The sequence below is a fragment of the Larus michahellis genome, chromosome 17 (assembly GCF_964199755.1).
Source record: "Larus michahellis chromosome 17, bLarMic1.1, whole genome shotgun sequence".
Lineage (NCBI taxonomy): Eukaryota > Metazoa > Chordata > Aves > Charadriiformes > Laridae > Larus > Larus michahellis.
In genome coordinates, this window is record NC_133912.1 from 855,547 (window position 1) to 1,096,251 (window position 240,705).

General features: G+C 58.8%; 16 protein-coding genes across 57 annotated transcripts; 9 read left to right on the forward strand and 7 right to left on the reverse strand.

Moving 5' to 3' along the window:
* Positions 1-61,535: 61,535 nt before the first annotated feature.
* Positions 61,536-70,289, forward strand: TMEM218 (transmembrane protein 218). Of its 7 annotated transcripts, XR_012584083.1 has the most exons (8): positions 61,543-61,691; positions 61,787-61,889; positions 64,364-64,728; positions 65,451-65,572; positions 65,792-65,999; positions 67,253-67,411; positions 67,809-68,197; positions 69,040-70,090. XR_012584083.1 is itself a non-coding variant. In XM_074561274.1 (7 exons), exons 3-7 carry the CDS (start codon positions 65,956-65,958, stop codon positions 70,287-70,289), a joined length of 921 nt encoding a protein of 306 aa, XP_074417375.1. In that variant the 5' UTR covers positions 64,494-64,728; positions 65,451-65,572; positions 65,792-65,955. The 7 variants fall into 7 exon arrangements, 6 of the variants coding, with proteins under 6 accessions (XP_074417380.1, XP_074417375.1, XP_074417377.1 ...); XM_074561274.1 differs by lacking the exons at positions 61,543-61,691; positions 61,787-61,889 and having other exon boundaries at positions 64,494-64,728; positions 68,071-68,197; positions 69,040-69,231; positions 69,891-70,289; XM_074561276.1 differs by lacking the exons at positions 61,543-61,691; positions 61,787-61,889 and having other exon boundaries at positions 64,494-64,728; positions 67,809-67,920; positions 68,071-68,197.
* Positions 70,139-80,394, reverse strand: SLC37A2 (solute carrier family 37 member 2). 6 transcript variants are annotated; one of them, XM_074561269.1, is made up of 19 exons: positions 80,300-80,394; positions 77,965-78,046; positions 77,757-77,844; positions 77,277-77,355; positions 76,952-77,087; positions 76,430-76,506; positions 76,173-76,339; positions 75,714-75,751; positions 75,307-75,489; positions 75,043-75,133; positions 74,888-74,950; positions 74,280-74,365; positions 73,291-73,339; positions 72,904-72,977; positions 72,356-72,434; positions 72,165-72,262; positions 71,780-71,844; positions 71,468-71,515; positions 70,139-70,406 (listed from the first exon to the last, which is right to left on the reverse strand). In XM_074561269.1, the coding sequence occupies exons 1-18, from the start codon at positions 80,356-80,358 to the stop codon at positions 71,473-71,475; spliced, it is 1,557 nt and encodes a 518-aa protein (XP_074417370.1). In that variant the 5' UTR covers positions 80,359-80,394; the 3' UTR covers positions 70,139-70,406; positions 71,468-71,472. The 6 variants fall into 6 exon arrangements, 5 of the variants coding, with proteins under 5 accessions (XP_074417370.1, XP_074417371.1, XP_074417369.1 ...); XR_012584082.1 differs by having other exon boundaries at positions 70,887-71,844; XM_074561270.1 differs by lacking the exon at positions 71,468-71,515.
* On the reverse strand, positions 78,070-100,886 carry CCDC15 (coiled-coil domain containing 15). 6 transcript variants are annotated; one of them, XM_074561262.1, is made up of 13 exons: positions 99,482-100,018; positions 98,028-98,222; positions 96,009-96,158; positions 95,144-95,317; positions 94,103-94,207; positions 89,095-89,259; positions 88,512-88,877; positions 87,833-87,952; positions 85,516-85,619; positions 83,222-83,401; positions 83,001-83,149; positions 82,118-82,283; positions 78,070-79,126 (listed from the first exon to the last, which is right to left on the reverse strand). In XM_074561262.1, the coding sequence occupies exons 1-12, from the start codon at positions 99,794-99,796 to the stop codon at positions 82,162-82,164; spliced, it is 2,145 nt and encodes a 714-aa protein (XP_074417363.1). In that variant the 5' UTR covers positions 99,797-100,018; the 3' UTR covers positions 78,070-79,126; positions 82,118-82,161. The 6 variants fall into 6 exon arrangements, with proteins under 6 accessions (XP_074417363.1, XP_074417364.1, XP_074417365.1 ...); XM_074561263.1 differs by lacking the exon at positions 78,070-79,126 and adding an exon at positions 80,905-81,684; XM_074561264.1 differs by lacking the exons at positions 78,070-79,126; positions 99,482-100,018 and adding an exon at positions 100,711-100,886 and having other exon boundaries at positions 81,929-82,283.
* On the forward strand, positions 99,613-107,837 carry HEPACAM (hepatic and glial cell adhesion molecule). The gene is made up of 8 exons (XM_074561273.1): positions 99,613-99,680; positions 101,163-101,456; positions 103,491-103,832; positions 104,061-104,342; positions 104,456-104,549; positions 105,544-105,617; positions 105,712-105,782; positions 105,882-107,837. Exons 2-8 carry the CDS (start codon positions 101,372-101,374, stop codon positions 106,167-106,169), a joined length of 1,236 nt encoding a protein of 411 aa, XP_074417374.1. The 5' UTR covers positions 99,613-99,680; positions 101,163-101,371; the 3' UTR covers positions 106,170-107,837.
* Positions 107,838-108,525: 688 nt separating this feature from the next.
* On the forward strand, positions 108,526-118,305 carry ROBO4 (roundabout guidance receptor 4). 6 transcript variants are annotated; one of them, XM_074561257.1, is made up of 19 exons: positions 108,526-108,635; positions 108,770-108,814; positions 108,913-109,191; positions 109,269-109,407; positions 109,488-109,615; positions 110,458-110,573; positions 110,699-110,918; positions 110,988-111,136; positions 111,770-111,941; positions 112,027-112,177; positions 112,262-112,392; positions 113,142-113,318; positions 113,405-113,687; positions 113,783-114,601; positions 114,691-114,843; positions 114,934-115,083; positions 115,164-115,489; positions 115,607-115,741; positions 115,838-118,305. In XM_074561257.1, exons 1-19 carry the CDS (start codon positions 108,572-108,574, stop codon positions 115,981-115,983), a joined length of 3,783 nt encoding a protein of 1,260 aa, XP_074417358.1. In that variant the 5' UTR covers positions 108,526-108,571; the 3' UTR covers positions 115,984-118,305. The 6 variants fall into 6 exon arrangements, with proteins under 6 accessions (XP_074417358.1, XP_074417359.1, XP_074417354.1 ...); XM_074561258.1 differs by having other exon boundaries at positions 114,964-115,083; XM_074561253.1 differs by having other exon boundaries at positions 114,691-115,083.
* ROBO3 (roundabout guidance receptor 3) lies at positions 117,880-138,687 on the reverse strand. Its single transcript, XM_074561259.1, has 25 exons — positions 138,552-138,687; positions 132,637-132,963; positions 130,915-131,072; positions 130,668-130,788; positions 130,427-130,565; positions 129,001-129,128; positions 128,779-128,903; positions 126,564-126,735; positions 126,038-126,249; positions 124,134-124,215; positions 123,881-124,049; positions 123,627-123,793; positions 122,149-122,270; positions 121,844-122,063; positions 121,639-121,751; positions 121,056-121,530; positions 120,844-120,970; positions 120,650-120,750; positions 120,352-120,561; positions 120,114-120,273; positions 119,875-120,042; positions 118,553-118,659; positions 118,396-118,473; positions 118,186-118,293; positions 117,880-118,094 (listed from the first exon to the last, which is right to left on the reverse strand). The coding sequence occupies exons 1-25, from the start codon at positions 138,685-138,687 to the stop codon at positions 117,880-117,882; spliced, it is 4,140 nt and encodes a 1,379-aa protein (XP_074417360.1).
* An 11,312-nt stretch (positions 138,688-149,999) lies between these two features.
* MSANTD2 (Myb/SANT DNA binding domain containing 2) lies at positions 150,000-172,945 on the forward strand. Of its 3 annotated transcripts, none has more exons than XM_074560993.1 (5): positions 150,000-150,497; positions 163,097-163,141; positions 163,845-164,103; positions 166,080-166,140; positions 171,791-172,945. In XM_074560993.1, the coding sequence occupies exons 1-5, from the start codon at positions 150,000-150,002 to the stop codon at positions 172,641-172,643; spliced, it is 1,716 nt and encodes a 571-aa protein (XP_074417094.1). In that variant the 3' UTR covers positions 172,644-172,945. The 3 variants fall into 3 exon arrangements, with proteins under 3 accessions (XP_074417094.1, XP_074417096.1, XP_074417095.1); XM_074560995.1 differs by lacking the exon at positions 171,791-172,945 and adding an exon at positions 166,523-167,103; XM_074560994.1 differs by lacking the exon at positions 163,097-163,141.
* A 2,425-nt stretch (positions 172,946-175,370) lies between these two features.
* LOC141732275 (endothelial cell-selective adhesion molecule-like) lies at positions 175,371-191,537 on the forward strand. Of its 2 annotated transcripts, XM_074561014.1 has the most exons (8): positions 175,371-175,443; positions 179,654-179,719; positions 182,512-182,669; positions 187,793-188,006; positions 188,084-188,239; positions 189,668-189,790; positions 189,915-190,053; positions 190,831-191,537. In XM_074561014.1, the coding sequence occupies exons 1-8, from the start codon at positions 175,398-175,400 to the stop codon at positions 191,174-191,176; spliced, it is 1,248 nt and encodes a 415-aa protein (XP_074417115.1). In that variant the 5' UTR covers positions 175,371-175,397; the 3' UTR covers positions 191,177-191,537. The 2 variants fall into 2 exon arrangements, with proteins under 2 accessions (XP_074417115.1, XP_074417116.1); XM_074561015.1 differs by lacking the exon at positions 179,654-179,719 and having other exon boundaries at positions 175,373-175,443.
* Positions 191,538-192,474: 937 nt separating this feature from the next.
* On the reverse strand, positions 192,475-206,561 carry NRGN (neurogranin). Of its 4 annotated transcripts, none has more exons than XR_012584054.1 (5): positions 206,529-206,561; positions 204,897-205,070; positions 203,486-203,539; positions 198,862-199,036; positions 196,093-196,234 (listed from the first exon to the last, which is right to left on the reverse strand). XR_012584054.1 is itself a non-coding variant. In XM_074561018.1 (3 exons), exons 1-2 carry the CDS (start codon positions 198,874-198,876, stop codon positions 196,028-196,030), a joined length of 222 nt encoding a protein of 73 aa, XP_074417119.1. In that variant the 5' UTR covers positions 198,877-199,036; the 3' UTR covers positions 192,475-192,644. The 4 variants fall into 4 exon arrangements, 1 of the variants encoding a protein (XP_074417119.1); XR_012584053.1 differs by lacking the exon at positions 206,529-206,561 and adding an exon at positions 203,689-203,759 and having other exon boundaries at positions 204,897-205,065; XR_012584055.1 differs by lacking the exons at positions 203,486-203,539; positions 204,897-205,070; positions 206,529-206,561 and adding exons at positions 192,475-192,644; positions 195,638-195,713 and having other exon boundaries at positions 196,028-196,234; positions 198,862-199,014.
* Positions 205,255-211,303, forward strand: SIAE (sialic acid acetylesterase). 4 transcript variants are annotated; one of them, XM_074561000.1, is made up of 11 exons: positions 205,255-205,661; positions 206,414-206,528; positions 207,362-207,526; positions 208,539-208,702; positions 208,785-208,923; positions 209,023-209,206; positions 209,493-209,620; positions 209,713-209,846; positions 210,067-210,221; positions 210,301-210,496; positions 210,583-211,303. In XM_074561000.1, the coding sequence occupies exons 2-11, from the start codon at positions 206,456-206,458 to the stop codon at positions 210,874-210,876; spliced, it is 1,632 nt and encodes a 543-aa protein (XP_074417101.1). In that variant the 5' UTR covers positions 205,255-205,661; positions 206,414-206,455; the 3' UTR covers positions 210,877-211,303. The 4 variants fall into 4 exon arrangements, with proteins under 4 accessions (XP_074417101.1, XP_074417099.1, XP_074417098.1 ...); XM_074560997.1 differs by having other exon boundaries at positions 205,256-205,455; XM_074560998.1 differs by lacking the exon at positions 206,414-206,528.
* A 262-nt stretch (positions 211,304-211,565) lies between these two features.
* PANX3 (pannexin 3) lies at positions 211,566-215,535 on the reverse strand. Its single transcript, XM_074561012.1, has 5 exons — positions 214,386-215,535; positions 213,543-213,685; positions 213,222-213,436; positions 212,416-213,068; positions 211,566-211,756 (listed from the first exon to the last, which is right to left on the reverse strand). Exons 1-5 carry the CDS (start codon positions 214,564-214,566, stop codon positions 211,695-211,697), a joined length of 1,254 nt encoding a protein of 417 aa, XP_074417113.1. The 5' UTR covers positions 214,567-215,535; the 3' UTR covers positions 211,566-211,694.
* A 469-nt stretch (positions 215,536-216,004) lies between these two features.
* Positions 216,005-219,423, reverse strand: RPUSD4 (RNA pseudouridine synthase D4). Its single transcript, XM_074561016.1, has 7 exons — positions 219,177-219,423; positions 218,811-218,976; positions 217,259-217,460; positions 216,938-217,031; positions 216,691-216,841; positions 216,332-216,429; positions 216,005-216,190 (listed from the first exon to the last, which is right to left on the reverse strand). The coding sequence occupies exons 1-7, from the start codon at positions 219,339-219,341 to the stop codon at positions 216,005-216,007; spliced, it is 1,062 nt and encodes a 353-aa protein (XP_074417117.1). The 5' UTR covers positions 219,342-219,423.
* Positions 219,183-225,426, forward strand: HYLS1 (HYLS1 centriolar and ciliogenesis associated). Its single transcript, XM_074561017.1, has 2 exons — positions 219,183-219,567; positions 224,261-225,426. The coding sequence occupies exon 2, from the start codon at positions 224,285-224,287 to the stop codon at positions 225,047-225,049; it is 765 nt and encodes a 254-aa protein (XP_074417118.1). The 5' UTR covers positions 219,183-219,567; positions 224,261-224,284; the 3' UTR covers positions 225,050-225,426.
* On the reverse strand, positions 219,829-226,406 carry PUS3 (pseudouridine synthase 3). 5 transcript variants are annotated; one of them, XM_074561007.1, is made up of 5 exons: positions 226,333-226,406; positions 222,711-223,134; positions 220,937-221,496; positions 220,396-220,586; positions 219,829-220,282 (listed from the first exon to the last, which is right to left on the reverse strand). In XM_074561007.1, exons 2-5 carry the CDS (start codon positions 223,095-223,097, stop codon positions 219,957-219,959), a joined length of 1,464 nt encoding a protein of 487 aa, XP_074417108.1. In that variant the 5' UTR covers positions 223,098-223,134; positions 226,333-226,406; the 3' UTR covers positions 219,829-219,956. The 5 variants fall into 5 exon arrangements, with proteins under 5 accessions (XP_074417108.1, XP_074417109.1, XP_074417112.1 ...); XM_074561008.1 differs by lacking the exon at positions 226,333-226,406 and adding an exon at positions 223,221-224,368; XM_074561011.1 differs by lacking the exon at positions 226,333-226,406 and having other exon boundaries at positions 220,937-221,563; positions 222,652-224,380.
* On the forward strand, positions 226,406-232,655 carry DDX25 (DEAD-box helicase 25). 8 transcript variants are annotated; one of them, XM_074561006.1, is made up of 13 exons: positions 226,406-226,494; positions 226,615-226,669; positions 226,781-226,828; positions 227,095-227,298; positions 227,831-227,966; positions 228,081-228,173; positions 228,278-228,380; positions 229,050-229,164; positions 229,571-229,748; positions 230,015-230,252; positions 230,702-230,864; positions 231,027-231,215; positions 232,090-232,655. In XM_074561006.1, the coding sequence occupies exons 1-13, from the start codon at positions 226,456-226,458 to the stop codon at positions 232,149-232,151; spliced, it is 1,623 nt and encodes a 540-aa protein (XP_074417107.1). In that variant the 5' UTR covers positions 226,406-226,455; the 3' UTR covers positions 232,152-232,655. The 8 variants fall into 8 exon arrangements, 6 of the variants coding, with proteins under 6 accessions (XP_074417107.1, XP_074417105.1, XP_074417104.1 ...); XR_012584051.1 differs by lacking the exon at positions 227,095-227,298 and adding an exon at positions 231,658-231,808 and having other exon boundaries at positions 226,408-226,494; XR_012584052.1 differs by lacking the exon at positions 227,095-227,298 and adding an exon at positions 231,686-231,808 and having other exon boundaries at positions 226,408-226,494.
* Positions 232,656-233,240: 585 nt separating this feature from the next.
* Positions 233,241-239,890, forward strand: VSIG10L2 (V-set and immunoglobulin domain containing 10 like 2). Its single transcript, XM_074561019.1, has 12 exons — positions 233,241-233,673; positions 233,766-234,116; positions 235,537-235,821; positions 236,804-237,079; positions 237,270-237,551; positions 237,817-238,077; positions 238,188-238,484; positions 238,574-238,876; positions 239,153-239,275; positions 239,349-239,373; positions 239,463-239,584; positions 239,682-239,890. The coding sequence occupies exons 1-12, from the start codon at positions 233,598-233,600 to the stop codon at positions 239,756-239,758; spliced, it is 2,478 nt and encodes an 825-aa protein (XP_074417120.1). The 5' UTR covers positions 233,241-233,597; the 3' UTR covers positions 239,759-239,890.
* The last annotated feature ends 815 nt before the right edge of the window (positions 239,891-240,705 follow it).

The following is a 240,705-nucleotide window of genomic DNA, read 5'->3' on the forward strand; positions in this document are numbered from 1 at the left end:
TTTTTATCCCGTCTAAATGTAATTTTCCAGTGATCTCACCTTTTAGATTCCCGCCTTGGCCGCGTGTTGCCAAAAAAAAAAAAAAAAAAATTTAAAAAATGGGAAAAAAAAAGAAAAGAAAGAAAAGAAAAGAAAAACAATCCAGGCTGGGGAAAAAAAAAAAAAAAAAGGAGTTTCACTGATTTTTTTACTGGTTCCAGCGGCAGGGTGTAAAGACGCAGCGTTGCAAAACGGGGCGAAAACCAGCAGTTTTGGAGCCGCGCGAGGCTGTAAAGCAAGTTTTCGGTCCCGAAGCTCGCACCTCCACCGTCACCTTTGCGCGTCTCCCCTAAATTTCTCTCTTTCTCTCTCTCTTTTTTTTTTTTTTTTTTTCATGCTCCGGCCCCGCGCGGGGAATAAGCGCAATTATCTCGTCTCGCCACATTTTGCCAGCCCTGCCTGAGGTTTAATTAAAGCCAAGCGAAAAACACAAGAGGAGGAAGCGCCCGCGTTTCGATATCGTCGTCCCCCCCGCCTTCGGAGGGGCTGGAGGAGGCGGCGGGGCTGGGGGGAAGAAAATCGGGGCAAAAAAAACCCGAAATGGGGCAAAAATAAAACCTTTCTCGCAGACTTTTTAATTTAGCAAACCTTCCCGGGTATTGCGCCTTTATATTTACTTTAAAAAAATTATATATAAATATAAATATATATGGGCGTGCACGCACACATGGACACTCGGCCACACACGCACCCTCTCTATATAAAAAATATATATATAAGTGTAGCCTAATCCCCCGTAATCTCCTTGAATTACACCTAAACCACCTTCCTCGCAGGTGACCTTTCCACAAAAGGCTGTTTCTATGCCAACAGCGTCGTTTGAGTCAGGTGAGAGAAAAAAATACAGCCCCGATCATCTTGATTTTTCGCTCAATTCGGCGTTTTCACCGACGGGAACCTGGGGGGGGGGGGGGGTGGGAAAAAGAAAAAAAAAAAAAAAACAAGAAAAAAAAAAAGAAACAAACCTAAACTAAACGACGGTAAATAGCGGCCCCGAAATCCGAAAAAACCGCGGGGAGAAATTGTTAAAAAAAATAATAAGGCATCAGGCCCGCGGCGTAACGGCGGGGCGCGAGGCGGTGATGAGATTGGGCGGAGCCGAAGGCAGCTCAGGATCAACGATTTTCTGCGGACAACGGCCGGTTTGGGTGCGGATCATTTTATTCCACGGAAAATTTGGGATGTTTTTCCGCGCTTTCTCGATTCCCCCCCCCGAGTTCCAACTCAGCCCGTAGAGCTGCATCCCAACCCGGAGGCTTTCAAAAGAGGCAGAGAAGGAAAAAACGCGGTTTTTTCCAGCAAAAATTACCTATTTTCATTTATTTCTGGGGGGTTTTTTGGTGTGTTTTAGAGAGCGGCGCAAGGACCCGTGGCCCGTTGGGTTGCGGCACCCCCAAAATTGCCTTTTTTTTTTTTTTTTTGCTCATTGCGAGTGGGACGTCATCCAACTTCCTGCGTATTTGGGGTTTACTGGCGGGCGGGGATGTATTTTTATTTTTCTTCTGACCTGACCCCAACACCTTCACGGGTCTCGGGAGGGAAGATATTTCCCCGACGGCTCCATCTCGCAAGGCGCCGAACCAAGAGGATAAAAATACTGGTTGCCATGGGAACATAAACTCCGGAGTTTGAAAATACCGGAATTAAACCTTGCACTAATTTCGGTCCTTAAACCCCCCCGTTTTTGCAGCCGCGCTTCGGTGGGTTCGGGGTGTCGGAGGAAAAATCTGCATTTTGAAGCAACCCGACCAAGGTTTAACATCCGTACGGATGTTTTCCCGCAGCTGGATGCATCCGCGAACCAAGAATTGATTTAGAAAGGATTTTTTAAAATCGAAAATAAGGATTAATCCCGAATTGTGGAATCACTTCCTGCTCTCCGGCCTCAGAGCCATCGCTCTGCATCGGCCTCACGGATGCATCCTGGTGCCGGGGCAAGGAGCCCGGCATCCAGGAGCGATAAATATAAGGCGAATTTTTGCATCGGATGCGGAAAAACTCCTCGCGAGGCTCAATTTTCTTTGCTCAAAATACGCCGCGAACACTTTAACAAATAACAAATTATAATATTGAGGCCCCAGCACTAACGATGCTCGGGCAGAGCATCCCCTTTTCCGCAAACAGGCTGAAAGCCACTTTCGGAGCTGGCGCCCGCCGAACTGCTCGGCCCGAGCAAGGAAAAAAAGCACGCTCAAAGGAAAAGAAATCATTTTTGACTTCATAATAAGCAAGAAATTTGGGATCGCAGGCGGCACGTCACGTAAGAAAAGCTAAACAGTAATAAAGGGATTATGAATTAAAAGGGGGCATGGGTAATCCTCCGCGCAAAGAAAGATCCCCATCATTAAACTCGAGTTTCCAAAGGCAAAACAGACGAGGGAATTCATTCCCTGCCTCAGAAAAACACGGAGGTACTGGAACTAATTTGTTGGCGACGGCCATAAATCGACTCAACCTCGGCACCTGAGGAGCTCCGTGAGCTGGAAGGTCTGGCGACGCCATGCCGTGCGTTCGCTGGATTTGCAACGGGATCTCTTTGCGCTTTTGGCAACCCAACGAAATGTGTCTTCAGGTTTTTGTGCTGCAACGCGATGAGTTTGTAGGCTTTTGTGATACAACGCGATGAGTTTGTATGTTTTTGTGATGCAACGCGATGAGTTTGTAGGCTTTTGTGATACAACGCGATGAGTTTGTATGTTTTTGTGATGCAACGTGATGCGTTTGTAGGTTTTTGTGATGCAACGCAATGAGTTTGTAGGTTTTTGTGATGCAACGCGATGCGTTTGTAGGTTTCTGTGACACAATATGATGCGTTTGTAGGTTTTTGTGATGCAACGCGATGAGTTTGAATGTTTTTGTGATGCAACGCGATGCATTTGTAGGTTTCTGTGACACAATATGATGCGTTTGTAGGTTTTTGTGATGCAACGCGATGAGTTTGTAGCTTTTTACTATTCAGCGCACCGAGTTTGGAGGTTTTTGTGATGCAACGCGATGCATTTGTAGGTTTCTACTATTCAATGCATTGAGTTTGTAGGTTTTTGTGATGCAACGCGATGCGTTTGTAAGTTTCTGTGACGCAATATGATGCGTTTGTAGGCTTTTGTGATGCAACGCGATGAGTTTGTAGGTTTTTACTATTCAATGCATTGAGTTTATAGGTTTTTGTGATGCAACGCGATGCATTGGTAGGTTTTTGTGATGCAACACGATGCGTTGGTAGGTTTTTGTAACGCAATGTGATGCGCTTGTGGGTTTTTGTGATGCAAGGTGACATGCTTGAAGGTTTTTGTGATGCACCGCGACGCGTTTGCAGGATCTGCAATGGAATCTGCACTCTTTGCAATGCAACGCAATGTGGTTTCAGGTTTTTGCAATGCAACCTGATGTGTCTGCAGGCTGTGCACTGCAACGCTTGTCGCTTTTGTGATGCAACGCCATGAGTTTGTACGTTTTTGTGATGCAACACAATGCATTTGTAGGTTTCTGTGACGCAACACGATGAGTTTGTAGGTTTTTACTATTCAATGCATTGAGTTTATAGGTTTTTGTGATGCAACATGATGCGTTTTTAGGTTTTTGTGATGCAACGCGATGAGTTTGTAGGTTTTTGTGATACAACGCGATGCGTTTGTAGGTTTTTGTGATGCAATCTGATGCGTTTCTAGGTTTTTGTGACGCAACATGACGCGTTTGTAGGTTTTTGTGATGCAACGCGACGCTTCGGTAGGTTTTTGTGGTGCAACGTGACATGTTTGCAGGATTTGCAAGGGAATCTCTTTGCCCTTTTTGCGCTGCGATGCAGTGCAATGCCCTTGCCCATCACGCGCTGCAATCTGCACTTTTCCAAGGCAATGTGCTGGCTGGGCTTGCAATGGGCTGCCCTGCGCTGTGTCTGCCGGCTTCGCAATGGCACGCCACACGTCTGCAGGTTTTGCGATGCTTTTACAGCTTTTGCAACACAATGCAGTGCGTTTGCGGGTTGTGCGATGCGACCTGCTTGTGGTTTTCCCATGCGACGGGCTGCGACGTGCTCGCAGGTTTTGCAAAGCCATGTCCCCCTTTAAATTTTTGGCAACATGATGGCTTTGCCCGTTTTGCAACGTGACCTGTTTGCGGGCTTTTCTGACGCGACGCCGCGCAACGAGCGTGTCCGAAGTTTTCACAACGCGACGCGACGCAACGGGTTCGCAGTTTCCCGTCGCATCCTGCTTGCAAGTTTCCCAAGGCAACGCGCCCATTGCAAGTTTTCGCACCGTAACGCAATGCGTTTGTAGGCTTTGGCCACCCAACGCGACGTGCCTGCAGGTTTTGCAACGCGACGCACTCCTTTAAAGGTTTCGCAACGCGACGCACTCCTTTAAAAGTTTCGCAACGCAATGCCAACGCCTCTGTAGGTTTTCCGGCGCAACCGCTTTGACATTTTTTCCAACTCAACTCGTTCCCAAGTTTTTCCAATGCCGTTCGCTTGCTGGCTTTGCGACGCAAGGCGGCTCGGCAACCCTGTCACACGCTGCACACTTGCACTTCTGCAGATTTCCAGACAAGATTTCGCGGGTTTTTTGCAACCTGGCACTGCAACGCCCATTTCAACTTCGCAACGCAAGGCCCCTTTGCTTTTTTTTTGGGTTGGTTGGTTGTGGGGGGGTTTTTTTTCCATTTGCAATGCTCCAGACCCTTGCCCTGGACGCGCTGGATCGGTTCGACTGTCGCCGTTAACGCCGGTTAAATTTCCTGCAAAATCCAGCCCAAGGCTTTTGAACCGCTCCCCCCCACTTCCCGAATCCCGGCTGCGAAACTCCCGGTGACGGATAACGCGGCACAAATGACTATTTCCACTCGCTTTTCGCCCAAAATAAGGGGGGTTCTGCGTAATTTAATTTCTCTGGAGCAACCAGGCTACAATACTATAGCATTTTGAGGGGGTAAAGCTCAGGTTTGGGGCATTTTGGGGTATTAGTGGGACATTCCATCAGGTGCGGAAGCAACCGCGGGAATTTACTTACCCGGGCGATGCTTTCCTTTTGCAGCAATATCCCCCCGAAAAAAAAACCCGAACTGGGGGAGAAATGAGCCTCCGTGCCCAAAAAGGGCGGTTTTCACCCCAAACTCCTAGCTGGGAGAGGAGGCCTAGCTACTTTCATGCGTCTGCAAAAAGAAAAAGCAAACAACAAAAAAAACAGAAGGAGAAGGGGGGGAAAAAAAAAAAAAGGAAGGAAAAGCTAAAAAAAAAGGCAAGGAAAAAAGCAAGAAAAAGCAAAACAAAAGCAAGCTCGTCAGAGCAGTTTGGGGGAAAAAAGGTTGAAATCAGCTTCGCCGAGCCGCTTCCCCCATAATCCCTCGCTGTCCCCCAGTGGGCTTGTGCAAACAGCATCGGAACGGCGAGCGGCCGGGCTCCGGCCACGCTCCCCGAGCTGGGATTTTAAATAAATAAGTTCCATCTGCCGCGGGCACGGGGCAGGGCAAGAGGTTGAACCCCAGGGCCCCGTTCCGGCAGGGAATCTGCATTTCGGGGATGCGGAGAGGCGGATTTTGGAGGGGGGGGGGGTGGTGTGGGGAAATCTGTTGCTCCCCCGCCTCTAAAAACACGATTTTCCGGGTAGCACGGGAAGGAGAAACGCCGTTTTCCAAGCCCAGGCCAGCGTTGCGAATGGATCGCGTGTGGCCTATTCGGAATTAATTTGCCTTCTTTTTTAGGGACGCGGCCGGAAAATTCGAGGTCCGGGTACGTCAGGGGGAGAGGGGAAAGGCCACGAAGGCACCAAATTCCCTTATACGTCACGTATCACACATCGCCGATCGCAGTGTGCGTAGGAATAATATATATTCGTTATTATTCCAGTACTATATCTCAATCCCATACATTTTATAGACATCTATACGCTGTGTTATGTCAGATATTATAACATACAGGAGCAATGCGGTATTTATTCTCTAATATTCCCATATACGGTAATATATACGATACGATTGCAATGCTATATAATACATTATGTATTATTCCAACGTATATTATCTATTATTCCCATATATTATATTATATTATATGATATATATATGGTACGGTACCATACAATACGGTACAATATATATGAGAGCAATAAATAATACATATTATTCCCGTATACGGGAATATATATAATATAATATAATGGGAATAATACAGATACCGTATGTATTTTAATATATCTTTTTAGGCCGTTTATACGAATTTATCTATATACCGTGGAGATGCGTTTCTACCGACGCGAGCTTCACGATTTTTCTCGGGTATTTGGTGGGGGGGGGGTGGGGGGGGGCAAAAGGTCTTTTCACAGCGGTAACCTGACGAGAGACGGCGCCGCCAAGCCGGGACCCGCGAGGTTCCTGCGGGATGGGGGCAAAGAGCTACGGAAAGAGGATTTTTTTGGGGGGTGGGGTGGGGTGGGATTCGGCCCTCGCAGGACAGGCGAAAGACGATGCCGCCGGCTGTTTGCAACCCCCCCGCCACCAAACCCACCTCTTTTTTCCCCCCACCCCACCCCCCCCCCCCCCAAAAAAAAAACAAAACCCACCCCGCTCCATCATTCCAGGGATGCTTTCAGCGCTCCAAAATAATTCAGATGCGCCCCCCCGGCAAAAAAAAAAAAAAAAAAAAAAAAAAAGGAAGGATATTTCCCTTCTTGACCACCAGCCTCGCGAAAAGGAGCCGAAATTCGGTGCCTTCCCGCCCCCCCCCGCCCCGAGTTTTCACCTGGACCTGTTTTTCAGCCCTTCCCTAAGAAAAAAACAAGCCGATAAAGCGAAGATGAAAATCTATTCATTAGGATTGATAACGCTCATTAAAACCGGCTGCGTAGGAAAGCGCGACACCGCGCCGGCGAAGGGAAGGGGAAAAATGCAAATTCTTCTGCATGAAAAGAGGATATTTCCCTAATCGCCCCAATCAAACGCCGGCGCAATTATCTGTGGCCAACCCAACGGGTTAAAATTATCCTCTTCATCTCCGGACACAGTAAGGAGCCGAAAAATGTTTCATTTTAATAAAAATGAAATCCGGACCCTGCAGAAACCGGCTTCACTAATGACGTGTTTACATAGAAAAAGACAATTTCTATTTAATGGTGATTACTAGCGGGAAAGAAATTAAACTTCCCGGAGTATATGGGTTAGAGATAATGGGAAGAAGAGAAAGTTACGGAGGGGGCGTAAATCAGGAGAGCTGCGGCCGCGTGTGGCGGACGCCGAAACCGGGCAGGTTTCGCCCCAAGGATTTGCGCAGGCGGGTAAACGCACCTGCGAACGCGCGCGGGCACGCGAAGCCGCGAGGGCGCCCGCAAACACGCGAGCGCGCGGGAGAGCTTGCCAACGGCCACGCGCGTGCGCGTAACGCGGGGTCCGCCCTGCCCACGGCGGCGGGGGAGGCAAAGACACGAGCGCAAACGCGAGCAAACGGCCAAAGGCACGCGTAAGCGCGAACCTGCACGCGCCAACACGCCGGCGCGCCTCCACGGACGCGCCGGCGCGCCCACGCCAACGCGGTCCCGCGCGCGCTGACACGCGAGCACCCACGCCCCACGCCAACGCAACCCCGCGCACGCCGACATGCGCGCGCCCCTGTGGACACGCCAATGCGGCCCCGTGCAAGTCAACATGCGCGCGCCCCCACGGATGCACCAACACGCCCACGCCAACGCAACCCCGCGCACGCCAAAATGCACACTCCGCTGTGGACATGGCAGCGCGCCCACGCCAACACACCCATTCCCCCACGGACACACCAACGCGCCCACACCAACGCGACCCCACAAACACAAACAAGTGCGCGCCCCCATGGATGCACCAACGCGCCCACGCCAACGTGGCCCCGCACGCACCAACACGCGAGCACCCCCGCCCCTGCGCCAACGCGCCCACGCCAACGCGGCCCCGTGCACGCCGACACGCACGTGCCCCCGTGGACACACCAACGCGGCCCCGTGCACGCCAACGTGCGCGCGCCCCCACGGACGCGCCAACGCACCCATGCCAACGCGACCCCGCGCACACAGACACGTGCGCGCCCCCATGGACGCGCCAACATGCCCATGCCAATGCGGCCCCGCACACGCCAACATGCACGCGCCCCCATGGACACGCCAACGCACCCACGCCAACGCAACCCCGCGCGCGCCAAAATGCGTGCTCCCCTGTGGACATGCCAGCGTGCCCACGCCAACACGCCCGTTCCCCCACAGACGCGCCAACGCGCCCACACCAACGCGACCCCACGCACACCGACACGTGCGCACCCCCGTGGGCACACCAACGTGCCCACGCCGACACACCTGCGCCCCCATGGAGACTCCAACATGGCCACGCCAATGAGATCCCGCGCACGCCGACACGCACGCGCCCCCACGGACACGCCAACGCATCCACGCCAACGCGACCCCACACATGCCGATACGTGCACACCCCTGTGGACGCGCCAACGCGCCCACGCCAACGCGACCCCGCGCACAGCGACACGTGCGTGCCCCCGTGGACACACCAACGTGCCATCGCCGACACGCGCGCGCCCCCATGGACGTGCCAACATGCCCCCACCAACACGCCCGCAACACCACGGACGCGCCAACACACACACGCCAATGCGACTCCACGCACACCGACATGCGCACGCCCCCATGGACACGCCAACGCGCCCACGCCAACACGCGCGTGCCCCCAAGGACATACCAACGCGCCCACCCCAACGCGACCCCGCGCACGCCAACACACGCATGCCCCCAAGGACGTACCAGCGCGCCCACGCCAACGCAACCCCACACATGCCCACACGCGCACGCCCCCGTGGATGCAACAACACGTCCACGCCAACGTGACCCCGCACACGCCAACACACGCGCACCCCCGTGGATGCGCCAATGCGCCCACGCCAACACGACCCTGTGCACGCCGACACGCGCGTGCCCCCAAGGACATGCCAACGCGCCCACTCCAACGCGACCCTGCGCACACCGACAGGCGCGCGCCCCCACGGACACACCAATGTGCCCGTGCCAACACGCGCATGCCCCCAAGGACATGCCAACGCACCCATGCCAACACGACCCTGCGCACGCTGACACGTGAGCACCCCCGTGGACACGCCAACATGCCCACGCCAACACGCCCGTTCCCCCATGGACACGCCAACGCGCCCACGCCAACGCGGCCCCATGCACGCCGACACGCAGGCGCCCCCGCCCCCGCCCCAACGCGCCCACGCCAACGCGACCCCGCGCACGCCGACACGCGCGCGGCCCCACGGACGCACCAATGTGCCCACGTGCCGACGCGGCCCCCCGCGCCACCGCGCGACGCGCCCCCAGCCCTGGTAGCACCGACTCGCCCGTTTCCGCCCACCCAGCCCAGCCCCAGCGACGCTCCCGGGCGTCCGGGACGATTTCGTTCCCGCCATGGGAGGCAAAAAAAGTGCAAAATAGGGTTCGACCGTGGGAATCCAGGTTTTTGGCTCGCCGGCTTCCCCGCGCTGCTCCTTCCTATTCATTTTTTAATTACTCTTTTTTTTTTCGCGGGGTGGGGAGGGGGGAAATTATGACTTTTTCTCCCCCCAAAAAGCCAAGCCGAGGTCTCTTTGTAGCCGGCTCCTGCCGAGCGCGAAATAAGTTTTCGGGTTGGTGTCTGTGCCAAGGCCATTCCCATCCCGCGCCGACCTGTGCGAACCCATCCCGGGGCCAAATCATTCCAACGGCGGGCTTTAATGTCTGCTCTTTTATAGAGCGGAGCAAACATCTGCAGAACAAGCCCAGATGTGCGTCGGTCGGTCCCCCGTCTCCCCCCCAGCTCGAATTCAGGAATTTCAGCTCGGAGGCACATAATAAGGCAGTGTCTGAGATGGTTTAATAATAGTAAAATTAAAATTGTTACCGAAGCATAATGAAGAACGCGCTTGGAAGGAGGTCTGCGGGGGGAAGGAAGGGAAAAAAAAAAAAATAAAAAAATAAAAAAAAAAAAAGCCCAACCCTGAGCCGAAGTCTCCGGGGAACTGTTGGTTCAGAGGAACGGTAAACAACGCGCAGAAATGCGACTTAATTATCTTTACAACCCGAGTCCGCAAGCGGCGGCTGCAGCTTCCCCGGGGCTGCGGGAGCCGAGAGGCGCCGGCAGCCCCGCGCTAAAGCCCGAGCAGCCCCCGACCGGCGAGAAAAACTCCCCTTTGGCCTGAATTTTAAGTTAAAAACGAGGAAGCGCGGCAGCTCCGTCTCAGCCCTGGGGATGCGCAATCCTGGTTTCTCGCTCACCCGGGCAAAACGCAGCGCATCGGGGTTTGGGTTTGGGTTTTTTTGCTCAATTTTTTTTTAATTTTTAATCTTATCAGGGGCAAGAAAAGCTAATGCTTGGCTGGAACTTGGGCAGGTCTCACTGCGCACGCGACCACCATCCACACCGCGGCGGATGTGGGAAGGGAAAGAGCTTGGTTTGTGCAAGAGCCGCCCAGGGGACGCTGGGCGCCGCGGCCTGCACCGGCCCCATCGACGCCGTCGTCGGAAACATCTTCATGTACAAATATTTCTATATTTACAGATATAAGTCGGAAATCGTGTTAAAATTGAAACCGAGGATGCCGGCGAGGATGTTGGCGAGGGGCAAAGCAAGGGTTAAAATCGAAGCATGGGGATGGCTGGGATTAAACCAGGGATGCTGGAGAGGACCAGGGCAAGGACACTAGGTAGGATCAACCCAGGGATGCTGGAGAGGACCAGGGCACGGATACTAGGTAGGATCAACCTGGGGATGCTGGAGAGGACCAGGGCACGGATACTAGGTAGGATTAAACCAGGGATGCTGGCTAAAGTCAACCCAGGGATGCTGGAGAGGACCAGAACAAGGATGCTGGCTGGGATCAAGACAGGGATGCTGGAGAGGACCAGGGCAAGGATGCTTGGTAGGATCAAACCAGGGATGCTGGCTAAAGTCAACCCAGGGATGCTGGAGAGGACCAGGGCGAGGACACTGGCTGGGATCAACACAGGGATGCTGGAGAAGACCAGGGCAAGGATACTAGGTAGGATCAACCCAGGGATGCCAGCTGAAGTCAACCCGGGGATGCTGGAGAGGACCAGGGCAAGGATGCTGGCTGGGATCAACCCAGGGATGATAGAGAGGACCAGGGCAAGGATACTAGGTAGGATTAAACCAGGGATGCCGGCTAAAGTCAACCCACGGATGCTGGAGAGGACCAGGGCAAGGATACTAGGTAGGATCAACCCAGGGATGCTGGAGAGGACCAGGGCAAGGACGCTGGGCAGGATCACGGAATCACACACAGAATCACACACACACAGAATCACAGAATGGTTGGGGTTGGAAGGGACCTTAAAGATCACCTAGTTCCAACCCCCCTGCCCTGGGCAGGGACACCTCCCGCTCCACCCAGGGACGTTGGTTAGGACTTGAACCAAGGAGAGCAGATAAACTCAGAGGAAAGATGGTGGTGGTTCAGGGCAAAGAAAAGATGCTCCGTAGAACGTAGAATGGAACCAAGGGCTAGGACCAAAGCAGGGACGCTGGGGAGGATTAGCTCAAGGATGCCAGAAGCAGGCGCCGGCGCTTATCAAACCAAGGCTGCTGGCTAAATACACGCCGAGGACGCCCGCGCGGGTCACAGCCAGGCTGCTGGCTGAGATGGCATCACGGACGCCACCTAAGAGCGCATTGCAAAGGATGGCTAGGAGCGAGGTAAGCGAGAATCAAAGCAACGACTCCGGCTAGGATCCAGCTACGGCCGCTAGTCAAAAGCAAACTGAAGACGCTGCTTAAAAGCCAGCCGAGGACGCCGGGGAGGATCGACGGGGGGATGCAGGCTGGGACCGAACCAAGGCACCACCGAGCTAAAAGCCAAGCGAAGATGCTGGCTGGGACCAAAGCGAAGACGCTGGCTAAAAGCCGAGCTCAACGACTCTTTATTTTGGCTTAACTTTAAAAAAAATTTAAAAAAAAATTAAAAAAAAAAATGCTCATTTTTCCGTCTCCCCAGGCCGCCAGCAGCCCGGCGAGGCTCAGCCCCTCCGGCGAGGCGGCGATGCCTTTTTGATTAACCCGGTTGAACAAGCTGGGAAAAACATGAGCCGCTTCCTGGCCCGGTTTGGATCCCAAAAGCTCCGTCCCGCTCCTGGCTGCGGAGCCAAGGGCAGCCCGGGGCTGTCTGCGTCCCCGCCGCCTGCCTGGTCCGGGCATGCCTGTAAATCGGCTCAACCCCCCAAAACCCCACCGGCTATTCCTTACCGCGGCGCGCTTTATTCCGCAAAAATCATTTGCTGCCGCCGTTGAACTCATCCGTACGGCCCCTGGCCCGCAAATTCGGCGATATTTCAGTCAAAAAGTGCTTTTTATCCCCAATTTCTTGCGGAACGCCGGCATTTTTCCGCGCCAAGCGCAGGGCTTGGCTGTGAAACGGTGACGCTCCTTTTCGAGGGATATTCAGCTTTTATCAAAGGCTTCCAGCAACCCCAAATCAACCAAATTCCCTCCCCCCCTCCCCGCCCCGAAAATCTGTATTTAGTTCCCGAGCTCATGAGAAAACCTCAAGATTCGGGGATTTGGGGTTTTTTTTGACACCTGCTTGCATTGGTAAATCACTGCAGAGTAATTCGGTCCAACCCACGTCCTTTACCCACCCTCCAAAACAAATAATCTTCGTGCTTTGAAATTCGACAAACTGCTTTTTTTTTTCTTCTTTTTCTTCTTTTTTTTTTTTTTTTTTTTTTTTTTTTAAAATAAAGGCGATTTTTCCCCGAAACAACTCATTTTTCGGCACTCCCTCGGCACACCCGAGCTAGATTTAACCCCCCAGAAGTAACTCCAGGACAGAGAAAACTGCAAAAAACCCCCTGATTTTTCCCTGCAATGCAACAGCTGGAGGAAAAATACGGTCCCCAACCACCCGCCCAAATTACACCCAGTTTCCAAACGGGACCGAAAATAATTCCTCTGCTGAGCTTTGAAGCCACTGAAGCCGCTTCACATCATTTTTCTGCCCCGGGATGAAGATAAAATTAAGGCCCGGGTGTCGCTAAAGCCCCGTCGGATGTTGCATCCTAAAAAAAATATTAATTGCAAAATGGTTTTGTAATTCTTTTAACGAGGACGCGGCTCCGGCATGAGGAGATGCGATGCCCTGCCACCACCCCGGGCTTTTTTTTTTTCTATGCATTTGAGCGCCGGAACGTCGCAATCTGGGGCCGGGGAGGTTTGGACGCGCAGTTATACGAGCTCTGTGCTTAATGAGGGGCGCCTAATTAAGGTCGGGGAGCGCTGGCTTTGCCAGGAGACCCTGCGTGGAGCCTGGCCTGGGTTTTTTCGGAGGTGAGCATCCCCGGCCGTCTGCTCGCTCATCCCGGCAAGGTCACGTCTGCAATAATCACTTCAGCTCGGCTCACGGCACCCTCGCACCGAAATAATCCCAAAGAATATCCCGAATTATTCTGCCGATCAAGGTGTTCCCCTTCCCATGGAAGGAAAAGCAGGTGGAAAACCATGGATGCTCTTCAGTTCCTTGGAAAAAAGGAAACGGGGTTGAAATCTTGGAGGGATGCAACCCCCAGGCACAGATGCCTAATAGGATGAGGATGAGGATGAAATAATCCCAAAGAATATCCCGAATTATTCTGCCGATCAAGGTGTTCCCCTTCCCAAGGTAGGAAAAGCAGGTGGAAAACCACGGACGCTCTTCAATTCCTTGGAAATACGGAAACAGGGTTGAAAGCTTGGAGGGATGCAACCCCCAGGCACAGATGCCTAATAGGATGAGGATGAAGATGAAATAATCCCAAAGAATATCCCGAATTATTCTGCCGATCAAGGTGCTCGCCTTCCCAGGGAAGGAAAAGCAGGTGGAAAACCACGGACGCTCTTCAATTCCTTGGAAATAAGGAAACGGGGTTGAAAGCTTGGAGGGATGCAACCCCCAGGCACAGATGCCTAATAGGATGAGGATGAGGATGAAATAATCCCAAAGAATATCCCGAATTATTCTGCCGATCAAGGTGTTCCCCTTCCCAAGGTAGGAAAAGCAGGTGGAAAACCATGGATGCTCTTCAGTTCCTTGGAAAAAAGGAAACAGGGTTGAAAGCTTGGAGGGATGCAACCCCAAGCATGGATGTCTAATAGGATGAGGATCAAATAATCCCAAAGAATGTCCCGAATTATTCTGCCGATCAAGGTGTTCCCCTTCCCAAGGTAGGAAAAGCAGGTGGAAAACCACGGACACTCTTCAATTCCTTGGAAATAAGGAAACGGGGTTGAAAGCTTGGAGGGATGCAACCCCCAAGCATGGACCCTAAATAGGATGAGGATCAAATAATCCCAAAGAATGTCCTGAATTATTCCTCCGATCAAGGTGTTCCCCTTCCCAGGGAAGGAAAAGCAGGTGGAAAACCATGGATGCTCTTCAATTCCTTGGAAAAAAGGAAACAGGGTTGAAAGCTTGGAGGGATGCAACCCCCAGGCACGGACGCTAAATAGGATGAGGATGAGGATGGTTGGAAAAGAAGGACGAAGGCAATGGCCTGCATCCGTCCCGGCCGGCCGCCGGCTGGCGAGGAGCCCTGCAAGGACAGGGCGAAAATTAGCGCGAGCCATCAGCTTAACGAAGTGGAGTCTGGTGTCGTCCCCGCACTGGGTTAATGGAGCTCCGCGGCAGCAGCTGGCGCCCGCCTCGGCGAAAAATGCAGGGTTTTGCCCCGAATCGAGCCACCGAAAACAGGCTCCGGGCGAGGATGTGAACGGCTGCACGTCATCGCGGCGGGGAAAAGCCTGGCACCGCTTTTCCCCCTTTCCGGGGGCACAAATTCCCGCCAAATGGATTTAACGGATGGGTTTTCGCAGAGGCGGGGGCGGGGGCAGGGGTGGGGGGGGCGCTGAATTCCCACCACGTCTCAGACGCTTCAGCATCCCCCGAAATTGGGCCATCCCAATTGTAGAGGTTTTTCTGCTTTCTAAACCTCAAATCGCAGCTCCGGCTGGTTAAAGCAAATCTAAGGTGTCCCGTCCCCCCCCCCGCCATGGCGAGTATGGGTACCTATACGCGTTTGCATGCCTAAAAATGGCATTTTTCTAGGAAAAATCCCGCTGCGCGCACCTCGCCGGAAGGGAAAGCTCACGGGTCGGTTAGTTTCTCAAAAAGCTAAATTTCGCGGGCTTTTCTTAACGCGTTTTATCTCCTTTTCTCTCTTACAGGGAATAAAGGTGAGCGGCCCCAGGCTGGGGGTAGCGTGCGGGAATTTCTCCCGGCTCCGCGAAGGATGCGCAGCTCAGGATTTCCGTTATTATCTGGAAAGATAAATATACGGACAATGAGGAGCCCTTGTACCTATGGCAATAATAACAATGACAGTAACAGTAGTAAAAGTAATAATAATAATAATTATATCATCATCATCGTTATTGGGGCACGGGCAGTTTTGGGGGGACGGAGCTAAAGGAAGCCGTGGGACACGGAATGCGATGATCGGCGGCGGATGCTTCCAGAGGCATTTTAAATAAATAAAAAAGGGATTTTCCTGAGCTACTGGGAGATTTGCTCCCCTGGTTTGGATGAGCAAATCCGTATTCCAGCGGTTTAACACCCGGAAGAGCTGAAGCTCTCCGGCACAACGAATACGCGAACGGCACCATCCCGGCACGTATGTTATCCGGAATATGTATATGCCTGTCTTCATCCACGTCATTCAATTATAATAGATCCAATGGATGGATATAATGTAATATATCCAATATATCCAAGGTATATCCAATATATATATACTATACCCGATATATCCATCCAATATAATAGATCCAATGGATGGATATAATGAAATATATCCAATATATCCAAGGTATATTCAATAGATATATAGAAAATATCCGATCCATCCCATAGAATAGATCCAACGGATGGATATAATGCAATATATCCAATACATCCAAGGTATATTCAATAGATATATAGAAAATATCCAATCCATCCCATAGAATAGATCCAACGGATGGATATAATGCAATATATCCAATATATCCAAGGTACATCCAACATATATATACTATACCCGATATATCCATCCAATATAACAGATCCAACGGATGGATATAATGAAATATATCCAATATATCCGAAGTATATTCAATAGATATATAGAAAATATCCGATCCATCCCATAGAATAGATCCAACGGATGGATATAATGCAATATATCCAATACATCCAAGGTATATTCAATAGATATATAGAAAATATCCAATCCATCCCATAGAATAGATCCAACGGATGGATATAATGCAATATATCCAATATATCCAAGGTACATCCAACATATATATACTATACCCGATATATCCATCCAATATAACAGATCCAACGGATGGATATAATGAAATATATCCAATATATCCGAAGTATATTCAATAGATATATAGAAAATATCCGATCCATCCCATAGAATAGATCCAACGGATGGATATAATGCAATATATCCAATACATCCAAGGTATATTCAATAGATATATAGAAAATATCCAATCCATCCCATAGAATAGATCCAACGGATGGATATAATGCAATATATCCAATATATCCAAGGTACATCCAACATATATATACTATACCCGATATATCCATCCAATATAACAGATCCAATGGATGGATATAATGAAATATATCCAATATATCCGAAGTATATTCAATAGATATATAGAAAATATCCGATCCATCCCATAGAATAGATCCAACGGATGGATATAATGCAATATATCCAATATATCCAAGGTACATCCAATATATATATACTATACCTGATATATCCATCCAATATAACAGATCCAACGGATGGATATAATGAAATATATCCAATATATCCGAAGTATATTCAATAGATATATAGAAAATATCCGATCCATCCCATAGAATAGATCCAACGGATGGATATAATGCAATATATCCAATATATCCAAGGTACATCCAAGCTGTATATATTATACCCGATACATCCATCCAATAGAATAGATCCAATGGATGGATATAATGTAATACATCCAAAACATCCAAGGCATATCCAACATATACATCCCACCTTCTGTAAGCATTAACCCTTTCCGCTGCTGCTTTGCATCTCCTTTATCAAACGTCCGCCCTTTTCTCCAAAACAAACAAAAAAAAAAAACCAACCCAACTTTTCTCAAGTTTTTGGCTTTTCCCCCTCCACCCCGATGGCGATAATTCCGATTCGTCCGTAACAGCTACGGTTAAAGCATTTCCCCTCCGTTTTGGGGTGCCCCTTGCACCGCGCTTCCAAAAAGAGCTATTTTTTTTGGCAGTCTGGGCAGGCGTGACGCTCACAAAAACGCCAAGGCCATTTCGAGCGGTTTCAACCGGGTTTTTACTCATTATTTTTTTTATTATTTTTTTTTTTTTCCCGAATAAAACCCCCTGAATCCCAGCGCCGGACTCCGTGTGGTACCGGCCCACATCCCTGCTCCATCCCAACACCTGGAACCACCCCTCCGCTTCCAGCGAAAGAAGGCAAAAGGCAGAGGAAGGAGTGGGAAAATGGGGGGAAAAAAGAAAAAACAATAAATTTTAATTTATCTTTTTTTTATAATAGTACCCAGCGAGCTTTCAAATTGCAGCCAAAACCCAAAAAACCTTTGTCACAGGCGGCTGGGCCAGTACGTTTGGGAGCAGAAAAGAGTATTTTATAGCAATAAATAGATTATATCGGTGTATAGATATAGCTAGTGAGATATATATTCAAATATATATTAAAAAAATTGGTTATATCGGTGTGTATATACGTAGCTAGCGATATATGTATTTATATATATATAAAAAATTGGTTATATTGGTGCGTATATATGTAGCTAGCGATATATCTATTTTTATATATATAAAAAATTGGTTATATTGGTGTGTATATACGTAGCTAGCGATATATCTATTTATATATATATAAAAAACTGGTTATATTGGCGCGTATATATCCACTAGCCATACATAAACCCCAATATAATCTATTTATTTATCGCGAAACTTTTATTTCTTTCTAGATATATATACAGCAACGTGATTATCGCCATTAGAAATACTCTGCGCTCTAGAATAGACGGCGACGTCACCATTATTAGCAATATATTATATTGCGATAATTACGTATCGATGGAATATATTGCTTATATCGAGCTATGTCTTATGTATTTCTATAAGACACAGTTGTAGAACGTCGTGGAAATATTTATAACTACACGCATGCATCGCATTAAGGTGTTGTGTTATACAGCATTATTACACTGCTCTATATCCCGTATCTCTAGAATATATAAATGTATATTTCTAGCAATAAATAGAGTACATACGGCAGAAAAAAAAACAAACAAACAAAAAGAAAAAACTAAAAAAGTCGGAGCCCGGATACGGGCCAAACCCGCGCCGCGGCCCCCGTCCGGCGTCAGCAGCACACCCAAACCCCTTTAGAGCGGGGAAAGTTATCCCGATAAAATAAAAGAAGTTGTTTAAATAGCTTTTCCCCCCCCGCCCCCCCCGCCTTTTTTTTTTTTGGCCTTTTTTTTTTTTTTTTTTTGCCCACAGAGCTGGAGCTGGGAATCCATTAGCCTTTAATGAAGTGAAACCCTCATCTTGCCGGAGCCACCTCATTTAGCGCAATTGTTTCGCAGCCATTACGGAAAGACAATTACAAGGAAGCGGCGAGAGTAATTGGAAATGCTGGCGGGAGCTGGGCGAAATGATAATAAATAAAAATATTCCCCCTAATAAGCTTGCCAGGAGGGGGGTGGGCTGAAGAAAATCAACATAATTAGAACTGAACCTCGGCGAGGAAAAACAGACAGCGGGGTGGCGAGCGCTCGGCACGGAGAAGGCGGCGAAAAGCGGAGAAAACTTCCACTTTTCGCCCCCAAAACAGCGGGGAAGGTGTGGGGGGGGGGGAGGGAGGGTGGGGGGGGAAAGACTTTTCCCACCTGTACGAAGCTACCGGGAGCGAAAAATGGTTGGAAAGGGGGATGGCTGCCCGCGGGGATGCTCCTGCGGTACCCACCCCAGGGTGGGTTTGCTCCTCCATCACCCGCTCCGGGCTGAAATTAAAGGAAAAAAAAAAAAAAAAATGCTTAAAATCAAGATGGTTTCGCTCACGGGACGGCGCGGAGGAGCATCACGGGGTAACACGGATTTCTCCGCAGCGGAGGGGTTTTTTGGGGCGTGGAAAAAATGGATCGATTTTAACAAAACCTGGAGTATTTTAATTATCCTTAAGGATAAAAAAGGCACCGCGTGTGGGGATTTTTTTTTGGGGGGGGGGGGGGCGTATTTTGCTTGGTGAAGAAGGAAAGAAAAAGGGTTACGTCACGTTCGCAACCGTCGGCAGGTTCCTGCCTTGCTCCTAAAATCCTGGCTTTTCCCCCCAAAATAAGGCCCGTCTCCCGCGCCAGCAGCCGGGGCTCCGTCCCCATCCTCATCTCAGCCCGAGGCGGCTTCAGCTGCTCCTCCAAAGCCATTTGCGGCCAAAAAAGTCCGACAACTTGGAGCTTTGCACCCAAAAAAAGTCATTCGGGAGGGCGCCGGCACCCAAAAAAGTCCTTAAAACAGGGGCTCGCACCCAAGAAAGTCCTTAAAACAGGGGGTTTGCGGCAAAAAAGAGGCACTTTATCAACGGGGTGTGCACCGAAAAAAGCTCTTCACGCAGCGTTTTGCACTCAAAGTCCTTCAAAAAGGGACTTTTTGGGGTGCAAACGCACCCCAAAGAAAGGCCACTCAAAAAAGGGTTCGCACCGAAAAAAAGTACTTTAAACAGAGGTTTGCCCCCCCAAAAAAAGCCCTTAAAACAGAGGTTTGCGCCGAAAAAAAGTTCTTCAAATAGGGGTTTTCACCTAAAAAGGCCTTTCAAAAAGGGGTTCGGCACCAAGAAAAAGTCCTTTAAAGGGGGGTTGGCACCAAAAAAGCACTTTAAAGAGGGGTTTGCAGCAAGAAAAAAGTCCTTCCAATGGGGGTTTTCACCTAAAAAAGGCCTTAAAATGGGGGTTTGCAGTAAATAAAAAGCCCTTTAAACGTGGGGGTTTGCACCCAAAAAGCTGCCCCTGCCTCTTCCCTCTCCGCTGCCGTTCTCCGGGGGGGCTGGGTTAAACCCCCATCCCATCGTATTTTCCCGAATATAGGTGAAATGAGACCTGTAGGTGAATTATAACTGAATATAAAATGTAATTGAATAACGTGTTTCTTAGACTTTTGCTCCTACGTGGAATCTCCGGAATCCCACCGGGGCCGGTGGGAGAACGCCAACGATACTGGGAGCATCCCAATCCCCAACTGGGATGTTCCCAAAGAGCAAATACCCTCCAAAAGAATCAAATGCCCTCCCCCCCAAACCCCCCAAATTAAAATACCCCTCCAAAATAATAAAACGCCCCCAAATAAATAGTAAATACCCCAAAAGAAAGAACCAAATGCTCGCCAAAAATAAGAAAACACACCCTGAAATAATAAAATAGCCCAAATAAATACTAAAACCCTCCCCCCAAACAGCAAAGGATCCCAGATAAATAACAAAATACCCCCCCAGCATGATAGACGACCCCCCAAATAATAAAACACCCTCCCCCCAAAATAAAATAGCCCCCAACATAATAAAATTTCCCCCTCAACATAATAAGAAATCCCAAACACATAAGAAAATGCCCCAAATAAATAACAAAGGACCCCCCCAAATAATAAAATACCCTTCAAAATAATAAAACATCCCAAATGGATAATGTCTCCCAAAGTAAGATACACCCCCAAAATCATCTCCCAAATAAATAACAAAATACCCGAAATAAATAACAGAATACCCCCCAAAATAATAAAAGATCCCAAATACATCACAAAATACCGTCCCAGAAAAGCAAAATACCCCCCCGAAATAATAAAAGATCCCAAATAAATAATAAAATACTCCCCAAAATAATACGATCCGCCCCCAAAATAACAAAGTATCCCGAATTAATACCAAAATAGCCCCCCCAAATGTACAAAATCCCTCAAAATAATAAAAGATCCCAAAGAAATAACAAAACGCCCCCCCAAAATAGTGAGATATGCCCCCAAAATCATAAAGCGCCCCAAACAAATCACAAAATACCCCCCAAAGCGATACAATAATCCCACAAAATAATAAAATATCCCAACTAGAGAATAAAATATCCCCTCCCCCCCCCAAAAAAAAAGAGGAAAATCCCCCCCATCCGAGCCCCAGCCCTCCGGAGCGCAGGCGACTTTCATTTAAAAACCACGCACGGTTTTTTTCCTCGCCATTCCGGAACTCCCTTCCCACCGTTATCACAGAACGCCATCGGAGATAAACCATTTTTATTTCCCTTTTTTTTTTTTTTTTTTTTCCCCCTTTACGGTGGGATTTTTCAGCAGCGCATCCCGCTTCCCGCCCCCCGTCCCCGCCCCCGCGGCCCCGGCTCCCATGGAAGTCAACTCACGTCGAGAGTTAATGTTTCGTTAACATATATTCTTTTTTTTTTTTTTTTTTTTTTTCCCCCCGTTCACATACGTATGTTATTTTTTATTTTAATTTGCCGTATTCCTCCTCGGTCGCCGATTACGGTGCTCTCAAAGGGCTTGGCGCGATTTTCCCCGTAACTTTTTTAGCCTTTTCGCCTTCCCTACGCCACAGGTGATGCTCCCGCCATGATACCGTGGTTTTAAATAATACTAAATAATATTAAATAGTCTAAAATACTCTTAAACACTATCACGTGGCATTAAAGGTTATTCGCTCCTATGACATATTAGTGATAATTATTAAAAATAATTAAATACGCGCGCACAAATATTTAAGAGCTGCAAAATGCCGGCGCTGCCGAGGCGGTACCAGCGGGGAGTCCCGGTGGGAAGATGTTGGGCAAAGCTCCCGCAAACTGGGGGGAACTGGGCTATTTTGGAGCTTTTTTTTTTTTCTTAGTTCCCCGGCGCAGGAGGAGGGAAGAGGGAGGCAGCGGTGGGGGCTCGCTGGGAGCGCGCAGGGAGCGTGCTGGGGAGGGCAAGTGGGAGCTGGTGTGTGCTGGGAAGCGAGCAGGGAGCGCGAGCAGGGAGCGAGAAGGGAACAAACACGGGAAGACACACGGGAGGATGAATGGGAGCTGGAGATGAGCTGGGAAGCGAGCAGGGAGCGAGCAGGGAGAGAGCAGGGGAAGACACATGGGAGGAGGAATGGGAGCTGGAGATGAGCTGGGAAGCGAGCAGGGAGCGTGCACTGGAATGTTCATGGGAGGATGAATGGGAGCTGGAGGTGTGCAGGGAAGCGAGCAGGGAACGAGCAGGGAGAGAGCCGGGACCGAGCACTGGAACACACATAGAAGGATGAATGGGAGCTGGAGATGTGCTGGGAAGCGAGCAGGGAGCAAGCAGGGAGCGAGCACTGGAATATACATGGGAGGATGAATGGGAGCTGGTAGTGGGGAAGGAAGCGAGCAGGGAGTGAGCAGGGAACGAGCATGGGAACACACATGGGAGGATGAATGGGAGCTGGAGGTGTGCTGGGAAGCGAGCAGGGAGCGAGCAGGGAGCGAGCACTGGAACATTCATGGGAGAATGAATGGGAGCTGGAGGTGTGCTGGGAAGACTGCAGGGAGCGAGCAGGGAGCGAGCAGGGGAAGACACATGGAGGATGAATGGGAGCTGGTGGTGGGGAAGGAAGCGAGCAGGGAGCGAGCAGGGAACGAGCAGGGAACAAGCATGGGAACACACATGGGACGATGAATGGGAGCTAGAGGTGTGCTGGGAAGCGTGCAGGGAGCGAGCAGGGGAAGACACACGGGAGGATGAACAGGAGCTGGAGATGCGCTGGGAAGCGTGCAGGGAGCGAGCAGGGAGCAAGCAGGGAAAAACACATGGAAGGATGAATGGGAGCTGGAGGTGTGCTTGGAAGCGAGCAGGGAGCGTGCACTGGAACGTTCATGGGAGGATGAATGGGAGCTGGAGGTGTGCAGGGAAGAGTGCATGGGAGCGAGCAGAGAGCGAGCAGGGAACGAGCATGGGAACACGCATGGGAGGATGAATGGGAGCTGGAGATGTGCTGGGAAGCGAGCAGGGAGCGAGCAGGGAGCGTGCACTGGAACATACGTGGAAGGATGAAGGGGAGCTGGAGGTGTTGAAGGAAGCGAGCAGGGAGCGAGCAGGGAATGAGCATGGGAACACACATGGGAGGATGAATGGGAGCTGGAGATGAGCTGGGGAGCGAGCAGGGAGCAAGCAGGGAGCGTGCAGTGGAACATTCATGGGAGGATGAATGGGAGCTGGAGGTGTGCTGGGAAGCGTGCAAGGAGCGAGCAGGGAACGAGCACTGGAATATGAATGGGAGCTGGTAGTGGGGAAGGAAGCGAGCAGGCAGTGAGCAGGGAATGAGCATGGGAACACACATGGGAGGATGAATGGGAGATGGAGGTGTGCTGGGAAGCGAGCAGGGAACGAGCAGGGAGTGTGCACTGGAACATTCATGGGAGGATGAATGGGAGCTGGTGGTGTGCTGGGAAGCGAGCAGGGAGCGAGCAGGGAACGCGCACAGGAACACACATGGGAGGATGAAGGGGAGCTGGAGATGTGCTGGGAAGCGTGCAGGGAGCGAGCAGGGAGCGAGCAGGGGAACACACATGGGAGAATGAATGGGAGCTGGTGGCGTGCTGGGAAGCGTGCGTGAGAGCTGGAAGCGTGCACGGGAGAGCGCCAAGGGACATGCCCGGGGGCTTACGAGAAGCACACCCGGAGCGCGCACGGGAGCTGGAGGTGCGCAAGGAACCGCGCGTGGGAGCTGGCAGTAATTACGGGCGCAGGAACAGGAGCGCGCAGGGAGCGCGCGCGGGAACTGGAAGCGTGCGTGGGGGGCGTGCGAGGGAGCGCGTCCGGCTGGGAGCCGGAGGGGTGCGAGGATGCACGGCCGGGAGCTGGGAACGTGCGTGGTGGAGCGCGCAAGGAGCGCGCGCAGGAGACGCTCCCAACTGGGCACCTCCTTCCCGAGGGAGTCTCGAGGCGCCCACTCCAAATCCCGTCGGATTGGCCAGAATTGGGAAAATTCACTATGTAATTAGGTATTAGCTATATTCTACGTTGCCTATATTTTCTGTTATATATATAATAAACACGCCGGAGTTAATATAGGTTATTATACGACGTATACTGTGCTACATATAGTTATATAGAGAATATGGATTATATATTATCCATATATCAATGTTATCGATATATTACATATGATATATTCTGAATATGGAGTCTAATAGAGTTTATTGCATATATACACTATATAATATCGATATATGTATTTAACATATACACTATATAATATCGATAATACAGTTACTATAGTTAATACAGACAATATAGACGACGTAGAGGATATAGAAAATATAGATGCTGTAGATAATAGAGGTGATATATAGAATCACAGAATTCTATATATAGGTGATATAGATATAATTATATGAGATATATATAAAATAAATATAGTTAATATGGAGTTAATATAGTTTTTTGTTCTTTACTGGAGCTCTGGCTAAAGGGACGGTGATTTTCTCGAGCTGCCTCTCTGGAAAACGATCACCTCTGTTAATTATTATCTATTCTATTCTATTAATATATTATATAAGCTACATGTTATGTAGCTTATAAATATCTTATATACCATTTATTTTATGCTGTGTATTATACGTATTAGATATATTAGATATATGGCAAGCCAACCCCCCGATTTGGCCCACATTTGATAAGACGCTATGGATTTATTTAGTATTTCTTTCGGGAAATCAAACCCCGCAGTTCAGCCCCCAAAAGCCACCCCCAAAAAAGACGGGAAAAGCCCCCCAAATCTTTGCCGCCCGTCGCAGGAGATCCCCCTCCACACGCCTCCCCCCCCCCACCCCGCCGCCCGACCCCGGCCAAATTTGCCCTATTCCGACACATTTTATGAAAGGGCTGAGATTTCATTCCGGCATCAGGATTCGGTGCCTTTATCGGGCTCGTTTCTCAGTTGATAGAAATCTCTTACAATAATATTTGAGATACGTCCCGATCCTACGTCCCTAAATTGAGATATACTGAGAAAAAACAACATTTGAGATGTTTGAGACTCTCTCCTTTAGAGGGATCTATTCTAGTCCATTCTGTTCTAATTAAGCCAAAGTGAATTTGCTCGGATTCCGGTGGGGAACGGTGGAACGAGGGATTTTGAGGTGAAAAACCGGCACCGTGCTACAGCGGTGCGCAGCCTTCCCTGAAATTGCAAGAATTTCCTTCCCGAATTCCCTGAATTCGTATTTCCTAAATTTCTAGAATTTCTTCAATTCCTTTTCCGGAATTTGTGGATTTTGCAGGATTTCGCTCTTTGGAGAAAATCCAATTTATTCTTCAACACATTCCCCTTTTTTTTGCCGCAACGCCCCGAGACGCCGCTGACGACTCGGGGGTTATTTGAGAGCCTCAAACCCCCGCTCGGATTTTTCCCGATCAACCGCCTCCGGCTCAACGCCAAAAACCTCTGGAATTTGGTCCTTCGCGACCAAGAAATACATCGATTTTTCTTTTTTCTTCGGCCGGGCGAGCGCGTCCTGACGCAGCAAAAAAGCGGGATGCAGGGAGCAACTCCGCTGTATTTTTGGGGGGGGGGGACGGAAAAGCTTTTGCTTTTTTTAGGGGCGACAAAAACGAATTAATTCGCCGCGTTCGCAGCCCGTAATCCCCACGGGGTTGGGGTGGTTGGGTTGGTTTGTGGTTTTTTTTTCCGGTAGCCGAGTGGAAAGGTTTATTTAGCCGGCAGCGGCGATGGCTTCGCAAAACATTTTCCCCCTATCCTGCAGGGAGAACCGCACCGACCGAAAGGAGATTTAATTAGCGAAAATCTCGTTAGGCAAACGAAATTATCCGTAAGACAATACTCCTCTGGACAGGGGGTATGATTAAACAAAGCCATTAATTGCGAAAGGCGCTCCAACAGTCGTCTTGGCTCGAGGATGGGGTGGGGTGGGGGGGGATATTTTTTTGGCGGGGGAGGGGGGGGTGTTAATGATAAGACCCCTCCGTGCTCATTAGCGCGCCTTGATTGCATCGCGCAAATTGCAAAGCCGGCAGGCGCCGACCCGCCGTTAAGTCGGGTTTTTTTTTTTTTGGGCTGTGGTTTCCTCGCCCCCTAAAAAAAAATAGGGAAGGAAAAAATGAAAAAAAAAAAAAAAAATCTAAAAAAAAAAAAAAAAAATCGGGCATTTTGGAAAATTCCAAATTTGGGGTTCAATTTGGGAAATCCCAAACCGGGAGGGAGGGGGAGGAGACTGGTAGCCGCCGGGAGCACGCGCGCGCCCGCGTCGCGCCGCCAAGCCGTGAAAACGCGATGGGTTTTTTTTTTTTAAAGTTGTTTTAAAGATATTTTGACGTTATTTCTAGCCCGTCCTCGAGACGCGTTCACGCTGGTCCCTAATGACGGCCGGGAGCACCGCGGCATCCCCGCGTCGTTACGCTAACGGCGTTCGTTTAGCCGGCACGGCACTATAGGGAAAGCTAAAATAGCTGAGAGCACGAGCTGCTGTACTTAATAATTCCCCGTGATTTAAAATCCGAGGTTATAACAACCGGCTGGAGAAGAGAAGGGAAACGCCGCCGTTCTTTTAACCTTTCGCATCGTGAGCATATTACGGCGCGACCTATAAAAAGCAGCGATTCACGGCAAGAAGAGCCTTCCCTTTCCCAGGAAGTGCTCCAGGACGCTCGAAAAAAATGGAGAAAAAAAGCAAAAAGCTCCTAAAACAGGCACCCAGCGAACGGTCAGGGATTTTTTTATATATATAAATATATTTATTTTTTTATATCTCTCTCTCTCTTGTTCGAGAGGAATCGCGGGGCGCTCACGCCCACCGCCGCCCCAGCGGCACGCGCTGTCTCCCATTTTCCCGCATCCCGAAAATGCCGTGCGTTTTCCCCCCAGCCGTCGGTTGCCAAGCGAAGCCTGGAGGAAAGCCGCCGCCGCCGCAAAAAAAAAAACAAAAAAAAAAAAAAAAAGGGAAATTTGGAGGGTATTTTTAGGCGCTGAAAACAAACCGGGGACGCGTCGGGTACCGGGGAAGCGGGGGGGACACGCTGGAAGGGGGCAACGACGGATGTCGGAGGAATGACCCACCTGATGCCAGCAGGAGCAGGAGGTAATTAAGAAATCCCAATTAATTCAATCCGGGCTGGCAGAGCCCCGCAACCGCCGGAGAGGGTTTTGCAGGCACCCTCGGCAAGAGCCCCCTCTAATTTTGGGTCCATTTGAGCCCCGTTTGGCCAAAAGCCTGGCAAACCCTTGCACAGGGCGGCACGGTTCAGCTCCCCGTAAACCCCTGCCGACGCTTAGATTAGATTATAATATATTATATATACGATATCTATATAAAATGGGGACGTATGGTATTATATATTCATAGTATTCCCCAATATATCTATCGTATTCCCCAATATATACGAATTACAGATCGTATAACATATAACATATATCTTACGACACCATTATGAAATATTCCCCCATATATACGGAGGAATATGTATATATTTCCCAAAACGTTACATTCGCAGTACTTGATATCAATATATTCCCCAATATTTTTTATATATATATACATATAAATATATCTCATAGAATCGGCGGATGCCGGGTTGGAAGGGACCTATATAAAATATATATATTATATTTCCGTAGAGAGAGAGAGAGACGTCTCGCCAATCTGGGTAACCATCCCATCCCGCCAGTCTTTGCTAATTGAGGTGCCACACCGGGCTCTTCGCTAACGAGCGCCCTGGTAGGGGGCTTTAATTAGGGTTCTTTGCCGATTTTGGGTACCATCCCACGGGTCTTCGCTCATTTGGGTGCCACACTAGGGTCATCGCTAATTGGGATGGCCGGCGAGCATCTTTGCTAATTTGGGGTAGTCTTTGCTGATTTGGGTACCAACCCACGGTCTTTGCTAATTAAGGTGCCCTGATGAAGTCCTTCATTGGGGTGCCCTGCAGCGGACTTTGCTAATTAGGGACCCCGGCACAGAACTGGCTGGTCTGGGTACCATCTCATGGTCTTTGCTGATTTGGATGTCCTACTGGGATCGTTCATTTAGGTGTCTCGCGAGCATCTCCGATAATTTGGGTGCCACGCAAAGATCTTTGCCAATTTGGGTACCATCCCATGGTCTTTGCTAATTAGAGTGCCCTGTTGGGGTGTGTCATTTGGGTGCCCTGCATGGACCTTGGCTGGACTGGGTACCACCTCATGGTCTTTGCTAATTAGGGCACCCTCTTGGGGTCTTTCATTTGGGTGCCCTGCATGGACCTTGGCTGGACTGGGTACCACCTCATGGTCTTTGCTAATTAGGGCACCCTCTTGGGGTCTTTCATTTGGGTGCCCTGCATGGACCTTGGCTGGACTGGGTAACATCTCATGGTCTTTGCTATTTAGGGCACCCTCTTGGGGTCTTTCATTTGGGTGCCCTGCATGGACCTTGGCTGGTCTGGGTAACATCTCATGATCTTTGCTAATTAGGGCGCCCTCTTGGGGGTCTTTCCTTTAGGTGTCCTGCGAGCACCTCTGCTCATTTGGGCGCCCCGCAAAGATCTTGCTAATTAGGGTGCCCTGTGAGGTCTTCACTTAGGGTGCCCTGTGAGCACCCTGGGCTGTTTCGGGTGCCCCGCGAGCGTTGCTGCTGATGCAGGCAAGTCCTCCCAAAGCCTTTGCCCGTGTCGGTGCCACGCCAGGGTCTTTGCTAATTAGCCGAGCGTCTTTGCTCGTCACGCAAACCTTCAGCAGCAGGCGGCTGCGAAAAGACGCCACGGAGGCGACATCCGCTCCTGCCCCCGTCCCAAACCCTCCGCCGGCGAGCACGGTCACGCCGGAACCTCCCGAAATCCTCCTCCGCAGGCCCCCCCGCCCCGGCGCCCGGCGAACACCTCGTATTTTGCTAATTGTACAAACCTAATGGGGGAAGGAGCTGGCGGGGGGCGGGGGGGGGGTGGGGAGGGAAAGGGTAATGGCCATCAGGCCAGCAATAAACCAAAATTAATGGTCCGCGGGAAGAAATCATGTCCACTTAATACCAGCTTGGAAACTCTAATAGAATAATGGAATAGCGAGGGGGGGTTGCTCCGTGCGGGGGGCGCGGGAGGCGAGGGGGGAAGAGCCGCCGGGGAACGGCGGGAGAGGAGCCGGACGCCAGCGTGGAGGTGGCCAGAGGGGAATCCCGCGGGGAAACACCTTTGCCGGGGGCCGTGCCCGAAGCTGGGGGAATATTCTCTTTTTATTTTCTTTCTTTTATGTTATTTTTTACACTTTTTTTTTTTTTTTTTTTTACTGGCTCGCTTCGCTTTTTTCCCTCAATTTTCTTTTTTTTTTTTGCTTTTTTTTTTTTTTTCGCTCTTTGCCTTTCACTTTTTACTTGTTTCGTTTTTCGATTTGCTGGTTTGTTCTTATTTTCTTTTTCCTTCTTTATTTTTCAGTTTTCTTACTTCCTTTGATTTCCCTTTTTTAAACTTATTTTTCAAGTCTCTTTTTTCTTTCCTTTTTTCTGTTTTGTCCAGTTTTCTATTTTCTTTTTACTTTCTTTCGATTTTCTTTTTTCCATTATCTTTTTAACTTTTTCCACCTGTTTTCTTCTTTTTTAATTGTCTTCCCTTTTCTCTTCTTTTTTCCATTTTTATTCTTGCCCGTTTTCCTTTTTCTGTTTATTTCTTTTTTTCCGATTTTCAATTTTTTTCCTTATCTTTTTTTCTTTCGTTCATTTTTTTCCAATTTTCTTTCTGTTTTGGTTTTTTGGTGGGTTTTTTTTTGCCCCTTGAGAAAGGAAAACTCCACAATTCCCCTGCCACATCGGGGGGGGGAAAATCCCACCCAAACCTCTAACCGCCCAGGCATTCCCAATCCCTATTTTCAGTATCTCCCATCCAACCCTTTCCCCAGCCCTGCTTCATCCCAGTAAAAAATTAAATTATTTCAGGATTTTTGCCCGCTCTGGGATGAAAAACCAAGTGTAGGAACACCCCCATTCCCGGCAGAGAGGGACGGGGAGGCGGCAGATCCCAAACTTTCCCTTCGGATTAAATAAAAAAAAAACACCCCGACGCGAACAACTTTCGCTCGGGAAAGTTTGGGCGCGAGCAAAGCCCTTAATTCCAGGAAAACCGGGATTAAAAGCGGATGTGGAGTATTTATATGAAGTTGTGTAAATACAGACGCCGCAACCTGGCGGACGTCACCAGCGCTTTTAAAAATCCAAAATATGCGACGGAAAAAAAAAAAAAAACAAACCAAACCCCGCGTTTTCCAATCCCGGAGCCAAAAAAAAACCAGTAAAAACCAGTGGGTTTTATTAATGCCTCAAATCATACTGGCGATGTGAGGATGCCCTCTCGGCCAGCATCCCAAAACCAGGCTGCGATCCCCATCTCCGGCTCTGGGACGGCTCCCCTCCAGCGATGCCAGCCCCGCACCGTGGAGGCTCCAGAGCTTTTTTCCTATGGGAAAATCCCAGGGGTTTTTTTCCCCCTCAAAATGCCAGAGGAGGGGGATAATTATTAAAAAAATGCTCCTGCTGTTGAGGAGCCGCTCGGGGATGGAGGAGGATGGGGATGAGGGATCATCCCGGGCTGGACCAAGGATGCTCGGGGATGCTCCAACTCCACGTGCTCATGGTGAGCAAGGACATACGGATGATCCCAAGCTGGACCAAGGATGCTCCAGCTCCCTGGACATGGCGCGAGCAAGGACTCACGGATCATCCCGGGCTGGACCAAGGATGCTCAGGGATGCTCCAGCTCCACGTGCTCATGGTGAGCAAGGACACACGGATGATCCCAAGCTGGACCAAGGATGCTCCAGCTCCCTGGGCACGGGGCGAGCAAGGACGCACGGATCATCCCAGGCTGGATCAGGGATGCTCGGGGATGCTCCAGCTCCACGTGCTCATGGTGAGCAAGGACACACGGATGATCCCAAGCTGGACCAAGGATGCTCCAGCTCCCTGGGCACGGGGCGAGCAAGGACGCACGGATCGTCCCAGGCTGGATCAGGGATGCTCGGGGATGCTCCAGCTCCACGTGCTCATGGTGAGCAAGGACACACGGATGATCCCAAGCTGGACCAAGGATGCTCCAGCTCCCTGGGCACGGGGCGAGCAAGGACGCACGGATCATCCCAGGCTGGACCAAGGATGCTCGGGGATGCTCCAGCTCCACGTGCTCATGGTGAGCAAGGACACACGGATGATCCCAAGCTGGACCAAGGATGCTCCAGCTCCCTGGGCACGGGGCGAGCAAGGACGCACGGATCATCCCAGGCTGGACCAAGGATGCTCGGGGATGCTCCAGCTCCACGTGCTCATGGTGAGCAAGGACACACGGATGATCCCAAGCTGGACCAAGGATGCTCCAGCTCCCTGGACATGGCGCGAGCAAGGACGCACGGATCATCCCGGGCTGGACCAAGGATGCTCGGGGACACTCCAGCTCCCGACGCGTAGGGGAAAAATAAGCACCAAGCATGGATACACTCAATTCCCGTCTTTTTCCCCCAAGGATTCAGGCTATCCAGATAGAAAAAACAACCGGCCACCAGCCGGTTTCAACACCCCCACCCCCCCGCAAAGCAAAAGGAGGGGCCGCTCCTCTAAATAAAGCCGGGATATAACCAAGGGATGCGCTGGACGGGCCGCGCTGGTGTGGCAGGATGCGGCCGCGGCGGCGGGGGGGGGTGGTTTGGGGGGGGGGGATGGCGGGGCCGGGCTGTAAAACGGCTATTTTAAGACGAGATATCGTTTCACCAACAATTTCCCTGGGTTTCAGGTGACACCGACCCAGCGTCCCGAAAATAAACGGGCGACCGCCCCGCCTCCCCCCTCAAAGGGAATAGAAATATAAACGTTAACCGTAATAACGCAGACGCCCCCCAAAAAATTGATATTCACGATTTTTCTTCTCGTCTGTTATTTACGGGGAGGGGAAGAAAAGCACGCCAAGGGCGAAGAGCGCTTTGGATTTCGGCAAATATTTGGAAATCCTCCTAATTAAAAGCACACCGGCCTCAAAGATGCGGCGGAGATCTGGAGCTTGGGATCACGGAGGGATCTGGGGGATTTTTACCCTGACTTGGGGAGTTTTCCCCCAGAAATTAAAAAAAAAAAAAATAAAATAAATATGAGTTACCGCTCTCCGGGCAGGATTGGTCCCCGCCAGCCGCGCGCTTGGGGTTTTGGTGCCCAAAGCGGCAGCAAAAATGGGATGCTCTGCGTGCCAAAACGGCAAAAATCGTTGGAAAAATTACGGTTTGCTGATTTTTTTTTTTATTTTTTTATTTTTTTATTTTTTTTTTTCTACCTTGCCGCCCGCAATGAGCCCAACGGGGATTTTTGCTGTTTGGTTCCAAAAACTCTCCCATTTCGGCTCATCCCCGTCCTTGCAGTCGTATCACTGCTATTGGACAGCAAAATAATTCCATATTATTTTATTATATTATATTATATTATATTATATTATATTATATTATATTATATTATATTATATTATATTATATTATATTATATTATATTTATATTATATTGTATTATATTTATATTATATTATATTGTATTATATTGTATTGTATTGTATTATATTACACTACACTACACTATATTTTATATATAATAAATTCAAAGAATTTTGGGAAAACAGACCGATCTCTTCCTCGAAAACTCCCATTTCTCAGCTGGAAAAATGGCTCTGCACCTCTCGCGGAAGATAAAACATCACTTTTTGCAGCCAAAACTCGCTGGGCAGCAAGTCTGGGAGTTCTTTCGGACTCTCGTTTCCGCCATTCCCGGGACCTCAACCTCCGCGCTATTTCCTTCCCTCGCTCCCGAATCGGACGCAAAGTTTGAAATCCGTGTCGTAACCAAAAAAAACCAAAAAAAAACCCCCCAAAAAACCCCAAACCCCAGCACCAGGGCAAAGGGTTTTCCCAGGAACCTGAGCATCCGCGACCCTCGCGCCCTTGAACGCTGGCGGGACGGACGGCGGGAAGCGGTGGTTTTCCCTGGAAATCGCCCTCGTACGGCGTGCCGGCGTCTTTCGCCCGCCCCCCAAAAAAAAAGTTGCGCTCTTTCGTTACGCATACCCGAGGGGGGGGCGGCGGCGACGGCCAGCTCGAAGCTCGGGTGCGCAGGATGCGACCCCGACTTTTTCCCGCCACCCCCCCCCCGCCAAAAAGCGGGGACGACGGCGCACGGCCAGCGCTCGCTCCGCTCTCCCGCTGGATAATTCCCTGCCACAAACCAATCCATCGGTGATTATCCATCAACCCATTGATAACTCGCCACCATAAACGCCCCCCGCCCCCGATTTTCTATTACAAATCAATCAATCGATGGGGTTTGGGTTGTTTTTTTTTTTATGGTAAGTCAATTAGAATTAAATCGAATTTAATTCGATTTAGGTTCGCTGGCCGCCGGGCTAAACGCCACCGTGCATTCCTCCCCCCCCCCAAAAAAAAAAAAAATAGCAGGTATTTATAGCCCGCGCGTCTCATCCCCGCCGCCCTCGGCCCCAGCGATTAATTAAATTAGCACAAAGAGGGGCTTGTTGAGCGTCTCCGGCCTCGCCAAGTCGAGCCGGCGAACAGGAAACAAAGGGTGGGATTCTGTCTGCGGGGGCTGAAGGGTGCTGCGCGTCCCCCCCGGGGGCTGCAGCCGGGACGGGGTTGGGGGGGGGGGTGCCCGGGGGGGCGATGTCACCCCACGGGGTGGGAAAAGGGACCCCCGCGGGATGTGGGGCGCAGGGGGTGAGGCGAGGCTGGGAGAAGGGGCTTGGCTGAGGGGGCTTTGACAAGGGGGGCTTTGCTGTGGGGGTCTTCTAAGGGGTCTTGCTAAGGGGGCTTTGCTATCGGGTCTTGCTATGGGGGTCTTTGCCAAGGGGGCTTTGCCAAGGGGTCTTTGCTATGGGGGTCTTCTAAGCGGTCTTGCTATGGTGGTCTTTGCTAAGGGGGCTTTGCTATGGGGGCTTTGCTAAGGGGGTCTTCTAAGGGGGTCTTGCTAAGGGGGCTTTGCTATGGGGGCTTTGCTAAGGGGGTCTTGCTAAGGGGGCTTTGCTATGGGGGTCTTCTAAGGGGGTCTTGCTAAGGGGGCTTTGCTATGGGGGTCTTTGCTATGGGGGCTTTGCTAAGGGGGTCTGCTAAGGGGGTCTTGCTAAGGGGGCTTTGCTATGGGGGTCTTTGCTAAGGGGTCTTGCTAAGGGGGTCTTTGACAAGGGGGCTTTGCTGGGGGGGGGGCTTGCTAAGGGGGCTTTGCTATGGGGGTCTTCTAAGGGGTCTTGCTAAGGGGGTCTTTGACAAGGGGGCTTTGCTGGGGGGGGGCTTGCTAAGGGGGCTTTGCTATGGGGGTCTTTGCTGTGGGGGTCTTCTAAGGGGTCTTGCTAAGGGGGCTTTGCCAAGGGGGTCTTGCTATGGGGGCTTTGCTGTGGGGGTCTTCTAAGGGGTCTTGCTATGGGGGTCTTTGCCAAGGGGGCTTTGCTATGGGGGTCTTTGACAAGGGGGTTTGGGGGGGGGGCTTGCTAAGGTGATCTTGCTATGGGGGTCTTGCTAAGGGGGTCTTTGCCAAGGGGGGTTTGCTGTGGGGGTCTTCTAAGGGGTCTTGCTATGGGGGCTTTGCTATGGGGGTCTTGCTAAGGGGTCTTGCTAAGGGGGCTTTGCTATGGGGGTCTTTGCCAAGGGGGCTTTGCTAAGGGGGCTTTGCTATGGGGGTCTTTGCTAAGGGGTCTCGCTATGGGGGTCTTTGCTGAGGGGGCTTTGCTATGGGGGTCTTTGACAAGGGGGCTTTGCTATGGGGGCTTTGCTATGGGGGTCTTTGACAAGGGGGCTTTGGGGAGGGGGCTTGCTGAGGCGATCTTGCTATGGGGGTCTTGCTAAGGGGGCTTTGCTAAGGGGTCTTTGCTATGGGGGTCTTCTAAGGGGTCTTGCTATGGGGGTCTTTGCCAAGGGGGCTTTGCTAAGGGGTCTTTGCTATGGGGGTCTTCTAAGGGGTCTTGCTAAGGGGGCCTTTGCCAAGGGGGCTCTGCCAAGGGGGCTCTGCCAAGGGGGCTTTGCTAAGGGGTCTTGCTAAGGGGGTCTTTGACAAGGGGCTTTGCTGGGGGGGGGCTTGCTAAGGGGGTCTTGCTATGGGGGTCTTCTAAGGGGCCTTGCTAAGGGGGCTTTGCTATGGGGGTCTTTGCCAAGGGGGCTTTGCTGTGGGGGTCTTCTAAGGGGTCTTGCTAAGGGGGCTTTGCCATGGAGGTCTTGCTATGGGGGTCTTTGACAAGGGGGCTTTGCTATGGGGGCTTTGCTATGGGGGTCTTTGACAAGGGGGTTTTGGGGGGGGGGGGCTTGCTAAGGCGATCTTGCTATGGGGGTCTTGCTAAGGGGGTCTTTGCCAAGGGGGGTTTGCTGTGGGGGTCTTCTAAGGGGTCTTGCTATGCGGGTCTTTGCCAAGGGGGCTTTGCTAAGGGGGGCTTTGCTATGAGGGTCTTCTAAGGGGTCTTGCTAAGGGGGCTTTGCTAAGGGGGTCTTGCTATAGGGGTCTTGCTATGGGGGTCTTGCTATGGGGGTCTTGCTAAAGGGGCTTTGCTGTGGGGGCTTTGCTATGGGGGTCTTTGCCAAGGGGGCTTTGCTGTGGGGGTCTTCTAAGGGGTCTTTCTAAGGGGGTCTTTACCAAGGGGGCTTTGCTGGGGGGGGCTTGCTAAGGGGGTCTTGCTATGGGGATCTTTGCCAAGGGGACTTTACTACGGGGGCTCTGCTAAGTGGGTCTCGCTATGGGGGTCTTTGCTAAGGGGGCTTTGCAAATCCCACCTGGGGGGTTCCCAGCCCGGGGGAAACCCAAACCCCTGAGCCCTTCCCAACTCATCCCAGGAGTCGGCGAGCGCTCCCGCACCCAGCCCTTCTCCGAGCGCAATTAATTCCGGGTGAAAAAGCTCCCGGTAATTCCCGCAGGGATAACGGCGCCGGGAATTTCTCTGCCTTCCCCCCCACCCTGTCGAGCCAAATCCCACCATAAATGGTTGCAGGGAAAATAACACACACACACACACACACACCCCCGGTGTCTACACCTTGAGATAACCTTGGCCACTTTCCAGACGTTCTGCTGTTAAAGATGCCACTAAATCGCTTTATTTGGTGGTTTTAGCGTAAATATTCTTGCCGGGTCCTTCAGTGAAGTTGTTTGGGATGTTAATTTTAAAAAGGGAGGAAAGGGGGAAAGGAACAACCTCTGGTTTCGGAGGTTGTTTAGGTAAGGAGCAATGATTTAGCGCGGCGCAGCGTGGGATTAAAATGGAAAAGGTGACGTTAAATAGAAGGAAAAGCTCCCCGGGATAAGGAGAAAATGCCAAAATGCTCAAAAAGAGCGAAAGGCAACGCAATAAAAAGCGACAGCGGGAATTGGAGGGGGGGGGCGGGTGTCAGGTTTGCACGGGGAAAAAATATCGGGAATGGGGAATATACACGTGATGGGGATTGGTTTGGGGTGAGTCGCTGGCAAAAGCTGGAGGAGCGTCCCTAAAACGGCACGAGCGTCCCTAAAACTGCACCAGCAGCCCTAAAATGGGACCAGCAAGCCCAAAATTGCACCAGCGCGCCAAGAATTGCACCAGCGTCCCTAAAACCGGACGGACATCCCCCCAAATTGGCATAAGCACCGCTCACATCGCGCCGGCATCCCGAAAACTGCACCAGCATTCCCAAAATTGCATGAGGATCCCCAAAGTTCCACCAGCCCCCCCTAGAACTGCAGCATCCCCAAAACCGGACCAGCATCCCCAAAATTGCACCACCATTCCCAAAACGGGACGGGCGTCACAAAAATCAGATGAGCGTTACCAAAATGGGCCAACCATCCCCAAAATTGCACTGCCATCCCCAAAATTGCATGAACATCCCCAAAACTGGACGCGCATCCCCAAAATTGGACGAGCGTTTCCAAAATTAGATGAGCATCCCCCAAATTGCTCCACCATCCCCAAAAATTGGACGAGCATCACTGAAATCACACCAGCATCCGTCAAATTGCGCCGGCGTCCCCAAAATCACACCAGCATCCCTAAAAATGGCACCAGAATCCCCCCAAATTGCATCCCAGCATCCCCAAAATTGCACCAGCATCCCCAAAATTGGTCGAGCATCACCAAAATCACGCTATCATCCGGAAAATTGCAACAGAATCCCCAAAATCGCACCAGCGTCCCGAAAATGACACCGTTCATTAATGCTAAAATTCTACCAGCATTCTCAAAATTGGATGAACCACCCCAAAATTGCACCGGCATCCCCAAAATCACGGCACCGTCCCGAAAATTCCACCAGTCCCCCTAGAATTGCAGCATCCCCAAAATTGGACCAGGATCACCAAAATTGCACCACCATCCCCAAAACTGGATGAGCATCACCGAAATCACACCACCATCCCCAAAATCGGACAAGCATCCCCAAAGTTGGACGAGCATCCCCAAAATTCCAACTCAATCCCCAAATTTGGATGATCATCCCCAAAATCGCGCCAGCATCCCCAAAATTCCACCATCATTCCCGAAATTCCACCGTCATTCCCAAAATCGCACCACCATCCCCAAAATCACAGCAGCATCCCCAAAGTTGGACGAGCATCTCAGAAATTCCCCCACAATCCCCAAATTTGGATGACCATCACTGAAATCGCGCCAGCATCCCCAAAATTCCACCATCATCCCCAAAATTGCACCACCTTCCCCAAAATTCCACCATCAACCCCGAAATTGCACCGTCATTCCCGAAACTGCACCACCATCCCCAAAATCACAGCAGCATCCCCAAAGTTGGACGAGCATCCCCAAAATTCCACCACAATCCCCAAATTTGGAAGACCATCACCGAAATCGCGCCAGCATCCCCGACATTCCACCATCATCCCCAAAATTGCACCATCATCCCCGAAATTGCACTGTCATTCCCGAAATCGCACCACCATCCCCAAAATCGCACGAGCATCCCCAAAGTTGGACGAGCATCCCCAAAATTCCAACTCAATCCCCAAATTTGGACGACCATCACCGAAATCGCGCCAGCATCCCCGACATTCCACCATCATCCCCAAAATTCCACCATCATCCCTGAAACCGCACCGTCATTCCCAAAATCACACCACCATCCCCAAAATCGCACGAGCATCCCCAAAGTTGGATGAGCATCCCCGAAATTCCACCGCAATCCCCAAATTTGGACGACCATCACCGAAATCGCACCAGCATCCCCAAAATTCCACCATCATCCCCAAAATTCCACCATCATCCCTGAAATTTCACCACCATCCCCGAAATCGCACCACCATCCCCAAAATCGCAGCAGCATCCCCAAAGTTGGACGAGCATCCCCAAAATTCCAACTCAATCCCCAAATTTGGACGACCATCACCGAAATCGCGCCAGCATCCCCGAAATTCCACCATCATCCCCGAAATCGCACCGCCATCCCCCAAATGGCGCCAGCATCCCCAAAATGGGATGGGCATCCCTAGAAATCCCCCCGGGATCCCCCAAAATCCCCCCGGGATCCCCCAAAAGAGCAGGGCGGCCCTCAGCCGCAGGCGCCGCGGGGAGCCGGCAGAACCCCAGATCCAGCGGGATCAGGCTGCGTTTCCAGCTCCTGTCCCGGGAAAAGCGCCGGATGGGGAGGTTAGTTTTTTTGGGGTTTTTTTTTTTAAAAAAATTTCCATTATTTCATTTTAAAAATTCTTTCTCGAAGGGCGCGAACCAAGCGGGGCCGCCCTTCCCGTTATTCACCAAGGGGCTTGAGAAATCCCGGGAAAAAGGGGGGACGCTCCAGCCTGGCCCCGGGAAGGAAAGTCGGGAGGAAAATTAAATCTTTCTAAAGCTTTCTAACCTTTTCCCGGGCACTTTGTACAAACGGGATTTTCTTGGGATGGAGAGAATAAAGAAGCGCTAAAATGTATTTATTGATTTTACCTCTTCCCGCAAAATTAAGGCGCCGAGAAGCCAGATTTTGGTCGGGGGTTTTCGGGGTTTTGGGGTTTTTTTGTTTGTTTTTTTTTAATAATTCTATTTCAAGCGGGTGAGGAGCGGGGTCGGGGAGAGGATCCCGGCTGGCGAGAAGGAGGGATGGAGGAGGCGGGATGCGGGATGCTCCGGAGGGGGAGTCGCGTGTGTGTGTTGTGTCCGTGTCTCCCCCCGCCATCTCCCGGCCGATTATTTATAATTATTAATTATAAGCGTCAAGTGGCATTTAAAAACAACATTTTCAAGGTTTTATAAACCATAAAGTGCCATCCGACGACGGATATATCCGTACCAGACCTGTCCCGCCGCCCCCGCCGCCAAAAAAATCCGGGGAACGACCCGGCGCCGAGCAGATGAGGTTGAGATGGAACCAGTTAAAATCCAATATTCTCCTCTCTTAAAAAAAAAAACAAAAACAAAAAAAAAAAAACCACAAAATTGGGGGGAAGTTTTGACTCGCTGCCTGATGGATGGTGGGATTGCGGCGGCGTATCCGTCCATCCGTGAGGTTTTCCCCCCTCCTCCGCCGCCCCCGGGGTCGCGGAGAAAAAAAGAAAAACAAAAAAAAAAAGAAAAAAAAGGAAGAAAAGAAAAAAGAAGCTCCCGAAAGTGAAAAATAACAGGAAAAGAAGAAAGAAAAAGGGGGGGGGAGGGAAGAAAAGCGAAGAAAAGGTGAACAGGAAAAAAGGGGAAAAGGGGGGAAAGGGGAGGAAGGGGAGGAAGGGGGGGGGGAAGGAAAAAAGGGGAAAAAAGGAAAGGGGAAAAGAAAAAAGGTAAAAAAAGGAATAAACAGGAAAGGGAAAAAAGGGAAAAGGGGGAAGTGGAATAAGGGAAAAAGGGGAAAAGGTGGAAAAAGGAAGAAAGGAAAAGGAAGGGAAAGGAAAACGGAACAGGAAGGAAGAGGAAGGGAAAAGGGAAAAGGAAAGGGAAAAGGGAAAGGAAAGGGAAAAGGGAAAGGAAAGGGAGAAGGGAAAGGAAAGGGAAAAGAGAAGGGAAGGGAAGGGAAGGGAAGGGAAGGGAAGGGAAGGGAAGGGAAGGGAAGGGAAGGGAAGGGAAGGGAAGAGGAAAGGGAAGAGGAAAGGGAAGAGGAAAGGGAAGAGGAAAGGGAAGAGGAAAGGGAAAGGCAAAAGGGAAGGGAAGGGAAAAGGGAAAAGGGAAGGGAAAGGGAAAGGGAAAAGGGAAGGGAAAAGGGAAAGGGAAAGGGAAAGGGAAAGGGAAAGGGAAAGGGAAAGGGAAAGGGAAAGGGAAAGGGAAAGGGAAAGGGAAAAGGAAAGGGAAAAGGAAAGGGAAAAGGAAAGGGAAAAGGAAAGGGAAAAGGAAGGGAAGGTGAAAAGGGAAGGGAAAAGGGAAAAGGGAAAGGGAAAGGAAAAGGGAAAGGAAAAGGGAAAGGAAAAGGGAAAGGAAAAGGGAAAGGAAAAGGAAAAGGAAAAGGAAAAAAGGAAAAGGAAAAAAGGAAAAGGAAAAGGAGAAGGAGAAGGAGAAGGAGAAGGAGAAGGAGAAGGAAAAGGAAAAGGAAAAGGAAAAGGAAAAGGAAAAGGAAAAGGAAAAGGAAAAGGAAAAGGAAAAGGAAAAGGAAAAGGAAAAGGAAAAGGAAAAGGAAAAGGAAGGAAAAAGGAAAAAAGGAAAAGGAAAAGGAAGGAAAAAGGAAAAAAGGGAGAAAGGTGAAAAAAGAAAAAAGATGGGGAAAAAAAGGGGGCAAAAAAAAAAGAGGAAAAAAGCAGCTTTTCCCATGACGGACAATGCCGGGGGGGTCCAGGCTCTAAACTCAAGCCAAAGCCCGACGCCGGGCGCGGGTGGGGGGGGGGCGGCATCTCTCACGTGCCAGAAAAAAAAAAAAAAAAAAAAAAAAAACGGGGCGAAATAAAATCGGAACCACTCCGACCGCTCCAAAACCGGGATTCTTTTTAATTGGCTTTATGGGATTTACTGCCAGGGGAAAGGCGGCCACGGGGAGAGCCGAGCAAAACCAAAAAAACGTGGGTTTGGTTATAAATTTTTCATAGTTTTTTTGCGACACCTTGTTAAAGTTGAAAGTTCCGTATAGAACATTATGGGGGGGATTTTTCTGTATTCCCATCCATCCAAGTAGGATTTCACGGCAGTTTGCAAAACTCCTCCTCCACCCGCACCGAAATAATCGGGGATTTGGGGTTTTTTGGGGTTTTTTTTCAGCTTTTGGCACGAAACTTGAATTTTTTATGGCTTTTCGGTGGGGGCTACCTGGATATTTGGGATTTTCCTGCCTGGATTGTAGCCGGCGGAGGCGGGACGGGAGCGGCGGCACGGCACGGGATGCTGAAAGAGGGTTGAAGGGCGGAGAGGAAACTCGAATTCCACGGGGGGGGGAAAAAAAGGAAGGAAAAAACGAAAGGAGACGCGAAACGGAGGAAAGAAAAAGGAGGAGCTCCATTTAGAAGTGAAAATTAAAATGAAAGTGAAAATTTAAATGAAAGTGAAAATGAAAATCATGAAAATTAAAATTAAAATTAAAATTAAAATTAAAATTGAAATTGAAATTGAATTAAAATTAATAAAATGAGAACTAAAATAAAAATCGATGTAGTAGCAAACCGGAAATTAAAAGTGAAGGTAAAATTAAAAAATCAAACAAAAATAAAAGGGAAACAAAACTGTAAGAACAACGAAGTCGAACAAAAAATAAGGTAAAAAAAAATAAATAAATGAAACCTTGAAGGCGGCGGAACGTTTTTTTCTGGCGGCAACAAGCCCTTAAAGGGGAGTTTTCGAGCCTCAAGCCCTTCTTCCCCCTCGCTCCCCCGGCATCGGTCCCTCGCCGCATCTGCGTCTCGTTAGCCGCCAGGAGCATCATCCCGCTAGAGCAGCGCTGACCCCCCCGCGCCCCCCCCCCCCCAAAAAAAAAAACCCAAAAAAAACCCTCTTTTTGGCCTCTTAAAAAAAAAAAAAAGAAAAAAAAAAAAAAAGAACCCCAAACAATACGCCAGCAGCTCGCCAATATTTCGCCAACGCGGATTTCACTGGAGGTGTGGAGCAACGAGGGTTGATTTTCCCTTTCGGAGGAATAAAATAAAAGTTTCTCTTCGGGGGAATAAAATACATTTTTTTTCAGAGGCCAAAAAATAAGATCTAATCGTATTTTTTCAGCGGGGGGAAGAGGAGAGGCCGAATTCCCGGCTTATTTATACAGCTGCAAACCACAGCTGGGCAAAGGCGACCTCATCCCGCCGGGATCACGGCTCCATCCCGCCGGCATCACGGCTCCATCCCGATGGCATCGCGGCTTCATCGTCCCAACGGGATCGCCGCTCCCTCCCAGCCCCGAACACTGGTTTTTCCCATCGGGATTACCTGGAGCACCACCTCCGTCCCGGCGAGGCTGGAGGATGCTCTAAACCAAGACTAAATTTAATCGGGGATTAATTCCCATCCCGCCGGATTATTATTTTGAGCCGGCATCTTAACGATCCGATTAATGACGCCGGGAAATCATTTATTTTTTGCACTAATTAGAGGACATTTGTTAACACCGTTCTTTGGTGGCGGGGAGAATGATTTGGGAATCGAGTTATTCGACGGCACGTGGGATATGAAATTTGACCCGGAGTTGTCCGGATCCACAAAATGATCCCGCCAACACTCCAAAAAAAGCAGTTTTTCCGCATCCCGGAGTAAAATAAGGATGGGGAATGATGGGGGGTGGGATGCTGGGATGCACGAGGGGTACCCGCGACCTAAAAAAAAGGAGATATTGATGCTCGCTCCAGGGTCAGGGATGTCAAATCTCCCCCATCCCATCGCCGGGACTAATTAAACTCATTATTTTAAGCCGGAGCAGCTTCCAGGAAAATAAATTAGGCAAAAGTGGAGGTGTCCCCGGCACCCTGGGTTATTTTTCTCCCCATCCTCAGGAAACAGCCGGCGGGTATCCCCGGCGCAGCTCCATCCCCGACAGGGTACCCAGAGGCGCGGTCCAGCCCCCGCATCCCGCGGGATGAGGATGGCCGGGTGGAAGATGCTCTTCCCGGCGGGACCGCGCGGCGGTTTAACTTTCCTGGGAGGGGAAAAAAAAAAAAATGCCGATTATTGCTCGGAGACTTACGGATGCCGGCGATCAACGTGAAAAGGAAAAAAACGAACGTGAAGTTAGTCAAAGTTTATCGGAAAAGCAAAAATTGCCCGAAATCCAAAGCTGCCCCTCTGCAGGGACTTGCTTTATCCAGGATTTGGGAAAAAAGGTGATTCCCTGGTGGTCCGGGGGGATAAAACCCTCCCCTCACAACACAACTTTCAGCGTTTACTTAAAAAAAAAGAGATTTCCTTGAAAAAAAGGGGGATTCCCTTTAAAAAAAGGAGATTCCCTTAAAAAAACAGGGAATTTTCTCAATGAAAAGGTGATTTCCTTCAAAAAAAGGGAATTTCCTTAAAAAAAAAAAAGATCTCCTTTAAAAAAAGTTTCCCTTTAAAAAAGGTGTCTTGGAAAAAAAAACGATTTCCTTAAAAAACAAGGCGTTTTCCTTAAAAAAGGCGGCAATTTCCTTTAAAACAGGGAGATTTTCTTAAAAATTTAGATCTCCTTAAAAAAGGGGGAGATTTCCTTAAAAATGGAGATTTCCACTAAAAGAGGTTATTTCCTAAAAAAAAAAAAAAGGCGATTTCCTTAAAAAGGTTATTTCATGGAAAAGCGAGGGATTTTCCTTAAAAAAGTGAGATTTCCTTTAAAAAACGGGGAGATTTCCTTAAAGAAAGGGTATGTGTGTGAAAAAAAAAACAAAGGAGGAATTTCCTTAAAAAATGGGAGATGCGAAAAAAAAAAAAAAATTCCTTTAAACAAAATGATATTTCCTTAAAAAAAAAAAAAAAGGCCATTTCCTTAAAAAAAGGCGGTTTCCTTAAAAAAAAAAAAAAAAGGCAAAAAAAAAGCTATTTCCTTTACTTCCCCCTCCCAAAAATGATGGAGGGAGGTGGGAAAATCCTTCCTGGAAGCCGGGCAGGGACGCTGAGCATCACTTCCATCCCCTTTTTGTCCCCCTACCGTGCTATCGAGGGATGTTTAATGTCATAGCTAGATAAAATATTACACGTATAAAGTTATAAATATATAAAATTTAAAATTCAGGGGGTTACGCCCCCCCCCCCTCCCTCCCCAATGCTGGCTTTGGGAGGCCAGGGCTGCAAACTGCCTTAAAAATCCCGATTTTGGGATGAGGGGGAGCGCGGCATCTCCCTCCCTGCCCCACGCCGCCAGCTCCCCTATTAACCTCTCCCATAATTAGCCGCGAGCAATTAACTTTTGCCCCTAACGAAGGAATCTCAGCGCGGGGACTTAAATAAAATAGGAGGGGGGTGGGGGGGAAATAATAAGGGGGAATCCCGATTCCCGTCATCCGTCTGCTCCGTACGCCTTAACCCCCCCCTCCCAAAAAGGTCTTATTTTTTAACCTAACTCACCCCAAATCCACTTAATTCAGCCAAAATCCACTTAATTCCCCCAAATTCCTCTCCGCAGCCGCCGGGAGGGCTGCGAACCACCCCCCCAAAAAAATCTTTCGGGGGTTTTTTGGTTTTTTTTTTTTTTTTTTGGAGTCCTCACCTCCCTTTTTCCCCGCCGGGAAGATTCCCAAATAGACCGAGCGGGGACTTTGGGAAACGCGACGCCCCAAAGTTTCGCCCGAACCGGGTCCACTGAGCCCCTACGGTTTTTTTTTTAGGATTTTACGGAAAAAAAAAAAAAAAAAGATGTAAAAAAGCCAAATTAAGCTGTTTCCCCTCGTATTTTCGGCGTCTCCCCGACAGACAGCTGCCCCCGCATCCCGGCCAAAAATAATCCATCCCCCCCCACCCCCCTCCCTCCCCTTTCCCTTAATCTAATCTCTCCGGCCGGGAGTTTGAAAATATCCCGCCGGGTTTAGGGTTTCCCGTTACCCGGAGAGTGGGAAAAAAGATCCCTGGGAGCCAGAAAAACCGGGAAGAGCCCGAACAAAGAGCCGGAGCCCAAGTTGAGCCTCGACGCCCCGGTGGGGACCATGGATGGAGCGCGCGTGTGTGTGTAGGGGGGGGGACACGACGACGATGACGCCCCCCCCACACACACCCCCTCAAATCCTTCCGTAAAACTTCCCGAGCTGCGCGATGCCGCCGGCGGAGCCACCCTCCTGCGGGATGGGAATACGCTACAAAAAATTCAAAATCCATTCCAAATAAATCCGCTAAAACATTCAAAATAAATTCAAAATAAACAGAATTATTTTAAACACACCGCACACACACCCCCCCACACCCCCCCCCCCGCGCCGCGGCGAAGCTGCTAAAATTGATTTTTTTTTTTAATTTTTTTTTTTTTTTTTTTGCATTTATCCAAGCCTTTGGGTACGGGGTACAGGGGGGGGGGGGGGGGTCCTGGGGGTGTACTGGGAGAACTGAGGCGCACTGGGAGAAGGGGATGGGGGGGCTGGGGGGGGTGCGTGTGGTGCCCGGCGTAGGGGGCCCTGAAAGGCGGCGCGTTGTGTTACAACACCCCCCCCCCCCCAAGGTGGGTGCCCTGAGGGTGTTGGGGAGGGGGGGGCACCCCAAGACCCCTTTGGACTGGGGGTGGGGCAACTTTCCAGCTGTAAAATGCAATGAGCTGGAAGGGGGGGGTGTGGGGGGGGGTCATTGCAACCACTGGGGGGGGTGGCTGCAACTGGTTGAGGGGGTCGTAGCCCCCCCGAGGGTCATTGCAACCGGCTGGAAAGGGTGCAACCTCCCCCCCCCCCCCCCCCCCCCGCGGGGGGCATTGCAATCAGTTGGGGGGGCTGCAAACCCCCCAAATGGCATTGCAACTGGATGGGGGGATTGCAGCCCCCCCCCCCCCGGGGGGGGTGCATTGCAACTGGCTGTGGGGGGGCTGCAAAGGGTATTGCGACCGGCTGGGGGGGCTGCAACCCCCCCAAAATGGCATTGCAACGGGCGGGGGCAGGGGGGGGGGCTGCAGCAAGTGCGGGGGTATTGCAACCAATTTGGGGGGGGGCTGCAAGACCCCCCCCCCCCCGGGGAGGCTGCAACCGGCGGGGGGGGGGGTGGATCTGGAACTGGCCGGGGGGGGGGGGTGTGCAACCCCCCAGGAGCATTACAACCCCCCTAGGGGGGCTGCAAGCGGCCGGGGGGGGGGTCTGCAAGCAGTCCGAGGGCATTGCAACTAACGGGGGGGGGGGTGTGCAACCCCCTCGGGGGGAGCATCGCAGCCAGTGGCGGGGGGGGGGGGGAAGGCTGCAACCGGCCTGGGGGGGCTGCAACCCCCCCGGAGGGGTCTGGAACGGGCCGGGGGGAGGGTCTGCGAGCGGTCCGAAGGCATCGCAACCGGCCGGGGGGCTGCAACCCCCCCGCCAGGAGCACTACGCACCCCCCCGGGGGGGGCTCCTACCGGCCGGGGGTGGGGGGGGGGTGTCCGGAACCGGCCGGGGGGGGGAGGCGGCGGGCTGCAGCACACACACACACACACACACACCCCCGCCGCGGGATGATCGCAACCGGTCCGGTATTGGGGGGGCGGAGGGTGAGCGCGGGGGGGGTCACCGCAGAGAACCGCAACGGCGGGGGCAAACCGCAGCCGGCTGGAGGGCAGCCCGGAGCGGGGGGAGTTCGCGCGGGGGGGGGGGGGGGAACCGGACACCGGGGACAGAGGGATACACAGGCACCGGGGAGGGGGAGGCGGTGCGGAACGGCAAGTTACTTCCCTCACCGGAGGGGATGGAGGTTGGTTGGGGAGAGGGGGGGGGGCGGGAGGTGGTGGTGGTTGGGGGGGGAGGTTGGTAGGAGGTGGTGGGGGGGGGGGGGGGTCCCCGCCACCGCCACACGTGCCCCCGCCGCCCGGGCCGCTTTGTCCGCGTCGCTGGTGGCGGCTCCGCCCGCCCCCGCCGGTGAGTGACAGCCTACCTGCCCGCCAATCTTCATCACCGCCGCGCCGGCCCTGACAGCGCGGCCGAGCACCGCCGCCCGCCCGCCCGCCCGGCCCCGCCGCTGCCGCCGCCGCCGCCGCCGCCGCCGCCGCCGCCGCCGCCGCGACAGGCCCCGCCCCGCCCCGCCCCGCCCCTCCTCCCGCTCCCCCCTCCCACCGCCGCCACGCGCCACGCCCCCGCCGCGCCGCGCCACGCCCCGCCCCGCGCGCCACGCCCCCGCCCCGCGCGCGCCGCCCGGCGCCCCCTGCTGGGCCGCCGCCCGCGCGCGCGCGCCCCCCCCCCCCCCCAAGTCCTGCACCTATTAATTGTTATTAATTGTTATTAACTCGGGGGGGGGGGGGGGGTGGGGAATTCTGGCTGCCCCCACCCGACTTTTGGCCACGTGGGACATTGACAACCCCCGTCTGCCCGGGACATGGAGTGGCTTCCAGTGGGGGCACTGGGAGTGCTGGGGGCACTGGGGGCACTGGGAGTACTGGGGGGCACTGGGGGCAGTGGGAGCACTGGGGCACTGGGAGCATTGGAAGCACTGGGGGCAGTGGGAGTACTGGGGGCACTGAGGGCACTGGGGGCACTGGGGGCACTGGGAGTACTGGGGGCACTGGGAGCATATGAAGCACTGGGGACACTGGGAGCACTGGGGGCACTGAGGGCACTGGGGGCACTGGGGGCATTGGAAGCATTGGAAGCACTGGGGGCACTGGGAGTACTGGGGGCACTGGGAGCATTGGAAGCACTGGGGGCACTGGGAGTACTGGGGGGCACTGGGAGTACTGGGGGCACTGAGGGCACTGGGGGCACTGGGAGTGCTGGGAGCAGTAGGAGTACTGGGGGGCCCTGGGGGCACTGGGAGCACTGGGGGTAGTGGGAGTACTGGGGGGCACTGGGAGCACTGGGAGTACTGGGGGCAGTGGGAGTACTGGCGGCACTGGGGGCACTGGGAGTACTGGGGGCACTGAGGGCACTGGGGGCACTGGGAGTACTGGGGGGCACTGGGGGCAGTGGGAGTACTGGGGACACTGGGGGCACTGGGAGCATTGGGAGCACTGGGGGCAGTGGGAGTACTGGGGGCACTGGGGATAGTGGGAGTACTGGGGACACTGGGAGTACTGGGGGGCACTGGGAGCACTGGGGGCAGTGGGAGTACTGGGGGCACTGGGGATAGTGGGAGGACTGGGGACACTGGGAGTACTGGGGGGCACTGGGAGCACTGGGGGCAGTGGGAGTACTGGGGGCACTGGGAGCACTGGGGGTGCTGGCAGTACTAGGAGCATTGGGAGTACTGGGGGGCACTGGGAGCACTGGGGGCAGTGGGAGTACTGGGGGCACTGGGGGCAGTGGGAGTACTGGGAGCACTGGGGGCAGTGGGAGCACTGGGGCACTGGGAGCATTGGAAGCACTGGGGGCAGTGGGAGTACTGGGGGCACTGGGAGTACTGGGGGCACAGGGAGTACTGGGCGCAGTGGGGGCAGTGGCAGTACTAGGAGCAGTGGGAGCACTGGGAGTACTGGGGGGCACTGGGGATAGTGGGAGTACTGGGGACACTGGGAGCACTGGGGGCAGTGGGAGTACTGGGAGCACTGGGGGTGCTGGCAGTACTAGGAGCATTGGGGGCACTGGGAGTATTGGGGGGCACTGGGAGCACTGGGGGCAGTGGGAGTACTGGGGGCACTGGGAGCACTGGGGGTGCTGGCAGTACTAGGAGCATTGGGAGTACTGGGGGGCACTCCTCAAGCACCCCACATTCCTTCCTCGAGCATCCCAACTTTATTCCTTGACCATCCGAAATTCACTCCTTGAGTATCCCAAGTTCATTCCTCAAGTGTCCCAAGTTCACTCCTTGAGTATCCCAAGTTCATTCCTTGAGCATCCCCTGTTTGCTCCTCAAGCATCCCACATTCCTTCCTCGAGCATCCCAAGTTCACGCCTTGAGCACCCCACCTTTGTTCCTCGAGCATCCCAAGTTTATTCCTTAACCATCCGAAATTCATTCCTTGAGTATCCCAAGTTCATTCCTCAAACGTCCCAAGTTCACTCCTTGAGTATCCCAAGTTTCTTCCTTGAGTATCCCGTGTTTGCTCCTCAAGCACCCCACATTCCTTCCTCGAGCATCCCAAGTTGATTCCTTGAGCATCCCGTGTTTGCTCCTCAAGCATCCCACATTCCTTCCTCGAGCATCCCAAGTTTATTCCTTGAGCATCCCCTGTTCCCTCCTCAAGCATCTCATTCCTCTTCCCCCGTTCCTGCCGCCGATGGCCAACGCGCTTCCTCGGCTGCTCTCGGCATCTCACGCTCCCCCTCTGGGAAAAGTAGCCGGGCCTGGATTTTTTCCCCCCAAAAAAATGCCAAAGCCGCTTCTTCCCTGCGGCGTTTGTTTTCCGGAGGTTAATCATCATCCCTGGTTAAAACTTCCCAGCGGAATTGCCTCCGCTTCGGCACCCACCCGTGGAGTCTCGCTGTATTTTTTTCGGTGGTAAGTGAAAAATTTGTACTTAATCTTGGGGGGGTTTCCCCACAAAAGCGTCTTTCAGCTCTACCAGGTCACCCCGGGTGGTCTTTTTTGGGTCAGATCTCGTCCTGCCGGCCCCCGAGCCCCCCCAGATCCGCCTGGTGGCATTAGGGATCCTCGGATGGGATGCAGAGCCCGGCTCTGGCGGGGGATTCCGGCGGGAACCGACCTGCATCCTCCCTCCCTGGACCACCCTCCGGCGCCCGGGATGCAGGCGGTACCCGGTTGGGCGAGATCTCCAAACCCAAACCCAACAGACTCCTCCATCACGCACCTTATTCCACATCCCCATCCCAAGCCGGCTGGAAAACCTCCCTGAAATTACACACGTGTCCCCCCACTCCCTTTTTGGGGGGGGGTCTCCCAAAATTCGGGGGTAGTGCCGTTCCCCTGCCCCAAAGCCGGGCCGTGGGCATCTTCCGGGGCGGGGGGGGGATGGTTTTGGGGGGTTTTTTTTTGGCGCGCTCCAAGTCATAAATATATAATTACCGCAAACGAATCGGCGCTCATTCGAGAGCGCACGGACGGTTCCTTCCCAAAAGCGACGAGAGCTCGGAGCGAGTTTGCTAAAATATTAAACATTTGGCAAGAGCGGCGACGTATATAACCGGCGATATTTACATTTTTACATAACGGGCTTCGGGAGAAAACAAATTACACAAAATATAGCGGTTTAGTCTCCGTCGTTTGACTGCTCCTCCATAAATAATTCAATTCTCTTTCCAAGATTGCATTATTGCTCGTGTCGGATTTCTCTAAGAAAACTCTGAGCGGGATAGTCTGAAAAATACATAAGAGCGAAGCCGGGTAAATTATTCAATGATGGATGTTAAAAAGGAGACGGGGTTTTTGGGATGCAGGCGGGGCCGGGGCTGGGCTCCCAGGGCTGAGCGATGGGTTGGGGGGTGAGAGGGAGAGAGTCACGGCGTCGTTTGGGTTGGAAGAGACCTTGAAGATCACCGAGTCCGACCGTTAACCCGACAACTGCCCAGCCACCACCAAACCCCGTCCCTCGGCGTCACGTCCACACGTCTTTTAGACACCTCCAAGGACGGCGACTCCACCACTGCCCCGGGCAGCCCGTTCCGGTGCTTGACAACCCTTTCCGTGAAGAAATTTCTCCTAAGATCCATCCTAAACCTCCCCTGGGGCAACTTGAGGCCGTTTCCTCTTGTCCCATCGCCTGTTCTCTGGGAGAAGAGCCCGACCCCCCCCGGCTACACCCTCCTTTCAGGGAGCTGTAGAGAGCGCGAAGGTCTCCCCTCAGCCTCCTCTTCTCCAGGCTGAACACCCCCAGCTCCCTCAGCTGCTCCTCACAGGACTTGTGCTCCAGACCCCTCACCAGCTCCGTCGCCCTTCTCTGGACACGCTCCAGCCCCTCAACGTCTTTCTTGGAGTGAGGGGCCCAAAACTGGACACAGCCCTCGAGGTGGGGCCTCCCCAGTGCCCAGCACAGGGGGACCGTCACTGCCCCACTCCTGCTGGCCACACTATTGCTGATACAGGCCAGGGTGCTGTTGGTCGCCTTGGCCACCAACCGCTGGCTCATATTCAGCCGGCTGTTGACCAACACGCCCAGGTCCTTTTCCGTTGGGCAGCTCTCCCAAGCCTGGAGCATCCACGAGGTTGTTGTGACCCGAGTGCAGGACCCAGCACTTGGCCTTGGTGAACATCACACCATTGGCCTCAGCCCATCGATCCGGCCTGTCCCAATCCCTCTGCAGAGCCTTCCCACCCTCCAGCAGGTCGACGCTCCCACCCAACTTGGTGTCATCTGCAGACTGACTGAGGGTGCGCTCCATCCCCTCGTCCAGATCGGTGATAAAGATATTAAAGAGAACAGGCCCCGGTACCGAGCCCTGGGGAACACCACTGGTGACCGGGCCACCAGCTGGATTGAACTCCATTCGCCACCACTCTCCGGGCCCGGCCTCCAACCCGTCAAAAAGTCCACCCAACCAAGCCATGGGCAGCCAGTTTGTCCGGGAGAAGCCATGGGAAACGGTGGCAAAGCCTTCACTGAAGCCTAGGTAGACAACACCCGCAGCCTCTCCCCACCATGCTAAGCAGGTCACCTTCTCCTAGGAGATCGGTCAAGCAGGGACATCCCGTCCAAATGGCAAGCCGGCGCCCTGGGAGGGTGTCCCACCCCCCTCAGAGTTCAAGGATGATAAAAAGGGGTCCCTAAGGAAAATGTAGGACTTGGTTCAGATCAGATGCTGCTCCAAACCGGCCCAGCTCGGACGGCGGTGGTACCCACCAGCCCTCCATCCCGCCGGCTCGGGCGCCGCATTGCATCCGGCTTCACCCTGCCCCCCCGGCGCTGCGTTGCATCCGGATTTTTAGAAGACGTTCAGGACAGACGTATTCCTCCCCGCCTTTCCAAACCGCTCAACGAGTTTCAAGAAGAGAAAGGAAAAAAATCAACGTCACCCAACGCAGCCTTAAGAGCAACATAATCAACCCGGGACCGGACACCCAGGCAGTTGTTTGTCCGACTCCGTGATGCTTGCTCCAAATCCGGGCTGAAATTAAGGGATTCCCCAAATTTTAACGATTTATCTCCTGGATGATTTCCATTCAAGCTGATTCCCCTCAGTTTGTGATACTGCAGATCCCCCCAGGATAACTAACTCCTCTTCTGAAATATGTTTATTTTTACCTCTGCGTGCGATTTTCCTGGGAATAATAAGAGAGAGAACCCAAAAAGATTTACGGCACCGGGGCGACGGCGTTATTTCTGAAGCCACCGTGCATTTTAAACGGTCTCAGAGACGCAACCGAGAGCAAGTAACGCTACGCAGGTTTGACAACTATTAATAGAGAAATACCCGGGAGAATAAAATTAAAGGCTTTATCGATAATCCATAGGCACGAGGAGGATGTATTAAGAATAAATGATCGATGCCGGGATGGCTCGATATTCCCGGAGGTTTCCCCGTGAAAGATTAAATAAGATGAAAGCTTATTTCTTGGCGCGGGATGGATGTATCGGTAATAACGGAGGCTAAAGCAAAAAAATCCCCTTCCTGGGATCAGGTAGGAAAATACCTGAAAAAACGGGATTTCTCCCCACCAGCCTCAACGCCGGCTGAGCGGGGGTTAAACAGTGGCTCATTAGCGATGACACTTTGGGGTCCTTGTGGAGGAAGAAAATGGGGGATAAGTGGCAGGTTATATATATATTTTGATTAGAAAATCCTCGCTGCCGACTTAACTCCTTGTAAATGTTTAATTTCAAAGAGTAATAAGGCCGCGGCTGGTCCCTGCTGCTCCTTCAGGCTCTCCTACGCAAAGTCACCGCGAGCATCCAATCGACCGATCCTTTCCCGAGCATTTCCAGGGATACCGGCCAAGAAAAAAAAAAAATAAATGAGGATCTGGATGTTTAAAAGCCACTTACCTCCAGCGAGCTTTGGAGTCTGTTTTTCTGCAGGCGATACCCGGCCGGTTGAGATAGGGATGGGTTGGAGAGATACGCACCCGGAGGGGATAAAAAATGCTAAATAATCATAAAACTACCCCTTGTACAAACGCCGTGAAAATAAAAACTGGGGTTGATCAACGGGATAAGCCAGGTAAAGCAATAAAAAAGCCACCCGGCTTATGTTTTCCTTGGATATCTGCGGTAGCTGGGTACCAGCCAGCCGGCAAAAGCGCCGCCGGGATGCTGAATCCTGCCCTTTGAAATTTTGGCTCCACCTGAGACGTTTCTTCACCTTGGCTGGGCTTCAGCATCCCTTCCCCACCCTCGTCTCGGTTGGGTCCACCGTGGGAGCTCAACCTTCCGCCGCCGCCTCTCCTCACCCAGCGATGCGAGCGCGGCGCCAACCGCCGGCACCGGCCCGGCTTCGGAGGAGCAGGCGAAGGGAGAAGCGGAGAGATGGTCACAACTCTTTAAAGATGCAAATTGAGAAGCAGCCATCATAACCAGAGAGCTCTGTTAATTCTCTTCCGAGTATGCAGATTTCGACGCCGACTTTTCCTAGGCTTATTTGTTTTATTTAGCAATAAATTTAATACCGGCTCCCTGAAGCAAAGAGACAGATGGACTATAAACTTTGAATTTTGAGTAGCTTTACTTCCTTGGGTTAGTGTCATCTTTGATCTCTCCTGAAATTACATCTAGGAAAGTTCGCCGGGGTTGAATTCTGGTTTTTTACAGCCCTCAAAGCCATTCCATTAGCCGCCTTTTAATATTATTTTTTTTTGCACAGGTTACCCAAAAGCATCTTAAATAACATCGAAATGATTCATGCCCTTGGCTGTTGGAATTATCTCAGCAACTTGCTGATGTATCTGAGAAAACCGGAGCACTCCATAAACATCTCCTCCGCCGGCAAAAAAAAAAGGGAAATAAGTTTTCCGCATCCTTCGGGATGCAGAGCTGCCCAAGGGCCGAGGCCAAAACCCCAAGGCTGAAATCCCTTGGAGAACGTGGGGCAACCGGTGCGCGTTTTTGGAAGGACCGCTAAGTCACAACGCAGCAGAAAGGACTCGTGTCCTCTCTTTTTTGCCATCCACCAGCAATTGAAAAATTAAGTTGGAGGCGAGGAGTAACCCCCGGCCGGGGAGGTCAGTGCAGCCCAGGGAAGTCCCCGAGAGGCGAGTGATCTCCATCCTTTGGTTGTCCACGCGTGGTAGGAGGAAGCCATGAGTTGACTGAGCGTCGTGACGGCCAGATACACAAGAACATCCTTTTTGCCGACGACCCTGAAGTGTGTGAAAATCCAAAATTTCATTTTGGGATACAAAAGCCACATCCCACCCGCTCAGGAGTCGGGGAGAGGACATCTTAAGGGCAACGCTGTGACTTTTGAAGGAAGCTCCCAGGAGCCATGCGGTGCTTTGACCTTGCTGCTCCAGGCCCGGCCGTTGCCAACCACAACTAATTTCCCTGCCACCGCAGACAAATAAGGAAAGAAATTAAATTTTAAAACAACAACAACAACAATAACAACAACAACAAGAGCCGCGTCGTTTCCAAGCTGCCGCCTTGGGAACAGGGGGAAAAAATCGATATATGTCAAATGAAAAAGGGCGAGAGCGAAGGTGTTGCAAGGAGCCAAGGATAAAAACCGTAATTAAAACTGCAAGCAGGCTTGGCTGCCAAAAAAAAAAAAAAAAAAAAAAAAAAAAAAAAAGTCTTGGGGACTGTGGTGACAAATTCGGGCCGTTTCAGCAAACGTTGGTTGCTCGCGGCCACCCAACATCCTGCCACGGATGGACGTTGCCATTGCCCAACCCCTTCCGATAAGGAGACGGTATCGACCCCTCAATTGCGATTGAATTACTACGGATGAACATATTACGGGCACATTAAAGTCTAACGAGCGGCCGGTGATTAATGCCATTACAAGGAATACCAAAAGAACTAATGATGATGAGCCACTTAAAGTGAAGTGTCGAGGGTTTCATTGGCGGTGATGACTCCTTGGTTTCTCGCCTCAAAACTCCTGGGTTGGAAGGAGGAAGAGGTTGACGCGGGTAAAGGCGAGTGGTTTCCAGAAGCAATGACACAAGGAGGCCCCATATTGAGACTCTTTTAAGGATAAGATTGATGGGAAATAGCATTTCTCGGAGAAATAGACGTTTCTTGGAAAAACAGCTCACCGTGGGCTTTAGCACCGTTGGGAATGCCGTTAGAAAAGCAAGTTATCGTTTTTAGCATCTCCCCAGACCCTGCTCTTGCCTTCTTTTCTCCCCCCGACCCTCTTGTATTCGTTTTCCGTCAGTTCGTTTCACTCCTTCCTTTAGCTTTGCCTCCGCTCCATCGCCCAGGGAGGGCTCTCTACAACCCGAGTCTTTCAGAAGGTTTCTCTCCTCCTTTCTTTACTCAGATACGCCCGGGCTGGCGATACAAGGGTCAGATTTTGCCACAATATCACCCAGGGGCTTTGATCCCATGGGGAAACGTCACCCCGTGTGGGCGTGACGGTATTTAAGCATCCCCAGAAGACAACTATAGGGCCTTTTTTTGTAAGGTTTTTTAGGGAAACCCTCTGCAGTTGCTTTGACTTCGGAGAGCCTTATTTGTACTGATGTACAAATTTACCGGACCGAATTCGAACTGCATTTAATATAAAAAGTCACCAAAACCAGAAAACGACCAACTTCCACTCGGGAACGTTTTGAACCGATCTCAAACCAGGACAACGGGTGATGACGGAGACACCCCGTCTTCCTCCATCCACTTTCTCCAAGTGCTTCTCGGTTGGGGTCAGACGCATCCCACCACGGGAAAGGCTTTTGCTCCTCCACCTCCCACCAACTGGAGCCTGTTGGGGCTTTTAGAGGCATCTCCTACTGCTGGGGTGGGATGATTTTTTTTGTTTTGTTTTAAAAGTGACTTCATATCCCATTTTATTATTTTTTGGACGTTGCAGGATTTGTTCTGTTTGAAGTCTTACATCCTCATTTCCCGTCAGGACGATTAAAATTGATTTCTGCCATCAGCAAGAGAAAGATAATCCGAAGCGGGTTCCTGTGAGAGAGAGCTGTATCCCCACCGGAGCCATTACAAACCCTCTCCTATTATTTTAAAATTCTTTTCTTAGGGATTTCTCTTCGGAAAAGGGTAACGTAGCACTTCTCGGCCATACTTCTCTCCGAGAAGTCGGGGGAGAACTATTTAACCTCATGTATTTCCAGCGCAGAAAGTGGACCGGGGGATTTAAATAGCTCTTGTTTACCATCGCCACCCTCCCGGAGGTATTTTTAGAGGGGTAATCGGATCTCCTCGACGCCTTGGCTTTGCTTTCTTGGGCTCCGCATCCTCCAACCCCGTCCCTGCACCTGTCCCGGTTTGTATCCGGGCAAACCGAAACGGGATGGGGTTTCTTTTTTTTTTTTTCCCATCGCATGAAGCTGGGTGGTTCCTGGTGCACTCCGAGGCTTCGCAGAAGGAAGACGGTGGGATTTGGGCTGGAAAACCATCTCCAAGGCATAAAACCTCCAGCCAGCAAAGAAGATGTGGAAATAATGGGCACGGAGGGCGAGCGGCACTCGGGGATCCAGCCTTTCCCCATCTCTCGAATCAATTAAATCCAGAATATCCTAAATAAAAAATCAATTAAAATAATTTAAATACATTTTTAAAGCCAATGAAATAAATAAATACAAATAATTCAATCGATTAAACCCTGAATATCCTAAATAAACTCCAAAACATGCCAAAAACACCCCTAAAATTTATCTTTCCGGACTGGAGGATGGTAGGGCCCTGCAAGCGCCTGAGTCCTGCGCCGGTTTGCAGCAAACCTCCTAAGCAAATTTATGCAAATGAGGGGCTTTGGTGGTTCCTCTCCCACCTGGGGGAGGAAATGATGGGTTTGTACCAACGCTGCAAGAGCTCGGCTTTCCCTCGCCGCCATCCCCGGGGCTCCCAAGCCACGAGAAGCCACCCCAAAAAGGGGGTCCCCAGCCAGGTCCCCACCGTCTAACGGCGTCCCCGTCGTGAGACTTAAATACCTTTACAAGAGAGTAATTTAACGCCATCCCCAGCTTAAGCTCCATATCTACCGGGCGTGAAATTAGTTCCAGCAAGCTGCAAATTTGCCGCTAATAAAAATATTTAGCAATTCGCTAGTCTTTAAATCAGGAGCAGAATATTTTCTTGCTTGCATCAATGCCCGTTTCTTTTTAATTCTAATATTTGAGCGCTGGGGAGCTCCAGCCGTAAAACTTCAAGTTTTACGACTGCGCGAAGAGTTTTAAATCAATTTGCCCAGTGTTTCCAACTCCGTCGCCGAGAGTTTGATGATTTAATATCATTTGGTATTAGACCGTGTTGGTCATTTTGGCTACCGAGATGAGCTGGGCATGGTGGATTTGCAGTTTTGAACCTAAAAAAGACCATCTCAGCCCAAACCCGCCCTGTTTCCGGGGTCTGCTCCTCAAGTGGCGTCTTACAAAAGAGCTTTGATCCATGTGATCCTGCCTTGAAGCCCTTGAAGAAAGGTGACCTCTCCATCCTCCTGGGCGTTTAATTAGGCTCGGTGCTAATTGCATCGCGCTGCCAAGATCATTTCGCCCAATTCCAACATCCGTATCTTTTTCATGCCTTTGCCAAGAAATGCCGCAACCCCCTTGTCTTTTCCTTGGGAAAACCCACCCACGGTGGTGAAGAATCATATCATAGAATCATTGAATGGTTTGGGTTGGAAGCGACCTTGAAGATCATCTCGTTCCACGCCCCCTGCCCTGGGCAGGGACACCTCCCACCAGCCCAGGTTGCTCCAAGCCCCGGCCAACCTGGCCTTGAACCCCTCCAGGGATGGGGCAGCCACAGCTTCTCTGGGCAACCTGGGCCAGGGGCTCACCATCCTCACAGGAGAGAATTTCTTCCTGATATCCAACCTCAATCTCCCATCTTTCAGTGTAAAACCCTTCCCCCTCATCCCATGGCTCCCCTCCCTGCTCCAGAGTCCCTCCCCGGCTTTCCTGGAGCCCCTTGAGGGACTGGAAGGGGCTGGAAGGTCTCCCCGGAGCCTTCTCTTCTCCAGGCTGAACCCCCCCAGCTCTCTCAGCCTGTCCTCCCAGCAGAGGGGCTCCAGCCCTCCCAGCATCTCCGGGGCCTCCTCTGGCCCCGCTCCAACAGCTCCGTGTCCTTCTGCTGTTGGTGCCCCAGCGCTGGAGGCAGCACTGCAGGGGGGTCTCACCAGCAGAAGGGCAGAATCCCCCCCCTTGCCCTGCTGCCCACGCTGCTGGGGATGCAGCCCAGGCTGCGGTTGGCTTTCTGGGCTGCCAGCGCACATTGCTGGCTCATGTTGAGCTTCTCAGCCACCAACACCCACAAGTCCTTCTCCTCAGGGCTGCTCTTCATCCCTTCACCCCCCGGCCTGTGCTGATACCAGGGGTTGCCCCAACCCATGGGCAGGACCTTGCCCTTGGCCTTGTTGAACCTCGTGATGTTCACACACTCCCACCTCTCAAACCTGTCCAGGTCCCTCTGGATGGCATCCCGTCCCTCAGGCGTGACACCGAACCACTCAGCGTGGTGTCGTCGGCAAACGTGCGGAAGGTGCCCTTGATCCCACCGTCCATGTCATTGATGGAGATATCGAACAGTTCTAGTCCCACTGCGGACCCCTGAGGGACACCGCTTGTAACCGATCTCCATCTGGACATGGAGCCGTTGACCACCACCCTCTGGATGTGACCAGCCAGCCGATTCCTCATCCACTGAACAGTCCACCCATCCCTCAAATCATCCCTCAACAGGATAGCCTCTCCCATCCGTTGGAGACCACCTGAACGATTCGTGTCCAAATAAATCCTTTGTGTTGGGTTTTGTTGGGCCATGAGCATCCAACAGCATCTGGGTGACTCTGCTTCTCCTTATTTAAAGTGCAATACCCCTCGAGAGCCTTGCCAGGAAAGGCTTCATGGTACCTAGATTGTTGATATCAAATATGTTGGACCTGGCATTAATGGTTACCACGTCGTTTGTCACCAGTTCGATGCAAGATGACGCCAGCCTGCCCAGAGCAAGGCTTTGGATGCCAGTCAAAAGTGAAACTGGGATCTGCAGACATCCCCACGTCAGCTGTTATCCCGGAAAAAAAACCCACCACAAACATGAAGTTTCTCCTAGACTCAAGCAATCACTGCAAACGGCACAAAAGTCCTCAATTTCTGCTTCCTTCCTACATTTTTGAATTCCCATCTTATATTCAGAATTGATTTTTTCTCCCCTTTCTGGTTTTGGGTGGGTCTTTTTCACAGGTACAATGCAACTCTGGCGCAGGCTGTAAATGACCGCAAATCCCAGTGGGTAAAAGCTGGGGCGGGGGGGAAGCTCATTTTAGGACCGCCATAAATTATTCTTTGGCCACAAAACCTAATCTTCACATTCAACTGACGCGCTGTCGGGGCAGTCCCATAAGGCAAATCCCCGCCGAGACATTTCTGATGCCAGGGGGAAGCTGAGAGGAAGAAGAGGGTGAGGCAGACGATTCTAAGAAGAGAAATTAGAAGATAAATTCTAAGAAGAAAGTAGAGAAATCTCTAAGGAAGGTTGTACTCGGAAGTACGACACCAGTAATACCTTCTCCCAGTTCCCCGGCTGTGGATTTACAGTTGCCTCCGTTGTACTCAAACGCATAGCCCTGCTGCAAGACCATATGTGCCATATAAAGAAATATTAGAGGGATATTTGGGAGTCTGTTGGGCTGCTGGGCATGATTTAATCTCCAAAACTTGAGTTACCGTCAACCCAGTTATGTTGGGTGCGACAGACGGGATTAAACCCAACGAGCAACACGGCTAAAACCTGGCTGCTGGAGGTGGTTGCTGACGGGATATTTATTCCACCAACATCAGATTTATCCGTCGACTTCTGGCCAAATATCTGGGACGCGGCGCGGTCCAGCGGCGGGTTCGATAGCCGGGTGATTCAAGCTCCCTGCCGCAACCTCTCCAACTTGTTGCGCTGCGACGACGCTGGCATCAAGATGCTACCGGGCAGCGTCAAGAGGAGACAGAAGAGATAACAAATAGTGAAGAGACCCAGTCGGTATGGGAACGGGTTAAAGGTGCCGTGGTAAAAGCCGCAGACAAAAGGCAGAAGGGAAAATGCAATAAAGGAAAAGCGTCATTGACCGATGGACAAAAATGATCATTTTCAGACGGAAAGCCAAAGGGTGGAAGAGGAATGGCAGAAAGAGAAGGGTGGCTATGAAGGAGAGACTTGGGGTTTTAAAAACCACCACCCTCCAAAAATGCGAAGAAATGGGAAAACAGAGAACAGCAAAGGGAGCTTCTCAAGGAAGAGGAGCAAATTTACCATTTCTGATTGCCCAGGGGAGCAGGGAATAAGCGAAGAGAAGGGTTGGGAAAAGACAGACATCGCCAGCATGGGGTTTGCAGCGGGAAAAAAACACCCTTTTCAGTGGGACGAATGGCACGAGACACTCCGGTGGGACGAACGGCACGAGCGCAGGAAGTTTTCTATCAAACGTACACTTTTAATATGTTGGCAGGCGGTTCCTACACGGTGCCAAGCAAAGGCAGGTGTCGGCGACGGTTTGCGCCCCGCTTGCCGGAGCGGTTGGTTGGTGTCACGCTGGCGACTCCGATTCCATCGCAGGAAAAGGCAGGTCGGTGCGGCGCAGCGTCATTAACTCACCAGTTTATTCCTCCCATTGAAAGGAATGACAGAAAGAAAACAGCGGTTACGCGACGTTTTCTGCAGTTGAAGCATCACCAGATTTCAAGTCGTCGGGAGGAAAAACTGAATTTATCAACGCACTTACTTTTCTTTTTCGGGTTAACTGGTAGATGAGCCGGCGCGTACCAGCAGAAAGTCGCCCAGCAAACCACGCCAGCCAGAGCTGTGCTGGGGAAGAAACGCGATTCAAAAGCAGGCGGAAAAATGGGCTTAAAATGAAAATCGTTCTTATCTTGGTGCATTGACAAACCTCCCGGGCTCAGCTCGGAGGTCCTGGACCCCCGCCGTGGCTGTCCCACAGCAACGTGAAACCCTGCCGCATCCAACTGCGTTTGTTTTAACCAAATCTGCCTGGTTTGGGCCCCAAATGTTTTAAGGACGCAAGCAGCTAAATTTGGGGGGTTTGAGGGTTGAAACCTTGCTCAAACAGAGGTGCTTGCCTGCAGCGGGGTGGGCAGGCGACCGGGGCCAGTGGCCCAGCCTGTGCAACGAGCAACACGGGGTTCATTAGGCACCGATCAACGGGAGCGGCGGGGGGGGGGGGGCGGGGCGAGAAATTCCCGTTCCACCGGGAGCACATCCAAGGACCGGGATGGGGGCGCCCGTCGCGGAGGGGGGGCAGCGGCTGGAGGAGGCTCCTGCGAGCTCCCTGCCGCCGGAAGAGCCAGAATGGGGACCGGGATCGGGACCGGGATCAGGATCGGGATCGGGATCAGGATCGGGACCGGCGCGCGCGGAGCCCGCCGGCGCGCCCCCACCTGCCGCGGTGTCCCGAAAACCCGCGGCCCCGCCCCCTCGCCCCGCCCCGCAACCAATGGGAAGCGGCGGCCGTGCGTATGGCGGCGCTGATTGGCTGGGGCGCGGCGGCGCGGCGCGGTTGCTAGGGAGAAAGCGGCGGCGGAGCGGCATGGCGGGCATGGCGCTGGGCGTGGGGCCCGGCGTGCTGGTGCTGCAGCTGCTGTGGGGCCTGGCGCTGCTGCTGTGCCTGGCGCTGTCCCGCACGGCCGGCCGGGCCCGGTGAGCAGCGGGAAACGTGTGAGAGTGGTATGCGGGGGGGGTGGGATCAGGCGGGGCCCGGTGCTGAGGCCGCTCCGCCCGACTCTCCCCCGCAGGTTCGCCGTGGTGCTGGTGACGCTGGGGGCTGCCATCCTCAGCGCCGCGCTGCTGCTCTTTCCCCGGGAGGACGAGCACCCGGCCGCGGCCGCCGCCGACGAGGTGAGCCCACGCCGCGGCCTGCGGGGCCCAGCGGGGCCGGGGGTGGCGGGACGTTACCGTGGATGAGCCTTTACCTCAGCAATGGGCCCCAAGGGCCGCCCTGAGGCTCCACGGATGGGCTTTTACCTCAGGAATAGCCCTGAGGATGGGCTTTTACTTCAGGGAAGGCCTCAGGGGCTGCCCCGAGGCCCTGGAGATGAGCTTTTACCTCAGGAGTAGCCCTGAGGATGGGCCTTTACGTCAGGGAAGGCCTCAGGGGCTGCCCTGAGGCCCTGGAGATGAGCTTTTACCTCAGGAGTAGCCCTGAGGATGGGCCTTTACTTCAGGGAAGGCCTCAGGGGCTGCCCTGAGGCCCTGGAGATGAGCTTTTACCTCAGGAATAGCCCTGAGGATGGGCCTTTACTTCAGGGAGGGCCTCAGGGGCTGCCCCGAGGCCCTGGAGATGAGCTTTTACCTCAGGAATAGCCCTGGGGACGGGACTTTACCTCAGGGGTGGCTGCCAAGGGCTGTTCAGAGGCCCCATGTGTGCACCTGTACTTTGGGGTTGGCCCCCGTGGATGCCCCGAGACCTTGGGGCTGGGCCTTTATCCCAGGAATGGGCCCCGAGGACTGCCCTGAGGCACTGGGGATGGGCCTTTACCCCAGGAATGGCCCCAGGGATGGGTCCCAAGGGTGTCCAGAGGCTGTGGGGATGGCCCTTTACCTCAGGGATGGGCCCCAAGGGCCGCCCCAAGGTCCCAGGGATGGGCCTTTACCCTCCAGAATGGCCCTGGGGATGGGCCTTTACCTCAGGTATGGGTCCCAAGGGCCGCCCTGAGGTCCCAGGGATGGGCTCCAACAGCGTCCCTGAGGCACCGGGGATGGGCCTTTACCTCAAGGATGGGTCCCATGGGTACCCCAAGGCCCCAAGGATGGATCTTTACCTCGGGGATTGCTCTGCGCTGCCTCTTTGATCTCCTGCGGCTCCTCCTTTGGCACAGGCTGCCATCAGTGCAGGCTGTGTCGCTCGTGGAGCAAGGATCTGTTTATTTCCTTAATAAAATTCCTTATTTACATGCAGTTATATGTGACCTGTGGGGTCTGGCTCCCATTCTTCCAGGCCCAAGGGGCTCCGTGCAGGAATTGCACTTGTACTTTCATCCCTCCCAGCTCAGCCCTGAGCTCCAGCAGCTTCTGCTCCCCCTCTGCCATCCCCTTTTGTAGCTTTGTCCCAGCTCTCCATCCACCCCACCTGCCTCCATCATCCAACACGCCCCGGAGCACGCCGATAGCCACATAGTAGGTAGTTTTGATCGTTTTCCCTCAAATTCTGCAGCCTCTCACTTTCCTGCAGCTCTGTTTTCTATTTTAACACCCAGTAACGTAATTTTGGCTCTCTTGTAGGTGATTGCCGTGCTCAAGTGTGGAGCCATCTGTGTTTTCAGGCGGCCCCTTGTCTCTGTTGTCAGGCACTGGGATCTCCCCCGATTCCAGGTCGCATCAAGCTGCCTGCATGATCTTGAGCTTTCCCGGAGTGTTTTGGGCTTTGAATACACAGAGTTTTGTGGCATTTTAGGTGCCGTTTCCTCTGTTCTATTATTAACGCACATCAATTATTGCTCTTCTAGAGCTTGATCTGTGTAAATCCCTGCTAAAGCTTCTTGTAGTTTTTCTTCTCTCTGCCTTGCGTGGGACCTGCTTGTGTAAAGGTTGGAAGTGAGATGAAGGGCAGCTGAGCGCCTGTTTGTGCCCAGGAGGCCAACAGAAATGGAAAGCTTATTTTTTTTTTTTTTTTCGGATCTTCAATTGGACTGGACCTGCCCTGACTATCAATAATACATGACCTGGGCTTTCTGCACCGAAACTCTGCTAATTGGCTAATTAAAAAGTGAAACGTGCAGAAGGAGCCAACGCGTCGCTCACAAGAGACTCTTTTTCTGCAGCAACACCGAGGCTGAGCGTGTGCTAATGCGATTTATCAAACCGAGCCGGGGGTGAGCAGAGCTCTGGGGTAGTCTCAGGAGCCAAGAGGATGATTTCATAGCCAGCCTTCTCGCGGTTGGCATCTCATTGTGTCTTGCCTTGCCGCTGTATCTTTCTTTTTTTAATCTTTTTTTTCCTTCCCCCCCCCCCCCCATTTTCCTTCTAAAAGGGAAGAACTGTGCGCAGTTCCTTGCAGCGCCAGGCGATTTGTGGCCAGGGAGAGCTTTTGACTCGTGTTTCTTCCCTGTGCTTGGTGCTGTGCTGCTCTTTTCCTCCACGTTAGCTTTCCCACCAGCAGCTTTTTTCAGAGGAAAGGGGTTCTTCTTTCAATCGTTTGTCGCACACCCGTGTCAGGAATGAAAAGCGAGGGGAGAAATCTGGGGGAACCCCAAAGTTTTTCCTCCTGGGGTGATCTTCTCAGATAGTCCTCTTTTCCAGGATGCGGCGTGTTCCTTCCAGGCTCCCGGAGCAGACCTAAGCTGTAACGTGTCGGTTTTTTCCGTTCTTTGCAGATCGTGGACACCTTCTTTATCGGCCGCTTTGTCCTCCTGGCTGTGATGAGCCTGGTCGTACTTGGCTGCCTGTTTCTGCTCCTGATTTACCACCTCATGGAGCCGGTGTATGCCAAACCGCTCCACAACAGCTAGCAGCAACCGGAGACGGCAATTCCCACGAAGAGAAAAATCCCAATTTCACGGCAATAAACCAGGAAGGGAGACCAGGAGACCGCTGACGTCAGGTTTTTTCCAAGCTCAGAAAGAGCCGGCCAAGCAAGCGAAATGTGTCGCTCGCACCAGCGCTGCGTCTTCCATCTTTAAAAGCGAAGTTCGGACTGAGCACGAGCACCTTCCTCTCCAGGACTCTGCAGATGGAAAAGGTGCTTTAACCTCTCTCTGCTTTTCTCTTTTCCAAGAGAGCTGAAATCCACGCACTTTGTACTACCCTTGATTCAATGAACTGAACTGAGCCAAGATGGTTTGTTATCGTTGTCCGCACGAGACGGTTTGTTATCATTCCTTTTTCACCGTAGTTTAATAAAACTTTCTGAGAAACCCCTGACTCAGTCTTTATTTATTCTCCAGGATCGTCACCTTTTGCCGCCCTTTGGTGATAGCGTCTCTGAAAACCAGCTTTTCCTGTGGCAGGCGCGGGGGTTTTTGGAAATTCAGCATTGTTGGGGACGGTCCCTTTGGCTGGGGACTGTCATCCTGGGAAGGAAGCCGAAGGCTCGCGGTTTCCGCTGCCCTAAAACATAAAAACATTGCTCAGGCTGGTGCCGAAGCTGGTAGTCAGCTCCGATACCTTTCCACTTGAAGGGAAAGCCCATGGGGTCAAATCCCATTTTTCTCCCTATTTTTTTTTCCATGGGAAGGGCCCCGCTGAAGTGCAGCGGGGAGGCTGGGCCGAGCTCTGAGCTGGCAGACGGCTCGGCCTCGTGCCCGTGCGGCAAATCAATCTGTTGATAGCAGCGGCTCACACAGGCCGTCTGTCTGTACTAAACTAGCAATAACAACCGCTTTGGGCTGTCCGAGCGGTCCCTCGACCGCGATGGTTTGTTTTCTTGCATGAAATCTCACGTGGCTTTTAACTTCCTTGCAGGAGAAAAAGCGTTTCAGTGGCCCGGGGCGTGGCGTGAGCCTTCTGGAGCAGGGAAGGAGCCTTCACCATCCGTACTGCGCCGGGGAGAGGTTCCCACAGGCGCCCCGTGGTAGCCGGGGGAGGTGAGTTACGTTACAGCTCGCGCTTTTCTGGCCCCGGAGGGATGGAGACGCTCAGCCTTTCACGGCGGAGTGGGCAGCAGGTATTGCCGGGAGGTCGAAGCCGAGTGCAAGACGGTGCCGCAGCCCTGAGCTGTGGTCAGGGGCAATATAGCCCAAAAACCCGAGGGCAAGAAACTCATAGCTCTCACGCAGATTTTATTCCTTTTTTTCCCATTTTAGAGAATCAGTCTTTTTTTTCATTTGGAACTGAAGACGGTGAACGGGAGATAAAAGAACCGCCTGGCTTCTCCCAGCCCTGTCCTGCCAGCTGTCAGTCACAAAATATCGCTATCAGGACATGAAAGATTAATAAGGCAGAGCTAGCGACGCTTCCCCTGCAGAAAATGCCCCAGCACCCAGGAGCCCTAACTCGGTCAGCTAAAAACGTGTAAGTACATTTCAAAAAAAGGCAGAGGAGAGGTGTCTCTGCTTTTCCAGCCGCGTAAACGCTCAATCCCTTCCTATCCTGAAGCCTATGTCCAAGGGAGTCGAACTATCGTGTTCAGGAACACGCCAAGCATTTATGCAACACAAGCGTGTCGGGTCTCTTGGTGATTTTGAAGTTACGCCTGAAACAAAATTCATATTTAATTCATCATCTTAATAACATTTATGAACACGAAGCTAGTCTTGCAGCTCGCTCCGGCTCCGCGCCTGCCGTCTCTTTATTCCCCGCGCTTGTGCGAGAGCGGTGGGCCGGTTCGCAGACCCTCGGTGAGGCCGGGCTGGCAAGCCGTGCCAGCCGGAGACGGCGGCGTTTTGCCAGGCTTTGAGTCCGACGAATGGGGAAGCCATGGCAAAAGCAGCTGGGGGCGCTAAAAAAAAAAAAAAAAAACCCAACCCTAAAAGCAGAAATGTGAAGCTTCTTCCAGTTTTGCGCCGTAAATAAAGCCAAGGTATTTGGTATTTGCTTTTTCTCTCCCCTTAATCCTTTTGTAACTAAAATCAGTCAAAAGGCTCATCGTGCGGGGGAGGATTTTGGGGAGAGTGGAAAGCCGTGCTGCGGGAGGGACGCGGTGGCTCTTGCACAAGGAGGCCATTTCAGCGCTTTCCCCAAAATCCCGTTAACTGGGGAAAGAGACCCATGTGCTCTTGCCCCCCCGCCCCCCCCAAAAAAAAAAACCCAAACATTTTGAGCTCCATCCTCATCCTTCGCCACCCTTGGCAGCGGGGAACAACCAGCTGGATGAACTCAGCCCGGGCTCTCTCCCTGTATTTATTTATTCTGGGCAATTCTGCTCCTCCCCGTGCAGGGGCTTTCCAGACAGTTCCTGTTTATTTTGGGGGGAGGGGGGGCGGGGGGGGGGAAAGGACCACGTCAAGGAATTGGTATGAGCCGGAGCTGCTTTCCAGCCGGTCCCAAACGCTGAGTTTTGTTGCTGTCCCCCACCCAAACCTCCAGCTCCTGGAGAATAACCTCTCGCTAGCACATCCGCCTCCGTCTACCACCCTGATGATTGGGGTTTGGTTTTTTTTTTTGCAATTAATGTGTAGCAGGAGGGCGGGTTTGGCTTAAATCCCAACTTCTCAGTCGCTGGCAAAGGTGTTGGGAGCTCGGGAGATGTTATAGCCGAGGAGCCCTGCTCCGGCCCAGCTTTCTCCCAAAACTGCGAGCGAATGAGCCCAGCTTTCTTCTTGCAGGGTGGGACTGCCGGGTGTTCCGTGTCCTGAGGCGACAACCCCGTGCGGGCGAAAAATCCTGCTAAATCCCAGTGACAGGAATCCGCCGTGCCCAAAGGGATGTTTGCACGAGATACCGCGCGCGCTGGGAGGAGGGCGGCCAAGCTGCTTTCAGGTCAGGTGGGAAAACAGCCCTTTTACCTCCTAAATTCCCGACCTGGCTCGTTAGGGATGCTCTCACACCGGGATGCCGCCGCCCAGCTCATCACAGGCTCCCGGGACCCGAGGGCAGCTGCTTCCCTCCCGCCGGTGGCCAAGTGGTGCCGGAGCGGGAACGGAGGGAGAACAAGTGTCTGCAGGAGAAACTTCTCTCCTTGATTTAAGGTCCTTGAATGACGGCAATTCCTCACGCCTCGTGCTGCGCTCTGCCGGCACTTAATTACCCTCGCTGGTAAAAGCTGGCCTCTTATTTCCACTTTGACTTTGCTGACTTCAGCTTCCCTGCCGTTGAATCCCGCTTTGCCTTTGGCTGCTAATTAAAAAGCCCTTCAGCGTTCACCGGCTGCTCCTTGCATAGGTAATTACGGCCCGTGCCCCAGCCACCTCTTCACCTTCACAGCGGCCTGGTGGAGCGACGGCGTTCCTCCGAAATATGTGCAACCCTTTCCCAGGCTACCTCAGCCGAAACGGTAATCGCCGCGCTGGGGGCCGGGGCGTCACCTATGGAAAACCACCCAGGCTCTGCGTTGACCAAACGGGCTCCTAATGAGCTTGTTTCAGGCGCGATGGTTTGTTTGGATTTTGTGTTTTTTTTTTTTTTTTCCCCCCCCTATCCGCAGGACAGCAGCAGGAGCGTGTTCGTGTTCTCCTGGCTCACGCAGCCCCCTCGCCGCGCCGCAGGGGCTCATGGCGGGGCGGGGGGGAAAAGCAGCGGCCCCTTCTCCGGCGGCGGAGGAACGAGGCGAGGTGAGTTGTGCAGACTTCTCCTGGAGGAGCTCGGCTCCGTTTAAACAGTCCTTTGGCCGGGACAAACCCAGGGGATCCCCCCCCTGCCTTCCTGCCCACCACTCAGTCTCTAAAATCTCAGCGAGATCTGGGGTTTTCTTTGGCATTTGGCTCTTTTTTTCTTTTTTTTTCCCTTTTTTTTTTTTTTTTTTTAAGGTTTCAAACTGCCGTGGGCCGTCTGCCCTTTCTCCTCGCTCCCGGCAGCGCAGCCAAGGCTGCTCAGACTTTCCAAACACGAGCGGGACGCGGCCCAGGCCTAAATTTGTCCCGGAAAAACTATGAGCAGCTGAAAGAACAGGCAGGAGGTGGCGGGGCGGGGGAAAAAAAAGGAAGAAAGGGGGGGGGGAAAAAAAAAACCAACCACCAAACCAACTTGCTTTTGCAATAAGCCCCTGCGTGTGTCAGGGTTTGTGGGATTTTTTTTGCTTGAAAATGTATTTTCAAGCCCTCCCCTGGCCTCCTCCACCAGGTGGATGGCAATTAAGCAAAGCGAAAGCTCAGTCACGTGTGCGCCGAAATTATCGTTCTCAGCCGGGTGCGTGGCATCGCTCCGCTGGCATCGTTGGCCCGCGTGCCATCAGAGGCCACGTTTGCCAGGAGCCGCGCAGCCCGGGGAGGCTGCGGTGTCAGCCCCTTGTCTCTGCTGAGGACAGACCCTGCCGTACCCTGCCGTGATGCCTCTCCCTAATGGCTCCGTTGGGGTTTGCCCCAGGGGAAGGTTATTTTCCTGGGGGGGGGGAAAGGCAATTGGGGATTTTGCTTTCCTCCGCCTGCCCCGTCATTTCTCCTGCATTCTCCCCCAGGGATCCGCAGGCAACCTGCGAATTTGCAAGCCCCGTCGAGCAGCTCCGGTTCAGCGTGGAGAGGACCGAAGGCCATCGCCATCCAGCCACCTCGAACGTGTGGCTGCCGTTCTCCGAGTTGCCTGTCCCCCCCTCCATGCCGCTCCATCACCTCGCAGGGGTTTACAGGGAGCTGATCCAACTGGCCAGCAGGTTTTCTTCTTTAGATTTTTTTTTTTTTTAATTTTTTTTCCCCTTCGCTGATGAAATCAGCACTTAATAAAATCACATCGGGCCCAGATGTTTGCTCCTCAGGTTAAGATCCAAGGAGGTGAAGTCAATGAGAGTTCAGATTTATACCGGGCGTAAACGCAGCCCCGGGCACCCGGCGCTTGCTCTCCCCTGGGCGGAGAGCCGGAGCCTGCCCAGGCGCGATCCCTGGATGGCAAACAGGCTGGGAAACGCACCCCACAGCTCGCGAATGCCCCGTGCGCCCCGGCTCCTCGCGCGTCGAAGCCCCAGCGCGCAGCTGGCCCCCCGCCTTAACCAAGGGACGCTGCTGGGGCCTCCCAGACCCACCCCCTCCCCGGGGGATCCCGCATGGCCGGCAGGTTTCACCTCCCCGGCGCTCGCAGGCGCCCGTCACGTGGCTCCTCTTAATTAGGAGGCGTCTAACGAAAGACCATCAGCCACCTGCACTGAACTGCACAGCATGTGAGCGGCTGTTTGCCATGGGGCAGGGGCTGATAGATGCCTATGGGTCCTTCTTTTGGGGCCAAATGGTACAAATTAGGAATCGTCATAATCGGGGAAAAATGCTCTCTTGCTTTTGGTTGGGTTTTTTCGGTTGGTTGTTTTTTTTTGTTTTTCAGTGGGATGAGACGAAGAACAACACCAGCTTAATTAGGGCTCGGAGAAAAGCCCAGGGATGTTCTCTATGTAGAGTAAGCGGCGCCTCAAGTGACCTGGCACAGCCCTCCTGGTCCAGTGTCCTGAAATACCGAGCGCTGGGACGGAGCAGGCCTGCACGAGAGACTGCCTGTGGGGAAAAGCGATCATCGCCCCCGAGTCCACGCAGACCTGGCCGAGCCCCACCAGGAAAAGGCGTGGAGTGGCAACACAGGTTTTGCATGTTTTTATTCATAAAACGGCCAAGGGTGAAGAATCGGCCCAGAAAACCGGTCGGCCAGGGCCCTCGGACTGCTCCTCGCCGCTGCCTCCCTCCGAAGCAAACCCGTGGTGGCGGTACGGGCTCGCGGGGCCGTGCCTGAGGCCAAGCCTCGGCTCTGCCGAGAGGAACACGCTCCTGGCGTGCCCCAGCCTCTGTCTTCCCTCCGGGCCTCTCGGCTCAGAGCGGCTCGTGGGGGACGCGTCAAAATTCCTTAAACCTGCAGGGAGAGAAGCGAGCCGGCTGAGTGCGGTGGGCGCCGTTCGGCGGGTGTTGGGATCAGTGACGGGAGCCACCGTGCTGCTGGCGAGATGGAAAAGGAAAACGGCTCTGACAGGCGACCCCAGCCCCATCCGCGCCGTAAGACCAGAGGAGAAGCAGGTGCAAGGAGGAGATCCGGCCACCGTTTTGTCTCCGGCCAAAGCTGAAACGTCCCCAGTAAAAAACCCCCGGTGTTTGCACCTCCTCTCCAAGCTGCTCCAGAGACAACGCGCTCCCCAAAGCCCTCTAAGGTCTCGCAGTTTTCCCACAAACTGAGCTAGCTTCTTTCCCCCGGCACAAACCAGCCGGATTTGGGTGCAAATGGGGACGGTGGCAACCTGGCCAGGACAGTCCTCGCCCCAACCAGCCCCGGCACAAGAGAGCAGAGCCTGACAGCCCTCCACCGGCGGCTGGAGAAGGAGGTTTGGGCCGCACTTACCGCAGCGCGAGGCCCAGACTATTGGTCTGTCACCTGCAAACACAAGACATAAAGGACCAAATGTTTTCGCAGGGCGGTGCGGGACCTGGCACCCCCACCACCGGGCTGGCGGCAGCCCCTTCCCCCGTGGTGCTCGCGGCTGGGGCTTCGGTGGCAATCGGAGGCAGGCCGGTGCTGATTTGGAGATTATTTACACCCTCGCTGCAGTGATTCGGCCACGGATTTGATTAGCGAGCTTGCACTCTGTGTAATCAAGCTCATTAGCGCGGGTGGGCGAGTCAGCCTACGGATTCGGTCGTTTCAAGTGCATTAATCATTGCCAATCAATGGGGCATCTGGGCTAACATCTCGGAAGTCGGCCGGAGACGAGGACGCGCTGCCCACCCGCCCGTCCGCACTGTCTTCCCCGGCCGTTGCGATTTGATCCTTTGATTCCCAAATCTTGATCTCGGCCCTGAGATTATCCTCAGTGGTACGGCTGTTCCAAGCCGAGCCCGCCAAGCGAAACTCAAAATCGGGGCGGGGGTGGAATCAGGCTTGCGTTTGCATTTAATCCTTGGGGCTCAAGCGGGGATACTCACACAAGCTACTTCCCATCCAGCACTGACTCTGTTAGCTGCACGCTAGAGCTACAAAGACACAAGGATGGCGCGTTTAGCACCGAGAGGCTTCCGCGAGGCACGGATGGCTAAAATCCCCCGTGTGCTGCCCTGGCTCGAGGTGGAAATGTCTTTGTGCCCGCAGCAGTGAGACGTCAGGCGGACGGCCTCGTGGTGCCCGCGTGGAGGTGCAGCAGTGACAGCAAGGGGTAACAAACATCTTTCCGGAGCGGCACCAACGCCATGTTTTGGCATTGTGGGACCGGAGGCCACCCCAGGACGGTGCGTACGTACCCTCTCTTCCTTGCTATGCAGCCGCACCACCCACGGACCTCTTTGACCACCACTCGAGCGAGGAGCTGCAAGGGGAAAGGTGGAGGATCACCACGGAGCCGATGGCTCTGCAGCCCCCAGCCCCTGCACCAGCGTTTCCATCGCCGGCAGATAAATTTTAAGGCTCTTCCTCGGGAAGATCGCATCGACTAAAAGCGCGCGTGGAGGAGGCCGTTGGGAGAAGCCAAGCGAATGGAGGCAAAGGTTTGGAGTCAATATGGGGCTTTGCAATTCGCCCTGTGCCCGGTCGTCTCCCGAGGACTGTCCCTGCCCTCTGGTGGCACGTGGGCGGCTACAAGGGACCCCTTGACTATCCAGGCTGAGAAAACGCCGAGGAGGGACCTACCAGGCAAGCCAAGACGTCGGCTGCTATCAACATGTAGAAGACGTTATTCCAGCCCGTGGGGGAGATGAGCCCGGCGAGCAGCGGCCCCAGTGCGGCACCTGCGAGGGGACGTGAGGCACGTGAGGAGATGTCCCGTGCACGGGGCCAGTTGGCCAGCACCGCAGCGTGGGGGAAATCAGCGCTCGACGTACCTACGGATCCTGTGCCGTCGATGATGGCCGTGACGGTAGAAAGGGCTTTGGCATTTCCTTTGAGAGACTCATGGGTGCCCTGTAGGGACGGAGGAGTAAAACGTAAGGAGGAAAAGCGGCTTCGGGGTCCGCAGATGGCAAGTCCCAGCATGAGGCCGCTCACACCCCAGGCCCCATGGACCAAACTCGGACGCTGCTTGCAGCCAAGCCACAGCAAAACCGGGATTGCCAACAGCCGGCAGCCATCCCAGGTGATTTCCCAGCAAATTTTTCCACCGGGATTGCGCTTAGAGGGAGACACAGTGGGGCTAAAGCAGAGTTGTGCAGCCAAGGTGAAAAAGCAACAGGGGAAAAAAAAAGCCGTGTTTAAGGGAAGGGACTGACTGCAGCGCGAGGTGCGACAGCCCTGCCCTTCTCCTCTGGGCTTCGGAGGTGTTGGAAAACAAAGCTAAAATGCAAAATCCCAGCAAATATTCCTCTGGGAAAGGGGGAGCAGCCTTTTGGGTGTGCAAGGCAGCTGGGGCAAGGGTCCGAGGTGCGCCTCTTACCAAATCTGCCGAAACCGCTGTCGTGATGAGAGCGTAGGGCCCGTTAACCAGAGCGCCGCAGACGATCAGCATCGCTACAGGGAACGAGAAGGACGCAGAGTTACCCGGGGAGAGATTAAGTCTTTAAGTGCGGGGAGCAGCAGGGCGTCGGGTCCGTCGTTCCCAGACCCCGTGCGGACATCGCTGGCCCAAGCACCCGCCTCCTGTTCTTCTCTGTTTTCCCCAGGACATCCCACCCAGCAGGCAGCAAACGCTCACCCAGCACCACCCTCCCTCAAATCCCAGGCCGGGAGCCTGGCTCGAGAGAAGAGATAAAGGCAGGTGAGTCTGCAGCATCTCCCACTGCCCCTTTGGTGACGGAAGCCACCGCGCCGAGGAGCTCCTTACCTATTGACGTGCCGATGCCATTCTGGCCAACGTGGTTATACAAGAACAGCTGGAAAAGAGACGTTAAGATGAACCAGTTTACGGCTATTCCAGCTGTTTTCCCAAGCGTTTCCCCTGCAGCACCAAGCAGCACCCCGGGGACAGGACGGAGAAAGACGGGGACCTGAATTATCGCCGGCACCAAACTTCGCAGCCCGCCCGGCCCCTCAACCTCTACGCGTCGTTTGAAGAGGAGAGTGCCAGCCGGGACAGGGAGCCGAGCGCGCCCTTGGCTCTGCATCCCGCCGTCTGCCTGCCAGATGAAATACCTGGCAGCTGGCAAAGAGAGGTGCCGCCGCGATTTATGGCCCGGCGAGGCTCGCGCGCCTCCCCGCCGGCTGAAGCCAGACGGTAATTTGCCCCGCCGGCGCTATCGGAGCGGGGGGGGGACCTGGACGTGACGCGGCCTCTCTGCTTTTCAGCGCACGCCACCTTCTTCACAGCGGAGAGGCTGGCGACCCAGAGCCAGCCAGGCTTGGATTACAGCTAATTAGCCGCGGGTTTTTTTGCGGCAGCGAAGCCAAATGAGCTCTGTGCAGGTGCTCGGGAAGGACGTCTCGGCCAAGCGCCGGCAGAGCATGAGGCCGTCGGCATGGGGGCTTTTGGGATGCAAAGCAAAGAGACGAAAAAGCTGGACCGGCTTGGTGGGACCCCCAAGGCATTAAGACGGAGCAGGGTTATGGCAGGATGGAGGTAAAAAAAAAAAAACCCTAAAGGGCTTTTTTTCAGCTGTCAAGGCCTCAACAATCCCCTCCCAGCACCCAGGTCTGAATGTCCACCCTGGGAACCATCTGGCCGCGTGGATCAATCCCAGCTCTCGTCTCAGCCGAGCGCATGACCAGCTCGTCCCGGGCGTTGGGAAGAGGAAGGCGGCCGTGACTCAAAGGAGCCAGAGGAGAGGAAACCCTCGTGACTGGTTTGTTTTTTTTTTTCCCCCCGTGATAACGCACCATGGGAGCGGCGACGACCAGCATCACGCAGCACGTGGTGGCTCTGCCGCCCGTGTAGTCAGAGATGAGGCCGGCGAAGATCCCCCCTGCAAGGAGGAGTCACAGGTAGGTGTCTGTCACACCGCCCCAGCGGCAAAGCTTCGCCCGGGCTTAGCTCAAAATCCCACGGGATGCTGCGCCGTGATGCTCCTTCATCCCCGAACTTTTGAGCGCGACGCCCCCAAGGTTAAATGCAGTAACGTCAGAGCGAAGGGCTTTGATTTATCCCTGCCTCTTGCTCCCTGCAGATGGTTTCCCTGCACCTGCACGCAGCTCTGGTCTCTTCTACGCTTGCAAAATCTATTATTTATCTAAGGAAAAGGAGAAGCTGAGCAAGCAAGACCCAAGGGAAGGTGTTGCGATGGTCACCTGGATGGCGAAATAAAAGCAAGGGGCGTTTGCTGCCTGCTGAGCCCTACGGATGCCGAATAAACCTTTGCAACGGTGCTCTGGGGAAAAGAGACGGGGTTACCGGCAAAGCCTTCCCACGGAGGGGATCGTCCATCAAGGCGAGGGTTGTCCCCAAGTCATCCCTGATCCACCCCCCTGCGCCTGAGTAGGTGACGCACCTAAAATGCCTCCGACGTCAAAGAGGGTCGACAGGTCTCCGGCTTCCTTGGCACTGAAATGAGCTGCCGGGGAGAGGAGAGGGGTGAGGAGATGCTCCCCTTGGCAGGCCGTTGAACCCCCCGGGGCTCCCACCTCACCCTCCCCAAAAACTCACCCACGTTCACGATGTAGAGGGGCAGCCAGTAGAGGAAGGTGTAGCTCACCAGCTTGGCAAAGAGCAGGCAAAGGGAGAACTCCACCACGCCCTGGCAGGAGAGGAGAAGACATCAGAGGAGCCTCCTTCTCCCAAGCCTCCTCCAGATGGCGGGTTGTCCCCCAGTTCTCTGCCCAGTGGGCACCCCATTGATGGGGTGACCTGCCCTGGCTTTGCTCTCTCCTCCATCCCCCGTCACGACGCAAGGGGCATCCCGTGACTCACGGGGATGCGGAGCGCCCCAAGGAAGCTGATGGCTTCGGGCTCCTCCACTGGCTCCTTGGGGCTGTCGGAGCGGTCCGTGCTGCTCTGGCCTGAGATGCTCAGTGGCCCCTCGTTGGAGGTGACTCCTTCGGGATCCTTCTCATTGGAGGTCACCCCTCCAGCATCCTCCTCGTCGGAGGCCATCTAAAGCCGAAAGCAGGAGATGTGACTCTCGTTGCTGGAAGGGGCCGAAATACCAGATTCGCCGCCGGGATGGGACCTGGAGGATGCTCACACTGGAGCAACCTCCTCGATAACTGAACATCCCTCTAATTTCTGGCGTTATGACCCGACCACCCCGGTTGTTCCCAGTAAACTGAGCAACCACCCAGCCCAGGAGAAGCCTGTTGGGAATCGACTGGACTCACGTGATGCAGAGGCGGACTGCAGCCCACGTCCTCTGGATCTGCAGGGAGAAAGGAGAACCCGTGAGAGAGCCTTGACCGGCCCTGCTTCCCCCCGCTCTCCCTCCAGCATCTCACCCCGCAGAGGCGAAACGGGGGGCTGGGAACCCCCCGGGGCTGGGCTGAACCTCCGGGTACCCGCTTCCCGGCTAGCGAAAAACCCTGGTAAAAATCCCAAAGGGCTTCCCAAATCTTTCCTAGAAAGACAGGCTGAGAGGAGAGAGCAGCCGAGGGGCTGAGCCTGCCTGGATGAGCCCAAAGGATGCTGAGCGTAACTCGGGGGGGGGGTCCACGCCCCGGCTTGCCACCAGCTGGAAAGAAGTATTTGGGGTTGCCAAAAATTCTTGGAGAGGGACAAGGAGAAGACTTGCGGCCCCGCTGATGTCAGCGTTACGCTGCCGGTGACGGATCACGCCCACTCACACTCCACAAGGAAGAAGAAGCAGACGATGCCCACGGCGGCGATGATGATGCCGGGCACGATGAAGGACAGGCCCCAGGCTGAGGAAACCCAGGCGCCGGCGATGAGCGACCCCAAGATGTTGCCGACGGAGGTGTGCGAGTTCCAGATGCCCATGATCAAACCTCTCCTGGCGGGGACAGAGCCGGGCTCGGTGTCGCCGGGGTGGGGACAGGGATGAGGATGAGGGGGGGGGGGACGCGCCGAAGGAAACACTCACTTTCCTTTCCCGAACCAGTTCCCGACACACGCCACGACGGCGGGCCAGCCCGTCGTCTGCACCAGCCCGTTGCAGACCTGGCAAGAGACAGGCGGCGTTACGCGGCATCGGCGGCCCCCGGTGAGCGCCGACTTGATCCCCTGTGCCGTTGGGGGTAGCCAGGCCCAAAAATAGCCCCCCCCCCCCCCGCCCCATCCCAAAGCTGTTGAAAAAACACTCGTTTGGGGGGGCTTTTTCCCCCCCCACTGCAGCAATCCTGGAGCCGTCGGTATCATTCGCGTGGCTAAATTGGGAGCGGGTTGGTGTTGCCAAACCGGCCGCCCGCCCTGCACGGCAAAACGGGGCGTGCCCGGTGGTTTCGGCGCCCACGCCACGCGTTTTGCGGGGAGTGGAAATGCCCGGCGTTCTCCCGCTCGGAAACCGGGCCAAGCCACATTCCCAAAAGCCGCCAAAAAAACAAACCCCGGGATGAGGCCGGGGGGGTAAAATCCGGAGCCTGGGCCTCCTCCGGCGTGGACATACCTGCACGATGATGAAGTACCAGAGGACGTGGATGTCCCAGAAGTAGCCGAGGCCGAAGAGCGCGGTGAAGAGCCCGCTCAGCACCATCCCCCCCGCGAGGTAGTAGCGCAGGGGGAGCCGCTCCCCGAAAATGCCGCTGCGGAGAGAGGGAAGAGCGCGGCCAGGAGCTGTCACGGGTGACGCCACCGACGGGTGTTATCCCACCGAACCCGTGCCCCGAATCCCAAGCGGCTCCCAGCAGCGACCGGCTGCTTTCCCGGCGGCACAACCCCACCCTGACGGAAAACAGGTGAACTGGTGCAAACTGGGGAAAGGGGAAGGGTACCTGATAAACATCCCGATGGCGTAGGCCACCAGGAAGGCGTTATCCAGCGCCCCAAAAAGCTCCTTGTAGTTGTCCCCATCTGGAAAAGAAATATTAAGGCCACCTCAGCCCGGGTCCCATCTTGTTTTCCCTCCCTGTGGCCACTGGCTCCTCGTCCTCGTCCCCTCCTGTCCCCAACCCCCTTCTCCCCGGCGGTGGCGGGGGGGGGGGGATCTCGGTGCCTGGCCGGGTGCCATCGAGCACTGGGAGCCGGTCCCGTGCCGACCCCGATTTCACCACCCGCTCGCTGCCCTTCGGCCCCGGGGGCACAGGGCGGGATGCGAGCTGCTTAATTACCTCCGGGTGCCTAACGAGCAGCCGGCCCCCTGCCAAAAATCTCTGGCCACGACCTGGCTTTGGGCACAGAGAGGGGGAACCCGACTCGGCCGGGTAGTTTTTGGGGTGCCGGGGAGGGTGGGGGACACACACACGCAGCCTTACCGAAGGGTGCCCAGCTGCACCACGTGCTGCTGTTGGAGTCGTTGCGGGGGTTCGGGCCCAAGGCCGAGCAATTGGGGTGTAGCTGGCTCTGTAGGGGCGGGGGGGAGAGGAGGGGGGAGATCAGGGTGCTGGAGGACATTCCCCCCCACCCCCCCCACCCCACATCTTGTCCCCTCTGCCCGCCGTTGGGGGTGAGGTTGGCGCTGACCTTGACAATGCTGATGGGTTTTCGGGAGAGGTGGTAGCTGGTGTAGCAGAGGAAGGTCAACACCAACGTCAACCCCCGGTACCTGCGGGGAAAAAGCCGGAGCGAGGGGTTGGGGGGGGGGGGGGGGGGGGGTCAGGGGTGGCGGGACGGGGACCCTGTCACCATCCCGGCTGGCAAAGCCCACCCTGGCCGGGGTGCGTCGCAGGCGCATCCGAGCCTCGCCGCCAGCCATGCTCTTCCTCCTCCCTCCCCAAAATTAACGGGGTTGGGTGAAAAACACGAGCTAAAGGGGGAGGCGAGCCGCCACCGCGCGGGTTTAGGATGCGCCCGCGCAGCTCCGCCGCCGGTTATCCTGCGGGATAAACTCCTGGGTTTTGGGTTTGGTTTTTTTTTTTTTTTTTCGGAGAGAAAAATATAAGCTACAGGGGGATGGGAGCCGCCGCCGCCGAAGGCGCTCAGGACGCGGGTGCGAATTTAGGATGCGCGCACACGGCTCTGCCGCTCTTTAACCCGCGGGGTCTTAGGAAAGCGGAAAAAAGGGGGGTCGTTTCCGCTCGTTTTCCCGGTCGAATCCTCCTGGGGCCGTCAAACCGTGGAGGGGGGGTGAGGAAGTGCCTTCCCGGCGTCACGGGTGGAAACAGGGCACGAGAGCGCGGCTGATTCATCGTCACTCCTGGCGTTAATTAAAGATGAGCTGGGGGGGGGGACGGGGAAAAGGGGGGGGACGGGACACCCCCGAGCGACACCGGCTCCGGTTCCTCCACCAAACAGCGCCTTTATCCCTTTTGCTGGAAACAGTGGGGAAAAAAAATGGGATTTGGGCTGGGGGCCGGGGACGCTGCTCCCGGGAAAATTGAGGGATAAAGCCTGGAGAATCCCAAATAGGATCCGGAGCGGGATGAGCACCTCCCCATCCTGCATTTAGGGAGGGTTTTAGGGCAGCGCAGAGGATGGGAAAGGTCAGGGAGCGGCTCCGGCACTGAGGAGTGTCACGGGGTTCCTCCGAGTTTAGGAAAAAAAAAACAACAACAAAACAAAACAAAAAAAAAAAGCCTTTTTTTTTGGTGCGGTTTTAGCCCGTCCCGCTCCTCTTGGCGGTTTCACTTCTTTGTGCAACTCCCGCAATTCCAGATGCCCCGCAAATCCAGCTCTCCGCTCCGGGCTGCCGGGGGGTGGGAAAAAAAAAAAAAAATAATAAAAAAAAAAAAATCCCTCCTTCCCACCCCCAAAAAATATACCTAACCCCCCCGAAATCACTGCTGGAGCCGTTGTCGAGGGGGGGGCGGAGGCTGATGCGAGGGGAGCGGAGAGGCCGAGGATGAGGAAGGGGAAGAGAAACTCTACGCGCGGCATCCGACCCGGCCGGCTGCTGGGGGGTTGTGGGGGGGGGGGTTTCCCCCCCCCGACGTGCTCTGGCGGGGAGAACGGCAGCCGGTGGAGGGGGTTGTTTGGGCAACGGGCTCCCAAAATGGAAATATCTCAATTGCCACCTGGCCAAAAGGGAGGGCAAGCGGCAGGAATGCCGCTGTTGGCCGCGTCCCGCCGAACGCGGAGGGCCTGGCACACGCGGTGGCGACGCTCGAGGCCCGCTGGGCGCTGCTGCCCGGCTTGGGGTGGCCCCGTGGCCCCCCCCCTGCCCAGCCGTGACCCAGTGGCCCTCCCGTCCCCGGGACAGCGCCTGGGTCACGCCAAAAGCCTTGGCCTTGATGCCGGAGCCGCGCCGGAGTCGGTCTCGGGGTCCCCGGGGCGAGTGACCCCCCCCAGTCCAGGGCCAGTCCCAGCCCGGCGTCGGTCCCCCGGCAAGTGACCTCCGGTCCAGGGCTGGTCCCCAGGAGGGCGATTCCCCCAGTCTAGGGCCAGTCCCTTATCCCGGTGCCGGTCCAGGGCCGGTCCCCATCCCTGTGCCGGTCCCCAGGCAAGCGACCCCGGTGCCGGGCCAGTCCCCATCCTGTTGTCGGTCCCCAGGCCAGTGACCCCCCCTGGCTCAGGGCTGGTCCCCAGCCCCCGGTGCCGGTCCTCAGGCAAGTGACCTCGGTCCGGTGCCGGTCCCTTATCCCGGTGCCGGTCCCCCGGTCCAGGGCCGGTTCCCATCCCGGTGCCGGTCCCCATCCTGGTGTCGGTGCCCAGGCGAGTGACCCCCTGGCCCAGTGGCGGTCCCCATCCCGGTGCCGGTCCCTTATCCCGGTGCCGGTCCCCCGCTCCAGGGCCGGTCCCTTATCCCGCCGCCGGTCCCCATCCCGGTGCCGGTCCCCATCCCGCTGCCGGTCCCCGGGCGAGTGACCCCGTGGCCCAGTGGCTGTCCCCATCCCGCTGCCGGTGTCCCCATCCCGCTCACCGGCTGTCCCGGGGGAGGGCGCGGAGCAGGCGGACCCCGGGGGCGAGCGCTGCCCTCATGGCGGGCGGCGGCGGCGGCGCTGCAGGGTCCGTCCCACCCCCCCCTCTACTCCCGCCGCTCCTTTTCACCGCCCCGCGGGGCCGCCGCTCCCCGCCCCCGCCCGGCCCCGGGCCCGCCCCGGCCCGGCCCCGGCCCCGGTCCCTGTCCCGGGGGTGGGGTGGGGGGGGGCGAGACGGCAGCGGCCCCCGCTCCGCTGCAAACAATAAACCGCCTTAAAATCCGGCTGGAAAGGGGGAAAAGCAAAGGCGGGCAGCGGAGATGGGGTCGGGGGGGGGGGGTCACCCCCACTCGCTTCCCCCCCCCCCCCCCCCCGCGGAGCTCCAGGATTTTCCCCAGACGCCGCTTTTGCCGGCGGAAAAGGCCGGGTTAAACTTTTCCCCGCTCCCTTTTCCCATCGGCGCCCCGATTTTGGCCCAGCCACCCCCCCCCCACCACCCCCCCCCAGCCAGGCTGTCGGGTTTATTGAGTTTATTGGGGTTTATTTGGGTTTATTCGGGTTTATTCGGGTTTATTCGCCGCCCCCCCCCCCCCAAAAGGATGCCATTTACGCCACAGGCCGGGCCAGATCAGGAGGCCGGGGAGCAGCAGCGATGGCTTTATTAAACATCATTCCTTTGAATTAAGCGCCCAAACCAGACCCCGACCCTCGGGGGGACGGGGGGGCCGCTCCGGAGTGGTGAAAGCTGGGTGTCCCCCGGCCGTGAGCAAGCGTTTGGGGAGCTGCCAAGGAACCGCTTGTCCTCGGCTGCCCTGAAATCCCTCAAAAAAACGCAGTTGGAGCTTCCCTGGCTCCCGGCACACGCGAAAAACCTCCCGGGGCCGCATCCGACTCCGCCTCAACACCCCTTCTCAGGTCGGCGGCGTCTCCCCCTGACGCAAACGGCGGTTAATAAATAGCGCCGGCCGCCGCGAAGAAAGCGGTGAATGATTCTCCAAGGGGGAGCGAGGAAACGGAGGAACATCCCCGGCCCCGCTCCAACGCCTCCCCCCTACCTCTGCCCGGGGTCGCGGGATGGTGACGGGGTAAAGAAACGAGGCGGCACGCTCGGGCGCCCGTCCTTCCTGCCCCGGTTAATATTGGAGAGGGCGGCCCGGCGAGGAGTAAATATTAATGGGGGGGGGTTACAGTGCAACCTCCCCACCGTTAGCCCGCCGCCGTCGTTTTTTTGGGAAAAGAGAGCGATTCGGGGATTTCAAAGTTGAGAAGGGAACAAGCAGCATCCCTGGGCTGGGGGGAGGGGGAAAACCAAGGAGAAGGGAAGAATCCCGCTCACCTGGAGATGAATAATATAGACTTTTTTTTTTTCTCCTAGGAAAAAAAGCTCCTTTCCGCAGCAAAATAGAGGGAAGGCGGGTAGGGAGGGGGGTGGATGGCATTAGAGGAGATGTCCTCACCCGGAAGAAAGTGAAGGAGCGATAAATACCCGGAGCGTGAGGCGAGGGGCAAGGGCTGGCAGGAGCCAGAGGGAAACGGAGCGAAGGGAGCGGGGAAGGAAGGGTTTTGAAAGGGGGAGGGGGTTTTTTAACCCCAAAAGATCTCGCCCCCCCACTCCCACTGAGACAACCAACCTCGGGAAACAATTTATTGTGCGGCCGAACGCCAAAAAATTCAAGCGTCTGCCTAGAAAGCTGGCCCCGCCAGCGAGGGGCTTCTCCGCACCCACGGGCGCGGAGAGGCGCGAGGCTGAGCCCCCCCCGGGGAGGAGCGCGAAGGTGCCGTGGTGGGTGGAAGGGGGCACGGCCCCGCTCCCTACTTACAGCGGGTGCCAAGACGCGAGGCGGGGGCCGGGCGGCCGTCCTCGTCACAGACGCTGCCCCGTGCGAGCCAAGAGAGAGGCCAGGTCGCGGAGCGGCGGCAGGGCGGCGGGGCTCCCATCTGTCGGGACGCAGGAGGAGAGGAGGGAGAGCAGCGCCCGGCTGTAGGCTGGGGGGGGACGGGGGGGGGACGGGGACACAGAAGCAGCGTTAAGGGACGAGAGTTTCAATTACGGCCCCAAAACCGGGCTCGGCTTCAGCCTTTTGCCGTAAAGCAGAGAGAGAAGAACGGGGTTTTTAAGACAAACGGACGTGCCTGGAGTTTTCCGCACGCTCCTGGGTACGAAGCGGTACGCGAGCCAACGCAGGAAAGCCAAAGATTTTTATAGAACCCCAATTTCTCTATTTTCTTCCACCCGACCCCCAAAAAAAAAGATGACTCCCAGTTGCTCGGCCGCGTACTTTTCCGAGCTGTACTGGAGATCAGAGCGTGCCGTCACCTAAGACGATTTCCACCACCTTCCTGCCTCCTCCCAACAGAATATTCAGCGTTTCGGGCAAAGAGCTTTTCTGTGCCGGGCGTCTTTGCCTTACGGTTCTCCTCCCCCCTGCCCCGCCGCCCCCGCTTCCCAACGCTCGGCTGGATTACGGCAGCGTTTCCGAACGCCTCGGAGAGCCGGGGCTTTGCCGACGATGTCCCCCCACCCCGAGCTCCCCGAAGGGACGGAGGGAAGAGGCTGAGTTAGAAAGGAGCAGCAGAGCTCGCCTTCTCCGGAGATTTGTAGGAGCAAATCTACATGGGAAAGGTGTGGCCAGGTTCGATTTCTCCCGGGATAATAAGGGACGTGGATCCAGGGGCCTCCTCGGCGGAAGCGGGAGCTCCTACCTTTGGGGTTTTGGTAGAAGACGCAGTTGTTGGCGCAGGTATCCGGGTGGGAGCCCCAGAAATCGGACCCGCAGGAGCACAGCGGGGGCAAATCGATGTTATACAGTTTTATCTTCTCCCTCGTCTGGGCTCTCAGCGCGTCGACGTACCTGCGAGGGATAAAACATTCACCTCTGCCAGCAACACCCGGCTCCGGGCGAGGAGAGGGGATCCGGCCGTACCTCGCGTACTCCTTATTCCGCTGCCGTTTATCCTTGACCTTCTCCGCTCTCCTCTCCTCCAGTTTAAGCTGGGCCAGGGTTTCACAGGCTCCCTCTCCCAGGGAGGGCTCCTGCCCGTCGGCCGCCTCCTGCATCCTCCGCTCTTCCGCCCGGCGCTGCTTCTCCGTCTTGCTCTTAATCCTGCAGGCGCGCGCCGGCTTAGGGAAGGAGCTCCCTCATCCCTCCCTCCGTTCCCCGCCGGCCCCCACTTCCCCGAAAGAGCTGCTCTTTTGGCCTCCCCAAGCCAAGCGCGGTGCCTGGGCTCTTGGATACCCCGCCAGAAAGGGCCGGCAGCTCCGCTTCCCCCCAATTTTGTCAGATCACGGGGCAGCTCGGCCCCGACCCTAAAGCTATCCCTGCGACTTCCAGGCCGGGGAGCGCAACAGGGCCGTGGAAAGGTGCTGGGAAGAGTGGAGAAGCCCCAAGGATCCCACGCCTCCTCCAAAAGAGGCATTTTTAACCGAATCTCCCTCTTATTTCCTCCAATCTCCCTCGCACCTACGCGGCCCTCCGGCCCTTCCCGTGCGAGCCGGGCTGCGTAAATCGCACCAAAGGCGAAGCCCGTTCCCTCGACGAGCGGCGGTTCCGCGGCGCAAAGGCTTTACACCCGAAGCGTCTGCCGTTTCGGTCCCGCCGAGGAGCCCCGAGTGCGAGAACGCGCGTTCCGGGCTGCCGAAAGGCAGTCAAAAAGAAGGAAAAAAAAAAAAAAAAAACCAAACCGAACCGAACCAAACCAAAAATCCCGCCTGGGCAGAAGCCGGGGGGAAGCAAACGTAATCGAAGGAGACATTTTCGGACGTTCCGCCCTTCGGCGGGGGTCAAAATCTTGACGTCCGGCGGGGAAGTGCCGAAGCCAAACTTCTCCAGTCGGGTTATAAACTCCAAAACTGTTTTTTAAATGAAGTGGTAATAGAGCCTTAACTGCCCCGCCGTAAATCTTCAGCCGTAGGAACCAAGGCCAAGGCCAACTTAAGGCTTTACACTGAAGTAATTACAAAACCAGCTCTTTTCCGCATAAGCTCGGCGCAGCTTGCGGCTCCAGCAAGCCGGAGGGGGGGGGGGGGGCGGAAAAAAAAAAAAAAACCCCCAAACCCGCTATAATAAAAAGCTATTCCACTAACTAGCGAGTCCCCGGTGTCTCGCCAGCACTTGCAGGGCAGGGAAAGGTCTCCGAAGCTCCCGAGCGCCAATTTAAACGTCAGGAACGCGGCTGAAGGAGCCCTTCTTGAGACGGGGGAGAAAAAAAAAAAACCAAAAAAACGGGAAAAATCCTGCCCTGGGGTACCTGTCCCCCGGCTCCCACAGGGCCTTGCCCGCTGCGGAGCCGGGTGGAGACCCGGGAGGTCGGAGCTCCATCGTTTTATTTAAGAGCAAGGCAGAGACACACAAAAAAAATAATAATAAATAAAATAAATCTAGAGCCCCTTTCCTATTTTTGGTGGGAATTCGCAGAGCTCCTCCTCGACAAAGCCCTCAACGGAAGACGACCGAAGCACCAAAACGAGCGCTGACACTTTTACGCGGAGTTTTCAACTCTGGCGCAAATATTAGGAAATCTTCTTCTGACATTGACGTGACGTTTATAGCTGGGAAGGTGAAGGGTCTGATGATTTTAAAAAAAAAAAAAACAAAAAAAAAAAACAACAAACCCCCACGGAGATAAGATCAGCTTAATAACGACGACGCGACCTCACCCCCCCGGAGTTTCTAAACGTAGACCCAAGGTCTCGGGATCGGTGCCCCAGCGTCAGGGTTTGGGGAGCCGCGACTCTCCCGGCCCGACGTTTCGCCTCCCGACTCCTACCCAGAAAGCAGAGGAGCGCGGAGCGCCCCGGCAGGGCCCCCGGAGCTCTCTCCCGGAGAGCTCGGCCAAGCGAATCCCACCCCCGGGCTTAACGGATTGGGCGCTAAAACAAACCCCGGGGAGAAGTCGGGCTTCAGGCCCGGCGCTCGCATCACGGCCCTTCTTTCGAAGTACTTCAAAAGTTGATCAAGCGGCTTTTTTAATCCATGGCGGGGGGGTGGGGGGGCGGCTCGGGGCCACGGAGGCGCAACGCCACCCGTCAGGCGCGTCGGCTTCACGTCGAGCTGGGCCGTCTTCTCAACGCCGCTGCACCGGGGCGGCGGAAGAGCCGCCCGACCGCCGGCGCCTGGGTCCCGAGACCTTCCCGGCTTCGGGTGTCACCTCCTTCCTCCCCTCCCTGCCCGCGCCCTGCAGGGGGTGACGCCGTCTCCCCCCACCCCCGCGTACTCACCCGGCGATTCTCTTCTGCCTCTCCCTGCGCCTTTGCTGTTCCTTCACTTGCTCTCGCTCGATATTCATGAAGAGGCGCCTGTACCTCAGGTACTGGGTCTGACGCTGCGGGAAAGAGGAGGCACCTTTGGAGAAGGGATCCGGGATCGGGCGATAGCGGCGTTGGGCTGATTTCTGGAGAGAAACCTCCCTCTTTCCCCCCCGCCCCCGAGATCCTCAAACATCTCCTTGGGCGCCTGCCCCAGCACCGAGAAGCTGGAGAGACAGCTGGGAGAGGAGGCCCGAGACACCTCCGGGTACCAGCATCCCTCGCTGAAACTCCCACGGACGGAAGCTCCGTCAGCCAAAAAAATTCCCAAACTCTCGCTTTCCTGGGAGTAAAAGAGCCGCTTCCCGCTTCCACCCGCTGTACGCCCGAGAATTTCGATCCACCCGGGGGACAACGCGGATCGCTGGAAGCCGATACCTCCAAAAAAAAAAAAAAATAGTGAATGTACAACACCGAGCCGGGCCCACTCCGCGCAGAACCACGGAGGTGGCAAACTCTGCGCATTGGGAAGAGCACGTGTCCGGAGATGGAGGGAGGTCGTCCTCCCCCTCGGCTCTGCTCTGCCCTGGGGAGGCCGCACCTGGAGCGCTGGGTCCAGCCCTGGGCTCCCCGGTTCCAGAAGGGCAGGGAACTGCTGGAGAGAGTCCGGCGGAGGCGACGGAGATGCTGAGGGGCTGGAGCACCTCTGTGCTGAGGAAAGGCTGAGAGCCCTGGGGCTGGTCAGCTGGAGAAGAGCAGGCTGAGGGGGGATCTCAGCAACGCTCAGCAAGAGCTAAAGGGAGGGAGGGGGGCAAGAGGATGGGGCCAGGCCCTTCTCAGCGGTGCCCGGGGACGGGACAAGGGGCAACGGGCACAAACTTGACCATGGGAAGTTCCATCTCAACGTGAGGAGGAACTTCTTCACCCTGAGGGTGGCAGAGCCCTGGCACAGGCTGCCCAGAGAGGTGGGGGAGTCTCCGTCTCTGGAGACATTCCAACCCCCGCCTGGACGCGTTCCTGTGCCACCTGCTCCGGGTGTTGGAGGAGATGATCTCCAGAGGTCCCTTCCCACCCCGGCCAGTCCGTTGAGTCTGTGAACTCATTGTCGAGACAAACCCGAGAACCCCGCAGGGAACAACCCCGTGCGGTACCGAGCACGACGAGGTTTCGTGCCCGGGCTTCGGGGACGCAGCAAAGGCCGGGAAACCTCCCGGCTAAAGCTCCCACCAAAAGTCCTCCCAACCGCGTGGCAACAACCAGCGGGTGTACAGCTAACGGGAGCTCCACAACGCCAGAAAGTTTAAGATGTGGATTTTTTCCTCCTCAACGCCACGAGTTTCGGGCTGAGCTCGCCCCTCTCGCCCGGCGGAACGCATCCCGCGCCGCCGGAGATACAGGAGCAGGGGACGGCCAGGCTGAGAGCGGAGAAAGCTGGATGGAAAAAACCCAGGCGGAAGAGAGTGCTGCAAAACCAGTTATCTCGGGGTAGATCGGAGCCAAGGAGATAAAAAGCAAGGGGCAGAGGGAACCGCCGGGGGAAGGAGCAGCCTGACGAGCCCCGGCTGCCGTCACGCCGTCTAGAAACCGCGACGGGTCAGCTTGTCGGAAAACGCTCGTAAGGAACCCAAAAAAAAAACCCCGCAATTCTCTCCAGCTCCTTCCGAGTTTTCGGCTGCGAGCAAGCCGACAAAAGAAGAGGGAAGCGTTCCTCTTCACGTCAGAGGGAAGCAGGAAAAGAAGAGTCGCTTCCTTTAGGCATCCAAGAGAAACATCGGCTCTTTGCGTCAGCACGAGCCAAACCGTCCCGGAGGCAGGCTGGTAGATCGGACACTCGGCACCAGGCCCGCGGCGCCACCCCGATGCCTGTGAGGCGCTGAGGTGGGAGAAACCTTTATATTCCCGACAAAGATAAAGTGGAGTTTGTTCTTTTTTTGGGGGGTTTTTTTTTTTTTTTTGAAGCGTTTTTGGCAGCTCCTCTCTCTCTCCCTGCGACTACGGAAAGCGACGCCTTCGTCGCGCCAGGCAAAACGAACGGAGCCCGTTTCTCCCCCAGCGTTACTCGGCTCCCGGATTCGGCGGGAGGAGCACGGGACGGTGGCGCTTGCCGTCACAACGTGACCTTCAAAAAAAAAAAAAGAACCCGGTGGTTTCGCCCAAAGCCTGAGACACCATCAACGCTGAGAAACGTTAACGCGAAGGCCGCTCTCGAGGCTCCGTGAGGCAGCAGCATCCCCCGCGCTCGATACCTCCCGGCGCCGAAGCAACGAGGACTTGGCTCCAGCAGACCAACCTGCTTCTTAGTTTCCTCTCGGTCGACGCCAGCCCAGAGTCCGAGGGGAGATGGGTGATGGGCGTCCAGTCCCTGAGGAGGCTGGGGCGAGCTCGAGTCCTTCACCGACCCGTCGCAGGGCTGGAAGAGAACGTACGAGAGTGGCATCAGCCTCTTCACGGTCAAGTTTCTCCCTCAGCCAAGCGACGCCTCGCCGGAGGCGAGTCCTCTGCAGCCCTACAGTCCTCAGCGGGGCTGCGCTTTTCCCCCGGGGGTACAGGTCGGCTTCTCCTTCCTGTCACCCGCCAGAAGGGACGCGGGGCGCCACCTCCGCGTAGGAGCCGGCAGCGCCAACCGCTCGGCCGAAAGCTCTCCTCGGAGGAGGCTCCTGCTTTAGTTTGAGCGTGGATTCACGCCTCCCCTCCCCACGCTTGCGCTGCGCGCTTCGGGGAGCGCGAGAAAAATAACAATAACACCAATAACATCAAAAAAAAAAAAAAAAAAAAAGCATCGAGGGAGCTCAACAGCCGCCACCTCCCCCCAGACCTCAGCGTGAACCTCTGCCTTCCTCCCTCCGCTCCTCGGTATTTGTCAAGCCAGTATTTCTGCTCCCGGCTGGACTAATCACCAGGTGAGGCTGCCACAGCCATCAAGTGTTTGCTAATTACTCCAGGTAATCAGCGCGGACGCGTTCCCGCACCTCAGACACGCTTAAAGAAAGCCCGCCCGAAAACAAAAGAGGAATCGATAAACACATCAAGCTCGGTCCTCGTTTCGCCAGCCCCGAGGCCCAGGAATCGCACCGGGGCGGCTCCTTCCTCCGCTCCAAAGCTTTCTTTTTTAACTTTTCTCGGAGGTTTTGGGGCTGATTCGACGCAGCGCTCGCAGCTCTTCCGCCCGCCAGCTGGGCAGCCGGACCAGAGGCAGCTGCAGGTCCTGCGGGCCGCAGTTTGGGAGTTCGGTTAAGCGTATGATGCGATTGCACGCTCCGTTTGCGATTTCCGCTGAGCGCCGGCCAACTGGCATCACGCGGCAGGCGCAAATAAAACCCCTTTTGAAGCCGCAGCTGTAAGATGAAAGCGGTGAAACAGAAGCGGCCAATCTCCCTTTCGCTCTGACGTTGCTCTCCGGCCTGTTTTGACCACAGTAGGCTTCAGAGTTAACCAGGCCTGAGGGAGCAACCGCTCTACCACAGCGGCAGCCTCAACCACCGCTGAAATAAATCCAAATCCCAACGATTCGAACCTCTCGGGACCAGCTGGCCCAGCCCGCGCGCGTCTTACTTTTGCAAATTCGATTTTGATGTAGAAGTCGTCGTCTTGCTGGGCCTGATGCGGGGCCGTCCCCGGGTCTTGCAGCTCTGCTGGAAGATCATGATGTCCCGCTAGAAGCAGTTCCTCCCTCTCGTCTTCCGCGGGCGCCGCGGCCATCTCGGAAGGCTCTGGTTTCTGGAGGAGAAGGGAGGGGAGAGGCGTAAATACGGAATTCAAATGGGGCTGCTTTGGTGCCGAGGGCAAATTCCACGTCCTCGCGCCCAGGTTAAGAGGCAGCTTTAACCCGAGGGCACTTGTTCTGTGGAGTCAGGTGAGATCCGGCGAGCAGCGACGCAACGGCCAGTAGCCGAAGGGGGCCTACGAGAAAGCTGGAGGGGGGCTTTTTGCCGGAGCGCGGCGTGACAGGGCCAGGGGGGGAATGGCTTCAAACCAAAAGAGGGGAGATTGGGATGAGACACCAGGAAGAAATCGTTTGCTGTGAGGGCGGTGAGCCCCTGGCCCAGGTTGCCCCATCCCTGGAGGGGTTCAAGGCCAGGTTGGATGGGGCTTGGAGCAACCTGGGCTGGTGGGAGGTGTCCCTGCCCAGGGCAGGGGGGGGGGACACTGGATGGTCTTCAAGGTCCCTTCCATCCCGAACCATTCCGTGATTCTATAACGCGTTCGAGCGTCACCGGCAGGGCGCGAGAGCCCGAAAAATCCGCATTTTGCAGGGTAACTGGTGACAACGTTCTCACCCACAGCAGAAACAGAGGGACAGACGGGGGGGGGGCGGCGAGGGAAAGACAAGGAGAAGACCTCTCCAGGCGCTGTTTTGCAACCACAAGGAGTCTGGGAGGGGGTGGGGGGCGCGGCGGGATCGCCGGAGCGACGCTCGAGTACATAGCGTGCTCCCTCAGATGGTAAGCGGGCAGGCTCCCCCGCGGCGATTAACAATATTTTGAGAGGCGGCAGATTGTTTCCTACAAACTCAAAAAATCAGAATGCCAGCAGCCAGCTTGGAGCCAGGATTTTTTTTTTCTTTTTTTTTTTTTTCTTCCCCCCGCCCCCTTCCCTCCCTGCCTTGCCGTCCCTCCAGCGCGCCGGGAAGGGAAGAGCGAGGGCTGCTGGCAGAGGGAGAGGATGGATCGACAGGTCAGGGATGCCTTGAGATGGCTCCGCTGCGGGGCGGGATGGAGGGAGGACGGCCCGGAGTTCGTCTGAACAGGGAATTATTTGATAGGCGTAGAAATTACCCCCTCGACCCTGTTACGAAAGGCACAACCCAGAAGAGCTGCTTTGGTGAGGAGACAAGGGAAGAGAGGGCAACGCTTATTGCTTTGTGAGGACGCTGGGAAAGTAGAAGGAAATGAAACTGGGAGCGGGGCCGGGGGGGAAAAACCACCCACCTAACTTGGGAGAATGATCGACTGGGGAGAACGCGGGTGCTGTCCCGCCGGGGACCCACGGTGGCCTACCGAACCCTAAAGGAGAAGAGGCCGAAGGCTCGGTGAACTCATCCGAAACACCGGACGGGTCATTGCCGCGCGACTACCATCTCGGTACCTGCTCGGGAAAGCGGGGAAGAAACTCCCTGGACGTTTTGGACCTGAAGAGAAATCTCTGGGAGAGAGGAAGAGCAATGATTTTGGGAGCATGGCTTACCATTGACGGCAGGGAATGCCACGCTTTAAAGGGAAGAAGGGGAAAAAAGAAATTAAAAAAAAAAAGGAGAAAAATGCAGAAAATAGGACTGACGGAGAAGCTGCTTTAAACTGAGAAGTTCCTTTAAACTGAGCAAACGTAAACGACCCGGCCGGAGGGGAAGGACGAGCAGCGCAGGGCAAGACGAGCCTGGCTAAATCCCAAGCTCTCCTTGCGCCCGCCATCCACGCGAGCGCGGAGGAAGCGGAGCGCGGGTCGGGATTACCCAAGGAATGACGCGGGAGACAAGACAAGAAAACAACCCGGTGAGGCCAAAGCCATGAGGAAAACAGGAGAGATGGAGGTAAGGAGCCAGGCTTTCGCAAGAGGGACTAAAGGACTCGCCGCTCAAAGGAGGACGGCCGTCAGAGGACACCAGGAACAAGCGATTTACGCTTCTGGGCATCGGCGTTCAGCCCAAGGCTCGCTCCGAGCTAACGGAAGCGGCAAGAAAAATCACGGGTTGTTATTGGGAAAGAAAAAAATAAAATAAAATAAAATAAAAATAATCATATTACTGCTAGAAGCTGAGGTTTTTCAGGAGGCAGGACCTGCCCTGGGTTACCGCCAGGAGGAGCGGAGAAGCCGCTAACGGCCCCCTGCCACCTCCCCTCGGAATCTGCGGAGGTTCGGATTATCCAAACACCAAAACAAAACAAAACCCAAGAGGAAATCACTTTGCAAACTGCCTGTAAGCTGCCAGAAAGCAAGATAAGCGGCAACCAGCACCAATTTGTCAAGAGCAAGTTGCGTCTAGCTGGTTTGAATTCCTGCTGCAAGAGAAGGAAGAGGCCCGGGGCGAAGCGCAGCAGACGGGTATCTCGAGTTCAGCTTCGCCGTCGACACCGCCCCGTTCGACGCTTTTGTAAAGAATCACGGGCGAGATGGAAACTAGTACACGGGAGGGGCAATACCAATTAAAAACACCGCCCAAATTCAGCCTCGGGAGTTCACGGCACGAAAACAAAGAGTAATTTCATTATCAGCCCGGCCCCGACGGAAGCAAGCAGCACCTCGATGACATTCGCCGGCCCCACCGAGCCCCTCGACGCCGCCGAAGTCTGGCGGAACGGGCTAAAAGCCAGGCTCGGGCGCAAACCAAAGCAGTCGGCTGGAACGGGCAGCGTGAGGAAACGCGGCGAGGACAAACGCAAAGGGCACGGCGGCGGGCGCTCCGCGAAACCCGCAACGATTTATTGTTGTTCAGACCAATTATTCTACCACCCGGTGACGCCTCCCCGCCCGGGAAGGGGAATCGGGGAAAACAAGGAAACCCGAGGGCTCATGTATAAATAGATTTAATAGAATAAGACTAAATAACTAACGATAATACCAAAGAACCGATATTGATCCCCATACTCATATAAAAACGCACGAGGATTATCCTCAGCCCGTTCCATCAGTTGTAAGCCGTGCGCTCCCCGCGGGGGACGGCAGATGGGGGACGCTGCGAGCGCTGCGGCGTCGGGAGGAAGAGGAGGAGGGCTCAGGGCTCCGGCACCGGGGCGAGGAGTTCTCAGGCTGGCCACCAGCGAGGGAGAGAGCGAACCACGCGGCAAACTTTCTGATTTTCTATCCCATGCGCCGTTCGGGGTGTGAAATAACCCTGTTGGCAGCTTGGGGCAAGCGCCCGGCTCTCGCTCCTCCTCGTCCTCGCAGCCGGCGAGCTCGAAAACACCCGCACCCCGAATCTCCCCCAGCCCAGCCGGCTATAAAGCAACTATTTTCACCAATTCGGACGTTCGAGTCTTCTAAAAGTGCGGTTTTTCCCAAACCTTAGAAGAGAAATTAGGCCTGTGGCGCTCAAACCAGGACAGGCAGCGCTTACCAGGGGTAATTAAAATCTTTTGCATCCGAAGAGACGGGAAAAAGCTGCTGTCCTGCCTAGTGTGACCGCGGCAAAGATTCAGCTTAATAGTAGAGCTTTTTTTCCCCCCACCCGCCCACCCCGGTCTCTTAGAGTAATAAAACAAGAGTCGTGCAATAAATCCCTATATTCCTCCCGGAATAAATGGACTAGGGAAGCCGTTAAGTCCTCCCGGGCAGAGGTTGGAAGAACGCACAGATTAAGCGTAGCTGCAGCAAGGCCGTGGTGGGAGGACGGCCCCGATCCAACCTCCCCCCCACCCCTCCCCGATCCCTCCCAGCCTTCTTTCCCACTGCTCCGGATGACTCGCCACGGGGCCACAGGCCTCCCACGCATCCCGCTGGCCATCTTCTGGAACCCTCCGTAGAGCCACCGTATTATTCGCGCGAGGCTTTAGCGCTGCTAATAGCCAAGTAATGAATCGCTCCCGTCTTGCTGAGCAGCCTGAACGCATCGAGGACTTATAATGAAGGTACGTCTAGCGTCCCAAATAGATAACGAGGTTTCCGAACCCGTAATTATACTCTTTCTACAACTCTTGTTCGCGAAGCTGACTTCCTTGAACAGCACGCGGAGGAGGAAGAGATGGAGCAGCAGAAAATATCTTACATAAAAGGTATTTTCTAAGTAACAGCCAGCCAAGGTCTCCTTCAGCCTTGACGGAGCCCGGAAAGAGCTGGGAATGAAGAATTGCAAGGTGGGCAGGCAACGGGCTCTGGAGGAGGCAGCAAGACAAAGAGATGAGGGTGGGTGGCTGCTGGTGTTCTCCAGGACGGCCAGGCAAAGTACGTCCGTTCAAGAAAGGTCTCGGCACCGGCAAGCGGGACAATAAGCGCGACACAAAGCGGCTCTTCGCAACGGGGAGTGACAAAAGCAGGATGAAATGCAACGGAACGAAAAGGTGAGGCGCTGGGGCCCGACCTCCTTACGCGCGCCGCTTCGAGGAAAGCAGCCGAGTGCCAGCCATTCTCTACCAGAAGTCGGCCCCGGGCGAGGAAAACCCTCCCAGATCTCTGCCACCCGCACAAACCAAGGCGCTGATGCGAGGGGAACTGCTGCTGAGGTTCGCTGAAGAAAATAAAAGGCGCCTACGGGGAGGGCTGACCATCACATTCCACCCAGACACCCGGATCACAATCCCAGCCTTTACAAAAAAAATAAATAAAAATAAATACCTATTTTGAATTCCCGTTTCCTAGTTCACCTCCCATCAGCCCCTGCAAACAGAGAGGTTTTCACCCACTTTATCCTCCTCCCTCCTCTGAAAGGCAGCAAGAACAGAGGGAGAGAGCCCGCAGGACGCGGAATTCTGGGGGCTAATCACCAGGCGGGGGTCACGAAAGCCCAATTCCCTTCGCTTCTGCTGGAGGAACTCCCTGAGCTACGCTTGGGATTTGCCCATCGGAGCCCGACCTTCCACGGCACGCGAGGCGATTCCTCCCACCCCGCCCGCCGGCAGCCCTCGCTCACCTCTCGCCTCCAGCCGCCGCCGGGGAGCTCGGGGGGACCCGCTCCTGGGGGCACGGTTCTGCGGGACGCCAGCCTGCGCCGCACTTGCTTCACGGTTTTGCTAAGCTGCCGTTAACGACGGAAGGTCAAGAGAAAAAGAAAGGGTCAGCGGCTGCTCGCTTGTGAGGGCTACGCCAAGAAGTTCAGCCGCGCGCAAAAGATCTCTTAACGTACCCCGCTCCAAACCAAGGGGCTTTAACCAAGGGAGCGCGACTCGACGCACAATTAGCTTGGCAAAGGGGCACGGGGTCACCCGCGGTGCCCCGACGTCCTGACCCAGGTAGGGCGGAGGGCTCGGTGACAGCTCACCCGCTCCCAAACCTCCCCGCTGAGGCGTCACAAGTCCCGCGTCCCCCGACCGTCCTGCCCCCGCGTCCCCCCCACAGGGGATCCTCCGCCCCACGGGAAGCCGGCGCTTCCACCGGAGCCAACTCCAGCTCCCAGGCCAACACGCTTTTCCAAAGCGCCGCGTGCTGCGTAAGCATCACTATTTAAAAAAAAACAAACAAACAAACAAAAAAACCCAAAAAACCCAACAAACAGCTCAAACCAGCCCCTTTAAGGCAGTTTTTCCAAGATTTCGCCATCCCGGGCTGCAGGAGACAAGCTGCAATGAGGTGGCACCACCTAGTGCCGCCTCTCCAACAGGACACGCCAGCCCTGCGGCACCGCGGGGGGGGAAAATCCGCTGGATCTAGAGGCCGGGGGGGGCCAAGTTGAACCGCAGCATCCTCCCAGAGGAGAGTTACGGTCAGGTTGGGGGGCTACGGAGGACGCCCTCCTCCATAAGGGAGGACAACACGCAGCAAACCAGAGCGGAAACGCGAGCCCGCGTTTTCGTGCGGTATTTAAAAAATTAAAAAAAAAAAAAAAAAATAGCAATAATTAGAGATGCGTCGTCAAGAGGGCGGAAAGAGAAATATCGCCCGTCCTCCGTTTCAAACCGTGAGCCACCAGCCTGACGAAGCAGGGAGGAAAAAACGCAGGAGGGGAAGGACTGACCTGGGCGGCTCGCTGCTGGAAGGGCTCGCCGTGGTCCCCAAGCCGCTGCGCCGGGGCGGCCGGACCGCAGATGGCGGGCGCAGGGCGGCTGCGGAACAGGCACGTGTTCTTCCTGGGGTTCGAACGCAGCGCCGAGGCCGAATACCGAGCGGCGAGGCAGCTCTCCCTCTCCGCCTGCCGGGAGACAGACCCCCGGTGTTAAAAACCGTCAGCCGGCAGGACGTCACCCGTGCTGCATGCGGGAGCCGCCGGCTCAATTTGGTGGCGTTTTCGGGGAGGGACGTTTTCTGCTCTCCGCGCCGAGAGGGGCACAAAATGCCATCGGGCTCTCCGGACGGAGCCGTGCTAGCGGAGTTAGGCGAGGACATCCCCACTCCAGCGTGCCTCCCCGGCCCTGGAATGAGCCCAAACACCCCAGGGGCGGCCAAAACCGTTGCCGTTTCAGCGCGTTCCCTTCTTGCTCCGCAGTGAGTTTCCGGCGAGTCTCCCTGGCAGTTGTTTAAAAGCAGAAAGGATTAAATACGTTCACGGGATAACCTGAAACAAACCCACGGGGGAAGCGGGAACGGGGAGAGAGCGCCGAAGCGTTGCTCGCAAACCATTCGCCCTGGAAAAACGGGCAGCGGAAAGGAGGTGCCGTGATCAAAACTCGACCGGGAGACACCCAGTTCATAGCTCCGGCCCGGCGCCGGAGCGAGCCACGCACTGACCTCGCTGGAGGGGACACCACGGGGTCTGCTGTGACCAAGAGTTTCCTCGTTTTTTTTCTTACTAACCCCTTGACTCGAGGTCCTAGTGGGGCGGCGGCTTTTTTTCTTTTTTTTCCCCCCACCCGGATTTACGCTGTTCCGGAGATCCGGCTTACTGCTTCACAGGATTCCTGCAGCTGCTGCTTTCTCCGCGTCCTGACCTGCCGGTTCACCCGCTGCTTCACCTCTCCCTGGAAGCGCCGCAGGCTGGCGGCCTTCTCCCGCTCCCGCTCCTTCAGCTCCTCCTCCACCCGCGACGCTGCCGCCTGCGAGAGGGGAAAGCGCGTTTTACAGCCAGTTTTGCCACATCGCGGCGTTACGGCGGCACGGATTCCACCTGCCCTTCCCACACCCGGAGTCCGCGAGCCGGGCAAAGCAGCACCCGGAGCGAACTCGACGATGTTTTATTTCAAAATCCGTGCAGTAAAGAGCCGGGAAAAGCTCTAATTAATTATTATGAGCTTGGATGGAACGTAGCTGGCCGGATACGGAGCGCGCGCACCTCTGCGACACACCGAAAGAAAAGAAGGAAAAAAAAGAAAAAAAAAAAAAGGCAGCCTCATACGGCAACTCCCAGTTCCTGCTCCCAACGAAAGGATGCTCAAATATTCCAAGCCCGGATGGGAAAGGAACAGGCCAACCTCTGATCCCGTTAACGCCGCGCAAGAGCAAGGCTGGAAGAGGCGCGTCGGGGAAGCGGTTTACCATCCGAAGTCAAAGATTTAAGGCGACGACCTTAAAAAAAAAAAAAAAAAAGGGACGGAGGAAAAGGGGCGAGCGAAAAACCAGCTTAACCGCCGACGCCGGGTCGGACGTTCCCGACATCCCGCTGGCTGCCGGGAACTTTAACGGCAGGCAAAGCAAGGTCAGCACGCTCAACCAGAGCACGAAAACGGGGAGAAATCCGCACCGAAACCCAGCCAGAGCTACACCGCGGCCGGCCCGCTCCGCTCCGTGAGCAATTCCGACGGGGGAGGGATGAATACGTCTATTTTTAACAGGATCCGCTGGCGGATAGAGGTATATTAAATAAACTCCGATAACCCCCGCGCACCTTCACCTGCCCCCGAAAGCTCCCACGGCCGGCGGGGAGGCCCGGGAGCTTCCCCCCCCTCTCCCCGGAGCGGCGGGGAAGAGTCGGGCTCCCCCCCCCGAAGTTTCCTGGCGCTGGGATGGAAGTTACGGGGAATATGGAGCCGGTTCATTTCCATACGTTATCTCGACCTTTCCGGATTTAAATGACAAGACGGAAATAAATCACGGCGGAAGGGCAGGAGCTTCTGTAACGTTTAGGCATTAATTACGGGGGACTGAACTCATCATCTTATATTTAATGCACTTTTAGTCCTCGTATAATAACCCTCAAAGCAGAAATCCCCGAGATAAGCAGCAATAAAGATTTTCCTAAGTGTTTCTAACGGGGTACGGTGGAGATTGGCTCCAGACCCTTAAAAACATTCCACTTATTTAATTTTTAAAACAAAACAAAAAAAAAAAAAAAGATAAGCAACGCGGAATAAAACCTCGGCTCAACGACAGCCTTTTCGGGATGAAGGGGAAGAGTGGCAGCGGGTACGGGGCGGGGGTTGCTGAGCCGGCCGCGGCACGGGCACCTGGAACGCAAAACTACGGCGCGGAATTACAACTCAAGCGAGGAGCAGCCGGGAATAGCGAGGGGGGGGAAAAAAAAAAAAAACAAAAAAAAAAACAAACCCCTCGCGTCGCGGCACGAACCTGCCGAGTTTTAGCTGCTTCTAGCGAAACGTTGAAAAATCCGGCGGTCCGGCTCAAATTTAAAAGCGCGGAGTGCGAGTAATTAAGCAATCAAGGGGAGCCGAGCAGAGCATCGGCCGCCTTCCCCCCCCCCCCGCTCCCCCCCCCACCCCGTTCGTGTTTAAAACCGACGCGTTTCTCCTAAAAAAACCCCGAGTTTATACGCAGGGAATCAACTGTGGGCTCGCGTAAGCGGGACGCCGGGAGACAGGACGCCACGGTGGCTTTTAACCCTGCCAGAAAATGATGAAAATCAATTAATTCTTCTCCGGGAGCGGCTCCCCTCCCGCCTCCCAAAGGAGGGGGGGGGGGCGGGGGGGGAAAGCTAATTTTTGGCCCCCGAAAGGGCCAGCAGCACTCACAAAGGCCAGGCTCTGCTGGGCCCCCCCGGGGCCGCTCTCCACCCAGGCGCCCACGGGGGCCACGCTGGGGTTCCTCTCGGCCAGCACCCGCCAGCGCTGCCGGGGGGGTCTCTCCCGACGCCCCCCCGCCTGCTCCCCGGCCCCCTGCCGACGTTCCATCCAGGGGGGCAACATCCCGGCACAGCGGCTTCGGCCCTGGGGAAGGGGCAGAGGAGGTGAGCGTGAGGGGGGGGGGTCCCATCCTGTCCCCCCCCCCCGGGCACCCCGACACGCGCCCGCAGCCCCCCCCCACCCAACCCCTGCACCCCCCCAACCCCTCACCCCTGGGCCCCCCCCCACTCCTGCAACCCCCCTCCTCTCAACCCGGCCCCCCCCATCCCTGAGCCCCCCAACCCCTGCACCCCCCTCCCCTCCCCCTCCCCCCCTGACCCCCCCAAACTCCTGCACCCTCCTCCTCTCAAAAAGGCCCCCCCCTACCCCTTATACCCCCCCCCCATCCCTGAGCCCCCCAACCCCTGCATCCCCCCTCCTCTCAACCCGGCCCCCCCCATGCCTTACACCCCCTGAGCCCCCCCCAAACCCCTGCACCCCCCCCTCCCTTCGCCCCCTGACCCCCCCCAACCCCTGCACCCCCCCTCCCCTCCCCTCCCTCCCTGACCCCCCCCAACCCCTGCATCCCCCCCTCCTCTCAACCCGGCCCCCCCCATGCCTGACACCCCCTGAGCACCCCCCAAACCCCTGCACCCCCCCCCCTCACCCCCCCCAACCCCTGCATCCCCCCCCTCCTCTCAACCCGGCCCCCTCCCATGCCTTACAATGCCTGAGCCCCCCCCAAAACCCTGCACCCCCCCCTCCCTTCGCCCCCTCACCCCCCCCAACCCCTGCACCCCCCCTCCCCTCCCATCCTGACCCCCCCCAACCCCTGCACCCCCCCTCCTCTCAACCCGGCCCCCCATGCCTTACACCCCCTGACCCCCCCCAACCCCTGCACCCCCCCCTCCTCTCAACCCGCCCCCCCATTCCTTACACCCCCTGAGCCCCCCCCAAACCCCTGCACCCCCCTTCCCCTCACTCCCTGACCCCCCCCAACCCCTGCACCCCCCCTCCTCTCAACCCGGCCCCCCCCATGCCTTACACCCCCTGAGCCCCCCCCAAACCCCTGCACCCCCCCCCTTCGCCCCCTGACCCCCCCCAACCCCTGCACCCCCCCTCCTCTCAACCCGCCCCCCCATTCCTTACACCCCCTGAGCCCCCCCCAAACCCCTGCACCCCCCTCCCCTCACTCCCTGACCCCCCCCAACCCCTGCACCCCCCCTCCTCTCAACCCGCCCCCCCCATTCCTTACACCCCCCCCACCCCCTGTACCCCCCTCCCCTCACAGCCTGGGCACCCCCAACCGCTGACGACCCCAAAACCTCCCCCTCACCCCCCGGCCTCCCCCCGCCGCCACCAACCGCCACTTCCGCATCGACCGACGCTTTGAATCCCGGCGCCACTTCCGCCCAGAGCCCCGCCCCCCGCCTCGGCCCCGCCCCAAGCCCCGCCCCGGCCTCGCTCCAGCCCCGCCCCCGCAGCACCCCGGGACCGCGGGTTCGCGTCCCGCGGCGGGCGGGAGTAGGGCGCCCGGGGCCGGGCCGGGGGGACACACGCACGGTGAGTTCCCTGCGCCCCCAGAGCACCCCCGGGACACCCCCAGATGTCGCTGCGGGGTCCCCATAGCCCTCCTGAGCCCCCGCGGGGGCTGGTGACAGCACAGAGCATCTCCCCATAGCACCTCCCTACGGCACCCCCCAAACCCCTCCCTATAGCACCTCCCTATAGCACCTCCCTATAGCATCATCTCCCCATAGCATCTCCCTATAGCACCTCCCTATAGCACCTCCCTATAGCATCATCTCCCCATAGCACCTCCCTATAGCATCATCTCCCCATAGCATCTCCCTATAGCACCTCCCTATAGCACCTCCCTATAGCATCATCTCCCCATAGCATCTCCCTATAGCATCTCCCTATAGCATCTCCCCATAGCATCCCCTAAATCCCTCCCTATAGCACCTCCCTATAGCATCATCTCCCCATAGCACCTCCCTATAGCATCTCCCCATAGCATCTCCCTACAGCACCCCCTAAATCCCCCCCTATAGCATCTCCCTATAGCATCTCCCTATAGCACCCCCCAAATCTCTCCCTATAACATCTCCCCATAGCATCTCCCTATAGCATCCCCTAAATCCCTCCCTATAGCACCTCCCTATAACATCTCCCTATAGCATCTCCCTACAGCACCCCCTAAATCCCTCCCTATAGCATCTCCCCATAACATCTCCCCATAGCATCTCCCTATAGCTTCCCCTAAATCCCTCCCCATAGAATCTCCCCATAGCATCTCCCTACAGCACCTCCTAAATCCCTCCCTATAGCATCTCCCCATAGCATCTCCACATAGCACCCCCTAAATCCCTCCCCATAGCATCTCCCTATGGCATCTCCCTATAGCGCCCTCCCAAAAAGTCCCCCCCCAAAACACCTCCCGGCCGCTTCCCCCCATCCCGTCCCCCCAGCCGGCTCCCCCCCGGAGCGTTTCCATCCCACCGGGGCTGGATGCTGGAGGCCTGAACCCCCTTCCCGCCGCCGGGAGCCTCCTGGGGAGGTGGGGGGGGGGGGGGGGGGGGCGGTGCCTCACTGGGGCGATGAGCTTGGCAGGACTCAGGAGGGGGGGGTGGGAAGCAATTCCGGGCATCCTGCCCCGCATCCCCGCTGCCCTATTCAGCGATGCCCGGGGAACCGGCGCTAATTGGCACCGGAGCTGGAACGCCGCCTGGATACAGCCGCGGCTTCGTTTTCAAGCCTGGGAAGAGGGAAAAAATAAGGAGGGGGAGCTCCTTTTGGGGGGACGGGGGGGGGGGGGGTCGGGGACGGGGCATTTTTTGCCCCGAAAAAATGAAACCCCCTCAATTAACGGGAGCCCCAAATCCCACGGGACTGTCTGCAGGCAGGGGGGGGGTGTCAAACCGCAGCCGGCCTGGATGGGGTGATGCCCCCCAACCTCCGGCGGGGGGAAAATACGGGAAAGGGTTGGGGGGGGGGGGTGGAAATTGCAAATCTGAGTGTTTTTTCCCCCCAAATAAATGTCAGCTCGAGGCCGCTGGGGAGGCCAAAGCCGCCCGGGACACAGGGCCCTATTGAGAAAGGGAAGAACAACACACAAAAAAAGAAAAAAAAAAAAAACAAAAAAAAAAACCCCTAAATGAGCCGGGCGGAACGCCAGGCCGGGAGCGCCGAGGGACGTGCCCGGAGTTAGGAAAAAACGGCACGATTTCGGGGGGCGAAGGAACCTACCCGAAATGTGGGGAGCGCCGGCCGCCCCGCGGGGTCACCCCGCTCCCCCCCGCCTGCTGCCGCTGGCCTGGCTCCTGGCGCTGCACGCAGGTAACCGGGGCTTTCCCCGCTTTCCCCAGGTTTTCCCCATTTTTGGGGGGGGGTTTATTTCTTTCCAATGGGGTTTGGGGGTACGCGGATGGCGGGAGGCGACAGGGGGCCGGGGGGGGGGGGGGGGGGGGTGGTACCCAACGAACGGGGGTGTCCCTGCGCCGTCGAGCATCCCCTCTCACGGGCGAGGAAAAAAAAACGGGGGGAAAACTGGGAATTAAAACGTGGGGGAAAACCACTTTTCCGCCGCCAAGCGGGGTCCTGCCGGGGGAGGGTGGATCTGCCACCTCCCCCCCCCCCCCAGCCCTGAGCTTCTCCCCAGCTTTCTGCTTCCCCCAAAACCCCTTTTTTCCTCATTTTTCAGCATCCCCAAATCAACTTCCTTACCCCTCCTCCCGCTTTCCCCAAAAACCCCTTTTTCGCCCCGTTTCGCCCTTCGCTCCGGTTCGCCTCCTCCTGCTGCCACCCCGGTTTATTTATTCCCTACCCGAACCGTCATTTATTCCCTAAATACCCACCTTTTTTTGGGGGGGGGGGGGTTCAAACCACCCCATCCCAGGTCCGGCGACGTGGGAAAATCAACCACTTTGCACCGTTTTACCCAAGTTTGGACCCCAAAACCAGCCCCGGGGTGGGGGAGGCCCCGTTTCCCTCCGGAGGAGCCGAGGATGCCGAGCAAAGCCAACCAGCTCGGATTCGCGCCCCAAAAAAGCGCAGCCAGGCACCCCCCCCACCCCCCCCCCCCCCAAAAAAAAAAAAAAATTAAAAAATGGGTTTTTTTTTCCCCAAAGGAATAGGGATTTATTCCTCAAAATAGCGGGAAAAATGAGGATTTTGAGTGTTCTTTTTTCAGCAGGGAAGGGTGGGACATCTCCATCCCTAAACCAGGGAGCGGAGGCCGGGGGGCGGGGGGGGGGATATTGCCTGATTTAGTACCTAACTCCCAAATTTATTACCCCGGAGCGGAGGGAAAAAAAAGGAGCGGTTGGGTTAAAAAGGGAAGGGACGGTTAAAAAGGCGGCATTCGGGGGGGGGGGACACACGCTTGGGGTGCGAGGACGGATTCCGAGACATTTTTTTTGGGGGGGTGGGGGGTGGGTTGAGGTTTGGGGGGGGGGGGGGGATGTTTTTGGGGCCGAAGTGCCGGGGAGGCCGGAGGGACGGCCGCCGCATACCAATAGGTCTCCATGACTTTTCGGGCTTGTTTAACGCCTTTCTTGCTCCCGCTTCGCCCTCCCCAGCTGCTTTTTCCAACTCTTTCCCCCCCCCCCCCGCCTTCCATTCCCTGCCCGTCAATATGGGGTTTGTTCGCCGTCGCATGACGGCATCCGGGTGGCGGGGGGGGTAGCGGGGGGGGGGGATGGATGGATGGTGGTGGTGGTTACGGGTGGGACCCCCAGGGCCGGCAGGAGCGGGGGGGATAAGGTTAGGGGATTTGTTGGGGGCGGGGGGGGGGAGAGAAAGGCTGGTTTTGGAGGGGGTCACCCGCCCCCCTCAAAAAAAAAAAAAAAAAAAAAAATTAAAAAAAATTAAAAAAAAATATTTTAAAAAAAATTTTTTTAAAAAAATCAGTTTTTTCCACTTTTCCCCTTGCCTTTTTTTGGCTTAAAACCGGCGTCGAGGAGCGACGCGTGGGCATCACACCCCCCCCCGCCCCCCCAGCCCCCCTCCAAGTTTTGCATCCCCGGGGGGGAGGGGGTTCGGCTGCACCGGAGCATCCGACAGGGCTGGGAGGCCAAAAATCCCCCCCCCCCCCAGTTTTGGGGGTGGGGGCGACGCACGCGGTTTTTGCAGGAGAGAGCGCATTTTGGGGGGGGCGGGGGGGCTGATGCGTGCGTTTCGGCAGCATCACCCCCCCAACGGGACGTCTCCCCTGCCTTTGGAGGGGGGGGCGCCGCGTGCAGGGGGGTCCTGCAGGGCAGGAAGGGGGGGGGTGTCCCCGTTTTTCTCCGGGTTCGGAGGACCAGGCAGCCTGCCCGGCCCCCCCCACCGGCCCCCCCCCCCGCCCCCGTCACTGTCTCTCCCCACCCCAAGGTCTGCTGGCGGGGGTCAACATCACCAGCCCCACGCCGCTGGTCCGCGGCACGGCGGGCAAAGCGGCGCTGCTGTCGGTGCGCTACGCCAGCGCCAGCGCCGACAAGCCGGTGGTCAAGTGGCAGCTGAAGCGGGACAAACCCGTCACCGTCGTCCAGTCCATCGGCACCGAGATCATCGGCAACCTGCGGCCCGACTACCGCGACCGCATCCGGGTGCTGGAGAACGGCTCGCTGCTCATCAACCCCCTGCAGCTGGCCGACGAAGGTGCTTACGAGGTGGAGGTGTCCATCACCGATGACACCTTCACCGGCGAGAAGACCATCAACCTCACCGTGGACAGTAAGTGCAAGGAGGACGTCCGGCGGAGACTGGCTTCTCCATGGGATGTCTTCCCTGACCGCTTTTTGGGAGGGCTTTTTCCAACCGGGAGGTGCTTTCCGCGGGTTCAGCCCCCCCCGTGCTGCCAAGCTACGTCCCCGGCGGGGTTGTGATGTGCCCTTTCCCGTCCCCTGGGCCCATCCGTCCCGTGAGGCACGGCGTCACCCTGGTTCCCCCGCTCGCCTGCAGTCCCCATCTCGAAGCCGCAAGTGCTGGTGGCCTCCTCGACGGTGCTGGAGCTCAGCGAGTTCTTCACCCTCAACTGCTCGCACGAGAACGGCACCAAGCCCACCTACACCTGGCTGAAGGACGGGCGGCCACTGAGCAATGACTCCCGCCTGCTCCTCTCCCCTGACCAGAAGATCCTCACCATCACCCGCGTCCTCATGGCCGATGACGACGTCTACAGCTGCCTGGTGGAGAACCCCATCAGCCACGGCCGCAGCATCCCCGTGAAGCTCACCGTCTACCGTAAGCCACCCGTTCTCCCCTTCCACGCCTCTGGGACCGGCCTTCCTTTTGAGATGCTCCCAGCTAAAATCTGGGGGGGGGGGGGGTTGTCCCCCCCGATTCCTCTCCCCCAGGCCGCAGTTCCCTCTACATCATCCTCTCCACGGGCGGCATCTTCCTCCTCGTCACCCTGGTGACAGTTTGTGCCTGCTGGAAACCCTCCAAGAAGTACGGCTGGGGGTAACGCGGGAGACAAAGGGGGTTCCTCTTATCCTGTCCCATCTTGTCCCATGCTGTCTTTTCTCGTCCCATCCAGTCCCATCCCATCCCATCCACCTTGTCCTACCCCACGTTGTCCCATCTCTTCTCATCTCATCTCATCTCATCATCCCATCCCATCTTGTCCCGTCCCATCACATCACATCACACCTCATCCTGACCCATCCCATCCCATCCTCTCCCATCCCACCTTGATCCATCTCTCCCGTCCCATCCCATCCCATCCCATCCCATCCCATCCCATCCCATCCCATCCCATCTCATCTTGTCCCGTCCCGTCCCATCCCATCCCATCCCATCCCATCCCATCCCATCCTGCCTTGATCCATCTCTCCTGTTCCAGCCCATTCTATCCCATCCCATCCCATCCCATCTCATCTTGTCCCATCCCATTCCACTCCATCTCATCCCATCCCATCTTGTCCCATCCCATCCCGTCCCATCCCATCCCGTCCCATCCTGCCTCCACCCATCTGTCCTGTCCTTTTCCCATCCTGTCCCGTCCTGTCTCGTCTCATCTCATCTCGTCTCATCTCTTCCCATCCCATTCCACTCCATGCCATGCCATGCCATGCCATGCCATCCCATCCCATCCCATCCCATCCCATGCCATGCCATGCCATGCCATCCCATCCCATCCCATCCCATCCCATCCCATGCCATGCCATGCCATGCCATGCCATGCCATCCCATCCCATCTCATCCCATCCCATCCCGTCCCATCCTATACCATCCCGTCCCATCGCGTCCCATCCTATACCATCCCGTCCCGTCCTGTCCCATCCTGCCTCAACCCATCTGTCCTGTCCTTGTCCCATCCCATCCCATCCCATCCCATCCCATCTCTCCCTCACCACAGCACCACGCCCTTTCCCAGCTGAACCGCAGTCTGTTCCCCGCACCGTGGTGCCGATGCTGCCCCTCCCCTCTCTCCCTTCCCCAGGGAGAAGCGGCAAGCGGAGACACAACCGGCCTCGGAATACGCCGAGCAGGACGAGGAGCGCCTGAAGCACGAGGGTGAGTGCCGGCCCCGGCGCGATGACGGCGGCGGCTGGGGGAACGCTGCCGCCGGCGCCGCCGGCGGGGTAAGCAACGCTTTGCCTCCACGCAGCCGAGGGCATCCCGTGGAGCGGCGAGCACGAGCGCAAAAACCCGGTGGCCTTGTACATCCTCAAGGACAAGGTGAGCGGCCCTTAGCGTGCCCCGTGGCTCCCCGGCTTTGCGCCGCGGCACCAGGTCTCGCGCGCTTCGCGCACTCGTCCACCCTTTGGCTTTCGGCAGGACTCGCCGGAGGCAGAGGAAGATTCGTCACCCGAACCCCGTGGCACGGTTGAACCGGGTTACACCAGCTCGCCCATCCCAGCAGCCGGTCGCTCGCCGGGACCCGTGGGGCGTTCGACGCGCCGTTACCATCGCTCGCCGGCTCGCTCGCCCGCCTCGACGCGGACGCACAGGTCGCCGCCGGGATCGCCGGCGCGTTCCCGTGGAGCCCCGCGGCTGCTGCGGACTGCTGGCGTCCACGTCATCCGGGAGCAGGAGGAGGCCAACGCCGTGGAGATCAGCGCCTGAGCCGGGGGGGACACGTGTGCGCGCTTCGGCGGCGCCGAGCGAGCGGGGACCACTGGGCATCGTTTGGCTGGGGCGTAAAGTCACTAATTTGCTATTGATCCCACCCGGAGCTCCCCTCTTCCGTCCCCCGCCTTCCCGGGGCGTCGCTTGAATGGTTTCTCGCCGGGAGGAGCGTGCAGGGAGCGTGCGGGAAGGAAGCTCGCGCGCTTTGCCGGGAGCGTGCGGGAGAGAGCGTGCAAGGGGGCGTGCGCAGAGTGTGCAGGGCGCGCACGGAGCGTGCAGGAGGGCCCGCACGGAGCCCGCAGAGCGAGCGTGCGCCCAGCGCGCCGAGAGCGTGTGCACGAAGGCACGTGGAGAGCGTGCAGAGAGAGAGCGCGCGCACAGAGAGCGTGCACGCAGCGTGCGAGAGGCCGTGCGCGGAGCACGCGGAGAGGGCGTGCGGAGGGAGCGTGCGTGTGCTGTGCAGAGCGAGCGTGCGGGAGGGCACGTGCAGAGCGCGCAGAGGGAGCGCGCGTGGAACGCGCGAGAGGGCGCGCAGGGAGCACGCAGGTAGAACATGCAGGGAACGCACGCCCACAGCGAGCGTGCGCGGGGCGCGTCAGAGGAGACGTGTGGAAGCTGCGGGGAGCGTGCTCGGAGGGTGCAGAGGGAGCGTGCAGGGAGCCTGCGGAGAGAGGGTTTGCACCGAACACGCAAGCGGGCACGTGGGCAGCGTGCGGAGATGCCACGCACGGAGCGCGCGGACAGAGCGTGCCGGCAGCACACACGGAGGGCGCACCAAGGGCGCAAGGGGGCATGCGCGAGGGTGCGCAGAGAGAGCACGCGCAGGGGCGCGCGGGGCAGAGCGCGTGGAGCACGCGGGGGAGAGCGCGCTGCCAGGGCGCGGCGAGAGCGAGCAGGGGGCGTGCGGCTGCGAGGCCGCGCGGATTGTGCGGAGAGAGGGCGCACGGAGCGTGGGGGGAAGGCGTGCATGGAGCGTGCATGGAGCGTGCATGGAGTGTGCATGGAGCGTGCAGACAGCGTGCACGGAGCGTGCAGACAGCGCGCATGGAGCGTGCAGGCTGTGCATGGAGCATGCAGATAGGAGCGTGTCAGCACCAGGAGCGCTCTCCGAGTGCGCGTGGAGCGCGCAGGGAGCACGAGCGGGCAGAGGGTCCGTGCGGAGAGCGCGCGCAGGGCCCGCAGAGAGAGCACGCGTGCAGCGCTCGCGGGCAGCCCGCACGGAGCACGCGAGGGGGAGCGCGCGCGCGTGAGGGAAGAGCAGCGCGAAGCTTGCAGGAAGGCGTGCAGGGAGAGCGCAACGAGAGCACGCGTGCAGCGTTGGCCGAGAGCGCGCATGGAGCCGGCAGAGAGCGAGCGGAGAACGCGGCAAGCGCGCGAAGAGCGCGAGGAGAGCGCGACGCCTGCGGCGCTTGCCGGGGGCACGCGTGTGCGGAGCGCGTGAGAAGAGCGTGCACGAGACGCGCGGCTAAGAGGGCGCAGGCAAGGGCGCAGGAGCGCGCGGGGAGCGGGTGCTGCGCGCACCCGCACCCGGCGTGTGCAGGAGCCCCCTGCCCGCCCCACCGCGGCACCCAGACCCTGCGCACCGGAGCGGGGGGGGCTCCCTCCTCTCCCCCCGCCCCCGCCAGCTCCCCCGGCTGCACCGTCCCCTAAACACGGGCTCAAACACCCCCCACCCCCCCCACCCCGGCCCGAGCGCCGCCCTTCCGCCGCGCCTGGATTTTCTGGGAAAATCCCCCGGTTTTGGGGCGCGCGCCATCGCCTCTCCCCCCCAGGCCTTCCCGGGAAATAGGTTTAGGATGAAAACCGGAGAGCGGCCGTCCGAGCGAGCCGGGCCCCGGGGCACCCGGGGTGGGTGCCGGGGCACCCCGGGGTGCGCTACTAACCAATAAACTAAACGTGCTACCCGGCCGGCAGCGGCACCCTTGGGTGTCTTTGTGGGACAGGGTGCCCCCCCCGGGGTGGGGGTGGGGGGGACACGAGAGGTGGGTGATAGCTGAGACCGGGCAAGCTCGGCGCAGCTGGCTGGCACCCAAGTTTCAGCTTGCAGAGCCTGGGGGACCCTCGACCGTTCACTCTGGTCCCTACTGATGGTGTCCCCAGCCGAGAGCTCGTTTCTTCTTAATTCGTCTTCCTCCGACCATGGCGGGGGGGGCGGAGGGGGGGGCGGAATTTCTTCTGATTAATTAAATTCGTTAAACACCGGTGTCCCCAACCCTGCTGCCTCCGGGTGCTGCCAGTGCCACCATGACCGGGTGTTTGTGTCCATCTCCCTCCCCCAGCACTTCCCGGCCCCCGCGTCCGGCTATTGTCCCCCCCCATCCGGAGCCTGATCTGGTCCCGGTGCCGGCAGGGAGGGACCGGGATTTGGGGAGGAAGCGGGAAGGTTGGCCGGGGCCGGCATGGCGGGCGGCTGGGCGACGGCGTTGGGACTGGGGCTCTGCCTCGCCGCGCTGCGCCGGGGAGGTGAGTGCGGCCCCCGGGGAGGGGGGGGGAGAAAAATACCCTTAATTCCGCCCCCCCCCGCTGCCCCCCGCCACCCACCGGGGCTGAGACCGTGCGCTCTCGGTGCACCCACCGTCCTCCATGTCACCCCACAGGCTGCCACCCCCCCGGCGCAGCCCCGGCCCCCCAAACCGCAGCTGGTAAGGACACCCCGTGGGGATGGTGTGGGTGGGTGGGGGGGGGGGACCCCAAAAAATCCTGTCCTCCCCCCACCCATGGCGTCCCCTCCCCACCGCAGCGCTGCGGGACAATTTCCGCCTGCAGCCGGGTGATTTGGTGGCCACGGCGGGGCAAGCGTTGGAACTGGATTGCGTCCCCCCCTCGGGGCACCCCGAACCCCGCGTCACCTGGAAGAAGGACGGGGTGACCTTGGACTTGACGGGTGACCGGTACTTGGTCACCAACGGGAAGCTGCGGGTGGCACCGGCGCGGCGCGGCGATTCCGGGATCTACGTCTGCGTGGCGGCCAACGCGGCGGGCGAGAGGGAGAGCCGGGGCGCCCGCGTCTCCGTCCTGGGTAAGCCCCGGGTGTCCCACGGGTGGGGGACATGTCACACCCGGTGCTGGTGCCACGTCCCTCAATGTCCCCCGCAGAGAAGCCGACCATCGTGCGGCGCCCGAGCGACGCCGTGGCGGTGGCCGGCAGCACCGTGGAGCTGGGCTGCGGCGCCCAAGGTGACCCAGCGCCGCGGGTGCAGTGGCACAAGGAACGCGGGGACCTGCCCTGGGGCAGGTAGGTGGTGGCAGGGTGGAGGTGTCCCATCCCCCAGGGTGGGGTGGTGAGGGGGCTGATGGAGACCTGGTGACCCGCAGGCACGAGGTGGACCGGGAGAACACGTTGCGCCTCTACGCCGTGACGGCCACCGACGCCGGCGCCTACGTGTGTACGGCACAGAGCCAGCTGGGCACCGCCGCCGCCACCGCCCGCCTCCGCGTGGAGGGTCAGCGTGGGACCTCTGTGGCCTCCACCGCCACGGGGACCCAGGGTCATCTTGTGGGGGGAGGTCCATGCAAAGGGAGCCATCTAACGGGGGCCATCTAATGGGGTTCGTCCAAGGGGAGTCTGTCCAAGGAGGGGTCCAGCCAAGGGGGGTCCAGCCAAGGGAGGTCCAGTCAAGGAGGTCGTCCATGGGGAGTCTGTCCAAGGGGGATCCATCCAAGGATATCTATCCAAGAAGGTCTATCCAAGAGGGTCCATCAAAACAGGGTCCATCCAACTGACTCATCTAAGGGAGTCCATTCAAGGAGGGTCCATCAGAGGGGCTACTTCTGAAGGGTGTCCGTCTCAGGAGGTCCATCTAAAGGCATCCATCCAACAGTATCCATCCAAGGGGCCCATCCAAGCATGTCCGTGTAAGGGGATGCATCCAGGTGGGGGTCCATCCAAGGGGATCTATTCAAGAGAGTCCATCTAAAGGGGATCCATCCAAGCAGGTTCCTCCAAGGGGATCTCTTTATGGGGGTGTGTCCAAGGTGGGGGTTCAATTAAAAGAGGATCCAGCAAGAGGTATCCATCCAAAGGGTCCGTCTAAGGGGGACATATCAATGGGAGTCTATCATGGGGTCCATCAAAGAAGGTCCATCCAAGAGGTGTCCATCCAAGACAGATTCATCAAAGGGTGTCTGTCTGAGGGGGTCTGTCCAAGAGGTGTCCATCCAAAGGGTACATCTGAGTGGGTCCTTCCAAGGACACCCCAGGGTCTCCAGGCACAGGTATCTGGGGCGGGTGCTGAGGGACCTTGCTCCTGCCTGGTGCCGCTGTTACCTTCCCTCTGCCCCGCAGACCGCCTGCCAACGGGCCGGCGGGAGGCCGCGCCCCGGGACCTGCTGGCCATGCGGCTGCACCTGGACAACGGCACCGCGCTGCCTGCCGCCGCCGCCGTCCGGCTCCGCTGGCGGGTTGGTGTGATGTCAGGATGTCCCCGCCAGAGGGCTGGGATGGGACACAGGGATGAGGCTGGAGCTCCATCCCCATGTTCCATCCGTGTCCCACCATGCCTGGTAACCCTTCCCGTCCCCTCCAGGTGCTGACGCCGGCACCGGCGCCGGAGGGCTACGTGGTGCTGTACCGCTGCCTGCTCCCTGCCACCACCGCCTGGGTCCAGCACGACGCGGGCAGGGACCTCAGCACCGTCATCCCCGCGCTCCGCAGGGGCTACAAGTATGAGTTCAAGGTCCGACCTTACGCTGGAGGGACCCAGGGCTTGGACAGCAACAGCAGGCACCTCTGGATACCCGAGGAAGGTGCGTTGGGTGTGAGGTGCCACCAGGGATGCCCAGGTGGAGGATGAGGGGGTCAGTTGGGGGTCCCAGGGGGCCTCAGCACCGCTGTCCCGGCAGTGCCAAGCGCGGCGCCCCAGCACATCACTGTGGGCCAGGCTGAGACGGGGAACGGCACCGTGGTCGTGAGCTGGGAGCCACCTCCTCCTGAGGCCCACAACGGCATCATCCGGGGCTACAAGGTTTGGGGTGACGGGGCAGGGAGGGGCCTGGGGGCTTCTGGCCAAAGAGGGTCCATCCAAGGCGCCTGTCTAAGGGGGATCCATCCAAGAAAGGAGCCTATCAAAGGCGGGGGCCTATCCAAGGGTGGCCATCCAAGGAGTGCCAGTCCAAGGGGTCCATCCAAGAGGGATCTTGATAAGGAGGTTTGGTCAAGGGGGCCAACCAAGGTGGAGGTCCATCCCAGGAGACCCATCTAAGGGGGGATCCATCCAAGGAGATACATCCAAGGGGTAACTCTAAGGAAGGGGGTCATCCAAGCAGATCTAACCCAAGGGGGACCATCCAAGGGGGTTCAGCCTAGGGGATTCATCTAAGGGGTCCTCCAAGGGGTCTGTCCAAGAGGGATCCATCAATGGGGGTCCACCAAGTGGATTCATCTAATGGGGCCCACCCAAGGGGGTCCATTCAAGGGGCGTTCCTCCATGGGCATCCATGCAAAAGGGTCCATCAAGGGGATCCATCTAAGGGGGGGGTGCACCCAAGGGGGTACATGAAAAGAGGCTCATCCAAGGGGGTCAATCCTGTTGGGATCCATCATGGGGATCCACCAAGGGCCTTCATCTAAAGGGGCTCATACCCTTGGTGCCTGCCAGGTCTGGTCAATGGGGGAGGGGTGGCAACGCCCCACCAACAGGACAGTGGACGGAGGCACCCACCACCTGGAAACCCTCCTCCCGAGCCCTGGGGCCGAATTCTGCGTCCAGGTGGCAGCTTTCAACGGCGCGGGGCTGGGGGTCCCCAGCAATGTCACCTGCAGCATCCTGGGTAGGGGACAGGGAGCAAGACGGGGTGCAGGGGTGGGGGGTGTGGAGGGGGTGGCATAGGGGTGACACCGGTGGGACCCTCGCAGGGCTGACAGCGGGGAGCACCAGGGTGGTGCAGGTGCTGCGGCAGCCCGCCGTCATCGCAGCCGCCGGCTCGCTGCTCTGGCTGGCCTTGCTCGCCCTCCTCCTCCTCCTCTGCCAGCGCCGCGCCAGCCAGGACGCCGCGGCTCGCCACAGGTGAGGGGGGGGGTGGGCCGTGGGGTGGGGTGTCCTCGGCAGGGTGGGGACGGGGGTGACCTGGTGGCACCCCTCGCCCCGCAGGCTGGCGGCCGGTGACTCGCCGTGGCTCGGTGGCCCCTGGAAACCTGGCTGTGCCCCCCCCAACCTCAGCAGCAGCAGCAGCCTCAGCAGCCGGCTCCTGGGCAGCGACGGCAGGGACCCCCACCCCTCCAGTGAGCCCCGTGGGGCTGGGACCCCCACCCAGAGCCGTGGGACCCCCACCCCTTCCTTGAGCCCCGGGTTGGGACCTCCACCCAGCGGTGTGGGACCCCCACCCCTCCAGTGAGCCCCATGGGGCTGGGACCCCCACCCAGCGCCGTGGGACCCCCACCCCTCCAGTGAGCCCCATGGGGCTGGGACCCCCACCCAGCGCCATGGGACCCCCACCCCTCCAGTGAGCCCCATGGGGCTGGGACCCCCACCCAGTGCCGTGGGACCCCCACCCCTCCAGTGAGCCCCATGGGGCTGGGACCCCCACCCAGTGCCGTGGGACCCCCACCCCTTCATTGAGCCCCATGGGGCTGGGACCCCCACCCAGAGCCGTGGGACCCCCACCCCTTCCTTGAGCCCCAGGTTGGGACCTCCACCCAGCGGTGTCGGACCCCCACCCCTCCAGTGAGCCCCATGGGGCTGGGACCCCCACCCAGCGCCGTGGGACCCCCATCCTGTTCCATGGGACCCCTCACCCACTGCCTAGGACCCTCGCCGGGTGCTGTGAGACCAGCGAAGGGTGCCCAAGACCCCCACCCTATGCCTGGGACCCCCCTCGATGCCATGGGACCCCCAACTGGGCGCCCCCCGTTGCCATGGGACCCGCTCCGCGGGCAGCAGGGACCTGGGGACAGACGGAGCGGAGGACGGAGGGGACAAGAGACACCCAGCTCAGCACCCATGGGTGCCCTGACCGCTCTCGCCCCCCCAGCCCTGTCCTTGGACCCCTCGAGCCTCGGCCCCCCCACGCCCCCCAACCACAGCAGCCTCCACGGGGGCCACCAGCCGCCCCTTGGGGACGCAGGGTGCTACGTCGGGGGGCACCCTGGGGTGCGCACCTCGCCCAGCACCCCCAACCCCGCACCCTGGGAGCGCGTCCGCAAGAGAGGTGGGTATGGGGCGGGGGACACGGGGACACGGGGGGGGGGACACCGGGGGGGTGGCTCATGGCTGCGTGTTGCCTGTCCCGTGCAGAGCTGCACCAAGTGCACAGCACCCCGCTGCTCGCCGGTGGCCCCGGCCACGTCCCCGGGAGCGAGTGGGGGACGGATTTTGGGCTGGCAGCTGGGTGGCCTCGGCAAAGGGGACACGACGGTGACGCCGCCACCGCCGCGGCGGCCGGAGGGGACCCGTGGCAGCTGCCGGTCTTCAGCTCCCCCAAACCACGTCGGGGCAGCGCCTCACTGGCCGCCGGCGTCACCGGCTTACCGGTGACACCCCCGAGGCCACCCCACGCCTGGCACCCACCGGTGACGCGGTGAGTCTGGGTGTCCCCCACCCTGGGGAGGCAGACGGGTGCCCCCCACCCTGACTCCTATGCCGCAAATGCCACCGCGTCCTTTCCACCTGCAGGTCCCCGGCCACTGCACGTCCCAGGGACACGTCCCCCAACACCAGGCGCCCCAAGGACGTGTCCCAAGTCACTGGGACCCCCAGGGACGCCTCCCCAGTCACCAGGCGCCCCAAGGACGTGTCCTCGCTCGCTGAGATCCCCAGGGACATGTCCCCGGCCACGAGACGCCCCAAGGACATGGGCACCACGGTCGCTGGGATTCCTAGGGACATGTCTCCAGCCACCCGGCGCCCCAGGGACACATCCTCGGTCACTGAGAGCCCCACACCAGCCGCCAGACACCCCAGGGACATGTCCCTGGTCACTGAGAACCCCAAGGACATGTTCCTGGCCACCAGGCGCCCCAAGGATGTGTCACCAGTCACCAGGCACCCCAGGGTCAAGTCCCCAGTCACCAGATGCCATGAGGACACGTGCCCAGCCACCAGGCAGCCCAGGGAGCCATCGCCAGCCACCAGGCACCAGAGGGACACAATCTCAGTCACCAGGCATCCTGAGGACACATCCCCGGTCACCAGGTGCCCCAGGGACATGTCCCCCGTCACCAGGCACCCCGAGGAGATGTCGCCAGTCCCCGGGCACCACAGGGACACGTTCCTGGGGAGCAGGTACCCCAAGGACATGTCCCCAGCCACCAGGCACCCTAGGGACCCATCACCAGTGACCAAGCGCCAGTGGGACATGTCACCAGCCACCAGGCAGCCCGAGGACACGTCCTCAGCCAACGGACACCCGAGGGACAAGTCCCCAGTCACCAAGGTCCCCAAGGAGAAGTCTCCAGGCACTGCACACCGCGAGGACAAGTTTCTCTCCACCAGGTACCGCAAGGCCATGTCCCTGGTCACCAGGCACCCCAGGGACCCATCGCTGGTGACCAGGCACCCAAGGGACATGTTCCTGTCTCCAGCAGGTACCCTGAGGACATGTCACCGGTCACCATGCACCCCAAGGACACATCCCCAGACACCAGGCACCCAAGGGACACATCCCCGGACACCAGACGCCCCGATGAGAAGTCTCCAGCCCCTGGTCACCGCAGGGACGCTTTCCTGGGCAGCAGGTACCCCAAGGATATGTCCCTGGTCACCAGGCATCGCAGGGACCCATCACTGGTGACCAGGCACCCAAGGGACATGTTCCTGGCCACCAGGTACCCCAATGACACATCCCTTGCCACCAGGCACCCCAGGGACAGGTCCCCACGCCCTGGCCGCCTCTCACCGGTGCTCAGCGATGGGGTCTTGACGCCTCAACGAGTGGCCGAGGACCTGGAGATGGACCAGGACACCATCTGCCCCAGGTACACTCCACCCCCCTGGGACACCACCATGGTGGCAGCATCCCCTGGTGCCAGCGGCGTCCCTGCCATGTCCCCCACAGCGCCCCAGTGCCGGCCATGCCCCGGTCCTTCTCGCCGCCGCACACCTACGGCTACATCTACGGGCCACCAGCCTCCGAGCTGGGTGAGGAGGAGGAGGAGGAAGAGGAGGAGGAGGAAGAGCAGCCAGTGACGAGGGGCTCACCGGGGGGGTCGCTGCTGAACGGCTGGGGCTCTGTCTCAGAGGACAACTTCACCAGCGCCCGCTGCAGCCTGGTGAGCTCCTGCGATGGCTCCTTCCTCCTGGACGCCAGCTTCGCCCGGGCGCTGGCGGTGGCCGTCGATGGCCTCTGCTTCAGCCTCGAGGACACCGACGGGAGCTATGGGGGTGAGCGAAGGGTTCCCGGACCCCCACTCTGACCCCCAGCACTGTCACCTCTTCAGGGAAGGTGGCCCTATCGTGACACGGCGGTGGTGCCACCACCTCCTGCCTTCTCCCCGGTAGGTCCCTCACCACCACCATCACCCTTGGAGGAGGTCTTCTCGCCCGGGGTCCCCATCCCCACCTGGGACTGGGGGACTGCGCTGGGGGTGCCGCGGAGACCCAGGATGGAAGCGGCTGTGGGCATCCCACAGCACGGTGAGCAGCGCCCCGATGCAGGGGTGATGGGCACCGGGGGCGGTCCAGGGTGTCACCCATCGCGGGGTGCTGGAAAATGTCCCCATTTCTTTCCAGGTGGCCACGGGATGGGCAGCGGTGGCCCCTGGGCCAGGGCAGGTGGTGAGATGGGGACAGGAGGGACAGAAGCGTGGCGTTCTCCGGGGCGTAGGATGCGGCAAGGCCAGAGTCCCCTCAGCTCGGCTAAAAACCAGCTTTATTAAGAAGTTCCCAAAAAAGGGGCTCTTTGCTAACAAAAGCCACCCACAAAGGGTGGGTGGCACCAAGGTGGGCAGATGTCCCTCCTTCTCCAACATCCTCAACCTCCCCAAGTGTCCTTATCCTTTCCCAGTGTCCCCATCCCTCCCCAGATTCCTCATCCCTCCCCAGCATCCTCACCCTCCTCAAGTGCCCTCGTCCCCTCCAAGTGTCCTTGTCCCTCCCCAGTGTCCTCCTCCTTCCCCAGCATCCTCATCCCCCAACCATCCTCATCCTTGCTCCGCCCAAGCACCGTTGTCCATTCCAAGTGTCCCTGCCTTTCCCCAGGGTCATTGTCCCCCTGCCTGTCCTCATCCCCGCTGACAGTTCTCATTCCTCCTGACTGTCCACATCCTTCCTCGGCACCCTTGTCCCACCTCGACCGGCCTTGACCCCCCCGCCAAGTGTCCTCATCCCTCATAAGCCACCTTGTCCTTCCTGCATGTCTTTGTGCTCCCTCCAGGTGTCCTCATCCCTCCTATCCATCCTCATCCCCAGGGTTCTCATCCCTCCTGAGCACCCTCATCATTCCCCAACTGTCTTCACCCCCTCCCAAGGCTCCTCATCCCTCCCCACCATCCTCATCCCCCTGCGACCATCCTCCTCGTCCCTCCCTACTGTCCTTGTCCCTCCCAAGCAACCTCGTCTTACCCAAGTGTCCTCTTCCCCCCAGCGATCCCCAACCACTTGGCGTCCTCGTCCTTCCCCAGTGTCCTCGTCCCCCCAAGCACCCTTGTCCCCCAAAGTTCCTTGTCCCTCCCCAGCACACTCATGCCTCTGCAGTGTCCTTGTCCTTGTTGCTCCCATGCATGCTCGTCCCACCAGCTGTCCTCATCCCCTCCAACCACCCTCATCCCTCCCAGCCATCCTTGTCCCTCCCCAGTGTCCTCATCCCTCCCCATTGTCCTTGTCCCCAGGGTCCTCCTCCCTCCCTGAGCATCCTTGTCCCTCCCCAGTGTCCTCATCCCTCCCAATTGTCCTTGTCCCCAGGGTCCTCCTCCCTCCCAGCCATCCTTGTCCCTCCCCAGTGTCCTCATCCCTCCCAATTGTCCTTGTCCCCAGAGTCCTCCTCCCTCCCTGAGCATCCTTGTCCCTCCCCAGTGTCCTCATCCCTCCCCATTGTCCTTGTCCCCAGGGTCCTCCTCCCTCCCTGAGCATCCTTGTCCCTCCCCAGTGTCCTCATCCCTCCCAATTGTCCTTGTCCCCAGGGTCCTCCTCCCTCCCTGAGCATCCTTGTCCCTCCCCAGTGTCCTCATCCCTCCCAATTGTCCTTGTCCCCAGGGTCCTCCTCCCTCCCTGAGCATCCTTGTCCCTCCCCAGTGTCCTCATCCCTCCCAATTGTCCTTGTCCCCAGAGTCCTCCTCCCTCCCTGAGCATCCTTGTCCCTCCCCAGTGTCCTCATCCCTCCCCATTGTCCTTGTCCCCAGGGTCCTCCTCCCTCCCTGAGCATCCTTGTCCCTCCAGTGTCCTCATCCCTAGTGACCGTCCTTGGCTCCCTCAGGCAACCTCATCCTTCCTCAAGCATCCTCGTCCCTCCCAATTGTCCTTGTTCCCGGGGACTTCATCCTTCCTGAACACCCTTGTTCCTCCCCAGAGTCCTCGTCCCTCCCAACTGTCCTTGTCTCCACGGTCCTCCTCCCTCCCTGAGCACCCTCCGCATCCCTCCCAAGCATCCTTGTCCATCCTGACTGTCCTTGACCCACCCCAGGTGTCCTTGTCCCCCCCTCGCGCTGCCACCCCCCGGCTGCTGGCTCTGTGCAACCCTGTTTACGCGGTGCCCCTCAGAAATTAAAGAGCATCCTCCCCGTCCCCCCCACGTTCCCCAGCCCCGTGTCCCCAGCCCTGCCACCTTGCCCTCTTCTTCATCGCTTCTCCTGCGACGGGCAGGGAAATGGGGGACCCGGGCGGCGGCGGTGGCCGGTGCCTTCACCGCGGTCCCCCGGCGTCCGGCTGCGCCCCGAGCCGTGGCCGCGGGAGCTGGTGGAGCCACGGGACGAGACGCTGCCCGTCGTGGAGCAGCTGCCGGACGCTTGACCCCGGGGCAGGCCGGAGGGTTTGCCGTAGGGGACGACCTCGTCTGCAAGGGAGGGGACAAGGTTGGGGCTCGGCGGTGACACCCCCCCACACGCACGCACCCCTTTGGCACAGGGCGGGTGGCCGGGGCTTACCGCCGCGGGGCGGGCGATGGGTGACCTTGCGCTCGGCCCCGCTCGCCTCCCGCTCCGGCGAGGGGCCGGGGGTCTCGCCCGGCGGCGGCAGCGGCGGCGGTGGCAGGTCTGCGACGGAGAGCGGAGGGACAGGGCTTAGCCCCCCATGACCCCCCCCCGCCCCGAGCCCCCCACATTTCCCTTCCCCCCCCCTCCCCCGCCCCAACTCACCTCCCGGCTGCTTTTCCCGGTGGTAGCGGCTGCATTTGGGCTTCAGGCGGCTTTTTGGGGTCTCCCCGCGGGTTTTCCCTGGGGGCGATGGCGGCGTCAGTCCCCCCCCCAGCCCATGAGCGCCCCCCCCGCCCCCAAATGGCCCCCCAAGGCTCACCTGTGCTGGGAAGGCAGCGGGCTCGGGGTGGGTGGCCCTCGTCAGCATCCGGACTCGGCAGGGGGCTGGGTGCCCGCGGGGGGGTACCGGTGCCATGGGGGGGTCTCCTGGCAAAGATGGGGGGGGGCGGTGTGTGTGAAGCCGTGGGGGGAGGGCGGGGGGGGAGGGGGGTGCTTGGCGGCAGCCGTGGCGCTGGCGGGACGCCAGCTGTGCCGGAGCGGGAGGACACTGCGTCGCGGTGGCACAGCTGGATGGGCAACGGTGTGGGGGGGTTAAAGCACGGCAGCCGGGTGGCAGGGCCACAGCTGGATTGCGACCGCACATCTGGATGACAGCACGGCCGGATTGCAGCTGCGCGGCTGGGTCGCAACCCCACAGCTGGGTCGCAAGCACAGCCAGACTGCGCCTGCACATCTGGATGACAGCACGGCCGGATTGCAGCCGCACGGCTGGGCTGTGGTGGCACAGCTGGATCGCAGCACAGCCGGGCTGCCGTCGCACAGCTGGATTGCAGCGCTACAGCTGGCCCCCGACGCCACCGCTGCGTCGCGGTGGCGTGTCCAGCATGGCGATGGCACGGCTGGGTGGCGGTGGCACCACTGGATCATCCAGAGCTGGGCCGCAACAGCACAGCTGGATGGCAACGTCCCAGCCAGCTGGTGACAGCGCAGCCACATCACGGCAACGCAGACGGAACGTCACGCCACGGCCAGCCCACAGTGTCACCAATGGGTCACGACAGCAGGGCCAGAGCATGACCCGACAGCAGGGACGGATGGTGACAACGCGGATGGATCGCAAAGGGACATTTGGACCGTGGTGGGACTTCCAGACCCCAGCGGGACATTTGGACCCCGATGGCACGGCTGCACCACGATGGCACAGCAGCGCCGGATCATGACAACATGACTGGATTGTGATGGGACATCCGGACCCCGATGGGACATCCGGACCCCGATGGGACATCTGGAACCCGATGGGACATCCGGACCCCGATGGGACATCCAAACTCCAATGGCATGGCTGGACCACGATAGCACGGCAGGGCTGGATGGTGACAACGTGTCTGGACCGCGATGTGACATCTGGACCACGGTGGGACATCTGGACCACCATGGGACACCCAGACCCCTATGAGGCATCTAAACCCCAATGACACGGCAAGACCGTGATGGCACGGCAAGGTCAGGGCATGACAACGTGGCTGGATCACGACGGGACACATCATGGTGGGCCATCCAGACCCCAATGGACATCCGGACCCTGATGGGGACATCAAGACCCCGATGGCACAGCTGGACCAAGTGACACCTATTTCCTACCGGAGCAGGCCGGGGCTATCGAAGTCACGGAGGCGAGGGATGTCCTCGGCGGCGCGGGGTGACGGCGTCAGCGTGGCGGTGGACCAGCAGCCGGAGGAGGCGACGGGTGAGGACGGCGCGGTGGCACAGGGGACGTGCTCACCGGGGTACCACTCCTCCGCCCCCGGCCTGCAGGGTGGGGGCCGCAGGGTCGGCGCCGGGGCCAGCGTGGCCCAGCCCCCCCGGACTCCCACACTCACCCTCCAGCTGCCTCTTCCTCTTCATCCTCCTCCTCCTCCTCCTCCTCCTCCTCCTGGGCGCACTGGCTGAGCTCGCTGGCCGAGGGCGGCGGGGGCAGCAGCTCCGTCCAGCTCACCGCCGGCGCCTTCACCGCTTGCCCCAGCTTCTTCCTCTTGGCCCCTGCGGCGAGGAAGGACGCCAGCGTGGGGCTGCGGGGAGGGGACCCGTGCGTCCCCCCAACCCATCCCACCGCCCTACCGTGCTCGGCCCGGCCACGGGATGCCGGGGGAGCGGGGCCATCCATCAGCTGGGCGACCCCCCCGGGGTAAGGGGTCCCGTGCTGCGAGAAGGGCCGGGGGAAGGTGCGCAGCTCCTCGCCGCCCGCCTCGATGGTGCTGTAAACCGGCCCCTCGCCGGCCCCCGCCCCAAACTGCTCCGTCTGGGCGATGTACCGGCTGATGCCGGCCTCTGCGGAAGCCGACCAGCACCGTCAGCGTTGACCATGATCCCCCCCCCACCCCAATCCAAGCCAACCATCCTCCCGACGACCCCTCACCGTTGTAGTATCTCTCGGTGGTCCCCAAGCAGCCGGCGGCACCGGCCACGCCGCCACGCCACGCGTCTGCCAGCCACGGGTAACCACCACCGGCGGCTGCCCTGCAAGGAGACGGGGTGAGGGGATGCCGGCGGGCGGGCGGGCGGTGCTGGGGGTCCCGGGGAGACGGCGGGGGGGACATCGAGGGGGGTTACCTGGGGCTGCCACGCGCCGGAGCCGGGAAGGCGACCGCGGAAAGAGGTGGGGGTGAGGGTGGCGAGGGGCCGCGCCGGGTCGCCACGGCACCTAGGGGCTTACCGGCGGGCGCGTAGGCGAAGGATGCTGCAAAGAGAGGGGCGGCGGGTGGGGTGAGGGGTGCCGGGGTGAGGGGGGGGGTCCCAGGTGTAGCGCGCCCCCCGCTCCATACCGGTGAAGTGGCTCAGCTCCTTCTTCCTGCGGCGGCGGCCGTAGAGCCAAGCGGCGAAGGCGGCGAGGATGACCCAGCAAGCGCCGCCGACGCCGGCGATGAAGGCCGGCCGCCTGGCCACCTCGGCCAAATGCTCGGCCACGCTGCTCCCGCCCGCCGGCCCCGCGTCCCGCTCCGCCGGGGGGGCTGCAAGGGACATGGAGAAGGGGACACACCGGCAGGGGTGCCGAGGAGGCGTCCCCAGCACCGGGGGGACCCCTGCCACCCCCGCACCGGCGGGTGCGGTGGCAAGGAGGGACTCACCGATGCGGATGGGGACAGGGGCGCTGCGGGCGCCCACGCCAGCGCCGGTGGCGGCAGCGACCTCAGCGTGGTAAGGGACACCGGGGACCAGTCCCCGCAGCACCGTCGCCAGCACCGTCCCCTCCACGCTCTGGTTGATGTGGAAGCGGCTCTCGTTGCCCAAGCACCAGATCTGAGGGGGGGTGGAAGAAGACGGGGACGCCCATGGGGACACCGTGACACGGTGTCACGGGGGGGACGGAGAGGGGTCTGCCACATCCCCGTTGCCGCCCGCCCTCACCCGGTAATCACGGATGACGCCGTTCTGCTCGGCTGGCGGCGGCGGCTGCCACGAGATGCGGACGCTGGTGCCGTTACCGGCCACGCTGACAGCTCGCGGCGGGGCGCTGGGGGCTGCCGGTGGAGGGGGGGGACAGGCAAGTAGGGTGTCACCTCCCAGGGAGTCCCCGGGGGACCCCGGCCATCCCCTCCCTCCCCGCGCTCACCCGCCTCGGGGGTGCGCAGGGCTCGCACGGCGCTGTCGGGGCCGTGGAGGCGATGGAAGTAGGGTCGGACCTTGACCTCGTAGTCCTGGCCGCGGCGCAGGTCGGTGAGCAGGGCCCCCCGCTCCCCCGGTGCCTGCACCGCCCGCGCCTCCTCCCAGCGCCCGCCGGGCGGCCGCAGCAGCACCCGGTATCCCTGAAGGAAGGGTGCCTGGCGCTCCACCTGGGGACCCAAGGGGAGGGGGGGATGGTGGGGGGTGATGCTCGGCGCTGGGAGCCCGGTACCGGCCACGCGGAGCGGCACTCACGGTCCAGGAGAGGCGGACGGCGCCCAGCGGCAGCACCACGGGCTCCTGGAGGTGCACGGCCACTTGTGCCAGCTCCCGCTGCACCTGCTCGGGGTCCAGCCCTTGCTGCGGGGGGCTGGCATCTGCCGAAAACAGGAGCGGGGGGTGGGTTCCACAGGCACCTCCAGCGGCATCATTGGGTGGGGATGCACCCAAGGGTGGTGGGTCCTTGGGCAACTCCACTGGTGTCACCAAGTGGGGTGCACTCAAATGTTTTGGGTACACGGGCACCTCCATCAGCATCGCCAAGTGGGGTGCACCCAAGGGTGGGGGGTACATGGGTACCTCCACGGGTGTCACTAAGAGGAGATGCACCCAAGGGTGGTGGGTGCATGGGCATCTCCATTGACGTCACCAAGAGGAGATGCACCCAAGGGTGGTGGGTGCATGGGCATCTCCATTGGTGTCACCAAGTGAAGATGCACCCAAGGGTGGTTAGTCCTTGGGCAACTCCACTGGTGTCACCAAGTGGGGTGCACTCAAAGGTTTTGGGTACATGGGTACCTCCACGGGTGTCACTAAGAGGAGATGCACCCAAGGGTGGTGGGTGCATGGGCATCTCCATTGACGTCACCAAGAGGAGATGCACCCAAGGGTGGTGGGTGCACAGGCATCTCCATTGACGTCAACAAGAGGAGATGCACCCAGGGGTGGTGGGTGCATGGGCATCTCCATTGGTGTCACCAAGAGGAGATGCACCCAAGGGTGGTGGGTGCATGGGCATCTCCATTGGTGTCACCAAGTGAAGATGCACCCAAGGGTGGTTAGTCCTTGGGCAACTCCACTGGTGTCACCAAGTGGGGTGCACTCAAAGGTTTTGGGTACATGGGCACCTCCATCAGCATCGCCAAGTGGGGTGCACCCAAGGGTGGGGGGTACATGGGTACCTCCACGGGTGTCACTAAGAGGAGATGCACCCAAGGGTGGTGGGTGCATGGGCATCTCCATTGACGTCAACAAGAGGAGATGCACCCAAGGGTGGTGGGTGCATGGGCATCTCCATTGGTGTCACCAAGTGAAGATGCACCCAAGGGTGGTGGGTGCATGGGCATCTCCATTGGTGTCACCAAGAGGAGATGCACCCAAGGGTGGTGGGTGCATGGGCATCTCCATTGGTGTCAACAAGAGGAGATGCACCCAAGGGTGGTTAGTCCTTAGGCAACTCCACTGGTGTCACCAAGTGGGGTGCACTCAAAGGTTTTGGGTACATGGGCACCTCCATCAGCATCGCCAAGTGGGGTGCACCCAAGGGTGGGGGGTACATGGGCACCTCCATTGGTGTCACCAAGTGAAGATGCACTCAAGGGTTGTGGGTGCATGGGCATCTCCATTGGTGTCACGAGGAGATGCACCCAAGGGTGGTGGGTACATGGGCACCTCCATTGGCATCACCAAGCAGGGATGCACCCAAGGCGGCCACCATCACCGCCAGATCTTACCTTGGGTGCGCACAGGCTCCGAGATGCCGCTGGGGTCGCTGAGCCCGTAGGCGTTGACCGCCCGCACCACAAAGAGGTAGACGGTGTCGGGGACGAGGCCGCTCACCGTGTACGTCTCACTCTCCACGTCGGCTGCCACCGTCTGCCACGGGCCACCCACTGCCTGGCTGCCGGGGGACAGGAATGACACGATGGTGGGGTGGCAGCGGGCCCCCACGTCACCCCTGGAGACAGAGAGGGTGCTTGTGTGATACCTGAAAGCCTCCACAATGTAGGAGGTGACACTGGTGGCACCGCTGTCCTCATTCCCTTTCCAGCTCAGGGTGACGCTGCTTTTGGTGATGTTGGTGACCACAGGGGTGGAGGGTGGCCTGGGGAGGAGGCCAGGCTCAGGGGATGGCGGGGAGAGGCTGGATCCTTCATCTGTGGAGAGATGTATGGAGATCTGGGGTGGCTTCAGCCCCGGTGCCATGGTGTCCCTGGTGCGGTGACGTCCCTGTGACCCACCTTGCACCTCCAGGGAGCTGCCCCAGCGTGTCTCGCCTGCCGAGCTGGTGGCCACACACTCGTAGTACCCGGAGTCCATCACCTGCGAGGGCAAGAGCTCCTGCCCCATCACCCTGAGCACCCGTCACCTCGGCACCCACCACCCTGGGCACCCGTTGCCCTTTGCACCCACCACTCCGAGCACCCACCAACCTGAGCACTCGCCACCACCTGCAGCCACCACCCTGAGCACCCACCATGCTTTGCCCCCATAACCCTGAGCTCCCACCATCTTGAGCACCCACCGCCCTTTGCACCCACCGCCCATTGCATCCAGACCCTTGGCACCCACCACCCTGAGCACCCACCACCTGTTGCATCCACCACCATGGGGACCCATTGCCCTTTACACCCACCACCCTGAGAACGCATCACCCTGAGCTCCCACCACCCCAAGTACCCACCACCCTTTGCAAACACCACCCATGACACCCACCATCCCTTGCACTCACCACCCTGGGCACCCACCACACCTTGTGCCCACCACACCTTGTGCCCACCACCCCAAGTACTCACCACCTTTTGCAAACACCCATCGCACCCACCACCCTGACAACCCATCACCCTGAGCTCCCACCACCCCAAGTACTCACCACCCTTTGCAAACACCACCCATCACACCCACCACCCGTCGCACCCGCCACCCTGACAACCCATCACCCTGAGAACCCACCACCCCAAGTACTCACCACCCTTTGCAAACACCACCCATCGCACCCACCATCCATTGCACCCGCCACCCTGAGCTCCTATCACCCTGAGTACCCATCACCCTGAGCTCCCACCACCCCAAGTACTCACCATGCTTGCAAACACCACCCATCACACCCACCATCCATTGCACCCACCACCCTGAGCACCCACCACACTTTCTGCCCGCCACACCTTGTGCCCACCACCCTTTGCAAACACCACCCATCGCACCCACCATCCATTGCACCCACCACCTTGAGAACCCATCACCCTGAGCACCCACCACCCTGAGCACGCACCACCCCAAGTACTCACCACCCTTTGCAAACACCATCACGCCCACCAGCCTGAGCACCCACGACCTGAGCACCCACCACCCTGACAACCCACCACCCTGAGCTCCCACCACCCCAAGTACTCACCACCCTTTGCAAACACCCATCGCACCCACCACCCATCGCACCCGCCACCCTTTGCAAACACCACCCATCGCACCCACCATCCATTGCACCCGTCACCTTGAGCTCCCACCACCCTGAGAACCCATCACCCTGAGCTCCCACCACCTCAAGTACTCACCACCCTTTGCAAACACCATCACACCCACCAGCCTGAGCACCCACGACCTGAGCACCCACCACCCTGAGAACCCACCACCCTGAGAACCCACCACCCCAAGTACTCACCACCCTTTGCAAACACCCATCAAGCCCACCACCCTGAGAACCCACCACCCTGAGCACCCACCACCCTTTGCAAACACCCATCACGCCCAGCACCCTGAGAACCCACCACCCTGAGAACCCACCACCCCAAGTACTCATCACCCTTTGCAAACACCACCCATCGCACCCACCACCCATCGCACCCACCACCCTTGGCACCCACCACCCATCGCACACACCATCCATCGCACCCACCACCCTTGGCACCCGCCACCCATCGCACCCACCACCCATCACACCCACCACCCTTGGCACCCACCACCCATCGCACACACCATCCATCGCACCCACCACCCATCGCACCCACCACCCATCACACCCACCACCCTTGGCACCCGCCACCCATCGCACCCACCACCCATCGCACCCACCACCCATCACACCCACCACCCCTGGATGCCCCTGGGGGTGGTGGGTGCCCTGAGCCCCCGCTCCGGGCCGGCTCACCCGGAGGCTGGTGATCTTCAGGGTGCCGTTCTCCAGCAGGCTGACGCGGGGCTGGGCACCCACCAGGGCGCTCCCGTCCTTCAGCCACCCCACGTTGGCCGAGGGGTCACCGCCCCCCACCCAGCACGGCAGCCACGCTGTGGCCCCCACCGGCAGCACCGTCTGGTTGGCGGGACCCCGGCCCGTCACCGGCGGTGGGTGCTCGGCCGTCGCTACGGTGGAAAACGGGGTGGGGGGTGGGGGGGGAAACCAGGAATTGCTGGGTGTTGGGATGGGTGTCACTCGTGCACCGAATGCGCCCGTTCTCTGCCGGCCCGGGACTTCATAGAATCATAGAATGAGTTGGGTTGGAAGGGACCTCTAAAGGTCACCTGGTCCAACCCCCCTCCCCTCCGCGGCGAGCAGGGACATCGTTAATTAGACGAGATTGCTCAGATCCTCATCAAGCCTGGTCTGGGATGTCTCCAGGGATGGGGCCTCCACCCCTTCTCTGGGCAACCTGGGCCGGCTCCTGCTCCGGACTTACCCCCTTCCACCTCCAGCCGCGCCTTGGCCAGGACGCTGCCGGCCACGCTGATGGCCTGGCACAGGTAGTAGCCGGCGTCGGTGGGTCGCACGTCGGCGATGGTGATGGCGCCGGCGGGGCTGACGGCAAAGCGGGAGGCGGGGTGCGGGGGCTGGCCCGGGAACAGCAGCGTCTGCGGGAGCCGGGTGCGGAGGGGGCTGAGGCGGGGAGGCCGGCGGAGGGTCCGAGGTGGGATGGGATGGGAATGGGAGCAAGGGTGGGGACGGGGATGGGGATTTGATGGGATGGGGACAGGGATAGGGATGGGGACGGGGACAGGGATGGGGACAGGGATGGGGATGGGGACAGGGATGGGGATTTGAGGGGATGGGGACAGGGATGGGGATGGGGATTTGATGGGATGGGGACAGGGATAGGGATGGGGACAGGGACAGGGACAGGGACAGGGATGGGGATGGGGACAGGGACGGGGACAGGGATGGGGATGGGGACAGGGATGGGGATTTGAGGGGATGGGACAGGGACAGGGATGGGGATGGGGATGGGGACAGGGATGGGGATGGGGATTTGATGGGATGGGGACAGGGATAGGGATGGGGACGGGGACAGGGATGGGGATGGGGACAGGGATCGGGATGGGGACAGGGATGGGGATTTGAGGGGATGGGGACAGGGATGGGGATGGGGACGGGGATGGGGACAGGGATGGGGACGGGGATGGGGATTTGATGGGATGGGGACAGGGATGGGGACAGGGATGGGGATGGGGACAGGGATGGGGATGGGGACAGGGATGGGGATTTGAGGGGATGGGACAGGGACAGGGATGGGGATGGGGACAGGGATGGGGATGGGGATTTGATGGGATGGGGACAGGGATAGGGATGGGGACAGGGACGGGGACAGGGATGGGGATGGGGACAGGGATCGGGATGGGGACAGGGATGGGGATTTGAGGGGATGGGGACAGGGATGGGGATGGGGACAGGGATGGGGACGGGGATGGGGATTTGATGGGATGGGGACAGGGATGGGGACAGGGATGGGGATTTGATAGGATGGGGACAGGGATAAGGATGGGGACAGGGATGCGGACAGGGATGGGGATTTGATGGGATGGGGACAGGGACAGGGATGGGGATGGGGACAGGGATGGGGACGGGGACAAGGATGGGGATGGGGACAGGGATGAGGATGGGTTGGGATGGGATGGGATGGGATGGGATGGGATGGGATGGGATGGGATGGGATGGAAAGGGGACGGGGATGGGGATTTGATGGGGATGGAGATGGGGACAAGGACAGGGATGGGCATGGGGATAGGGATGGAGACATGGATGGGGATTTGATGGGATGGGGACCGGGATAGGGATGGGGATTTGATGGGATGGGGACAGGGATAGGAATGGGGACAGGGATAGGGATGGGGATGGGGATGGGGATGGGTTGGGATGGGATGGGATGGAAAGGGGACGGGGATGGGAAAAGGAATGGAGATGGGGCCAAGGAGAGGGATGGGCATGGGGATAGGGATGGAGACAGGGATGGGGATTTGATGGGATGGGGGCTGGGATAGGGATGGGGATTTGATGGGATGGGGACAGGAATAGGGATGGGAACGGGGATGGGAATGGGGACAGAGGCAGGGATGGGGATGGGTTGGGATGGGATGGAAAGGGGACGGGGATGGGGACAGGGACAGGGATGGAGATGGGGCCAAGGACAGGGATGGGCATGGGGATGGAGACAGGGATGGGGACAAGGATGGGGATGGGGTTGGGATAGGGATGAGATTGGGACAGGGACAGGAACAAGGATGGGGATGGAGACAGGGACAGGGACGGGGATGGGGATGGGATGGGGATGGAGACAAGGATGGGGATGGAGACAAGGATGGGGACAGGGATGGGGGTGAGGATGGGGATGGGATTGGGACAGGGACAGGGATGGGGACGGGAACAGGGGTGGGGATGGAGACGGGGACAGGGATAGGGATGGGGATGTGGATGGAGACAGGGATGGGGATGGGAATGGGGATGGAGACGGGACTGAGGACGGTGATGGGAACGTGGGCAGGGACAGGGATGGAGACAGGGATGGGGACAGGGGTGGGGACGGGGGCGGGGGCAGTGATGGGAATGGGGATGGGACGGGGATGGAGACAGGGATGGGGATGGAGGCAGGGACGGGGACAGGGACGGGGACGGGAACGGACCTGGCTGCCCTCCTTCTGCCAAAAGACGGCGGGCGGCGGGTTGCCCTTGCTCTGGCACTGGAAGGTCACGCTCTGGCCGGGGGTGACAGTCTGGTCGCGGGGTCCGGTGACGAGCTGGGGGGGCACTGCCGCAGCGCGGGGAGAGAAAGGGGCTCGCCCGGCCGCTTCACCAGCACCCACGGGTGCTCCTGCGGGGACACCCCCCCCCCCCCCGCCCCTTACCGTGCACCGTGAGGGTGCCCGACGCCTCCGAGCGGCCCACGCTGTTGTCGGCCACGCAGGTGTAGGTGCCCTCGTCCTCCACCCGCAGCCGGCGGATCCGCAGCGTGTTGTCGGGGAGCACCTCCCACCTGGGGGGGGGGAACCGCGGGGCACGGCCGGGATGCGGGATGCGGTGAGGATGCGGGATGTGACGGGATACGGGGGGTGACGGGATACAGGGGGGGATGGGATACGGGGGGTGATGGGGATGCAGTGAGGATGCAGGATGTGATGGGATACAGGGTGTGATGGGATACGGCATGTGATGGGATGCAGGATGTGATGGGATACAGGGTGTGATGGGATATGGGGTGTGATGGGATACAGGGTGTGATGGGATATGGGGTGTGATGGGATACGGGGTGTGATGGGGATGCAGTGAGGATGCAGGATGTGATGGGATACGGCATGTGATGGGATGCAGGATGTGATGGGATACGGGGTGTGATGGGATACAGGGCGTGATGGGGATGTGGGATGTGATGGGATATGGGGTGTGATGGGGATGCAGTGAGGATGCAGGATGTGATGGGATACAGGGTGTGATGGGATATGGCATGTGATGGGATGCAGGATGTGATGGGATACGGGATGTGATGGGGATACGGCGTGTGATGGGGTACGGGGTGTGATGGGATACGGCGTGTGATGGGATATGGCATGTGATGGGATGCAGGATGTGATGGGATATGGGATGTGATGCGGATGTGGGATGTTATGGGGATGTGGGATGTGATGGGATATGAGGGGTGATGGGATACGGGGGGTGATGGGATACAGGATATGATGGGGATACGGGGTGTGATGGGATGTGGGATGTGATGGGGATGTGGGATGTGATGGGATACGGGGTGTGATGGGATGTGGGATGTGATGGGATATGGGATGTGATGGGATATGGGATGTGATGGGGGTGCGGCATGTGATGGGGATGCACGATGCCATGGAGATGTGGGATGTGGTAGGGAAGCGGGATGCAATAAGGACGCTGGATACGATGAGGGTGCAGGATACAATGGGGATGTGGGATATGAGAGGGATGCAGGACGTGCTAGGAATGCAGGATGTACTGGGGATGCGGGGTGTGCTGGGGATGTGGGATGCGGGATGCAATGAGGGTGTGGGATGTGATGGGGATACGGGATGCGATGGGGATGTGGGATGCGGGATGCGATGGGGATGCGGGATGCAATGGGGATGTGGGATGCAATGGGGATGTGGGATGCGCTGGGGACGCGGGATGCGCTGGAGATCCTCCATGCCATGGGCATGCGGGGGATGCGACGGACGCGCGAGCCGCTCCGCGCACCCCGCCGTCCCGCGGCGCTGCCCCCCCCGGCCCCGCCGCCCCGCCACGTCCCCCGCCGCCCTTCGTCCCCCCCTTTACCTTCCCGCCGGCATCTCGCCCTCCTCCTTGCGCCACCGCGCCGCGGGCCGGGGGTCCCCCACCGCCTGGCAGGGGAACTCCGCCGTCCCCTCCACCAGCACCGCCTGGTTGCGCGGCCTCTTGCCGAAGGCCGGGCGTTCTGCGGGGTGGGCGCCCATCAGTCCCGCCGGGGGCGGGGGGCACCCACCCCACCCCCACCCCACCCCACTCCGGCACCCCAAAAACGACCCCCCCCACGCACCGAAGACCACCAGCTCCGCCGGCTCGCTGGCCCTCTCCCCCACCACGTTGGTGGCCACGCAGACGTAGACGCCGGCGTCGCTCTTGCGCGCGCTGGCCACCATCAGCTTGCCACCGCGCATCTGGGGGGAGCCCAGGTCAACTTGGGTGGCGATGGGGAGGGGGGGGGGGAGGGTGTCTGGGCCCCCATCCCCCCCCACTATGGGGTGGTTTGGGAAGTGGGGGGGGGGTGGGGGGGTGTCCCTCACCGTCAGGCGCTCGTCCTTGTCGCTGAGGCGGGCGCCGTCCTTCGTCCAGGAGACGCTGGGCTCGGGGTGGCCGCGGGGGGGGACGCACTCCAGCACGGCCGGGTCACCCGCCGCCACCACCACGTCCCCGGGGGGCTGGCGGAAATCGTCCCGCAGCACTGGGGAAGGAGAGGAGGGGGGGGGACACACGCACGGTGTCAGGGTCCCCGACCCCTCTGTTGTCCCAGCCCAGTGCTGCGGGGTCCAGCCCCCCCACAAACCCCCCCCCTTCATCTACTCCTTCCCCCCCCCAAAAAAATAACACCTGAGGGGACCCAGTGGGTGACACCGACGGCCCGGGGGTGGTGTTGGGGGGGGGGGAGGCTGGGGGCGGCTTTACTGTCGTTTGTTTGCGACTATTTCAATTTCTTTTCAAACGTTCACAAGGATTTTCGGTTGTTTCCGATAATTTCGGGGGGGGGGGGGTTCGAATACTTCCGTTTCTTTTCGCTCCTTTGCGTTTCTTTCCCCCCCGTCGATTTTCAGGTAGTTTTAAATTTCGTTTCTTTTTTTCCTTTTCGCTTGTTTTCGTTTGTTGCCCCTTATTTCCCCCCGTTGTCACTTTTTTCCGGTTCCTTTCCCCTTCTTTTCTCTCCTTTTCCGTTATTTTAACTTCCTTTATTTTCACTCTTTTGCCATTATTTTCACTTCGTTCCGCGGCTTTTCTCCCCTTTTCGTCCATTTTTATTTCTTTTCATCCTTTTTTTTATTCTTTTTTTAATTATTCTTTTTTGTTCTTGTCTTAATTCTGTTTTGTTCTTTCCTTAATTCTTTTTTATTCTTTTTTTTTAATTCTCCTTAATTCTTTTTTTTCATTCTTTCTCGTTCTTATTTATTTTCTGTGTGTTTCTTTTCACCCGTTTCTCCTTATTTTCATTTCTTTTCCCTCTGTTTTACTCACTTTTCTTAGTTTTACTTTACTTCAGCTTTTCTTATTTTCCTTTCTTCCCCCGTGAACTTATTTCTCGCGGATCGTCGTCTTTTTTCCGCGTCTTTTCATTTCTTCTCCTTCCTTCTCGCTTCTTTTCACTTCGTTTCATGTCTTCCGCTTCTTCCCGGCTATTTTCACTTCTTTTCCTCCATTGTCCCCTCTTTTCACTTCACTTCCCTCTATTTTCACTTTTTCCCCCCTTCTTTTCCCACATCGTTGGGGGTTTTTTGATCCGTTTTCCCTCCTTTTCACCTCTTTCCGCCTGTTTTCGCCTGTTTTCACTCACTTCCCCCTATTGTCACTTTTTTCACTTCTTTTCACCTCTCATCGCTTCTTTTTTGCTTATTTTCACCAATTTCCGTCTATTTTCACACCCTTTTTCACTCATTTCCACCTACTTTCACTTCCTCCCCCCGCCCCCCCTTCTTTTCCCGTATTGTCGGGGTTTTTTTCATCTATTCTCCCTCCTTTTCACCCATTTCCACCTCTTTTCCCCTGTTTTCACTCATTTCCACCTATTTTCGCTTTTTTCCCATACCGTCGGGGTGGTTTTTTTTTTTTTTGGGGGGGGGGATTGGATTTTTTGGGGGGGGGTGGGGGGTTTTTTCAGGGTTTTGGGGGTTTTTTTCAGGTTTTTTTGGGTTTTTTTGAGCCATTTTCACCCCTTTTCCACCCGGCAGCACCAGCCCCTCACACCCACCCGCTGGCCCCCCCTCAGCACCCCCCCCCCCCACCCCGCCCCGGGGACTCACCGGCCACCTCCAGCGAGGCGTTCCTGCTGGTGGCCTCCCCCAGGTAGTTCCTGGCCACGCAGACGTAGACCCCCTCGTCGGGTTTGCCCCGCCGGCCGTGGAGGATGCGGAGGAAGAAGAGGGCCCCCCCCGGGAGGAGGGTGCGGTGGGAGCGGGGGTCTTCCCGGTCCGTCTCCACCCGTTCGCCGTCCTTGTACCACTCCACCGCCGGCGGCGGGCGGCCCTCGGCCTTGCAGCTCAGGGTGGCCGGTTCCCCCCTGGAGACCAGCAGGTCCGTGGGGTGCTCCACGATGCGGGGGGGCATGTCCTCCAGCGGGGGGTGGGAGCCTGCGGGAAAGATGGCGGGGGGGGGGGGGGGGGGAGGCAGCAAGTGAGATGAGGTGCGGCCAGGTCTCAGCCCAGTCTATCCCCACCCAGGAGGTGAGATGAGGTGCGGCCAGGGCTCAGCCCAGTCCGTCCCCACCCAGGAGGTGAGATGAGGTGCGGCCAGGGCTCAGCCCAGTCCGTCACCACCCCAGAGGTGATGTGACCAGGAGGTGAGATGAGGTGTGGCCAGGGCTCAGCCCACTATATCCCCACCCAGGAGGTGGGATGAATTGCGGCCAGGGCTCAGCCCAGTCTATCCCCATGCACACACAGAGGACATGAGGTGAGCAGGAGGTGAGATGAGGTGTGGCCGGGGCTCAGCCCAGTCTGTCCCCACCCAGGAGGTGACGTGAGCAGCAGGTGAGATGAAGAGTGGCCAGGTCTCAGCCCAGTATGTCACCACCCCAGAGGTGAGGTGAGCAGGAGGTGAGATGAGGTGTGGCCAGGGCTCAGCCCAGTCTATCCCCACCCAGGAGGTGAGATGAGGTGCGGCCAGGTCTCAGCCCAGTCCGTCCCCACCCAGGAGGTGAGATGAGGTGCGGCCAGGTCTCAGCCCAGTCTGTCACCACCCAGGAGGTGAGATGAGGTGCAGCCAGGGCTCAGCCCAGTATGTCACCACCCCAGAGGTGAGGTGAGCAGGAGGTGAGATGAGGTGTGGCCAGGGCTAAGCCCAGTCTGTCCCCACCCAGGAGGTGACGTGAGCAGCAGGTGAGATGAAGAGTGGCCAGGGCTCAGCCCAGTATGTCACCACCCCAGAGGTGAGGTGAGCAGGAGGTGAGATGAAGTGTGGCCAGGGCTCAGCCCAGTCTATCCCCATGCACACACAGAGGACATGAGGTGAGCAGGAGGTGAGATGAGGTGTGGCCAGGTCTCAGCCCAGTGTAAGCCACACACCCTCAACCTCGGAGGTGACATGAAGTATGGCCAGGTCTCAGCCGCCCGTCCCTCCCTCCAGAGGTGAGATGACCAGGGGGTGAGATGAAATGTGGCCGGGACTCCGCCCATTATATCCCCACCCAGGACGTGGGATGACCAGGAGGTGAGATGAAGTGTGGCCAGGGCTCAGCCCAGGGTGTTCCCCCCCCAACACGCTGGGTGGGTGCTGGTGGGGTGGGAGTAGAACCTGGAGGGCATCAGACCTCGGACCCGCAGGGGTGGGAACAGGGGGACAAAGCAGTAATACCCCTTTTCCACCCAGTTTCCAACTGGGTATCCCTGGGGAAACGGGGCTGGGGCTAAGTGGGACCGGGGCTAAATGGGGTTGGGGCTAAATTCCCCCCAAAAAGGTGGGTTTTTTCCCATCGGTGGCAAGCGCTGATTTTCTGCAGCGGGGGAAAACCCTTCGTTTGAAGTTTAAATCCCCCCATCCCGGGGTCCAGGAAAATCCCCGCCGTCGGGGCGGGGGAATTAGGGAATGTTCGTTCGGTTGTTGCCGGGGCGGAACCGGCCGGGACGGGATGGCGTGGCCTCAGCCGTGTCCCCGGCGCCACCCGCGGCTGGCCCTGCAGTTCAGGCGCTGGTCACTGAGTGTCACTGCTGGCCCGGGGACGGGCTGCGACACTCGCCACTGCGCGCCCGGCCACGCGTGTGCCGGCCCATGCGTGCGCCTGTGTGTCCCCAAACCACCTCCGTGTCCCCAAACCTGCCTTCTGTCCCCAAACTGTTCCCATGTCCCCAAACCAGCCCTGTGTCCCCAAACCATCTCTATGTCCCCAAATCAGCCCTGTGTCCCCAAACCATCTCTATGTCCCCAAATCAGCCCTGTGTCCCCAAACCAGCCCTGTGTCCCCAAGATAGGAGGGATTCCAGTGTCCCCATGTCCCCAAACTAGACCCATGTCCCCAAACTATCTCCATGTCCCCAAACCAGCCCTGTATCCCCAAGACAGGAGGGATTCCAGAGTCCCCATGTCCCCAAACGAGACCCGTGTCCCCAAACCATCTCCATGTCCCCAAAGCAGCCCAAGTGTCCCCAAACCACCTCTATGTCCCCAAATCAGCCCTGTGTCCCCAAACCAGCCCAAGTGTCCCCAAGACAACAGGGATTCCAGAGTCCCCATGTCCCCAAACCAGCCCCGTGTCCCCAAACCATCTCTGTGTTCTCAAACCTGCCTTCTGTCCCCAAACTGTTCCCATGTCCCCAAACCAGCCCTGTGTCCCCAAACCATCTCTATGTCCCCAAATCAGCCCCGTGTCCCCAAACCAGCCCTGTGTCCCCAAGATAGGAGGGATTCCAGTGTCCCCATGTCCCCAAACTAGACCCGTGTCCCCAAACCCTCTCCATGTCCCTGAACCAGCCTTGTGTCCCCAAACCAGCCCCGTGTCCCCAAACCATCTCTATGTCCCCAAATCAGCCCTGTGTCTCCAAACCAGCCCTGTGTCCCCAAGACAGGAGGGATTCCAGTGTCCCCATGTCCCCGAACCAGACCTGTGTCCCCAAATGCTCTCCATGTCCCTGAACCAGCCTTGTGTCCCCAAACCAGCCCCGTGTCCCCAAACCATCTCTATGTCCCCAAATCAGCCCTGTGTCTCCAAACCAGCCCTGTGTCCCCAAGACAGGAGGGATTCCAGTGTCCCCATGTCCCCAAACCAGCCCCATGTCCCCAAACCATCTCCATGTCCCCAAACCAGCCCCGTGTCCCCAAACCACCTCCGTGTCCCCAAACCTGCCTTGTGTCCCCGAACCATCTCCGTGTCCCCAAGTCGATCTCTGGACCCCGAACCAGAACCAAAGCAGTGTCCCCAAACCACCTCCCATGTCCTCAAACCATCCCTGTGTCCCTGAGACAGGTGGGATCCCTGTGTCCCCAAACTGCCCCCAAACCATCTCCGTGTCCCCAAACCATCTCTGTGTCCCCAAACTGTTCCCATGTCGCCAAACCAGACCTGTGTCCCCAAATGAGCTCTATGTCCCCAAACCAGCCCTGTGTCCCCAAGACAGGAGGGATTCCAGTGTCCCCATGTCCCCAAACCACCTCCATGTCCCCAAACCAGCCTTGTGTCCCCAACCCATCTCCATGTCCCCAAACCATCTCTGTGTTCCCAAACCTGCCTTGTGTCCCCAAACCCTCTCCATGTCCCCAAACCAGCCCTGTGTCCCCAAGACAGGAGGGATTCCAGTGTCCCCATGTCCCCAAACCCTCTCCATGTCCCCAAACCAGCCCCGTGTCCCCAAACCTGCCTTGTGTCCCCAAACTCTCCGTATGTCCCCAAACCTGCCTTGTGTCCCCAAACTGTTCCCATGTCCCCAAACTCTCCGTATGTCCCCAAACCATCTCTATGTCCCCAAGACAGGAGGGATTCCACTGTCCCCATGTCCCCAGACCAGACCCGCGTCCCCAAACCATCTCCATGTCCCCGAACCAGCCTTGTGTCCCCAAACCACCTCCGTGTCCCCAAACCACCTCCATGTCCCCAAGCTCTCCGTATGTCCCCAAACCAGCCCTGTGTCCCCAAACCCTCTCTGCGTTCAGTTGCGCGGGTGCGCGCGCGCGCGGGGGCACTCATGCAGGGGCCTGCAGGCACGCGCAGACACGCGTTCGCACGCGCGCTCGCACCCGAGCGCCTCGAAAACACGCACCCCGGCGGGGGGGGGGGGATGCTGTGATTTGGGGCGCCCTGGGGAGGGCAGGAGGCGTTGCCATGGGGACGGGATGCGGCTGCCATGGGGACGGGCAGGGATGCTGCGGGGTACCGGGTACCCCCTGGGCGCAGCGGGGGCCGCAGCTGGGCCCGGTGGCTAATTGGGACGCGCGGGGGGCCAGGCCGGCTGCGCCGGGGCAGGGGGGGGTCCCGCGGGGGGGGGAGGGGGGGGGGTTGGGGTCTCCCTCCCCTCCTGATCAGCCACGGGGCTGCTCAAAAAGGGCTGGAAATTCTGGTGACACCCCCTCACACACACACACACACACCCCCCGGGACCCACCACCCGCCTGGGCTGCCCCCCACTCTGTACCCGCTCGGGGACACGGGTCTGATTTGGGGACACGGGTCTGATTTGGGGACATATGGACAGTTTGGGGACACAGACATGGTTTGGGGACACGGGGCTGATTTGGGGACATGGAGATGGGTTGGGGACATACGGAGAGTTTGGGGACACGGGGTTGGTTTGGGGACATAGAGATGGTTTGGGGACATGGGTCTGGTTTGGGGACATGGGGACACTGGAATCCCTGCTGGCTCAGGGACACCGGGCTGGTTTGGGGACACAGGGCTGATTTAGGGACATGGAGATGGGTTGGGGACATGGAGATGGGTTGGGGACACAAGGCTGGTTTGGGGACACAGGGCTAGTTTGGGGACAGTGGAATCCCTCCTGGCTCGGGGACACCGGGCTGATTTGGGGACACAGGGCTGATTTAGGGACATAGAGATGGTTTGGGGACATGGGAACAGTTTGGGGACACAAGGCAGCCTCGGGAACACAGGGCTGGTTTGGGGACGCAATGCTGGTTTGGGGACATGGAGATGGTTTGGGGACAGTTTGGGGACGCAGGGTTCCCTCCTGGTTCAGGGACACAGGGCTGCTCTGGGGACATGGGGACAGTTTGGGGACACAGGGATCCCTCCTGTCTCGGGGACACAGGGATGGTTTGAGGACACGGGAGGTGTTTTGGGGACACTGGGAGTGTTTTGGGGACACTGCTTTGGTTCCGGTTCGGGGTTCAGAGATCGACTTGGGGACACAGGGCTGGTTTGGGGACATGGGGTGTCTCCCAGCTCAGAGTCAGGGGGTCGGTGTGGGGACACGGGGATGGTTTGGGGACACAGGGCTGGTCCTGGTTCCGAGTCTGGGGATTGGTCGGAGTCTAGGGATGTGGGGATGGTTTGGGGACACTGGGGCACTCCCGGTTCAGGGACATGGGGCCAGCGTAGGGACACAGGGATAGTTTGGGGACACCGGATTGCTCCTGCTTTGGGGTCTGGGGGTTGGTCCGGGGACAATTTGGGCACAACCAGGTCAGTGCCAGTTCACGGTCTGGGGGTCGGTGTGGGGACACGGGGCCGGTTTGGGAACAGGGGGTCACTCCCGGTCTGAGGTTTGGGGGCACGGGGCCGGTTTGGGGACACAGGGTCGCTCCCGATTTGGGGGCACCGGACTGGTCCCGGTTTGGAGTCCGGGGGACCATCTGGGGACGGAGCATCGCTCCTGGTTGGCGGACTGGGAAAACGGAGCCCGTCCCGGAGTGGGGACACGGGGCTGATTTGGGGACACGGGGCTGATTTGGGGACACGGGGCGGGACACCGAGTATCGCTCTCGGTTGACGGTCCGGGAAAACGGAGCCCGTCCCGGGGTGGGGACACGGGGCTGATTTGGGGACACGGGGCTGATTTGGGGACACCGAGTCTCTCCCAGATTGGGGGACAGGACCCGGTGTGGGGACACGGAGCCGCTTTGGGGACCCGGCGTCGGTGCCGGTGGGGTCCCGGCTGGGGGTGGGGGCTGCGGGCTATTTCCCGCATCGCCGCTGGACCAGGACCGGGAACTCCAGGAGGGTGGGATCCGGGGACAGCGGGAGACGGGGACAGCGGGAGCCGGGACCACGTACCGTTGCCGGGGATGGGGAACGCGGCGCCGGTGCGGTTGGTGCCGAGCAGGAGCTGGGATGAGTTGGAGCCTTCGGCCCCCAGCGAGTCGGCGAAGAGGTTCATCTGCAGCAGCGTCTTCAGCAGGTACCGCAGCATCGCGGCCCGGGCGGGACCGGAGCGGCTCGGCTCGGCTCGGTCCCACTCGGCACCACTCAGCCCAGTCCAGCCCAGTCCGACTCGGCTCGGCTCAGCCCAGTCCAGCCCAGCCCGGCTCGGCTCGGCTCAGCCCAGCCCAGCCCAGTACAGACCAGCCCGGCTCGGCTCGGTTCAGCCCAGCACCGCCCAGTCCAGTCCAGCCCAGCCCAGTAGAGACCAGCCCGGCTCGGCTCGGTTCAGCCCGGTTCAGCCCAGTCCAGCCCAGCTCAGCCCAGTACAGCACGGCTCGGCTCAGCCCAGCACGGCTGCGCTTAGCCGAGCTCAGCCCAGTCCAGCCCAGCCCAGTCCAGCACAGCCCAGTCCAGCACAGCCCAGTCCAGCCCGGCTCGGATCAGCCCAGCACAGCCCAGTCCAGCCCAGCACAGCCCAGCACGGCTCGGATCAGCCCAGCACAGCCCAGTCCAGCCCAGCACGGCTCGGCTCAGCCCAGCCCAGCTCAACGCAGCCCAGCCCAGCCTGGGTCTGCTCGGCTCAGCCCAATACAGCCCAGTACAACCCAGTACAGCCCAGCCCGGCTCGGCTCGGCTCGGCTCGGCTCAGCCCGGCACAGCCCAGTACAACCCAGTACAGCCCAGCCCGGCTCGGCTCGGCTCAACCCAGCACAGCCCAGTACAGCACGGCTCAGCCCAGTACAACCCAGTACAGCCCAGTACAGCACGGCTCAGCCCAGTACAACCCAGTACAGCCCAGCTCAGCCCAGTACAACCCAGTACAGCACAGCTCAGCCCGGCTCGGCTCGGCTCAGCCCGCGGCGCCGCCCCCCGGGTGCGGGGGGGCGCGGCCAGCGCGGTGCGGGATGGGGGTGGGAGATGGGGGTGTCCTCTTTGAGGGGGGGGGGGGGAGGAGGGAGGGCTCCCATATAGAGGGGGCTCCATGGGAGGGGGGAGAAAAAAGCGGGACGGGGGGGTGTCGGGTTGAAAGAAGAGGAGGAGGAGGAGGAGGAGGAGGAAGGGGAGGAAGAGGAGGAAGAGGAGGAAGAGGCTGCCGTCACCCAAAGTCCCACCCGGGGGGACACCCCCACCCCCCCCAGTGAACCCCAAAAGGCAGCTTCACACCCCGGGGGGAGCTGGCGGGCGGGGGGGGGAGCCACCACTTCTGGGGGGGCTGGGACCCCCAGCGGCTTCGGTCTTGGCGGGGGGGGGGGGGGGGCGGGGGGGGGACGGGGACACAAACGGGAACGTCTGCCCCGCGTCGCAAGATGCCTCCTGAATTCATAATTAGCAATTAGCCGCTTAATTAATGCGCCGGGGCTGAGGTGTGAAGCAATGCGCCGCCTCCAGCCAGCCCCCCGTTATGGGGGGGGGCTCATTATTGGGGGGGGGTTCATTATGGGGGGGGTTGTTGGGGGGGGTTCGTTAGGGGGGGCTCATTGGGGGGGGGGGGTTCGTTACGGTGGCGCTAATGACACCCCTGGAATAGGGCAAAGGTGGGGGTGATGACGGGGGGGGTCGGGGGTGTGGGAAGCCCCTGAGGGGTTGGATGGGAGGTGGGAGGGGGACCGGGGGGGGGGGACGGGGGGTGGGGGGTGACACCTGGGCGCACACCTGGGCTGCGGACGGGCGGGTGAGCGGGAGAAGGGACCCCCACATCTGGATGGTGAGACGGGCCCCCCCACCTGGGGGGAGGGAGAGGGTGCCCCCAGCGGGGCTCACATCTGGGGGGGGGGGGGGGAAGGTGCCCCCAGCGGGGCTCACACCTGGAGGGCTCTTGGGGCACAGCTGGGGAGGGGGGAGGGCTTTTTTGTGCACATCTGGGCCACATCTGGGTGGTCTGGGGGAGGCGGGCGCATTCGGGCGAACATCTGGGGGGGGTGGCTCGGGGCACAGCTGGGGGGGGGTCCCAGCTGGGGACGCTTAAGCGCACATCTGGAGAGCCGGGCAGCCGCGCACATCTGGAGCCGCACATGGCGGAGGGGGGCTCATTTTGGGGGGTGGGGGGGGCCGCACATTTTGGGGGGGCTCACCCGAGCACACACCCGGGGCTGGGCCGGGGTCCACATCTGGCCCCCTGCGCACATCTGGGACCCTCCGGATCCCAGCGGATGGGCCGGCTCCCGGCTCCCGGCGTCGCGGGGTGGGGGGGGGGGGGAAGGCGATGCATTATTCATATCCCCCCCCCCCCCCCCCCGCCCCCCCCCCCTCGCAGCCAGGCCCGGAAAAAGTAAATAAATATTAATTTAACGGGATCACAAAAAGCTTTTCCGTCGCTCCTGCCGGGGCTGCGGCAGCCCAGAGAGTTCCCGGTAGGATCAAAAAAAAAAAAAAAAAGCGGGGGGGGGGAATAAATTATCTGTAAAATAACGAGTTTATCCAACTGTTATCCCAATAATTCTCCTCCGGGGTGGGAATTAAAGGTGATGCTGGAATATCAAACGCTGTTTCCGCCCCCCCCCCCCCCCGCCCCAATCTCCTTTTGGGTGTCGATGGGGATGGGGCATCTCCCAGCCGGGAAGAAGGGGCCGGGAAGGGGCTGCTCATCCCGGAGAGTTTTTCCATTCTTTCCCCGAAATGTTTGGGAGCGGTTTTAAGGGGAATCCGGGAGTTTTGAGGAGGAGCCGCCGGACCGAAAGCGCCGCCGGGTTAAATGAGGCCGGAGGCGGCGGTGATGGGCTGCCGGGGCTGCCGCCCGCCCGCCCGTCCCCGAGAACGCCTTGGGATGGAGACAAAGGAGCCGCCTCATCCCGATGGATAATCCCCCCCCCCACTCCCGGCTTTATCCCGGTTAATCAGCTGGGCAAACAGCGGGCGCGGGGGCAGCGCCTCCTTGTTAGCAGATTTATTACCGCCGCCGGCGCCTTTAATTACCCTTTTATTCGGCGATTAACGGCTGTTTGCGCAGGCTTTGGCCCAAACCTCTCCCCGTCACGGCCCCAAAATCACCCCCCCTCTCCCCTTCCCCCCCCCCCCCGGGGAATTTTTTGGCTGGGGGGGAGCCTCATCCCGTTCTTCCTTAGCCGCATTATTCCCCCTAATTTTCGCCGCCGCCTCGTTGTTTTGTTTTTTTTGGGGGGTAACGCCGGGCGATGAGATTGTTTCTATGGGCAAATGAGCGGCTGGGCCCCCCCCCCCCCCCCGCCCCCCCCGAAATCCCGGTATTACCATCATCCCCCCCGGGAGCCCCCCCAGCCGGGCGCTGGGCCGGAAAATGCGGCTTTTTTTGAATATTTATAGAAGTTGGGGGGAGGGACGGGTGGGGGGGAAGGGGGGGTCAGGCTGGAGAGGAGCGGGGCTGGGGGGCTGGGACGGGGGGGGGGTTAGGGGGTGACGCTGGGATGCTGGGGAGGATAATGGCGGGATGCTGGAGGGGATAATGGGATGCTGGAGGGGATGGTTCTGGGATGCTGGAGGGGATAATGGCGGGATGCTGGAGGGGATGGTTCTGGGATGCTGGAGGGGATGGTACTGGGATGCTGGATGGGATAACGGCGGGATGCTGGAGGGGATGGTACTGGGATGCTGGAGGGGATGGTACTGGGATGCTGGATGGGATAACGGTGGGATGCTGGAGGGGATGGTACTGGGATGCTGGAGGGGATGGTACTGGGATGCTGGAGGGGATAATGGTGGGATGCTGGAGGGGATGGTACTGGGATGCTGGATGGGATAACGGCGGGATGCTGGAGGGGATAATGGTGGGATGCTGGATGGGATAACAGTGGGATGCTGGAGGGGATGGTACTGGGATGCTGGAGGGGATGGTACTGGGATGCTGGATGGGATAACGGTGGGATGCTGGAGGGGATGGTACTGGGATGCTGGATGGGATAACGGTGGGATGCTGGAGGGGATGGTACTGGGATGCTGGAGGGGATGGTACTGGGATGCTGGATGGGATAACGGTGGGATGCTGGAGGGGATGGTACTGGGATGCTGGATGGGATAACGGCGGGATGCTGGAGGGGATGGTACTGGGATGCTGGAGGGGATGGTACTGGGATGCTGGATGGGATAACGGCGGGATGCTGGAGGGGATGGTACTGGGATGCTGGATGGGATAACGGCGGGATGCTGGAGGGGATGGTACTGGGATGCTGGAGGGGATGGTACTGGGATGCTGGATGGGATAACGGTGGGATGCTGGAGGGGATGGTACTGGGATGCTGGATGGGATAACGGTGGGATGCTGGAGGGGATGGTACTGGGATGCTGGAGGGGATGGTACTGGGATGCTGGATGGGATAACGGTGGGATGCTGGAGGGGATGGTACTGGGATGCTGGAGGGGATAACGGTGGGATGCTGGAGGGGATGGTACTGGGATGCTGGAGGGGATGGTACTGGGATGCTGGATGGGATAACGGTGGGATGCTGGAGGGGATGGTACTGGGATGCTGGATGGGATAACGGCGGGATGCTGGAGGGGATGGTACTGGGATCCTGGAGGGGATGGTACTGGGATGCTGGATGGGATAATGGCGGGATGCTGGAGGGGATGATACTGGGATGCTGGATGGGATAATGGCGGGATGCTGGAGGGGATGGTACTGGGATGCTGGATGGGGTAATGGCGGGATGCTGGAGGGGATGGTACTGGGATGCTGAAGGGGATAAAGGCGGGATTCTGCAGGGGATAATGGTGGGATGGTTTAGGGGATGACCCTGGGATGGTTTAGAGGATGGTACTGGGATGCTCTAGGGAATGATGCTGGGATAGTTGTGGGGAGTGTACCGGGATAGCGTAGGAGATGGTGGTGGGATACTTTAGGGGATGGTACTGGGATGCTGGAGAGGATGATGGTGGGATGCTTTAGAGGACGGTGCTGGGATGCTTTAGGGAATGATACTGGGATGTTGTAGGGGATAATGGTGGAATAGTTCAGGGAATGACACTGGGATACTGGAGGGGACGGTGCTGGGGTGCCTTAAGGAATGAGGCTGGGATGATTTGGGGGAGTGTGCTGGGATGCTTTAGGGGGTGATGGTGGGATGCTTTAGGGAAAGACACTGGGATGCTGGAGGTGATGGTACTGGGATGCTGTAGGGGATGATGGTGGGGTGCTGTAGGGAATGACACTGGGATGCTGTAGGGGATAATGGTGGAATGGTTTAGGGGATGACACTGGGATGCTGGAGAGGATGATGGTGGGATGCTGGAGGGGATGGCACTGGGATGGTTTAGGGAATGACACTGGGATACTGGAGGGGATGGTGCTGGGATGCCTTAAGGAGTGATGCTGGGGTGATTTAGGGAGTGTACTGGGATGCTGTAGGGGATAATGGTGGGATGCTTTAGGGAATGACTCTGGGATGTTGTAGGGGATGACACTGGGATGCTTTAGGGAATGACACTGGGATGCCGTGGGGATGATGGTGGAATTATTTGGGGAATGACACTGGGATGCTTTAGGGAATGATGCTGAGTTGTTCCAGGGGAGTGCATTGGGATGCTGTAGGGGATGATACTGGGATGCTTTAGGGGATGATGGCGGGATGTTTTTTGGGAACACACTGGGATGCGTTAGGGGATGATGGTGGGATGCTTTAAGGATGCTGGGATGTCTTAGGGGGGCGTATGGGGCTGCTCTAGGGGATAATGCCATGATGCTGGAGGGGAGCAAACCGGGATGCTGCAGGGGATGTCGCTGGGATGCGCCCTGGGATGCAAGGATGTGTTAGAGACAAGGGTGAGACACTTCAGGGGAGGACATCGGGGCGGTTTAGGTGAGCGAGGATGCGGTGGGATGCTTTAGGGGATGACAATGAGGTGCTTTAGGGGACAAGGGCAGGGTGTTTTAGGGGATGACGCTGGGATGTTTCAGGAGATGGTGCTGGGCCGCTTTAGGGGATGACACCGGGAAGCTTTAGGGGGTGATGGGGGACACGCCAAGGGACAACGCCGGGATGTTGAGGGGAGCGCAGTGGGACAATTGGGGGGATGACGGTGGGATGATTTAGGGGAAAACGCTGGGATACTGTAGGGGATGGTGCCAGGATGTTTCAGGAGACGGTCCTGGGAAGCTTTAGGGGAGCTTATTGGGATGCTTTAGGGGATGACACCGGGAAGCTTTCGGGGATGTTGCTGAGACGCTTTAGGGGACGATGCCAGGACACGCCAAGGGACAATGCTGGGATGTTTCGGGGAGCGCGCTGGCATGCTTTCAGGGACGGTGCCGAGATGCTTCCGGGGACGGTGCCGAGATGCTTTCGGGGACGGTGCCAGCTGCTTTGGGTGAGCAGATTGTGATGCCGCGGGGGGTCGACCCGGGGGTGCCGCGGAGGACGGGTGTCAGTCTGGCTGTCCCCGCGCCTGGCAGACGCAGGAGGCCGCTGGGTCGGGGTCCCCTGGCGGGGCGTCCCAGCCCGCCTCATTACCGCCGGCCTGGGGAAAGCGGAGCCCATGTGTTCTCGAGCCGAGCGACTCGGGGTATATTAACATCCCATTTCCACCTCTTTAATCTAGAGTTTGCGGAGATCATTTATCAGCCCAGGCTCCCTCCAGGGCCGGGGGAAGCCGGGCAGAGCTCGGCAGCTGGGGCACGGCGAGAGGCGAGGGATGCTCGGGCCCCGAAGGAAGGCGGCTCCGGGTTTAACAGGTAGTGGCTCATGTGCGAATGGCCAGTTTGGGACCAGCGCATCATTGGGAAAGGCTCTATCAAAGCTGGGCTTAATTGGGTGGAAGGCTTGTTTGCATGGCCGCTAATGGGGGATCAGAGGGCCGGGGACCCGGCGCTGACGGCCCTACAAAGGCAGGCAATTACTTGCTTGTCTGCATTATGTATTAACCCATCTGGGGCCGGGATATTGGCTTTGAAAGGGAGACAAAGGCGGGGGCGTGACGCTCGTCCCCCCGCTTCCAGCGTCGCCCCCCGCCTGAGTCCCCTTTTGTGCAGCTGGCCCCGGGCTGAGGATGCCGCCTGCGTCCCTGAGGATGCTGGTGGGTACCAACCAGGGCGCTGCCTGGCTCCCCGGTGGCGCACCTTCCAGCCCTCGTCACCCTGGCCGTAACGCGCTCGTTAAGAGCCGTGGCTTTGATTAGCCACCCTCACCATTCGTAAGTTTATACCTCTTTTGGCGGGGTTTTTCGGGGATCTGCTTGGCTTTTTGGCTAGTTGTCGATTGTCTTTGTTCAACGGGGAGGTTGGCTCCCGTAGGGGAGCGGTGGGGAGCAGAGGGGCGACGGCCCACCGCTGTCCTGAGCGGCTCGTCCCGCTCTCTGCGCGTCCCTGGGGAGCTGAGGACGGCCACCGCTCGTGGCACGGGTGAGCCCCGGCGGAGAACAGCCACGATTCACGGCACAGGCTGACCCTTGGCTGAGAGCAGCCACGATTCATTGCACTGGGCGATCCTGCCTGAGAACAGCCACGATTCATTGCACGGGTGAGGCCTGGCCGAGAACAGCCACAACTCATCGCACGGGTGAGGCCTGGCCGAGAACAGCCACGATTCATCGCACGGGTGAGGCCTGGCTGAGAACAGCCACGATTCATCGCACGGGTGAGGCCTGGCCGAGAACAGCCACAACTCATCACACGGGTGAGGCCCGGCCGAGAACAGCCACAACTCATGGCAGGGATGAGCCCCCCCTCCCCACCTCCCGGAGAACAACCACAACTCGTTGCCCGAAGCCACCCGCTGCAGGGCAGCTGAGAACGGGCCCAGCTCTCTCCAGGAATGACTCCGGGAGGCGTTCGGCGGGTTGGGGGGCGGGGGGGGGGGGGGGGGACGGGACCCGCGAGCCCCCCCCCCAACCCCCCTCCACCGCCGTGTCATTAGCGAGCGGTCAAATGGCCCTGATGGGGACGCGGGGCTGCATCGCAATCAGCTGCTCTGGAGGAATAATGAATTTTTCAATCCCTAATTAACCGTTAACCTCATTTGCATTCCTCCCCCCCACTCCCCCCCCCACCCCCCCACCCCCCAGCTAACGGCCAGCCCCTCTAATTGGGGCCTGATGAGCTCCCAGGCAGGGGGGGGGGGCCGTACAGCGCCGGGCTGGGGCTCGAGGATGGGGGGGAAAGGGGCTGGTGGCCCCCCCCCAGGGCTCGGGGACGGGGGGAGCCAGGCGCGGGGACACGCGGGCGAGGCCGGCAGCCTCCCGTGGGCTCGGGGGACACCGGCGGGGGCAACGTCCCTTTGGGGACATCCCTTTGGGGACGCTCCAGCAGCAGGGACATCCCTCTGGGGACGCGCTGCGAGACTGGCAGCGGGGCCAAGGCTTTGGGCACCCAACAGGGGGGGGTACGGCACTTTGGGGACGTGCCACAGCGCCGGCAGCGTGGCACCCCTTTGGGGACGCGGTGGCAGCAGGGACATCCCTCTGGGGACACGCTGCAGGGGTGGCAGCACCACATCCCTGTGGGAACACCCCTCCCCTCTGGGGACACAATGGCAGGAGGCACATCCCTTTGGGGACAGTCCAGGAGCAGGGACGTCCCTTTGGGGACGCGGTGGCAGCAGGGACACCTCTTTGGGGACACGCCAGCAGTGGCGACACCCCTTTGGGGACATACCACAGTGCTGGCAGTGGGTGCATCACTTTGGGGACACGTTGTCAGCGTGGGGACATCCCTTTGGGGACACGCTGCAGAGCTGGCATTGGGGACATCCCTTTGGGGACACACCACCAGCAGGTACATCCCTTTGGGGACACACTGGCAGTGGGGACATCCCTTTGGGGACACACCACAGGGCTGGTAGCAGGGACATGCCTTTGAGGACATGACACAGGGATGGCAGCGGTGACATCCCTTTGGGGACACGGTGGCAGCGGAGACATCCCTTTGGGGACACGGTGGCAGCGGAGACATCCCTTTTGGGGACACGGTGGCAGCGGTGACATCCCTTTGGGGACACGGTGGCAGCGGAGACATCCCTTTTGGGGACACACCAGCAGTGAGTGCGTCCCTTTGGGGACACGTTGGCAGCGGGGACATCCCTTTGGGGACACACGAGCAGCAGGTACATCCCTTTGGGGACGCGCTGACATTGGTGACATCCCTCTGGGTCCATGACAGAGGGGTGGCAGAAGGGACATCTCTTTGGGGACACTCCCAGGGCTGGCATTGGGGACGTCCCTTTGGGGACACGACACAGGGGGTGGCAGCGGGGACACCCCTTCGGGGGACACTGCCAGGGCTGGCGCTGGGGACGGCAGCCGGTGACAAAGACCCTGCCGCCCCCCCCCCGCCCGCTGAGGGGGGGGTGGGGGGGGTGGGGGGGGAGGGGGGGGGGGGGTGTGTGTGTCAATGTCCCCCTGTGTCCCCTCCCCGCCCGCAGCCCCTAATCCCTGTAATTAGAGGGGGCTAATTGCGGCGGCTGATTGCTCCAGCTGCCTGCGGCCGGCAGGGACGGGCAGGGACAGGCAGGGACAGGCAGGAGCGGGCAGGGACAGGCAGGAGCGGGCAGGGACGGGCAGGAGAAGGTAAGGACAGGCAGGAGCGGGCAGGGACAGGCAGGGACAGGCAGGGACGGGCAGGAGAGGGCAGGAGAAGGCAGGGACAGGCAGGAGAAGGCAGGGACGGGCAGGAGAAGGCAGGGACAGGCAGGAGAAGGTAAGGACGGGCAGGAGAGGGCAGGGACGGGCAGGGACAGGCAGGAGCAGGCAGGGACAGGCAGGAGCGGGCAGGGACAGGCGGAGCAGGCAGGAGCGGGCAGGGACGGGCAGGAGCGGGCAGGAGCAGGCAGGGACGGGCAGGAGCGGGCAGGAGCAGGCAGGGACGGGCAGGAGCGGGCAGGGACAGGCAGGAGCGGGCAGGAGCAGGCAGGAGCGGGCAGCAGCTGGCAGGGACAGGCAGGAGCGGGCAGGAGAAGGCAGGGACGGGCAGGGACAAGGAGGAGCAGGCAGGAGCGGGCAGGAGAAGGCAGGGACGGGCAGGAGCAGGCAGGAGAAGGCAGGGACACGCAGGGACGGGCAGGAGCGGGCAGGGACGGGCAGGGACGGGCAGCCCCCCCCCTCCCCCCCCATCCCCCGTCATTTGTTTAACCACCAACCCCCTAATTAGAGCGGGTAATGAAGGCGCTGCCCAGGCAGGGGGGGACCCAGGGACATTCCCGCCCCCCCCCCCTCCCCCCCCCCAAGTTTTTTTGGGGGGCAGGGCCAGGCTCGCCGCTCATTAGTCTCGGCTTAACGAAGGGGAGGCGCAGGTGGGGGACTGGGCCCCCCCGCGGGCTGCCCCCCGGCTCATCAATCAGCGCCCCCCCCCAACCCCCCCCCCCGGGCGTTAATTAGGACCCCGGCGGGGGCGGGGGGGGGGGGGGGGGGCTCGGAAAGAGCTGGTGCCGGGGAGGCCCCATGGCTGGGGGTGCTCAGCCCCACACCGGGGGTGCCCAGCCCCACCTTTGGGGTCTCAGCCCCACACCGGGGGGGTCTCAGCCCCACATCGGGGGTGCCCAGCCCCACATTTGGGGTCTCAGCCCCACACCGGGGGGGTCTCAGCCCCACACCGGGGGTGCCCAGCCCCACCTTTGGGGTCTCAGCCCCACACCGGGGGGGTCTCAGCCCCACATCGGGGATGCCCAGCCCCACATTTGGGGTCTCAGCCCCACACCGGGGAGGTCTCAGCCCCACATCGGGGATGCCCAGCCCCACATTGGGGGTCTCAGCCCCACACCGGGGGGGTCTCAGCCCCACATCGGGGATGCCCAGCCCCACATTTGGGGTCTCAGCCCCACACCGGGGGGGTCTCAGCCCCACATCGGGGATGCCCAGCCCCACATTTGGGGTCTCAGCCCCACACCGGGGGGGTCTCAGCCCCACATCGGAGGTGCCCAGCCCCACATTTAGGATCTCAGCCCCACACCGGGGGGGTCTCAGCCCCACATCGGGGATGCCCAGCCCCACATTTGGGGTCTCAGCCCCACACCGGGGGGGTCTCAGCCCCACATCGGGGATGCCCAGCCCCACATTTGGGGCCTCAGTCCCACACCGGGGGGGTCTCAGCCCCACATCGGAGGTGCCCAGCCCCACATTTGGGGCCTCAGCCCCACACCGGGGGGGTCTCAGCCCCACATCGGGGATGCCCAGCCCCACATTTGGGGTCTCAGCCCCACACCGGGGGGGTCTCAGCCCCACATTGGGGGTCTCAGCCCCACACCGGGGGTGCTCACCCCACACCCCCTTCCCCCAAGCCCCGCCCCACCCGCTCGGCCCCTCCCCTCGTCCACATTGACCACGCCCCTTCCACATGGCCACGCCTCCTTCCATGTGACCACGCCCCCCTCTGCCATGACCACGCCCCCCGTCCCGCCTCGGGGGTCTGCCGGAAGTCCCTCCTCCTCGCGTCACTTCCGCCCCCCTCGCTCCGGCAGCTCCAACATGGCGGCGTCCTGCGGCTCCTCGCAGCTCCCGCCCGCCGAGCCGCCCCTCAAGATCCCCAAGATGGAGGTGCTGTCGCCGGGCTCGCCGGGGGCGTTGAGCGACGGCAACCCCAGCCTCTCCGACCCCTCCACCCCCAGCGGCGCCTCCCCGCTGGGCCCGGGGCCGGCGGCCGGCGGGGCCGGGCCGGGGGTCGGCGGCGGGGCGGGGGGCCGCGGCGGGGCCTCGCCCTCCGTCTCCTTCTCGCCGGGCGGCGCCGCCGCCGCAGCCGCCGCCGCCGCTTGCCGAGGGATGTCGTGGACGCCGGCGGAGACCAACGCGCTGATCGCCGTCTGGGGGAACGAGCGGCTGGTGGAGGCCCGGTACCAGCAGCTGGAGGGCGCCGGCACCGTCTTCGGCAGCAAAGCCCCCGGCCCCGCCATGTACGAGCGCGTCTCCCGCGCCCTGGCCGAGCTGGGCTACGAGCGCACCCCTTCCCAGTGCCGGGAGCGCATCAAGGTACCCCGGCGGGGGCGGGCGGCTCGGCCCGGGGGGGGCGGGACGGGTGGCCCCGGGGCTCAGCGCGGCCTTGGGCCGGCGGGGGCGGGACATCGTGTCCCCTGGGCTCAGCCTTTCGGGGTCTTCCCATGCAGGCAGCTTTCCAGAGCATCCTTCAAGCTCTGGCTGCGGGCATCCCCTGGGCTCAGCCCAGCCTTTGGTCCTGCGCAGGGGGTCATCCCATCCCCTGGGATCAGCCCTTAGGGTCTCCCCATGCAAACTATTTTCCGGAGCATCCTTTGGCCCTGGGTGCAGGGTCACTGTGTCCCCAGGACTCAGCCCAGCCTTTGGCCCTGGTTATGGGGGCACGGCGTCCCCCAGGCTCGATCCCTTCCAGATCTCCCCTGAAGCATCCTCTGGCCCTGAGTTTGGGGCCACCGCATCCTCTGGGCTCATCCCACCTGGGTGTTTCCACGCTGATAGTTTTCTGGAGCATCCTTTGGCTCTGGGTGTGGGTGTCCCCTGGGCTCAGCCCAGCCTTTGACTCTGCCTGTGGGGGCACCCCGTCCCCTGGGATCAGCCGGTCAGGGTCTTTCCATGATGATAGTTTTCTGGAGCGTCCGATGGCCCTGGGCACAGGGTCACGGTGTCCCTAGGGCTCAGTCCAGCCTTCGACCTTGGGTTTGGAAGCACTGTGTCCCCTGGGCTCAGCCTTTTGGGGTCTCCCCATGCAGGCAGTTTTCCAGAACATCCTCTGGCCCTGGCTGCGGGCATCCCCTGGGCTCAGCCCAACCGTTGGCACTGGGTTTGAGGACGCTACATCTCCTGCAGTCACCCTTTCGGGGTCTCCCCACGCCGGCAGTTTTCTGGAGCATCCTGTGCCCCTGGGTGGGGGGCACCCCATCCCCTGGGCTCCTCTACCTGGCTCCCCGCAGCACCCAGTTGGCATCTCCTGGCCCGGAGCAGGCTGGACGCCATGTCCTGGGGGTTCAGCTCTTACTCTTTCCAACCCAGGCGCTGCGTCCTTTGGGATCAGCCACTCAGTCTCCCCGGCGCGGGTGGGCTGCGGCAGCATCCTTTGGTCCTGAGTGGGGAGAGACGCAGCGTCCCAGCTGTTTGTGTCCCCTCACGTGGACACAGCAGCATCCTTTTCCCAGGGTTTTGGGGCCACCGCGTCCCCAGGGTTGCCTCCTTTCGTCCCTGAGTGTGGTGGGCACCGTGGCCCTGGGTGGCTTGACTCAGTCCCCTTCCCCGTCCCCCAGCGTCTTCTGGCTGTGAGGGGGTGGCACTAGCTGCTCCCTGAAGCCCTCACGGGAAAAGGGGGCTCCCAGTTGCCCCAGTAATGAGGGCTGGCTCGGGCTCTGGTTGCCTTCTTGCACTTGTGGCTCCCGCCGTTGCTTTGGAGTTGCTTTACGGGGTACAAGGTCTTTCCCTGGCTGGCACTGGTGTGCGCTGCGCTTTCAGGAACCTCTTTAATAATTGAGCCGCCTTAAACAGCCCCAGGGGCTGCAGTTCCTCTGGGTGGCAGGTTTTCAGGAGAGATTTTTCCAGCTCCATCGTTCCCTTGGGGAAAAGGGAAAGGCTGGCTTGGGTGTCCGGCTTGGGAGCAGCCGTTCCGCGCGCCTCGCTTTTCCGAAGAGGAGGTATTTGGAGGGACCGTGGATGGGGTGGCAATTGCTGCCGGGTTTTGACGTATAAACATGAGTGAAGCTTGGAAGGGTGAATTAAATGCTCCGAGCTCCCTCTGGCTTTCATTTTCCCCTTTCGTGACCCAGTAGGCTGCCCGTGCCGCTGTTTAAAATGTCAATTGATTAAAAAAAAAAAAAAAAAAAAAAAAAGGAATGTTTTGTTATTGCTAGGGATGAGCGAGGGTTTTTGCTTCTCTTCTGTGAAATACGGCTGCGGCGGCCCGGCCTGGCTGGGATTCTCCAGGTGTGTTCACCCAGGCTGCCTTTGATTTGTAAAATACGGGAAACGGGGGATTTTGCATTATCGAGGATGCTCGGGAATAAGTGAGAGACTCGCCCTTCGGTCCCTGTTAATGAGAGCAGCCTTCGTGCCTGAAATCAGGTGGCCGAAACAAAACACCCCCCCCTTCCTCTAGCTGTTTTAGTTTCCTAACGTATTTTCCTCGTGTCATCTCCTTGACCCCCTGTATTTGCTCCTCAGGGATTTATTTCCCTTGACCGCATCCAAATATTGTTTGAGCAGAACGTTGCTGCGCCGCGAAACCTCTCGGAGTCCCTGTTTTTCTTGGCGGCTCTCAAGGTGCTCGTCGCTTCCATCGCTTCTTCCACAAAACTTTGGCGTTTCCCGGAGCCTGATGCGTGCTGGAGGAGTTACTCGAGGCGGTTTGGCTTTGCCTGTCAGGCTCCGATGGTTTCGGATTGAGGTGGGCTGTAGAGGACCTTACCCGAGTCCAGAACTGGCTGTTCAGCTTCGGACGATGGAGCTGGTTGCGGGTTGTGGCAGCTTTGGGGCCAGAGCAAGCGTTTTGGTGACTGCTGGCTCATCCCATCCTCCCAGCAGGTTGTGAGCTTCTCGCAGACGAGGGCTCCTCTCCCTTTCCCTTAAAAAGTGATGCTTGAACACATCTTTGCCCCTAAAACGTTCAAGCTTGAAAGAAACCACACCTCACCTACCTATCGAACAGCGTAGAGGGAACAGAAGACCACAAGGCTGATATTTATCACCTTGCCGCGGCGTCGGGAGCAGCTCCTGATGGACCTGTTAGATTTTTCTGGATCAACGCGCGATACAGAATCCCGGAGTCCCAGACTGGTAGGGCTTCTCCGAGCTGCTCTCGGAGCCATCGCGAGGCGATAAATAGAAGGGACCTTCGAACTCACGGTAGGTTTTTGACCGGAGTGCTCCAGGTGCGGCCTCCCCAGGGCAGAGCCGAGGGGGAGGATGACCTCCCTCCACCCGCAGCCACTTCTTGGCCACAAGGGCACGTTGCTGGCTCGTGGGCAACTCGTTGTCCGCCAGGACTCCCATGTCCCTCTCCGCAGAGGTGCCTTTCCACGGCCTTTGAGCTCACGGTAGGTTTTTGACCGGAATCGCTGTGAAATGAGCGCCCCTCGAAAGCTGGGCTTTCAAGGCAGCCGAGAGTTGACCTTGTTACGGGGATTACTGAGATAGCTTCAGTAGCCAACGGCAACCCTAAAATCCCAATTTTTGTAGGATTCCAGGCGTTATCGGCGGCTTGACTCTTTCACGCCCGACCAAGAGCGAAAATCGCTCCTGGGTGTGGAGGGGTCAGTGCCTGAAGTCATCTTTAGGCGGGAGCAGGACGACTTGAACACGCTGTTGGAGCAAGGGGAGGTGTCAGGCGCTTCACAGTCCTCCGGTATCGGCCGAGGTGAAAACAGAGCTGGGGAGATGGCGATGAGGGAGCGCTGAGCTGCATCTTCATTTGTTATCCGTAATGCTCCGTATTTCCGTGATTTTCAAATACTCTGACTTAATGCCCATCAAGGGAGAGCAGCGTGAGGATTTGTCGATGCGTTATAGACGTAAATCGTGCTTAAAACGGATCGGAGCCAACTTATTTTATAAATGCCTTTTAGAGAAGGACTCGGTATTGGCTTTCTTCAGGACTCCTGCCTCCCTTGGACTCGGCCAAATCTTGAAGAGCGAGGTAGAAATGAGCCGGAGAGGGAAAAGTCAGCTCCGCAGAGGAAAGCTTTCCAGTGGTATCGCACGGACGCGTTCTCTCCTAATTCAAGCAGGATGCGAAGTGAGGGCCCGGTTCCGATTTTTTTTTTTTTTTTTGTCTGTCTCCTAACATCTGCATGTGCTTTTCCGCGCGCAGGCAAGGGCTGGGAACGCAACCGCTGTTGCGTTCGAGCGCTCTGGAAACGTCTGTTTCAAATTTCGGGATTCACACGTAACCGTTCCGGCAGCTTTTCCTTTCGGAAAAGAGACCTTGAAGCCGACGTGGTGGCTGGTAGGCCGGCGGAGTTTTGCAGTCGGGAGCCGCAGGAGGGTTGAAACGTCGCGATTTCTGTCTGTTGGGTTCCTGGAAAAGCTGTTTTCTGCTCTGTAGTTTCCTCATCCCGTTGTATCCTTCATCCTTACTTTATTTAGTAATATATTCTGACCGTCCCAGTGACACATAGCTCTCATTAATAAGTCATTTACTAAAGCGCACGTGCTTCATCCAGCCCTCCTCCTCCTCCATCCGAAGAGGCCAAGGATTTAACCTGGTTTGTGTTGCCCAAAACTCATCTGCAGCAGCGCCCGGAGAGCCTCGCGGTGTGAAGGTTTGACTTTAGCGCCGGGCTTGGAAGGGATGGAATATTTGGCAAAACCCTGCTGACCCTGTGCCCTTCGCCTGGCGACGTTTCGGCCGGAGGTTAGCCCTTCGCTCGAGCTGCTTTTAACCACGGAAAAAACGAGCTGTCTCGGGACGGCCAAAAGCCGACGTACCCTGTGTGGATTCCTTGAGATCCCTTTCCATCGGGTTATACCCTCGGAAATCGTCGCTTCATCCGCTTCCAGCCTTCGCCCGTGGCTGCAGTGGACGGTGCAGGTGAGCGCAGGCTTTACAGTTGCCGCTGAGCAGCGCGGGGCTGCGCGAGTCAAGGCTAATTTTCAGGCAATAAAGGCTTGTTTGATTTTAAAGGAGTCTTGGAATAACCGGATCTTATGCATTTTTTAAATCCGCGGAAGAGTTTCTGCCGCGTGCGCCTGCCTTCATCAAGGGTGCCATCAAAGACTCGCTCTCCTGCCGGCGCTTTGCTGGGCTGCCGGAGCCTTTTGGTGCTAGAAATTCCCCAGCCGCGGTTTCAGCTGGCGAGCTTTTCTCCGGCGGAGAGAATTCCCTCCTTAAAAGTTGCCGTCCGGCAGCGGGAGACTGTTAAATTTCACATCTTTAACGTGGCGTTTCTTCAGCTGTCGGGTTCTACGCAGGTTCCGCTTTTATTTTTGCGGGCGAGCCGCTGAAATTTGTTTGCCTCGCCCCGGAGTTGGTGCCGAGCCGTTTGTTTGGAGGAGCGCTCTGACATCTTAACTCCCGGCGCCAGGAATTCCCCGGTCCCGGTGCCGATGGCGAACCCGCCGCCCCAGGGTTGGATTTTCCCTAGGGAGCGACCTCCCTCTCACCCCAGCCGGGTGACTGGAGGCTTCTGCCGGGTTGAGGTTGTCGGCTAAGCGTGTAATTTTTTTTTAATTATTTTTTTTTTTCAAAAGAAAAAATACTTTGAAGACAGCGGCGAAAGACTCGTGGAGGACGTAGGCACGAAGGGGAGAAGCGAATGCCGCGAACCCACATGAAACGGGAAGGAATGAAAAATTACACCTCGGTGTCAGCCGTTGGCGTTCCTTTGCTTTAAGCTCTATGTAAAGCAACGGCAGCCGGGGCTTCTTTGTGACGGGGCTGTGGTTTTAGCCGCTTTACCGTGTAAACAAACTATTTTTAAATCGCGCATGAAGTGGTTTCGAAGGAAGGAAAAGCCGCGCTAACCAGACCGTCTCGGAAGCGACGCGTGCCGTCATCTAGTTTGCCCTCCTGCGTGATACGGGAGATTGGGTTTCACCCAGAATTCCGTCGTCGGTCGCAAGAACGTTGCGCGGAGCGACTGTCTTTTAGTTTGAAGATCTCAAACGGTGGAGCATCGGTACGTTTTGTAGCAACCGGCCAGCTGTCCGCCTTCAAAACGGCTTTGCCTTCTATTTCTTTCGAACGCGTTTTATCTTTGTCTTGCATTTGTTATCTCAGGCCCAGATCCTCGTCCCGGTGGCTCCACCGGCTGCAGGCAGGGTTCAAGTTACTGCCGGCTCTTTCTTCGGATACACTGGGTTTTCCAGGCTGGGTCGTTTTTTGTCCTCCCTTGAATTCTCTCCAGCAGCCCAGCTTCTCACCGGAGGATCTCGCAGGCCCCGGCAGGTTGGAGCAACTTTCTGTTGATGTTTATAACCTGGAAAAAAAAAAAAAAATAAACTCCTCAGTGACAAAGAACAGATTTATTTATTTTACTCCTGGGACGTATCTCGGGGCGGCAGTTGAGGAGCGTCGCTGGGAGGAGAGCATCACGTGGAGCGAACCCTCTTGCAGAGAAGCTGCCTCCACTCTCTCCGGCCGGGGTTTTGCCCGGCAGCGTGGCGCCGGTCGGCATCTGCCTGGCTTTGCACCTGCAGGATGAACGTCTTTACAGTCCGGTAGCTTCTGCAGCTGCCTTGTGCGTCTGTAGTACCCTGCTCTGGTGGTTCTGGCGTACCCGGGTCACCCACCGCTCGCTGCGTGGGTGCCCAATGACTCCCAGAGGGAGCAGGTGGTTGGTGGCCAGGAACTCGTTACGGGACAAACATGCTAAACTTGAACATTGACTCTTAGTTGGGGAGCACGTGGTTTTTCCCTGTCATGCTCCTTGACTACGGAGGACTTGGAAGGTGTTAAAAATCCGCCTCCTGATTTTTATGCCTTGCCCTTAGCCAGCACACGCAGGCAGGCGGAAATTTTAGGCGTCCCATCGGCATCGGGTTATTGCAGAGGCCGCTTTGCCGTCGGGAAAGCGCCGGCGGCAGCGGCGCAGGAGGTGTCGGACGGTTGGTCGTGGATTGTGTTCATTTGGGAAGCGACTGGATGCACCTGCAGAGCTCGGCAGAGTGAAACGGGTGTGAGTGAACTGCAGCCGGGGCTCATCCCCAGCAGCGTGGGCAGCAGGGCGAGGGGGGGGGGATTCTGCCCCTCTGCTCCGCTCTGGGAGACCCCCCTGCAGTGCTGCCTCCAGCGCTGGGGCACCAACAGCAGAAGGACACGGAGCTGTTGGAGCGGGGCCGGAGGAGGCCCCGGAGATGCTGGGAGGGCTGGAGCCCCTCTGCTGGGAGGACAGGCTGAGAGAGCTGGGGGGGGTCAGCCTGGAGAAGAGAAGGCTCCGGGGAGACCTTCCAGTCCCTCAAGGGGCTCCAGGAAAGCTGGGGAGGGACTCTGAGCAGGGAGGGGAGCCGTGGGACAAGGGGGAAGGGTTTTACACTGAAGGAGGGGAGATTGAGATGAGATCTGACGCAGGAACTCTTTGGTGTGAGGGTGGTGAGCCCCTGGCCCAGGTTGCCCAGAGAAGCTGTGGCTGCCCCATCCCTGGAGGGGTTCAAGGCCAGGTTGGCCGGGGCTTGGAGCAACCTGGGCTGGTGGGAGGTGTCCCTGCCCAGGGCAGGGGGTGGCACTTGGGTGATCTTCAAGGTCCCTTCCAACCCATTCAACGTTTCCATGAAAGCATGCAGCTTCGAGCACCGGTGTGGGGGTGGATTCTCTTTCATTACTCCTTCTGGTTACGCTCCGTCCTGCTGCGCGTGTAAATCTGGGGGCCGAGTCGGTGACGCTCTCCGGACTGCCGTGGTCTCACTGGCTCCCAACCCTTGACCGCTAGTCCTGGTGAAAACTGGTGTGAAATCCACCTTTGGAATTTCACGTCCAGCTTTTCCCATGGATTTAGGTATTGCTCCCCACCGGTAACGTTTTCTCAACGCAACCGAAGGCAAGCGGCAAGGACCTTCCTCTAGAGCCATCCGGCCCCGGGGTGGGCACCGACACGCTGCCAGGACGGTGTCGTGCGTAAAGTTTTTTAACTTTCTGAACTACGGGAGACGTTTCCCCACCCCGTGGTGCCGCCCGTGTCGATGCTTTCCGCCGCTCGGCCGAAGCTTGTTTTGGAGAGGAACAATTTCCCTCCCACCCGCGGGAGGGTTTGTGCTGCTCTGGGTCTCCTGGAGGGGCTGACGGCCTCGCTCTACGCGTTGACTGGAGTCGGTGCGGTGCCGCGCGGCTGGCTGAGAACAGAGATATGACCTATTGGAGTACGTCTCGGACCTCTTCGATCCAGGCTCCTGCGCATCGGGCTTTCCTTGAAAAGCAGGCTTTGGGGATGACAGAGAGAGACGTCTGTCCCCGTTCCGGGGGACGCGGGAAGCTTTAAGCTTGCTGGGTAGGAACGAGCGTGTTTGTGACGGCGAGACGGTCTACTGGAGCGCGGCCTTCACCGCTCTAAAGTAGCCATGGGTTTTCCATGCTGGTTTTGAGCAGGTCACGCCAGGACTAGGTTGAACCTTACTCATGCGTCTCTGCGAGCCGAGACCTGGCCGTAGGACACGTCTAACCCTTCCCAGAGCCTGGCTGTGCTGGGTTTTGCTGGGCTGCCTTCTCAAACTCTGAGGGACTCTGCTTTCCATCCGGTACTGTCTTAAACCAGGAGCCCAGTGCGTCGGGAGGCGAAGGTGCCCAGCCATCCGCTTTCCGCAGGCAATACCAGAGGGTTTCTTTGCCCGAGGTGTCTTGTCCGATCAGCATCAAATCCCCGAGAAGGCTATGAATGATTTTATTCTCGGCTCTCCAACACCGGCAACCGATGGAGCGTCTTTGCAGGCGGCTATTTGGAGACCCGAGGTGTCGCCCGGCGCCGCTGCGGGGAGGTTCGTCCGTCGTCTCTCGGCACCGCGTATCGCTGCGGGACTCCCTCACCCAGCCGGGCCGCAGCTCTTCAAGCCCCGGCTCCGTTCCCCCGTGGTCGCTGGCAAAGTCCTGCCTCGGCGCGGTTGACCTTTGCAATTGGCTGTAGCAATTCTGCAAATAATTCCTCTCCAGGCAAGAGCTTATTTTTTTTTTTTAGTATATTTATTTGTGATTTGGAAATTGGCAGTGGAGGGAAATCCGCTGCGGTTTTTTTTTTTTGTTAGGTTCTAGCTCTGGCTAACTAACCCAGCGTAAAAACACGCGCCTTACCTGCCTTGAGTGACGTCCCCCATCCGCGTTTTCTAGGGGGACTTCGCTTCTTCAAGTCATGGTTCAAAGAGATCTCTGGTCCCTGTGTCCGTGTTTCCCCTCGGGACATTCTCATCCGGTTCCATACCCGAGACTTTTGCGCTGGAGCCAAATCCTTTAGGAAATCCCGGTGCGTTCGGGCGCACCAGGAGACGGCGAAGGCTGCGGGATTTATTTGGCCCTGGCGGGTGGGTCAGGGGCAGCTCTGGGTGGGTTTGCACGAGGCTGGTTGTTTGGCAGAGGAGGGTTGCCGCTTGGCGTCTCCTCTTGGAGACGCGTTGAAGTCGTCAGCTACCTTTCTGCAGAAAGGCTCTCCGGAGAGTTTAAGGTGCTCGCTCTTCTCCTTTTATTCTGGATGGGCTACAGAAATCGGGCTTCTTGTGGCCACCTCCCCTGTAAGTCTCGTGTTCTCTCGCCTTGTAAGCCCTAAAAGTCCGAGTCGAGCAGAGCTCTCAGACTCCTGGAGCCAGTTCCGCTCCCACCGGCCAGCTCGGGAGGGAGGACTGCCGGACCTTTCGCAGCGCCGGCCATCCCTGCGTGCCCTACGACCGCTCCAGGCTTCACGACCCGTTTCTTTTCTCCCCGCGTAGTTTCGTCTGGTGTTGCGCGTGAGAATCCTGGCACGATGAGGGAGGAAGCTATTTTACGGTGGCGTTTTTCATTTGGGACGTAGAGGCGAGAGCTCCTCTCTGCCGTTAAAGTAAAGGAGCGTCTTTGGAGCCGAACGTTGTGCTGATGGTGCTCTGTGCCGTCAGGACCCTTCTAGGCCGGCTGCTGTCATTTAATAGACTTAAATATATTTAACGTGGACGCTCCTGTCGGCCACCGAACTGCTCTGTGGAGCCCGTAGGGCCTCGCTGATCCAGATCCGGGACCTGGAGGTTCTTGCGTTGGACCGTCTCGGGGAGGGGGGGGGGGTTATGCGTACAGAGCTCGCCGCGGTGCGGTTCTCCTCCCTCGTCTGACTGTTCGCTGGGACGACTGTGTCCGCAGCCTTCCTCGAAGGCGCCGCCGCCGGCTTTTCGGACCGGCGGTTCCTGCAGGGCGATGGGTTCTCCCGTGGCTTGGCTTTGTGGAGAAGACGAGGGCTCGTTCAGTTAGAGACGGTGAGAAAACCCACGTTGAGCTCTATGGCTGTCTCCTCCTCCTCCTCGGGATGTCGCCGCGCTAAATTAAGCGGGGATAACCTGTCTTCACGTTGCAGGCAGCGTTGCGGAACAATAAGCAAAAGCCGCGGTCTCTTCCAGTCTGGGCAGTCACTGGGCAGTCATCAGGTCTGTTTTCAGTTACTTGTCCTAAATTTACCGGTTTCTTGCCTATCTGTATCAATATGTGTGTGTGTGCACTTTAGGAACCACGGAGCGGGAGTTGAGCTGGACACCGGGAGGAATAGAGGAGGTGCGTAAGAAAAACCCAGATCTTAAACGATGGGCGCTCAGAATAACCCGCTGGGAGGAAGGCGGCTGAACCCTTGAGCGCTATAAAAATGGCCAGGGGAGGTTTCCCGAAGTCCCAGCAATTATTTAGGTAGGAAAAACAAAAATCATCCCGGGAGGCGCAGGCAGCTGCGGAGGGAGAGCCAGGGGGGCCGGTCCACCTCATCCCTGCCACGCAGGAGCCTGGAGCGTCCGGGAAACGGAGCCCGATCCGTGTTATTCGGAGGTGAAAACGGCTTAGGAAAGCGGTAGGGACAGCCCGGTGGAGAAACTTGGGAGCGCCTCCCGGCAGAAAGAGCCGGCGGGACTCGATTCTCCGGGCAGCAAGACGGAGGAGCCATCAGCCGCTCGTGACCTCCTGGGGCTTTTGAAAGCACCAAATTTGAGCTTCTCTCCCTCAAATTTGAGGTTGTTCTGCCACCAGAAGTGGAGGTAAAAGGGGCTCTCGCAGCCGGGTCCGGAAGCGTTTAGGGAGTAACCTCAAAAGTACTCTCGACTTGCAAGAGTAACGAGAGCACCGCTCGTTTATTTTCGCCCCATTTTTTTTTTTTTGCACTGCTGCCTTTTCATTCTCGTGCCCGGTCTCCATCGGCGCGACGCTAAAAAAAAAATGATTTTTTTTTTTTTTTTTTTTTTCCACCCCCCTGGGAAAAGAAGCCCCTTTGCAGCCCGGATGAAATAGTTAAATCGCGACTGGGCTACAACCCGGCGCGAGATACCCCAGGACCCCGTCGGTGGGGAGAGGCGTTGGAAGACCGCGCTTCAAATAGAGCGAGAGGCTGCGGATGTCGAGCGTTCCCGAGGGGGTTTGGCCAAGAGTAGGGACGTTTTTTGGGATTTTTTTTTTTTTTTTTTTTTTTTTTTGGTGAACCGCGCTGGGGACGGTTTGTTTAGCTTAAAGGCCGCTAAGAAATGCGGCTAAATCTGCAGTTAACTCCGACGGATAAGCCGGGCGGGTGGAAGAACTGGGGGGGGGGGTTGGGAAATACGTTTTAAAAAAAAAAAAAAAAAAAACATACAACTTGGGTAGATTTTAGAAAGAGCCTTGGGAGCGAAACAAGAGTTTGGCCGAATCGCGCCGGGGGGAGATTTGAGCCAAAAGGAGAAGAAATCGGAGTGAAAAAGCCGGGCGTTGCATCCTCCGCTGCGCTTTTCGGGGCAAACCCGGACCGTTTCGAACCTCCCGGATGTTCCCGAGGGGTTCTTATTGCTAAATTTTAAGAACCAAATTGATCTGTGACCCCCCCCCCACCCTAGGGAATACCGACAGGTTTCTTGGCCTTGGTTTGCGGCTGACGCGGCCGGTTGGGTTTTTTGGTTTTGGGTTTTTTTACCCCATTTGCAAACCGAAGCTTAAAATTTGGTGGGGGCGGAATGGGGATGGGTTCCACCCGAAACCCCCGAACAATTCTGGTCTTATCTCTGCCCGTGTTTGGTGGGATTTTATTCTGCGTTCTTTTTCTGTGTGGGGTTTTGGGGTGTCGTTTTTGGTTTTTTTTTTTTTTTTTCTTTTTTTTGGAACGGCAGGGTAAAACCGACTCACCGCTTAGCAGTTTTGCTTCTGCCCCCAGGGCTCGGAATATCGGTGGGGGGGGGGAAATGGTTAGAAACGTCGTCCTTTCCCGCTGTTAAAGCAGTACATGGGGAGCATTAAGTAGGTTCCAGCTTTCTGGAGAGGCAAAGTTTTGGTTTTTGGGGGGGAAAACCCAAGTGTTTTTTGCAGCGCCGTGCGCTTGGAAGTCCGTCCCAGTCGTATTCTGGAAAGCAAGGCGACAGGACAAGCTCTTCCCAAATTAATGCCTCTCTCGTACTCCGGAGGCGGCTTTGCCGTACCTGAGCAATCCAATAAATCCCATAATGGGGGGGGGGGGGGGGAACCAAACTCCAAACGTTTTCTAGCGCTCTGCCAAGCCAAAAACCACCGAGATCCAGAAAATTTGGGGCCCGTCGTTACCTTTCAGAAAGCAGAACGGCGGCGGAATTAAAACCGCGTGGAGGGATGTGTATAAAGAGATATTTTTTTTTTTATTATTTTATTTTTTAATGGATTAGAGGAGGGGGGAAAAACCGGATGGAAATTGTAGGTTTCTGGGCCTTTGCATCGCTGGCACACAGCGGCAGGGCCCGGAGGGGGATGATGGGGGGCGGGATGCTCCGGCTCGGCCGTCGGTGCGGGGTGCTGGAGGGATCACCAAAACTACACCAGGTTTGCGGTTTTTTTTGGGTGGTTTTTTTTGTTTCTTTTTTTTTTTTTTTTTTTTTTTGATCTGTCTTTTCAGCCTCAGCGCTGGGTTTGGGGTTTTTTTTGGTTTTTTTTTTTTTGGAAAGGTCTCTCAGAGCCGTCCCGGTATTGTTTCTTAATGCTTTTTTGCTGTGGAAGTCTGGGAATGGGGAGCGTTATTGATTTGCCCTCTTTTAAATTTCAGCAGCTTCACAAGAGACAGAGTGAGTTAGTAAGGAATGCAAAATATGTAAGTAATATATATTTTCCTAGCTGAATAGCTTAGGCACGTATACATTTTTGTACCTTGTGTCTTCTTACCGGAGCGAGGAAGGTTGGACCGTCTTTGCTTTGGGGGACTCCTCTCTCTTTCCCTCTCTCTCCCCTCCCCGCTTCCCCTTCTCCGCGCTGGGGGGCACAAACACCAGCTCTGCTTTCTCCTCCTCGGCGTAGGTGTGCGTTTCCTTGGCTGGTTGGTATCTCTGACTTGGCGGGGGTGGGGGGGGGAAGGTGTGGGGTTGTGTCTCTTGGTCTTTTTATTTTATTATTTTTTTTTTTCTCCCCCACGTAGCGGATCTGGGGGGGGATTTTTCTTTTTTTTTTTTTTCTTTTTTTTTTCTTTTTTAATTCCGACAGAGAAGAAATGGCCCGAGTTAAATCTGACGAAGCCCTGGCTGCCGCGCAGCTCTGTCCTGTCTCGTAGACGTTCCCGCTAAAGCGGGAACGTCGGATACCTACGATGCTTCCCGGCGGGCGTAGATTAATTCGGGAGCGTTGCATTTAGCTCGTTGAGCGTGGGGCAAAGACTGATCAGCAGAAGTAAAAAAAAAATAAAAAAAAAATATATAAAAACAACCCTAAACTCTGCCTAGCAGCCCTGTAACTGTCTGCAAGTGAATGTGTGCTCTTCCGACGCGCTGCCGCCTGATTAACCTGCGTTTTTCTGTCTTTAGACCCTTCGCAGGTGCTACAGCCGGGTGAAGGAGCACGGCGTCGGGAAGAGGAAAAGCAGCTACACTTTTGAGCAGCTGGAGCAGGTCTTTGGGCAGGGAGGATGGGACTCCCAGCCCTGCCAGCCCGTCCTCATCAACAGCAGCGGCTTGTACCAGGAGCTGGAGTCGGACGGCAGCACGATGGAGGAGTATTCGCAGGAGGATTGGGGAAACCACAGTCAGGATCTTCATTGCTACCAGACCGGCGAACAGGAGTTGGGTAAGAAAGCCCATCTTGGCGCATCTCCGTCCTCTGATTTTTACCCGTGCTCTGTGCTCGTGCCGTCTCCCGCGTACGTATCAGAGAACCACAGAAAGATTAGAGCTGGGAGGGACCTTGAAGACCGCCCAGTGCCACCCCCCTGCCCCGGGCAGGGACACCTCCCACCAGCCCAGGTTGCTCCAAGCCCCGGCCAACCTGGCCTTGAACCCCTCCAGGGATGGGGCAGCCACAGCTTCTCTGGGCAACCTGGGCCAGGGGCTCATCACCAAGTCAAGAATTCTTCTTCAGATCTCATCCAAATCTCCCCTCTTCCAGTTTGAAGCCATCACCCCTCATCCTATCCCTCTACTCCCTGCTCCAGAGTCCCTCCCCAGCTTTCCTGGAGCCCCTTGAGGGACTGGAAGGGGCTGGAAGGTCTCCCCGGAGCCTTCTCTTCCCCAGGCTGAACCCCCCCAGCTCTCTCAGCCTGTCCTCCCAGCAGAGGGGCTCCAGCCCTCCCAGCATCTCCAGGGCCTCCTCTGGCCCCGCTCCAACAGCTCCGTGTCCTTCTGCTGTTGGTGGCCCCAGCGCTGGAGGCAGCACTGCAGGGGGGGCTCCCCAGCGCGGAGAGTACCGGCTTTCGTGTTTCAGACGTCGTGTTCTCCCGATGCCCAACGCTTGACGTCCTTGGGGAGAAAAGGGAAAGAAATTCCCCGGTTCATCGTCAAAAGCCAAACGTGGTTCCCAAAGTATTTTAGGAGCGGGGTTGGGGTTTGAAGAGCCTGGCAGGAGGAGGGAAGGGCTGCACGGCCAGAAACGGTGGAGGAGGAGGTGGCAACGTGTTCCCCGTCTCTCCTTCCCTGCTCGGTTCTGCTTCCCTTCGTGGGACTGGGGAGATATTTTCCCTTTCGCTGGTATAAATATGCTTAAATCCAGAGGTGTGGCCTCTTTTATATAGGAAAAAAAGAGCAAGCGAGCTCACGGCACAGGAGCGAGACCTAAAACGAACTCCTCCACGTGCTTTTCTTGCCCGAATTCTTGGTGTTTCCGCAAAAGAATCGATATATTAATTCGTTTGGAGATCTGCTTCTTGCCCGGGGCTTATTGAACCTCGTGGAAAGGGAGCAAGGTACCGTGTTCTGGGTTGAAAACGCGTGCTTTCGGGCAGTTTTGTGAAGAAATGGGTTGGTCTCTCTCTCTATTTCCATCTCTCGAGCCACTGATCTCGGGGGCGCGTGTTCCTCCCGTGCCCGAGCGAGGGGGGTTTATTTTCACCGTGGAAACTTTGAAGTCCATCAAATTCGGTGGAGGCCCGGGCGAAGAAGGTGAATTGGGTAAAGCTTCTTGGTGTGATGGCTTTTTTTTTTTTTTTTTTTCCCCCCCCACCCCTGTGACTTGGGGGCTGAAGCGCGGAGAGGAGATGTATCCGTGTTCGGGGAGTTGGGATGCTCCGAACGCGGCTTAAATCACAGCTGACGGGGACGATTTGCAAGTTGGCCGGTGACCGCCTCCCGCTTCTCTCGCGCTTCTTCCCCGGGGGAGTCGGAGATGAGGAATACGGTGGGGAGAAACCGCGATGACACAAAACGCGTGTGTGTCCGGGGCCTGATTCCGCCTAGTTTGGCTCGGCGTGACGAGTCGAAGCGCCGCGGGTCGAAGCGCCGCCGCCGCCGCCTGCTTTGTCGCCTTTTTCCTTTACTCGAAGCGGGGCCGTTTACGTGCGCGTGGGCTGAGGATCGTCTTAATTTTCGCAGCAGTCGGGAGAAAAGCGCTCCCCGCGCAAGGCCTAAATGGAAGGCAGATGCGTTTGTTCTGCCGCTCGCTCTTACAATGCGCCGTTGAAAGCGGAATGGCCTTTTTTCTTTCTCCCCCTCTTTTTTTTTTTTCCTTTTAAACGTATACTTTGTATATTTTATTTTTTTTTTTTAAAAAAAAAAAAAAGCCCCAGGAACATCATTTCAAATATAATCATGCGTTGGAATTTTACCTTGCAGATGAAATGCCTCCCACAAAACGAACATTAAAGATAAAGCAGGAATCTTCGGAAGACGCGCAGTAAGTAATTTATGAATGTTTTCCCTTGGAATGCGTTTCCCTGGGGATGGCGTGCCAGGAGGGGAGGATATTTGAAACTTCTGATTGTAATTATAAATGCGTTGTGCAAGACTGTTCGGACGGTTGGATCCGCTTCGTGCGTTACTCCCGTTAACCTCGGACCGTCCGAAAAGCTTCCCAACTCTCGTCTCCGCTTGGCTCTCGGCGCTCAGCGAACGGAACGAGACTTTGGGCTTAAAATGCGGATAAAACCCACGTCGGCTTCCTTAGGGACGGATGCGGGCAGGCGGCGGGTCGCGTGGGACACGCGGCCAGGCTCTCGGATCTGTTTGTAATCTGATTTTTTTTTTTTTTTTGTCCCGTTTGCCCCTTGGGATGTAAGGAAAAAAAGGGAATATAGGAGGAGCGGAGGAAAGGAGGAGTGAGAAGAGGGAGGCAGTGCCCCGGTAGTTGGCTTGGCGTGAGTAACGCCTGCAAGAAAAGTTCTCCTCCGCGGTGGGGAAGGCCTGCCAAAGCTCGTGACTTATTTTTATTTTCTTCTTTCTGACTTACGGATGGGTTTAATCCGACAAAAGGCCGGAGCGTTTCGAATGCTTCGAGCGCGGGAACCTCCCTCGCCTCGCCAACGATAACACGGAGCCTTTTAGCCGGCCTTGCTTCCGATCTTTGGGGGTTTTAAAACCCGCGGGGCGCTTGTCGATCTGGCTGCGACGGGACCGAGCCCTCGCGAACTGGCCGGCGGCCCCTTCTGGGTGGGTTCCACGCACGGGTTTTCCCCCCCCCACCCCCGCCCCCGGTAATTTGTAGTGTCGTCCGAAGTCAATCTTGGCGTTTCCGACGCTGGAAAAGGAGCTTCCGTGGGGCAGGAAGTCATCGGCGCGGTAGGCGTGTAGGTCGCGTCCCTGCTTCGTAACGCAACACAGGCTTTTTATTGTAACTAATTGAAGAAAAAAAAAATAAAAATCCTCTAAAACCCAAAAAAACCCCATAAAATAATAAAAATAAGCTTCCGTCGCAATGGCCTGGCGTCGTCAGCCTCCGCACTTCGGGTGGATTTTCACGGTACTTTTTTGCCTTTTAACCCGGAGCAGATTCAGTTTAGCGACTCAGGGGTGACCCGGAGAAAAAGAACGTTTTTTTGTTGTTTTTGGGTTTTTTTTGCGCTGTAAACCTTATTATCGCCTCTTCGCAGAGTTTCTCGGGGATAACTTCCCCTTTCGAGGCGTGCTTTAGGGAATCGCGTGGAAAATAATCCCGAATTTTCTGAGGGGAAGGCTCGGCCTGCCCCAATCTTCGCTCCCGGGTTCCGTCGCGTAGAGGGACGGGCCGGGTCGGATTTAGTCGATGAGACCTTTCGGAGTTTTGCGGTGGGTTTTGTGGGGGTTTTTTTTTTTCCCAAAAAAAAAAAAATTCCCTCTGAAATGCACAGACGTCTCCGGACTCTCTTTTTTTTTTTTTCTCCCCCCCGCCACGATGAGAGCAAGGAACTTTTCAACTCCGATTGAGCGGATTAAAAGCGGTCGGGAGAGGCATGGCTGATGGAAAGATAAGCCGGCTCGTTATTATCTTCACGAAATAGAATTGCGTTTCTTCTTACAAGCCCCAGACGGTAAAACGCCGAACCTTTTCACCTCTTTCAGCGTTTTTAAAATACGTATAACTCATTTCAAAGGCGGCGGGGCTTCGGTTCGCCTGCCGCCGCGGTCGGGCAGGGGTTGTCAGCGGCAATAACCTCAGCGGAACGGGAGGCGGCGGCGGCGGCGCGTTCGACTCCTTTGCGGAGCCTCCGTTTTTGATGTGGAGAACTTGGGGTGCGGCGGCGCGGGACCGTCGCCCCCGTACTGCTAAAAAAACCTTCTCTCGAGATGGGAATTTTCCCGGGTTCCGGTTTGCGCCCGTTGCCCCCTCGTCCTGTCCCCGGGCACCACTGAGAAGAGTCTGGCCCCATCCTTTTGCCCCCCCGCCCTTTAGATTTTGATGAGCATTGCTGAGATGCCCTCAGCACAGAGGTGCTCCGGCCCCTCAGCATCTCCGTCGCCTCCGCTGGACTCTCCAGCAGTTCCCTGTCCTTCTGGAACTGGGGAGCCCAGAACTGGACCCAGCGCTCCACAAGCGACCTCCCCAGGACAGAGCCAAGGGGGAAGATGACCTCCCTCCACGTGCGGACACACTCCTCTTCTTCCACCCCAGGAGACCGTTGGCCTCCTTGGCCACAAGAACATGTTGCTGGCTCACGGGCAACTCGTTGCCCACCAGGACTCCCAGGTCAGCCCCCAGCCTGTCCTGGTGAGGGGGGGTTATTCCTCCCGAGACGCAGGACCCTACGCTTGCCCTTGGTGAACTCCACGAGGTTCCTCTCCTCCCAACCCTCCGGCCTCTCCGCGCTGCCTTCCGCTGCGTCAGCCGCTCCTCCCAGCTTTGCGTCACCAGCAAACTCGCCGTCCCCCTCGATCCAGGTGGTCGAGGAAGATGTTGAACTGGGCCCGGTACTGGCCCCTGGGGAACACCGGTAGCCGCTGGCCTCTGCGCCGCCCACCCCAACCCTCCGAGCTCTGCCATCCGGCCAGCGCCTCTCCCCGCGGCGCCTTAGCGGGGCCAGCGCCGCCTCCCTTAACCTCGGCTGGCGAATAACCGGCCTCCAAAAACATCCGAGGACGTCCGCGTCTCCCGGGTTGCCGTATTTTCGGCGGTGGAGGAAGCGAGGAGCTGTGGCCGGGGTGCCGTGCTCCCCTCGGCTGGGCTCTCCTTCCCTGCGTCGCCATCGCATCCCCTTGGCCTCCGAATAAACCGTCGGGGGTTTTTTTTTTTTGTTGTGTTTTGGGGTTTTTTCGGAAAAGCGAAACGCTGCTTAAGCCTCTCTCCTGCTATTTAAGATTTATTTTGAGGGGCGGCGGCACTGGGGGCTTGGTGAACTGGAAAAAGCCGGGGGAGCCAGGTCCTTCGCTGGAAACGGCGGCGCCTGAAGGAGGAATCTGCACGGCGGCGGCGGCTCGCGTCGTTCCTTGGCTGAAAGGCGGAAGCTTCCGAGGAGGGAGAAACGCAGGTGGCCGGGCTCCAGCGGGAGGTCGCCGTTCGACGGCAGGGTAAAACCCAGCTCCGGGGCACCTTCCGCCGCTGGAAAAGGAGATTTGCCCCGTGCCGCCCGGCCCTGGCAGGGGGAAAACCCTCGGATTTTTCTATTGGAAAATAAATAACAGTGACAATTTGGACTCTTGCTGCTTATAGCTCCGCATGGCCGAGCCGGGGAGAGGCTGGATGGAGGCCGGGAGAGCGGAGCTGAGCCCTCGCGTCCGGCTGTAGGCGGGAAGAGGAGACGCTAAACCCCAAACGCGGAGCTTCGTAAAATCTCCTCGTTCCGTGTGCCTCGAAGGGCGGGATTCCCTCCACGGAAAGCCCTCCCGTGCCGTACGCGCGGTGCTGCCGGAGCCCTCTCCCGTGAAATCATTCCCCTTCCCAGCAGGAGCAGTTTGACGAGTGACTCATTTCATTATTTTATTTTTTTTTATTTTTTTTTCCCCCAGCTCTATTTTGTGCTGAACTAAACTTAGCGCGAATATTTATAGCGCAATTAATAAAGGTGGGGGCTTTTTTTTTTTTTGCCTTTTTTTTTTTTTTCGTCGTTTCTGAACTCCGTTCCTCCGCTGTTGAATGAAAATCCGCCCACGCCGCGTCTCTCCCGTCTCTGGGCTCGGATGGGGCTGCCGTCTCCGAACCCTGGCTTCCGCGGCGAGTGAGCCGGTGACAGCGGCGACAGGCGGGCTCGGTGCCGCCGCCGCCGGCCCTGCCCCGTGTCCCTTCTCCCTCCGCTCCGCTTCCCTCTGTTGTCCCCAGAAGGCGAATTTCCGCTTCCCCAAGACTGGAAAAAGGCCTTTTTCCAAGCCTGACGCCTGGAGAAGCGGCGCGGGAGCCGGAGAGGAGCTTTGAAACGGTGCGGTATCGCCGCGGATTTGGGGTAAAAGCTCCTTTTTTCCCCCCGCGGTGTTTCTCGCCTGCCTTCTCCTTCGCCGCTGGAAGGGGACGCGACTCCTCCGAAGCGCCAAGGAGTTTGGCAACGATGCAACAGGCGTTTTTAACCCCCCTCGTCCCGGCTCAAACCCAGCCCCGCCGGCTCCCCAAAGCCCCTCGCCCTCCGGCCGCGGCGGCCCGTGCCCGACAAAACGCCTCTTGAGGTCTCTGCGGGGTTCCCGTGGCGCGGCGGCCGCGGCGAGACGGTCGGGAGAGGCGGCCGCGGTCCCTCCCGGCGCCGTGAGGAGCGAGCCCTCTCCCCTTGGACCCGTTCTTGGAGGGGGGGCTTGGATACCCCAGCCGAGGTTTGGAGAGCCGGGCCACCGAGCCGCCGGCGTCAAAGGGCTCGACGCGGCTCTGCGATCCCAGCCCGCTTTGCCCCGGAGGCACCGGCGCTCGGAGAACCTCCCCCCAAAAATCGCGGGCGTCGGGTTTTAACGGCGCAAGGAGCATCCTCGTGGGGTTCGCGGGGCGTCGGATCTGCCGGTGCCCGGAGACCGTCGTGTCCCTCAGCGTGCGGATAGAAGGAAGGGGAGTCGGGGGAGGGGAGAAGGCTTTTCAATCCCATTTGTTGGCCCAGGAGGGATTTCTCCGTTAACCGAACGAGGCTCGTTATCTCCCTACAGCTTTGATTATAGGACGATAACTCTTAAAATGAGCCGTTCTCCCAACGAGGTAATGACGCCCCGAGTGTCCCGTTCATTCCGGAGGAACCTCTTCCAGAGTCTAAATCCCGCCGTGGAAACGCGCTTTGATGCCCTGTGGTTACCGGGAGGGAAAAGAAATCTTTGGGAAGGTGGGGATCGCTTTTCCAGAGGGATTTCTGCTCTCCGTCCGCCCACGGGTCATCTTCACCGGCGTCTTCTTGGCTTCCTTCAACCCCGGTTGGGCTCCCAACGCCGGGACCAAGCCCTTCGGAGCGGCCGGGCGTCCGCTTTTCGGTTGTTTTTCCCGCAATTACATGAATGTCGGTGGGGGCCGGGGGGGGGAATGCCGAGGGGGAAGGGTTTTGAGTGGCAAACGGGATAACACCGCCGTTGTCCGTGCCGGTGGGAAGGCAGGGCCGTAAGGAAGAAGCCGAGAACTGAACTTTGCATTTATTTAGCGGCGCCGGCCGCGTCTTTTCGCTCGCAATCGCTTTGGGGACAGCACGGGGACAAAACCCCCCCCCTCTCCGGGGGGTTTTTGGGGGTTGGGAAGAGCCGAAATCTTCCTCGGAAGCGGAATTTGGGGATTTCTCACCTCGCCTTTCCTTCGCCGGGTCGTCACCTGCAGAACTTTAGGTGGGAAATGCCCTTCCCGGCCGAGGTCGTGGTTTGCCGGGGATGTGGGAAGGGGGCGGGGTTGGGTTTTGAGGCGGTTTTGCTGAAATTCATTAAAAAGAAAAAAAAACAAAAACAACCAAAAAAAAGCCATCCGCGTGGCGCCGTAATCCCTAACCTCGCCTCGCGACGCGGGACGGATATAGGGATAGACAGAAAAGCGGCGGAGATAAGCCGAAAGGGATGAATATTTTCGGGCGGCGGGTGCGCGCGCCGGGCCGGTTTCGCGACCGCTGCCTTTATCCTTCTCTCCGTGTTTTTGTTTTTATTTTTTTGTTTTGTTTTGTTTTTGTTTCTTTTCCCCCCCCCCCCCTAATTTCCAGGAAGCGCGACGTCATGCAGAACATTATGCAAATCCTGGAGTCGGTCCAGCTGAAGTGGGAGCTGTTTCAGAGCTGGACGGACTTCTCCCGGCTCCATCTTTCCAACAAACTGGCCATTTTCGGCATCGGTTACAACACCCGCTGGAAGGAGGACATCCGTTACCACTACGCCGAGATCAGCTCCCAGGTACCCCTCGGCAAACGGCTCCGGGAATATTTCAACTCGGAAAAACCGGAGGGCCGGGTCATCATGACCCGGGTGCAGAAAATGAACTGGAAAAACGTTTATTACAAATTCTTGGAGATCACCATCAGCGAAGCCCGCTGCCTGGAGCTCCACATGGAGATCGACTGGATCCCCATTGCTCACTCCAAACCCACCGGCGGCAACGTCGTGCAGTATTTATTGCCGGGCGGGATTCCCAAAAGCCCCGGCTTGTACGCCATCGGCTACGAGGAATGCCACGAGAAACCCCCCTCCCCTCCCGCCGAGCACCGGGGGCCCGATCCCGGCACCGAGACTCCCGGCGAGCTGGAGGTCCCTTCCCCGCAAGCTTCCCTCCGGCTGGATATGGAATCCGCCCGGATTATCTACTGTTACCTCGGCATCGCCGAGGTCCGGACTCTCCAGCAGTGCCTGTTTTTACATTTTCAGGCAAACACCAAAACCTTCAGCAAGGATTGGGTGGGGATCAACGCCTTTTTATCCCAGAACTGCCTCGTCGAGCCCGGCGTCTCCCCCAAATCCATCTACATCAAATTTGTGGAAGTGGAGAGGGATTTTCTTTCCGCCGGCTCTTTGGTAGAGTGCCTGGAAAAAGCCATCGGATACCCCTTAAAATTTAACAACTGAGGCTCGTCCTTCATAAGGATTCGGGTTTTCCGCCCTTTTTTTCCAGCTCGCTACCAGACGCTTTGGGCTCCCGTCCCTCCGCAGCCGGGCGAGTCGGACTTTTCCGCCCGGAAAGGAGGTTGTTTGTGGGGTTTTTTGGTTTTTTTTTTGAGGGGGGGGGGGCACGGTGGGGGGTTGACGGGAGGTTCGCGGGGTACATCCCCTCGGCTCGGCCCTCTCTCGGCCCCGGACGCCGGCTTTTCCCACCGCGCCGGCCGCTATTCCCAACGGAGGGAGGCAGGCGCTCGCGCGGCGAGGACAAACCCCCCCCCCGCCGCCCCCCAACCCCAGACCCCCCCCCCTCCCCCGTGAAGCGCCCGTAGGTACATTCCACGCGGGACGAGCGCGTTACACGTGGCGTTTTCATGCGAAAAGCTGGGGTTTTTGGGGGTCGTATTTTTTTTTTTTTTTTGGGGGGGGGGGGAAGGGGGGGTTCTTTATTCCACAGTGTCTCGTTTGGACGCATCCCGTCTCTCTCTGAAGTGTTATTACGGATCCGAATAAATAAGCAATAGATAACGGCAAGTTAAACCTTGAACCACGTTAAAGGAGACTGTTTTTCAAGAGAACTGTTGTATATAATTTAGGAACTTCACTTTTTCTTTTTTTTTATTTTTTTTTTTATTTTTTTTTTTTTTTTTTAAATTTTTTTTGGTCGCCCGTCGCGTGTTCTCCTCTCTCCGAACAGTGTTGCCTGCGCAAAGACTTTGGTTTCCGTGACGTAATTCCACTGGACTCGTAGCGTCGCCGTCGCCCGCTTTTTTCTTTTTGTCGGGGTTTCGTTTTTTGAAAAGAACGTGAAAAGAATTCCTGGCCTTTTATTTTTTTATTTTTTTTAAGGCGGGGGGGGGGTTGTCTTTCAGTTGGTTTTGTTGGGGGGGGGTGTGGGGTTTTTTTTGGGGGTGGTTTCTTTTTTTATTTTTTTTTTTTGTTTTGGAGTTGGACTCGGCCTCTCCGTGAGAACGACCCGGCAGCTGGGAAATATTTTATTTTTTATTATTTTTTTTGTTTTCCCATCGAACCGTGCTTATGGATACGATCAAAGCTGTGAGAATGGGGGGGGGGGGAGGAGGGGGGGGGGGCGCACACGGGGATGGGGGGAGGGGGGCGGGGGTTTGGGGGGGAAAGGACGCATTTAATGCCTTTTTCAGCTGTGTGACTCTAAAGCCCCCATTATCGCTTTCGGTTGGGTTTTTTTTTTGGGGGGGGGGGGGGTTTGGGGTTTTTTTTGGGTTTTTTTGTTTTTTTTTTTTTTAATTCTCAAAAGCTCATCGATCGGTGAAGTTGTGACAACATACGATGAAATGTGTCGGTCCTAATAAAAATCAAACAAACGCGTCCCGCCTCCGGCAAATCTTCCTCCTCCTCCTCCCGGGGCGGCGGGTAGTGGGGGGGGGGGGGGGGGGGGGGGGTTTCTCCTGGGGTTTTTTTCCCCACCTGGGGGCTTCGTTCCGAGGTTCGTTAGGGCCGGAGTTGATGAATGAATTTCTTCGCTGGGAGCCGCTTTCCTTCCCCGGCGGAGATTCCTGACGGGAAGGGATGCGGAGAGAGAGAGGAAGAGGAAGGGGCGCCCCCGTCCCGCTCCCGGGCCCTTGAAATGGGGCGAATTGCCCCGAAATGGGGCAAATTACCCCGAAATGGGGCGAATTGCCCGGAAATGGGGCGAATTACCCCGAAATGGGGCGAATTACCCCGAAATGGGGCGAATTGCCCGGAAATGGGGTGAATTACCCGGAAATGGGACGAATTGCCCCGAAATGGGGCGAATTACCCGGAAATGGGGTGAATTGCCCCGGAATGGGGCAAATTACCCCGGAATGGGGCGAATTGCCCCGAAGAGCCTCTGCCGGGAGCCGAGGAGGGGGAGAGAAGCCGTCGGCTGGAGGAGGTGAGATCCCGCCGGGATCTGGCCGGGATGATTCCCCCCCCGGCCCCCCGTAGCTTCCTCGCTCCCCGCAGCCGGATCCCGTGATCCCGGCGGGATTTACGGGGGAGACGAGGGCGAGAAGGGATTAATTCCACCACCATCACACCCCCCCCCCCCCGACTTCATCCTCCTCCTCCACGGCCGGCGTCTAATCTCTCCCTGCTCCGAGGTCGGACGGAGGACCGGGATAACCTCGGCGGGCAGGATTGATCCCGGCGGCTCCGGAAAATGGGAGAACCTCGATCCGCAGGGTGAAAAAATGTGGAAAAAAATGGCCTTTTTTTGGCGGGGGGGGTGGGGGGGCGGATTTTCATTTTTTCCATTGGTTTTTAAGGATGACGGTGATCGTCCCGAGGGCGAGGGGTGCCGGGGGGGGGGGGGGGGACACGCCGGACCCTCCCTGTGCCCCCCCCCCCCCCCCCGCGGAGGTGGGGGGAGAATATTGGGGTGCCACATTGTGGGCCCCCCCCCCGCCATAACCTCACTATAATTAATAATAAATAATAAAATAAATAATAACCCAAACAATGAGTTAATCATCGCCGATTTCTTGGGGGGGGGGATGTCCCTGCTTCGGAACACCCCCCCCGGGGATCATCCCCCCCCCCCCCCCCCATGGGGTGGGGTGGGAAGAGGCCACGCCCCCCCCGGAGGCTCCGCCCCCACCTGCGGGGCGGGTTCCCGCCCCCGCCCCGGTTCCTCCCCCCGGGTTCCCCCCCCCGGTTCCCCCCCCCTTCCCCCCCCCCCCCCCCCCCTCCATCCCTCCGGCACCTGCTGCGGCTCCGGCCATGGGCGCGCTGCGGCGGGCGGCGCTGGCGCTGGCGGCGCTGCTGGGTGAGCCCCGGGGCACCGGGGACGGGGGGGGCACCGATGGGGGACAGGGGGGTGTCCCGGGGGGGGGGGGGGGGGGGCAGCCGGTAGGACCCGGCGGCACCGAGGGGAGACCCGGGAGGGAGCCGGGGAACGGCGCGGGGCGGCGGGACCGGAGCGCAGCGGGCAGGACGCGGGGGGGACCCGGGGCACCGGGGGGCACCCGGGGTACCGGGGTGGGGGGGGCACCGGGCGGGACCCGATGGTCCCGGCGACACCGGGCAGGACAAGGGGAAGCTCGGGGGGGGCACCGGGACGAGCTCAGCAGTACGGAGGGGGGGGGCACCGGGCGGGAGCCGGGGGTACCGGGAAGTCGGGGAGGGGGGGGGGCACCCCACGGGACCCGGCGGTACCGGGGGGGGCACCGGGACGAGCTCAGCAGTACCGAGGTGGGGGGGGGCGGCGGGACCGGAGGGCACCGGGCAGGACACGGGGAGGCACCGGGGGGGGGGACCCGGCGGTAGCATCGTGGGGGGGGGCGGGGGGGGGGGGCAGCGACAGGACCCAGGGAACTTGGATGTGGCGGGGGGGGGACACCGGGCAGGACCCGACGTACCGGAGCGTATCGGGCAGGACACGGGGGTACCGGGGGTGGGGGGCACCGGGGGGGGCACGGAGTGGCCGGGGGGGGGGGGGGGGGGGGCATCCATGGAGCCCCACGGGAGCTGGGGGTCCCCGGGCAGGACCCTGGGGAGCTTTAGGGGGTCACCAGGGGGGTGACACCAGCCACCGGCCCCCTCTGTGTGCCCCCCGACCCCCACCCCGGTCCCGCAGGCAGGAGGGTGTTTGGGGGGGGGGTCCCAATCCGCCCCCGGCCCCGTTTCGGGGTGTCCCGAGAAGGGGGGAAAAAAAAAAAATCCGCGTCCCCCCGGGAAAAGCCGCTTCGCTCCTCGGAGCTGCCGAACGGCACCTTCCAGCACCCGCAAACCAAAAGCCACCCTGGGGCGGGGGGGGGAGCCCATAATTCACCCCCCTGCGTGGCGTCAGGTGGAAAAAAAAAAAAAAAAATCCCATTTTTTTTCCCCATTTTTTTTCCCCCCCCTTCCATGAGAGAAACCGGCCGCCTCCCGGTTTCCTGGGCCTTTACGTTCACCCCGACCGGCCGCGGGGCGACGCGTCTCCACCTTCCTCTTGCCGTGGGGTTTTTCCCTCCTTCCCCCCCCTCCGTGAACCCCCCCAAAATTCCCAACCCCGGTTGAGTTTGTCTGGAAACGCCCCAGTCGCTCCGAAGGGAAGCGTCCCTTGGCGTTCCCGGGGAAGGAGAGGCCTTTGGGGAAAGGAAACGGCCCCCGAAGACAATGGCAGCGGCGTTTCCTCCTGGCGGGACGCGGGGTGGGGGTGTCGTCCCCCCCCCCAGGGCCCGGGGGGGGGGGACGGACGTGTTTTGCTCCTTGAAGGCGTTTTTTAAATTTTTTTTTCCATGATAAAAATGAATTAAAGGGCGTTGGGATGAAGCGCGGGGGTCGCTCCGGCCTTAAATCCCATCGGGATGCTCCTTCGCCCGCATCCCCGTGGAGTGAATTTGCTCCGGGGTCATAATTTGGCCCCCTCCCCCCCCCCCCCCCCCAAAAAAAAAGTCCCTCCCGAGTCCCGGGATGCGATGCCGGAGGGAGCGGGAGGACGAAACCGCAGGGAAAAGATGCTTTTGAGCCCCAAAACGGGTGGTTTTCCTTGAAGTTCGCTTCCAAACATCCCGGCCCCACCCTGTGGGATCCGTACGGGAGCGTGATGGGAAAAGCAAACCAGGGGGGTGATGCTCGGCATCCCCAATCCCTTCCCTATTCCCAATCCCATCCCATCCACGTTCCCATCCCGTTCCCATCCCGTTCGCCTTCCCAGTCCCATCCTCATCCCATTCCCACTCCATCCTCATCCCATTCCCACTCCATCCCATCCCATCCCATCGCCGCCTCCTTCTCCCAACCCCGGGGGGGGTTGAAGCCTGTTTCTATCTATAGCAAAGTCACGTCGTCGTCTTATTATTTTATTTAATTTTTCTTTTTTTTTTTTTTTTTTTTTTTTTTTTTTTTCCTTTTCCCAAATTTGGCCTCTCCGGAGGATACGGCGCTTTCTGCCCCCACCCCGGGGTCGTGAGAAAAGCCGCCGGGGATTTTCCCAAGGGATGCCGCTCCGCGGCCCGGCGTCTCCTATCTGCCCGGTTATAAATAGTCGGAATTAAGGGAAAAGGAGACGGGGGGGGGGGGATAAAATCAAATCCCAAATTAAAAAAAATAATAATAATATTCCGGGTGCCCCTGTCGCCTCGCCGAGATGCTCCTTGACCTTTTTCCGGGGTGGGTTTGGGTTTTTTGGGGGTTTTTTGGGTTTTTTTTTTTGGGAGGGGGGGGGCGGTTTTCCGGCCGGATTCCCGCCGGGGATTTTACATCCCAAACCTGGGCTTTCGGGATTTCCTTTGGGTGCTGGTTTCACATGACTCCGGCGCCTTAATCCCACGGAGCCGGGTCATCAAACCTCCAGCCCATAATACTCCAGGGGTTAATAGTTTATGGGGAAGGTTTTTTGGGGGGGGGGCGGGTCAGGGCCGAGCCTCGAGCCGGGAAGCAGCTATTTCGTTTTGGGGTGAAACGACGCGATTTGAGGTCAGAATTTCATATAAGGGAAGGGGATTGAGGCGGCTGCGGGAACGCGGGGACGGAACGGGATTAGTTTTTTTCCGTAGGGGGGAAAAAAAAAAATCGAAAGGTGAATTTTAAAGGATTTTTTGGGGTTTTTTTCCCCCCGAGGGAAAAAATTAAAAGCGTTTTTAAAGGGAAATTTAAAGTTTTGGGGGTTTTTTTTGGTTCCCCCCCTCCCCCCAAGGGAAAAAATAAATTTAAGGGTGTTTTTAAAGGCGAATTTAAAAAAAAAAATAAAAAAAATAAGGTAAATTTAAAGGTAATTCCCCCCCCCCGGAAGAAGAAATCGAAGGGTAAATTGAAAGGTGGTTTATTCCGTCGGGAAAAAATTAAGGATGTTTTTAAAGATTACGTTTAAAGGTGTTTATTCCCTCGGTGGGGGGGGGGGGAGGGGGGGAAATAACAAAAAAAAATCAGGGTTTTTCAAAGGTACTTTTAAAGGTCAACGGAAAGGTTATAATTTTTTTTTTTTTTTAAATTTTATTTATTTATTTTTCTTTTTTTTTTCCAACGGGCAAAACTCCTGGCAGATGGGCTGGAGCGGAGGGAAACCCCCCGGGCAGGTGCTGAGCTCGGGGCGCTGGATAAAAATCCAGGTTTTTTTTCAACCCAAATAGCAACCGGGAAGGTCCCAAGATTCCTCCCCCCCGCCCCCCCCCCCTCAATACGCGTATTCGCGCCGGGAGCGGCTTAATTTTTTCGATCTGGTTAAAGCATTAGAGGATTTGAAGCGCGGAGGTGGCTAAAGCCGGGGCTGATGCCAAAGGGTTCGGTCCCGTGCCCGCCGCTCGAGCACCGGGAATTTTTTAGGCTCCGAAAATTCCCAGCTGAGGAATCTTGGGCGGGGGGGGGAAAGGAGATTTTTTTTTTTTTTTTTTTTTTAAATTTTTTATTTAGGAATCGAGCATCCTCCGGTCTCCGGATCCGTCCGGTTGGAATGGGGGGAGGACGGAGCCGCGGTCGGCTGTCACAGTCATCATTAGGTTTCAGAGTGAACGCGGGCGCGGGAAGAGCAGAGGGAGCCTGGGCTGCGCCTGGCGTTGGCGGGTTGAGCCCCACGGGGCTCTTTTCACCCCCGGGAGCGGGACGGAAAACCCCCAGCCGATGCCGGAGCATCTTTCCCCCCTCCCCCCCCCCGCAACTCCGGAACCCGGATTTCTCCGGAGACCCCCAGCGCCCTTTGGCCCACCCCCCCGGGATCGCTACTGTCGTCGCTTTAATCGTTATTACGCTCTTAGCGCTATCCCGTCCCCGTAATTAAGCACGCAGCGGCGCTCGACGTAATTAATAACAGTAATAATATTAATTCTTGGGCGGGCTCCCCGGCACCCGCCCGCGTGTGTGTGTGTGTCCCCCCCCCCGTCTTCGTCCGTCGTCCCCCCCCCCTCCGACGCCAGGACTTAAGGGTTTATGTTCTTAACCCGAGGGAGCTATTTTTAAGCATCTTCCCCAGACCGGGGCCCGATTTCTCCCGGTTTTTTCACCGGAGAAAGGAAATTTGCGTCTTTTTTTTTTTTTTTTTTTTTTTTAATTTTTAGTTCTTGTTGAATTCCTGGGAAGACTTTATCGGCCGGAGCAGAGTTTCCTGCCCCGGGAGCTGGAAGGTTCCATCCGGAAACCGCGCCGATGCCTTGCCGGGAGGGGGGGGATGAACGGATGCAGGAGGAGGCTAAAAATACTGCCCCCCCCCCCCCCCCCCTCAGCGCCTTGTTTGCCTCTTCCCACCCTGGAAAAATCCCATGGAAACCTCCGAGTCCAGAGGGAAGAGGGCAAAGCCGTCGGAGGCTCCCTAAATCCTTCAAAAGCGGGGATATTTCCCCAAACCCCAGGCGGCGGAGCAAGGATTTGGGATGCCGGGGGAGCATCACCCTGTTCCCCCCCCCCCGCTGCCTCCCCATCCCAATCCGGAGCATCCCTGGGGCGCTGGCGGGAGCGGGGCCAGCCGGGGACACGGATCGATGGGCAGGATGCGGGGATGGAGCCGCCGGGATGCGGGTCCTCGCTGGCATTCCCCTGGGAAAAAAAAAAACAAAACCCCGCCGCAGACCCGGCCCTCGCCTGATCCGATTAATTTTCCGGCTGAGCCTTACGGGCAAAGCCGGGGAATAATCTTCCCCCGGAGCCCAGCATCCTTCTGCGCTCCGTGGTGCCCGCTCCCGTCCTGATGCCTGCTCCCAGTGGGCTCTGGGGATGCTGGGGACACAGGGACGGGGTATTTGGGATGGGGTGGGATTTTTGGGACGGGACATCGGGGATAGGATATTTGGAATGGGATGAGTTGGGATGGGACATCTGGGATTGGATGGGATGAGATGGGATAGGGTATCTGGGATGGGATGGGATATTTGGGATGAGATGAGATGGGATACTTGGGATGGGATGGTTCGAAAGGGATGGGACAATTTGGGATGGGACAGGGTATTTGGGATGGGATGAGATGAGGTATTTGGGATGAGATGAGATGGGATCTTTGGGATGAGATGGGATGGGGTATTTGGGATAGGATATTTAGAAGGGGATGAGATGAGTTGGGATGGGACATTTGGGATTGAATGGGATGAGATGGGATAGGATATCTGGGATGGGATGGGATATTTGGGATGAGATGAGATGGGGTGTTTGGGATGGGATGTTTCGAAAGGGATGGGACGATTTGGGATGGGACATTTGGGATGGGACAGTGTATTTGGGATGGGATGAGATGAAGTATTTGGGATGAGATGAGATGGGTTCTTTGGGATGAGATGAGATGGGGTATTTGGGATGGGGTATTTGGGATGGGATGAGATGGGGTATTTGGGATGGGGTATTTGGGATAGGATACTTAGAAAGGGATGAGATGAGTTGGGATGGGACATTTGGGATGGGACAGGGTATTTGGGATGGGATGAGATGGGATGGGTTATTAGGGGTGGGATGAGATGAGATGGGATATTTGGGATGGGATGGCATGAGATGGGATGGGATGATTGGGACGGGACATTTGGAACGGGACATCGGGGATAGGATATTTGGAATGGGATGAGTTGGGATGGGATATTTGGGATTGGATGGGATGAGATGGGACAGGGTATTTGGGATGGGATGAGATGGGATATTTGGGATGGGATGGCATGAGATGGGATGGGATGTTTGGGACGGGACACCGGGGATAGGATATTTGGAATGGGATGAGTTGGGATGGGACATTTGGGATTGGACGGGATGAGATGGGATAGGGTATCTGGGATGGGATGGGATATTTGGGATGAGATGAGATGGGGTGTTTGGGATGGGATGAGATGGGATACTTGGGATGGGATGTTTTGAAAGGGATGGGACGATTTGGGATGGGACATTTGGGATGGGACAGGGTATTTGGGATGGGATGGGATGAGATGAGGTATTTGGGATGAGATGAGATGGGATCTTTGGGATGAGATGAGATGGGGTATTTGGGATGGGGTATTTGGGATAGGATACTTAGAAAGGGATGAGATGGGATGGGACTTTTGGGATGGGACAAGGTATTTGGGATGGGATGAGATGGGATGGGATATTTGGGATGGGATGAGGTGGGTTGGGATATTTGGGATGGGATGAGATGAGTTGGGATGGGACATTTGGGATGGGATGGCAGGAGATGAGATGGGGTATTTGGGATGGGATGTTTGGGATGGGACATTGGGAATAGGATATTTGGAATGGGATGAGTTGGGATGGGACATTTGGGATTGGATGGGATGAGATGGAATGGGATATTTGGGATAGGATATTTGGGATGGGATGAGATGGGATGGGATATTTTGGATGGGATGAGGTGGGTTGGGCTATCTGGGATGCGATGAGATGAGTTGGGATGGGACATTTGGGATGGGATGGCATGAGATGAGATGGGGTATTTGGGATGGGATATTTGGGGTAGAATATTTGGGATGGGATGGAATGGCCTCCCGGTTTAGCACCAGCAGGAAAAGGGGGGATGCTGGGGAAAGCTTGTGAGGTGCATACGGGTGCCTCCCCCCACCCCAGATCCCACGGGATGGAGGACCTGGCACCCCAACACTGCGCTCACGGCGGGTGCCCGGCCGTGGGAGCTCCTGGGGAAGAAACAGCAGCCCCTGGGGGGGCGGGGGCGGATTTTCAGCCAGAGATTTTCCCATCTCGGGAGGAGGAAAGGGGGATGGGAGGGCTCGGCATTGTCCTGCATCCTCCGGAGCAGCCGGAAAGCCCTTCCCGCGGCAGGGAAGGAGGAGAAATGTCTTCCCGGCCCAACCTCCCGACAATAACCTGGGAGTGCTGGGGTTTCCCTTGGGAACGGGGAGGTTTTTCCAACAATCGGCGGGGTTTTTGTGGGAAAAAACGGCACCTGGGGTTGAGTCACGTCCCGTTTTCTTCCCTCTCCGGCCGTGAGCAGGCGTCTCCTCAGCCGTGCTGGAGGTGCACGTGGGGACGGGCTCGGTCTTCTCGGTGGAGGGGCAGCAAGCGGTGCTGCCCGCCTGGTACACCAGCCGCTCCCAGAAGAAGCCCTACATCACCTGGCTGCTGGATAAGGAAGATGCCGACCCCTTCCAGGTCAGCGGTGGGGCGGGGAGGGAGGGGGACCCACCGGGAGGAGGCCATGGTGGAGGGGTGCTCATGGTGTCTGTGACGGGGAGGCGCCCATGATAGGGGGGAAGCTTCTGGTGCCCATGATGAGGTGAAGCTCGTGGTGCCCACCATGGAGAGGTGCCCACCATGGGATGGTGCCCATGGTGGGAGAGAAGCTTACGGTGTCCACGATGAGGTAGTGTCCATGATGGGGTGAAGCTCATAGTGCCCACCATGGGATGGTGCCCGTGATGGGAGAGAAGCTTACGGTGTCCACGATGAGGTAGTGTCCATGATGGGGTGAAGCTCATGGCGCCCACCATGGGATGGTGCCCATGATGGGAGAGAAGCTTATGGTATCCACGATGAGGTAGTGTCCATGATGGGGTGAAGCTCATGGTGCCCACCATGGGATGGTGCCCATGGTGGGAGAGAAGCTTACGGTGTCCACGATGAGGTGGTGTCCATGATGGGGTGAAGCTCATGGTTCCCACCATGGGATGGTGCCCGTGATGGGAGAGAAGCTTACGGTGTCCACGACGAGGTAGTGTCCGTGATGGGGTGAAGCTCATGGTGCCCACCATGGGGTGGTGCTCATGGTGAGGGGGAAAGCTCATGGTGCCCACCATGGGATGGTGCCTGTGATGGGAGAGAAGCTTACGGTGTCCACGATGAGGTAGTGTCCATGATGGGGTGAAGCTCATGGTGCCCACCATGGGGTGGTTCTCATGGTGAGGGGGAAAGCTCATGGTGCCCACCATGGGATGGTGCCCGTGATGGGAGAGAAGCTTACGGTGTCCACGATGAGGTAGTGTCCATGATGGGGCGAAGCTCATGGCGCCCACCATGGGATGGTGCCTGTGATGGGAGAGAAGCTTATGGTGTCCACGATGAGGTAGTGTCCATGATGGGGTGAAGCTCATGGTGCCCATCATGGGGTGGTGCTCATGGTGAGGGGGAAAGCTCATGGTGCCCACCATGGGATGGTGCCTGTGATGGGAGAGAAGCTTACGGTGTCCACGATGAGGTGGTGTCCATGATGGGGTGAAGCTCATGGCGCCCACCATGGGATGGTGCCCATGATGGGAGAGAAGCTTATGGTATCCACGATGAGGTAGTGTCCATGATGGGGTGAAGCTCATGGTGCCCACCATGGGATGGTGCCCATGGTGGGAGAGAAGCTTACGGTGTCCACGACGAGGTAGTGTCCATGATGGGGTGAAGCTCATGGCGCCCACCATGGGATGGTGCCCGTGATGGGAGAGAAGCTTATGGTGTCCACGATGAGGTAGTGTCTGTGATGGGGTGAAGCTCATGGTTCCCACCATGGGGTGGTGCTCATGGTGAGGGGGAAAGCTCATGGTGCCCACCATGGGATGGTGCCTGTGATGGGAGAGAAGCTTACGGTGTCCACGATGAGGTGGTGTCCATGATGGGGTGAAGCTCATGGTTCCCACCATGGGATGGTGCCCATGGTGGGAGAGAAGCTTACGGTGTCCACGATGAGGTAGTGTCCATGATGGGGTGAAGCTCATGGTGCCCACCATGGGATGGTGCCCATGATGGGAGAGAAGCTTATGGTGTCCACGATGAGGTAGTGTCCGTGATGGGGTGAAGCTCATGGTGCCCATCATGGGGTGGTGCTCACGGTGAGGGGGAATGCTCGTGGTGGCCATCATGGGGAGGCACCCGCCATGGAGTAGTGCCCATGGCGCCCACGGTGGGGGGGCAGCTTGTGGTGTGTCCGTGATGAGGTGGTGTCCATGATGGGGTGAAGTTCATGGTGTCCACCACGGGCAGGTGCCCACCATGGGGTGGTGCTCATGGCAGGGGGAAAGCTCATGGAGCCCATGACTGTGAGATGAACACGATGGGGGAATGCTCATGGTGTCCATGACGGGGAGGTGCCCATGATGGGGGGAACCTCATGGTGCCCACAGTGGGGAGGTGCCCACGATGTCACGGATAAAACACCTCGAAGGAAGGCCACCAGAAGAGCAGTAGGAAGGAGAGGCAGCCGCTCCAGCCAGGAAGCCAGCTTCTCCGGGCGCCCAGCTGAGGTGCCTCCGTGCAAACGCATGGAGCACGGGAAACAAGAGGAGTTAGAGGCGTGTTCACGCCTCCAGGGCTGTGATCTCCTTGGCGTCACGGAGACGTGGTGGGATGACTCCTATGACTGCAGTGTGGGAATGGAGGGATACAGGCTCTTCAGGAAGGACAGGCAGGGGAGACGAGGAGGGGGTGTTGCCTTCTATGTCAGTGACCAGCTGGAGTGCACAGAGCTCCACCTGGGGATGGATGAAGACCCAACGGAGAGCTTATGGGTCAAGATTAAAGGGAACACAGGGGCAGGGGACATTACGGTAGGGGTCTGCTACAGGCCTCCTGACCAGGACAACAGAGCGCATGAGGCCCTCCACAGACAGATAGGAGCGGCATCGCGTTCACAGACCCTGGTCCTCATGGGGGACTTCAACCACCCCGATACCTGTTGGAAGGACAACAGAGTGGGGCACGAGAAATCCAGGAAGCTCTTGGAATGTGTCGATGACAACTTTCTTCCTCAAATGGTAGAGGAGCCAACAAGGAGAGGAACTATTCCGGAGCCTGTCCTTACCAACAAGGAGGACATTCCTGGTGGGGAACGTCAAGCTCAAGGGCGGCCTCGGCTACAGCGATCGTGAGGTGGTAGAACTCAAGATCCTTCGGGCAGCGAGGAGAGCACGCCGCAAGCTCACTACCCTGGACTTCAGGAGAGCAGACTTTGGCCTCTTGAGGGACTTGCTTGGCAGGGAAACATGGGAAAAAGCACTGGAGGGAAGAGGGGCCCAAGAGAGACGGTTAGTATTCAAGGATCACCTCCTCCAAGCTCAGGAACATCCCAAGAATGAAGAAGTCAGGCAAAAATGAGCAGGAGGCCTGTGTGGATGAACAAGGAGCTCCTGGAGAAGCTCAAGAGCAAAAAGGAGGCCTACAGAGGGAAGACGTGGGCCCTCTCCAGAAGGAGGCAGGAGACCTGGTCACCCAGGGGATGGAGAAGGCTGAAGTGCTGAATGACTTTTTCGCCTCGGTCTTCACCGGCAAGGGCTCCAACCACACCACCCAAATCGCAGGATGCAAAGGCAGGGGCTATGAGAATGAAGAGCCGCCCACTGTAGGAGAAGATCAGGTTCAGGACCATCTGAGGAACGTGAAGGTGCGTAAGTCCACGGGACCGGATGAAATCCATCCGTGGGTCCTGAGGGAGCTGGCAGATGAAGTCGCCAAGCCGCTTTCCATTATATCTGAAAAGTCGTGGCAGTCCGGTGAAGTTCCCACTGACTGGAAAAGGGGAAACAGAACCCCCACGTTCAAAAAGGGAAAAAAGGAAGAGCCGGGGAACTACAGGCCGGTCAGTCCCACCTCTGTGCCCAGCAAGATCATGGAGCAGATCCTCCTGGAATCTCTGCTGAGGCACATGGGACATAAGGAGGTGATTGGTGACAGCCAACATGGCTTCACCAAGGGCAAGTCGTGCCTGACAAATCTGGTGGCCTTCTACGATGGTGCCACAGTGTTGGTAGATAAGGGGAGAGCAACCGACATCATCTACCTGGACTTACGCAAAGCTTTTGACATTGTCCCACACAACATCCTGGTCTCTAAATTGGAAAAGCAGGGATTTGATGGATGGACCGCTGGGTGGATAAGGAACTGGCTGGATGGCCGCGCTCAAAGGGTTGCGGTCAACGGCTCGATGTCCACGTGGAAACCAGTGACGAGCGGCGTTCCTCAGGGGTCAGTACTGGGACCGGTGCTGTTTAACATCTTTGTGGGTGACATGGACAGTGGGATCGAGGGCACCCTCAGGAATTTTGCCGGTGACACCAAGCTGTGTGGCGCGGTCGACACGCTGGAGGGAAGGGATGCCATCCAGAGGGACCTGGACAGGCTGGAGAGGTGGCAGCATGGCAACATCATGAAGTTCAACCAGGCCAAGGGCAAGGTCCTGCACCTGGGTCATGGCAATCCCAGGCACAAAGACAGGTTGGGTGGAGAATGGCTGGAGAGCAGCCCTGAGGAGAAGGACTTGGGGGTGCTGGTGGATGAGAAGCTCAACATGAGCCAAAAACATGCGCTGGCAGCCCAGAAACCCCCCCGCAGCCTGGGCTCATCCCCAGCAGCGTGGGCAGCAGGGCGAGGGGGGGGATTCTGCCCCTCTGCTCCGCTCTGTGAGACCCCCCTGCAGTGCTGCCTCCAGCGCTGGGGCCACCAACAGCAGAAGGACACGGAGCTGTTGGAGCGGGGCCAGCAGAGGCCCCGGAGATGCTGGGAGGGCTGGAGCCCCTCTGCTGTGGGGACAGGCTGAGAGAGCTGGGGGGGTTCAGCCTGGAGAAGAGAAGGCTCCGGGGAGACCTTCCAGCCCCTTCCAGTCCCTCAAGGGGCTCCAGGAAAGCTGGGGAGGGACTCTGGAGCAGGGAGTAGAGGGATAGGATGAGGGGTGATGGCTTCAAACTGGAAGAGGGGAGATTGAGATGGGATATTGGGAAGAAATTCTTGGCTGTGAGGGTGGTGAGCCCCTGGCCCAGGTTGCCCAGAGAAGCTGTGGCTGCCCCATCCCTGGAGGGGTTCAAGGCCAGGTTGGCCGGGGCTTGGAGCAACCTGGGCTGGTGGGAGGTGTCCCTGCCCAGGGCAGGGGGTGGAACCAGATGATCTCTAAGATCCATTCCAACCCGAACCAGTCTGTGATGGGAGACGCTCATAGTGCCAACGATGGGGAGTAACCCACAGCGGGGGGGAAGACCGTGGTGCCCATGATGGGGAGGTGCCCACGATGGGAAGGTGCTCGTGGTGCCCATGATGTGGTGATGCTCATGACGGGGCAGTTTCTCATGGTGCCCGTGACGGGGGGGTGGGGAATGGTGTGGCACGACCCTTGTGGTGCCCATGGTGGGGAGATGCCCGCAGTTCCCGTGCCGTGGATGCTCATGGCAGGTGAGGATGGAGGGGGCTCATGCTGCTCCACAAAATTTGGGATCTGGGGGCCAGGGAGGGGGGTGGGTGGGGTGGGATTTCCTCTCCTGCAACACAATCCGGAGGTGCCTGAGCGGGCGTTTTCCCCCGCGCAGATCCTGACCTACCTGGACGGGGTGGTGAAGGTGGAGGAGACGGAGCTGAAGCCCCGCGTGGGGTTCCTGTACCCCGTCCTCACCCACAACATCTCGGTGTTCATCAACGCCACCCGGGAGCGCGACTCGGGCCAGTACATGTGCACCGTCAACGTGGTGGACGATGTCACCAGCACGGGCAAGAACATCGGCGTCATCAACCTCACCGTCCTGGGTAAGGCTCCGCCGGTCGCCCCGGCTCCCTTCAGCGTCCCCCGTGGTGTCCCTCGGGACTAACGTCGGTGCCCGCAGTGCCACCGGCCGCCCCGACTTGCCGGCTGCACGGCGACCCCACGGTGGGGGCCAACGTCACCTTGAGCTGCACCTCCGAGAAGGGGAAGCCCTCGCCCGCCTACCAGTGGCAACGCACGGCCCCCACCCTGCAGGTCTTCTTCCCCCCCGCCCACGGTAAGGTGGCACCCCCGGGGCGGGGTGGGGGGAGCGGGATGGGGGGGACACAGGGGGAAGCGGGGTGGGAGGAGCGGAAAATCCCGAGGAGCTTCAGCTGGGGGATGCTTTTGGTTTGGTCCCCTTAATTCGGCCCGTGCCTGGATTATCCCCTGAACCCTGCCCGTGCCTGGAATATCCCCTTAACCCTGCCCGTTCCTGCCCATTCCTGGAATATCCCCTTAACCCTGCCCGTTCCTGCCCATTCCTGGAATATCCCCTTAAGCCTGCCCGTTTCTGCCCATTCCTCAGGGGAATATTCCCTTAACCCTGCCCATTCCTGCCCATTCCTCAGGGGAATATCCCCTTAACCCTGCCCGTTCCTGCCCATTCTTGGAATATCCCCTTAAATCTGCCTCTTCCTGCCCATTCCTCAGGGGAATATCCCCTTAACCCTGCCCGTTCCTGCCCATTCCTGGAATATCCCCTTAACCCTGCCCATTCCTGCCCATTCTTCAGGGAATATCCCCTTAACCCTGCCCGTGCCTGGAATATCCCCTTAACCCTGCCCGTTCCTGCCCATTCCTCAGGGGAATATCCCCTTAACCCTGCCCATTCCTGGATTATCCCCTTAACCCTGCCCGTTCCTGCCCATTCCTCGGGGGAATATCCCCTTAACCCTGCCCGTGCCTGGAATATCCCCTTAACCCTGCCCGTTCCTGCCCATTCTTGGAATATCCCCTTAAATCTGCCTCTTCCTGCCCATTCCTCAGGGGAATATCCCCTGAACCCTGCCCATGCCTGGAATATCCCCTTAACCCTGCCCGTTCCTGGAATATCCCCTTAACCCTGCCCGTTCCTGCCCATTCTTCAGGGAACATCCCCTTAACCCTGCCCGTGCCTGGAATATCCCCTTAACCCTGCCCATTCCTGGAATATCCCCTTAACCCTGCCCGTTCCTGCCCATTCCTGGAATATCCCCTTAACCCTGCCCGTTCCTGGATTATCCCCTTAACCCTGCCCATTCCTGCCCATTCTTCAGGGGAATATCCCCTTAACCCTGCCCGTGCCTGGAATATCCCCTTAATCCTGCTCGTTCCTGCCCATTCCTAGAATATCCCCTTAACCCTGCCCATTCCTGCCCATTCTTCAGGGAATATCCCCTTAACCCTGCCCATTCCTGGAATATCCCCTTAACCCTGCCTGTTCCTGCCCATTCCTCAGGGGAATATCCCCTTAACCCTGCCCATTCCTGGAATATCCCCTTCATCCTTCCCGTTCCTGCCCATTCTTCAGGGGAATATCCCCTTAACCCTGCCTGTTCCTGCCCATTCCTGGAATATCCCCTTAACCCTGCCCGTTCCCGCCCAAGGAGGCAGGGGGATGGGCGGGGGGGGGGGGCGGGCAGGGGGGTGGCCGCGGGGCAGCGCCCGAATTTCTCGCCCGCAGACCAGGCCAGGGGCACCCTCAAGCTGACCAACCTCTCCCTGGAGATGTCGGGTCTCTACGTCTGCGCGGCCGAGAACCGCGCGGGTTCGGCCGAGTGCAGCATCGTCCTGGAGGTGCACTCAAGTGAGTACGTGTCGGGGTGGGGGGGACACGGTCCCCACGCGGTCCCCGTGGGAATAAAGAAGGAGGCGAACTCCCCCCCGCCCTCGCCACCTCTCCGTCTCTCTCTGTCTCTCTCTCCCGGCAGCTAGCACCAAAGCCGTCATCGCTGGCGCCGTGCTGGGCTCCCTGGGCGCCCTCGCCACCGTTGTCTTCTTCGCCCGGCGGGTCGTCAGCTACCGGAGGAAGAAACGGGACGGCCAGGAGGAGGCAGCCAATGAGATCAAGTGAGGCCCCCCCCCCCCCCGCCTCCCGTGGAGGAGGTTCAAATCATCGCTAGGTTTCAGAGTTAACAGGAGTGGGGAAAGGAGGTTTCCATCTGTGGGTAGTCATCATTAGGTTTCAGAGTTAACCAGCAAGGGGAAGGTTTCCATCTGTGGCCAGCCATCATTAAGTTTCAGAGTTAACAGGAGGAGGGGGGAAGTTTGCATCTCTGGCCAGTCATCACTAGGTTTCAGAGTTAACAGGGGAGGAGGAGGTTTCTGCCTCTGGCCAGCCATCATTAAGTTTCAGAGTTAACAGGAGGAGGGAGGAAGTTTCCGCCTCTGGCAAGTCATCACTAGGTTTCAGAGTTAACAGGAGGAGGGGGGAAGTTTGCATGTCTGGCCAGTCATCACTAGGTTTCAGAGTTAACAGGGGAGGAGGAGGTTTCCGCCTCTGGCCAGCCATCATTAAGTTTCAGAGTTAACAGGAGGAGGGAGGAAGTTTCCATCTCTGGCCAGTCATCACTAGGTTTCAGAGTTAACAGGAGGAGGGAGGAAGTTTCCATTTCAGAGTTAACAGGGGAGGAGGACGTTTATCACCTCTGGCAGCCATCATTAGGTTTCAGAGTTAACATTTTCCACCTCAGTTTTCCCCCCCTTTCCCTCGTGCCCCCCTGTTTTGGGGTCCAGGAGCTCTACGCAACCTCGGACTCCCCATTGCTTCGTGGGGGGGGGGGCGGCGGGACGGGGAATGGCGGGGTTCCCTGTGCCGATCTCTCCGACGCTGTCCCCTCTCGGCAGGGAAGACGCCGTGGCCCCCAAAACCCCCACGTGGGCCAGGAGCCCGGCCTCGGACACCATCTCCAAAACCAGCACCTTGTCCTCCATCGCCGGCACCCGGGAGAGACCCTACGGGGCCAAACCCCCCTCCGACACCGCCTCCATCCTCACCGGCAGCTACCGGGGACCCCCCCCCCGGGGAGGGGGGCGTACCCCCAATCTCTCCCCCCCCGCCGTTAACGGCACCCCCCAGCGCCGCCAGGAGCCGGCCGCCCCCCCGGCATCGTTGCCCCCTTCCAGCTTGGCACGGGCGGGCGCCGTCCCCGTCATGGTGCCGGCGCAGAGCCGAGCCGGCTCCTTGGTGTGACCCCCCCACCCCCCCCCCCCCCAACCCAAAAAAATGACACCCCCTCCCCCCCCCCATTTTCTGGGGTGGGTTTTTTTTTTCCCTTTTTGGGTTATCTTCTGGGTTTTGTTTTTTTTTTTTCATTTTAAAAGAGGCCTCGAGCAGCTGGACTCATCCTGGGGGTGTTTAATGGGTTTGGGGGCGGGGGGGGGGGGCCTCCCCAGGTTTGGGGCGGGGGGGGGGTTGAAGGGGGGGGACCGAGTCTCCCTGTAACACCCCAAAATAGGCCCGGCCCCACCCAGAGGGGGGCAGTCATCTTTGTCGGGTTTTTTTTATATATATATATATATATATGTATCAGTTGAAACGGGATTTTTCATAAAAGAGCATTAAAAGCCGGGGGGGGGACGGGGGGGGGGGGGGAGGGAAGCGCTTTTTTTTTTTTTTTTTTTTTTTTTTTTTAGGGATTTTTCTGAATTAAAAGCTGGCCGCGCCGCCCGGCGCCGCGATTTTTGGGTGAGTTTGTGGGGATCGAGGCGGGTTGCAGGTCTCGGCCGTCCCTCTGAGTGCCGGCGGCGCGGCGGCTGTGTGATGTCACGGCGGCTGTGTGATGTCACGGTGGCTGTGTGATGTCACGGCACACGCACACACCCCTCCCCGCCCCGCCTCCAGGGTCCTCGGCGTGGCGTGGTGGCACGCGTGCCTTGTCACGCCCCAAGACCTGTCTGGCGCCGTGACGTCACGCCCTGTGTCGGGGAGGTGGGGGGGGGGGGTGTGATGTCACGACGAGCATCGCGGCATCCCGTGTGACGTCACGCCGGCTGCCCCATGTCCGTCGGTGATGTCGTGCGCGCCCGCGGGATGTCACCCCTGCCGTCGCGCTGCCGGCAGTGACATGACGCGCGTGTGTGACTCTGCACGCGTGAGCGCCTCTAGCAGTGACGTCACACGCCCCTGTACGATGTCACACCAGCCGTCGTGTGCCCGGCGGTGATGTCACGCCCCCCGACCCGCGGCCGCAGAGCGTCACACGAGCTCTCTCCCACCCACCGGCGGCGCTGCGCCCGCTTGCGTGACATCAGCGCCCGCCCTGCCGTGACGTCAGCGTGCCCGGGCGCTGTTGCACCGGCCAGCGACGTCCCGCACCGGCGCAACGTGACGTCACGGCTGGGCATCACCCGCCCGCCTTCCCCCTCCCACCCCCCCCCCCGGCCACCCCGTGACAATCCCACCTCTGCCCCGCTGTGACCTCACCGTGCCGCCGTGACCTCACCGCTCCGCCAGGTGACAGTCGGAAGGCGCCAAGGACAGGCCGGGGCTCTGGCAGGGACCTTTATTGGGGCGGGGGGACCCCGGGGCTGGGGGGGGCAGCCGGGGGCAGGGGGGACCCCGGGGGGCACATGCAGGGGGTGGCGGGGGGCAGCGGGGGGTCCTGGGCCTCGGCGGGGGCTCGGCGGCGATGGGGGGTCCGGGGAGCAGCCGGCGGCCCCTGCAAGCAAGGAGAGAGCGGTCAGCGCAGGCACCAGCCCTGCCTGCGCCCTGCCTGCACACTGCTCCTGCCTGCACTCTGCCTGCGCCCTGCCTGCGCCTGCGCCCTGCCTGCGCCCTGCTCCTGCCTGCACTCTGCCCGTGCCCTGCTCCTGCCTGCACTCTGCCTGCACCCTGCTCCTGCCTGCGCCCTGCCTGCACACTGCTCCTGCCTGCACTCTGCCCGTGCCCTGCTCCTGCCTGCACTCTGCCCGTGCCCTGCTCCTGCCTGCGTCCTGCCTGCACACTGCTCCTGCCTGCAGCCTGCCCCCTGCTTGTGTCCTGCCTGCACCCTGCCTGCATGCTGCTCCTGCCCCCTGCCTCTACCTGCGCCCTGCCTGCGCCCCGCTCCTGCCTGCGCCCCGCTCCTGCCTGCGTCTTGCCTCTGTATCCTGCTGGCGCTCTGCTCCTGCCTGCGCCCTGCCTCTGCTTCTGCCTGCGCCCTGCCTCTGCATCCTGCCTGTGCCCTGCCTGCACGCTGCTCCTGCGCCCTGCCCCTACGTCCTGCCTGCGCCCTGCTCCTGCCTGCACCCTGCCTCTGTGCCCTGCTCCTGCCTGTGCCCTGCCTGCGTACAGCCCCTGCCTGCACCCTTCCTGCATACTGCTCCTGCCCCCTGCCTCTACCTGCGCCCTGCCTGCACCCTGCTCCTGCCTGCGCCCTGCCTCTGTATCCTGCCAGCGCTCTGCTCCTGCCTGCGCCCTGCGTCTGCATCCTGCCTGTGCCCTGCCTGCTCCTGCCTGCGCCCTGCTCCTGCCTGCGCCCTGCCTCTGTATCCTGCTTGCACCCTGCTCCTGCCTGCACCCTGCCTCTGTATCCTGCTTGCACCCTGCTCCTGCCTGCGCCCTGCCTGTGCATCCTGCCTGTGCCCTGCCTGCTCCTGCCTGCGCCCTGCTCCTGCCTGCGCCCTGCCTCTGCATCCTGCCTGCGCCCTGCCTCTGCATCCTGCCTGTGCCCTGCCTGCACACTGCTCCTGCGCCCTGCTCCTGCCTGCGCCCTGCCTCTGCGCCCTGCCTGCGCCCTGCTCCCGCACCCTGCCCCCGCCCTGCCTGTGCCCTGTTCCTGCATCCCACTGCCGCGACCTGCACCCTGCCCGCCCCCTGCCTGCACCCGCTCCCATGCCCTGCCTGCACCCTGCTCCTGCCTGCACCCTGCCTTTGCACCCTACCTGCGCCTGCGGCCTGTCTGTGCCCTGCTCCTGCGTCCCACTGCTGCGCCCTGCCTGCGCCCTGCCTGCACCCTGCCTGCCACCCGTCCATGCCCTGCTCCTGCACCCTGCCTGCACCCTGCCTGCACCCTTCTCCTGCACCTTGTCCACCTCCTGCCCTGCTGCTGCTGCATCCTGCACCCTCTCCGTGCCCTGTCCCCTCCCTGCCTGCACCCTGCCCGCACCCTGCCCTCTTTGCACCCTTCCCACGCCCTGCTCCTGCAGCTTGCACCCTCTCCGTGCCCTGCCCACACCCTGCCTGCACCCTGCCCGCACCCTGCCCGTGCCCTACTTGCAGCCGCCCACGCGCTGCCTGCACCTTGCCTGCGCCCTGCTCCTGCACCCTTGTCCTGCCTGCGCCCGCTCCTGCCTGCAGCCTGCCCTCACCCAGCCCCAGACAAGCAGCCGGGAGCCCCCGGGGGGGGGACGGACACCCAGCCTGGGCCCCCCAGGATAGAAGATACTAGTGGGAGGGGGGGGTGTACCCAGCTCAGCCCACCTAACGAGGGAGCCCTAATGAGCCTCATGGCCCTAATGAGCTTCACAGCAGCTGCTTCCCCATTGCAGCCCCACAGCATCCACACGGAATCCTCACTGCCGCCCCACTGCTCCTCCATTGCACCCCCCCCCACCATTGCATCCTTGTTGAATCCCCCCTCCCCCCGCACCCTCAGTTCATCCCCTCTGCGCCCTCCCTGCATCCTCAGCTCATCCCGCTGCATCCCCAGTGTATCCCGACAGCATCCTCACTTCATCCCCACGGCATCCTCGGTTTATCCCCGCTGCATCTCCACAGCATCCTCGGTTTATCCCCACTGCATCCCGAGCGTATCCCCACTGCATCCTCAGGTTATCCCCCCTGAATCCCCACCGCATCCCGAGTGTAGCCCCACTGCATCCTCAGGTTATCCCCCCTGAATCCCCACTGCATCCTTAGGTTATCCCCACTGCATCCCTAGTGTATCCCCCCTGTATCCCCACTGCATCCCTAGTGTATCCCCACTGCATCCTCAGGTTATCCCCCCTGAATCCCCACCGCATCCCGAGTGTATCCCCACTGCATCCTCAGGTTATCCCCCCTGAATCCCCACCGCATCCCGAGTGTAGCCCCACTGCATCCTCAGGTTATCCCCCCTGAATCCCCACTGCATCCTTAGGTTATCCCCACTGCATCCCTAGTGTATCCCCCCTGTATCCCCACTGCATCCCTAGTGCATCCCCCCCTGTATCCCCACCGCATCCCTAGTGTATCCCCCCTGAATCCCCACTGCATCCCTAGTGCATCCCCCCCTGTATCCCTACTGCATCCTCAGTTTATTCCCCCTGTATCCCCACTGCATCCCTAGTGCATCCCCCCCTGTATCCCCACTGCATCCTCAGTTTATCACCCCTGTATCCCCACTGCATCCCTAGTGTATCCCCACTGCATCCTCAGTTCATCCCCACTGCATCCCCACTGACTCCCCACTGCATCCCTAGAGTATCCCCCCCCCGGTATCCTCAGTTCATCCCCACTGCATCCCCACTGCATCCCAGTTCCAGCCCTGCCACACACACACGTGGCCGCGCCGGCAGCAAGACCTCCCCGTCGCTAACCCCAAACCAGCCTTCCCAGTAGCCGGGGCCGTTCCCCGCTCACCACGCCGGCACGGCACGGCACGGCACAGCACCGGCACGGCACAGCCACCCCCCCCTCCCCGGGCCCCACTGCCACGCGGCCTCGGCACCCGTGGGCGCTTTTTAAATTTACCTTTTCCTGCCAGGAGACTGTGACACAGGCTTTTAAAAATAGCATGTGCTGAGGCGAGGCGTTCGGGGTGGTGTTGCTAAGGGAGAAATTCAATTCAAATCTAGGGCTTCGCCTTCCCGTGCTAACTACTACGGCGCGCTCCCAAAATTAGGGCAGGCAGGGGCTGCCTGCTGCCTGCCTGCGGGCTTTCCACCTCCTGGGAATAACCCCCCCCCCGCCCCGGCCCCGCTTCTCCATCCCGAATCGGCACGGGGAAGGATGCTGCATCCCCAGCCGGCGCCGGGAAAGACGTTCCATCCCCAACCCGCGCGGGGAAGGACGCTCGGCGCAGCAGCCTCATAAAAAAATGACCTAATTTTGGGGTGGGATAAGGGAGATTTGGGGGCGTACCTAGTCGCCGTTGCGGAGGTCGCCCCCGCGGGTGCTGTTGGCGCACTCGGCGTCCTTGGTTTTCCGATCGATCTCCCCCCCTTTGATCTTCTTGCGGGTCATATGGCCGCGGAAACTAGCCTGGATCTTGGCGGCCGCCGCGTTGGCGTCGGGATCGTCCAAGGGGATGTCCAGGATGTCCTCATCCAGCTTCGTGCAGGCTCCCTCCTGCCGGTGGCAACGGGAGGGTTATGGCCAGTGACACCCCAAAAAGGGCATCTGTCCCCCCAATTTAATCCGTTAAATAAGGTCCTAAATTAGCCCCCTTGCTAAAAATTAGGGTCCTTTGCTAAAAATTAAGGTCCCTTGCTAAAAATTAGGGTCCTTTGCTACAAATTAGCGTTCTTTTTGCTAAAAATCAGAGTTCGTGCAGGTGTCTCGGGGGGATTTTCAACTGCAGGTGTAGCAGCAGAAGATGCTTCACCTCCCTGTTGGTCCCTAAATTCCACACACACCCCCTGCCCCCCCCCCGCCAGACCACCCGGCTCCGAGAAGCCTGACCCCAGCCAGCCCCGTCGAGGCCGGATCCTGCTTTTCGGAAGGAGAGGAGCATCCATTGGAGCAGAGGTTGAGAATTTTTGGCACCGGGGCGGGGGGGGGATGTCACGCGGCGCAAACCGAGCTGGCCGTGCCTCAGTTTCCCCCCTCCCCTCGCAGCCTGTTGCATCCTCCTGCATCCCTGCTCAGGGCTTTGGTTGAAAACACCAGGAAATTTGGGAAGGGAACGATGCCGGAGGTGGGGGGGGGGGGGAAAAACCCCTTCCCTCAGGATAAATCACTGCAGCCCACTCCCTTCCTGCCGCGTCCCACCGGAGCGGTTGGACTTGATGCCGAGGTCAAGGGCCGGGGTGGGAGGGGACGGGAAAAAAAAAAAAAAAAAAAAAACCAAAAAAAAAACCATGGGAAAAACAAACGAGACGGGAGCGAGCCGGCGTTGGATGCTCCGGTGTCGGCAAGGCTGCCGGTGCATCCTTTGCATCGCCCTGGGAGCGCTTTAAAGGAGGGTTTGTTTTTTTTTTGGGGGGGGTGTTTATTTGGAAGATGCAGATTTGGGGGGGGGGGGGGGGAAAGGGGGAGAGGGATGCTCTTCCCCTCCATGTGCGCCACGGCTCCGCAAAGTTGCTCGGGTTGTTTTACCGTCGGGAAAGGCGAGGGGAGCAAAAGAGCGGTGGCAGCGGCGGCTTAAGTGACGGGTCCGAGGTGGAAATGATATAGCCAGGGCGGAAATGTTATAGCCAGGGCTGGAAATCCTATAGCCAGGGGGAGGAAATCCTATAGCCAAGAGAGAAATCCTATATTCAGGGGAGAAATCCTATATATGGGAGTGGGGGGAACACCTATATCCAGCGGAGAAATCCTATCTCCAGGGGGAGGAGATCTTATATCGAAGAGAGAGATCCTATATCCAGGGGTGAAATCCTATATTCAGGGAAGGAAAAAACTGTGTAAGGGGCGGACATATCCTATATCCAGGGAGAAATCTTAAATTCAGGGGAGAAATCCTATATTCAGGGGAGAAATCCTATATCCAGGGGGTGAAAACCTATATCCGGGGAGAAATTCTACATCCAGGGGGAGAAATCCTATATCCAGGGGGAGAAAACCTATATCCGGGGAGAAATTCTACATCCAGGGGGAGAAATCCTATATCCAGGGGGAGAAATCCTACATCCAGGGGGAGAAATCCTATACCCCGAGGGAGAAATCCTACATGCAGGGGGTGAAAACCTGTATCCAGGGGAGAAATCCTACATCCAGGGGGAAGAATCTACATCCAGAGGGAGAAATCCTATGTGCAGGGGAGAAATCCTGTATTCAGAGGGAGAAATCCGATATATGGGGGGAGAAATCCCATATCCAGGGGGGAGAAATCCCATATCCAGGGGGAAGAAATCCTACATCCAGGGTGGGCTTTGCCTCTCTGGAGAGGGCGGGGGGGTGTCTCTCCGCGCTGCTGGCTGAGCAGGAGAGGGGGAAAAGGGAAAAGAGGGGGAAAAGAAGGGGGGAAGGGAAGAAAAAGGGGGAAAAAGGGGGAAGGGAGGAAAAAGGGGGGAAAGGAGGGGGGAGAAGGAAGCAAAAAGGAGGAAAAGGCTGTGGTTTTCTGTCGGATCAGCTCCCGAAGCCGGCTGGCGGCCGGGAGGCGAGGGGTGCTCCCCCCTGGGTGAAGGTGGAGGGGCGCAGCCCCCTGCTCGCCCCGATTTATCCCTGTATCCATAAGGAATCTCTGATCCCACCTGGAAAGTAATTTGGGGGGGCGGGCGGGGAGAGAAAAGCAGACCCCCCCCCCCCCCCCAACACCTTGTCTGGCATAATTTGGGGATGGGAAGGGGGGGGTACTTTTCCTGACCGGGATGCTGGCCGGGCTGCGGAGCGGCTGCCAGCCCTTGGCGGGACGGATCCCGAACTGGTGTGAAATGGGGGTGGGGGGGGTGGAAAATGAGGAGGGGGTCGGGGGGGGGGGGTGGGGAGTGGAATATGGGCCTGGGGGTTTGCAGCAGCGCTGATGAGTTGGGGGGGTGGGGGGGTGGGGAGACGCAGAACTGGTTGAGCTTTTGGGTGCAGCACCCACGGCAGCATCACACCCCCCCACACCCCCCCCCCCCCAAAAATCCCCTCCGCTGCCCCCCCACCCCGCTCCAGCCGGGGGACCAGTAATAATAATAACAACAATAATAGTAAATTAAATGCAGAAAAGCGAGATGCTGGGGATGGTGGTGGCGGGGGGGGGGAAAAAGCCGGGGCGCGGTGTTGGGGGGGGTGGGTGTTTGGGGGGGGGGGGGGGGGGAGAAACCTACATTGCAGCAGTCCATGGCGGAGGACGGGTGGGTGGCCAGCGATGGGCGAGGGGCTCCGGCAGGGTCTCGCTTCCCCGGCGACTCTCCCGGCGCAGGTGGCAAGTTGAGCGGAGCCGCTTGCCTACGTAATGCGCTTTCCTCCGGGCGAGCCTATCAGCCCTACACCCCTGCCAGCCTTTTTTTGGGGGGGGGGTGGGGGGGGTGGGGGGGGGGAGTGGTGTTTCTTATCTATATATATATTTATTTCTTTCCACCCCCCCCCTCCCTTTCTCCTATTTTTTTTTTAATTTTTTTTTTTAATTTTTTTTTAAATTTTTTTTTTTTTAAATTTTTTTTTTTTCTTTTTTCTTTTTTCTTTTTTTTTTTTTGCCGCCTCCTCCGATTTTTCTTTCGCGGCCTCCAACTCCCTCCTTCAACGCTTAAAGGAGCCGGCGGCTCGCCTCGAGAGTTTCACCGGAATAGAAAAAAAATCGGGCGCGGAGGAGGCGATCCAATATTTAACGGGGCTTTCGGGGCTCGCCCTCGGCGCGGCGGCGGGTTTAACCGGGCCCTGCCGAAATTTGCAGCAACTTTTTTTTTTTTTTGGGGTGGGGGGGGGAAAGGAATGGGGGGGGGGGGGGGGGATGATGCTTGGCTTGGTTTGCCCCCCCGCCCCGGGTGGGCAAAATCTTCCCGACCTACTTCGGGCTTGGTCCCGAAGGCGGGTGAGGATGAGGATGGAGAGGATGAGGATGGAGAGGATGAGGATGGGGAGGATGAGGATGGCAAGGAAGGGTCCCACTGCGCATCCGGGGTGACGCGCCCAAACGCGGTTCCGTGCAGAGGAGGGGGCTCCGCTTTCGGGGTTTTTGGGTGGGGGGGGGTGTACCTTCCCCCCAATGCTCGCAGCAGCATCCCGTCGCCCCAAATTTGGGGGGTTTTCCAGCCACACCTGCAAACCCAGGCATTTTCCCAGCCCTTGGAGCTACCTCCGCACCCCGCTTCCACCCTCGGACCACGCCGAGGTGCCGGGGCGAGATGGGGGGGACCCCAGGAAAGAGAGGGGGGACTCACAGGGGGAGGCAAGGGGTTGCAGCCCGGAGCCCCCCGCCTCGCCCGCCTCGCTCGCCTCTAATCTGGGTTTGGGAGTTGCTAAGCAACCGCATCCGTCGCCCATGGGCTCCGCACACCGGTACCGGCTCCGGCCGGCCCCCAAAATGCGGCGTGGCCCCCCCCCAGACGGGCACCGGCACCCCCTGGTCTGCCCGTGCAGTCGGGGCACGCTGCGCTCCCCAGCCGGGCTCACTCACGGGGCCGTGTCCTGCTCGGAGGTCTGGTGGCACTGACCTTCCTCTTTGCCATCACCAGCATCATCATCACCATCCTCCTCACCGTCCCTGTGAGCATCCCTGTCCCAGTGGCATCACCATCCCCATTTCTGGCGCTGCCACCAGCCCTGTCGCCATCCGCATCCCTGTCCTCATCCCCATCACCTCCACCACCATCGTCCCTGTCCCCATCCCCATCATCATCCCCATCCCTTTCCTCACCCTCGTTCCCATCCCTCTCATCATCCCCATCCCTGTCCCCATTCCCAACTCCAAGCCCATTTCACCGTTCCCATCCTTGTCCTCATGCCCATGCCATCCCCAAACTCAGCCCCATCAACATCTCTCTCCCCATCCCTGTCCCTGTCACCACCCCCATCATCACCTTCATCCCTGGCCCCATCCCTATCCCTATCAGCAGCTCTTTCCCTCTCCCCATCCCCGTCTCCACCACTGTCCCTGAGGCTGCTCCAGCCGGGGCGGAGGCGGTGGCATCTCCTGCCCCCCAACACCCCCAGCTCCCCAGGGCACCCAGACCACCCTGCTCACCATCCCACCCCATCCCCATCCTGTCCTCATCGCCATCCCATCCCCACCCCATCCCCATCCTGTCCTCATCCCCATCCCATCTCATCCTCATCCCCATCCCCATCTCATCCCATCCTATCTCCATCCCCACCCCATCCCATGCAATGCCCATCCCATCCCATGCCATCCCCATCCCATCCCCACCCTGTCCCATGCCATCCCCATCCCATCTCATCCCATCCCATCCCATCTCATTCCATCCCATCCCATCCCATCCCATCCCATCCCATCCCATCCCATCCCATCCCATCCCATCCCCATCCCCATCTCATCCCATCCCATCCTATCTCCATCCCCACCCCATCCCCATCCCCATCCTGTCCTCATCGCCATTCCATCCCATCCCTTCCTCATCCCCATACACATCTCATCCCATCCCATCCCACCCCATCCCATCCTATCTCCATCCCCATCCCATCCCCACCCCGTCCCATGCCATCCCCATCCCATCTCATGCCATCCCATCCCACCCCGTCCCATTCCATCCCCATCCCCATCTCATCCCATCCCATCCCATCCCCATCCCCATCCCCATCCCCTTCCCCATCCCATCCCATCCTATCTTCATCCCCATCCCATCCCCACCCTGTCCAATGCCATCCCCATCACATCTCATCCCATCCCATCCCCATCCCATCCCATCCTATCTCCAGCCCCACCCCATCCCATCTCCATCCCCACCCCATCCCATGCCATCCTCATCCCATCCTTATTCCATCCCATCCCATCCCTCTTCCCACCAGCCCAGTGCAGGGGGGCAAAAGTTGGTCCGCTCCAGAAAACCCTGCTCCGGCTTCCAGGCGAAGCCTCGGCTGGGATTTTTAGACCGGAAAACGATCCCTTTCCCTTTTTTTAGACCCTCCACATCCATCGCCGCCCGCTGCAGCGAGGGGAGACGTGGCGTTTTGCGGGGAGCTGAGCGGAAAGGGATTTTGGGATGATTCGTGCATCAAGGATCTGGGAAAACTATCTCCAAAACTAGGATGCAAAATGCTGGGAAGATCATCCTGCTACCAGTAAATCCCAAAATTTCACAAAACCGGGGCGGGGGGGAGGGGTTGGGAGCGGTTTCCAACACAAGAGCGGTCAGCATCCCGTTTTTCCAGCGGCGCAGGGCCCCGCCACCATCCCCAAAATCCGCTCGGGCCCGCGGCCCCCCGGTCCTGGCAGAGCCACCGAGCTCCGGCATCTCCCGCAGGCTGCGGCTGCGGAGGAGGGACGCCAAATGCCAGAACATTTCTAATCATTAACGGCGGGTTTTGAGCCCGTTCCAGGCTCTGCGTTTTCCTTCTCCGGGCCCCTTCATCCCAGAAAACATCCCATCCTGGCGTGCGCGCGCGCGCGCGTGTGTGTGTGTGGGGGGGGGGGCGACGTGGAATATCGGGGTGACTCTTTTCCAGGTGCTCCAGCGCCTCTTGGATCCGAATGCCGATAAAATTTTGGAAGCGGGGGTTGGGGGCGGGGGGGGAACGGGCGCGGCGGGCGGGGGGGCGCGGGGTCCCGAGGGGTTTTTGGCTTTTTTTATTTTAAAAAAAAAAAAAAAATCCTTTAAAAACAAGGCGAAAAAAAAAATAAGGAAAATTTGATATTGGAAAGGTGCCCTGGGCGGGCAGCGTTCCGGCTGCCGAAGCGGGAGCTGGCAGCCGGCGTTGGGGGGGGGGGGGGGTCATGGCGTAGCCGGTTGGCATCGGCCCCGCCAGCTTATCTTCGCCCCCTGCCCCCCCCCCCGCCCCCCAATCCCTCCTTCCTGTTTTTTCCCGGGGGATCCGCCGCCGTGGGCGAGCGATATGGGGACAAACAGGAATGGGGCGGGGTGGGGGGGGGGGGAATGGGGTGAACATGGGTGTCACACCCCCCCACCCCCCCAAAAAAAAATAAAAAAAGCAGCCAGTTTTGCCGCAAACCCCATCACTGGTTTTTTTGTTAATTATTTTTTCGACATTTTTAAACCATTTTGGGGGGGGGGGGGGGGGGGGGAAAACCTCACATTTCACCAGTTTGGATGGGATGGGGCGGGGCGCTCCCCAAAATTCCCGGGGATTTCGGTGCTTGGAGGGCGCGGGGGGGGGGAGGACAGAAGAGGAGCAATGTCACATCCCTCCCTCCGGCGGGGACACTACTCAATTTTTGACAAACCCCCCCCCCCCCAAGGGATGCAGGGGCCTAAATATAGAGCCTTAAAATATCATCTCGTGCTCAGCCCGGCCCCTAAACCCGGGTTTTTTTAGGGAAAAAGAAGTCCCAGGTGAGAATCGTTAATAACGGCGGGGACCTCATTAAGAAAAATTCTCATTAACAAAGCACCGCAGCGGGGCTGGCTGGCGGCGGGGGGGGGACGGGAGATCATCGCCCGCTCCCCAGAGGAGGGCAGGAGCCTGGTGGGGAAATTGAGGTGGTTTTTGGGTTTTTGGTTTGTTTTTTTTTTTTTTTTTTTTTTTTTGAGTCATCCCACCCCAATTTGGGTTTTTTTTTGGGGGGGGATTTGGAGCAGGTCCCCGGGGCGGGGGGGGGGTGGCCCTTTTCCAGAGGGTTACGGGGGCGTGCGTCCCCCCTTTCCCCCCGGGGATCCGTTCCTCTCTGCTGCATCCCCAGGGAGGATTTTTGGGGAGGAATTTTGGTGGTTTGGTGCTGGCAGCTCCCCCCCCCCCCCCCCCCCCCCCGCCTCCGGCCCCGGATGCTTTTTTGGGCTCAAACAGCCCGGTTTTGGGTGCGGGCGCTGTGTCCCTTACCGTGCCCGTGCTCCCCGTCTTCTCCTCCTTCTCCTTGTCCTCTTTCTCCTCGTCCTGCGGGAAAAGCAGGAAAAATGTGAAATTGAGGTGGCAGAGGATGAGGGTGGGGGGCACCGGAGGGGGGGGGGGGGGGGTCCCGGCCCTTCCCCCCCCGGGCACCCCAAATTCTCCAGGGGGGGTCGGTGGCGGGGGGTGGAGCCCACCTGGACGGGGGGCTGAGGGAGAAGGTGGTCCTGCTGCCGGGCTTCCCGCGCCTCCGGGTCGGCTGAGCTGCCTGGGGGAAGAGGAGGAGGGTGCCAGGTGGGATGGGCGCACGGGGCCTGACACCCCGGGGACGGGCACACGGGGCAGGCCTGACACCCTGGGGATGGGCACATGGGGCCTCTCACCCCAGGGATGGGCACGTGGAGCCTAAGACCCCGGGGACGGGCACGTGGGGCAGCCCTGACACCCTGGGGATGGGCAGACGGGGCAGGGTGGATGGCACGAGGGATGGGCAAGGTGCCAAGTCCCCTAGGAGGGCCAGGGGACAGGCACAACGCCACGGGTGATGGGCAGACACAACGCCATGGGTGATGGGCACACACAACGCCATGGGTGATGGGCACACGGGGTAGGCCTGACACCCTGGGTGATGGGCACAGGGGGGGCAGGCCTGATGCCCTGGGTGATGGGCACACAGGGCAGGCACGACGCCTGGGGTGATGGGCACATGGGGCAGGAGTGACGCCATGAGCAATGGGCATGTAGGGCAGGCACAATGCCCTGGGCGATGGGGACACAGGGCAGGCCTGATGCCCTGGGCGATGGGCACAGGGGGCAGGAGTGATGCCATGAGCAATGGGCACACGGGCAAGCCTGATGCCTGGCGTGATGGGCATATGGGGCAGGTACAACACCCGGGGTGATGGGCACACGGGGCAGGCCTGATGCCCTGGGTGATGGGCACACGGGGCAGGCACAACGCCTGGGGTGATGGGCGCATGGGGCAGGCCTGACACCCTGAGTGATGGGCACAAGGTAAAGGTCTGACACCCTGGGTGATGGGCACACGAGACAGGCCTGATGCTCTGGGCAACGAGCACATGGGGAAGGCATGACTCCATGGCTGATGGGCGCATGGGGCAGGCCTGATGCCCTGGGTGATGGACGCATGGGCAGACATGATGTCATGGGCAATGGGCACATGGGGCAGGCCTGACACCCAGGGTGATGGGCACAAGGTGAAGGTCTGACACCAGGGGCAATGGGCGCATGGGGCAGGGACTACGTCATGGGTGATGGGCACACGGGCAGGCCTGATGCCCGGCACATGTGGCAGCAATGATGCCACACAGGATGGGCAGGCAATGCAGTGTGGGACAGGGGATGGAAGCGCAGGGCTGGGCACTGCCGGGCCGGGACAACTCACCCTCTCTCTGCTCCAGCAGCTTTTGGAAGTGCTGAGCGGCGAAAGCCACCACATCGGCGGGCTGTGCCCGCAGCACCTCCCATGCCAACCCCTCCAGGAGGTTTTGGAAGCCGTCGGGCAGCCGTAGAGTGATGTTGGAGAAGGGGGTGGACATGGCCGCCTCTCCCGGGCCCCCTGCCGCGGTACAACCCGGGTCAGAGAGGTCCCGACCGGGCGGCGGGGGAGAGCGGGAGGCGGCGGGATTCGAACCCTCGGCTCCGAGGTGGAGCGCAGCGCCGCCGCCAGGGGGCGCTCCCCTCCCCGCCCGCCGCGCCTGCGCACAGCCCGCCTCCCCACGGCGCGTGCCCGGCGGCCTCCCGGGCGGGGCGGGGCCAGCGGCCGCGGAGGGCCCGGCTCCCCCCTCTCTACCCCGGTTCCCCCCCCGGTTCCCCCCCCGGTTCCTCCCCGGTTCCCCGGATCCCCCCGCTGCCCCTCGATCCCTCCCGGCCCCCCTCGGCCCCCTCCCCTCGTCGCCGGCCCCCCCCCACCCGGCCAGGCCGCGCCGGCGCCGTTGGCTGTGGTGAGGACGCTGTCGCTTAGCAACCGCCCCCCCTCCCCGTGCCAGGCCACGCCCCCGGCGCTGCACACGCCCCCGGCGCTGCACACGCCCCCGGCGCTGCACACGCCCCCTCTGGGCTGGGGTGGGCGGGGGCCGTGCCCTCAGGCCCCGCGTCGCCCCCGGGATGGCGGCCTGGGTGTTGCTGGCGCTGGCTCCGGTGGCCGCAGGTAAAGGGCTGGGGGGGGGTTGGACCCCCCGGGACCCTCTTCGGGGACCTGCGCACACCCCGGCCCCGCCGTGGTGCCCTTGGTACCCGCCCCCAGCCGTGCCATGATGCCCTTAGTACCCACCCCGGCCCTGCTTCAGGGCCCTGGGTACCCCCCCAGCCCTGATTCGGGGCCCTCGGCACCCCCTGGCCTCACCGTGATGCCCTTGGTACCCGCCCAACCCAGCTTTGATGTCCTCGCCCCCGCCCCCCCACCTTGCATCGGGGCCCTTGGCACCCCCTTAGCCCAGCTTTGATGCCTTTGACACCCCCCCAGAGCCCCGCTTCGGGGCCCCTTGCACCCACCCGCCCTGTTTCGGCACCCTTCATACCCACCCCGAGCCCAGCCTTGGTGCCCTTGGCACACCCGGACCCTGCTACGCTGCCCCTTGCACCCCCCTGCCCCACTTCGAAACCCTTGGCACCCCCCTGAGACCCACTTCTATGCCCTTTGCACACCCCAAGCCCTGCTTTGGGGCCCTTGGCATCCCCTAAACCCCACGTTGATGCCCTTGGTACCCCCCCCAGACCCGCTTCAATGCCTTTGGCACCACCCTGAGCCCTCCTTCAGGGCCCTTGGCACCCCCCAGCCCTTTTGTAATGCCCATGGTACCCCCGCAGCCCCACTTCGATGCCCTTTGCACCCTCCTATCCCCATTTCAATGCCGTTGACACCCCTCCAGCCCCTCTTCGATGCCCTTATCGCCCCCTCAGCCTCTCTTCGACACCCTTGGAACCCCCCCCAGACCCTCTTTGATGCCCTTGGCACCCCTTCAGCCCCCCTTCGACAGCCTTGGCATGTCGCTGCCGCCGTGGGACGATGCTTTACGTAAGGCGGGAGTCGCATGCGGCTCCTCGGCGGCGTCTCGTGGGCTCTCCTCCCTTCCCTCCTCCCAGCCGCTTTTTATAGCCTCCAGTCCCTTCCCCGGCGTCTCGGGGTTTATTTTTTATTTTTTTTCTTCTCCTCCGACTCGTTTTTTTTTTATGTAACTCGTCCTTCCCGGAGCCTCGTCGCATGAGACGGTGGGAAGCAGCGCTGTGGCTGATTTCAGAGAGGCTGAGGACGTCGTTTCTTTCCTTCATTAAAGCCAGCCTGGGACGAGCTGCGGAGGGGAGCCCCGGTTTGATGGCTACGACGGGGCTCACTGCTCCCATCACCTCTCCGTGCCCTGCAAATGTGGCCCCGACCCCCCTTCCCAGTGTGGTTTTAGTTTCGCACCTCAAAAAATGGGGCTTCTGAGGGTGCCGGGGCCAAGACCTCTGCTCCCCTCCCTGCTGAAGGCGCCTTTGCCCGGTGTTTCCCATCCAACTGCTCGCCAAACTTTTTTTGCAAGGGGAAAAAAAAAAAATAAAATGTCAGAACATATTTATTAGCCCAAGGCTGGGCTGGCGGAGACGCTCCCGTATGGTTTTTAGAAGAAATTTTTACTGAAAGCTGTATCCAAACTGTGTGACACAAGCTCCTGTGCTTTGGGAGGTGACTTCCTTCTCCTGGGGACTTTAAATCCTGACGCTTCCACAGTTCCTCGGTGCTTTTAACCACCTTAAGGTTGAGCAGGAGTGAAGGAAGCTACAACAAAGCGGGACCTGAAATAATGTGTATTTAAGAGAAGTTGCTTTTGGCCTCTTGGAGGTGACGTTTGCGCTCTCTGTTGATCCCAGGGGCGACGCTTGGCTTCGCGTCCTACTATGGCGACCACATGGTGCTGCAGAAGGAGCCGGCGGGGGCCGTGGTGTGGGGCTACGGGGAGCCGGGGGCCACCGTGACCGTGGTCCTCTCCGAGGACAGTGGCCTCATCGTCATGAAGAAGACGGTGCGAGTTAAAGGTCGGTCCTGGTTCCAAACTGGCCAACCGGGGCCGGTGGTTTTGGTGGCCGAGATGCCAAACCGGACCTGCTTGTCGGGTGGGGTTGCAGAGGTGACAGTGACATCTCCAGCTCCTGCAGGCCTGGGGCTGTGCTTTCCCCTTCTCCAGGAGATCTGGGGTGGGGGGGTTCAGCCATCCCCCTCCCCGCCAACGCCGGCCTTTGCTCAATTCGGTTTCCTACCAGCGGGACGCGGGAGCCGAGCTGCCGCGGGGGTGGGTGGCACGGCGTGGGTTGGAGCCGAGTGCTGAGGCTGCGGAGGGGAGCCGGGGAGCGGGGGGGGACGGACTGAGCTCTTCTCCCTGTCAAAACCATCTCCGGGGAAATCTCTTGGCTGCTTTTTTGATGTATCCCCCACCTCGGAGGATCTCGAAGCCCTGAAGGACATCGCCTCGAGGCTGGGGGGGGCTTGGAGGCACCTCAGATCTCAGTTGGTGGCCTCGTTCCCTGCCTAGTGATTCGGGGGGCTGCTGCTCACCTTTTTGGGGGTGAAACTGCTGCCTAAAGGGCTCCTCCATGGGCTGGAGAACCCGGAGGCGTCTTGTGAGAGAGCAGCGATCTGCCGCTACCGGGAGATCTGCAGGATCCAGCCCCAGCCGGGCCAGAAAATCCACACTAAATTCCAGCAGAATATCTTTACGCCTCGATTCGGCGCCTCTAAAATTAGCTGGAGACATCTCGGTGTCACACACACCAAGCTGCTCCTGTAATCCCGGTTCCTCCCAGCAGCTTCTGCTCTGACACACATTTGTCTTCGAGATTTTCTTTTTAACCCCTAAGATCCTGCAGGAGCAAAGACGCTGGGATGGCAGGGAGCTTCCAAAATCCGTTTCCCCAGCCCAGCTCCACGGTGGGGAAGCTTTCCCTCGCTGCCCGTCCATCCCCACTGGTTGCTGGCCACTCATCCCACCGCTTTGTGAAGGTCTTGAGGTCTTCGTTGGGATCGTGAAAGATAAGCACCATCTTCTTCCAGGACCTTCTGGGACATGGACAACTGTCCTGGACCCTATGGATCGGGGCGGTCCCTACGCGCTGACAGCCGGGCAAGGCTCGGAGAACGTGACGCTGCGGGACGTCTACTTTGGAGACGTCTGGCTTTGCAGCGGGCAGAGCAACATGGCGATGACAGTCTTGCAGGTAAGCACAGCCCAATCCCGCCGGCTCGGGCAGGGATCAGGCAGGGATGGAAGCGCCTCGCGCACTCCCGACCCTTCCCTAGATCGCCAACGCCACCCGGGAGCTCGCCGACGCCGCTCGCTACCCCTACGTCCGCGTCTTCGCCGTGGCACCCGCCCGCTCTGACGTGGAGCTGGAGGACCTGGAGCGCATCGACTTGCCGTGGTCCATCCCGACGGCCGGTGAGTGCAACGTGCCTCCAAAAATAAAAGCCTGGAAATGGCAGTTTTCCCCCCCCCCTCCCTTTTTTTCCCCTTTGCAGCTCACCGTTTCTTGAACAGAAAACCTGGGCCATGGGAATTTCTCCTACTTCTCGGCCGTCTGCTGGCTGTTGGGGCGTTACCTCTACGAGGCTCTGGGGTACCCCGTCGGGCTGGTGGAGGCGGCCTGGGGAGGCACCCCCATTGAAGCCTGGTCTTCTCGAAGGGCTCTGCGGGCCTGCGGGCTCCCGGAGGACGCGGGGAGGTGAGAGAAGTGGTGGAAACACCTCCCGCCCCGCGTCACGTGGCTTTTTGGGGGCATCCTCACCCCCTTCCCACCCCACCGCCTCTCCCAGAGTCCCATTGTCCCCTCCATGCATCGTTTCGCCCGCTCTGGGTAAAATCCCCTCCTGTGCCGAGAACGTAAGGCACATCTCGGGGGTGGCAGGGGAAAGACGGGGACTGCGGGGCTCCCCATTTTGGGCAGCGTTTGCTTTGCCCCTGCGAGCTTTGCTCCTGGAGCTCCAGCTTGCATTTTGCACTCCCTTAAGCCCAGCTTTGGCCTCCGGCATCTCCCAGCACCGCCGTCTCTCCGGCCCGCAAACACCCTCCGTGCTCTGGAACGCCATGATCCACCCGCTGCTCAACATGACGCTGCAGGGTGTCGCTTGGTACCAGGGTAAGCCCCCTCCCCAATTTTTTGCGCCCCCGCCCCCCTCCAGCACGGAGCAGCTCCCCGCTGTCCCACCCACCCTTCTCTTTTGGTGCCAGGTGAGGCCAACACCTTCCTGCACACGGACCTGTACAACTGCACCTTCCCCGCGCTCATCGCCGACTGGCGCCGGGCTTTCCATGCCGGATCGGCCGGGCAGACGCAGCCACTCCTCCCCTTCGGCTTCGTGCAGGTGAGGGGGGGACAAAGGGCAGGACCCCCACCCTGCCATGGTGTTCAGAGAGGTTTTATCCATCTTTTTGTACTGCCAAGCCAATGGGAGGGAGAGGATGCTGTAAACACACGGACAAATCCTTCCGGGGTGCTGAATCCTGGGCAGGGACCGCAGCGGCTGGTTTTGGGAGCAATGCCTGCTCCGCTTCCCCGGTTCCACCCCTTTCTCTGCCTTGCAGTTGTCCACCTATCGCCGGCAGAGCCCGGACGACAGCTTCGCCCGCCTCCGCTGGCACCAAACGGCTGATCTGGGGGTTGTCCCCAACGCCAGGATGCCCGGCACCTTCATGGCCGTGGCCATGGATCTGTGCGATGAGCGCTCGCCCTACGGCAGGCGAGTCCCGGGCGGTGGGGACACGCAGGGACGAAGCTACTGGCTACCAACCCCACGCCTCCCTCCTCTTCCTCGGCAGCATCCACCCCCGGGACAAGCAGAACGTGGCCCACCGGCTGCAGCTGGGCGCCAGGGCTGTGGCGTATGGGGAGAAAGACCTGGTTTTCCAGGGGCCGTATCCCACCCGGGCCGTCCTGGAGGTGACCAGGGGTCTGCTGAACCTCACTTACAGCCAGGAGCTCGTCTGCCGTCAGAGGGACACGCGGGCGTTTGAGGTGAGGGTTGTGGGGAGGGGGGGAAAGCTTCCCCCCAGGGCTGGAAGAGGGAAGCCCACCTTGATGGAGGTTTCTCCCCTACCCAGGTCTGCTGCTCCACACCCTGCGGGTGGCTGCCGGCACCCGTGGTGGCGGTGGGGTCCCGCACGGTGACGCTGGCCCTGGCTGGCTGCGGGACGCTGGTGCTGGCCCTGCGCTACGCCTGGGCCGAGTGGCCCTGCGAGTACCAGTCCTGCGCCCTCTACAACACCAGGGGGCTGCCCGCGCCCCCCTTCCTCCTGGACGCCCTGCCCGTAGGGAAAATCCCGGGGCGCTCCGAACCCGCCGGAGGGAGAGAGCTGCATCTCCTCCCCAGCTCCGGCTTCTCCGGGGGGATTTAGGCGAGGGAACGGCGGAGGGAGCTCAGACCTTTCGCAAAGCAGCGCGGGGCTGCTGGCATCGTGCCTTTCCGATTCGGGGAGGCGGCTGGCTTGATTACTGTCTTACTAATTAAACACTTTCCTGCTCCTCTTTGGCCCGAAGTCAAGGCTGCAGGGGGGAAAAAAACCCATAATAATAAAGCAAGCCAATTTCAAATGAAATTTATGAAAAGTTATGTTAAGACCTGACCCCCGTTGGCGGGGTGGTGGCAGGATGCAGGGACCAGCCTCCCCCCTCGGTGGGGTGGGGATGGGGAGGGAGAACCTCTGCCAACAAAAACCACCCCACAACCAAAGGCTAAGGCTGGGGCTGGGAGGGGGGAGCTGCAGAGGGGGCGTTGCTTGGTGGCCTTCCGTCTCCCTGCGCTAATAAATAGGTCATAACCCAGCTCGTTTTATTCTTGGGTCCTTTTTTTCCCCTTCGGAGGAGCATCCCTTAGTCCTCCGTTCCCCGGCTCCTGCCACATCAGCAGGGAGATTTGTGTGGAAGAAGAGGTGCGGTGTGACACCCAGCGCACAGAATAAGAGGGCTGAGAGGGTCTGTGCGCACAAAAAAATGACTGTTGAGCCTTTTTGGTTTTTTTCCCCTGGAAAATCGTACGTAAAGAAGGGGAACCCCGAACGCGGGAAGAGCTCAGCCCGGCCGCCACTGTCGCGTTACAGACGTCACCCCACCAGGCTGTATCAAAACCAGAGTTTAATGCACTCGAGCGACCGCTGACAGGAAGGAATTGGATCAAACTGGATCCCAGTAGACCAACTGGGCAGGTCCCGAAGGGTCAGGCAGAGCCGAGCGAGTCCCGGGAGGCTTTTCCCATCGCCTGCACTCCAGGCTTCGCTTCTGGGCAAGGGGGAGAAGAAAAGGAGGAAGTTAATTGACTGGGCAATCGTAAACTGGAATCTTGGGCTTTCTCCGCCAGCGTGCGACTAGCCCGAGAGCCAGTTGTGCTAGCCCTGTGGTTGCCATGCCAACCAGGATGCTAAATACAGCTCAATCTGGGTGTTTTTGTTAAAAACCACAGCCCTCAGACTGGATGCAGGGCCGGGAAAGGAGCCCAGGCGGCCTGGCTCCCACCCTGCCAGGTCGAGGATCCCCGTGAGACCACATCGTTGCCAGCAGCCCCCCCAGGATGTAAAGCTCCCCGCTCCCAGCAGGCTGCACTGCTCTCTCTGCCAAAAACGGGGACCCCCCCCCGGCCCCCCGGTTTGCCCAGAGCTTGGATTTGAGCCGCGAGCTCTCCGCTTTCCGTTCCTATAGCAACTCCTGCCCACGCGTGGGCTCGCAGTAGCATCACATCCCGCCTGCCAGAACCCATCCCCGGCTGCAAACGGAGCCGTCGGCCCCCCCCGGCAGCCCCCCAACTCTCCCCAAAAAAACCCCTCAAGGTCTCGGCAAAGGGTTTAGGGCCACGCTGGATGGATCCAGCCTCACCGGGTGGGATCTGGCTGCGGAGGAGCCAAGAGGAGAGCGAAGAAGTCTTCTCTACTGAAAAAGCCTACCTAGAGCCCCGCCGTTGGGGAGGGACACGCTGCCGTCGGCCTCGGGGGGTTTGGGCTTGGTGGTCTCCAGCCCGGCCAGCAGCGTCATGAAGTCGATGACGGTGTCGATGTCCTCCTTGTTGGCGGTGGCTTCCCTCAAGGCACTGACGGCGTTGAGGCGGCTGAAGGAGGTCAGCTCGGAGATGTTGGCCCGGAGGAAGAGGAGGATGACGTTGAGGTCGTTGACGGGGCAGGTGAGCATCTTGCGGCTGAGGAGGTCAAAGGCGGGCAGCATCTCGTAGACGGAGAGCAGCCCCTTGTCCCACTGGCAGAGCTGCAGGGCATTGTAGATGACGACGGGCATGAGGAGGACGTAGACGCCACCGACCGAGAGGCTGATGAGCTGGAAGACGGAGAAGAAGACCAGCTTGCAGGGGATGAGCGGCGGGATGTGGGGCTCCTCCTGGAGCAGCCCCGTTTTGATGGAGCAGCTGAACTCGTCCTGGAAGAAGATGTTGAGGTGGAGGAAGACCAGGTAGAGGCAGGTGGCAGCCAAGAACAAGAGCAGCAGCAGGTTCCTCAGGATGTAGATGAACACCAGGGAGTGGGCGTGCTGCTTGCAGGTGAGGTAACGCTCCAGCAACGGGAACTCAAAATACCTCTCCCGGCGGGCCCTGGGGGCAGAGGGGACACAGCGAGGACTTAGAGCCACCCCCCCGAAATTGAGTCACTTCGCCAAAGTCCATCCTGAATGTGGCCGCAGCCACACCACGTGGAGGGACTTGGGAAGAATGCGGTGACCAGTCGAGGCCACCCAGAGGTCTCACCTCTCGTATTCCTCCCAGAATCGCTCCGGCTCGGCGCTGGCCTGCTGGACCTTCCTCATGTGCTGCACCAGGCGCACGGAGCGGTTGTAGGATTTGTCCAGCTCGTCGATGATGAAGAGGAGGTCGGAGTGGAGGGCGGGGGCGGCCGCGTAACGCCACAGCAGGTAGGGCAGGTACATGAGCACCGCCACCACCAGCAGCGAGTAGGGGAAGACCTGAGCAAAGGGGACGAGCGGGCGTTGCGCGGGTGCCGAGTTGCTTCACCTCTGCTGCGCACCCAGGCGGGACCTGAGGGCACCCGGAGGCGAGCTTGACCCATACCTTGAGAGCCCAGAGGGACTTGGTGACAGCGTGTCCCTCGGTGTCGAAGCCGTGGTGGAGGAGGGAGTCCCAGCAAGCCGTGTCCACGTAGGCGGACTGCTTCCCCGTGAAGTTGGTGGGCGAGAAGCAGCTGATCTGCGAGCCTAGGGTGAGAAGGGGGAACCTCAGCCAAGGAGGTCCAGCGAGCACGGGCGAGCACTCCGCGGCCAGGTGCTGAGGCGTTGCAGGAGGGTGACTACATCTAAGGCATCGCTTTGAATTAAAAAGGCCTTTTTCGCAGTCATTTTGTAGCTGTGCTTCCCCACCACTGTGTTTTCCGGCCGGGACTTTTCCATTGTTTCCCAAACACAAACCCTTTGAACACGACAGGGGAATTAGAGACCGGCCAGAAACCGAAGTCAAACCAAATCCCCAGGGGCAGCAGTGGGACGTTGGCTGAGGCCAGATTTAGCCTGAGGCCACGACGCAGCATCAATGCAACCCTCTGTGCTGCCCAGCAAACCCCAGCGGGACGTATTCCCTCAGCCGCCCTGCTGGCACCCTCCTCCTCCTCCTCGGAAACAACCCTGCGGCTCCCAAAGGTGCTGGAGGCAAGCAGCCGAGGCAGGGCATCGATTCACCGCCGGTCCTGGGGTTTAGCAAGGCCATTCCTGGGCTTTCCCAGCGATCAATAATCCATTAAAACCAATCAATAAATATCCCTGAGGCAGAACGGTTCCTAAAATGGGGTTTCCAGGCTGCCCCGCCTTCGACCATGACCACAAGGGTTTTGCAGCCGTAGCCGAAAAGCCACCAGCAATCGCCTGCAACCCGAATATCCCTGTTGCAAAAGCTGCGACTCACCGGCGGAGAACTCCCGGGCGAAAGCCAGCGAGACGAGGAAGAGGGGCAGCCCCACGGTGACGAACTTCAGCAGGCGATCACTCGGCAGCTCCAACCGCAGGCCCTTGGCTCGGGAACCGCCGGGATCTGGGAGGAGAGCGTCGGAGAGCATGTACTCGGCGGCCGTGTGCGAGAGGGACATTTTTCTATCGAGGAAGAGGAGACAACGGCGACTGCTGCTGCTGCCCGGGGGCTCTGGTGTCGTCTGAGGCGTGACCAGCTCGAGAAGCAACTTTGTAGGGCTGGAGGCATCGCTTGCCAAGCGCTCCCTACCAGGCGGCTGTAAATGACAGCTTAAATGGTGCGTTAAATCAACTGGTAATTACAGGGGGAAGCCTTTTCGCAAATAGCACGCCCCAAAATAGACAAAAAAAACCCCAAAACAAACCAGCAGCCACGGCACCGGGCTGGGAAGGCAGCATTCCTCCCCAGCCACAGCCGCTCCCCGGCTCCTCGTGGTTTTACGTCCCTCTCTCATAAGCAGAGGTATTTCTGGTGGTGTGTTCGAGGGGCGTGGGGCTCCCTTGGCAATTTTCGCCCCGCGTGAGGAGCGGGGAGGCAGGGGACAGGGCATTACCCCACCGAGAGTCAGGTACACGGTGGCCCCGTTGGGTACAAAGAGCCCATTCCTGCACCCAAACCAGCCGGAGGGGCTGGAGAAAGTCCTGCCGCCAGCCCCGAGCTTTTGGGGACAGGCCAAGAGACACCGAATGCTGGCGGCTGCGATTTTGAGGCAGAACATCAGCTGCGGTTCCCCAGTTTTTCAGTCTCGCCCCTCACCCCGCTCTCGGGACACGGGGGAAGGAACCTGGCTCCAAGGAAAGCTCCCGAGGGAGAGGGATCCCAATAATGGGATCCAGAATAAGCAATAGGGAAATTGGAAGGAGCCGCGGGATGAAGTTTCTCCTGGCAGTGTAGTCGCTCCCCAAAAACCCACGCTGACACTGCTGGCAGCGCGGAGCGGAGGGAGTCCCGCAGCTGCTTGGCCAAGCTGAGCGGAGGAACTCCACGTGCAGTCTCTCGGCGCAGCACAAAAACCCCACAGCCGCTGCCAAATTGCACTTTCGATGGATTTTTCGAAGGAAGGGAGTCTCCAAATTTGAGCGCGGAGTGCCAGGATACGATGGAGAGACTGCTGAACAGCTCTGGAGGGGCGAGCGATGGCCCTCAAACCGGGAGGGACTGCACCCAGGCGGGCTCAAACCTGCCCAGGGACCGAGATCCGCCTGAGCACAGAGAGACACCAACCCTTCACCTCAGCGGGAACTGGATCTTTTATTGCTCAGAGACAAGTTCAAAACACGGAGCGGGCAAAACCCAGTTCCTACACAGCCCCATTTGTCCGAACAAGAGGTTCTTCAGCACGCCCAACCACTCTTCTGCACCAAATCGGGGCAGGAAGCACACGCAGGTACCTGGTTTGAAGCCAGCAACGCCAGTACCGACACAGGAGGTCTCTGGCAAGCGGCAGAGACCGCGGACTTCATCGCACCGCCGGCTCCAAGGCGGACGCCGCCGCGGAGCAGCCAGACCCACCGCTGCCATGCGCTGGAGGCGCAGAGATAGACGGTCCTGCCTCGTTACTCGTTAGCAACATCCAGGTCCAGCTTCTTCAGAGTCTTTTGGAAGAAGAGGGGCGGCTTGCAGACGAGGTCTATCCGCCGGCCCAGGGGCAAGGAGAGCCGGTGGGCGTGGAGGTGGAGGGGGAGGTGGCGAGCCTTGCTCTGCTCCAGCTTTAGCCTCTTCAAGGTGATTTCAGGAAGCTTCTGCCGAGAGGACAGAAAACGTCCCTTCCACAACCCCATCTCTTCAGCCGGGCTTTGAAAACCCTGGCCCAGGGGGAGCTGGGGGACACAAAGGGGCCACCCAGCCTTGGATCCTCACCCCTGACACAGGACCTGCCTTACCTGGGGTGCCAGCTTACTCCAGTGCGAATACTTGTGATCCCCCAGGACGGGGCACCCCAACCCGTAGGCCAGGTGAACCCGGATCTGGTGCTTCACCCCTGAGGAGGGAAGGCAAAGAAGAGAAACATGACAACCAGTCGCACCAGGCTCCCACACCCAAAATCACCAGCAGGCGGAGAGCGGCCTGGCAGCAAACCATCGTCCCGGGGCGGCTCATTCCCAGAACCTTGGCCCGAAAAAGGATTTCGGTCGTGTCTAACGACGCGTTCCCTCTTCCAGCACTGGTCTTGGCTGCCGAGTTGCACAGAAAGCGGATCCAGCGGCCAACACAACCCCGGGAACACCTGGCCAGGCCTCACCCGTGATGGGCTGGAGCTCCAGCAGCGAGCAGGCGGAGGAGCTAGCCAGACGGCGGTACCGCGTCACGGCGCTTTCAGCATTGCGGTTCTTGCGGATTTTCACCACCTTCCCATCCTCCGAAGACAGGCGATAGTTGGGGGCCAGCGTCATCTGAACGGCAGCGAGAGGGTGAGCCCGCCGGAAGGCAGGAGGGGGGTTCTGGAGAACGCGAGGCCAAAACGGTGGCCCAGAGGACACGCGGCTCACCTTGTAGTGCAACTGGTGGCTCTGCACCTCCTTCTCCACAATGGGGATCTCCACGATGCCCTCAGCGGGGTCTGGGTCCCCCAGGCTAATTGCCCTGGGGAGGAAAACCAGAGGTCTGCGGGGCATCGTGCCAGCAGGAAGGGAACCCTCCCCTCATCCCCTTTCCCTGCAACCCATCCCCATAAAAAGACGCTCGAGGGAAGATAAGCCAACACCCACCACTTCCACAAAGCTCCACTCCCTGGTGACTGTCCCTTCACCCCTTCTTCAAATTCTGTGGGCCCTTCAAAGCCTCTTCTCCTCCTCCTAAACCCTTCCTACCAGTAGATCTTCTCCACCTGACGAGTTTTGAAGAGAAGACGGATCCTCTCCGCCACCTCCTTGTTCCGCGCCAGCACCATCACGCCCGTGGTCTCTTTGTCCAGCCGGTGGCAGAGGTGGAGGGGTTCGGCTTTCATGTTCTCCAACATCTTGGCCAAAATCGGCAACACGTCAGCAATAGAATTCTTGATCCCAGGGCCACCTGCATAACGCACAGACTAGGAAATCAGGGGAGACTTTCATGTCCCCCAAAATGTGAGATGAAGGCTGTGATCTAAAGGTGACAAACTCCCACGTCCCTCCCTGGGAAGGAAAACCTCAGCACAGGGAAGACAGAGACATCATCTATCTCGATATGGGCAAAGCACAAGAGACTGCCCCGCGCAACATCCTTGCCTCTAAATTGGAGAGACACGGATTTGACCGATGGACCACTGGGTGGATAAGGAACTGGCTGGATGGCCGCGCTCAAAGGGTTGTGGTCAACGGCTCAATGTCCAAGTGGCGACCCGTGACAAGCGGCGTTCCTCAGGGGTAGGTACTGGGACTGGTGCTGTTTATTGTCTTTGTTGGTGACACGGCCAGTGGGATTGAGGGCACCTTGCTGATGGCACCAAGCTGTGTGGTGCAGCAATGTGCTGGAGGGAAGGGATGCCATCCAGAGGGACCTGGACAGGCTGGAGAGGCGGGCCTGTGCCAAGCTCATGAAGTTCAACCAGGCCAAGGGCAAGGTCCTGCATGTGGGTTGGAGCAATTCCAAGCACAAATCCAGGCTGGGCAAAGAATGGCTGGAGAGCAGCCCTGAGGAGAAAGACTTGGGGGTGCAAGGGTGGACAAGAAGCTCAACACTCCCCGGCAACGTGCACTGGGAACCTAGAAACCCCCCCGCAGCCTGGGCTGCATCCCCAGCAGCGTGGGCAGCAGGGCGAGGGGGGGGATTCTGCCCCTCTGCTCCGCTCGGGGGAGACCCCCCTGCAGCGCTGCCTCCAGCGCTGGGGCCACCAACAGCAGAAGGACACGGAGCTGTTGGAGCGGGGCCAGAGGAGGCCCCGGAGATGCTGGGAGGGCTGGAGCCCCTCTGCTGGGAGGACGGGCTGAGAGAGCTGGGGGGGGTCAGCCTGGAGAAGAGAAGGCGCCGGGGAGACCTTCCAGCCCCTTCCAGTCCCTCAAGGGGCTCCAGGAAAGCTGGGGAGGGACTCTGGAGCAGGGAGGGGAGCCATGGGATGAGGGGGAATGGTTTTAAACCGGAAAAGGGGAGATTAAGATGAGATAGTGGGAAGAAATTCTTGGCTGTGAGGGTGGTGAGCCCCTGGCCCAGGTTGCCCAGAGAAGCCGTGGCTGCCCCATCCCTGGAGGGGTTCAAGGCCAGGTTGGACGGGGCTTGGAGGAACCTGGGCTGGTGGGAGGTGTCCCTGCCCAGGGCAGGGAGGTGGAACAAGATGATCTTTAAGGTCCCTCCCAGCTCTAATCGTTCTATGGTTCTCTGATCCCCCATCACCACCATGGAGCCGTTTCCATTTCCCCCTCTGTGGCACGGCTGGCTTTCCCTCACCGTGCACGGGGAGGCCGTAGGGTTTGTTGATGGCCACGATCTCCTCGTCCTGGTACAGGGTCCCCTGCTTGAGCACTTTGGCCAGGACGTTGGGGTGAACCTGCTGCAGCCGCTTGCTCAGGGCGGCCAGCTCCCGCACCCGCCTCTGCGCTGGGTCCCCGGGCCTCTGCGGAGAGAACCAAACCGGTGGAAAAAGAGGAAGAGGAGGAGGAGGAGGAGGAGGAGGAGGAGGAGGAACGGCGCGGGGAGAACGCAAACCGAGCGGGCCGAGAGCCGCCATGTGTGCCCGCCGGGGGGGGGAGGCGCGGTGCACGCCGGGAGTTGTAGTCCAGCGCCTCAGGGCCCGCCATGGCGGCCCACTCTCACCTCTCGCTTCTCCCCCTGGCTCCTCTGCGCCCGCAGCCGCTCCGCCAGCTCCTCGGCTCGCAGGCCCTGCTCCGCCGCCCCTCGGCCGCCGCCGGCGGTGCTCACCGCCCGGGCTAGGCCCGCCGCGGCCCGCCACCACCGCCCGCCGCCGCTCGCCGCCGCCATCTTCCTCCTTCTGTCCCCTCCTCCCCTTCCTGGCCAATGGCGGCGGCGCGGAGGCGGTGCTTCGGCCCGCGCGCCCAATCGCAAAGGGCCGGCCAGCCGAGCGACAGCCGCAACGTCCAATGGCGACGGGGCGAGGGGCGGGACCGCCCAGTGGTTTAAACAGCGGCGACGGTTGGCGGCCGGTAACGGTCGCGGCGGGAGGACGGGAGCGGCCGGGCCCTGTCAGGTACCGGGGGGGAAACGTATGAACCCTGTTAGGGACTGGAGGACCCTGTCGGGTACCGGGGGGGGGCGCGTGGGTTTCGCGGGGAGGCCGAGCAGGCGGGTGGGCCCCGGCTGCCTCAGCCCAGTATATCCCAGTACATCCCAGTATATCCCAGTACATCCCAGTACAGCCTCAGCGCTGCCCCCGCAGCGGGGCAGGCGGCTCTGAGGGGGCCGAGACACCCCCCCATCCCCTCCCAGACCGGCACGCAGCAGCACTCCACAAGTTTTCTTAAAATTTATAAAAATAGCAGTGGAAAACTGCATTACTTTTTTTTTTTTTTTTTTCCCCTCAATTAATAAAAAAATAAGCGAAGCAGCCACCTGCCCTCCTCCTGCTGAGGTGACCCGTCACTCGACGTCCACGCAGACCCGCTTGGGGGGCTGCTGGGTGGCACTGCCGTTCCCTGGGGCATGGCGGCGGTGGCCCCCCTTGGTCTCAGGGAGCTGCTTGTCCTCATCCTTGTCCCTGTCCCCCGCTGGCTCCAGGCCCTGGGGGGGTTCGATGCGGCCCCTCCGCACGAAGTGGCGGATGCGGGCTTCCAGCCCCTCGCACTTGGGACGGGCCAGTAAAGGCTTGTAGGTGCGGGCTTGGACGCCTTCCACGAAGCTGCTGACCTGGCTGCGGAGCGGAGGCTTCATCTCTCCCCACAGGACGGTCGTGCTGTTCCCTGGGCCTGCAATATCATTGAAAAAATACCAGTGGTTTTGTTTAATTACCCCTTTCCTTCATTATTTTATTTTTTTAAACCAATTACCCCCATCCCAAGGCATTGCCACAATCCCTTACTTTCTCCGGTAGCGACGGGAGCTGCGTCTAACCCTCCTAACATGTTCCGCAGCACTTGAGTTTTGACTGCGTGGTTGGCCCAGAGCTGCTGCAGGTGGGTAACGTTGAACTCCTGCACTTCTCGGTCGTAGAGCCACCGGAGGTTTTCGAACGCGCAGTCGTACAGCACGAGGGGAAACTCGACTGCCATGCTAGGGAAAAGGAGAGCAGGCGTTAACCTGTCGCTGCCTGGAGGGATGTCGTGACAACAAAGCCTCACGCATCAGCCTGTCCTTTCTGCCCAAAACAGCCCCGTTTTTTTACAAACCTCCTTCTTCCGAATTCGTTTTCACCAAATACCAAGGACTAAAGCCATGAAAAGCTTGTCCAAGAGCAAGAAAAAAAGGATCCTTACGGATCCCTCGCAGAGAGGCCGCTGGCAGCTTGCTCCCATGTTGTGAGAGACTTCGCAGGCTGTCAGAGACGTGGTTTGCCAGCGGCACTTCGCGCGCAGCCGTCGCTTTGCGAAGCAGACCAGGAGGTTTTCCCGAGCTCTCCGTACCTGTACTGCGGTTTTCGGGGATTCTTCTCCACATCCAGCAGCTCATCGATGATCTCCGGCCTCTCCATCCTCTGCCCGATGAGGAAGAGGATGGCCATCATGCAGCGGACTTGGTGATACAGGAATGCCTGTCCCGTCACTTCAAACTGACACAGACGGAAGGGATCCTGCGGCCCAGTTTCTTGTCCTCTCTCCACCCACGTCACTCCGGCACTGAGGATCGTTCTCTGGAAGTTGACCACCCCGTTGGCGACGTCCATTTTACACAGGTTACGGAAATCATGGGTCCCCACGTACCTCTGGGCCGCGGTGTGCATGAGGGCCACGTCCAGGTCGGCGCAGGGGAAGAAGTACCGGTAGGTCCTCTTGAGGCAGCTGAACCGGGCGCTGAAATCGGGCTCCACGGGGGCCCAGGCCAGCACCCGGATGTCGGGCGGGAGCACCCTGTTCAGCATATGGGTGTAGCGGAGCTCCTCCTCCCCCTCGCTCTTGCCTTCCGAGTTGTGGCTGTTTAGCTTCTTCCCCTCCGCCAGGTTCGAGCGGAGATCGAGGGAAATCACCTGCACAACGAGGGAAGCCAGGATTAGATGGCAGATGGGCGGATTCGGCATGTCAAGCCAAGTCTTCCTACACCGCTGTGAAATAAATGCAGGATCTCCTACAGATGAAGGTGTCTTAAATCAGGCGATCTTACCCCTCCTTCCTGCGGGTAGAGCTGCAAGTGCCTCTGCTAAGGTTCCGAGCAGATGCTACGGATTCCTTTAATAAAACAGAGAAAGTTGCAGACTGCCTACGTAGCATGATCTCGAAATGGCTTCAACTTTAGTCACTGGGTTTTAGGATATAACGCGCTTTTTTAAGTTTTTTTTTTTTTTCTTTTTGCTGGAGGTGATGACTTGAAGGCAGCAACAGCCTGGCTGTCTGGGACGCCTGGTTAATTAATGCCGCAGGTACCTGCGCGCTTGACGTGGCGCAAGAAAAGGTGGCCTCTGCCCTTATTCCGTGCGGCTCGTCTTGCGAAGGAGAGCAGACGGCCCATCCGAGCCAAACCCACCCCGGGGAGGCAAAAGCTAAGCCGGGCTCCGCTTCCCTGGGCCGCAGGGAAGGAGAGACTGGGCCCGAGAGCGAAACCATCAGGGCGCAGGGAAGGGTTGGGCTCTCCCTGATGGCTCCGTGCCCACCCAGCCGGCCGGCTCGCTCCCTTCCCTCCAGCTCCCACTCCCACGCTCCCTTCCGCTCGCTGCGGCTCCCCTCGGCCCCTTCTGCGCAGGAATTCAGCTGCCTGACTCTGCGGGAAGCTATCCAATAATTCTTGGATTTATTTTTTGGGCTGTTTTTTTTTTTTTTTTCTTTTTCTGTGTAGGGTTAGCGAGTTAAATCAGCTGAAGGGCTCTGCCCAAGGAAGGGGCATCTCCCCCCTTTTTTTTTTTTTTTTTTTTTTTTTTTTTTGGCAGCGCTGAAGCTATCGGGGAAGCTGCAGCCTAAAATGCATTTCAGCCTCTCAAAACAGGCCCCCGTAAAAAAACCGAGCACCAATATGGAAAAAACCCAAGCACTAACATGGAAAAAAGCGAGCACTAATCAACACTTCAAGGGTCTAAAACCATCATTCCGCGTGCAGGAAGCCATCGCCAGGCTCGCTTTCAGATTTAAAAGCAGATGGCTTTTAAAAAATTAATCCAACCTCTGCTGCCACTGCAGGACAGTGATCCCACCGGATCTCCATCCCAGAGAGGAGCCCAGAGATCCGGGAAAGCCTGGGGGGGATCCTGACCTGTCCGAAGGCGCTGACTCCTTTGTCCGTCCGCCCGCAGCGGTGGTAGTTGGAGGTCTGTCTGTCGTCTACCAGCCGCGTCTTCTTCAAGGCCTCAAACAGCTTCTCCTCGATGGTGTTGCTGGTGTTCTCCTGGCTGGCAAAGCCCTGGTAGCCCCAGCCCAGATAGGCGATCTTCAGCGCCACGTGCCTGCGGCCATAAGCGCCAAAATCGAACGGCCGTTGTTGGCGTTTCTTGGCTTTCCCGGGGGCGGGAGGAGCCTCTCTTCTCCCACCGCCTTCCTTGTCCTCTCGGAGCTTCTCCTGCAGCCGCTTCACCTCCTCTTCCAGCTCCTGCACCCTCCTCAGGAGTCGCTCTTGGTCGGTAGCCGCGCTCCCCTCGGCCATAGCCGCTGTCTCGGAGCCTTAATTAGTTGCTCGGGGTCTGCAGAGAAAGAAGGAAATCAGGGTTTTGCATTTTTATGCGGCTTTTATTACACTGAGAGGCTTGCTCTGTAAAATAATCGTTACCCATGGAATAATTCTTTATTTCTTTAACCCCTCAGCGTTCCTAGCAGAGCATGGGAAGGGCCAAGGCGGCTCAGCTCGGACAGATTCATCTTACTCAAGCCTCTTTTTTTTTTTTTTTTTTTTTTCCTGCACTTTTTAATCACTCCTTCCCCTCGCTGCGGGATGGGACCCGCTCCGTCAGCCCAGGCGCGGCGGCGGCGGCAGCACGTTCCCGGCTGGCCTTTTGCTATCCGCACCGGAGCCGTCACGGAGCCCTTTCCATTTTCGCACCGCGCTCAGCCAGCATCAACACTTCAGACAGCCCGCTAACGGCTGCCACTCATCGCGCCGCACCATCTGCTCCAACATTTCCTAACGGCGCCGTTAAAACTTACTTTTTTTTTTTTTTTTTTTTTTCCACTCCCAACCCTTAAAGATATCCCAAACCTGCGGAGGGGGTGGAAACCGCATCCGGATCCCTTTTCGCTGCGGGTTTGAGCAGACTCAAGGAGTCTTTGGGCTTCGACAGCCAACGTCTAAAGAAGCACCTAAAGGCTGCGCTGAGCCTTCTCCTCTGTGGATGTCGATTAAACCTCTCCCCAGATGAAATCACGACTAGATACCCTGTTTTTAAAAGAAGAGGTACAAGGGGAAAATCTGACACCTCTAATCAAATCTCCCCTTAGATTAAATCTCAACTAGATCCCGTGGTTTTAAGAAAAGAGGCAGAAGGGGAAAATCATTATACGCCTCTGCCCGGCGCTCGGTGTTCGCCCATCATCCCGTTAGTACTTTCTATATCACGTTAATTCATTTTAGCGTCGTTTTCAAGCAGGGTTGCCTCGGAGGGGGCTTTCCAGCTGCGTTTCCGAGAGCTGTAGGGAAGGAGCCTTCTGCCGGCAGCGGGAGGTTTAGCACTCCCGGACCCCCGTCTGATTAACCACAACCTAAATCAACGCCCCTCAACCCCGGAAACCGAGAGTCAAACCCTCTTTATATCCTTAGCTCGAATGTGCCGCAAGAAATTAACTGGGGGGGTTTATTTTTTTTTTTTTTTGCAGGATTTGCCCATTTTGGCGGATATCATGGAGGAGGAGCTGGCGGCTGCGCTGGCCCTGAGCCGGCTGTACGCGCAGCGAGGGGGCAGCCAGCGGCCCTACGCCGAGGCCTCCCTGGCTTTGGGGGTGCAGCCGGCGCCCCCCGCGTTTCCCGGGGATCGGAGGGGAAGCAGGAGGTTGGTCATGAAAAGGAAGGTGCTGAGGCGCAGACCCGATGGAGGGGTAGAGGTCTGGGACGAGTCGGTGACCAGCGAGACGGAGAGCGACGCCGAAGTTCGGAGCCTGAGGCAGAAACTGCTTCAGCTGAGGACCGGTCCGGAGGAGAGCATCTCCGAGGGGGAAATGGAGAGCAGCAGCAGCAGCTCCCTCGATGAATCCCCTCGCCGGTGGTCCCACGGGGACAGTCCCCCCTTTCTCCTCGAGGATTTCGACAGCCGGAGCTCTGCCGCTTCTCAGTACAGCACCGCGGGGGGACAGCCCAAATCCTTCATTCCTCCCCGCTTTGAACCGCTGGGTCGTAACCGGGGCAAAACCGACCCAGTGGCCAAATATTTTGAATATAAACGAGAATGGGAGAAATTCCGCATCCCGGGGGAGGACGAGCGGCGAGAACTGCGCTGGGGCATCCGGGAGCAGATGCTCTGCAGGCCCCAGCTGCCCGGCAAACCGCAGCACCTCCGCGTCCCCAACGCCTACGCCGTCCCCACCGAGAAGAAGAGGGCGGCCCTGCGCTGGGAGGTGCGTTGGGACCTGGCCAAGGGCCTCCTCCCCAGAAAAACCACCTCCTCCTAGGCTCCTCCGCGCCCAGCACCTCACCGCTCTCCTCGGGACCTCTTCCCTCCTCCGAATCCTCGCTCAGTCAGACAAAAATCCCCTTTTTGCGCTTCTACGCGGGATTAAAACTCTTCCCCGGGGTTGTTAAACCGGCCGGGATAAACCACCCGCCGCCGCTGCGGAGCTGCTTTCCTGGGACGGGGAGCGGGCACCGCAAACCCACCCAGGCTCTTCCGATCTCGGGAGAAATAAGACTAAAACGGACCCGGTGATTTACTTTTTTTTTTAATTGCCCCTGGATTGTTGTGTGAGCTACGAAGGCGGTTTTATTTCTGGCGTCTCGGCGATATCTTTCTTTAATAAAGCGTGTGGAGAGATGCGTTCTCGTTTCCACAGCTTCATGAGAAACACACCTCCATCAGTGCCTGGTTCCCTGCGCCACCCAACTCGCCGCTCCCCTTCCCTTCTCTTACCTCATTTATAAAATAAATGAGCTTTAGGATGAAGTGAAGATCTTATTATTATTATTAATTATTATTTCCCCGGTGTGGGGATGGACCGACACTTTGGCAGGTCTCGCACAGGAAAACACCTTGAAGCCGCAGTGGGGCTGTCCCCAACACCCCGGGGACCCCCAACAACACCCCACTGGGGGTCTGCGTCCCTGACCCCAGCACCCCGGGGGGTGGGGTTCTGCCCCCCCCAGCACTCCAGGGATCCCCCAAAACCCTACGGGGGACAGTGCCAGCGCCCTCTGGGGTCCCCCTCCCCAGCAGAGGCCACCCCAAGCCCTACGGGGTCTCTGTCCTCAGCCCCCTGCAGACCCCCACCACCCCAGGAGGGGTCTCTGCCCCCCCGCCCCCCCCAGCAGGGGTGTCCCTGTCCCCAGCACCTCAGGGACCCCCCAAAACCCTATGGGGACCGGTGCTGGCACCCCCACAGGCTCCTGTCCCCAGCACCTGCAGCCCCTTCCTACGGGGGGGGTGTCCCTGACTCCGGCACCCCAGGGACCCCCCCCCCCTCCCCAAACCCTATGGGTAGGGGGGAGGTGTCTCCGCCCCCCCAGCGCTCCAGGGACCCCCCCCAAACCCTGGGGGGTCCCTGCTCCTCCATCACTGCGGGGACAACACCCCCCCCCCGCCCACAGGGTCCCTGTCCCCATTACTCCGGGAACCCCCAACACCCCATGGCGGGGGGGTGTGTGGGGGGGTGTGTGGGGTGTGTCTCTGCCCCCCCAGCACCCCGGGGGGACCCCCCGGCCCCGAACCCTACGGGGCCCGCGCCGCTCCCCTCGCTCCTACCTGCGGCCCCGCCGTGACCCGGAAGCGCCCGCCCCTTCCGGTTCCCGCCAACCGCGTCGCCGCCGTCCGCCCGCGCGCCAGGGGGCGCCGTTCCCCCCCCCTCGCTCCTCGCGGCGGGCGCCGATGGCGGCGACGGGGGACGGCGGCGGCCGGCGGCTGCGGGTGGGCGCCGGGCCGGGCCCCCTCCCCCGGGGCTTCCCCCCGCTCCGTGTGTGTGTGTGTGTGACTGTGACACCCCCCCCACCCCCCCGGTAACGGCCCCCTCTCCCTCCCCCCCCGCAGCTCCCCGCGCCCGGACCCCCACCGAGCCGCCCGGACCCCTTCGTGTGCCGGCGGGGTAAGGGCAGGCCCGGCCCCGCCTGAGTTCTGGGGGGAGTGGGGGCCCGGCGCCAGGCCTCACCCCCCCCCACCCCCGGTCCCAGGACTCACCCCCCCCCGGTCCCCGCAGGCGGCCGCGGCGATGGGCCTGAGGAGGAGGAGGAGGAGGAGGAGAAAGGTGGGTCCCGGGGCCTCCACGGGAGGCGGGTGAAGCGGGTTCGGCGGCTCCGTCGCGCTCGTTAACCGCTAATGAAGCTCCTGGGGGCGTCCTGGGGTGACTAAGAGAGGGGACGAGCTGCTGGCGAAGGGTGGCGAGGGGGTGTCATCGCCCTGAGGGCCCCGACACCGGCCCCCCCCGCAACGTCCCTCAGCGTGGAGAGGTGGATTGGGTGGACGGATGGATGTTCACCCGGGATGATGATCATCCTGGATGTTCTCATCCAGAGGGTGGTGGTCAACGGCGCCACGTCCGGATGGAGACGGGTGACACGCGGTGGCCCTCCGGGGTCCGGACTGGGAGCGGAACTGGAGATGTCATCTCCATCGCCGACACGGACAGTGGGCGCCCCTCGGCAAGTTTGCCGATGACACCGAGCCGCGGGTGTCAACGCCTGAGGGACGGGATGCCAGCCAGAGGGACCTGGAGAGGTGGCACCACGGCAACCTCGTGAAGTTCAAGCAGGCCAAGGGCACGGTCCTGCACCTGGGTCGGGGCAATCCCAGGGACAAATCCGGGTTGGGCGGAGAAGGGCTGGAGAGCAGCCCTGAGGAGAAGGACTTGGGGGTGCTGGTGGGGGAGAAGCTCTACGTCCCCCGGCAACGTGCGCTGGCAGCCCAGAAACCCCCCCGCAGCCTGGGCTGCATCCCCAGCAGCGTGGGCAGGGGGGCGAGGGGGGGGATTCTGCCCCTCTGCTGGTGAGACCCCCCCGCAGCGCTGCCTCCAGCGCTGGGGCACCAACAGCAGAAGGACACGGAGCTGTTGGAGCGGGGCCGGAGGAGGCCCCGGAGCTGCTGGGAGGGCTGGAGCCCCTCTGCTGTGGGGACAGGCTGAGAGAGCTGGGGTTGGACTAGGTGGCCTTCAAGGTCCCTTCCAACCCAAACCGTTCTATGATAAGTCTTTTTTTTTTAATTTTTTTTGGTTTTTTTTGTTTTTTTTTCACGAGTTTCCGCTTTTTTCCAGTGGGCTTGGCGGAAACCTCCCTGCTGAACAAGCTGATCCGCACGTCCCTGGTGGAGTCCAGCCACCGCGTGGAGATCCTGCAGCAGGACCCCAGCTCCCCGCTCTTCTCCATCAAAACCTTTGAAGAGCTGCCCCTGTGAGTCACCCGGCAAAGCGCGAGAGCCGCCGTGGCTCGTCAGACGGGCCCTTTTTGAGTCTTTTTTTTGTTTTTTTTGGTTTTTGTTTTGTTTTTGTTTTTTTTTTTTTTCAGGAAGAAGGAGCTTTTGCAGGGGATTTACCTCATGGGCTTCAACAGACCGTCCAAAATCCAGGAGACGGCTCTGCCCATCATGCTGGCGTATCCGTGAGTAGTAACGCCGGGCGTTACCCTTGAGGCCCCCCCACCCCCCCCCCGGCGTCGGGACGCGCACAACCCTTGCGCTCCGCTGAGCAGCTTTTGCCTTGCAGGCCCCAAAATCTGATTGCCCAGAGCCAGTCAGGGACAGGGAAAACGGCAGCTTTTGTCTTGGCGATGCTGAGCAGAGTTAATGCCGCCGAGAAACACCCGCAGGTAACGCAGGAAAGGGAAAGCTGATGCAGGAGAGGGTTTGCCCCGGCCCCCGACACGCTGCCTGGGGGCAGCGCTCTGGTTTTCGCCCCCGTCTCTGTATGATTTTATCCTCTGGAGGGGGACGATAAACCCCTGGGTACCGTCGCTGCAGCAGGTAGGGCAGAAAGTTTGGTGCCCGCTGAAGGGAGGCGCTTTTTCTTGCTCGCGGTGGATTAAGCCAGGCTTTCCCTTATCCTGGAATTTTAAAATTTTGAAAAGCAGCTGGCGAGACCGCCGGTTTCCTGGTGGTTTAAACGCCCCCCTGCATGCAGAAATCAGCTTTGCGAGCTGCTTGCTGCGATTTGAAGTCTCTCCTCTCAAGCCTACGGGGCGATTTAAGCCGCTCTGCCCCACGCGTTTCTTCAGGAGACGAATTTCACCCCCCTCGGAAATAGCTACAGCGACTTCTTTCTGCCCGCGTCCCTCCAGCCCGGCTGCGATCCCAGCTCCCTTCCCTCCCACCACCCCGATCCCCCCGGCGCTTTTGCGGGAGTTTAGCGCTCGTGGGTTTTTCCGCGCTCTTCTTTCCGAAACCGCTTCGTCGCCTGCCCAGTGTCTCCCACCCCAGCGGCTTTTAACGGAGGCAGCTCTCGGCTGACGGCTCTCTCGTCTTCCCCCCCTCCCTCCCAGTGCCTCTGCTTGGCTCCCACCTACGAGCTGGCCCTGCAGATCGGGCACGTCATCGAGAACATCGGGCAGTTTTGCGCCGACATCAAGGTTACGTACGCTGTCCGGGGAAACCAAGGTGAGTCCCCTCCTGCCCGGCACAGCTACCGGCGCCGTGGGGGGAGCGTTAATGGAGTACAGGGATCCTCTCTTAGAGCCTTGAGCTACCAGGAGCTGCCCAGACCCCCGTGAAGGCCAATAAAATAATATTTATATTTCCCTCTCCTGCTAAGGCGGCTTTTTCACAACCGCAGGCTGCCTCCATCCTCCCTTTCTTCCCACCCCGGGGCTGCTTTCCACCCCCACCCCCCCCCCGAGGCTGTAGGGAAGCATCAGCGATTTTAAATCTCGATGCGACGAGCCCCTCAAAGGCGGGAATCTGAGATAACCGAGGGACGCACGCGCTCGAGCGGGCAGAAAGGTGTCGCGTTGGTCGGCGCTGGGCTGCCATTTCCGTCCCCCACCCGCCCCCCCGCCTCTGGCAGTCCCGCAGGGCAGCGCGCTGGAGGAGCAGATCGTCATCGGGACGCCGGGGACCATGCTGGACTGGTGTTTCAAACGGCGAGCCATCGACGTCAAGAAGATCGCCATGTTCGTGCTGGACGAAGCGGACATCATGATCGACACGCAGGGCCTCTCCTGCCAAAGCATCCGCATCCAGAGGTGGGTGGGTGCTCCCGATGGCTGGCGTCCCGCTTCCAGGGGTTTTTTCGCTCCGCTTGGAGGGAATCGGTCGCCAACTGAGCGGCCCCTGTGATGTCGAGGGAGCGCCCAGGGAAACTTGAGTCCCGGGATCCGGCTTTCTGTAAAACCGCATCTGCGAGACGCGTGGGAAGGCTTTTATCCCGCTTACCTTCCCTTGCATCCGTTACAGCCCCCTTCTAATGAGTACATCCGGGCACCTCCTGAGTCCTTTTCCTCCCTTCCAGGGCTTTACCCAAGAGCTGCCAGATGCTGCTGTTCTCCGCCACCTTCAAGGAAACCGTGCGGGCCTTCGCCGTGCAAATAGTCTCCAACCCCATCGTCATAAAGCTGCGGGAGGAAGAGCTCACCCTCAGCAACATCAGGCAGTACTACTTCGTCTGCAGGAGCCGGGAGGAGAAGTACCGCGCCCTCTGCAACATCTACGGCGGCATCACCGTCGGCCAGGCCATGATCTTCTGCCAGGTGAAGCAGCTTAGCGGGCAAATCCACGCGGTTGCGGTCAGCCGGAACGGAGACGGTTCATTTACGGCCTGGAGGGAGGGGGAGACCCTCCAAATCAAGGAGCGGACCCCCGCCTCCCCCGGGAGGGTGGGGAACGCGTCGCCAGCAGCCTTTAAACGCGGCGTTTTCACAGCATCTCCCCTACGGCTTGGGACCGCCCTTTGCGGCGTGTCCTGACAGGGGCTTCTTGCTCCTCCGCGTCGGTTTTACCTTATTTTGAGGTGTCAAAAAAACGCCGGGAGCTCCCTTGAGAAGAGCAGGAGGCTCGGGGTTGGGGGGGGGAAAATAACGGCGGGAGGGGGGGAAAAATAGCGGGGAGAGGGGGGGAAAAATAGCGGTGGGAGAGGGGGGAAAAATAGCGGGTGGGAGCGGAGCGAAACCCCAGCCTTGCCTCTCCCCGGCGCCTCCAGACTCGGAGGATCGCGGACTGGCTGTCGGTGGAGATGAGCCAGGACGGGCACCAGGTGGCCATCCTGACGGCGGAGCTGACGGTAGCCCAACGGGCCAACGTCATCCAGCGCTTCCGTGACGGGAAAGAGAAGGTCCTCATCGCTACCAACGTCTGCGCCAGAGGTAGCGCCGGAAAACCCAACGTCCCTTCGCTTTCCAAGGCCCGAAACGTCCTTCCTGGCCTGGGGTTCTTCTGGCGGCGGCGTGGCCTCCGCCAACGGATCCTCCGGGGCGAGGCGATCCCGTGCCGCAGCCCCTCTCCCTCTTTCCCCCCGCTCCCCGCAGGGATCGACGTGCAGCAGGTCACCATCGTGGTGAACTTCAACCTCCCCACCGATCAGAAGTGCCGGCCGGATTTCGAGACCTACCTCCACCGCATCGGGCGAACGGGACGCTTCGGGAAGAGGGGCATCGCCTTCAGCATGGTGGAACGCCAGAACGTGCGGCTCGTGCGGGTTATCGAGGAGCATTTCCGTGAGTATCCGCGCCCGTCCGCCTCTCCGGCAGGAGGTTCGGGGACCGGTGATCCCCTTTGCTCGTCCCCAGGTGCAGGCGACAGCTTTCCTTTCATCTCCTCGCCCTTTTAGGGTTGTTTTTTATCCCCCGGCGGCCGAATTTTCGGAGAACCAGCCCAGCAGGTTGCGCGTGACCTGCAAGGGACGTGACACGTCCCCAGGATGCCTCGGCACCTCTTCTTTTTTCCCTCCTTCCGGCATTTTCTCTGCCTTTACCCTGCAAATCCCTGTCCCCGGGGGGGAACTGGTGCCCCGGCTTAGCCCCGGCGGCCGAAATCCTGCGGGTTTTTCCCCCCCCGGCATCGGTTGTCGCTCTTAAACGTCGAGAGGATTTGCACGGGATTTGCGAGATGCCGGGGGCTGTTGAAATCCCGGTGCCCTTTTTCCCCTGCGATTTTTAGGGAAAAGACAGTTACGGCAACTTTGCAGGGTGCCGAAAACCCACCTCCCTTCCTGATGAAAATCCCAGCGGATAAACTTTTCTTAATTGCCGTTGGAGGGCCCGACGGAGGATAAACGAACCTTCCCCGTCCCGGCTGGGCGGTTTCAGAGGTGGGAGCAGAGAGCGGGAGCGCGTCCGGAAAGCCATCCCGACCTGCCGCTTCTCGCTTGGGCCGCCTCTTGCTCCCCCCGGCAGCCTTCTCGTGGCCGCTGCCCTTCGTCCGCTTCGCGCCCCGCTCCCTCTGCGTTCATCGGAGTGGAAATACCGCAGCCGGGGAACGTCCCGGCCCCGGCGCGTGTTCCCGCGGCGCGGACGCTCGCTCGTGGTTTTCACTCGGTGGTGTCCAACGCTGACTTTTTATTTTTTCCCCCCCCCCTCTTCCTTCCCGCAGAGACCGAGATCAAGCAGCTGGACCCGGACGACATGGATGAGCTGGAGAGGCTGCAAAACTGAGCGAGGAGTGGGGGGGGGGATTTGCTCCCCCCCCCCCCAGCTCGGTGTTTCAAAACGGAAGGAAAAGTCCCAGCGGGGAAAAAAAATCTCCCCGTTCTCTTCTCGCTTCCTTAAAGCCGGTTGGGTTTGTTGCCATGTTTCAGGAGAAGACGGAGAGGGGGAACCCTCGGCGCTTGTCCTTGCTTTCGTTCCTTGTTCTTTCGCTGAGGTTTTCGTAGCCGTGAACTTCGCGTGGCTCGAGGAATCCCCCCGAGGGGCTTAACGCGGGGGTAACGTTCCTCAAAAACGGGTCTTTGGGGGGGGGGGGGGGCTCGGAGTGGTTCAGAAACCAGGTAAAGCGGCCCAAAAAAAAAAAATCACCTTCAGGCCGCAGCCGGTGGGCGGCGTTTCTGCCGGCAAAAATCTCGGTGAAAACTTTTAATAAGACCAAAAAACCAAAAAATTCAGGAGAAAGAAGCGAGTTATAAAAAAAAAATAAAAATAAATAAAAAAAAAAAAAAATAAGCCGGTCTCGCTAGATGGCAGCAGGAATCCACCGCCGCCATCCCAAATCCCATCGGGACCCGAAACCGAGCGTTTGGCACCCAAAATTCGAGCGTTTGGGGTGACGCCGGTGCGGGGGGAGAGAGAGAGAGAGAGAGAGGTTGGACCTCCGTGGGGGCTGCCCGTCCCCCCCCCGGGGTTGATTATTGGCCACAGCGGAGCGAAGCGCTAATAAACTGGAATTATTTGTAATTCCGGGGGGCGGTGGTGCTCCTTTGCCCAAATCCCGTGAAATTTATCGCTTATTTTACTCGCGGAAGGATTTTTTTTTTTATTTATTTTATTTTTTAATCTTATCAGGTCAACGCTCCCCCCTCGTTCATCGAATTTCTCCCCAAACCCCCACCGGTACGGGCAGAACCCCCCCCCCCACCCCGCCACCTGCACCCCAAAATGTGCCCCGGCCCCCCACCCCCACCCCCCCCCCCCAAGCCCAGGCGTTGCATTTCAGCGTTGCCCCCCCCCCCCACCCCCGCCATGAATGTTTGATGGGCCGGGGTGCGGCGGAGAGCGGGGGATGAAATATCAAACCCCGCCGAGCGCCCGGCTTCCCCCGGCGCCCAGACCCCGTGTTTTCAATCTTTGAGGGGGGGGGGATGGGGGGGGGATGGGGGCAGCAGCTTATTTTCCCCTCTTTTAGCCCCAAAATCTTGGGGGGGGGGCGTGTAACGTGAATAAATTTTCTCTCTGCTGGGAAGGAGGTGATGCTGCCACTCCTGCGACGAGCGCGCCCATCCTCAGCCCTGAGATTGCAGGGGTCGGGTTCTTCCCCCCGCCGCCTCCCCCCCCCCCAACCTTACCCAGGTTTATAAATAATTAAGGGTTAATCAGGGCCGGGCTTAATTACCCAGGGGTAACCCGAGAGGAGCGGCCCTGCTTGGGCTCGGTGCCGGACATGGCGCCATGGAGCGCAGCCGGGCACTGCCGCCGCCTCGGAGGGGACCCTGGATCCTCTGCCTGCTGCCGGCGCTGGCGGGGGGTGAGCAGAGATCCCCCCCCCACCACCATTTCCCCCTTCCCCAAATTCTCCCCGAGCCGAGACCCGACGGACTCGTTGCGCCCCTGGGCCAGGTCAGCTGCTGGCGGCCGGCGACGCGGCTTACGAGGAGCGGAGGGTGACGGGGGTGCGGGGCCGGGCGGTGGAGCTGAGCTGTGGGCCGGCGACAGCGGCGCCGCCGGCCGTGGTCTTCTGGAGCTTCGCGGGGGGCTCGGGGCCGCCGCGGGCCGTGGCGGTGGGCTCGGGCTGGCAGGTGGCGGTGGCCAGCGGCGCGGGGACGCTGGGCCGGGTGACCCTGCGCAACGGGACGCTGGAGCTGCGGGAGCTGCGGGCGGCCGCCCAGGGACGCTTCCTCTGCCAGGGGCTCTTCCCGGAGCCGGGCCGGCTCCGCGTGGGCTACGCCGCCGTCCTCCTGCGCGTCCTGGGTAAGCCGCCGGTGACCTTCCCGCCGCACCCCACTAGCCACAGGCCGGCCAGCATTGCCTTCCCCTGGCTTGCTGGGAAGCATCCCCTCGCTCGCTAGCCAGTACAGACGTCCACTGGCCAACGCAGAGTGCTACTGGCTGATGAAGCACCCCACTAGCCAATGAAGGGCCCCACTAGTCAACAGAGCATGGGACTAGCCAGTGTAGAGCCCCCACTAGCCAAGGTGGTGGCCCACTAGCCAATGAAGAGTCCCCACTAGGCAGTGTAGAGCCCCCACTAGTCAACAATGCGTTCCACTAGCCAACGTAGAGCCCCACTAGCCAACAAAGCATGGGACTAGCCAGTGCAGAGCCCGCACTAGCCAAGGTGGTGGCCCACTAGCCACTGAAGAGTCCCCACTAGGCAGTGTAGAGCCTCCACTAGTCAACGTAGAGCCCCACTAGCCAACAAAGCATTCCACTAGCCAGTGTAGAGCCCCCACTAGCCAAGGTGGTGGCCCACTAGCCAATGAAGAGTCCCCACTAGGCAGTGTAGAGCCCCCACTAGTCAACAAAGCGTTCCACTAGCCAACGTAGAGCCCCACTAGCCAACAAAGCATGGGACTAGCCAGTGCAGAGCACCCACTAGCCGAGGTGGTGGCCCACTAGCCAATGAAGAGCCCCCACTAGTCAACAAAGCGTTCCACTAGCCAACGTAGAGCCCCACTAGCCAACAAAGCATGCCACTAGCCAGTGCAGAGCCCCCACTAGCCAAGGTGGTGGCCCGCTAGCCAATGAAGAGTCCCCACTAGGCAGTGTAAAGCCTCCACTAGTCAACGTAGAGCCCCACTAGCCAACAAAGCATGCCACTAGCCAGTGCAGAGCCCCCACTAGCCAATGAAACACGCCCCTAGCCAACAAAGGGCCCCACCAGTCAGTGAAGCATGCCACCAACGTACCACTAGCCAATATAGCACCCCACTAGCCAGCAAAGCACCCTACTTGCCAACATAGCATCCCACTAGCCAACATAGCACCCCACGAGCCAATGTAGTGCCAAACTAGCCAACACAGCACCTCACTAGCCAAAATAGCTCACCACTAGCTAATGAACTCCCCTGCCTCCAGCCAATGTTGTGCCCCACTAGCCATCCCCATCACCTTACCGTGGCCAACCCAGCATCCCACCAGCCCGTAACTGGTCTTATTGGCCCACACATAGCCGCTCCAGCTAGTCCCCATGCCCACAGCCAGGCCGCCCCCTCACTAGCCTATAGACATTCTCACTAGCCATCCCGCTAGCCACTAGAGCGCCTCACTAGCCGATAAATCATCTGGGCTGGAAAGATCCGGGTGGGACCGTAGGAACGAGGGGGCCACCAGCAGGACCAGGGGAGGTGGCCGGCAGCTTCGGGGGCCGCTCATGGCTCGGTGCCCCCAGTGCCCGTCTCCAAGCCCTTCGTACGGCCGACGGCGGCGGCGGCGGCCGAGGGGGCAGCGGTGGCCCTGACGTGCTCCGTGCGGGAAGGGACGGAGCCGCTGAGCTTCTCCTGGCAGCACCGGGAGCCCCGGGGGGGTCCCTCAGCGTCCCCCGCGGGGCTGGGGGGCTCCGGGGAGGAGCTGCGCCTGACGCCCGCCAACCGCAGCCACGCCGGCTGGTACGCCTGCACCGTGGGCAACGAGGTCAACAACCACACCAGCGAGCCCGTCTACCTGGACATCGTCTGTGAGTGCCCCGGGGCTCCGTCCCACCTCCTCAGGGGGTGGCCCGAGGTGGGCACCAGCTGTGGGGGCATCCTCAGGGCTGGAGATGCCACCGTGGCCACCATGGTATGCCCATGGCCACCAAGCATCCTGCCATCATGGTACGTCCGTAGCTACCATGCACCCTGCCACCATGATGCCACCACGGTACAGCCACAGCCACCATGGCATGGCCATTGCCAACAACCATGTCGCCACTACGACGCATCCATGGCCACCATGATGCATCCATGGCCTCCATGGCCACCACAATGCATCCATGGCCACCATACACCATGCCACCTCCACAGCCACTATGCCACCATAGTGCCTCCACGGGCACCATGCACCACGGTACATCCATGGCCACCAAGCCATGGACACCACGACGCCACCATGATGCAGCCATGGCCACCATGCGCCCCACCGCCGTGATGCCTCCATGGCCATTATGCACCCCACCATCATGATGCCTCCATAGCCGCCATGACATGCCCATGGCCACCATGCACCATGCCACCATAGCCACCATGACATGCCCATGGCCACCATGCACCTCGCTGTCGCGGTACCTCTATGGCCACCATGCCAGCATGGCATACCTATGGCCACCACTACGGTGTGTCCACGGCCACCATACACCATGCCACCTCCACAGCCACCATAGTGTCTCCACGGCCACCACGCACCACGGTACCTCCATGGCCACCAAGCATCCTGCCACCATGGTGTGTCTATAGCTACCACGGTACATCCATGGCCACCAGGCATCCTGCCACCATGATGCCTCCATGGCCACCACACACCACAGTACGTCCCTGGCCACCCTGTGTCACGGTGCGTCCACAACCACCATGGCTCCCCCCTTTCTAAGGAGGCTTCCCAGGCTGGTTTCCCACCCGTGGGAGGGCTGCGTCCCCTCTGTGGGGACGTCCCCGTGGCTAAAGGGCCCCGTGTCACCGCAGACGGCCCCGACGAGCCGGCCATCAGCGTGGAGCCCTTCTCCCCCGAAGCGGGGGGCTTCTCGGTGGGCGAGCGGGAGGACGTGGTGCTGAGCTGCCTGGCTCCCTCCAACCCCCCCAGCCGCTACGTCTGGCTCCACAACGGTTCCCAGGTCCACACCGGCCAGACCTACGTCATCGCCGCCATCGCCCGCGCCCAGGCGGGCACCTACACCTGCCTGGCCGAAAACACCCACCTCCAAACCCGCACCCAGGCCACCATCGTCCTCACCGTCTACTGTAAGTAACCCTGGCAGGGGGGAGACCCCGGCGGGTCGTGTCCCCCCCCAGGGCGAGATGGACCAACCCGGCTCCCCGGTGAGGATGGGGGCGCGAGGGGTAATTGGGGTGATGGGGTGGGGAGGGAGGGGTAAAAGCGGGGTGGGGACAATTCCCCCCGCCCTACCCCGGCGCTGATGGTCTCCTGCAGATCCACCAGCCGGGAGCCCCAGCTGCTCTGCCCAGGCCACCGGTGACCCGCAGGAGGTGGCCCTGCGGTGCCGCTGGCCGGGGGGCTTCCCCCCAGCACGGCTGCGCTGGGTGGGCCCCCAGGAGGAGGAGGAGGAGGAGGAAGAAGAAGGGGGGATGGGGACGAGTTTTTCCATGGCCACCAGCATCCAGCCGGGGGCGGCCACCAGGAACGGCAGCTCCTTCTCCTGCCTGGCCTCCCACCCCGCGCTGCCGCAGGGGGCTGCCTGCGGGACCACCCTGTGTGAGTGCGGACGGGTCCGTCCCCCCCCCCACCCCCCCGCCAAAAATCCCTTCCTGACCCCCCCCCCCTCCCCCCCCGGCACCCCTGTGCCACGGCCGCGCCATACGGTGGACGCTGCCTCGGCTGGGACCTCCATCTTGCTCCAGAACGGGGACCCCCATGTCCTGAGGAGGGGGGGGCGGGGATGGTGGTGGTCCCCGTTTTGGGGGGGGCCGCTCCAGCAGAACATCAGGATACCCCGCCCTGACGCCTCTCCATCCCGCAGGGGTCCCGGCCGGCGGCCCCTCCTGCACGGCAGCGGCCACCAAGGGTGACGAGTACGTGATGCTGCGGTGCCGGTGGGAGGGGGGGACGCCGCCGGTCACCTTGCGCTGGCGGGACGGCGGGGGCCGGGCCTTGGGGGACCCCTCGCCCTCCGCTGCCGTCCTGGTGCTGAGCGCCGCCGACGGCCTGCGGGGACGGGATTTCGTCTGCGCGGCCGCCCACCCGCTGCGGGCCACCGGCGCCGAGTGCCGCCTGCGGCTGGGTAAGCCCTCGCTGCGCCGCGGCGGGGTCACGCAATCCCGGCGGCGGGGTCATGCATCGCCGCCGACACCTTCGCGTGTCCCCCCCCCCACACACTTTGTCACCCCGCAGACGTCCCCGAGCTGGAGGCGGAGAGGAGCGAGGTGGCGGTGCTGGAGGGCGGCGCGGCGCGGTTGGCGTGCCGGCGTGGCAGCGGCGGTGGCAGTCTGGGTGCCAGCGTGGTTTGGCACGACCCCGAGGGGCGGGAGGTGACGCCGGGGGTGGCCAAGTACCAGCTGGAGCGGGGCGAAACGTGGGTCAACCTCACCGTGCGGGACGCCGAGTGGCCGGGGGACGGCGGGATCTACCGCTGCGTCGCCGCCAACGCCGTGGGCACCGCCAGCCTCCCCGTCCGCCTCCGCGTGGACCGTGAGTCCTGGGAGGGGGGCCCAGGGTGGGCTTGGAGGGAGGCGGGGAGGGGGTTCAGCCCCGTCCTGCCACGCGCCGTCTCGCCACAGGGTACCCGGCCCCCCCCAACGTCACCATCAGCAAGCTGCGGTACACGCGGGCGCGCACCGAGGTGCGGCTGGAGTGGCGGACGCAAGGCGCCGGCAACCTCACCGGCTTCGTGGTGCAGCGGCGCCAAGCCAAGAAACCCCCCCGGCGGGCGCCCGGCCCCTGGGAAACGGCCGCCGGCGACATCGAGCCCCACTCCCGCGACCGGCGCCTGGGGGGGCTGGACCCCACCGTGGTCTACGCTTTCCGTGTCCTGGCCGTCAACCACCGGACGGCCGGGCACCCCTCCGAGGTGCAGACACCAGGTGAAGTGCGGGGCGGGGGGACGCTGCTCCGTGGGGGCAGAGCAGGGTTTGAGCGGAGAAGGGTGACATTTGCATCCCGGAGGAGCTGAGGTGCCAAGTAGGAGCAGCCATCAGTAGGTTTCAGAGTGAACAGGAACAGGGGCCCGCCTCCCCCTGCCTTTCTGGGCTCCGCCAGGCCTTGGCCGGCTGTGCCTGCTGCCTCCTCTCCCTCTGGGTGCCTCGTTAGCCTAATTAGCCCTGGGGAGGACAGGCTGACGAGCCACCACTCTCTTCCAGCCGAGCCTCCCTTCGAGGCCTACCCGGCGGTGACGGGGGCGGCAGTGGTGGGGATGCTGGTGGCCACCGCAGCGTCATTCCTGGCCGTGCGCTGGCTTGCCCACCACCGGGACACCCTCCCACGTGAGTGCCGGGGGGGGCGGCGTGGGGGGCACAGCAAGACCGCAGCCCCCACCTCGCCTCTCTCCATCCCCAGGTCTGCACGACCTGCTCTTCCGCACGTGAGTGACCAAACGCCCTGACCCCACAACTGCCACCGGCCCCGCACGGGTGAGACCCCCCCCCCCGCCTTGTCCCCCCTCCCCGCCAGGGCTGGCCCCGGCGCCCAGGAGCCCATCGGCACACCGGAGGACGCCGAAACAGCCGCAAGCAGGGAGGAAGGAGCAGCAGCGGCGGCACCAGGAGAGCCGGCTGCCCCCGGCCCAGCGGCAGGTAACGGCACCCACGGGGCGAGCAGAGGGTCGAGCCACCCGCCCCCGGTGAGCCGGCACCCACCCGCGGCCCCCGGGGGCTCTCCCGGCCCTTGCAGAGCCGCTCGCGGAAGCGCCGGACGCCGCAGCCGACCCCCCGGTTAACGTCACCATCACCGTGACAGCAACGCCCTGACCTCTCCGCCCTTTTTCCCCCCTCTTTATTTCCCTTTCCTCCCCTTGTTTCGCGCCAGGCAGCACCTGGCAGCGCCGCGATGCCGCTCGGCCCTTGGCATTAATAAAGCCGGGAAGGCTGGAAAAATCTCTGTAATCCAGACCCGGTACAAAAAAAAAAAAACAACCAAGAAAAACCCCAAAAAACAGGCTCTGGGGGCTTTTCTAACCCCCAAAAATCGGGAGGAGCGGTGAAAATCGTGATACAGCGCCGGCGAGGCGTCGCCAGAAGCCTGGCGCCAGGTTCTACCCGGTTTTAGGCGCTGGGGAGAGGGCAGCCGGCTCTAAACAGCACCGTAGCACCCGCTGAACCTCCCCCTCCGGCTCCGCCTCGAGCCTTCCGTTATTCGCGGGGCTAAAATAAAACGTTTAGGCTAAAATAAATATTTTTTCAACCCCCCCGGGAGAAAGGAAAAAAAAAAAAACAAAAAAAAAAACCACCAACTCCCCGAGGGCCAAAGCTCCGCTCTCAGCCCCAGGACGTGCGGTGGCGGAGGCGGGTTTGGGATGGCGCTGGGTTTTACGCAGTGCCAGGAGAGCCACAAAGCTCTGGTGGGGGTCAGGGAGGGGTCCTCGCCTTCACCCCCAACTCCCCAGCTTCAGGCCAACGGTAAAAACAGGAATTAGAGACGGTTCGTCCCCAGGTCGGTGCACGCGCAGAGGGAGACACAAGCCCAAGGGAAAGGGCTGAGCCGGCCCCAGCTTTCCTCGCCCTCGTCCGCTGGTGCGCGAGATAAACGAGAGCGTCTTTGGGCCTTTTCTTCCGTGTTTGGTCAATAACCCGTTTGGGAAGCGTCAAGCGATGAGATCCAACCTCGCGCTTCAGCGCCCCGGGGAGTATCGATCCCCACTCCCGCCACAAAGCAGCGTCACTCTCTCTATCCAACCACCCCTAAAAATACAAACCCC

Excerpts from the sequence above, each read along its gene's own strand:
- TMEM218 (XM_074561274.1), top strand. The coding sequence starts at position 65,956 with ATGCCCCAGCACCCAGGAGCCCTAACTCGGTCAGCTAAAAACGT. Across the intron at positions 67,412-68,070 it reads CCAAGCTGCTTTCAGGTCAG|GACAGCAGCAGGAGCGTGTT; the intron begins GTGGGAAAACAG and ends CCCTATCCGCAG. Across the intron at positions 68,198-69,039 it reads CGGCGGAGGAACGAGGCGAG|GGATCCGCAGGCAACCTGCG; the intron begins GTGAGTTGTGCA and ends ATTCTCCCCCAG.
- SLC37A2 (XM_074561267.1), bottom strand. The coding sequence starts at position 80,358 with ATGAGGGCAGCGCTCGCCCCCGGGGTCCGCCTGCTCCGCGCCCTCCCC. Across the intron at positions 78,047-80,299 it reads GCCCTCCCCCGGGACAGCCG|GTACCGGGGGTTGACGTTGG; the intron begins GTGAGCGGGATG and ends TTTTCCCCGCAG. Across the intron at positions 77,356-77,756 it reads GTGCAGCTGGGCACCCTTCG|ATGGGGACAACTACAAGGAG; the intron begins GTAAGGCTGCGT and ends TTTCTTTTCCAG.
- CCDC15 (XM_074561262.1), bottom strand. The coding sequence starts at position 99,796 with ATGGGGAGATGCTCTGTGCTGTCACCAGCCCCCGCGGGGGCTCAGGAG. Across the intron at positions 88,878-89,094 it reads TCAAAATCGAATTTGCAAAA|CTGCGGCTTCAAAAGGGGTT; the intron begins GTAAGACGCGCG and ends TTCATCTTACAG. Across the intron at positions 82,284-83,000 it reads CTTCTACCAAAACCCCAAAG|CCTACAGCCGGGCGCTGCTC; the intron begins GTAGGAGCTCCC and ends GTCCCCCCCCAG.
- HEPACAM (XM_074561273.1), top strand. The coding sequence starts at position 101,372 with ATGTGGGGAGCGCCGGCCGCCCCGCGGGGTCACCCCGCTCCCCCCCGC. Across the intron at positions 104,343-104,455 it reads CGTGAAGCTCACCGTCTACC|GCCGCAGTTCCCTCTACATC; the intron begins GTAAGCCACCCG and ends CCTCTCCCCCAG. Across the intron at positions 104,550-105,543 it reads TGCTGGAAACCCTCCAAGAA|GGAGAAGCGGCAAGCGGAGA; the intron begins GTACGGCTGGGG and ends TCCCTTCCCCAG.
- ROBO4 (XM_074561253.1), top strand. The coding sequence starts at position 108,572 with ATGGCGGGCGGCTGGGCGACGGCGTTGGGACTGGGGCTCTGCCTCGCC. Across the intron at positions 108,636-108,769 it reads CGCCGCGCTGCGCCGGGGAG|GCTGCCACCCCCCCGGCGCA; the intron begins GTGAGTGCGGCC and ends GTCACCCCACAG. Across the intron at positions 115,742-115,837 it reads TGTGGGCATCCCACAGCACG|GTGGCCACGGGATGGGCAGC; the intron begins GTGAGCAGCGCC and ends ATTTCTTTCCAG.
- ROBO3 (XM_074561259.1), bottom strand. The coding sequence starts at position 138,687 with ATGCTGCGGTACCTGCTGAAGACGCTGCTGCAGATGAACCTCTTCGCC. Across the intron at positions 126,250-126,563 it reads GCGGCTGGAGGTGGAAGGGG|CGACGGCCGAGCACCCACCG; the intron begins GTAAGTCCGGAG and ends TTTCCACCGTAG. Across the intron at positions 118,474-118,552 it reads CCGCTGCCTTCCCAGCACAG|GGAAAACCCGCGGGGAGACC; the intron begins GTGAGCCTTGGG and ends CATCGCCCCCAG.
- MSANTD2 (XM_074560993.1), top strand. The coding sequence starts at position 150,000 with ATGGCGGCGTCCTGCGGCTCCTCGCAGCTCCCGCCCGCCGAGCCGCCC. Across the intron at positions 163,142-163,844 it reads TAGTAAGGAATGCAAAATAT|ACCCTTCGCAGGTGCTACAG; the intron begins GTAAGTAATATA and ends TTCTGTCTTTAG. Across the intron at positions 166,141-171,790 it reads GAATCTTCGGAAGACGCGCA|GAAGCGCGACGTCATGCAGA; the intron begins GTAAGTAATTTA and ends CCTAATTTCCAG.
- LOC141732275 (XM_074561014.1), top strand. The coding sequence starts at position 175,398 with ATGGGCGCGCTGCGGCGGGCGGCGCTGGCGCTGGCGGCGCTGCTGG. Across the intron at positions 188,007-188,083 it reads CATCAACCTCACCGTCCTGG|TGCCACCGGCCGCCCCGACT; the intron begins GTAAGGCTCCGC and ends CGGTGCCCGCAG. Across the intron at positions 189,791-189,914 it reads CGTCCTGGAGGTGCACTCAA|CTAGCACCAAAGCCGTCATC; the intron begins GTGAGTACGTGT and ends CTCTCCCGGCAG.
- SIAE (XM_074560996.1), top strand. The coding sequence starts at position 206,393 with ATGCCCTTATCGCCCCCTCAGCCTCTCTTCGACACCCTTGGAACCCCC. Across the intron at positions 209,847-210,066 it reads TCCCCTTCGGCTTCGTGCAG|TTGTCCACCTATCGCCGGCA; the intron begins GTGAGGGGGGGA and ends TCTGCCTTGCAG. Across the intron at positions 210,222-210,300 it reads GAGCGCTCGCCCTACGGCAG|CATCCACCCCCGGGACAAGC; the intron begins GCGAGTCCCGGG and ends CTTCCTCGGCAG.
- PANX3 (XM_074561012.1), bottom strand. The coding sequence starts at position 214,566 with ATGTCCCTCTCGCACACGGCCGCCGAGTACATGCTCTCCGACGCTCTC. Across the intron at positions 213,686-214,385 it reads CGCCCGGGAGTTCTCCGCCG|GCTCGCAGATCAGCTGCTTC; the intron begins GTGAGTCGCAGC and ends TTCTCACCCTAG. Across the intron at positions 213,437-213,542 it reads AGTCCCTCTGGGCTCTCAAG|GTCTTCCCCTACTCGCTGCT; the intron begins GTATGGGTCAAG and ends CCCTTTGCTCAG.
- RPUSD4 (XM_074561016.1), bottom strand. The coding sequence starts at position 219,341 with ATGGCGGCGGCGAGCGGCGGCGGGCGGTGGTGGCGGGCCGCGGCGGGC. Across the intron at positions 216,842-216,937 it reads GCCACCAGTTGCACTACAAG|ATGACGCTGGCCCCCAACTA; the intron begins GTGAGCCGCGTG and ends GCTGCCGTTCAG. Across the intron at positions 216,191-216,331 it reads GGAGTAAGCTGGCACCCCAG|AAGCTTCCTGAAATCACCTT; the intron begins GTAAGGCAGGTC and ends TCCTCTCGGCAG.
- PUS3 (XM_074561011.1), bottom strand. The coding sequence starts at position 223,097 with ATGGCCGAGGGGAGCGCGGCTACCGACCAAGAGCGACTCCTGAGGAGG. Across the intron at positions 221,564-222,651 it reads CTCTCTGGGATGGAGATCCG|GAAGACTTGGCTTGACATGC; the intron begins GTGGGATCACTG and ends ACAGCGGTGTAG. Across the intron at positions 220,283-220,395 it reads TCCCGTCGCTACCGGAGAAA|GCCCAGGGAACAGCACGACC; the intron begins GTAAGGGATTGT and ends ATGATATTGCAG.
- HYLS1 (XM_074561017.1), top strand. The coding sequence starts at position 224,285 with ATGGAGGAGGAGCTGGCGGCTGCGCTGGCCCTGAGCCGGCTGTACGCG.
- DDX25 (XM_074561006.1), top strand. The coding sequence starts at position 226,456 with ATGGCGGCGACGGGGGACGGCGGCGGCCGGCGGCTGCGG. Across the intron at positions 229,749-230,014 it reads CAAAGCATCCGCATCCAGAG|GGCTTTACCCAAGAGCTGCC; the intron begins GTGGGTGGGTGC and ends CCTCCCTTCCAG. Across the intron at positions 231,216-232,089 it reads GGTTATCGAGGAGCATTTCC|AGACCGAGATCAAGCAGCTG; the intron begins GTGAGTATCCGC and ends TCCTTCCCGCAG.
- VSIG10L2 (XM_074561019.1), top strand. The coding sequence starts at position 233,598 with ATGGAGCGCAGCCGGGCACTGCCGCCGCCTCGGAGGGGACCCTGGATC. Across the intron at positions 237,552-237,816 it reads TGCCTGCGGGACCACCCTGT|GGGTCCCGGCCGGCGGCCCC; the intron begins GTGAGTGCGGAC and ends TCCATCCCGCAG. Across the intron at positions 239,585-239,681 it reads TGCCCCCGGCCCAGCGGCAG|AGCCGCTCGCGGAAGCGCCG; the intron begins GTAACGGCACCC and ends CGGCCCTTGCAG.